At 40.0% G+C, this 288358-nt stretch overlaps 14 protein-coding genes, 1 long non-coding RNA gene and 1 pseudogene across 36 annotated transcripts in view; 9 read left to right on the forward strand and 7 right to left on the reverse strand.

Annotated features, from left to right (window-relative positions):
* The window catches only part of znf574 (zinc finger protein 574), a 24350-nt gene extending 3327 nt beyond the window's left edge, over positions 1-21023 (forward strand). For 3 of the 4 annotated variants that reach the window (XM_082551959.1, XM_082551962.1, XM_082551960.1), the window contains exons 2-10: positions 4015-4172; positions 8483-9665; positions 9752-9966; positions 10465-10644; positions 10899-10993; positions 12975-13069; positions 17988-18136; positions 18392-18679; positions 20065-21023. In XM_082551959.1, coding sequence (XP_082408085.1) covers positions 4015-4172; positions 8483-9665; positions 9752-9966; positions 10465-10644; positions 10899-10993; positions 12975-13069; positions 17988-18136; positions 18392-18679; positions 20065-20664 — 2963 coding nt within the window. In that variant the 3' untranslated portion in view covers positions 20665-21023. Of the gene's footprint in view, positions 1-3566; positions 3739-4014; positions 4173-8482; positions 9666-9751; positions 9967-10464; positions 10645-10898; positions 10994-12974; positions 13070-17987; positions 18137-18391; positions 18680-20064 lie in introns of those variants that run through there. The other variant, XM_082551961.1, reaches the window with a different exon arrangement.
* A 2535-nt stretch (positions 21024-23558) lies between these two features.
* Positions 23559-39881, forward strand: LOC309716538. 2 transcript variants are annotated; one of them, XR_014279459.1, is made up of 3 exons: positions 23559-23868; positions 36007-36178; positions 38960-39881. It is a non-coding gene; the product is annotated as an uncharacterized lncRNA (long non-coding RNA). The 2 variants fall into 2 exon arrangements; XR_014279460.1 differs by lacking the exon at positions 23559-23868 and adding an exon at positions 35365-35724.
* Positions 39882-40281: 400 nt separating this feature from the next.
* grik5 (glutamate receptor, ionotropic, kainate 5) lies at positions 40282-149361 on the forward strand. Of its 7 annotated transcripts, none has more exons than XR_014279457.1 (22): positions 40282-41020; positions 91020-91181; positions 92577-92741; positions 96333-96430; positions 96744-96909; positions 103588-103766; positions 104510-104563; positions 105349-105507; positions 105886-106038; positions 108958-109062; positions 111657-111764; positions 115693-115896; positions 116855-116968; positions 117530-117639; positions 117891-118064; positions 122328-122493; positions 123566-123791; positions 125662-125790; positions 130645-130811; positions 148231-148406; positions 149061-149107; positions 149258-149361. XR_014279457.1 is itself a non-coding variant. In XM_082550387.1 (20 exons), the coding sequence occupies exons 2-20, from the start codon at positions 91070-91072 to the stop codon at positions 148369-148371; spliced, it is 2730 nt and encodes a 909-aa protein (XP_082406513.1). In that variant the 5' UTR covers positions 40282-41020; positions 91020-91069; the 3' UTR covers positions 148372-148508. The 7 variants fall into 7 exon arrangements, 5 of the variants coding, with proteins under 5 accessions (XP_082406513.1, XP_082406511.1, XP_082406512.1 ...); XR_014279458.1 differs by having other exon boundaries at positions 130645-130766; positions 148234-148406; XM_082550387.1 differs by lacking the exons at positions 149061-149107; positions 149258-149361 and having other exon boundaries at positions 148231-148508.
* A 9974-nt stretch (positions 149362-159335) lies between these two features.
* LOC309716465 (nectin-4-like) lies at positions 159336-164138 on the reverse strand. 2 transcript variants are annotated; one of them, XM_082550261.1, is made up of 8 exons: positions 163692-164138; positions 163386-163466; positions 163216-163297; positions 162709-163053; positions 162282-162384; positions 161939-161973; positions 161795-161847; positions 159336-161645 (listed from the first exon to the last, which is right to left on the reverse strand). In XM_082550261.1, the coding sequence occupies exons 3-8, from the start codon at positions 163277-163279 to the stop codon at positions 161487-161489; spliced, it is 759 nt and encodes a 252-aa protein (XP_082406387.1). In that variant the 5' UTR covers positions 163280-163297; positions 163386-163466; positions 163692-164138; the 3' UTR covers positions 159336-161486. The 2 variants fall into 2 exon arrangements, with proteins under 2 accessions (XP_082406387.1, XP_082406388.1); XM_082550262.1 differs by lacking the exon at positions 163386-163466.
* Positions 164139-166049: 1911 nt separating this feature from the next.
* On the reverse strand, positions 166050-174719 carry LOC309716537 (cell adhesion molecule CEACAM1-like; annotated as a pseudogene). Its single transcript, XR_014280710.1, has 8 exons — positions 174475-174719; positions 174021-174255; positions 168254-168331; positions 167847-168167; positions 167013-167289; positions 166620-166868; positions 166410-166509; positions 166050-166291 (listed from the first exon to the last, which is right to left on the reverse strand). The product of XR_014280710.1 is annotated as a cell adhesion molecule CEACAM1-like (transcript).
* Positions 174720-185155: 10436 nt separating this feature from the next.
* LOC309716536 (cell adhesion molecule CEACAM5-like) lies at positions 185156-190273 on the reverse strand. The gene is made up of 9 exons (XM_082550397.1): positions 190191-190273; positions 189536-189859; positions 188760-189038; positions 188265-188531; positions 187041-187313; positions 186631-186888; positions 185751-185856; positions 185361-185392; positions 185156-185225 (listed from the first exon to the last, which is right to left on the reverse strand). Exons 1-9 carry the CDS (start codon positions 190234-190236, stop codon positions 185179-185181), a joined length of 1632 nt encoding a protein of 543 aa, XP_082406523.1. The 5' UTR covers positions 190237-190273; the 3' UTR covers positions 185156-185178.
* Positions 190274-200290: 10017 nt separating this feature from the next.
* Positions 200291-208346, reverse strand: LOC309716534 (cell adhesion molecule CEACAM1-like). 4 transcript variants are annotated; one of them, XM_082550391.1, is made up of 8 exons: positions 208113-208346; positions 206340-206663; positions 205544-205822; positions 205007-205273; positions 204067-204345; positions 201562-201667; positions 201217-201248; positions 200291-200800 (listed from the first exon to the last, which is right to left on the reverse strand). In XM_082550391.1, exons 1-8 carry the CDS (start codon positions 208162-208164, stop codon positions 200754-200756), a joined length of 1386 nt encoding a protein of 461 aa, XP_082406517.1. In that variant the 5' UTR covers positions 208165-208346; the 3' UTR covers positions 200291-200753. The 4 variants fall into 4 exon arrangements, with proteins under 4 accessions (XP_082406517.1, XP_082406519.1, XP_082406518.1 ...); XM_082550393.1 differs by having other exon boundaries at positions 204067-204249; positions 208113-208345; XM_082550392.1 differs by lacking the exon at positions 208113-208346 and adding an exon at positions 206994-207152.
* A 4098-nt stretch (positions 208347-212444) lies between these two features.
* On the forward strand, positions 212445-222459 carry LOC309716533 (cell adhesion molecule CEACAM2-like). The gene is made up of 10 exons (XM_082550390.1): positions 212445-212610; positions 212941-213264; positions 213756-214034; positions 214774-215037; positions 216549-216821; positions 216974-217231; positions 218161-218266; positions 218714-218739; positions 219166-219197; positions 219744-222459. The coding sequence occupies exons 1-10, from the start codon at positions 212565-212567 to the stop codon at positions 219969-219971; spliced, it is 1836 nt and encodes a 611-aa protein (XP_082406516.1). The 5' UTR covers positions 212445-212564; the 3' UTR covers positions 219972-222459.
* A 4813-nt stretch (positions 222460-227272) lies between these two features.
* Positions 227273-228243, forward strand: LOC309718045 (uncharacterized protein). Its single transcript, XM_082552991.1, has 4 exons — positions 227273-227420; positions 227520-227618; positions 227723-227861; positions 227993-228243. Exons 1-4 carry the CDS (start codon positions 227336-227338, stop codon positions 228207-228209), a joined length of 540 nt encoding a protein of 179 aa, XP_082409117.1. The 5' UTR covers positions 227273-227335; the 3' UTR covers positions 228210-228243.
* Positions 228244-235551: 7308 nt separating this feature from the next.
* Positions 235552-239100, forward strand: LOC309716821 (uncharacterized protein). Its single transcript, XM_082550881.1, has 5 exons — positions 235552-235658; positions 236473-236730; positions 237253-237540; positions 237628-237903; positions 237985-239100. The coding sequence occupies exons 1-5, from the start codon at positions 235601-235603 to the stop codon at positions 238104-238106; spliced, it is 1002 nt and encodes a 333-aa protein (XP_082407007.1). The 5' UTR covers positions 235552-235600; the 3' UTR covers positions 238107-239100.
* An 8200-nt stretch (positions 239101-247300) lies between these two features.
* LOC309716864 (hemicentin-1-like) lies at positions 247301-256095 on the forward strand. Of its 2 annotated transcripts, XM_082550939.1 has the most exons (15): positions 247301-247510; positions 247727-248023; positions 248697-248978; positions 249083-249346; positions 249566-249838; positions 249966-250217; positions 250336-250611; positions 250726-250977; positions 251111-251395; positions 251726-252001; positions 252578-252853; positions 254169-254420; positions 254588-254872; positions 254995-255234; positions 255668-256095. In XM_082550939.1, the coding sequence occupies exons 1-15, from the start codon at positions 247459-247461 to the stop codon at positions 255754-255756; spliced, it is 3651 nt and encodes a 1216-aa protein (XP_082407065.1). In that variant the 5' UTR covers positions 247301-247458; the 3' UTR covers positions 255757-256095. The 2 variants fall into 2 exon arrangements, with proteins under 2 accessions (XP_082407065.1, XP_082407066.1); XM_082550940.1 differs by lacking the exon at positions 251726-252001.
* Positions 256096-256178: 83 nt separating this feature from the next.
* Positions 256179-257750, reverse strand: LOC309716868 (uncharacterized protein). Its single transcript, XM_082550947.1, has 5 exons — positions 257236-257750; positions 257092-257142; positions 256873-256950; positions 256690-256743; positions 256179-256472 (listed from the first exon to the last, which is right to left on the reverse strand). Exons 1-5 carry the CDS (start codon positions 257438-257440, stop codon positions 256384-256386), a joined length of 477 nt encoding a protein of 158 aa, XP_082407073.1. The 5' UTR covers positions 257441-257750; the 3' UTR covers positions 256179-256383.
* Positions 257751-258128: 378 nt separating this feature from the next.
* pafah1b3 (platelet-activating factor acetylhydrolase, isoform Ib, gamma subunit) lies at positions 258129-263790 on the reverse strand. 2 transcript variants are annotated; one of them, XM_082550946.1, is made up of 6 exons: positions 263713-263790; positions 262679-262769; positions 261866-261955; positions 261614-261730; positions 261327-261449; positions 258129-259995 (listed from the first exon to the last, which is right to left on the reverse strand). In XM_082550946.1, the coding sequence occupies exons 2-6, from the start codon at positions 262757-262759 to the stop codon at positions 259735-259737; spliced, it is 672 nt and encodes a 223-aa protein (XP_082407072.1). In that variant the 5' UTR covers positions 262760-262769; positions 263713-263790; the 3' UTR covers positions 258129-259734. The 2 variants fall into 2 exon arrangements, with proteins under 2 accessions (XP_082407072.1, XP_082407071.1); XM_082550945.1 differs by lacking the exon at positions 263713-263790 and adding an exon at positions 263047-263135.
* On the forward strand, positions 263259-269244 carry prr19 (proline rich 19). 3 transcript variants are annotated; one of them, XM_082550942.1, is made up of 4 exons: positions 263259-263417; positions 265113-266435; positions 268135-268211; positions 268314-269244. In XM_082550942.1, exons 2-4 carry the CDS (start codon positions 265283-265285, stop codon positions 268935-268937), a joined length of 1854 nt encoding a protein of 617 aa, XP_082407068.1. In that variant the 5' UTR covers positions 263259-263417; positions 265113-265282; the 3' UTR covers positions 268938-269244. The 3 variants fall into 3 exon arrangements, with proteins under 3 accessions (XP_082407068.1, XP_082407069.1, XP_082407070.1); XM_082550943.1 differs by lacking the exon at positions 263259-263417 and adding an exon at positions 263907-263995; XM_082550944.1 differs by lacking the exon at positions 263259-263417 and adding an exon at positions 264007-264108.
* A 193-nt stretch (positions 269245-269437) lies between these two features.
* On the reverse strand, positions 269438-276823 carry LOC309716966 (cornifelin homolog). Of its 3 annotated transcripts, XM_082551117.1 has the most exons (5): positions 275723-276823; positions 275341-275466; positions 275113-275249; positions 273989-274898; positions 272445-272585 (listed from the first exon to the last, which is right to left on the reverse strand). In XM_082551117.1, the coding sequence occupies exons 2-4, from the start codon at positions 275462-275464 to the stop codon at positions 274806-274808; spliced, it is 354 nt and encodes a 117-aa protein (XP_082407243.1). In that variant the 5' UTR covers positions 275465-275466; positions 275723-276823; the 3' UTR covers positions 272445-272585; positions 273989-274805. The 3 variants fall into 3 exon arrangements, with proteins under 3 accessions (XP_082407242.1, XP_082407241.1, XP_082407243.1); XM_082551116.1 differs by lacking the exons at positions 275113-275249; positions 275341-275466; positions 275723-276823 and having other exon boundaries at positions 269438-272585; positions 273989-274805; XM_082551115.1 differs by lacking the exons at positions 273989-274898; positions 275113-275249; positions 275341-275466; positions 275723-276823 and adding an exon at positions 273189-273639 and having other exon boundaries at positions 269438-272585.
* A 7602-nt stretch (positions 276824-284425) lies between these two features.
* The window catches only part of cxcr3.2 (chemokine (C-X-C motif) receptor 3, tandem duplicate 2), a 4195-nt gene continuing 262 nt past the window's right edge, over positions 284426-288358 (forward strand). The window contains exons 1-3 of the mRNA XM_082552819.1: positions 284426-284450; positions 286712-286780; positions 286963-288358. The exon at positions 286963-288358 is cut by the window's right edge and continues 262 nt beyond it. Of these exons, the coding sequence (XP_082408945.1) occupies positions 286757-286780; positions 286963-288045 (1107 nt within the window). The 5' untranslated portion in view covers positions 284426-284450; positions 286712-286756 and the 3' untranslated portion in view covers positions 288046-288358. The remainder of the gene's footprint in view (positions 284451-286711; positions 286781-286962) is intronic.

Below are 288358 nucleotides of genomic sequence, written 5' to 3' on the forward strand. Positions count from 1 at the left end.
ACTGGTAAATAGGCTGTAATCAACAGGATTTAGGAAAGAAGTTGCATGTAATATAAAGAAATGGCTTGTTTTGCAAGTATTTTTTTGACTTTGCATTATTGTACGTACTTGTGTTCTACACTGTAATCAATCTGGTCCTTTATGACCACTTAAAATATCTTTATAAAAATGTTATATTGGAATTTCTGCTGCCCTCTTGGCCAGATCTCTTGTGAAAAAGACATTTTAATGTCACTGAGAGTATTTATCTGGATAAACAAAGCCACTATTGTTAAAGGCACTTAGAGAAAAAGTGATTGCAGCTTACATCGCAGGACAGGAATTTTCTTTCTGGCTCATACTTGACTTGGTATCTTTCATGAGATATATGTGGATTTGTTTGACAGGTTAAGTTATTTACGACCATATATAAATACCAACAGTGGGTTTTTGGCACAACACTGGGTGTACCATTTACTTGTGTGTGTGTGTGTGTGTGTGTGTGTGTGTGTGTGTGTGTGTGTGTGTGTGTGTGTGTGTGTGTGTGTGTGTCCACTCCTTGGGAACATTTACAGGGAGTGCAGAATTATTAGGCAAGTTGTATTTTTGAGGAATAATTTTATTATTGAACAACAACCATGTTCTCAATGAACCCAAAAAACTCATTAATATCAAAGCTGAATGTTTTTGGAAGTAGTTTTTAGTTTGTTTTTAGTTTTAGCTATTTTAGGGGGATATCTGTGTGTGAAGGTGACTATTACTGTGCATAACTATTAGGCAACTTAACAAAAAACAAATATATACCCATTTCAATTATTTATTTTTACCAGTGAAACCAATATAACATCTCCACATTCACAAATATACATTTCTGACATTCAAAAACAAAACAAAAACAAATCAGCGACCAATATAGCCACCTTTCTTTGCAAGGACACTCAAAAGCCTGCCATCCATGGATTCTGTCAGTGTTTTGATCTGTTCACCATCAACATTGCGTGCAGCAGCAACCACAGCCTCCCAGACACTGTTCAGAGAGGTGCACTGTTTTCCCTCCTTGTAAATCTTACATTTGATGATGGACCACAGGTTCTCAATGGGGTTCAGATCAGGTGAACAAGGTGGCCATGTCATTAGTTTTTCTTCTTTTATACTCTTTCTTGCCAGCCACGCTGTGGAGTACTTGGACGCGTGTGATGGAGCATTGTCCTGCATGAAAATCATGTTTTTCTTGAAGGATGCAGACTTCTTCCTGTACCACTGCTTGAAGAAGGTGTCTTCCAGACAGTAGGCAGTAGGACTGGGAGTTGAGCTTGACTCCATCCTCAACCCGAAAAGGCCCCACAAGCTCATCTTTGATGATACCAGCCCAAACCAGTACTCCACCTCCACCTTGCTGGCGTCTGAGTCGGACTGGAGCTCTCTGCCCTTTACCAATCCAGCCACGGGCCCATCCATCTGGCCCATCAAGACTCACTCTCATTTCATCAGTCCATAAAACCTTAGAAAAACCAGTCTTGAGATATTTCTTGGCCCAGTCTTGACGTTTCAGCTTGTGTGTCTTGTTCAGTGGTGGTCGTCTTTCAGCCTTTCTTACCTTGGCCATGTCTCTGAGTATTGCACACCTTGTGCTTTTGGGCACTCCAGTGATGTTGCAGCTCTGAAATATGGCCAAACTGGTGGCAAGTGGCATCTTGGCAGCTGCACGCTTGACTTTTCTCAGTTCATGGGCAGTTATTTTGCACCTTGGTTTTTCCACACACTTCTTGCGACCCTGTTGACTATTTTGAATGAAACGCTTGATTGTTCGATGATCACGCTTCAGAAGCTTTGCAATTTTGAGACTGCTGCATCCCTCTGCAAGATATCTCACTATTTTTGACTTTTCTGAGCCTGTCAAGTCCTTCTTTTGACCCATTTTGCCAAAGGAAAGGACGTTGCCTAATAGGGTGTTGATGTCATTAGACCACACCCCTTCTCATTACAGAGATGCACATGACCTAATATGCTTAATTGGTAGTAGGCTTTCGAGCCTATACAGCTTGGAGTAAGACAACATGCATGAAGAGGGTGATGTGGACAAAATACTCATTTGCCTAATAATTCTGCACTCCCTGTAATAAAAACTAGGGGTCCACTCGGTGTATGATAGAAGAAAAAATATAGTAAAGGATTTTTTTTAGTGTTCATTTTGAGAATAAAGTGGAAATGTCAAGAGTAAAGTCAACACCCTTAGTCCCTGGGCATTTTGCAATGTGCCTTCATGTGGACTTGTGAAATACCATCAGTCGCAGCCTTGTCTTATAATGCAACGCCCCCCCCCCCCCCCCCCCCCCCTTCTGACTAGACACAATTTTCTGCATCACATTTTTAATACTTAACCCCACACTGTATTTATGTTCTAAGAGAAATAATTTAGTTGTTCTCTAAGGTATGATTTTAATAACTCATCTGCACAAGGCATTTTGTTGGGATTTCACCTGCCATGAACATAAATTTGACATCAGTGTGACTTGAAATTGGCCGCTTGATTAGTGCGCTTACAGTAAGAGATGTCATAGATGGTCGTATTCCTTGTGATGCTTCCTCCTTGAGGTCTACTGCAGAAAAGCAGCTATGGTTTAACACACAGTTCCCTCATGTGCTGATGCAGAATTATAGTCTTTTCACAGTAAATTTGGAAACAGTCCTCATGCACAGCTTTTGTCCACATCACATTTTCCCTTATCCAGCGATTGAAAAGAAACTTCTTTTCAGTGTCTGACCACAATCCTCTGACAAGGTCTACAGGCTGTTTGTCATAAATTAGAAAAAATTAGTGCCAGAGTTATCTGTGTTAATAACCACAGGTTTATCTTTAAAATGAAAGAATCAATTTTAGTTGAGTACGTCCTATTAGGATAGTTGCGGAGAGGCCGCACTGAAGATGTCTACAGCAGGTTGTTTGCTGAAGCAGTCACAGTTTCTTTAAAGAGTACTCTGGTTTGTTAGTGTTTTCTAAGGTTATTTCTCACTCAGAACGAACTTTCACATCCAGTGTATTGTATGTAGCTGCATTTTCATTAAATGTAGTAAAGAGTGCCAACGCTTTTGAACAGTTGGCCCTGCAGGCCGTGATCAGAGATCACTTACTGTAAATGGATAGTAACTTCATGTATTTGCTTGACACGCGTGGTTTCATTATGATTACCTTTAGGATGAATTAACATTGCATAATTATCAGCACCCTGACCTATATCAATACTTTGGCACTGGTGAGTCTGGTACCAGTACCAATTTATTACTGCTCTTAAGTCCCTATGCTTATTCATGAGATGTCTCATCAAAACAAAATCTAATTATATCGCCTGTATTAACCTTTATATTTCCTCGTTGTCTGCCAATTAAAAAGATAAACCAGAAAGTGCGTTGTTGAATTGATGTGTTTCAGAGATAAACACGTGTGCCTCTCACTGGGTTTCTTTCATTTTGAAAGGTTTCTTTTTTTCCAAAGAGGAGCATTGCTTGTGGAGGTCTAAATGCTATCTTGTGAGTAGGAAGGCTTACAGACATAGTGTTTTGGTTATTACATTCGACAGGAGTGTGAGCTAGTCTGCACCACCAGTGGGTCCAATTACAGAACATATCTAATTGATGTTGGAGCTGAACACAAGCTCAGGCCGTGAAATGGCACAGAGACAGAGAGAAAGAGTTGGCAAGGTCTCCACCTGAGCAGCAACCTGCATGGTCAAAATAACAATTAGCTCGGCTCAGTGCATGGTGAGTCATCTTGGCAATCCCACAGTTTGCATACTGGCAATTGTGTCCAAGCTGCTGTGTTGATTAAATATGCAGACACTTCTTTTCATCAGAAGAGGGCAATGTTCACAACCAAACTCCAAATGTAAAGCACTTACAGATCTGTATAAGATTCACGTAGTGATGTTACTTATTCAAAGCATGCATTCGTTTTGAGAACTGTTGCACTTTTATCTACATCAGCTTGCATTGCTGCACTTCTCATGAAATGTTTTTTAATTTCTAATCCCCCTACAGCCATGGAGAATTCGTCCGTCTACATGTGCTTCCCCTGCTACCAGGAGTTTAACACCCTGGAAGAGGTCCTCAAGCACCAGTTGACATGCACTGCTGGCGATGAACCGCCAGACACATCTGGAACCAACGCCGTCACCATCCCGGTGCTGCAGACACAGGTGAGTGCTGACACAGTTGCCACTCCGCCGTTTTTGTCATGTGACTGTGATTTTTAGCTGGACAAAAAGGCGATTAAAAACCTTAAATTATGACAGCGTGGCCTGAAATAACCATCTGTGTGATCACATAAAAGCCTCTGAATCATATCTGGAGAGTGACTTTGAAGTGACACGTTTAACTTTAGTCATAAATTCACAATGCACTGCTACTTATCAAAGTAATAGTGACCTTGGTGCGAGCACTTAAGATGGTGTTGTTTGTGATTATTTACTGACATATTTCAAGGTGCTGCTGCATATTAGTCTCTGATTTATGTGCACCCTGACATCATACCTTTAATCACAGAGTAACCAGTAAGTCTTTTTGGGTTAGTGGCAGAAAATTAGCTGTAATATAAGTTAACAATGCATTTGCGTTGTCATTTTTTTCTTGTTTGCCCATAATGGACATTAAAATGAAGAGAATCTCAGTTCATGATGGTTTTCTATTACATATTTACTTTGGAGAAGAGAAAATTCTTCCCATTTTGGCTCTGGTTGTATTTTGACTGAATTAGGACTAGACCCCTAACCTTTACTGTTATGTACTCACAATAGTTGTGTGTTAAGGTAAGAAGATTATTAAACAGTTCAACTGCTTCCTGTCCAGTAATGAGAAAAGAACACATTTGCATGCTGTTCGTCTGAGTAATGAGTCACTACTCAGGGAGACGTGTGGTTGTGCGTTAAAAGTAGATTAAGAATAGACTGTTAAACTATTAATTCAAGCTTTTTATGTCAGAATGAACAACAAAACATGCTTTATAGTTTGAATAAGCTCTCACAGTCTGTACTTATCAGACTTGTAGGCTAAGCCCTGTTCTCAGTGTTGGTTTGTACAAGATTTTCTTTCTTTTTTTAAAGACATATATTAGGTTATGTCAGTGGTTCCCAAACTTTTTTTGCTAGGCCCCCCTTTGTTTTACAAGAAAAATGTTCGCGCCCCCCGCACGCACACGCACAAACACATCCTCCAACCACACACACCTAAATTTTGCTCCATTGCAGTTTCTTTCACACCTCAAACATTTAGTAAAAAATTAAGCAAATACAAGTAATCTGCAATAGATGACAGGTAGTAATAAAATAAACTGCTAACTCTTTTACGCTACGTCCGCACCTACACGGGTATTTTTAAAAAACGCAGCTGTTTCATCCACACATAAACAGCGTTTCGAATCACCGAAAACAGAGATTTTTTAAAACTCCTTTTTTGCGTTTACGTGTGGACGAGGAATACAGAGTTCGTCACTATCACTATGAATACATTTTTCAAAAAATGCCTCTCTGTACAAAATGGGTTTAAAAACATAAACAACTGTGGGATGCTGTTTGTCCATGATTTGAACCGGGGGAACAAATCGTGGCAGGATCAACATGATATTATTTGTATCCCACTGTAACTTTACTGTATAAAGAGCTAACATCTCCAGAATGCCAGGAGTAGTTAGTCATTACAAGTGTTTGTGACCTAAAAATCAAGAATGTGGGATACTGTTTGTCCCTGATTTGAAAAGCCCAGCGCTGCTCACAGGGAAAACCAATTCTGCAGGGAAGACCTACCTTGGCACTTGTGCAGGTGAAACCAAAGGGAAGATATGCTTCACCATATTTTCTAGTCTTTGGCTTAGAATGAAGTTGGTTTGGAAACATATTCGGCAATGCTTCATCTCCTGCTTTGCGTTTATGTGGGCGCCCCGTGCTAGCAGTGTCCAAGCGTTTTGGTTTTTTTCCCCCCCTTTCATACTGCCCCCCCCCCCCCCCCGCCATGGCTCTGCGGCCCCCACACTTTGGGAAGGTCTGGGTTATGTGATGCAGTAGCTGCAGGATTAAAAGAAAAATGTGCCAGAATTGGTTTATTTTTGAGATTTAATTGGATAAACCAGAGCAGAGGAAAGTGGAAGAAGAGGAGGACGTGCTGAAAGTGGCAGACCAGATTGAGATCCATGATGCTACATTTACATGTTATCCAATGAGGCTGGCTGAATCACCAGAGTGGTCCCCATGCTGCAGTAATAACGAACAGACTGTTTTCTTTTTGACCACCGTACCCTTTTGCTTCTGTGGGTGAGCTTTGCCATCTATGCCATTTTTTCACCTTAGTGTTTTCCTTCTGTATTGTTTCCTCTTGTATGTTAATACTACTGTTGTTTTTATTCTTTGACTTGGCTTTTAGAGGGGTGCAGATATTTACATAATGCACTGTATTCACTATTTCTTACGGTTTGCTTTCAGGTTGGTAAATACTCTTTGGGAAAGCATTAGTCTTCTGAAAATGTGGTCTGAATTGCAGGGTTTGAAAGTTGCATAATGAAAAGAGTTATTCCATTTAACTTTGACATGTTGAGCTGAGTCTTGTGAAGTAGCTGCCACTTTTCTTTTTTATTATTTTCTTTTATTTGCCATTCCTGTGACAGCTTCAGAAAGCCCGCAGGGTTAAAAGCAGTCACTGCCCCTCGTTTAGCAGTAGGGCACGGCTGTCAAAGCTTGTGCCTGGACTTCCATCCTTACAGTCTTCACCATACGTCCATAAAGCGGCGGCGCTCATGACAGACAGATTGCATCCTGAGTCGCCAGCAGGAAGAAGAGCAGGAGAAATGCATCAGTCAGAGCAAAAAAACCCCAATAAATTAAAATAAATCCCCATAACTCAAATAAACATATTGCTCACATTTAACATCAGATGATATTTAGCGTTTTACTGCTTTTGTTTATGACACATTCAATTAATATTTTTTCTGTAGTAGGAAAAAAATACAAATTGTGCAAACTGCTTGAGCTTTACAGCACTGTGGATTTGTAGAGTAAATACAAGCAGGCATTATTGTAAAGATGTTTGTTTAAAGAGCACAAACACAAAACGATGCTATCATTTAAAATAAAAAGTCAGTGAAATTAGTTTTAAAACGTGAGTCAAAAGACAGTTAATGGCAGCATGTGTACTTTGCTTTTTATTTATTACAACAAATGTATTATATGTTATATAATGTTTATGCACACTATCAAAACTACATTCCTAACTTGGGTATGGATGCAGGGCTTCCTGGTCGCGGTTTGCAGGATTGAGATTTGGGGAGTTTGGAGGCTGGGTCAGTGCCTTGAACTCTTTGCTGGAGAGATGTTTCTGCTATCTGGGAGGTACATAAACATTTCCTGGACTAAAACAACCCTCTTAAGGGACTTACCCCCCCCCCCCCGCGCCCACTAGGGTTTAAATAGCTGGCACGCTCCATGATTGGAACTAAAGAAGCCATTGGATGAGAGGCTAAACATCTTCAGGAAATTTTGAAAAGTCCAGTTGCTTTCTTTTCTAGCTCCTTAGACCTGGACTGTGTTTAGGTACCTCACATGTGTCACAGTACCATCCATGTGAGGGCTATGAACAGTTACTCTTAATTTGATTAAAACCAGATATTTGGTTGTAAAAATTCATAATTTTAAAACAAATTAGCACTGTCAGTGCCGCCTTTGTTTTCTGAGCCACCCAGCATTTGAAGCTTGATTTCTCCAACAAAAGTTGTTAAACCCAGCGTTGCTGTGTGGTTAGCGGAGCGCTATCCATCCATAGTACTGCATCCTGTGTGAGTCAAAGTCACAACAGTGGGAATTTTGAATGAAAAATTAAGTGTTATTTTTGGCCACATTTGAAAGCACTGATCCACACGAATGCCAGAAGCCAAGGTTTCCCAGCAGGTCATTGATTTTAACGAGATGATCGATGTTACTCACTTTGCCTACCAGTGGGTTCAATGTTGTGGGTGATGGCTGCGTAGGTGTGTGTGTTGTGAAGCAGCTAGACCACATCTGAGGGTGGTCTTCAGTTCTCACACTCCAGAATACCACAACAAAGAAAATACAAATCATTACATGTGAGACATGTTGAACAGCTGTGATTGACAGCTCCAGATGCCTTTAACCCCGACCTTGATGCTCTGTTTTTATCATCCAAATGGGTGGAGGGCACGAAGGTAAGACCCTGTGGAGTGACCCCTGCAACCCTGATGGGCCTTTTGATTGTTATCAGCCAGGCTGAGGCCTTATCTTGGTTGTCTGGAGCTCTCAGGGGAACCTTGGCTCTAAGCACACACTGCTTTAATTGACCTGAGTACCCCAACACTGAATTTTCATCTTTCATCCTTTAGAAAGAATAAAACTGGAAAAAAGGAAAAAACCCAAAGCGTATTGACTTGTTATTGCAACAAGTCGTTTTATTTGTATAAACAAAGATTTTAAAAACTGTCTTTATTCTTTTTCCTTTCTTGTCTTTGCAGCAACATATAATAAATATATCAAAGACAGATGCACTCCCACAGATTGAAGTTCAAGCAGAAGAGCCGTCTGTGCAGGCTGTTGAAAGTGCTCCCCCTGAGGATGAAGTCAGCACATCGTCAGATCAGCCCAGGATCCTCTACCAGTGTGGGGATTGTGATGAACTTTTCAAAAGCCTTGTACTTTGGCAGCAGCACCGTAAAGAAGGGGCATGTCAGCAGTCTGACATGTCTGAGAACAAGTCAAAACCAGATTCAGAAACTATGCCAGAGACTTCCTCAGTCCAGAGTGCAACCATACCTTTATATTCAGTCGCTGAATCCTCTTTCTCACAGCATGAAACTAACAAAAATATCAATTCAGATGCAGTTGAAAAAGCTTTGCATGAGCTGGAGCAGCAGGAAGGTACAGAGACCAATTCATCTCAGAGCTCTGATCCTCCTATTTCCGAGGTAGTTTCAGTCTCTAATCCAGATGAGTCGTCACCTAAGAGAAGAGGGGCAAACAAAAAGCCAAAGCCTGAACCTGTGCTCTTGTGCGTGGACTGCGGCTCGTGCTTCGGCCTGGTGTCAGAACTAGTGGCTCACCGCAAGACCCAGCACGGCTTTGAGGAAGCTCTGCACCGCTGCTCCGTGTGTGGGGAAAGCTTTCTAAATACCACTCTCTTCCTCTACCACCGAAAACAGCACCGACAGAAGGGCGAGGAAAAGGCGGTAGAGGTTACCGAATTGACTTCAGAGGTTTTTACTCAGAGCAATGGCGCAGATCAGCAGGACCACGGTGCACCTTCTGCCTCCGCCAGTGTTGACGCCACTTTCACACAGCCCGAGCTGTTCGTGTGCACCCTTTGCCTTCAGAGCTTTAGCGACGAGGGAGGGCTGGTTACACATCGTAAGCAGAAGCACAACCTTAATGAGCCGCTACACACGTGTGCCCACTGTGATATGAGCTTCATGAACACCACCCAGTACCTGTATCATTGGCGGCAGCATCGCTTCATGCCAGTGACAGAGGTGGCTGATGGGGCAGAAGCTGTTGGTGAAACAGCCACCACCAAACCTCAGGATAGTCCACAGAGCACAAAGCGACTGCTTTCCTCACCTGGTTCGGCTGGTGAATCAGGTTCCCCCCTTCCTAAGAGAAGCAGGCCTTCCTTCAGGATCCTGAGTGCTAATGCACTCAAAGGTAAGTGAAATTCATTACTTTAAAACACAACTACAAGGCAGTAGTTGTTTTGTTTTTTTTAACAAGAATTTTTGTTCTTTACTCAGGAAACAAGAGTTCAGATATTAAAGAAGAATTAGAGGCCAACACTGGTGCAGACTCGGACAACACCAATCACCCTCCGCCTGCCAAGCTGCTACAGGACTGGGCTCGAACACCACTCCCGCACGTGTGCCCGTACTGTGGCAAAACCTTCACGAGACGCGTCTTCCTCCGCACGCACGTCTACAGCCACACCGGAGAAAAACTTTTCACCTGCAAGGTGCCAATCAAACATTCAATCAGGGTGTCTCTGTCTCGAGTCTCAGGAATGACTTACATTTTTTGTGCAGAAGACTTTGATGAGATGATGTAATGCTGTGAAGTGAAGTGAAGGCTGACATCTCCAGCCTCATTATGTTTGACAGATTCCTTGGTGTCTTTGCATAATGACGTCTGTTTAAAGTACAAAAGTAGAATCTGAGCAAATGTAGATATGAAAATGTCCACAAAAGTTTGGGCATCGCTGAGCAAGTTACAGGTTCAAGTAAAAAGAAGACGGCTTCTACAATATAGAACTGATGAGACGACAGGGAAATAAGTGTGTGTGTTTGGTAAATTGCTGAAACATTTCAAGAATTGTAATTCTCTTACCTCTTTTCATTTAAAAAATTGGGATATGTGACTCGCTCAGAGGTTTCCGTACTTCAACACGGCTTCATTTGCTTGCAAAAAGTGTTTAAAACTGTTGACACTAATTCTGGTTATTGTTTTTGTGAAGGTCTGCACAAAGTCCTTCACCAACTCGCAGAGCCTGCTGCGCCACAGCATGAGCCACACGGGCAACAAGCCCTTCAGCTGTGATGTCTGTGGCAAGAACTTCTCCCAGGCAGCCACCCTGAAGAGACACCAACGCATTCACACATCGACACTACCTCGCCGCAAGCGTGGCCGCAAACCGGTACCAGCTCCGCCATTTAATATTAATCACAATAGCTCTCTGATTGAGCATTTTATTTCAAAATCTTGTAAAATATCTTAATATTCGTAGATATTGTTGAATATTATTGATATTGGAAGTGATTTTGATAGTAGGTGAAATGGTAGATAATGTGTTCTGTAATAAAAAGCTACATTTAAGTTTAAGTCACTATGTGAGTATCTTGCTGGTGAAACCCTTTTTATCGATATTGATTGTTGTGTCTGTCAATGCAGGTGTGCAGTTTGGACAACGAAGGAGCTGCTCATCTCTTCCCTTGTCCTAACTGTCCTTCACGCTTCAACACCGAGGATCAACTCAACCATCACAAGTAATAACACTTTTTTTCTGACGTTATTTTTTTTACTTTCGGCACCTTGTATTTTGCTGGTGTTGGTGGAAATAACTAGAACGTGTCAATATTCAATCAAATTCAAAATCTGTTTACCGCATAACTACATTAGAATTACATTTGCAAACAGAAGGCAGGACAGGATTTAGATAAACCTCCCTCCCTCTTGCCGGGAGCTGTAGCAGCTGAGCCGTGTCCGACCACTGAGCAAGACCTTTAAGCTGTGTAGCAAACACACTGAGATGTCTGTGTGCCCTTGAGCCACATATGATTGACAGACGCAGGCCCAGTAAATTAAGATGAGAACGATAACTGCACAGAACAGGAGAAAGAGCCTGGTCATGTCCTACCTGGCTGAACAAGGGGGATAGGATGTACACTACAGTGTGTGTGTGTGTGTGTGTGTGTGTGTGTGTGTGTGTATATATATGTATATAATATTGACTTAACATGATCTAGTCATGATGGTGGCTGTGGCTGTGGCGTACTCTCCTCCTCCCCAGCATTCCCCGATGTTCGGACACCTGGCCTCCTCACACACCTGAGATAACAGACAGATTATTCATAAATCACAACAACAGTCATCTAAAGATGCTTTATATCATAAGGTAAAGACCCAACAATATTAGAAAGAACTCCAAAACCAGATACATGTGGAAAATGTGGAGGGGCAGAAAAGGCTCATCTCATTGTCTTGATGACATCCTCGAGTTCACTGGTTTCTGTGAAAAACTCTTTAAAACCTGAACGATCTCATTTTGAAACGGTGTTAACTCAAGGTTCTTTACTACCTTTATCCTGAGCTTTAAACTGCAACGCACACTCTTTATGAGGACACACAATACTAAGACCTTGAGTTAAGATTGTGGGTTAGTTTTTTTTTTTTTTTTTTTTTTAAATGAATTACATTTTTTTATATTCCCAAGCTCAGAAATAAACCTTTACACATAAAAAGATGAAGGTATCAAACTTCTCCTGAAGCTTCCAGCAAGAAAGCAAATAAGAGTATTTCCAAAGTGGTAGAGAGGAGAGTACGGACGTCTTAGATGTTTACGGAATCTGCAGCATACAAATGTGTCTCATTTGCATGTAAAATGATTCAACATTGAGCTCATTTTCTGCTGATTGAAATATTGATGAATCAACAGGGTTTAAATTAGGTGTCAGTGTACATCTAATTTAAACCCTGATACTTTACGTGTGACGTGACCCCTGCTCATCAAAGAACATCTGTCTTGAAGGGGGCGACCCTGACGGGGATTTTAATCCTTCTATCTGGCTCGAGGTCAACTGTCCCTGAAATATTGAATTCTCTTGTCATTTAACAGGGAACAGAAAGACTCTGGCCTTGGATGGTCTTTGCACATAACCTCTAGCTTCCAATTTTACTTTGAATTAGTCATGTGGTGGATTAATACAGATATTTGTTTGTATGTAATATTTAGCAAAGTTGTGGAAACTGAAACATCATCCCTGCTTGTTCTGATTACGCGAAGCTGCACGCACAGCAAAGAAGTGTTTTTTTTGTTTTCTCCTTGTAAAAACAGGCCTGATGCAGGAGTAGGTGAATACATCCTAGCAGTTCTCTCCTCCCCTAAGGCTATACTCAGTGTAACGTTATGCAGAGGATAAATATAGTCTTTCATGTCTAACCCTGACGCCTCCCAGTTTACTGCTGTTCTTTTATCTCCGGTTGTTTGTACACTACGCCGGTACCCCTCATTTGACCTGACGTACAGCTAAGTACATACGAGGTGGCAGATTAAGACCAAAACATGACTTTAATCACACACTTTTATGTGTCTCTGAATTAGGACTGCTTAAGTATTTATATTGGGAGCTATAATTGTTATATATGTATGTTGTATATGTTTATGTCCTTGGCCTATGATTTCAATGTTTTTGGCTCTATTTGAATGTAGCATTAAAAAAATCTGTTAATACTTCTGTGTTTGAACAGATTGTTGCACACCAGCCACCCCTTCCCTTGCGGCGAATGTGGAGAGGCCTTCAAACGTAGGAAAGACCTGGACCTGCACTCCCTCATACATCAGGGTAAGAGTTCAAGACTTGGACTTGTATTTTATATTTTTATAGTTAGCAAGCAGTAGCCCGATTTTCTTTGATATTGATTTTGGTGTCCATTATTCTGACCTTATTCTTTGCCCGAGTTCTTGCACTGCGTCATGTGTTAATCTTACTTCCATCAAAGAGGAAGAGAAAAAGTTTTTTGTTTGTTTTTTTTAAATCAGCAAGCATTGATTCAATGAGAACTGAAGAAGCTAATGAAAAACAAAACTGCCATTCGTTTATTCATTACGACACGTTTTACCTGAAAACTTTCTGGACTACAAGATAGCTGTAATAAATCATGGATTTTTCTGGAGAGGAGAACAAGTGAGTCTGTTTTATTATTGTTTAGTTATTTACTAATAGCTAGCAAGCTAATGCCAGAAGGGCTTCTCCTGGGTCTTAAGATAAATGCCTCCTTGAACAGAATAAATTGTAGTGATAGTCAAAGCTTTTGCGTTATATAATTACTATCAGCATCTTTTAGACACACCAGATATCGATATTGGTAGTAATGCTAATACACAGCTTTTATGCCAATTTGGCAAATGATATGCTTCTGTACACATTTTGAGCATTGTGTAAGAACGATAATCAAATGTCTATTTTGGAGATTTGGAACCCAAATTTAAAGATGCACAAGATGATGATAGTGGTCACACTTTACTGCTTAATGCCCCTAAGGTCCACCACACAGGACACTTTGTGTCATCTTATTACTGTGTGACCTCTATCCAGCTTTCACTTGTTGGCTCAGTCTTTAGCCTTCGTATAGTTTTATCATGTTCAGCAGCTTTTTATGACCCTATAGCTCAGGAATTTAATATGTATATATTGTATTTTTTTGAATAGGTGAAAACAGAATAGTAGCATAGCAGATGTTAGGGAGAAGGTGCTATGTCCCATTGTTTACTAAGGACACAATAGTTGAAACTGACCCAGTGTTTCAAAGATTACTGTCCTGTCAAAAAAAGGATAATTGACTTGTCGGAAATCAGTCTGCAGAAGCCCTGAAAGGCTCTACTCCAGAGGAGAATATCATAGTCATTACTACGGTCAGAACACAGTTAACTGTGTAGTTGTCATTGCACCTTGTAGCTTGATAGCATTCATCTCGGAAACACCTGAAAATACTTTCCGAGGCGCTGCCAGTCAATCATACTCCCGACAGGGAGAAAATACTGAGAACCTGTGCTGTTCTGTGTAACCTAAGAGAAGATGTCATTCACAAAGAAGCAGAATGAGACGCTGAAATGTCCTCTACCAATGCATAGCTTTAAAACTAACATTATATTAAAATAAAATCAATGAAATCCCTTTATATGAGATTCTGACAAAATATTTCCAATAAGTGGGTAGAGCCAAACCCGCTTGGCATCTTTAGTTAAAAGAAAGGGACACAGCACTGCCACCTTCTGGTATGATTTAACTAATTGTATATCTTTATTCTTACTCTGACCATGAGTTAATGTTTGCCAATGTGTGTAAATAAATAGAATTAATCATTTTCATGTGATTATTTTATAACAATTTGAGAAATGGGTCATTTTAAATAAGTAATTTCTTTTACAATCCCCTAATATTAGGAAAACAAAAGCCATCTCACACCATTTATTGTACTATTACAAATGTTTTATGTCTGGTTGGCATGTTTACAGTTTACAAATTTTTCTGGGTTTAGTTGTGACATAAGTTAAACCCCTCTCGTTTCTGCCCACGGGCGGCTCATCAATAACACGTCAAAAGATATTGCATCAAAAGTACTCGTCATAGGGCATATTGATAAGAAACTGTTGAGCATGACTTTGAAGCAAAAATTTGTCAGTTTGGAACATGCCAAGCTGAACATGTTAGTTGCTCATAATGACGCAATGATATTCTGGACAGTTTGCTCTGTTCATCCTCTGACACATCATGCGTGTGTCGTCAGCGTCTTGAGCAGCTGGTACCAGCAGACCACTACCATGGCAACATTATGGGCTGCATTTGAGATGATATATGTGGGTGATATTTGTGCTTCAGGTCAACATTACACACTTTTGTTCGGTTCACTGCTCATTTGGACGAGACTGTTCCTTTGTTCTTTTTGGCGAGACTCACCTGCACTTGAGTGCTTGTGGTCAGACTTCAGTTCACTATCATACTGACTAAAGGGGAAAGAAATGCTATGTCTATGAGAAGAAGACGAACAAAGTACAACACTTGGTTTTCCCAACTTGCAGTTGGGCATGGTGAAGATCGAGAGGATGACTATGGGTATGCTACTGCAAACGGGTCTTTGCATATTTCATCAGAGGTCATCTGTCTTAAAAGTGTGATAGGTTGCTTTGGTCAGGATACTCAGGGACATGATGTCCCTCTTGGTGTCACGGAGCCTCCTACACTACAGGTATTACAAAGTGATTGAGGATATGTGTGTGATTTTTGCATGTCACTGGTTGCTGTTGGATGTGAATGTTTATTGTTGACATCTACGTTAGCTAGCAACAAAATGGATAAATGCATACACTTCTGTCTGAACTGGAGATAAAAAAAAAAAGTGGCAGGGCACCATAAGGTGAACACAGTGTCCCATATCCTTACTTTATTTCCAAAGTTTTACTATTTATCATTGAAGGGGTTTTAAATTGTGGTGGAGATGCCGAGAACCCAGCTGTTTACATATCTTGTTGTAATAGAAAAACTAGAGATGATTTTCTGAATGATTGTAGAATGATGCAGATTCAGCCAAAAATGGCTCTAACCATTTGCTTGTTGTTAATTTACAAAAATATGCCTATGGTATATGCGTTCTTCAGTGCATTAGGTCAATGACTTTCTATTGATTAGCGTGCCATGTGGAGTGGAGGAGCAAGGTGGAGGCAAATGAATTGGGTCAACATGTTGACACTTCATCTTAATCAGGGGGTGTTGGCACACCAACCTCATTAGTTACGCTTGATAAGTCAGCGTGCGGCAGAGGTCAGAGGTACAGGGCTCCTCTGAGAAAAATGTTTGGAGAGATTGATCTATTGATCCATCCAGTGCCATAGGCTGAGATTGCCCTTGTTAAAGGTTTAATTAGACGTTTTTGATAGGGAGCAGAGTGGATCTCCCCCACTGGGACAGACTGTACAGATGGTTAGCAAATTGCAAGTTATTGGCATGACGTCCTATGGACTTAATGATGAACCATCAGTGTCAGCAGTTTCCCAACCAGATTTTTGAAAGCTATCCAGGGAGCGAGGAAGTTTGGTTTACTTTGGTTGTGATGAATCAGTTAGATGATGAATGATCTAATTGACACAATTTTGCAGTTTTATAATGTTGTATAGCTCAAATAGGTAACAAGTTAATCACGGAAATTAATAACTGATTAACCAATAAATAATAACAGCTTTTATATATTAAACAAGAAATGAAATGCTCATTAAAAGTATGTTTGACTGTGCGACCAGTTGACTTGATCTGTAAATGTTGTTCCAGTCACTAGTCGGCAACAGCAATACTAATTGGTTAAACATATGATTTTTTTTTTTATCATTTTCATCTTAGATGTTATGCAGCTAGCTGGAGCTGCAGCTCTGGGAGATGGCAACACCCCATTGTGTGATGGGAAGTTGTAAATAAGCGACGAGTACAGTTCTGCTGTACCTTTTGCAGTTTTATGTTGGCTGTTTCAAAATGAAAAGCAATCTGGCATATGACAACTCAACCACATTCTGCACACCTGAATAAAAAAGGCTGGTGGCGGTGCTAATGTCAGCCACACTTGGGAAATTAATGTGACGTGACTCTGTGTGCAGCAAGTGTGAATATGTGCCACAAATTGGCACACATTTGGGCATCATTTAAAATACTATTTGGTTATCAAATAATGGGATTAAAGGTTTCAAATAGCTCTTGAATACATGCAGTATTTGTGCAGGCAGCATTTGACCTCATCCATTAGATTGCTCCCTTTTGACTGTTATCTGAGTGTGTTTTAATAGACTTGACTAGACAATTAATTTCATTTACATTTCTTCTCTCACTCAATCAGCTAGTGCATTAGTCGCTGGAAACATCCCTAATGAAAAGTTCTCAGAGCCCAAGATAAACTAATCAAATTGCTTATGTAACACTCCAAAAGCAAATAATTTTTAATATAGGGTGATGTAAATGTAAAAAATGTTGAAATGCACTCTGATAATTTTTTGAATTTCTATTCACAGGCATGATTGTGATACCTTACGTAGCTTTTCTACAAGTCTGATTACTATACTGATATCAACCATTCCCCTGAAGCGTAACGTTTCTATACTTGGCTTTAAAGTCTTCAGGATCATTTTTATCTTGTAGTAGCATAACATTAAACAGTCAGTGACCCACTGACTTGATGAATGCACTAAAAGTTAATAAACTGTTCTTCAAAATGATATTGATAAAGTAACTCTGTTTGATGGGGATCGGTTACATCTGGCCAGTACTCAATATGTTTAATGAGATCCACCTTGATGTCATCCTGGTGATGCAAAGAGCAGCAGCTTGTCACAGCTGAGCTCAATAAATGTTAGTCGCTTTTGTTGTCTTTGTGAATCATTATAAAAAGGGCCGCTGGTCATTTTTTAATAGGTGAGCTAAATGACGGGTTGTTTTTGGACTCTTTGCAACAACTCATGTTTTGCATCTTTTGGCACCGATTTGCCAATTTGAATCATAAACGGTAAACAGAGGCCACATTATTTGTTGACTCTGGCTGCGGCGGATTGTTTGGCCACTGTTGCCGATTCTGTATGCACCACCTGTCACTGCGCGATTGCTGGCCCAACATCAGGCAGTCGGCAAGCTCAAACCAGCCATCAGATTTCAACACGGCCATTAGCGTGTAGTATGACGAGAAATTATGACCATCTGTCTAAAATCCGACACTGTTCCATTACAGACAAGCAGCCAGCGACATGCCCTCACTGCTCATCCCAGTTTATCAACCAATCAGTGCTGGAAATCCATCTCCAGCGTTGTCCTACTACCGAAGAGGAGAAGAATACCGGTCGTGGGAGGGGCCAGGGCCGAGGACGCTGCACTGGACAGGTTGGAGACATAAAGAAATTTTTTAAAGAGAGGATGTGAGCCAGAGTGTGATTTGTTTTTTCCAATCGAATAGCTGACGGGGTTAGTGAGGGAGTGGCGATGTGTCTCACGGTCCACATTTGGAGTTGGATTGTGACATTGTACTTTAAATAAGTAGACAAAAATTTAGATAATGACGACACCGTTTCTGTCATTTCATTCTGGGTTGTCTCCCTCTCGTCTCCTTTCCCTTCCTTTTCTTTATTCCTCCCTCAGATTGAGTGTGACCTTTGTGGACACCGTTGCATGACCCAAGAGGGCCTCGACCTTCATCGTTTATCCCACACAGGCCAGACACCTCTCAAATGCCCAGTGAGGCCATGCCGCCGCCGATTTATCTCTAACAGTGCCCTGGAGGAGCATGTGCTGGCGCATTTTCAAGGAACGCTCAGCAAGTCCAAAAACCGACCCCGCTTCCGTTGTCAGATTTGCCACAAGGAATTTGCCTATAATTCCACCTTCAACGTTCATATGAGGACACACACTGATGAGAGGCCCTTTGAGGTAAGAAGCACTGTGGCGTGTACTTGTGTAAAGGTAGTTTCTTTCAGTCTTAAGAATCCTATTTCTCTCTCTTTATACAAGGTCTTGAAATCTTTTAAACACCTGTATTTCAAAATGAAACTGAGAACTGCCTCATCCCCATCCACGGTCACACCCGCTCATAGCTGCGGCCATCTCTCTGGTTCCGGACCATGGCCATTTGTGCAGAGTGTGTCCTGCGGGTGTTTTCTCCCTCTCTGTGTACCTGTGATTAATGGCAGGGCTGAGTTAGGGCCTGTCAGCTCCCCTCTGTGCCTGTTACTATTCTGGGATTCTCTCCCTCTCTCTCTGCTGCTCTGGTGACGAGGCAGGACATCAACTATAGACCCACCCAAGCCCATCTCAGCTTTAGAAATTGATTTAATATTTGTGGCTTCGCTTTGAGCCATGATCTATCAGGCAGGGTGAGGACTGCGGTTCAAGGAGCACCGGTTCTCAAACACAGAGGCAGTTACGGGGATACATTTTAATTTATATCAAATATACCTTGTGTTCCTGGAGGAACATATGTGTTTGCTCAGTTTATAAAGAGCAAACTTCACAGGAAAAGTAATTATATTAGAGTGTATTTCACAGAGATACTGAAACTGCAGATCTGTCAATAGGGATTGCAATTTCAATCTGAGTGTCCCCAGTGGGAATCAAAGCAAAGCTCAATACTGTTACTCCCCTGTAGTGCTTCAGGTTTAATCATCTATCTACTTTTATTTCATTGTCTGCGCTCATTTGGGAGTGAACAGAACAAATGTTGGTGTTGCAGGAATGATGCCGTTGAACTGTTGATTACTAAAATGATTATTTAGAAAAGTCAAGCTCTTAGATCACTGCTAATATTTTTTCTGTTGTGTAACTCTGTGTAATTTATTACACTCCCCTTACACGCAGAGCTGCAGGGTTTAGTCAAATCGATTATTTCAGCGACAGAATGTTCATCATTAGCCTGTGACGAAGCTGAAAGTGACAAATGTTCTCTGGCTTCTGCTTCTTATTTGCTGGTTTTTCAGCTTTTGTCAGGTAAAACACGATATTTGAAGACGTATTTCCTTCATTTCTTTTTTCATCTGGTGTGTGGATGTCTTATTGACCAAACAATTAATTGCTTGTGTGTGGGACTGATGATGATGATATCTTTTTATTGCTCTGTATTTGTCCTTCCCCCTCTGTCTTCCCTATCCCATTTTCTTTCTGCTCTTTCTGTGTCTCAGCCAGGAGTGCTGCATCTGCAGAAAAATGTAAAGAGAGGTTTTAGGAATTAATTGCAGTTGAGTTTGTGTGCTGCCAGAGTTGTGAACTTAACTTTCTCGCCTCTCTCTCACCTTTTCCCCTCTTCTCTGTTCTTCCACCAGTGCGCCACATGTGGTAAGCGCTTCCGCCAGCTGCCCCATCTGCAGGATCATGAGCGCATCCACAGCGGCGTGCGGCCTTTCTGCTGCTGGATTTGCGGCAAGAGTTTCAGCGTCGCCGCTCGTCTCACCGAGCACGCCCGCACCCACAGCGGCGAGAAGCCTTACCCTTGCCCTCACTGTCCCGCTGCCTTTCGGTCTCGTTCCAACCTGGATAAACACATCCGACTTCACGGGGACCTGCCTCCGGAAACAGCGGAGCAGGTGGTTAATGCAGCTGAAGCTGCTCAGGTCCAGAAGGTGCTGGAGGGAGCCAAAGCATTGTCATCTTTGGCCACCATGGAAGAGGTCGAATCTGGCTCTGTGCAGACCATTTACGTGCTGCAGGGAGCTGAAGGGGCTACCGAGACCGTAATGATCCCATCCGATCAACTCAGCAGTTTAGAGGGAGCGTCGCAGGTTGTCATTCTGCCCTCCTCTGTACTGGGAACTCAGGCCATCACTGTTCCCACCATCACAATGGACGGCAGTGAAATCACCATGGTGGAGACGAGCCAGTCACCACAGCATACCATTGAGTTCATTATGGAGGAGACTGTTTGAAGGTAGCTTAGTAAATCGTGGACAACAAGGACATGAAAAACACTGAATGATTAATCGCTAATATAGACTGCTGGTGATCTAAATATTTTGACAGATGAAGCCAATACCCTGTACGTTTATTGTCTGGCAGATTTCCAAGAGAGTTTAAGCAAAACTCCCCACCTGTTTAATAAGTTTTCTTGAGCAGACAAGTGAATTTATGACATAGAGGAGACATTGAGCGGAACACTCACACGCTAAATTAGCTTTTCAGACTAATAGAACTGATTGTGTGCATTTACTGCCCCTGTTTATTAGGGGACGACGTGGTTGCCTATGAAGTGTTCTCTGCTTTCTTTATAATAAAACGTTTGAGCATTCACTCTTGTGAGCGTCGATCATTTCATTAGGTGGATGACAAGAGGGCATTGCCCCCGTCTCATCAGATGGGACAGACTTTATAGGTCCTGCTGTAAATTGGCACCTCAGCCAACATTAGGAAGTAGCCTGAGCTGAGAAACATAAAGACCCGCTCAGCAGCAGTCGCTGTCGAGATTTTGAAACCGCTGTTTCTTTCTGTCTCACACACACACAGACACACACTGATGTTAGCGAATGGCACAGCGAAGCAGAGTAATGTGTGTAGATCAAGTCTAATGCTCCAATAATTTGTAGGACATTACGTTATTGATTTGTTTTGTGCTGTAATTAAATACAATAATAATAGGGATACGGCGAGATTCATGATGATTTAACTGAAGTACAGCATTATGCAGTGGAAAGTTGTGTAATGAAATTATCCAGCACTTGCTGTATAGTTATCAAAAATAATGATCCTATTTGTGTCTGAATTGGAAGAGGCATAATGTGATATAAGTTTTGCCAGCGCTGCAGTAGCCCATTATAGGCTTCTAAAGTGCAGTTTATGGCTGTCTCCCACCCAGTGATTGCTGACAGGGGGGTTTGAGACCACATACACGCAGAGGCACTCAGTCTTAGTTTGTTTTCATGTCATAGAGGCAGAAATGCTGATGATTGTGCGGGTAACTGAAATGGGGAAATGGCAGCATTTCTGCAGAGTGAGACGCACATCAGGAAATAGAGGGCTCCTGAGGAGCAAAAAGAAGCCGGTGCCAAAACTTGAGGAGCTTTTCGCTGCTTTTTTTGAGACACTCAAAAGCCTGTGAGTCAATAAATACATGTTTTTTTTTCCCTCTTCCTGGCAAATCATGAGAGCTGATATTCTGGTGGAGTGCCATTTATTATACCTGCTGCTTGACATTGAAACAAAAACACACAAACACGCAGACATAATGAAATTGTTGATGCTGGCGGGGAAATCATGAGACCGGTGGGGCACACTAACTGCAGCGCGAATGTCTTTTTGATCTGTGGAAGACGGTATGTCATCAGTAGATCAGACTTAATCTTTTCATGGTTTTTAATTTAATCCTAGTCATTTAGAAAAAAGTAAAAGTAATTTAATCCCTACTTGTCTGTAGTTTAATGAGGTTTCTCATGCAGTGCAGTTTCTTGCAGTTATGCTAACTACTAAAAAACCTACAGTACTGTCTGTAGACACCCCTCTTTATATTTTGTCTTGGAAATGGAAAACGGGTGCAGTAGTTTACTGAAGAACTGAGTTTGTGCATTTCAGTGAATTGCCCAGGAGTTTTTTGCCACCTCTGTACATACTGATGATGATTTAAACAAAAAAATGTGATAAATTGCTTCACAAAATAACTCCTACGTCTGTTATGTGTAGTTGGAACACTGTTTCATTCCTTAAGTTAGGAGGCTTCAGTGAAGGATCAACTGAAGGTCCGCATCAATTTATTTCTGTTTTTTAAGGACACAACTTTCATATTCTCTTCTCCACTTACCCAGTTCTCAAGTCTTAAGGTTCCACTGCTCAATCGTTGGGTTTTTTTGTTGTTTTTTTAGCAGCTCTTTGAGAATCAACTTCTTGGTCCAGAAATAGACTTTTATGTCAAACTTTGCTATGTTTGGCTTTTTTCTGTAGATTTAACTGAATAAATGAGAACAAATGTGTTTTTTTGCAGCAGGCTGCTAGTAACAAAGAGCCTAAAGACACAATTTAAAACTGGTTGTTTGCCAAGTTGTCTGTTATGTGTAGACACGATTCTGGTTCATCCCTTGAGTTATGTGCCTTTTTATGTTTGAATGATTCATAGGTCAGTGTTAAGTGGCTTAAAAAGTAAACATTCCTCTGAAAATGGGACAAAGGCTGGACTGAAAATGAGTCGGAAATGTCCAAGGCAATATTCAAAGTCAAGATCGCCTTAAAAAGTAAAAGTATAAGAAAGCCTGGCTCATGAAATCGGGTGAATATGAAGAGGTAAAGAGTGGCTCAAGTCTTTTGCAAAGTGCTAAACAGAGTGAATGTGCAAATGCGGCTGAAACGAGCTGCACTCATTAAAATTATTTACTATAATAGGAGAGTGATCAGATCTTCCATTGTCAAGTAGATTAGTGTTTATGAAAATGGAGCGTTTAAAATAATCGGCATACAGAAATAGATCTAGCGTTTAAAAAAAATAACCGCTCATTAAAATGGTGAGATGTTCAGTCATTATAGCATCGATCGGAGGAGATATAACATTTATAAAACCGAGTTGAGTTTATCCATCCATCTATCTAGCTGTCTGTCTGTCTCAGGCAGCACAGTAACTGATTTTTGTGTACACTAGAGTAGTAATATTATGTTAATATTCTTGCAAGTGCTGTGGTGATTTTTGCAATTATGTTTTAAAATTAATCATGGCTTGTATAAGCTATTAAAGCAGGGAGAGATAAGGGCCTTTTCTTAATTTTAATACAAGCAAATGAAATGCTGCAACTATGCAGCCACATAACCTCACGAGTGTCCTCATTGCAAACAAAACAGCCCGAAACGAGCACACGCAGTAGCTTCTCTCACCGTGGGCATCCCTTTGATTCCCACTTCTGCTTGTATCATAAACACTAAAAATACCTAAGTGACCCTCTGGAGAGGATGTGCATGTTCAGCTTTTAGCTCGGAGCAGCAAACTCGCTGACATCACAGTGTCCCGAGCAGGTGGAGGACGCCACGAGCGCTGTTTCTGGCTTTTATCTCCAGGTATGCGCAGCACTGCAGCTACCGAGTCAATATGGAGTTTTTAAGTGTGGCCTAAAAAGTAAAAGCAGTCAGCAATATTTGGAGTACTTTTTCATTAGAGGCAAGTGAGTGAGCTTTATATGTGTTACCTTTAAACATTTTAGCATGACGTGTGCAGGTAACTCCTGCCAGGTGTTTTAACCGTGTCTCACTTTTCCAGCTAACCTTTTAGCTAGCTGCTGTTCCAGCCACTTATTTTAATCAACTTCGCAGTGGCGTGTCCAGCGGGGTGGCCTGGGGGGGCACAGGCCACTCCCCCAACCAGACTGGCCACCCCAGGTGCCACCCCAAAGGCAAAACAATAAAATTCAATCAAATATCAAATGTACGATTATGTTTTCACGGTGAAGCTCAGATATAAGAGTGTAAGTGAATGCAGCATTGGCTTCTGCGCTATGTGCATCAAGTTAGCAAAGGTAGGAGAGCCAAGCACGAAAGATGGCACTGCACGAAACAATTTTTCGGTGAAAGAAAATGAGGACAGAATAAATGTCCCGGTAAGTAATATTAAGTTTGTTGAGTTTAGTAAACTTCGGTGAAATTAGAATACCAAGGAAAAAATTACACTTAAAGAATTATTGCAGCCGTCGAATATTTCAGACAGTATGCTACTGAGGGCAGCTAACATAAGAGTTATGAGTTATAAAATATAATCTAAGTCGTAACATTGCTGTATGGAGCTGCAGATTTGGTTGCAGGTTAACATAGCTGGACTGGCCATCGGGCATACCGGGCATATGCCCGGTGACTTATTTTTTATTTTTTTTGTAATGGCATGAACAATGAGAGGTGGTGGATTGGCCAGATGCAGGTCGATGTGTAAAAATAACTCAGTTGTTTGGTGGTGGCTATGGCGGGGCTTCCACAGAGGCCAGCAGGTGGATGAGGGAAGGGGAGGCAGGAGGAGAGCCCCGAGGCGGCCACCAGTCCGAGTGTCAGGTGAACTGAACTTCAGGTAAGAAGTTATGACCTGCAGTCTATCTGGGTCAGATATAAACCAAGTTTAGGTGGAGTTTATTTTTGTTGTGCTGACTTTTTACTGTCAGTTACAATAACTCGTACTGCGTTCTAGCCAGCTTGACGGAGTTTTTATACAGCTGGGTGGGTGCTATGATGTTACTGATAGTGAACTTCTCTCATTCTCCCCCCTCCCTCTCCTGTTGCTACTTCAATCATGAAACTGATCAATGATCAGCTGATCGGCTTTTTTCTCTTGTTTATTTATCGCCCACTTTGCGTCAGAAAGGAAACCAGCAGATGTCGCGCTAAACAACAGCAGCACGTTTAAGCTTGATCAGCTTTTGTTAGAATTTATTTAATATTAATTTCTAGTATCAGCTGATGTTTGCTGGAGCCACAGCTGTAAACCTGCTGGTCATGATGTCGGTTTGGTTATGTGGTGAGAGGGAAACATGAAGATGAAACCAGGAGATGTCCTTACTGAATCATCAGAGCTGAACAGATGATGGAGAAACAGGTTTACCTTTTAGGTGACATGGATGAGTTGAAGGGAAGTTATGAACTGTTTCTGAGAGACAAATAACACCAGGATCCTTTTTTATGTAGCTGACAGCTGGTAACTGTGCAGGGGCGGGTCTAGGAAAGTTTTGCCAGGGGGGCAGGTAGGGCATTAACAGGCAAAAGGGGGACACAAAGAAATACCTTTCTTTCTTATTCTCATTTAAAATGTCTAGCTTTTATTAAATAATTATCTAAATCTTACAACCAAAGTTTTTATCTGATGTAAAATGTATAGAAATCATACATATACCAACAAGACGGTGTACATATGGAAAAGATATATATAAATTTTATAAAGTTTGTATCTGTCTTGTGTGAAACTTGTATGAAAAGCATACAAGAGTAAAAACAGATATAAGATCCCTTGAAAGATTATATAATGAATCTTGTATGTTTTGGATACTAAAACAACATATGAAAGTAATAAGAAAGTGGCCACTTTCATGAGTAAATCATGTAAGTTTTTACTATTTCTTTTCCATATGGGACTGTCACAACAGCATTTGTTTTCATTCAAAGGCTTTATGGCTTTAATACCTGGTGGGCCGGTCTGTAGTCAAAATGCCCGATTTTCTGTCCCAGTCCAGCCCTGCAGGTTAATACTGGCAGTGTCACCATGCCAGCTGACTGTATTTCATCATCAGCCAGTGTTGTTCTTGATCAATATTACCAAAGTTTACCATAAGGCAGCATAGAAAGTATTTACTTGCTTTCAGGTTTCATTCAAATGTTAGTCTTTTCAGTTGTTTCCCCACTTTTTTCCTGTTTCAAAATCACCAGTTTGTGAGAAGATTATCTTCTTTTTTTTAACAGGCAGATAAAATTTTACATTGGAACTGGCTAATTTGTCAATTGTTTGTTACAAATGTTCGTATTTTAATATTCAAAAATGTTTTTGCCCAAAACATATGTGCACTATATGTCAGTAAAAATACTATGCAAATATTGCTGTCCTTGAATACTGAGTAAACACTGACAAAGCACTGATTGTATCTCTTGTACTTTATCAACACAGTATCTAAAAACTTTGCACCATAGTGGTTAAAATCTCATTCGAATAAGAGTTAAAAGCGCATTCGGTTATTAGGTTTATAGGGTTATTGAATTATGGTTAACGGTTGGTAGGTCTGTGAAGGTTCTCAGTCATCCAGGTCATCGTAGTCAAAGGAGCTTGCAAGCTCCTTTGATTAACGGTTGGTAGAATTTTTTAAACTTTATCTGCCAATTACATCTGCCACCCTTCTCCAAATCTGTGCCCCTACCTGGCCCCCCCCCAACAAAAAATTTTCTAGACACGCCACTGCAACTTCGATCATTTGTTTATACTTTAACAGAGTCATTTAATGTTTAATTTTTTGTTTGGAAATGACTCGAGCAATTTAAATATGTATTTATTAGTTTAGCCTAAGATTTAAGTTTTCCATCAACATTTACACAAATGTAACTATTACTTTTAGCCATCTTATTGTGTTGCTCGTTCAGCCACTTTTTTTTCTGTTTAAATAGAATTTTACTGGAGTTTATAAATAATTATAATATTAAGGAGAGCTCTCCAGCAATCAGATGATCACCTATGAGCAGGATGACCAGCTGTCATCCTTAACTCAGCATTTTTTTCTTTGTCCCCTTCTCACATTTTGAGATAGTCTCCCACATTTTGATTGCTTTCTCAAAAAGTCTGGCTTTTACCCAAAGTATATGAAGGGAAGGCTTTTTACTATATTCAGAACTTCAGCCTGTCTAATGCCACACTCATCAGGGAAAGACACCAAAAAGTCACAGGCTTTGCAGATTTGGGTGACTATGATGGAAGCTGCCATGAAGAAAATAAAGCAGCAGTATATTCTGAGAGACAGGAGGGGGTATGGCGTAAAGTGACAGAATACATGTATGTCATAATTTTATAATAATAGTGACACTTGTCAGATATGGCTAAAAAATAGAATAAAAAAAAAAACTATGGATAGATCCAAAACCTGAAGAGCAACTGAAATAACAGCATGGAAACATTCAGACTACCTTTCAGCATTATTGATGTGTCCCACTTTGTCTCACAAAAACACAGCGGTTGCCTCACATTTAGTTTGATCTGGCCACCCTACCTGTGAGCACCACATGGCGATGGTGGGGAGGAAAAAAAGCTCCCTCTTACTAGGAAGAAGCCTCAAATCAGGCTCAGGGAGGTGCAGCTGTCTGGCACTGCTGTCTCGGTTTGTGGGGACAGTAAAGGCATAAAAGAAAAACAGAGAGGGTAGAAACAATAAGCAGGATGTGATGACAGCCCTAAAAATCCAAAGGCATTTGGCCATGATTTGCCAACTTGTGGCAACATTGCTCTGTGTGTACACAGCCCTTCAAAAGAAGAAAAAAGATTTTTCTCAAACGCTACACTAACGTGATAAAACAACATGAATAAAATGTATTTTACAAACGTTACTATGACATTACATCTGATCAGAGACCAGGAAGATGCACAAATTCCTTTGGGGGTTTCCCATCCAGTGAAAAAATCTACACAAATCAAATATCCAGAGCCATCTGCTGCAACGACCCTCTGTGGGTAAGAGAGCAGCAGAAAGAAGCGTTGTTACTATGGTTGTAGATCCAAGTCAGGGAAGTGTTTTTACATCAAGTTATCAAATGAAACATCGTGCTATCATTTGTATCATTGTTGTGAGAAGCTTTTGTTATAATAAGAGTGAGGGGCAGACGCCCTGGACAGGTCTTTTGCAGGGCTAATGCCAGATTTAGACTTTGTAGAGCCTATGACGTAACCTACATAAGTGGCCGACATCGTCGGAGTTTATGTTAATACACACTCACATTACACAGTACATAATAATTACCGTGAGGTCGTGTCCCGGTGTTTTATATGTGGTGCCAGCCAACAAATAAAATGCTGGTACTTTTACCTCCTCGTCCTTTGTTGTGATCATTTTTTTAGGGGCAAATATATTTGTCTCTCAAATTTCTCTTTTTCTGACATTTGTGAGTCCTTATGTTGATGCTGAGACGATGATTGATACATTCTCACTGATAAATTTAGAAACTGTGGCAAAAAATAGCTGGAAATGACAAGGAAGAATCGAGGGTGCCGAACAGGCCAGTCACAGTCGTTGTGGGCTATGTCGACTCGACATGTAGTTACACCGCGGCGCACGTCAGGTTACTCTGTAGATTTTCCAATTAAGTATGAATCCCAAACATTTAGACCTATGGCTAATTTAAAAACACCAGATGATCTGACATGTTTGTCTTTGTACTGTGAGAGGAAGGGAACCCACACAGGCACTGGTAAACTCCGTGTGTGTGTGTGAGTGGGTTCAAACCAGGACTTTCTGACTGTGGGATGACAGTGCTAACCACCGCACCACTGTGCTGCCCAGCATTGCGTAATATGAACTTTAAGTAAGCACAAGAGACCAATTGAGGAAGTTAACACTTAGCTGCCCTAACCACGGGTAGTTGAACCGACTATCCTGAAATATAATCATGGCATTTTTCTTTTTTAAACTACTTTAAATAGAATTACTCTGTATTTTTAGTTTGGATTTAGTGGTGAAACACCAGTAAATGCAGTGTAAATAAAACCCACAAATTACTCAGGCAGTGTGCTCTTACAGCACATGGCCTGGAGTTATGCTCTAAAAGCAGAGTGAAACTGAGGTTCTTGTAGGTATATCTTACAATGATCTGGGTAAAATTAGCATGTGCTTTCCTGAAGCGAATTATAGTAAATATAGCATATGTTACACACCAAGGGTATTAAAAAATAACAACACAGACCTACAGTGAGTTCCACTAAACCCACTTAATACTGAGTCTCTAGAGAAGCGTTAATGTCGTGTTTTTTTTTTTTTTTTTAAATGGCATTTTTATTGACATCTTGGCAAGTTGTGGATGCCGGGAAAAGCTTTGTTTCCAAGGTAACATGACAGAAAAATCTCGTAGCTGACATAGATTAGCCCTTGTGTTTTAATAAAAAAGGAACATTTAATTTAGCATGGGAGCCGTCTAATTTATATATGGCAATTGGTGTTTTCATCTGTCATCTTTCCAGTGACACGCATGACACGTGTCTTCAAGTACGTTATGAGCATTCAAAGGGGATTAATTTCTATATTTGTGTACTACACTCATAATTTTGCCTTTAAGCATTTCATGCAAATAATATCTTGGCTAAATGTGAAGACGGCTAATTTCACCCAGCCCTAAACGGATACCTAAAAGTACTACTGCAGTGTATTTGTGATGGATGCAATATCAACATCAGAGCAACACTGGTATGTGGCTATTAAAGGTCAAACAATTTACCAGGCAAAATCATATATACTAGTAATTCTACAGGCGAAGGAAAATATCATAAATCACATTAAGGTCAGCGTACAGTATGTGCTGCACTACACAATGCAAGAAAAATGATACCGTTACGTAGGGAGACAGACATGTTTTATTAAGTTGCATGCATGCAGTACGCACCTTTACATCTCTGCTGTGTTTTAAGATTATTCATCCCAGCTGAAAAACGTTTCACTTCTTCCACAGCGATCTGTCTTAACAAATAAAGTCTGAGTTACGGGGCATGCAGAAACATGATGTACTTCTTTGTGTTTGACTAAATGAGCACACTTATGCAAACTTATTCAGCCGGCTACAGCTGACTTCCCAACTTTATTATCACATCGATGTTATTAATGTATGACTGACCTATTTAAGTAATGGTATACATTTATCATTCTCTATGTCTTGTGATTATATATTTATTGATGGCACATGCTTCCTCTCCGCCCTCTGTCCTTTTCTTTTTCTCCTTTTTCGCTCCTTTTTTTCTTTTTTGCATCCTCACCCTCCTCTCTGTCTCTCTCGTCCCTCACCAACCCCCCACCTCTCTCTTTGCTGAGGTGGCTGTAACTGCTGTGACTTTGACAAAGTATTCTCCACGTGTATTTCAGCGTACGTGTGGATGCAGGGTGTGTGTGTGTTTCTTTTTTTTTAGTTTGCAAATGTGTCCGACTGTTGCGCACGCAGCGTCCATCTGTGTGTGTCAGCTTACTGCAGCGTGCTCGCACTTACGTCTGCCGCTGCTGCTGCTTATCTCCGTTACCCTCTCACTTTTTTCATCACTTGCTCTCTTGTTCACCTTGTTTCTGCCTATGTGATACCCCCCCCCCCCCCCCCCCACCTCCCTCTGCTAGTCCCCTCCCTCATGTTTGCTCCTTCCTCTCTCTCTCTCATTGATAGTGAAGCATATGTGACTGGAATACTGAGGAGCTAATCATTATGCCATGAGCACAGCGCAGTGCTCAGGCAGAATGTCAATTCTCCCTCCTCTCTCTGTCTTCCTCTGCCTTTCCCTTCCCTCTCGTCCACGCTTTCCAAGCAGTAGTTAACATGGAAGCCACATTTGCGCTCTACACAGTGAAAATTAAGGAAACACTCTCACACGTAACGCCCGGCGCTTGCAAACACTGGGCTTTTAACACCTGCACTTAAGTGCAATGTGTAATGGTTCGGCGAGGTTTACATTTGTGCTGCGGATGGTATTTGGAGTGTGCGCGCGTGTTACATAGTTGTTATGTAAAAGCACTCCACATCAATTTGTCAAGAGCAAAGTGGTGTGGGATGGAGATGAGAGACAGCTGTTGAATGCATATTTAGAGAGAGGAGGGAGACTGAAACAGAGAGTGACAGCAGACTTTCTGTGGAGGCCTAAATCACCACTAATATTAAGGTAAATAACCACGTAGGATTATTCGCATTATATTGTAAACACTTAAAAAGATGGAGGTATGATACGGAGATAGTCGTGCGCATGCAGCAGTCTCGGTGTCACTCAGCAGCGAAGGAAAACACAAATGAGAGCGGGGTAAATTAAACTAGAGGTAAATTAGACTGCGTGCACGCGCTTGGACTGCGGGGTGCACGTCAGCGTGTCTGATGAAATGGGAGAGACAGCACACGGAGACTCCTCCTGACTTCTTGAAAACTGCAGCTGTGGGTCACAGCTAGGGGTAACGCTGTGTGTACGCAGCCCTCCAAATCTTCCACTGAAAAACACACACACACAAACACACCACATGCACACAGACTACAAAGGAACTTTAAATTTGCAAGTTGGACAGACGCACAAACAGTCATATCCAAATGTCCACATAAACACACACACACATGCATAGAAAAAACCCCAGCCGTGGCCTAAGGGAACCTCTAGCGTGACATGGTTGCAGTCTAATAGGCTCAAGCATGAGTGAGTAATAGGTGTTCCAGCACTGTCCGCCCACTGGACAAAGACATCTTGAGATGCACATTATTTTATGAGATGCAAAGTGAATAGGTGAAAACATGATGATGCATTGGGTGGGCGGTGAGTGGAGGGGGCTGTTTGAAACCAAAGCGGAGGAGACAGCTCAGCATTGTCACATGCTATATTTGCTTCCTGGTTTAATTAGGGGACAGGTTAGCGGACAAGCCAGAGTTGATATACCCAGAGGCTATCATTTAATATATGAGACGCAAATAGGTTTTAACATAACGTACAGCACTTAGCATTCAGGTTATGAATGAAATAAGTCATAGGTTGGACTGGAGCAGTGCGGATTAATTAGTGATCGACACACAAGCATATTTATTTATTTTTGCTGCCACTTTATTAAATTAAATTCAATACATTACATCTGGACAAATCTTTTAAAGCATAGTGTACAAACATCACTGTTAGGCAACACAGTGTTGTCACTAGCAATTAAAGCGCCACCTCATGCACAGAGTGACAAAATCAATGATTCAACACACCGTGGTGAGTTTAAAAGCCTTGGAGGACACAAAATGCTAAGAGAGCGCTGGGGCTGTAAGGTTAAGAAAAAGATCTATATTGCAAAGGCTACTTGGACCCACCAGAGAGGAGCAGTGGTATCATAAGGCCAGTGTCCCAGTCTCGTTAGGGGGGGATGAGACAGCATAGCCTGATCGAAAGTGGGGATATGGGAGTTAGACAGTGACATCATAGGCTGTGAGCTGCTCCTCTGGAGACTGCTGTCTGCTTGCAATGGGCTCGTGCTGTTGCTGAGTTGTGCCTTGTATGACTGAACATTATAAATAGTGAGAAGGGTGTCAGCTCCATTCAAGGGAGTTGTGCATGAAGAGTCGGGGTGCTCCAGTGAGAGGAGGAATGTTTTTCAGCAATGGCTTGGGTGTGTGGGAGAGGAAGTAGTCCCCACCTTTCTGTGAGTTACATATACCTGATTACAAGTAAAAGTGTTCTACTGAAAGTTTGATTCATTAGTAAAAAGTATAGGCAGCCCATTCTTCTTAATAAGACAAAGGACTCACTATGCTGAAATGCCATTTACCACTTGAAATCAATTCAACTCAATTTTATTTTATTAAGTATTGCATTAGTTCATTTCTGTCAGGACCACTTTAGTCAAAACTGGATTTTTCTTTTCCATCTGTGGTAATTTCTGTCTGCTGCTGGACCACCTGGGGAGCTGGGGGTGGGGCTTGGGATCAATGACAACCGACATCACATTGATTCGGTTAAAAATGGTATGAAATGAAGGAGCTGGGGTGGAGGTGGGTTTCCAAAGTGGCTTACAGAAGCATGATTATAATTAAAATGCTTATCTAATTAACTTGCTATTGAAGACTATTATATATTTATTAAACATTTACTCAAACACTCACACTGGATGGATGCATCCTTGGTGGGGGGAGACTCGGGGGTTCAGTATCAAGATCCTTGATCCTTCGACATGCAGACTGAAGTAGGCAGGGAATCGATCCGCAACCTTGTATCGCTCATGTTTAAAGGGCTCATATCATGCTTTTCCATATTTTCTGTCACTGTGTTGTTATAGTTCAGAGCTTCAGACGCTCTAAACACCCAGCTGATTTCTCAGACTCGGCTCTGTCTTCAAGCACAGAAGCCCCTCCCACAAGTGGGATATCTAGCTGGCTAGACAAAACCTAAAACCCCAGATAGCAGGTATCACAATGGTGGTTTCTCTGGCGACTCAGAGTTTCTGCTTAAAGATCTTTGCACGCTCACATAATGGCACCGCCTACTCCAGACAGAGAGCAAAAAAATGGGTAATAAAGATTAAACATAAAATGTAAAATGAGATGCTGTTACTGCAAATAAACTACAAATGTAACAGATGAATTTTCTGATCTGTGCATTATTAGCTGCAATTGGAGCAGTGCAAAAGAGACTTAACAGCATTTGAAGCAAGCATAAAAACATTTACACACTTTATGAATCACCAGATTAATGCATGCAAATTTCAGTACCAGTGCAGCTCACATAATATGAACTGCTGCAAGTTTACAGCTGGGCTTCACTCGGTTGTTTTAGTAAGGCGCTGCTTCAGAAGTTCCACAAAAAAAGTACGAAAAGCATAAATGGTATTTCTTCAAGAGAGAATCTTTATCACGCTCATGAGACGCTGTAAACAGAAAGAATCAGTGAAATGATGATGCTTCTGGAGTTTAAACCAAACCATGAGTTACTGCAGAACACTTTACACTCAACATAACTCGATAACCCATTAATCTCACTTTGTAGTTCACCCTTCCTGCGTTCAGACCTTCTGTTTGCCGGTGGTAGCCTGTCAGAAGAAATGTGGATCCATCAAAATGACTTATTTTAGACCATGACTTCACCAAGGCTCGGTAAAAGATAAATAAGGGTCATATGTAAATCTGAATTCTGCAAAACTGCTCTAGTAGAGTCCAAGAATAAAAATATAGAGATGGAAATGAGCTAACAGCATGCTGTGATAGTGTTATGCACTGGTTTATCGACTGAAGATTGCATCTGCCAATATTTGTCTTGTTGACCGCGCACTCATGCATCCGCACCTCCAGCCAATTTAGAATCACCAGTTAACCTCGCAAGCACGTCTTTGGGCCGCTTGCGAGGGTAATTGGTGCTAATGCCTCAAAAAAGATCCAAGCCGACCAGGAGCGTTATTGCTAACCGCTACACCACTGTGTTGGCCTTATCAGCAATACATTTTCATACATTTGCACGACTTAATTTGTCCTTATATAAAGAACATGTGATAGAGGCGGTGGCGTCCAGTAAAGTGGATTTCATTTAAATATGAAAAGAATTCATGAAAAATTGACACTGTCAATAAGAAATAAAAAAGCGTGTTCAATAATTTATTAATTCACGACGTGAGGAGAACGATTCATGGTGGCGTGAATGATGCAGCGCTGCTCAGGTTTCTGACCAAACTAGCTCTCAGGGCTCTCTCCTTTTATTACAACCTTCATCGCAAAGTTAAAAAACTTTATTGCAGATTTGTCTGACGACACCGAGGGAATCCATAACGACAACAACAAAACAAAGAAAAAAATACACCGGCATCGGTTGTTGTTTCATATATTCTTAGTTAAACGCGGCGCCAGCATCACAATTTCACAATTAGTGGTTCCCCTCTCTGATTGGATCTACGCCTTCATGTGTCTGTGTGTGCACATTAGCGACATTATGTCAATATGCGCCTTTGCGTGTGAGCCGACGGGCGTGTTTACATTGTGGCGCGCTGGTGTCTGCACGTTTGTGTGTGTGTGAGTGTGTGTCACGGGGTACGAGACGAGGCGAGTGGTGCGGTCGTGTGATAGTGTTTGTCACCCCGAGCGAGCAGCCACGTCAAACTCTGTCAGGGTAGTTTTCCCCGGCCGTGGGTGTAACACATCCCTCTGATTACTCTCTCTGTCTTTCTGTTGCCGTGTGTGTGAGTGTGCGTCTCATTCAGATAGTGTGCGTTTTCTTCATGACCAGCTTTTTCTTTTGCCCCCCCACATTTCAAATGCTTATCGGACAAACTGACAGTGAGAGCAAAGAGAGAGAATGGAGGGGTGATGGGTTTTTTATTTTTGATATTCATCTTTGAGAAAAATACCTAGGAGGGAGAGAGAGCGTGTAGAGGAGTGGGTGTTGGGAAGGAGGAGGGAGGGTGAGGAGAGAGTAGGAGGGTGCAGAGAGGGACGGAGAGAGAGCTAGCTGATTAGATTGGAGAAAGCCAAGGAGGTACGGGTATACTATTGAGCAAGGGGAGAGGCAGAGGGGAGGGTGACTAAGTGAATGCAGTTTGCCGTCGCGTGTCGCCGTATCACAGCGAAGTCCACTGGCAGGCAGACGGATCGGACCCGAATCAACAAATGGAGACAGAAAAACTGGATGTATACTGCATGTGAGGAGAAACCAAGGGAGGATATAGAGTCTGCCTTCATATCATTTTATCTTTGCATCTAATACTACTGTGAGGAACCCACAGGGAGGGAAAGAAAAACAGCGGACAACTCATTTTTCCTCTAACACGTCTGTGAAGCAGAGGAGCTGTGAATAGAGTGAGCTGTGGGACTCGCTGGGATTTCTGAATATAAGCTCAGTAAGTATTTGTATAGGCTGTGTAAAGGCACTGTATGAGTGTGTGTATATGTGTGTGTGTGGACTGATGCCTCAGCTTTGTGCGCTGCCTCTGATGTTTTTTCCTCATAAGAAAAAGGCGAATATAAGGAGCGCTGGGAGGGAATTTAAATCCAGTTGTGCCGCTGCAGTGTTTCCCTTTATTGTCACATGTTGTTGGCGTCACTGAGCTGCTTTTCTTTTCTAATTTAAACAACTACCCCAGACTTGACTCTGTGTGCTGTTTGTGCCTTTTCCTCCTCAGTTGCCGGTGTGTGAGTGTGTGTGTGTGTGTGTGTGTGTGTGTGAGAGAGAGCTGATAATAGCAGCTCCATTGGTATTCAGCGGAGGGAGCTCCAGGATCTCGCTGCGCCTTTCCCCAGGATGGGATCACAGAGCAGGGATTGTGCTTGCCTGTGGAGAGCCCGCTGAAATGGGTGAGTGTCCATCCCGCTCCTTTTTTCCCCCTCCTCTTTTCATTCTCTTTCACCTCTTAGTTGATTGTTTCCTAAATATATATAAATATGTATATATGTGTATGGCTTTAGTCTGCAGTTATATACAGAGCATTTTCATTCCTGATGGGCCCCCCTCGTTTCCTTGTGTCTCACCCACTCACCCTGTCCAGCCCCACCTGTTTCCCTCCATCACTCCTTCCATCCTCCTTTTCTTTTACCTCCCCCCAAACGCCTCAGGGCATAAGCCGTCCTATCCAGTTTTAATGGATATAGACAAACTCTGAATGGCTCAATCCATTTTGCTGCCTGTCTCCCCCCTCTCTTTGCCTCCTTTTCCATCTTCCCCTCTTTGGCTGTGTCACCCATCCCCCCCCCCTTACTTCCATCCCTCTCTCGGTCTCTTCGGGCTCCTCACTACATTCTGTTTGATTTTAGACACACTGAGGACACTGAGACTCTTTCCTGACAAAGGAAATGAATAAAGATGCTGTGGATGTGTTTATGTGTGTGTGGAAGGGCTGCTATTTCTGTGTCCGTGTCAATCTTTTTTTTTTTCCCACTCAGAGGGAGCAGAGGTTTGTGCTCAGCCTCAGTGTGAAGGACTGGAGGAACAGAAGGCTATGAAGTAGATCGGTGTATATAATAGCTTCTGGCATGACAGCTGTGACACATATGTACATGCACAGACACACAATGTCACTCTTTTTACACGCACCTCCGTCTTTGCACTCCTCGCTGACATACCTTCTGCACACCAATTCGCACCCACCTACGTCTTTTCACACCTGCGACACCTTAGCATGCTTAAGGTGCCAACAAAGGCTGGACCTACACACACATACACACACAATAGAAGACACTGAGCACTAACCTCACCGTGCTTAGTCTCATCTTAAATGGTCCTTGGAGAATATCGGTGTCACGGGAGGGTCGTATATATCCAACAGAAGTATTGATTGGAGCTGATAAGCTGAATGGCCTCGAATGTTTCACTGTAAATCGGCCATCACCCACCTCACTGGAGTCACTAAACTTATTTAACGATTTTACTCTGTTAAAAGAGATGATATTACTGCAGGGCTCTGAAATGACCTTTTTTCCTTTTTCCTCTGTACTTTTCTGACTTAAGAAGAGATCCATCACTCGACTCAGAGCGGCAAGCTTTTTTTGATTAGGATTCAGAAAGGACTTTATCATATTCAACAGGTGCAAACTGTTGCATAGTAACAGAGTCGAGACTACCTGTTGGGTAAGATTTGACATTGCGCCTCTATTTTTAGAATTGGGTCATCTGTTTGACAAAAGGTAGTGTGATTTATTAGGAAATGAAAAATAGAAACTCAGCAGGCATCCAAGTCTGTCTAAGCTCGGGCCATCTGTCATCTGCATGCATACCTGTCTACCTGGAGCGGGGTTAATTTAGAGGGATTTATGAATGCGTTTTGCCACAACATGAACTGATACATAGATAATATGTGTCGCTATTTGGAAACTGTACCAAAGTATGACTCACAAAAGGTTCATTGTTTTGTTTGCATTACATTAAATGCAAGAGAGCACAATGAAATGCAAATAGCGTGACCTGTCAGGAGGTCTAAAGAGACGGTACCGAATACGACGCAGCTCTCTGCATGACATTTCAATCCAAATCTCAGTATGTTATAGACGAGAACAAAATATTTTTACATTTATCTTTAACTGAAGAGGTTCTCCTCATTTCTTTTGCACCAAAACACAACTGAAAAGTATTAATGTTGTTTCAGCTGCAGAGGAATAAACAGTTTTATGCGTCTTTAACACTGTAACGTCAAGAGTATCACACTCGATACGTGAGTTTTTGTGATGTGTCAAGACTTCTTTTCCCCCCTGGGAAAATTGCATGATACATTTTTAAGCTCAAACTGCAAAAAATGACAGATTTAGCAAATATGATACATATTAAAACTCATATGCAAATTAATATATATTTATTTCGTCAGAAGGTTCAATAACTACTCTATTTTCAAAAAAATTGAATTTTCTGGCAATTTATTTAATGGTTCAGGTTTTAAAAAGTTAAATAAAAATGAGCATAAAGTTATTTTTAAAATATCCAAGATATTTGTCTCTACTCTGTCTTGTTCATTTGAATGCGTCTTATTTTAATATTTGAATCGGTTTTGTGTAAATATCACCTCAAGGTATTGTTTTCATCCATTGTGTCAAACAGATAATCCATCTTATCATTACATCTCACATGACTTTGTGTTATAATTTAGTGCAATAATAGAAGAAAAGTTAAAAAACAACACTTTTTATTAAAATGTGACATCTAGTCTGGACCAACTAGTTATGTCTTGTGGCTTTGTTGCACCTGATGCAGCCTGTGGAGCCTGTGGTGAACAGACACCTTGGATTCTGAAGAGAAAGAGTAAAAATGATTGCATGAAAGAAGTTAGAGGTGAAGATCTGAAATTGGATAGAGGGAATAAAAGTGAGATGGGGATGACGAGAGCGTTTGAAGATGAGCTTGTTGGAGAGAGTGAAAGCCTCAAATCATAGAGTGAGTGGAGAGGAGGTCGGCACAAACAAGCAGCAAAGCCGTGGAAGAGTGACAAGGACGGAATAGACAGCAGGACGACAGGCAGGGTGGAGAGTGGCGAGGAGGAGAATGACATACGCGATAAGGAAGAGTGACACAAATGTCACCATGCTAACCTTTCATGCACTCTCCCTCTCTCCTCTCTTCTGCTTTTTCCTCCTTTCTTTCTCTCCTTCTAGATCTGAAGCCTTGCAGAGATGGCCACCAAATGGACAGCATGGAAGCCAACATCCACCCTCCAGCGACCAGCTTTCCACAGCTAACTGCCTCCACCATCTCCTGCCATCAGCTCGAACCATCCGAGCGAGGGCTGAGTCTGCAGAGTTGAGCCTGGACCAGCCGTCTACCGAAAGCAGAGATAAGCAGAGGGCGACAGGCCTCGGAGGAGTCAACGCGCAACAAGCCAGTCGGCGTGTTGAGCGCACAATTGAGCTTCTTGGACTTCATCTAAAATGAAATAGGCTGCAGTGATGCTTGAGCAATGGTACAGAGCTTTTGGATATGTCCGGATTTATCAACCGGATATATTTTTGAGATTACGACACTTTGGTGCACACCTCAGAGCTCAGCCACTTTTTCCAGATTGGCTTGTGGGCAAAAGCGAGTAATTGAAAATCCCCCCTCGAGAGGCGCTCTGTTTTGATTTGTTGCGGGGGAGGAGGGCCTATCATTATTGTTTTTTTTTCTTCTTCTTTTTTTTTTTTTTTTGAGGAACAATTTCCAAAACACCCGGCTTTTATCCCACAAATTTCCCCCAGTTTCTCTCACATTGTGGAGAAGCACATTATGAAGCAGTACCATTCTTCTTCATCCTCCCTCAGTGACGGAGAGAGAGGAGGGACAGACTGTCCAGAATAGATAACGAGCAAGGAGACTGGCACCGAGGAGAGGAGAAGGAGAAGGAGAACAAAAAAAAGGAAGAAGGAGAAGAAGCAGAAAACGGGGAAACAGGTGGAAAAAGAAAGAGAAGGAAGCCGACAGAGGGGGGAGAAAAAAGGCAGGGACAGCGAGAAAATAAAGGACAGAATTAACTAGGATTGCACAGAATCTTTTTTGGACTCTTTGTAATTCGTGTTGAGGCTAGTTAGCGCAATGGCTAGGGGAGGGGTTTAGGATTTACACTGGGGAGGGGGGGGGGGACTTGAGCAGGAGACTAGAATGATGTCCCGCCTGCACCTGCCTGGTCTGTATCTCAGTGTTTGGGAGGAAGACAGGCTGAAAGATGGCCTGGTAAACAGACAGCTGTATTGAATGACAGACAAGCTCTGAGTCTGGTGAGATAGACAGACAGACAGGAAGACGGGTACACAGCCCAAGTGTCAGGCAGAGAGCCAGGCAGACATCCAGTGCCGGCACAGTAGACGGCGCGCAAATCATTGTCATTCTGTGCAGAGCGTGAGAGGAAGGCAGAGAGCAGGAAAGAAAGCAGAAGAGCATCCTGGTGGTTGTAGCTTCTGGAGAATCTCAGTCAGTGCTGTGGCAAGCTCATGCACTAAAAAAACCCAAACAAGCAGTGAGGGAGGGAGGGGGGGCTGTTACTAGAAGGGAAATACAGGTTGGGGAGAGGGAGAGCGAGAAGGACGGAGGTAAAGAAACAGAGGGAGAGAGCAGGTGTCGGAAATCCTCCCCTTCATCTGCTTGTCATTTACTCCTTTATGCTCTCTCGTCGTCTGCCGAGGTGATTGGTTTTCTGTTACCGCCGTTCCTCTGCTTACGGGCCCACTGCAATCCCGAGGAAAACGAGAGGTGGGCAGACAGAGGAAACCAGAATAAGACAGCAAAAAAAAAGGAAAAGGTGGAGCCTTTTCTGATTGACTCATTTTCACCCGTTCCTTTTGTTATTTGTCGAGGTGGGCTCTTGTTATTTTTGTGTTTGCTTTTTTTAAAAGTCAGAGATAGAAAGAAGAAAAACACACCTGCCCAATCGATCCCCCGTACATCCTCTTTGTACACAAGAAACAAACTTCTTTTTCCACCAATTGTTGATTTCTTGCCTTGCCTATCGGGATTATTTTCTCTTCTCAGTATAAACACGGGATTGCTCCAGATTCCTCCTGAATGTCCTCACACCCACTGACACAGTGTGAACTCCTCTGACTCCCCCCACGCCCCCCCCCCCCACCCTTCACCCCCTTGGCTGAAGCGCTAAAACTCTGTGGTCTCAGATCTCAGTGCCTGTGTTGACTCACTACTACAGTGATAATATGGCACGGCGCTTCTGATACCGTCTGATTCATTCTGTAAGTAGGACCCTCTCTTTCTACGCGTGTACGTCTCCACATGTGTGGCGCATGTCATTAGCATGTTTTTTAGCTTATGCATGCAGAAGCGCAGAAGTGGCGTGTCTCTCTGCAGTGTTGGTTTTATGGTGTCTTCACAGCGGATTTGCTTTCCTGTGCTTCCTCTGCCCCAGGCGGTTTGTGTGTGTGTGTATGTGTGTGTTTGTGTGTGTCTGCCAAAGAAAGAGATTTTGATCTTACAGCCAAGCTTACAACAGCATCAGAGTGGTGTCAGAATGAGGCGAACAGGGTGTCTTTCCCTGTGCGTGTGTGTATACTCCTACATTTTAGTCCTGAGGTTAATTTGAACTAATTAATGGTGAGTTTTTTGGGGTTTTTTTGCTTCTTGGAGCACGTTTTGGTTCTATGTCAGTGTACTTATATTCATTAGGGTGAGATGGGAAAGGGATGGGGGGCTAAAACTGAAGAGGGTGAACCAGCTAATGAGAATGACTCTGATTCCCTGACTAGTTCTTTGTTGCCTTCATTTCACGTCTAATGCCCTGAGCGTTGCACTCCGGCTGCATATCATTTCAGCCTCCTTTTATCTCCCTATGTGTTGCTTGGATGAAACCCCATACCGAAACCCAGACTCTGCAATGTCCTGCATATTACTAAGCCCATCTATCTCCACGGACACATCCACATCTTTATACACTCCCACAGTCACCAGGCCTCGCACCGGGAGACGCTCAATCAAGATAGTCCCTTCAAACAGACCAATGAACTGTGAATAACGCCATTACACAAACTCCCAGCTCAGAGCGTTACAGAGACAGAAAGATTGGGAGGGTGAAAAAAACAGAGAGAGACAGAGAGGGAGACAGAGAATAAAAAAGCTTTCTGGAAATAGAAGAGCAAGAGCAGAAGGAAAATGAGGAGGGAGACAGAGAGTGTGAGACAGAAAGCAACAGAGAGGAGGACACGGGGAAGGGAGGGTGAGAAACGGGGAGGGATGAGGGAGTGTGTGGGTCTGGAGGGGCCGCAGAGCAGGAAAAGACCTCTGCTCCATGGGAGCGCTCTGATGGGCTTAGCAAGGCCCTCGCTTTGTTCACAGTGTTGGTCAGCCTCTCAGAATTAAGATTACTAAATAATACGATTACTGCAGCTGCACAGTGATAACACGCCGCTGCCGATCCCCTTTGTCACTGTCAGAAAACCCAGAGAAGAGGGGAGGAGTGGCATGTGATGGCATCAAAGGCATGAAAGTACTGACTACATTAGAGAGTCACAAGAGCTCTGGCTTCTCAATATGGCTCGCCGCTGAGGCAAATTGGGAAGAGTTGGTGTGACTTTTATGCGGCATGTGGTCATACAGAGGGGAAAAAAACTAACCTCAGTCCGGGTGTTTTCTCTTTAAATATATGGATGCTGCCATTACATCTTTTCCTTATCTCTCCTCTGTTTGTTAATGATGCTCTTTTAGATTCAAATGTATTAAAAAAACAAAACATGAACGGGGAAACCTCTGTGTTTACAACCTCCTGGCAAATGTGTACGTAGAAGCCAAGAATCTCACGGTGAGACATGTGCCCCTTATCTTGGTGTTTTACGCCGCATCCTCTGCGTGGGCTATTTGTTTTATGTTTCTGTGCTTGACAGCTTTGACACAGATCCCTGCCAAGTTGACCTTGCACTTTGAAGTGTAATAAACGCTGAATTCCGGGGCATCGATACATGTTCTTCTAGTAGCTGATAAATGGCCTGCTACCCCATGGGAAAGGGGGGAGGGAGGGAAACAAGCAGGCAGCAGAAACCTCTGTCCACTCCTGCTCAGCGGAAGTAAAGTACAACTGTCTGAAACCCACAGCTCCCAGAGTGGTGAGCTAATATCAGGGCTGGGCTGGACGCGACCCCCCTCCTATGAGATATGAAGTATTTCCACTGTCCTCTCAGCGGGGGCAACCATTTGCCTGCAGAGCTGAAGATTAGCTCGGAGCAGGAAAAAGAAAAGACACATTTAGCATGTGATAGTGTATCACAGGAGTAACAAATAACAAACCAGAGCTGAAGGCACAAAACGAGATCAATGAAATATGACACACAGCACAAACACGCGGCTCAAAAACGTCCCTAAACCAACTTGGCAAGCGTTCAGTTCAGTTTCTGTTCCCGCGTGGCACGTTTGTCATCTAGCTGAGGTTTCATGTGCGTGTCTTGTGTTTTTGCTTCACTGACATTAAATGAACTCTGACCCCCAGGCCCTCCGCAGCTCTGCTCCATGGTCACAAAGTAACTGGGTGACTCACTCTGTAGAACCAGTCAAAGAGCATCCGTGCTGGATTATGTGCACTCTGCTCGTCGAGTCCAGACTTGCAGAAACAGAAAAGCAATATGGAGATGATGTGCCAAATTATTAGCTACGTGTTTGTGACATTTAATCTTTTTAAGTGCTTCTCACAGCAGCAGCGTTCGGTGTTGCTGCGACGCTCCCCAATCATTTCACTCGGCTTGGTCTAAATTGTGGCAGAAGTGTGCATGGTTCACGAGACAGCCTTTTACAGCGAATTTCCCGTTGCCCTGCTTTGTACCAGTCGGGCCCTTTCAGATCACTGATCCATTCATCTCTCTGGGTTACATTTTTCTAATTGCTGGCGCACATTTTTATTTTGTGATTCCACTTTCGATAGCGTTTGAGAATATCTTTCACTTGTGTTGTGCTGTTCAGGCCAAAACATATTTTCACATTGTTCGCATCATCATTCATTTTTCTGTTCTTCAGTGGGAACAGCTGTTCTCTCTTTAGCTTAGCTGGATTGTAGCAGGGAATGAGATTCATTTCTGGTGGTGGAGCAAGAACAGATCATTATCAGACTGTTATCATTGCTGAATCAATATTTTGGGAGTGTGGCTGTCTCTTGGATGGCCGTTCACTCCTAAAGGGCCTCACGCAGCTGCCGCTCTAAGGTGAACTGGGTTAATTTGGGATATGAGATCTCTTCAAATACTGAGGAGCCCTCCAGTTTCTTCTGCAGTGCAGTGTTTACCTAGCAGTTTGTCCAGGCCTGCTTGCTTCAGGCTAGCTGGCCTCGAGGGATGAATTGAGGAAGTGAATGAATGTGTATGTGCGAAGAGGGTGACAAGAAATGGACATCGGGACACGCATGCCTTTTCCATAATGTGCTCCCGGCTGGGCTGTTTGGCTGGCCATAAAGTGAATGCTGCTAATGGCCTTTCAGTTAATGGAGTCATTAAGACGGGATTGCGAGAAGATAAAAGCAATGTGTGTAATATGCTTGAACTGGGATAGAAGTGTGATCATTTGTATATGTGTGCTGCTACTGTAAGCGTTTTGTGCATTTCTGGTTATTTGGTGCTTTAGTACCTGCGTGCACAATGACAGTAAGATGGCACTTACTCTCTGCTGCATTAGCATTAGTAGAAAAGGTCAGTATTCTATCAGCGTAATTGTAATACGGTCTGAGGGGCTCAGGTGATCAGTCTTGACCCGACCTGTCCTAATCAGCAGGCTGGTGGAGGCTCAGTGAGTCACAACTGTGATGTTTTACTGACGATTGCTGCTGCCTTGCGTGAGCGTCTGAGTGACAAAAGGGGGATAAATCTAATTTAAAGTCGTTCAAGGAGAATGTGCAACGATGGAGAAAGGCATTTTGGGTAGAGTTGCGTGCAGTTTTCATGGTGGCGCGGCTGCTCATTATGTCAGTTTCTTGATTTTAACCAGAGGGAAAGCTTGTGTCACCGTGCCGTCAAGGCTAAAAAGGCTTCAGCTGTAGATGTTCCAGCTTGCCTCGTGCGCTGTTTGCATTCAATTAAATGAAGGCTGGGAATGTTTCACCATAAGGTCACCATAAGTGTCAGTATAAATGAATTAAAGTGAAGCAGAGAACTTTATCTAATAAGGTAGGCATGAGTAGCTTCACTCGATAAATTTCAGAATGACATCCTGTTTTTTTTGGTTGTTTTTTTTTTTTTAACCTAAAATTCAGGTGTATGTTTCACCGCACAGCTTATAAATATCCAACACTAACAAGTTGTTGCCAGCCTCGGGGGAATTACCCATATTTATCTGTCTGATGGTGTCAGTCTATCTATCAGGAGATCAGAAAATAAATTCCAGGGTGAAGGAGCTCACCTTTTAATCTAATCAGCTGGTAAGCAGGCAAAGCCCGCAGCTGGAAAATGGAGTCTCGGCAGAGAATATCATCCTGCAATCACCGATCAAACCTGTCTGAATACCCCTAAGGAGGCCTGAGGGGGTCATGCTTCAGAATGCATAAAGCTGATTTAATTTTATTTAGGGATCGGCTTATAAGAGCATACTTTAGCAATTATCATTCGGATGACAGACAAAAGTACAAACAGGTGGACTGATACGTGTATCTGTTTTTGTTTGTCAGTGTGACTACAGAAGAGCAGTGTCTTTTAATCCAGTATGAGCTGAACCCTCTAAAAGCATTCTTGAATTCTTCCGTTCATCTGCTCTGACACATTTCCACATAACTGCTTTTGAGTGTAAGATTGTTGAAAAGTCATTCAGGTAATAGCGGTGTCATCCTCGGTCTGGTAAGTCTGTTTTACAGTTTAATGTTTCACTGCTGCTGCTGTTGAGAAGACGCTCGCCTGACGCTGCATTAATGGCACTGATCATCAACGTCATATCTACACGTGTAGTATAGCTCGCTTAGATCTTATAATATTCAAACTTGCTTGAACAGAAAAGATAACACTGGTGTTTTTGAAGAGAGAATATGTAGTATTTTCAAGTTTGATAGATTTACTACACTCCATGGGTACACCTCAGCTATGCTGGGTAGGACCGCCCTTTAGTGGCATCAATTTAACGAGATGCTCCAAACTTTCCTCAGAGATTTTGGCCTGTATGAACTTGATAGCATCACACAGTTGCTGCTGATTTGCTGGCTGCACATCCATGATGTGAGTCTCTCGTTCCAGCGTTTCCTAAAAGTGCTCTGTAGGATTGAGATGTGGTGACTGTGGAGGCCATTTGAGCACAGTGAACTCATTGTCATGTTCAAGAAACCAGTTTGAGATGATTTGAGCTTTGTGACATGGTGTGTTATCCTGCTGGAAGCAGCAGGAGGTGGGTACACTGCGGTCATAAATGATCAGCAGCAGTATTCAGATAGGCTGTGGCGTGTAAACGATGCTCAGCTGGTACTCGGAGCTCAAAATTTGCCAAGAAAAATAATCCCCCATGTCATTACACCACCATCCCCAGCCTGAGCTGTTGATATAAGACAGGATAAATCCACGCTTTCATGTTGTTTACACCCAATTCTGACCCCACCAGCTAAATGTTGCAGCAGAAATTGAGACTCATTAGAGCATGCAGTGTTTTTCTTATCTTCTGTTGCCCAAAGTTGGTGAACTCGTGTGAATTCTAGCCTCAGCTTCCTGCTCATAGCTGACAGAAAAAGCAGCACCTGGAGTGCTCTTCTGCTGCTGCAGCCCTTCTTCTGCAAGACTCAATGTGTTGTCCATTCAGAGATGCTCTTCTGCATACCTTGGTTTTAACGAGTGGTTATTTGACTCCTCAGCCAGAGAACTGGATATTTTCTCTATTTTCTCTCTTGTTCTCTCTCTGTCATCAACTACCACGTCACATTCTTAGTTATTAAAATCACCCCCCCCCCCCCCCCCCCCATTCTAATGCTCTGTTTGAACTTCAGCAGGTCATCTTGATCATGTCTACATGCCTAAATGCATTGAGCTGCTTTCCTGTGATTGGCTGATTTGTATTATTTTTGTATTAACAAGCAGCCAAACAGATGTACCTGTGGCCCATGAGTGTATATCTGTCCTTTTATAAACATTATCACAACTGTCAGTCATATCTTGGGCGTTTCCGCATTCAGATAAACTCATACTATAATCATATGGGACATTTGCAGATACTCTACTTTTATCTCCTCTGCTAGACCACCTTTACTTTCCCAAGCCCCCTGATTTCCCCACCATTTACATGTTGTGAAACACACATTAGAAAGACAAGAAGTCGACTCTTCTTCTCATTCCTGAAATGTAGGGAAAGGCCAAATTTCATCACTACTTCTATATTTGCTTTGTGTCGTTTTTTCCCTCAACACTGGTATTTTGGGATTGTGAGTCAAGAGCCTGTAATCAGCTCCACCAATCAGGAGTATTAACATGCCAGTCAGTTCCAGCTGCCTCTGTCCAAATGGTGATGCAGCAGTTGATTGTGGGCTATTGCCTGAATTTAAACTGCTGCAGATTTAATTGTCCCGGCGAAACTTAAATACTCCAAATGGGCTCATATCATGTAATCATAATGGAATTTAAAAACATACAGCATATGTGGTCATTTAAGTCCTGTTTTTTTTTATGGACTTTAGTTTTCTGCAAACGTGCGGTGGGTCTGGAAAATTTTGGCACTCACTTTTCTGCTGAGTCAAATAATTGGCTGTGATGACGACCCGGAGCTGTTGGCCCCTGCTGCAACCAAATACAGCAAAGTGTCATTAAACAGTACAATATTATCTGCATCATCGCCTTTTTGAGGCATAACTTTCAGATGAGCTTGGATGTAAAGTGGTAGCCTGTGAATAGTGTAATTTCATACACCCAGGGAAGGAAGTGTTGACTATAATTAAGCTCATATGGAGGTGTGCGTGACGAGCAGTGAAGATGCTTTGCTATAGAAAAGAAACTCTTTAAACAATTTGACACCTTCCTCGAAGCAGCAGTTTTCTACTTCGCTTAAGCTAAACAATCGCGGCACATTATCCGAGAGGCTCGGTAAAAAAGCGAAAAACAAATTGTGTCTCTCTGGTTCAGTGGTACTTGATGTAATCTGCTGTGGTGTTTCACCAGTTCTCTTCCAAATCATCACTCGTGCAGAAATCAGAGATTGAAGCTCCAGTAATTTGTCATTTTCTCACTGCTGGAGTGACTTTTAACCCAAGCCAGGAAAAGTTATAGTAAGCGTATAGTATTTCTCATTATACATGAACATTTGCCCGCTCGAGTGCGAGTGCAGCTTGTGTATACATACCGTGTTTGTACTGTACGTGCGGCGTGAATGTTGTGTAGGTGTTTTCTCCGTCTGTGTCGAGATGAGAGCCGCGTTGTGCTACCCGTGCGTGTTTACGATGTTCTTGATGTTGGATTGAAAACACGATGAAAGCCGGGGGACGGGAGGGGCGCGTGTGTTTTATGCATTCTGCCAGTGTCATGGTTCGCGTTGGTGTGTGGTGGATGCCAGAATCAATGTATTTCACGCAAGCAGAGATGTGGTCATGCTGAGAAGCACAAAGAGCTTCAGACTGCTCATGAGACAGTCTTTGATCCAAAGTAAAACAGGCTGAGAGAGCACATACTGTACCCTGCTGATCCGCACAGGCGATACCAGCATATTAGCACCTGCAGTCAGCCTCAGTTCTGCTGCTGGCGGGTCCGTCGTGGAAAGTCAGTAAGAAAGCTTAGAATACAAAATGTTGTGTGTTTTACTTTAAACATTTCCAGGTTCAAACTGCTGAACAGTAGGTATTAATGAGAAAATTAGGGATTAGGAATAGACTGTAGGAATTAAATGCCAGATGCTCACTGACGTTTTTTTATTTAGTGATATCTTATTTTCCAGTTACTGATTGTTGAGACTTAGGAGCAACAGAAACAAGCTTGAAACCCTGGCGTACATCATGAAAGTCACAATCGCAGATGATCACTCAGATTACATTGAAGGAGTTTAAAGTTCTGGTTCAATCATTACACTTTACCTTAGTCTATGCACAAGTGTTTTATGCGAGTAAGTTTTAATATTGTTTATTTAATCTGTTGTTTGTTTCTGTGTGTCTGTGTTGCTGCCCTCTTGGCTACGTATCCCTTGTAAAAGAGAGATTTGATCTCAGTGGTACTAACCTGATTAGATAAAGGTTAAATAGAAAATAAAAAAATGAAAACGATCATATTAAGCAGTGATATATTTTTCAGTTGGACTGTAAATCCGGTATTCTCTCTTTTTTCACTCATGTTTTTGGCCTTCACAAACTCCTGAGGGAGCTGTGTGGCTCTTTAGCTGCCAAATGATCCGTTATGCTCACTAGCTAGTCACTAACAATGTGCCATCAGTTTCTTGGTGCTGAGCAGGTAGCATCCAGGTTTGTGCTGTAAACAGCTGCCCGCTGTGTCTGGAAGTAATGCTGATGAAAACGGTGATGGTAAACGAAAGTGATGAAGCTGAAGCAATGAACTGAAAGATGCTTAAATGCTCCTTAGGGCTGAAGTGACCAGCAGAGTCACGGGATAATTGTCTGAATCTGCATGTGGAGCTGTCTTTCTAAAACTCACTGCTTATTAAGTACACTTTGCTCGTACCGAGTGGACCTAAATCCTAATTATCACGTTCATAAAAAACATGAATTCTGTTTGCTATTTGACTAATCGACAATGATAGATTCGTAAAATATTTCTGTTTTCCTGTTTTCCCACATTTCGCCGTGGCGACAGTGGGTTAATGCTCACATTGTTAGCAGGAATGTGCAGAGTAATGTTCTGTAAAGAAGAAGAGCTTCGAGGTAAATTTAAATGAGTCTTTCTGTTCTGAAATGGCTAATCACCCCCCCCCCCCCCCCCCCCCCCCTTAAAAGCTCCAACATAATGATCAATGGTGTCATTTAATTATCAGTAATTGCAGCATGTTTAAGTTATAGTTACAGTACTCATGCTTGCCTAAAGTCATAAAATGTTTAAAACATTATTACACTGCCATAACAACCTGGTAATTCATGAAAACATTTAATAAGCACTGTAATCAATTAACTTTAGTCAAGTAGTGCATATGAACTGACAACTAAAGCTAAGTAGTTTATATATTCAATTCAGTTCAGTTTTATTTACATAGTTGGTGACAGTGGGAAGGAAAAACTCTTTTTAACAGGAAGAAACATCTTTTAAAAGCAGCTCAGGGAGGGGCATCCATCTGCTGTGACCGGTTGAGGATGAGGGGAGGAGGTCAAAAGACACACATACAGAATAAAATAACTCATGTGTATATACTGTATATATTTGTTTATAGCGCTACATCTGTGTACTAGGTAGCTAACGCAATAATTTTATGCCTGCTGAGGGATCCTGATACTGTTGGATCTTTGCCCTCTGAAAAATATGGAGAAGACACGCATCCTTCATTTGTACTGCCTGTAGAACTGTGTAAGCTCACCTCCTGATATCACCATTTTCCAATTTTGCCACCTAGACTCGATGGGACATAATCAGTTTGCTAGCAGTTGGCCAGTGGCACTTGCCAGTGATATTCTGTCTCTGATAATAATAGCGGTGTCTCATAAGGGGGATAACCTGCCTTATTGCTCATTGGATTTACATACAGCAGGTAATCGTTGTGACTGCAGGCTATGTGTGACTGATGGTGTGTGTCAGGACTGTACATGCAGCCTTTGTTTTCATTTGGCAATCAGGCCTGTCGGGCAATGCTGCTGCAGAGATCAATGTAGCATTTGGATGATTGTAATGTGTGTGTGTGTGTGTGTGTGTGTGTGTGTGTGTGTGTGTGTGTGTGTGTGTATAAAATTCATCTAAATGCATACCTGTGGGCCATCATCTTTGCTGCCTCTGTGTATCTGTCTCACTTAGTGTATTGCCTTGAAAACAGAGGAAACAGGGGCTCTTTTTAAGGAGGACCACGCCATTACAATAGCAACCTGATTTACTCTTCCTCAGTGGCTTTGATATCAAAACACTGGTGTACAATAATCTATGCTAAAAGGAAACCCCAAATTCAAAAATATGTTAATATAGGGAAGTGTGTGTGTATAACCATGCGCTCCGAGGCTCATTCAGTGATGGGATTGTTGGAGAGGAGGGAAGGAGTTGTGGGGGAGAGGCGATAGGAAGTGCTAGCTCAGCAAAAAGGTGTAAAGCCCTCTGGTGGCTAACTAATCTGCCAGGCTTAGGTCTGCTGCTTTTCTCCATGCCCTCATGGAGTTAAAGCAGAAGCTCTATTGGGGTTCACCTTTCAAGCCATTTGGGACAAAGCCAAGAAGGAAACCCAAACACATCGATTAGCCGTCACAAAGGGGGTTCGAGTGGGGCGTGGGTGGGAGGGTTGGGGGTCTCTTCACTCTCTGCCTGTCCTCTCCTCTGCCTCCTTTGACCTCCTCCTCCAGCTCGGGCCACTGCTTTCTCACGGGTACGGCGGAGAGAAGATTGAGGATGGACAGGGGAGGCGGTTACAGTAAGAATGAAGTGGAATGAAAAGGAGGGAGGTGTGTCGAGCGAGAACAATCGACAAAAAGAAAGATGGGAATCAAACAAACAGGCGAGCCAAGAACAGCCATGTTTTGTTTTGCTCTGATCGCGAGCCAAAATCTGGGAGTATGCTCGTGGTGCAAGTGCTTGCGCGCGTGGGCGCTTTCGGTGTGAGCGTGCGCGCACGGCTCGGAGACAGGTGCGGCGGGCCGGGCCAACGGAGAGCTACTGTAAGTCAGGAAGAGAGAGCGAAGAGGAAGAGAGCAGCTCTTTTGAAAGTGCCAACCGGACAGTCTTTTGAAGTGGCCCATATTGGCATAGCATGAATAATCATGAGCGATGTTTGCTGTCGAGCAAAAGCGAGGCTGAAGGTGTGAAGCTCATTAGAGACCAAGAGGCCTTGTTGATAAAAAGAACTGTTGCCATGATCACTTACTGCATCGAGCCCCGCAAGTTCATGCGGTAGTATTTATCACTTTAACCCTCGTGTTCTTCTAACCGTGCATGCACTGCCGAGAAAAACTGCAGACACTAATTAAAAAGAAGATGTAGATAATCTGCTGTATTATCTGTTCTTTGCTCAGGATTTCAAGATTACCCACCAATTATATTGTCAACTACCCGATGATACTGTTTTGCCTGCGCATTTATAACAAAATTATAATTTTGAGGTTTTTTTGCTGTAACGCCTTTTTGCAGGGATAACTTTTTTCAGTAGCTGGAAACAAACTGATGATAGCGTCTATTACTCCTGATAACGTTAGCGCAAATTACATAACTCTCCCAGCACTTCCATTCCAAATCATTACTCATCTATAGGCACTTGGAATATTAACCCGGTGCTTCCCCAAGGCTCAAAATATGAACCAGCACCTTATAAGCCCGTGCAGCTCAGTGCAGCGGTGGTGTGATTAGAAACCCTGCCTGGTGAACTGCTAATACACTCACCAGAGTTTGATAGCCTGCAGTATGGCAGGCTGCTGGTTATGAATAACCCTGTGCATAACCGGCCCTCCCCCATATCACTGAGGGTGAAATGCACTGCCTTTTCCATCACTGTTTCAGGCTGTGCTCTTTAAGCTGCTTTTTTTCTTCTTCTTCTAGCCTGCTGAATACATGTCAAAGCATAGAGTTCATCTGAAAGCATTAGAGGAATCAGTAACAGCCCTTAAGTCTTTCTGAGGCGGATCGGGGTGGAGATTAAGCAACATTGGTTAAAGGGAGACGGGAGGGGAAATGTGTTTTGGTCTTATAAGCATCTGACAGCTCCTCTATAATAGTGAGCTAATCCGTTTTATGCAGCGTGTGTTTGTCTGTCTTCCTTTGCACAAACTGGCAACATCCTAACACACATAAAGATTTACAGCAAGCCTGCATGCGCATATAAACAATACAGAAACACAGATCCATTGGCATTCAGGCCTAAACCGATGAATGACATTTGAACTGTGATCATTTCCTGATTTGGCGTCTGTCAGAACTGCTCGAGCCTCTGCAGCTAACGACCGGGGAGCCTTATTCCAAGGCTGAGGTGCTATGGTAAGGCATATGGCTGTTCTTGGCACAACACTGTGAGCTAGTTAGACCCCAAATTAACTCACTGTAACTGCTAATGACAGGTGTCCCTTCACGTTTGGTTTATAGTATGAAAATACTTTTGAGATGCCTGCTATCGCAAGCGTCAGACAAAATATTCCGTTGGACGAGGCGCTTCGTCTATTGCTTGGGCGCTCGTTCAAGTCATTAAAAATTAATTCATATCTGACATTTGATATCCATTGTGGAATCATTTCAATGACATTGATGTGACAGACTCGATTTAGCCAGTTAGGTGACGCGAGTGGAAGAAGTCATTTTTCTCCTTTCCCGTCATTATCTTCCTCGTTGCATCCTGTGATTGCACAGACCAATTAAAACGAATTAACCTCCCATCCAGTTCAGCCTTCTGCCGCCAAATTGTTGTGTCATTTATAAAGCATTACAGCTGCCCCGGCTCACTCTTTGTTTTTTTTGTTCCACTCTCTCAGGGGCTGTCGAAGGTAATAATTGTGTTTCTTGCTGTGTGATAATGCGGCGCTCTGTGTTCCTTTCGGGTGTGTATTGAAATCTCGATCCTGTCCCTCTGTAGTGGCTATCTCTCTCTGTATCTGAAGAACTGATGCTATCTCCCTCCCCCTGTGAATTTCCTCCTCTCCAGCTGAATTATCTAGCCTCTCCCCCATTGCTCTCCTCCTCAGCTTTCAATATTTCCTCTCTCGCTTTCCTGCCCCCCCCCTCCAACTCCTTTATCTCTCCTTCACCACTACATTTCCACCATGTTGCTCCTTCTGTTTTTACTCTCCTCCCTTTCTCTTTTTTGGTCACTACTCTCCTTTGCCCCTTATCTGTCTTCCTCAATCACTCTCCTCTGTCTCTCTTCATGCTAACTTGGTATCCTAAAGACACTTTGCATGTCTCTGGCCAGGAAGCATCGGTGTGTAACCTGCTAAATTGGAATGTTATGGTGAAGCAACACACACGCATGAGAAACTCTTGAGTTAATGGACAATTTACCTCACCTCATTGTTATAGCCTTTACATTCATTAAGCCCCCTCTGCTCTCTCTTTATCTTCCTCCCACTCACTCTTGTATTCCTTCATTCGCTCCTGTCTTTCTCTGCTCCCCTTGTCTTCATCCTGAGAGCCTGGTTACATCCTTCTGCGCGTTTCTCATGGGTCTAGTGTTCACCTTTTACTCGCTGCAGCCGTCCTCCATCCTCCAGCTTTGATTGTCCAGTCTGGTTCCTTCAGCCTGTTGGGAGTAAATGGCAATAAATAAATAAATAGATAAATGGTAACAGCCAGCCATAAATCAAGCCAATTGAAAAACATCACCATTAGAGCCTCTTTCCCTCCCTCGTCTGCTGTTTTCTGTGCCCTTCACCTTTGTTCCAGGAGGCAACCAGGGAGGGAAAGTCGGTTATTACCAAGCACTGAGGGTGGGGGGTGGGTGCTTCCAGAGAAACTGAGGTGTAATGACAAACAGAAACGGCACGTGTTACAGCATATGTGTGCATATTTATCGATTACACGTATTGAGATCTATTCTTCAAGTTGCTATTGGTGCGTGCATCGCGTGTTCTCTGTCCTGACCTGAAGCTTAGAGGAGAAGGCTCATGCAGAAGAAAGAATATCCTTGTGTCAGCACATCCTCAATCCTTTGTGTGTGTATGGCCACACATGAATTACAGGCTTGGGGAGCAGAGAGAAAAACACGTCACAGTGACACAGTACAAAATGCCCCCAAATAGAAACCGAGATAGATAGAAGTAGGGTGCATGATGGTAAAAACACATTCACAACCAGTGAGTGGAGCAGTGCATTAAATGTGCCGTGATGCACAGATGTAGGTGTCGCAGACAGACGAACTATATCCTAGTTGACAGAAAATGGGCACATCCATGCAGACACACATTTAGTTATAGCGGCTAACTGCAGGCAGTGCTGCATTGTTCAGGTTTTATTGCGCCCATAAAAGCCGGCATCAGACAGAGGCCTGTCTGGTTTTGGTTACTGTGGCGGTGCTTGTCAGAGTGCACGGCTGAAACCGTTAATGAAGGTCTCAGCGAATAAGAAATACAGTCAGTAAAATAAAATGTGCAGCAACTTACATGAGGATGAAATACATTTTTTCCCTGCTTTTTGATGGTGGTGTCTAGCATATAGATCCACTCACTGGCCACTTTACTGGGTACATGTTGATAGTACTGGGTTGAACCACCTTGTGCCTTCATCATACAGCTGCTGCAGATGTGATGGATGCACACCCATGACGCACATCTCCCAATCCCAACAAATCCCAAAGTTGCTCTGTTGGACTGAGAAAAGGTGACTGTGGAAGCTATTTGAGTACTATGAATCAGAGGAGTACATTATGGTCATAAAGAGATGGACATGGTCAATAGCAGTACTCTGGTAGGGTGAAGCTTTTAGATGATGCTCATTTGGCCCCAAAATGTGCAACAGAAATATCCTCCACATCATAAAACCAGCAGCAGCAGCAGCAGACTGAACTGTTGATATAAGGCAGGATGAATCCATGTTTTCCATGTGTTGTTTACTCCAAATTATGACCCTACCATCTGAATGTTACAGCAGACACCGAGGCTCATCAAACCACCCTTTCCCCCCCAATATTCTGTTGTCCAGTGAGTTGTAGCTTCAATTTCCTATTTGTGGCTGACAGGAGTGGCACCTCTCTTTATTCTCTGTACACCTTACAGATGGATGTGTGGGAAAACACCAGTAGACCAGCCTGTCTGGTGTCAACAACAATGCCACATTCAGTGTCTTAAATCACCTTTCTTCCCCATTCGGCAGCTCATATTGACCATGTGTTAATGCCTAAATACACTGAGTTACTGCCATGTGATTGCTTGGTTAAAGATAGGTGCAGTAATGAGCAGTTGAACAGGTGTACATAATAAAGTGGCCGTCAAATGCGTGTTTTAAAATGTCCATGTCTAAAATTGTATCTGCACAGGACTACACCAGGGAACCACATTTGCAGGGATAAACAGAGTCTGTGTTTACTGACATTATCCTCAGATATGATGATAAAAATAGATTAGAACGTGTGTAATCACTAGTTCTGAGCCTTTTTTCCACCTACTGTTAATAGACTGTCACATAAAAACTGCAGAGCCTGTTGAAAGACAGCAAACTGTTCCTTAAAGCATGTACCTCATTATCCTTTGACACATTTGATCTAGCTCTTTGTGTAAATGGGTCTCCATGCTGTGTAGCAACATGAGCCGCTGCTGTCCAAAGTTTCATTTGTAATTGCAAATATAGTCTTCATATTTCCTGAGCAGGAGTGGGACAGAAGAAGAAAAAACAACAAGACAACAACAACAGGCCAAATCACTAAGAGGCTGATTTGCTTGAGATTAAAATTAAAGAGCGCTTTGAGGTATTGAGAAGTATTAAAGGCTAATTCCTACTTTACAAATAATGGTGTTACGATTGGACTGGATTTTTTTGTGGAGACTCGTAGTAGTTTTTTTTGTTTTGTTTTTTTCCCTTATTTTTTATTTTTTCTGTGTTGCACGCCGGTTGCCTAGGCCGTGGTGTAACAATGGACACTGCAGATTTACATGGGATTAAACTCACAGATGATCTTTGCTGTTAGAAATTACCTTAGCTGCTTAGGTAATACTAGCCCCGTGTGAATAGCACTGAAGCTAGTGAAGGAGCTGGATTTTGATTTTTGTGAAATATTACATTTAAATATGAAGTTGTAAACTGTCAGAAATAATGTTCCAATTATTTTTGACTGCTCCCATCCAAAAAACAGAGAAATGTACTTATTACACTCGCTTATTTCTAGCTGTATCTATGAGACTGAACATTGCATGGTGGTAGATAGCTGTAGCTTAAGATTGAGTTGAGCTGTCACTGAAATCTGAAATCTGAACTTCTGCAAGTAAAAAAAACAAATTAACAATCGGCACAAGCGCATATGAAAAGTATCGATGCATATACTGTATGCTTGCACTCGCATCTTCCGCACACTTGGCTGAACCACACATGCCGTGACACATCTTGACAGATACACACCCGTCTACTCATCCTTACAGACTCACAGTGCAAAGGCCATGCTGCACAGAGGTGCTGACGGCTGTCATGTTAATATGCCAGAGAGGCTGGAGGATTGGGTTGTTACCAGCAGGATGAGTTAGAGGAGTAGAGCAGAGGGAGGAGGAAGACTTTCATTCCTAAATCATTTATCCACGTTTTTCTTCTTCTTTCTTTCTTGACAAAAGTGACATCTTCTCCTGAGCAATGATCTGGTGCCTTAGAAGTATGTCAGTCGAGCACAAGCATTGTACACTCACTGAAAACAGGGTTGTTTTGCACAATGCACTACCTTCCCACAGCACTGATGCTAAAACAGTATTATTTCCAAGGCCAAGGACTGTGTTACATTACATCTATTGTGTAGCACGCCACAGTACTCTACTATGCGACAGTATTGAGGTTTAAAGTAACATTAGCAGGAGTGCGGTCCTGCTTTTCTTTGTCTTTTTTCTTTCTTTCTTTTTAAATTTGATTTTGGAAAGTGTGCACTCCAGCAACCTCAGCCAACCATAATACCCAAGATAGCATTACGCTTGCCAAACTCACGGGTTAGTCTTCATCCTCAAAGTCTGTTTTCTTGTTAAAGTGGAGATTTAAACAGTACATGATAAAACCAAGCATGTGTTTCTTTTGTTTCTGTTTCCAAACAGCGATTAGGCTAGAATAAAGAAATGGGCTCGTCTTACTAACTGGACTCAGTGTTCGTTTGTCCCTTGTTGTGGTCAGTTAACATCTTTTATCTGTGAATGAGGCTCTAACTTAAAATAAATACTAAATGTAACCCAATCTTCCCTGAGAAGGGTTTTGTTTGTGTGCAGAGGATTTTATTATTCACTATAACAAACAAAATCACAATTCGTATCGTAACCTTTATCGATATCTTGGAAATATTCTTACTGGAATCGTGACATTGATTTCAGCGGTATTTCCCAGCACTTCTCCTCCACAGTGAGCTTTGGGTCATGATTTATTCCCACAGAATGAATGAACAGAGTAGTTGATGAGAAGAAGAGGGGGAGCTACGGCGTAAGGGGGAGGCAGAAGGATGAGGAGTACGCAAGGCTGAGGGGATAGCTGATGCTCGGATGAAGAGGGCAGCGGGAAGGATGAGGAAGAGGACAAAGAGGTTGTTTGAAGGAAGAATTGGAGGTGGGATTTGTCCTCTGCCGAGTAGGAGTGTGGGCCTCAGTGGCCCCTGCGGCACTATCATCCCAATCTCCATCTCTTAATCACGGAGAACAAAGATCTGCCTGTTATTAAAAATCAGGCCTGTCAAAGGGAGCAAGAGAGCAGGGGGAGAGAAATAAATAAATAATGGCATAGAAGAGTATAAATATAGTGATGACCTCTAGGCATGTGCTATCTATCGCTCGTTTCTCTGTGGCCGTGAAGGAATGCCTCTCCGTCTTGCGCCCCTCTCTTTTAAATAAAATTGAAGCACTGTTGATTTCCATTGTCTGCCTCCGCCACGTCTCTGCGTCCCATCTCTATTTTAGCACATACTGCCCATCTCTTTTCTCTCGCTCATTTCTATGCTTCTGTTTTGCGACTGTCTGTATCTCACCATCTTATTAGCTTTGTTCTCATTCCCTGCCTCTTACCTGTTCTTCATTTTCTCTTATGCTCTCCCGCCCCCTCTTCCATCACGCTCTTATTTATTTATTTCTTTTTTGCGACGTCAAGCTAATCACTCTTCCACTGTCTCCCTCTCTCTCTGTAGCTGTTTGGTGCGAAAGTGATTATGGTGGATGGGGCATTAGGTGGTTTGTGGCGCTTTATGTGTGTGGGTGGGGTGATGATGGCATGTTGAGAGACAGGTGAAAGGTGAGGAAAGGGGCCTGGCTGCAGACGGAGGCGTCAGTGTGTCAGCGCCTATCAGCAGTATTTAGTAGCGGATGCGTTAACTCACTGTGATCTGTGGCTCAATATGAAAGTGTACAATATTTACAGCCTGGGATAATTACAGGGCTGCAGTCAGCTATCACGGTGTCACCGAGGACATGGGAAATATTAATTACATGTCACGTATTTGGATGCTGACGGACTTTAAGAAGGATTTATGTGCATAAAGCTGTGTCGAATTTCCATATAACGCGTCGTTTCAAAGACTTGGAGAATGAAGAATACTCAAAGTAATCCAAATGCAGACTGTACACTCGGTGTTTGTGCTCTTGATGAATCACTATTCCCACAATGCAGTTCACAAAGAAAAGGCGGAGTTGCTCACATATTGCATCATATCATATATCAGTACAAATAGATTTTTTTTATATTTCAGCTGCACAAACTATTTTAATGAGAATACATTTGTATGTGTGGAGCTGCCATGTAATTTGCTTGAACCCATGCATTGTGTGACTGGTTCACTTGAGTGACGTGCTAATGCTACTGTAACGGCTTTTTTTTTTTTAGGAACGATTTCTGCTGAAGTACAAAGTGAACCCCCGTCGCACTCGTTCACTAAATTTCCAAATTGAAACAATTGAAATCACTGCGGTTTTTATTCTTCCCACATTTGAATGCTTATTAGAATTTCTAATATAAAAGTTTTTGTTATTTAATGTGGAATTATAATGCTCCGAAAGAGGTGTTAGATTTGTATACAAATTACTTTCTGTTCAGTGGCTTCCTCTTTGGGGTGGGGGTGTTTAGTATAAGCCCGGTGGTTTAAAGCCACCGACTGGCTGGTTGACTTTCTGTGGTGAGTTTGCATGTTCTTCCTGCTTGTGCATGTGACAGTGACACAGATGCGAGGTTAATTGACTGTAGGTGTGGATGGTTGTCTTTCTCGCTCTGTCTGATGTACCGGGAACTTGTCTGATTTCCTTCTGGCCCAGTGAGGATGGGCTTCAGTCCCTCCTTGACCCTTTTTAGATAAGCAGCTTGGAAAATTACTGGATGGATGATTATTGCGACACATCAAATCTGCACATCTCTGCATAGCTAAATTATCTGCCTAAGCCTCAACTACTGTTATCAACTATATATGACTCAGCTGACACTTGTCTATGAGTTTGCAAATAAGAACCATGCTGCTGCTTTTGTAAGCTGCTTTGCAACCTACTTTCAGTCAGACTCCTACTTTTTCATGCTTTGTGTGCATGTGAACCCAGTCACACTAGAGACCAGTCGGCGACATCCTGGCAACCACCTGTTGCTAGGGAAAAATATTCCCTGACCAGTTGACAAGAGGCTCCTAGGAGTTGCTGGCAGTCTCTAAATGGCCTGGTAAATGGCCTGTATTTATATAGCGCTTTACTAGTCCCTAAGGACCCCAAAGCGCTTTACATATCCAGTCATCCACCCATTCACACACACATTCACACACTGGTGATGGCAAGCTACATTGTAGCCACAGCCACCCTGGGGCGCACTGACAGAGGCGAGGTCTCTAGGTGATATTTGTCATAAATATCTATACACTGTTACTCTAAAAACCTCCCTGTGTTTGCTTTTGTCACTCACAGGTTTCAATAGTTGCCATTTAGTTTCCATGGAAGGCACCGACTTATCTGCAACCACTCGCCAGCTGCTCGCTGAGCAGTACTGGCTCTGTAGAAAATGTGATGTAAACCAGAAAAAAGAAGACCTTTCGCTTTCAAAGTAAGAACTGAACTTTTTGAATCAAATTGGTTGCAGATAAAGCTCAACGTTTCCTTTCAAGGTGATAGGTTTGTAGCTTGAACCCATCCGCTGGAACGTTGAAGACAATATAATTACACTGCTAAGCAAGACACAAATAGGCAAAGTTCTTCATGTTACTCGTGCACGGGAGAGACCGGACAGAGCGCCGTCCCTTCGCTTGACCCCAGTTGCTCTCGTCCGTCCTCCCGTAACACTGTCCTTTTATTGAGGTTACATGAATATGCATAGGTTCATTAACATACGACGTCTACATACAAACAAAGAGTACCTTGCCTCTGTGTGTGTGTGTGTGTGTGTGTGTGTGTGTGTGTTGCTGATCAAAGGGTCAAACATCCTTGGTCAGGAAGAGGGTAGACTAGACCCCCCCCGGTGAGGAAGTCCAGCAGTTCATCTAAACAGAAAAGCACTTAGACTAGAACAGACGTAGCTACGTTAATCCTACCATAAAACAATTAAAACAAGATGCGACCTCTTCCCGTGCTCCCAGGATGTAGGTGTGCATTCTAGTGTGGAATGCACACCAAGCCTCTGTAGCCTGTTAAAGATCACACAACTTATCACTACACAATTGATTATACACCTCTAAGCATCTATGGTTAAATATTTCTAAGCATAAATAACAATCAACAATACAAACTCTAACACAAGGCCAACAAGCTGTCGTTTTTTTTAGGTTTCACTGCTACTCGGCAAGAAGTGTATGCAGACATCTTCTGTGCAAAAGGCCTACGATGATAAAATGATCTGTCTCTAGGCCTGTGTGACGGAGGTCTTAGTAAGTGTTATTTGTAGTTGTTGTGTGTTTGCACACAGAAGGGGATGGGGGTCCTGAGACAGAGCCATAGCCCCTTAAAATAATCTTCTTTAAACAAAGTGTGTGTTTGTTTGTCTGCAGCTGGTGTAGCACTATGTTAGACTGTATTACCCCATATATTATTGCATTGACCCCTTTGTTTGTCATAATATAAGTTTAAGTCAGTCATATACCGACACTTCACCTCGCCTCTCTTTTGCTATAAAAATGTATTAACAGAGAGCACTCTGACCACTTTGACCTTCTCCTTTCTGCTGTTATCGGTTATGACTTTAAAGTCATCCTGAATCAGTATTTATATTTATCAGTATTTATACTCTGTAAGCACATAAACGGTGCATTCCCTATTTCCCTGTTAGGTCTTATTCTCTCCTCACACACACACACACACACACACACACACACACACACACACACACACACACACACACACACACACACACACACACAACAGACAAAATTGCACCTGCATGACACAAACCATTTATTCCAATATTTAAACAATCAGCCAAATGCAGTGCAATTTCTCAGCTGCATTCATGATCCTTCTGCGCGATATGGAACACCAGTAGGACATGAAATAAGCATATTGTAGGAAAACAAGTCCGATTTTCAGCATTACTCCAATTTTTTATCAGTGAGAGGCCCAGGTGCACAACATGATTGGTTTTCTAATAGGTAAGTTGGCTTGAGACACATCCAGGTTATGGGACCACCTGGGTGTCTGTGCGCACACGTGTTTCATGGCTTGTTTGACAGCAGTGTGTGTACGTGAGAGAGTGTGTTGTTGCACTCACCCTTGGCTGTGCTCATTAGGCCATTATGAGGATGGTATGTGCTCATTACGTACTGACGCTTCACAAAAGATACCATACTTTCCAACATAGAGTCACAGTAGAAAGCAAGAAAAAAGAAAGAATCAAAATACATGTCGAGATCAAACGGCCTTACATCAAGCTGCAACTGCCTGTGAGGCCAGTGCAGAAATGGCCGCTGCATACTGGTTCCTGGGCAACATAATGTGGGTACAGAGCCAAACATCACACTGTTCCTTTAAAGGTTAGCAGCTTGACAGATTGCGGCTGGTTGAGCAGTGTGCTAATGGGCTTGTCAATGTACGATTGTAACAATGGCATCGTAGAGGCATAAAAAGAGGCAAAGATGAAGATATGGAAACATGATGAAGGAACATGCTAGGATGATGGATTTATAAAGCAGAAAAAGTGTTGTGTGGCTTTCTGTTTGTGTCAAGTAAATCATAAGACTTTATCATGGAAAGTTCAAATCCTAATAGCGCTGTAACAGATTCTCATTTATCGGAGCGTATGCACAGAAAACACAAAGACCGTGGTTCACTTATTCAGAAAGATGGATTAATGAAAATGTCACTGGGAAGTTGTACTTATTTACTGAAGCTAAAACCCAAACATCAGGACCTCTCATGGCTCTTATTAACATGCTTCTTGTGTGATCTGATTATAAGTGGACACCTCTAAATTTAGCTGTTTTCGCACATTAACTCTGGGAAATCTTTGGAGAATTAGACTCAGGCTTTACAAGAAGCCAGCAGGCTTTTTTTTTTTTTTAAAGAGTAATGGCTGCATGTAGCTGACCTGGTGCTGAACACCAAATGCGCTATTGTTTTTCACCACCTGGATCCACATCAGTTGAGTAGGCACCCCAGATCACCTTCAGATGTGATTAGTAATTGGATCACAGTGCATCTTAGCTGTGTTCACACCCGTGCCACCGCCGCGCATGCTGATGCCAGACTCGGCGCACTTTTTTCTTCTATTTAGGAGCCGCCTCTTCCCAAGTTCGGTCACTTAAATTTGTAAGTATAATTACGCATTAATTGTGCTTACAAATTATTAAATTAATGAAATATTACAGCAGGACTCTCAAGCTACTAAACTCTATTCAAATGTGCGATTTTTGCCTTTGGTGTCTGTTGACAGGCAGCATTAATCCGACTACAGGGTTTAAACTGCCATCTTACACCTTTTTATGATGTTAAAGATGCTAATCCCCCCCCTAGTTTTCTACAGTGAATTAATGCGTTCAGCCAATCAATACCTTTTTTCTCTCGCTTTAGCAGTAGCTGCTTGGCTTGCAGTGAATGTGTCGTCCTTGCAGACATGACTACTGTATGGCGCACACAATGCATCTGTCAGTCAAAGCGAGCTAGACGTGCGTGGGTGAGCGTGTTCTCTCATTTACCCTTTTGTGCACGCTTAATTATTGCATCTGCTAAATATATGCTAGCTTGGATTATGACATATGATAAAGGATTGAATGCATAAACCTTAGAATGCACACATAAACATGACATGCACATCCGATTTCTCTCTTTGCTCTACACCTGATGAGCGTGTTTATGTAGCAGTGCTGAGATTCCTGTGGTTTGCTGATGTTCCATCATACCGTTCCCTCGCAGTGAGCTGGCACTGCGCCACAGGGACGGTCACGCTAGTATAGACCCTTTGAACTGAACCGAATTTACTTGAAACATGCAAGAAAAGGGGGTGGAGAAGAAGAAAAACAGAAAAAAGAAAAGGAATTAGGAACAAAGACTCAAAGAAAGAAAAAGCTAATGAAAGGTTTTGCCCTCCAGATGAAGACCAGCCAAGTTAGAAGTTTCTGAAATTTGCCATTTTTTTTTCTGTCATCTGTGCTAGCATTAATGATTAAAGGCTCGGATTGGGTCCCGAGATAAGGGCGCGTGACGTCCGCAGATAATGCTCGTTTCAACCTTCTTTTTGATTTTGAAGGTTGTACTTGAGGGGCGCTTGACATCTTGACACGCTGACATTTAAAAAGAGTGGGTGTTAGACTTCTCTTTGGCATTTTATATTATTTTTTAGGAGAGGGTAGTATTACATTAAAGCTAGAATGTGACGAGGGAAAAATATGACTCTGGGCCTGATTTGAACCCAGTCCTGCCTCTCGTGTCAGCGCTGGAGTAGTGCCAGACTTCATAATGCAATGCCGTCCTCTCCAGTCACACTGCACCTCTATCTTTTCCTCCAGTGACAACAGAAGTCAGTCCTGGTGTTGTGTTCCTCTCGCTGTTATCTGTTTGAAACCCAACCCGAGACTTCCCGCAAGATCCAGCTCATCAGCAAGTGCTGATAAACTGATTCTCAGCGATTAGATGTTGATTAGTTATTTGCAGCAAGTTCCAGACTAGCAAAAGGGACATCAAAAGAACTAGATGAATGCCAATGAAACAGTCAATTATGGCGCAACAAGACGTCCAAGAGCATGATGGAACCTGCAGGCTGTGTGCATTAGTTACTGTACCACTGATGAAGCAATGTGACATCTTGTGTGTGGGCCCGTGGCAGCTTCAGGCCTGCAGAGGCTGTCTAGTTCAACTAATGAGGATGGAGAGAGAGGTCAGAGATGATAGCCAATCTAAATAAGGACCTTGATATGACTTTAACACTGTGTCATAGTTTGTTACTGTGTATGTGTGTGTGTGCTTGGAGGTGATGTCCTCCCACCTTCTTGCTGTTATGTTATGACTAGCATCCTCGCCCCAAGCCCACTGTCAACAGGAGGTGTCATCCACGCAGCTCAGCCATCAACACACTGCTGGCTGGATTTGGAACACTGACAAAGATGGACACACCTTCACAAATACACATATATACAATATGTATGCAACTGCATATCAAATGTTCTCTTTATTAGGCATATTCTGCAAGCACAAACAAATAGAGGACATGTGCATGCTCCCACGTGCATACATGCTTCCTGCTCTGTCGCTTCTCCCACTGGCTGTTAGTGAGTGTCCATGTTATGCAAACTCATAACAAAACACTGTCAAAAACTGTGAGTGTATGTCAGCTCACCTGACAGGAACAGCGGGCCATCTTCCATCCCATTTTCACTCTGTCCAGCTGCATCCATCCTGAGACACGCTCTTTACCATGGCTCTTGAAATTCAACTCAAGGTGACATACACCCACTTAAGAGGGCTGCCGACTAAAATTTTATTTGGGTTGTGCTAGAGCACCTAAAAAATGTTTCTTTATCTGCACCCAGAAATTTCAACCCTGCTTTCTGGCACTGCATTGTTATTCCGCGTTGTGTTGTCATGAAGAGGATGCTGTGGTAACACTGTGATCTCTGAGCTGATCTCTGTTTGACGATAACAAATGATAAAGGAAAAACACTCTCTAATAAGCTGCCCACTCCGGCTTCTCTACCACAGGAGGATAGTACAAAAGAGCTGCGAATGTGCATGGACAATGGGTGCGGAGCTAGCAGCAGGCACTAGTTGTTGGTTTATTACCTGTCAATGGTGTGTTCATATTTACTTGGGGGTTGTTGTCATATCGCTTACAAATGAAACAACCTTATGACCCTGCTCAGAACTGATTTCACACCCCTCAGACTTTAGAGTCTATATATATATTTATTTATTTATTTTTGTCATCGTTAGCAAAACCAGACCAAACAAGACTTCTCTTTTGATCTACGACCTCAGTAGATGCTTCCAAGATTAGTTTATGGTCTCAGTTTTACCATCATTTTGTAAACTTGTAAAATAAGATAAATGCTAAACCAGGATATACTTAAGGTAATGCCGACCTTGTGATTGACAAGTCACTAACATGTGAGCATGCACTGCTCTTGGTTTCTTGGTTAATTCAATCAGTCTTCTAAACCCACTCCATATTGTAAACACCCTTAAATATTAGTAGGTAGGGAGGAAGAAACCCCTTTTAATAGGAAGAGACCTCTGGCACGTGTCAGAACCAGGTCCATAAATTTAAAAAGAAAAGACAGCAAAAAGGAGCCTATAAAGAAACAATGAAGAACAAAAACGTGTCTAGTTTCAAAACATCAAGATGACAACTGCTAAAACGCTTCAAAATGCTTCAGGCTTCAAAACCTGACTTGACAAACCAATGTCACTATGGCTCCGTCCAGTCTTTGCGAACATGGTATCGGAACAACACATGACATGTTAAAGGTGCTGGGGTTGTACTGTATGTACAGTAGGGAAAAGTACAGAAAGTACAGCTAAACCGACATGAACAAATGTCACTGATGCATGCAGTACTGCACTTGTACATGAAGTATGAAGCTAAAATAGAAACCAAAGGAAAGTGAGTCAATCTTAGAGGCCAATCACAAACTATAGAAACACCTGTGAGTCAAAGCCCAGAGGTTGGTGAAGCAGAGCAGAGAGGAACGAAGGACTCAACCACACCAACTCTCAGAGCAGGCAATCTGTGAGAAAACATAACTATCCATACATTTAGGCCGACCTGTTTAATATTCTGTTTAATAAGCGAGCCTGTCCGACCGATGAAAACATTTAGTTGCTGTTGACACATCTTATTTCATAGCAGTCTCGAGCCTTGATTAATATGGACACTTTTTCTTGTTTCTGCTTTGTTTCCTTGTTTTCTCCTGACCTGTCGTGATTTTTATTTGGCCTCATGTTTTTTAATTTTAATTCTTAAACAATTACACGGACACACCGCCTATCCCGGCAGATATGGAGCGAGAGGCGGAGTACACTCTGGACAGGCTGTCAGAGGGTTAACGCAGAGAAACAAACAACCACACGCTCTCACGTCCACACACGGCCAGTTTCAAATCGCAGAATAACCAAACACGCGTGTCTTTAAACTGTGGGAGGAAGTTGGAGTACAATGGGAGAAATGTTGGCTTCCTGTCTATACTTTAATAAGTTTTCTCTGGGGTTTCTTTACTGCGCAGCTCTCATTGATTGGGAGAGCCAGCCTCAATTCCTATCTATACTTTAACGCTGGGCTTAGCAGCCACAGTGGAGTTGTTAAGCACTATTTTGCCTGATTGTTAACCAATACCGCCGAGCCAACAGTCCTCACTGTGAGTGCGCTGTCAGGAACAGGACCTCAGCCCCTGTTTCAAATGCACACCAGACGATGGGCTGATAGAAAAGAACGCAAGTGGCATTCAAACAATTCCCAAAGCTGTTTTTCTAGTTGAAAATATTTTCTGGGCAGAAGGAAAGGATTTGAAAATGTTCTGTTGCTACATCTTTAGTTTGATGATAATGGGTACATTTATGTGTAGGCAGTCACAAATGTACTGTATTCAGCATCTCTTTGGTGAGCCAGTGTTTACAGTACGTTTGCAAACACACTGTGGGGGTACGTGTCAGTTTCCACATGAAATGTATGTTCGCTCCTCTGAATCGTAATAACAAAGTCCCGATTCGGTACATCCATATGCTGCCTTCCTGGCTTCCCCTGTGCCTATAGTCTGTCAGCTGTTGTTATTTAAGCCTGCAGGCTCCTGTGATAGGATCATTTAAGACTTACTCGCATCAGTGATAGCGAGAGTGACACCTCCCATTATGTGTCCATGTATGAAGCTGTGTAAAGCTTTGTCACATTTATAGCCATCTCACCTTGCAGCCCCCGTCTTGAAGGCATGCACCGCCACATAAAAAGGCTTTACAGTACAGTGTAGGAGTTAAGATTGTTTCCAAAAGTACAAGAATGTGATTTTTTTTTTCTTCTTCTGATACTGAAAGAGAGCACTGACTTTTTCTTTTAGACGCTGCTCCTGGTATAATAGCCTAATTGAGGCAGGAATGGAATTTTCTGTGCGTACGGTTGTGAGACCTGCTGGTCAATCATAGCAACTCACATAGCAACAAGACCTGCGTAGGGCAACTGAAATAGATGAGATGAATCAGTAGCAGTGCTTTACTGTTGGCATGCTGTATCCTGGCCATAGCAGCGCCTTTGTGATCAGTGCTTGTCAGTTTTTCCCCTCATTCTGGGATGGACCACATTGCCAAGAAAAATAACAGTATGAACAAAAGAACCCAATTACATGTTGGTATAATCCAAAAGCGAAAACAGTGTTTACAACATAGATATGGTGCTGCATTTAACTGAGAGCACTGCCTTCACGTCTAAAGCTGGATACGAGCTAGAACGGACACAAACAACAACAGAAGGAGGGCCACTAGCAGCTTTGCCCCTGGTCAGTCTGTATTTGTACATTCCTGATTGCCCGCCATGTGTACAGATGTTCCAGCTGAAGGTTGTTGACCTGGCCACATGGCGTGCTCATGGTCCGCACCTCGGGTCTTTTACACCGCAGCCTGAAATTAAAACCTGAGGGCATTCTTCGCAGATTGATGAGAGTTCACAGAGTGTGGTTGAGCCTGGGGGTGAGGGTGGCACAGATGCGTACAGCTAACGGGCACGCTTATGCGGTCGGGGAAGGGGACGCATTCATACACAAACACAGATGGACAGGTACAATGTGATCGCAACCTGTTCAGTCACCCTCACGCAGCCCAGAAGCATCCCTCATCGCTCTTTTCTAGATGGGGTCAGCGTGTCAACTAGCTCACCCTGGAAAAAAAGGGGGAATTAGGGACATTGTGAGTGTGTGTAGTTACATTTTTTGTTAGCATGCTCTAGGCCTTGTTTGTATATTAGGCCCGAGTCCTGCATCACTCATTTCAGCACAACACATCAAAGAGACGGGAGCCAATGCCGCTGTACACTGACCATATATGGTTCTTCCTTCATCATCCAGGCACTGGTTTAGCCCATTAGAGAAAGTAGGACAGAGCAGGGTCCTGATGACCATATTTGGCCGGGTGCTCTGTCCCCTGCAGCCATCTTGCCTGCCTCCACCGCATTGTGCCAGGGCACTGCTGCTCAGTTCCTTCCTTATCGTTGCAGATCCCATTTTCTTCTCTTTTCCTCTCCGTCTTATTTTCCACCGCCAGAACACAACCCTCTTCGTCCCCCTTTCTCTTTCTTCTCCCTCTTATCACTCCTTTCCCCCTCCTCTCTCCGACTCATCCTGTTACTGCTCTGGTTTGTCTTTTCTCCCCAAACCAGCTTCTTCCGCTCATCCACCTTCTCCCCGCTTCACCCCTCTTTACTGCTTCCTTTGTTCTTTCCCTTTTCATTGCTTCCTGTGTTCCCCCTTTTCTCTCTTATCCTTTCCCAGCAGGAAGCAGTGGCATCCAGGTTTACTCCGCCGGCTGTGCACAGAGAGCTGGGTCTGCTGGCCCCTGGCCTGTTCTGGCTCTATCCCTGTGTTCCTAATCAGCCCCGCTGCGTGAGGCACACGTGTTTGCAGATTCATTAACGTGCACACATTCTCACACGTAAGCACGGACACTTTGGTGATGGATGAGTTTTTGAGGGTGTTAAGCCTACATCTGCACACACCCACATCCATGTGTTTGTTAATGCATGCGCACTTTCACACACTCCCGATTTGTGTGGGCACGTTAGCGCACACACACACACACACACACACACACACACACACACACACACACACACACACACACACTCTCCACCTCCTGGCAGTGGGTTTGATCGCCTGGAAAATGAATACTAAATGCAGGGCAAAATGGCTGGCAGGGATCACCTTGGCTGTGTGCAGCTCACCTCCTGCTCTATACAGGCATGAAACTGGAGCACCTCCATACCCGTCTCTCCACTCAGGATATTCTTGGACCTCACAGCTTGGTAAGGAGACACAAAGAGATTTTTGCTTTTGTTAGTAATTTTCCAGTAAGTAGAGAGGATAAAGGCTCATCATATGCCCTGGCTGTGGTATTCCCTTTGAGCTGTCAGCTTTTCCTTTTAGTGCCTCAGACGGGAAGGAAACACATCAGGCTTTGCTGTGCAGAATCTTTAAAAACACACTGTACACACGCACAAACACCCGCATATAATTTAGTGTCCCGTGCGTGTAAGCAAGCACACGACCACACACACATACATATGCAGAACTGTTTAATTTCCCCAGTCACAGGAGTCAAAGGCAGTAGCTAGCAGAGGAGTGGGCCAACTGGGAGCAGGTTTTCCTGAAGCTGATGGAGATCCAGACACATATTCACTCATGTGCATATTGCTTGGCTCTGGAGTGTAGTATTTCCCTCAATTTGTTTTCAGGAGTATGCCAGTCACATTTTAGAATGATTGAGTTTTACCTTTCTTCTGTTCTTATAATTGTAAAACCCAATTTCAACTTTGCAATATCACTTTATTCATGATTTTCAGTACAGCGTATTTACCAGTTTGAATACGTGTGCTCGTCTCTTCTCTTTTGTACCATTTTCACTTCCTCTTCACTAAATGCTCCACCTGATCAATGGGTGAAATCTGGATGTACGGAGGTCCAACACACAGCCTTTGATCAGCTTCGCAGACCTCGCCTACGTGTTGTAGCAGTTTAATGTCATCAGGGGCCAGTGACACAAACAAGCGGTCTGTGGGCTAATCTTGATGTTCGGTATCTTTTCGTGGTTCTGCTGCTCGTGTGGAACTCCACTGTTGCTCCTTTTCCCGCTCCAACCCACTTTTCGACCAGTCAGTATTCGACCTACGCATAGCGTCATCTACATCGAGTTACGTGCTGCTGGATCCTTGGAGGACTGCACTCTGGCATGTTTGCATTCCTTGTATACCCCTTAGAGGAGGCAAACACCTACTCAAACATACACAAACACAGCACCTTAACACAATCATAACTCTGCTTTGAACTGATTTGATCATAGAGTCCTGCATGTTTGAGAAACACATTTTGTTCTGTTTCCTCCACACTTACACTAAAAATACCTTTCCACACAACTTGAAAATCACAAAAAAATGAGGCAGTTGTAGCTTATCAACTTTTTCTTAGGTCTGGACTACATTAGCAGACTAACTTTAAGTCTTAATATCCACCAAGCAACCAGCATCCCGTGTAGGGTAAGGATTGTTTTTTATTTTAGCCATGTGCCGAATATACAGATTACTAAATTCGCAGATGTTACATTTCAGTACAAAGCCGTTAAATTTCAGTTTTTTATGCAAATAAATTTTAAAAACAGATGAATGTTAGTCAAACCTGTTAAAGCCTGGCTCATGAGGCAGAGTAAACAGAAAACTTTTACATTTCTTAACATAAGGGAGGAAACAGCATCACTGACTTCATGATGTGTGTTATTTACAGTGTTATTGGTGTGTCAGTAGATGGTGTTTGAATGTTAGGTGTGTGGTGTTAATCAGGCTAAAGCTACCCAGAAAAATAACAAGGCGCTGGGCGAATGGATAGAGCGAGGTGAAACATCCACCTCTTAAGTGCTCCAAGGAGACTGGGTTAGGGGTAGACTACCTCTACCTTGAGCCCTGGATGGTCTGCCAGTGTGTTGGTGGATTTTAGGAGGTTAATTATCTTTGGAGAGAGCATCTGTCCTTTGGGTCCTTTGGTTCAGGCTTGTTCTGGTGTATCCAGCAGATGCTCAGTTGAATTCTGATCTTGAAAGTTTGGAAGCGAAGCCGACGTACTGGGCTCTTTGAGACTGCTGCCATTGGGGACATGTAGGTGGTCTTCAACAAGTTGTAGTGGTACGAGTCAAAATAGTCCCTGCGAAATGAAAGACCCAAGGTATCCCCAGAGGAAAATGTTTTCATTTCTGTGTTTTATCCAAATTAATTCTTTAAAAACAGGTGAATGTTAATGAAACATGTTATGACTCATGGGGCATGGTAAATAATGGAAGAGACACAGCTTTAACTAAATCTTTCTAATTTACCAAATGAAGGAAAAAAACATAATTGACTTCATGAGGTGTGTAAGTCACAGAGTGTCAGTCAGAGTGTTTGGATGTTTGGTGTGTGGCGGTCTGTAAAATCAAAAATAACCAGGCCGAAGCGAACGAATCAAATAACAAGTGGCTGGGGGAGTGGAGAGAGCAAGTGGCTGGAACACTCTTACATGTGAGTACTCCAAGGACATTGGTTTGAGGGTAGGCTACCTCTGCCCTTAACCCTAGGTGGGATGCCACTGTTGGTGGATTTTGATGCTCAGTTGAATTATGATCTTGAAATTTTGGAAATGGGACTGATATCTTTGACTTTTTGAGGCTGCTGCCATTGGGGAGCGCCATAGTCACTGACATGCGCAATAAGGTGTAGTCCTATGAGTCTGAGTAACGTCTGCATACATTCAAAGACCCGAAGCTTCCTAAGGGAACAGTAGATTGTCTCAAGAAGAGCGACACTGTTATCTCCACCTGTCAGTGGGTTTAATATTGCAGCTGATTGCTGTCAACTAAACAAAACTAGCACACTTTGTGAAAATATCCCACAAGTATTCCTCCAAGCCTTTTTTCTTCGTTCTTATTTCTGAATGTGTGGCAGGAGAGTAGCATGGCCACTTGGATGGGGTGTTTACAATGCAGCCATGTCTGTGTGTTTATATGCGATTATGAATCTTTTTATGTATATGAGATGTGCTCGTAGTACGGTGGGAATGTGTTTGTGCCCGAGTGTTTGTGTTTGTGAGCGCGTAGTGTTATCAATCCAGACCAGACGACAGAAGCCCTTTAGTGGAGAGTTAGTTCAGTTTAGCATGAAGATGAGGTTTGGAGGCTTGTGTGTGCCAGTGTTACTTTTCCCGTGTGTATGTGTGTCACTGACTGTGTGTGTGCATATTTAGGTTATTTGTGTGTGTGTGTGTGTGTGTGGTCTTTGATGTCAGCTGGTGGCTGCTGCTGTTTGCAGTGTTAGGTAATCACAAAACACAATCATTCTGATCTATTCCTGAACCTCTGCCATTATATATAGCATTCTCCTTATCCACCCACAAACCCTCTACATTTTTCTCTCTCTCTCTCTCATACACACACTAATTTTGTCTTTTTTTCCCTCTATTTTCCATCTCTCCTCTGCTCTGCCACTCCTCATCTCTGTCCTCCATCTCCTACTCCCACACTCTCTCTATCTCTGTGTTTTGTTATGTTTTGCTGCTCTGTGTTGTGTGTCTCCGGGCTCAGGACATTTTTCTTGTCATCTCTCTTTTCCTCCCGTTCCCTCAACCGCTGCCCCTGAGCCCCACGCACACCCCACTGCTAACGCCCCTCCCACTACCCACCCTTTCTGCCCCGTTTCTCCCTAGTCACCTTCCAACATCTCCTCTCTACCCTTCCCGTCCTCCTCTTCCCCTCCTTTTTTGCCTTCCATCACATATGTGCACGCTGTCAGAGGGGGAGTATATTGATTGCACGCTTGGCTGACAGTCACACTAATGGACAACTTAGTGTGTGTGTGTGTGTGTGTGTGTGTGTGTGTGTGTGTGTGTGTGTAGTTTAGAGGGGGTGTTTAAACAGCAGTCTTGGCAATAACTCACCTGACCAAGCGAATGGCCATCGGGCAGGCAGGTGGACTGAGCAGTGCCGCAGCACACGGTGTGGCTTGACAGGCTGCATTTGAAAGCAAGTGAACCAAATGTAGGGCAACTTTCAAATCACACCCTAGTTCTTCTTCTTCGGGGGGAATTTGTTTTTGACCAGACGCGCCAACGTGAACACACTGGCAATAAAACAGACGAGTAAATTCAGGAACTGCAGCAACCCGTCTTCCCTGGTGTCATTTTATATTGTTTTACATTTATCTCAGACATGCAGGATATCAAAAGTGCCGTTTTCAAAAGCACAGTGCAGTTTGTTTTTGCCAGATTCTGAGCCATGCTCCGCTATAATCACCACTGCAGCATGGACAGCAACAAAGTGTAAGACGTACAATGCAGTTAAAATGCTAATATGGGCAATTCAATTAGAAGTATCTCTTTTCCATCGCCTATAACAGTGTTCGGTGGTGTTTTGTGTCCACTCTTTTATGGATTATTATGGAAACAGAGAGTGGGTTTATTTTCTCTCTGGCAGTTTTTGGACATGGCCATGATGATTGCAGAGCCTAATGCAGCAGCAGCTGCTTTGACAGTAGAAAAGCTTTTGATATATGGTGCTGATCTAATAGAGAGAGAGACTGTGACATTTGTGTTCTGCACAGACACGAATACTGCACATGCATAACTCTAACTGTGCTATGAGCCCTGCATGCAAGCAGCGTAATTATATGATTTCTTTACATACTAGCAAAATGCATGCATCATTACTAACAAACCGCATGTACGTGTTATCATAATTGCCGCTGGCATAGCGTGGAGCACGTACGATGCATAAATACTGTCAATTAAATTATATTGTGGGACTGTGCGTTAGAGCACATATTACATCACTTTCATCCTCATACCTCATGCTTTTAATTCATGTCATTTAATTTGTATTCAAACGTGGGAAGATACAGCTGTTAGGCGTGACAGCGGTGATAGTACACCACGAGTAGTAATTCAGATAAATAAGCAATTGAGTAAACACATTTCTCATGCATAATTAAGTTTAACCTGACCTAGATCAAGTAACATGAATGAGTGATTCTAATTTGAGTTGCCAGTTGTAAACCTTATAAACAATGAATGTGGACATTCATAATTCTGTAGTAAGCTGTGGAACTTCTAAGGCTAATGTACCATGGGCTAACTTAATGTATTATGCATCCACTCACCAGTGCCTGGTACTGATTTACTGAACAATGGAGCAAACAAATGCTAATCCCGCATTAAATATGGTGCTCTTGCATAAATATCCTAACCGACATTTCTTTTAGCATATGCTATGATCTATTAGCATAGAGGGATAACCAACAATTTAGCATGAGAAAGCTGAGCAGAATGTAGTGCAGCGCTGTTTGACCACTGAATGACAAAATGAATCACTTAATTAACCTTGTGAAGGTTACACTCTGGTCATGGAGACACTTGCACAAACACACAGTCTGAATGTGACCTGCATTTCTGCTGCAGATAAGCACAGAGGCGCTTTCTTTTCTTTGTGTATTCTCTGGCTGGATTCAGAGGCAGCCACTCTGCTGTGGAGATGGTTTGAAGAGCAAATTCGTCCCGCTGGTGAGGCACATTAAATATTAACTTAAAGACAGAACCCATGTCCAAATATTGAGAAATTATTCATCATTTGTAAGATATAATGTTTTTGATCATGTGAGCTGTTGTTCTGCGTCAGACCTCTGGCCTCTTGTGCTTTCCATTTGACCTTGATTAGAATCCCATTATACCCATGTTTAGATGAAATATGCATTGAAGTTAGCAGTTTGCTTCTCCAAAACACATTCTCAGCAGCCAAAAACATCGATAACAGATTCATCTGGCATTCTATCTGACCACGAGGCACATAAATAAAAAAAGCCTTTTTACAGCAGTGTTATGTTTTTGATTTCTAAATAGAATTTTTTTTTTTCTGCTGTTGATCATAGACTTCACTTTTTCCGGTGAAGAGGTTATGTGATTGGTGCTGTTTGTCTGTTTGTTGACAGGATTACTTAAAGGTACAGTCGTTTGTTTTGTGATGTTATTTGAGAGAATAAAAGAATAATGTACAGACATGGACTAGCGTGCCATGACATCTACCAACAAATTGATGCATTCTATCAACTTAGAATGAATCCATTAATCCATAAAAAAATCTCCATAATTGGGGATTGTGAAATTGTGAAAGCTGCCACGTTGCCATATTGCGGCGCCACCTTGAATACAGTGGCTGAGATGGATATCGACATCTCGCCTAATCGTGTTTTACGTGTGTTGCTAGAGACCAGCCATATACATAGTACACCAAAGCTGCAGCAGACGTCCAGAGATAAGAGAACTCAAAGGTGTTAGTGTGCTGTGGAGGGACATTAAAATTCATGCCTGCATCTTCAGACCTAAGATATGAATGATCATACCTACAGGGAGTGCAGAATTATTAGGCAAGTTGTATTTTTGAGGAATAATTTTATTATTGAACAACAACCATGTTCTCAATGAACCCAAAAAACTCATTAATATCAAAGCTGAATGTTTTTGGAAGTAGTTTTTAGTTTGTTTTTAGTTTTAGCTATTTTAGGGGGATATCTGTGTGTGCAGGACTATTACTGTGCATAATTATTAGGCAACTTAACAAAAAACCAATATATACCCATTTCAATTATTTATTTTTACCAGTGAAACCAATATAACATCTCCACATTCACAAATATACATTTCTGACATTCAAAAACAAAACAAAAACAAATCAGCGACCAATATAGCCACCTTTCTTTGCAAGGACACTCAAAAGCCTGCCATCCATGGATTCTGTCAGTGTTTTGATCTGTTCACCATCAACATTGCGTGCAGCAGCAACCACAGCCTCCCAGACACTGTTCAGAGAGGTGTACTGTTTTCCCTCCTTGTAAATCTCACATTTGATGATGGACCACAGGTTCTCAATGGGGTTCAGATCAGGTGAACAAGGTGGCCATGTCATTAGTTTTTCTTCTTTTATACCCTTTCTTGCCAGCCACGCTGTGGAGTACTTGGACGCGTGTGATGGAGCATTGTCCTGCATGAAAATCATGTTTTTCTTGAAGGATGCAGACTTCTTCCTGTACCACTGCTTGAAGAAGGTGTCTTCCAGAAACTGGCAGTAGGACTGGGAGTTGAGCTTGACTCCATCCTCAACCCGAAAAGGCCCCACAAGCTCATCTTTGATGATACCAGCCCAAACCAGTACTCCACCTCCACCTTGCTGGCGTCTGAGTCGGACTGGAGCTCTCTGCCCTTTACCAATCCAGCCACGGGCCCATCCATCTGGCCCATCAAGACTCACTCTCATTTCATCAGTCCATAAAACCTTAGAAAAACCAGTCTTGAGATATTTCTTGGCCCAGTCTTGACGTTTCAGCTTGTGTGTCTTGTTCAGTGGTGGTCGTCTTTCAGCCTTTCTTACCTTGGTCATGTCTCTGAGTATTGCACACCTTGTGCTTTTGGGCACTCCAGTGATGTTGCAGCTCTGAAATATGGCCAAACTGGTGGCAAGTGGCATCTTGGCAGCTGCACGCTTGACTTTTCTCAGTTCATGGGCAGTTATTTTGCGCCTTGGTTTTTCCACACGCTTCTTGTGACCCTGTTGACTATTTTGAATGAAACGCTTGATTGTTCGATGATCACGCTTCAGAAGCTTTGCAATTTTGAGACTGCTGCATCCCTCTGCAAGATATCTCACTATTTTTGACTTTTCTGAGCCTGTCAAGTCCTTCTTTTGACCCATTTTGCCAAAGGAAAGGACGTTGCCTAATAATTATGCACACCTGATATAGGGTGTTGATGTCATTAGACCACACCCCTTCTCATTACAGAGATGCACATGACCTAATATGCTTAATTGGTAGTAGGCTTTCGAGCCTATACAGCTTGGAGTAAGACAACATGCATGAAGAGGATGATGTGGACAAAATACTCATTTGCCTAATAATTCTGCACTCCCTGTTTATTTTATTTTCAGAAAAGGGGCCGCCATTACCAATGAGGTGAAAACACGAAGGAAAGAGACAACGCTACTGACATCGTATTAAAATGTCATCCTCTTCCACCTCACCTCAAGCCTCTCCTGACTTGGCATCAGGGCTCTAACACATGAAAATGAGCATACCCATATGGAAAAGATATATATATAAATATATAAGTTTGTATCTGTCTTGTATGAAAAGCATACGAGAGTGAAAACACATATAAGATCCCTTGAAAAATTATATAATGAAACTTGTATGTTTTGGATACTTACTAAAAAAATATATGAAAGTAATGAGAAAGTGGCCACTTTCATGAGTAAATCATATATGGTTTTACTATTTCTTTTCCATATGGGTAAACACTATTTATGCACACTAATTTCCAATGTTGTTACTTATTGACAACAGATTAGACATGACCCTCCCCTCAGTTGTTGCTGAACAACAGCAACGCCTGGTTATAAGCTAACATTATGCCAGCGGATGTTAGTCTTAAGTGTCCTAAAATGACACTTAAGACAATAAAACAAATGGCAGCCAGAGTTGTTTGTCCTATAGCAGTCACCAGTATATAGGATTGAACTCTTGAATTAAGGATAAGAAAACAGAACAGTTGAATGCAATCTGCAATCTAGTGAAAATTTAGACGTGAAGTCCTGGTTGTCTATTAGCAACCAGGACTTTTAGAACGATTATTCACTTACTTCTTTATTACTGTTGGTTGCAATGTTGCCTCATAGCAAGAAGGTCTATGGTCCGTATCCACCAGCTGGCTGGGGCCTTTCTATGAGTCTTTCTGGAGTTTGCATGTCTATGTGGGTTCTTTTTGAGTGCTCTGGCTTACCCCGATAGTCCAAAGAAATCCCTGTTAGTTTAAATGGTGACTGTAAATTAGTTGTAGTTGTGAATACAAGTGTGATTGGTCTGTCTTAGCTCTGGTGTACCTCCCTGTGGACAGGGTCAGGTGGGAGTTGCTGGTTCAGAGAATATTACAAGATAAAATAGGAAACAGAATGAGACATTTTGCATCCTATCTTTGCAAATTACATTAAGAAGAAGAAAAACTGGGAACCATGGCCCTGATGCTCTCAAGAAAACATCACAAGCTAATTCAGCTCTACGTACTGTTTCCTTGCAGATCTAGAGACTCAATTTGTGCATGCTGTGGAGGCATTTTTAGCCTTGGTGGAAATTACTTTTTCCTACTGCTAATATTTATTTCATCATATAATTAATATATAGAACATATTATATTTGTTTAACTAAAAACCTTGCATTGCCTCAAATACTTTGCACATTTATTATGTAACACTGCTGAAACCTGATGCCTAAAAAGCTGTTTCCAACGCACCGTAGCACACAACATAAGTGGATGAATCCTCAAAATATCTTCACTTTTGCTCTGAGTGTGGCGTCCTTTTTTGTTTCCCAGCTGGGTCTGAGAGGTACTGAAAATGCCTCCTGCTTGGGGCATCTGAAAACAAAGTGCAGAATGCTGCAGTCGGTAATGCATTTAGCACAGATGGATACACAAATAAAGAGCTGTTTATGCAAAACGGATGCACACCAATGTTTTGAAAGTGTCCAGTCACTCCATATTTCAGTATTTTGCTGAATCTCGCCGCCTCCCCCCTCTCCCCCCCTCTCCCCCTCCCCAGTCAGTTCCTGTCAGACCTAATAGTGTGATGTCTCGTCTTGAATGGAGATGACCAATTTTAGACTCAGTCATGGGTGTTAGAATCGTACAACATGTTCAGGACACTCACAATACATTCAGGCAAAAAGATTATTATTAGGAGAATCAAATTTTTATAAATATCGACCATTAGCCCCCGGTTAGACCACAAATTTGAAAACGTAATTACATGCCTAATTCAATGCGATTATTATGTATTGCAGATGATTAACCAGCTCAGCAATATCAATCCGAGCAATTCACATAATACCAAGTTTCAATTCATATTGAACAATTAGAATCTGGAGCAAGTAGTCATAGTACATACACAGCCTCAGGATTAGCATAATAAAATATGGTCAGATGAAAGCAGTTTTTATGGTCAGTAAGTACACATATTAATGTATTTATGGGCTGTTAGGCTTGTAGAATAAAATAACAAAAAAAAGGGTAAAATCACTTGATTAAAAGGATAATTTATGGCGCAAACTGAATACTGAAAAGTCATTATTTTTTGTGTTGCCTCCTCCAGCTACGTAGCATTTTCTATGCCACAATCTGACAAAGGACATTATTATTAAAAAGTATTTTCCTGGCATTTCCACTGTTCTGGCTGCAGAAAGAAAGACAACATGGGAGAGAAGGAATAACATCACTCAAGGTCAGGAGCTCTATCCATACCCATGTGTTTTCCAGCAGGAGACACGATGAAAAAAAGTCCCTCAGGGCTTCATTGTGTTATCCAATCGCTTCTGTGACCTTTTTAAAATGGATGGTGCAGTTTTTTTTCTTTTAAATGAAATGGCTCATAAAGAACTTGATCAATTATGTAATCCAATACAGCCACCAGCTTGTTTTCAGTTATCTAAGCACATTTGGGGATAAAAAGTTGAGTCATTTCATTTTTGCCTTTATTTCAGAGGTGGTATTTTTAGACTCAGGTTTTGGCGACAGCGAGATTTTTCCCACTTTGGTAACACTAAGGCCACAGTCAGTATTATCTTTTAAGGCGCAGACTTCAGATTGTCGCTGAGTCAACACAGATTGGCGATGTCTCGAGTCGCATGGCATTATTCACGGCTTATATTCACCATCTGGCGCTAATGCAAAGTTCTCAGCTATTTTAGCAGCAGCTTCAAAAGTAAAAAATGTATTTTTCATTCACTTATCCTCAGGCACAAACTCTCAACGCAACTCGAAAACAATGTCGGACAGAAAAGAAAATCATGAAGATAAGACGACAGATAATTACTGCATTTGTCTTTGTTAAATCTGATTATTTTTTATTCATAGCGCAGTGCCTGCTTCTAAATATATTAAAATAATGAGCTAAACAAGTAAATATGTGGCGAAACAAAAAAAGCTTTGATTCTACAAGGATGTGGAGCTGGTTGGGAAGTACTAGGACAAATGGAAGTTTCTGATTAATTGCCGTTCTTGCGCTCTTGCTAAATTGAAAGTCTCCCCCTTCTGTGATCGTTTAAACGATCAAGTCAAAGGCTGTAAAATGTTAAATGTCACAGGAAGACATTTCATGGAAACCGAAGATGTTTTTACATTGCCTTACAGGCTGTTTGAAAGTCTTTCATAATACCAGCAGTGATTAAAAAAAATGCCCTTCATCTAACTTTGAGATGATTCAAGTCTTGTTCATTTATTACAAGTCCAGGCACATGCTTCTTTTTTCCTGGGCAAAGAAATAAAATTCTCACAGATTTCTTTGTAAAATGCTTTAAATGAAAGAGGTGGCTGAAAAAGCATGATGTAAGAGTTTGCTTTCTTATAGGATTTTAACCCTGGCGTTCCACATCGATACTTGGACCTTGTAAGAGAGCACGATCATTCCTGTCCTGAATGGGAACACTGGCTTGCCCTACATATGTGGGTATTTGCATAGTTACTTTGCATAGATGCAAGTGAATCCTTTTCAGATCCTGAACCGAGTCTGCGAAGTGCAGTCAGAGAGAATTTGTCTCTTGCCCGGGGCAGCTGAAAAACAAACCAAATTTGAGCATGCTGCTTTCTGCAGAGCAAATTAGTACAGACGAAAACACAAACCAGAAGCCCCACATGTAAACTTGAATCACAAGAGCACTTTTGCAGCACTTGGTTTCCCCTTTGACTTTTCCCTCTTCTTTTTCTGTTTTAGCTTTCTCCTCTCCTCCTGGTTGCTTTCTGTCGGCGATGAGAGTACGACGGCTTGTCCTGATCTCACACGACCAATTTTAGATTTAGCTGTGTGAGACAAAATTACACAAGCATCTGAGTGGACATGCAGCAAGTCCCGGTCATATATATACTACACACACCTGAGTCGAACACAATGTGCACTCTTGTTCCTGGTCACGTACTAGAAACACATTCTTTCTGTTTCTGCCTCTCACTACTAGAGCGTAATTACTCTCTTTCTCTCTCTCACACTCTCTCTCTCTCACACACATGCGCACACACACAACCACACACACACACTGCAGCAGCAAAGCAAAGCCCCGCTTCACACGACCAGTGGTCTCTGACTCCCCGATCTCTCATTTACTTGTTCCATCACTTTTCCTCGCTTCTCTCTTTTCCTCTCCTTCGCACTCCCCCCCTCCTCCTCCTCTCATCCTCGACTCTGTTGCCACGGTAGCAAAACCTGACAATGAGAGAGCGAGAAACGGAGAGAGAGAGAGACAGAGACTGAATGCCATCTGAGTCATTTTATCCTCAACCTGTGTTGGATGTGTGTGTGTGTGCGTGAAGGTGAATGTGTTGGATGTGTTTTTGTAAATCTTGTGTGTTGTGTGTGTTTGTGCATGAGTTAGCGAGAGAGTGAGCGCGGTGCGTGGGTGTCTAAGTGGGAGAGCTGCGTGGAGTCGGTTCAGCGGTTCATCGCAGAGCTGTGGCAGTGCGATGGGCAAACGCACCACCTTTGTCTGTCTCACCGCACGTAGCCGGGCCATTTCCGATTTCTATTTCATGTTCGCCGCACGTTGTAATTTTAAAGTAATATCCTCTCAGTCAGACACACAACATTTATAACTCTGATATGCTTTTGTGATGCAACACACTTTCGCTGGCTGTACATAATGTTACATGCATCAACATCTCCGTGTTAATACGACGTCTTCGCGACACTGCATCAGCTCAACTTATGCTAAATCAGCTTTATTTGTATTAAACTGTCATGACGTACAAATATCTCAATGGGTTTACATGCTGACTGTGGTGCTCGCACAGCTCTCTAAGAAAAAAATACTACTGACACACACACACACGCATATAGAGGGAAAAAAAAATCCTTTAGCACATGAGTAAAAAGAACAATGAAAAGAATCCTCAGGAGAAGCAATCCAAAAAAGACATCCCTCCTCCGTGGATGGCCGGCTGTGCAGTAAGGAGCAGCAGTTGTGGAAAAGGCAACTACTACTAAAAATAGCACAAAATTATAACAGTTAATAAAAATTCAACGCTCAAGACATTTCTACCTCAATGATGGGGACACACTTACATAAATTCCTATAACTAAACACGTAAAATCAGTTTATGATGAAAGCGAAAAGATTTTATATCCACTCTGACGTCCACCCAATAGCCTCCACTGATTTAAACTGACAGCGCTCTATTCTTACTCAGACATTGTTCTCTTCGCAGTGCCCTGCGCAATAATATCACTCTTATACATTCCAAGGCTTTGCTCTGAACGCAAATTTTAGCTCTCCAAACAAGCCAGGGGGCGAGTGAGTTCAAGGAGAGATCCCTAATTGTGATTAAAGTGCTGTGCTTACATAAGCCACAGTTGCAACAAGTGGGAACTGCACCGACAGCTGGATACAGTGAGCCGCGCATCTTTTTGCATCGTTTGTGGTGAAAGCAGTGAACTGAATGTCACACACACACAAACTCACGCGTGCACACATGCCTTGGCTCTGATCTGAACAGCAGGTGGTACATATGCATGCAGGAGGGCTGAAATGTAAACTTGCTGCTGGCGCATGCAAACAAATAAAACGAAGACACGCATCGGAACTCGGACAAAGAAAAAACAAATCAAATGACGCACTTACGCGTGAGCAAGCAAACACACACACACACACACACACACACACACACACACACACACACACACACACACAGAGTTTTGTTTGAGAGTTTGGGCATGTGCGTGCAGCTTTCGGGTGCCTGTGTGTACGTTTGTGCGTGACATACTCAGATGTGACAGTGTCACAGGAGCACGGTGGTTCCCCAAGCAGGCGGTGTCACCGACTGAGGGCCTCTTTGTCAAGGAGAACACTGAGAAGAATTTATCCATGTTCAATGAACAGAGAGGGAGAGAGGGGGGGGAGATGGGTGAGGGGGAAAGGAGAGGCTGTAACAGAGAAAGTGCACTGTCGAGATTGAAGAGACCGCTGAGAGCTAAGATGGGGAACGAGAAGAGAGGGGTCAGTAAAGAGACAGGGATATAGAGTGTTCCTGAAGATGAGACAAAACAGATCGAGGCTGAGGGAGAGGAGATACAGGGATGTGGGAGAAAGCAGAGAGAGAGGAGAAGGTGAAAATGAGAGCTCAAAGTGTCTGCAGCACTGCTGAAAGAGGACAAGGTGGAGACATACGAAATATATGGAAGTATCTGAGTGACTTGCGTTGGCCACAATAGTGGAAATACCTGATGCAGTCAAGAAAGCCATGCAGTAAATCCTGCTAGTGGAATAGTGATGATGATGATGATGATGATGATGAGGGCTTGTTTTGCTTTCTTTTTGCCAATCTGCTTGATTATTTGTTGCCTTCACATTTAACAGAAGCTGGGGTAACATCTTCAACTTTTTCGTTTTTTCTGATCGACAGCCCAAAATCCATTTACAGTCAAAGGAAATTGCGAAAAATCAACACTCGATTTGCTGGATCCTGCAGTGGTTTGGCATTTATTCTCAGAAGGGATTATCAAGATTGATTAAAGATCTGCAGAAAATGAAGTTGCCTTTCTCAGAGACTGTCAGCACAGAATTGCCTGTCACAAATTTGGACAGTCATGTGTTAACGGTGCAGGATGAACCGTGCCCTTTCAATTGCAGCATCATGAATGGCTTTCTTACAGGAAGCTGCAGGAGTTCAGAGATTTCATCAATGCAATGACGAAATAAGTGTTTGCTTTTTAAAACCTGTAAGCCCGGTCGATCCTTCGCCTCAGACTGTGGGGTTTCAGTTGCCTTGTAAAAAAAGGGTTTTAAAGATGTTAGCAGAAGTTGATGTTTTTGCAGAAGCTCTAATGATAGGGTTGATTTAACACATTTTTTTCAGATTGCAGTTTGCAATGTTGATCTCAAATGAGAGAAACTCTTAGCATAAAACAAATATTTAGCACCGTCACTTTTATTTCTGCACTATTTCAAATTTGAATGATTTACTATAGCTGTTCATGTTATTGTGCCCACTGCCTTTGTAAGGTTTACTTTGCATTTGGAGTAGTTTTAAAATATGAGTGGAAGGCTCACTCTTTGTTATTCTGTGGCCAAACTAATATAACCTTTTACCCACCATTCTCCAATCAAGTAAACATTTTCAAAAATCAAACTTCAGATAGACGGCTCACTGGTAGGCAGCGTCACATGAATAAATCATGGTTTCTCAAAATGTTCAACTTCACCTTGAAATCTTCAGCCTAAGTTTGAAAGGAATGGCAACGATGATGTTAAAATCCTTAGAAAGAAAAGTGCATTTCTGAAAAGAGGAAGAGAGAGAAGGACAAAGCTAAGCTAGAAGAGAAAGTCAGAAATGGGGAGATTAGAGAGGTGCATCCAAGGTAAAGTGAAGGGGTCCAAAGCCAAAATGCTGAGTCAATGCGACCAAGAACATGTGCTTCTGCTTTGATATTAGATGCGACACAAAGAGCTCAAGACATAATTCTGCCAAGAGGGCCAAAGTGAAGGGTCCCTAGTACTTTTCCACCCCCACTGTACACAAACTACTCACACACACACATGCACAAAAACACACACACATTAACTAGACCGACCACTCGGCTCATTTTTGCTGTCCTGGGGTTAACGAATGCTCTGAAATGGCCTGACCGCGCTCATTCAGGCACGCTAGCCCAGCTGTCTGCAAACCGGCCGGCTCTAGTCAGCAGTGACTGTTAATTGTGAGAAAAATGAGCAAAATAGCACTTGTGTCCCATAATGGCTGGCGGTACAGTCTCCTTAAATCCACAGTCACTGAAGCCGTTCCACTTGCAAATTCAATTATAGGAATGATTCATCCTTCCATTATGATAACTGTCAGATTTTCTTGTGTCATACAAAGAGGCAGAAGGGGAAAAACAAATCATTCGCCAGCCCACCCCCTGCTGAAACCCTTCTCCTCTCCCCCCCCTCAAGCTGTATTTCTCCGTCTGATTTCTTTTTCTCTTTCTTTGCATTCCTCTATTTTCCCCCCCAACTCCTCCCCTGCTATCGCTCATCCCGCTTTCTTTGCCTTAGTCTCTGTTCATCTTCTCTTCATCTGCCTGGGGGTGCGAGGCGAGATAGCATTCCCTCGTTTTCTGATTCTCTCCATACACCCCCCCACCCGTCCCTCCCCTCTCTCCTACTCTGCCATACAACCCACCCACCCCTTCTCCCTCGTGCTCTCTCTAGATAATTAAGATCTCTGATTTTACGGTTTTCTCTTTCATAATAGGCTCTGCAGACACTATAAGCGAGCCGCCAAGTCTGCAGCATTTACACACAAACAAAAAGAAGCACACACAAATATGCATATGTTTTCAGACAGACACACACACACAGTAAGATGAATGCATGCACCAAACAACTAAATCTCCAACTGGAATGAACGTGCTCCACTCAAACTCTCCATTTTCCCCCTCCCTCTCTCTCTTTTATACACTGTCCTGCACACATGCACAAACACACACATGCACACAGAAAGTCAGGATATTTATATATTTTAGCTTTTGTGTATTTGTCAGCGGTGCCAGCATGTGGGGTGACTTACAGCAGGGTGCAGAATGAAAGCGAGCTAGGGGAGCTTGAAGCAGTGTTTTCTCTACAGCTCAGACTAGTCTGGCTCTGCTCGGCCCTCTTGCTGCTTCAGCTCCCTGCAGACTGACACCCGACTACTACAGGGACTCATCCATGTACTACTGTAGCAGTGGAGCTGGTACGGCCGCCAGAAACACAGCCCTCGCAAATTAAACACGGCAATAGTCTCTCAACATTTGCTCTCTATTTCTTTCTGACTGTGTGTCTCACCAAATTCCCCTCATCCTATTCTGCTGCGTTGCAGCTGCTTATTTTCTTTCGTTCACCTGCAGTGATGGAAGAGGTGCTCAGACCCAGAATTTCATGCCACAGTTATTGCGGCAAAAACCATCATAGGTAAAATGTATTGTTGCAATGATAATCAGAATTTCCTAGAAAACCATGAGTGCTAAAATACAGGTTCATACTGTTTTCTCTGGATTTCTATCGCCCGGCAGTGAATTGTATGTTGCACCTAACATTACTAACATAAAATGCACTTGAAACAATAGAAACAAAAAGAGGGATTTAAAACATGAATTTATGTGTTTGAATTAGGTGTTTATAAGTTTAAATGTATTGAATTGTTTGTATAAATGTTACTGCTGCACACCTATAAAATAGCGCTGTATAAGCTACATCCACAGTAACTAGAACTGGTGACCTTAGTTTTGATCACTGTTTTTCTCCTCTGGATTATTAAACATAAAGCTGTTTATAATGTCAGACAGTAATCAGACTTGTTGGTAATGTGACAGTGTTTCACTGCTGATTATTGACTATTGTAATATCACTCATATATTGTCAGTAAAAAACCAAAATTCTAATATGGAAAAGAAATGTAAGAAAACCTTTGGCATTTTTAACATTTAATATACAATCATGTAAGTTTTCACTGGACTCTGTGCAGGTCTTTGAAAATCTAAGTACATCCTTCTGTAGCTCTTAGAATCACTTATAGCAGCAATAGCTTGAATTCATTGTAACTATTTTTACATTAATTCAGGTCTGTGTGATTTGACGGTATCTGTTTGTGTGAGCCAAGACTTAAATTCGGCTGAGTTTTAGCTGTTACGGTCGCTCATATGACTTTAGAACATTTTGGCATTCAGAGGAGTTCGTGGTTGAATCAATGACGGTAAGGCACAGAGGTCCCGTGGCTGCAAAACAAGCCAAAATCATCAGCCCTACACAACTGTGCCTGCTAATTGGTATGAAGTGTTTTTGTTAAGGTGCTGTGTTTTGTTTCTGCCGACGGTGGTGGTGCTGTGGATTACGGTTAAACATCTTCCACTTTGGTCTTGGCTGTCCAATTGTTCCAGAAATTTTGTGGTTTGTTCAGATCCAACTTTGCAAATCTGTGCCGTGCTGCCATGTCCTTTTCAGAAAGAAGAAGCTTTATCAGGTAACCCTTCCAAACAACCACACTTGTTCAGTCTTGGTCTTATTGTACTGTCAGCTCTAACTGTTAACATGCTCACTGAGGCCTGTAGAGTCTGAGCTGTAGCTTTTGGGCTTTTTTGCTGTTTCTCTGAAGATTGCACATTATGACCTTGGAGTGAATTTTCTGTGATGTCCACTCTCTTTAAGATTGTGGCTCTGTGTTAACACTCACCTGAATGCTTTGATCGGTGACAAAGGGCTGCTGCTTACTATCCTAATTCCTGTAGACTCAATAAGAGTGTACTTAGTTTGCTACAGAACTGCAGCTATGAAATTTTTTATTTTTCACGACTGGCCTCTTCGTCTTTTTTATCTTTCAGTCACTCCCTTTAGAGGTCCCCACAGTAGGGTGCCTTCATCTCACCCTATCACTAGCATGCTCTTCTGTCACATCAACCCTCTGAATGTCCTTCTTCATTACATCCATGAATCTTCTTGGTGGTTTAGCATTACCATCCAGTAAATCTTTTCTTGTTATCTTTCTGTCTTTTTTACACAACTGTAATTCTAAAAATAAACATTTTGCTGTATAAAAAACTAGCAAAAAAGAGGCTGCATTAGTGGTACATGAGACATATGACTCTTTGTCGTTTTTTTCTACTTCTTTTGTCTTTGGGAAATAGTAACCATATGCAAAAATGACCTTTTATGTATGATAGAATATATTTTATTATATGCACCACATTAGAGACTAGTTTTTGACATACAGTGTGAGTAGAATTTTAATGGTGCGGTTAGGTGAGATAATTAAAAATACCCACTTTAATGTTGGGAGCTTATTCTACAGCAATGAGTCATATTTGTTTTACAGTGTGTTACACATTTTGTTTGATAATTATATTCCTTAAAAACAAACTATTTGATGTCAAACACATGTAGTGAAAGGAAAAACACACATTTCCCTTTAAATATAGTGCAAGTATGAAGTAACTTAGATTAAAAAATACTTGAGAAAATTGGAAGTACTTCAGATTGATACCTGAGTACAGTCCTTGAGGAAATATACTTTTTCACCGCTGCCTTTCTGTCTCTATACTCCTCTGCGTCTCCTCCTGCAGAGACACTTTCCAATCTCTTCTCTCTGTATTCAATTTTGCTCTTTTATTCCCTCATCGTCACAAGCCTATTCCCTCGGTTTGATTTTTTTCTCTTATTCTCCTCTTATTCTACTTCTATCGCAGATTTCCATCTTCTTCCTCACTCCCACTATTCCTCTCCTTGGAGTACAGAAACTATAATCTTCTCTGTCCAATGCTGTCAATAGCTCTCAATAACAATGAAATAGCACCAGTTCCTCCCCATCACTGATGAAGGCATAGCCTCAGTTCGGATCTTATTCGTCATCAGGGCAATCTGCTTCTTGGTAATAGCCAATCAAATGGCTCCTGTGAAATGCAGCGCTCCCATGATAGGTTCCCCATTGTTTTGATTGACTGCACCTGAGGGCCCGCCACTTCGGCTGGCCTCGATCAATACCCCATCACGCACACGAGGAAAGCGCACGCTCATACTTGCACTGGAATAAACACAGGGACACGCACACGTGCACACACACAATTTGGTGAAGAGTAAATTGAGAAGGAAACCACTGGTACGGCAAGCAAACAGAATACAATAGTAAAAGCCAGCAAAATGGAGTACTTGCAGCACCACACACAGTTGCGTTACAGCAGTGTGCCACGCTGAGCTCGTTGTGCGCTCAACTTTGAATTCGTGCACACAAACATGATGACAAGGAGGAACTTTAAACTGTTGGTGAACTACTTACTAGTTTCCATCTTTGCCGTGACACACTGTGTTGAACAGGAATGATTTATGGAAAACAATGAGATGGAAAATTGCTCCCATATTGTGCCTCTTATTCTATGTTGTGTCACACATACAGATGGCCTCGCATAAGCTCTGCCTCTGTTCACTTTGAACTACAGCGACCATAATGAGAGCGGCACAGCCATCTGCACGGTATGGTGTATGTTATTAGTATTACAAACATGTTGACGCGCACATTTGCCCACCCTTCGATTGCGAGACATGTAAAGTCAGGCAGGATGAATGGGAGGTCGGTTATTGCATAAAGAGCAAAGAAAAAGCAGAGGAAAGGGGAAGTGTGGCTGGTTCAGAAGACTGTGAAGATAGATTCAAAGCAGAGGGTTGCAGATTTTTTTGATGTTCTTTAAACATCAAAGTCAAACGAGTGTTGGAAAGGTGAGTGAGGTAAAAAAACAAAGATAACATGGACATCTCAAAGTGAATATGGCTATTAAAAAAAAGGACAGAGGGTGGAGGCGCTTTTATTCAACAAAGACAATCCTCGTGATCTGTGTCTTTGATGCAGACACAGTGTATGCTCCAATAATACCAGCTCACCCCTGCATGCATTCGTCAGGGTCTCAGGTCAGCCCCTATGAATCCATCAGCCCCCGTTCTCAGCTGCAAGGGTCAATTCAAGGTCCTGAACCTGAGTGTCCCTGCTGTCTGTCAAGACCTCAGACCAGTGAACGAGATGCTTGAAACAATCCCAAGTCAACACCCTCTACCACCATAACCTCCTCACCAACACCCCCCTCCCCCTCCCCCTAGCCTGGCTGTCACACAGCACTCCTTCCCCTCTCCTCTGTCTTATCCCTCCCTTCATCTCTCCATTCTTTCACACCGCCTTGTCATGTTGTCAGTCAGAGCAAGGATGTGTCACTCCTGGAGAGAGCTGCTTAGCACCACTGGAGCTCAGCTGAGCTCCGTTTCTTTCTTTGTGTTTGTGTGTCTGTTTGAAGGTTGTGATGGAGGTTAGGTTACAAAAAAAAACACGTAAATGCGTATCTTGTGTAGTGGGGGTGTAAGGAATATACATACACTGTTCAAGGCAGTTGTCTTTGTCATGAACTCTGTGTTTCTAGCGTATTGACATATCTGTGTGTTTGCATTTGTTTGCGCTTGTGTATATATGTGTGTATGTACAATAAGGATGTGCATGACTGACTGCGTGACATCTTGCGTGTCAGCTGTGATGTTTTCTTTGAACTGCCTCTGGAGATCCCTTCAAGGATGCATCCTGTCACTTCTAAACGGCAGCCTTTCCACAGGAGACGTGAATAGAGCTGTGTGTACTGTATTTTATGATTAGACAGGCTGTATGCATAGGACTGGGCTGCCTTGTGAAGTGACAGTGAACATCTTCATAGCTGATTTTTTATTGTATGTGCTGTCGAATTACAGGTGCTTCCACTCCGTGGGAATCTGACAGTGCAAATTGAAGATGAGCTAAATCATGACAATTTGAAGAGAGACCTCTTTAAAGCCAGGACAGTGATTTTTTTTTTTGTGAAGTAACATGTCGTGTATTCCTCCGCTCCTGCAGGTGGCGGTACAGGCAGCCAGCAGACCATTCTCCATGAGGAGCAGTAGAAGATGCCGGCTCTGCCAGCACTGCTGCTGTCAATACACTTCCTCTCCTTCCTGCTAGTGACCATGCCGCCACGCTCCCTCAGTCAGGCCCCTCTGCTCTCCTCTGTCCGCATGGGTGAGTGGCCACCTGTCCTGCCATATCCACATAAAGGGGTCAAACAACTCTCATCAAAGACACACTACTTCTTCTTCTTCTTCTTCTTTTTTGTTGTTCTATATTGTTGTTCTCTATATGTGGAAATTACACAAATTCTATTGTTTTCTCAGTATTTCTGAGCTATTCGAAGGATGCTGTCAATCGGCACCACACCACAACTCAGCCGTGCCCAAAATTAATATCATGGCAAAAGGAAACTTCTTGAAGAGTGTTCCATCTATCTATGCATCCATGTATTCATCCATCCGGTTCAGTTCAGTTGACTTCCATTCAGTTCAATTCATGAAGTGCCAAATCGCAACAGTAGTCACTTCAAGCCATTTTTTTTATATTGTAATGTAAAGACGCCACAATAATACAGGGGAAAAAAAGACAATCAAAAAACACCCCTTTAAGCAAACACTTGGCAACAGTGGAAAGGAAAACCTAACAGGAAGAGACATCCGCTAGAACCAGGCACAGGCAGGGCAGCCATCTGTGTAGAGTTGAGGGATGAGAGAAGGGACAAAAAAACCACACCATGGAAGGGAGCCAATGATTAATAATACTAATGATTAAATGCAGAATGGTGTGTAAACACATAACGAGAGATCCATCCAATCATCCATCCATCCATCCATCTTCTTTAGTACCTACTTCCATAATGCAAGAGGAGGTATACAGCCTAGAGAAGTTCCCAGTCTATTACTGGGGCTAAAGGTGTGCCAGCATATGGTAAATGTGTAAAGTAATGTTATCATCCATGTACAAATGTGTGCTGAGGCCTTGATCCAGGTTCATAGTTAGTAAAGGTACACTTGGTTGCTTCCTTATTTCCCACAGCAGATGGATCCACATGGGCTTGGGACCAGCATTAGGAGTCCACTAACCTGTGACCCTCTGAGGCTGGCTTTGTGTCTCCCTCCAGTCTCAAACCAGGCACCACCTTGAGCCACTTAGATTTATCGTTAATAAAACAGCATCATATTCAGTGAAAAAACCCAAATGATGATAATATGTGTCCTCTCATGTAGCGCTCAGAAGCAAATCAAATAAGCACATTTCCCAAAATGTTTGATTTATGATGTTGTTTGCATCTGGCACACATACTAATCTGAACGAGGACGAGTACCTCATTCCTTTGGCAGTCGGTGGCTGTGATCCCTTTATCAGCCCCACTTGTCCACCCACTACACATTCCCACATTTACATGAGGATGGATAATATTGTTAACTCGTCTTCCAGCTTTACGCCTTGTTATGTTTTTAGCTTTCTCCTCACCTCCTCACTACTCACTCTCCCACTCTCCACTGCCCTCCATCTTCATCCATCCATCCATCCTCTCCTCTACTTCACCTATCTCTCCCTCTCTAGCTGCAATCCTGGATGACCAGTCTGTGTGTGGGCGTGGGGAGCGGCTGGCGCTGGCCCTGGCCAGGGAGAACATCAACAGCGTGATGGAGGGTCCAGCTCGAGCCCGCGTGGAGGTGGACATATATGAGCTGCAAAAAGACTCCCAGTACGACACTACAGACACCAGTGAGTGGTGTGAGAATGACCACTGTGGCAGAATCACATTCCAGCAAACACTATTGTCCACTGGGACATAATGCCCCACAGAGAGTGAAAACTGGGGATACAAGAAGGTTTTATTGGTAGTCTTTAATATTAACAGTAATAGTGACAAATAGAGAGAAGAACCAGGAGCAGCAATATTGCAGTACTTTAATTCTAAAACACTTCAGAAATGTGCTGTTATAGAGTTATAAATACATAAGATTGCATTTTCTCAAAAGCTGCCTCTTTAAAAACAAAAACCTCAAATGATACATAGGGTGATAAAACACCAGCACTTTCATGCGATTAGGAGCCAGTAAGGGATTTTGCTGATTAGTTTACATGTCATTGGAGACCAGTAATGGGCCACTAAGACTGTCTCATTAAAAACAGTGGACCTGTGCCCTCCAGTAACAGCTGGCGCTGTGTGCTGTGCAGACCATGATGAAAACAAATCATCAAATACTAATACAGATCAGCAGTACAGGCAAACAGAACGCAGCAGAGAGGCTGCTTCATGAAAATTGTATTGATATAGAGAGTGTGCAAAGACAGAAGGAAGCACTGCTGAATCCAACCACTGAAGAGATAGAAACCCTGCTCCTATTCTAATCGGTCAGCGACCCTGCCACAAGCTACTGGCAAAATGTCTGTGTGTGCTTGAGAAGGGTTGTGTACATATGTGCATGCTTGAGTTGCAGGGGTGTGTGTATGTGTGTGTCCTTGACCAATGGGCAGGAGACTCTGACAGGCTTGTTTGCTCAAAGCATTTTTTGGTCTCTGGATCAGAGAGCTCGTCATCTTACGGCTACAACTGAGGCGCGCATGCACACACTCAACCCACACAGGCCTTTACACATGCATGCACACACAAACCCTCTCTGCAGACGCTTATGCACATTCACACACAGGCACAATATGAGCATATACTGTAAGCTCGCACATTGGAATCAATTAATACAACAAGCTAATACACAGTAAAGGAAAATAATCACAGTTTAGTCAGGCATTTTTGATGTGTCTGTGAATAATTTTTAGATGGATTCACAAAAACATTGTCATTAAAAAAGAGCTTAGCAGGGATTAAGAGAGAGAGTACAAAAATCTGTCAGTAGGTATTTTTTAGCCTCTCAGTGGATAGCATTCCCAGTGTTGCTTACACAATATGGACACAAGCATTGGGCTAAACCTGTTAATCTTTGAATTTAGGTGGGGGTTTTTTTGCCACAGGTGTATAAAATCAAGCCCTAACCATGTATTCTGCCTTTACAAACATTTGTGAAAGAATGCATTGTTCTAAATGTGGTATTGTAAAGATGCTACCTTTGCAAATAGTCAATTTAGGAAATTTCTTCCCACTAAATATTCCAGGATCAGCTGTTGCAAAGTGGAAATGTTTAGGAACCACAGCAACTGAGCCACAAAGCAGCACACCACGTAAAGTTACAGGGCGGGATCGTTGAGTGCATAAAAGTCAAAAAGCTTTGCTGACTTAATAACTGCAGAGCTCCAAATGTCCTGTGGCGTTAACCATTGTCTGTCACGGTCACTGCTCAGCACAAAGTTTTGATTATAAAGGGAATGTTTAGGAAATAAGTCTAAATCTCGGCTTTGTTTCCCATATATTGAGCTATATGTTCAAAATGACATTTAAACCTCGAACAGATTAGCGAACCCTGCATTTATGTGCTCCCAGGAAATTATATATATTACACAACCATTCTCAAGCTGTTCTTTGACTTCATGTGCTTTTAACTCAGCATGTGAAAACCAAATAGAAGCTAAAATAAGATGCAGTCATTTTTATAAAAACAATATTTTAAATACATGATTCCAAGAAAATAACTACCTTGGCTGAGGTGTTGTCAAGGTTACGGCTAATAAATAACTCTTCCAACTAACCATGGTAACTTTGTATGGATGCAAAGTAAATGTTACAAGTGTATACCACACTAGAAATTAAATGTTAGCGAGAAAGTTGATATTTATTAAATTCGTTTCTTTTTTTTAGTGTCCGCAACACATTTACTCTCTTCTGCCATGTTTTTATTTATGGCTGTGCCAACTGTTCTTGTGGGTCACTCGCCACTTTAATGTTTTATGGGGTTTATGTGCAGGCATAAAATAGCAACTTTTTTTTACACTTTTGCTTTGATATCTGGGCTCATTCTGGGAACTCATCAGCTAGTCTGCCTATGTAGTCTCAGGGAATGATTGCCATTCCCGCTGTGAGGATAGCGGATAGTTTGAGACTTCCTTTTTATATGTGGTGGTCATTTTTTTCCTAATGCTGTATCCCATAGTGTAGTGGTTTACGGTGAAAGGTCCATGGTTTCATCTTGGGAGGAGAGAAAAATCCCTTGGGAGTTGTATCAGGAGAGTCATCTGGTGTAAAAATCTGCCAAATCAAGGATGCGCAGCTACCTGCTGTGATGACCCCATGTGTGAATAAGGAAGCAGCAGAAAGTGGCTTTTAATGGAACGTTAAAGAACGTTAAAGAATCCCCAAATGATAGTTGATGGCTTTAAGATTGCTTTGCGGCAATCTTTTGTCCTCTACGCTTACTCAGACATGATTGGTAAACAATAAAAGCCAGAACGCTTCAGATTGTGTATGTTCATATTCTTTATCGAAACGATTGTGTGAGCTGTAGAGAAGCTAGAGTGGAAATTTTCCTTACATTTCAACAGATTTTAAACCAGTTCAGTTATTTTTGTCTTTATTAGGTGGGAATTCAGATGATAATTATGATCAGTAATACTTCCAGGTCTGTCCATAAGTGAAACTGTTTTTTTCCCTTTACGTTTTATGTATATGAACCTAGTTAGTGTATTGTAGATAGAAAACTGTAACAGGAAACACACACACGATAGACAATATAAATGTAAACATGGATACTGAAATTCAATATGTCAAAGGAATGTGAATTATACACTAAATACACAGTTATAGTGAAGACATCTGTTGGGGTTTGAAGTAGTGAAACCAGCAGTATGCTTGATTGTACTGCAGAAATAGTGTTTGCTTGAGCCATTCCTGAGCATAGAACTCTTTGAGTTAATCGTCAGATAATTTCATGAATACTTAATGTAATAGACAAATGTGTAAAGCTGTTTCTCCCACACTAATGTCCTCCTCCAAACAGGATTAAAATGCAGACTGGCGTTTGTTCATCGAAGCCGACCACCAGTCTGTTAGTATTGTTCTGATTCCAGGGGTACACTAGAGTTGTCTTGAAAATCATTAAAGCCGTTAAAAATGACTATCTAAACAAGTGAATAATAGCAGCAGGCATCCTGTGGGCTGCCCTGTTGTAGTCCTTGGAGGATTTCCCTCAAAAATAAATCAGATTATAATGAGGCAGATTGTGCTGCAACAATACAACGAGTGGTTAAACTGAAACGGTAATGCGTCCTCTGAGTTCTTGGTTGCATTTAAATTTCCACGCTTTTCCCCCTGACTGCAGCCCCTTCAGTATGCTAACGCAGCACTGCCTTCAAAACAAACCAGAAGAAAAGGTGTATGTCTGCTTATTCACTGTTTATCTCCTTTTTTGTTTTGTTCCCTTTCAGTGTGTCAGATTCTACCCAAAGGCGTTGTCTCTGTGATAGGTCCCGCCTCCAGCCCCGCCTCTGGCTCTACTGTCAGTCACATATGTGGGGAGAAGGAGGTGAGCGTGGAAGATAAACATGTCTCATAGCTTTTCCCGTCCTGTTTGCTACCATTGCTGCTCATGTAGGTCTGATGAATGTTGACTTGCTTGTTCTGTTCCTTCTGATATAATTAAGCTTCACCCACTACTTCGTGCTGCTTTCTTACTTCTTTTTATTAAATGCATTTTTTGGCGTAGGTCCCTCCGTTTTCTGCCCTTCCCACCTTTCTCATCTCCGTTCTCAGCCTCTAGCTACTCAAATGAATCATCCTTAATCACCACAGATCTGTGTTTTCTTGCCTTTCTTATTAGTTTCCTCTCCTCTCATCAGATTCCTCATGTAAAAATTGGACCCGAGGAAACTCCTCGCCTGCCGTACCTGCGCTTTGCGTCTGTTACTCTGTACCCTAGCAACGAGGACCTGAGCCTGGCCATTGGAGCCATCTTGCGCTCATTCAGCTACCCCTCAGCCAGCCTGGTCTGCGCCAAGGCTGAGTGTAAGTACATGCTGCGTGTTGTATAGTTAAACAGTTTATTATGTGTGACTGCGTGGCTGTGTTTGTATTTAGGTGGGTGTAAATGCATCGGCTGTGTCGCTGCGTGCCCGATTACCTCACGTACTGTATGTGTATGTTTGTGTGTATGTGCAAATTGCTCTGTGGGAGTGTTGGCAGATTCACTGTTACACTGTTTGGGCGGATATGACTGTTTGGCGCTGCTGGACATTCATTTTTGACAGTCTGGTCATGAAGTTCTGTCTGTTGTCAGAGTTCAGAACATGGCTCATGCTGCAGCCCTCCCAATTATTACTCATGCTCTTGCACACTGTCTCTTATCCACCTCAGAGGGTTGTTAGGCCAAACCAGTATAATAAATATTCTTGTTTAAAATGCTTTCCAGTATTGGAGGAACTTAGGGGACATTTGATTTAACTTTGCCTGGCACTCAGAGAGCTTTAACATCACAGGGGATTCAGGGCTTAGCCACTCGCCCTATTTATTTTCATTTTGAAAGAGTGTGTTATTGATTTATAATGCACTCCCCAAACCAGAGCCTAAGGAATTAAAGCGCTTGGCAGGATGATGACTAGTATTAATAATAGTATTGTGGTATTCAAACACTTTGTGATACAAACACTTTTTTTTTAAATAGTAGAGGTGTAATGGTTAAAAAAAATAACAAAAGAAACCCCCGTGGTCTCTTGCTTTTCTGTTTTCCCTTTTTCTGATAACCTTCCCGTTGCTGTAGACATAAAAAGTTAAGTGCAGCAGCTCAGTGCAAGAATGTAAACGCAGACAAAACAGAAGGATTATGTGACAGAGACACCTCGGGAGGAATAAGTGACAGTTGTGGCAGAGAAGAGGAGGAATCGCTTCATCATTATAGTAAACTGAAGGTTTAGGAAGCTGTTGTTTTCTTGTTGGTATAAACAGCATGTTTGTAAATATATGATGGGTAATAGTGGTTGAGAAAAGGCTCACGTGTCCTGTTCTTATGTTGTTTGTGCTAGTTAGCCGTGTGGAGGTTCTGTGGCAGTCTGGTAGAAGCCTAAATGTTTAAAGATCATAAGAACATAAACTCAGTCTGTTAGTTTTGTTAATATATAACTCATACAAACATGATAAAATGTCCTCCTCCTGGATATGAGCTGTATACTATAAACTTAGCAGGCACTTTATTAACTACACCTGTTAAACGATTGTTAGTGTAATTATCTATTCAGCCAATCACATGGGAGCACCTCAGTGCATTTAGACATGTAAAGATGGTCAAGATGTCCTGCTGGAGATCAAACTGAGCATCAGAATCTACTTGAGTCTTCTTACACAGTCATCTCCAGCGTTTACAGAGAATGATCTGAAAAAAGAGAAAATATCCAGTGAACAGCAGTACTGGGCGAAGATGCCTGTTGATGTCAGAGGTCACGGAGAGGAAGGTATGCAGAAGAGCATCTCTGAAAGACATGAAACATTGAAGCTCCAGCAGCAGAAGACCACATTGGATGTCACTCCTATCAGGTAAGAACAGGAAACTTTGCATGGGCTCACCAAAACTGGAAACAACTGGTTTCTTCAGCATGACTGCAGTCAAATGGCCTCCACAGTCATGAGACTTCAGTCCGATAGAGCACCTACTGGCATGTAGTGGAACGGGAGATTCACATCATGGATGTGCAGCTGACAAATCAGCAGCAACTGTGTGATGTCATGATGTTAATATGGATAAAAATCTCTGAGAAATGTTTCCAGCACCTTGTTGAATCTGTGCCATGAAGAATGAAGGCAGCTCTGAAGGCAAACGGGAGCCCAACTTGATACAATTCAATGAGATCTTTCTCCAGTTTCTAATCTCATTTATTACAGCACAATGATCAGGTTATAAATTATGGTCTTCATTAGAGTCACAAAGGAGGGTGATTCAGAAAATGCTTTGGGGCGGGCTTACATTGTGAGTGACAAGTCACTACTGCACGAGAGATCCACACCCTGCTTGTCGTGTCTGCTTCCAAAACAGGTGACAGCAGAAATACTCGAGACTTCACTAACGGGATGGTTGTCATCACTGTGTCTTTGTCCTTCTTTTATATGCAGTCTATGGATATGATGCAAAAATGTGGCTCAGAGATCAGTGTATAAATTGAATCATTCCACCCCTATTAAATACATGACAGAATATGCCTACGTTCTCTGCAAATCCTAATTTTTCCACCAAACTTTTTGTCCACTTCTCTGCAAAAACGAGTTGGTATAATTTGTTTTGCAGCTTTTGACTCCTCACACCAGCCACGCGAAACCGTCCAAGAACAGAAGGGCACTTACATAAAGAATTAGTGGGACCACTGAAGTCTGAACACATCCCTCGGCAGTGTTAAAAGGGTAGTTTTGACAAACAAAAAGCTCTGACATTATGAAAAATTGATTCAATCACTGAGATGCTTTCATTATCTTTCCAGCAGTTAGCCAGCGGTCCCCTGGTTTCCTGAAAGTAAGCTGAATTCCTTGTGGACTTGTCATTTCATTGAACCAAGAGAGCTTTGAAATGGCATCAGACACCTTTTTCAGTTTTGATCATCTGTTGAATGGGTAGATAAGAGCCTTGTCTTTTACCGGGCTTTTTCTCTCATAATAATTAGAGGCGGCAGATCGCCTGATAGTTACCGTGTGGGTCAAAATGCACAGCTTTTATTGGTGGAGGAACTGAAGAGTGCATTTTTGTGTAACATATATGGCTTGAAGGTGATCTTTACAAGGTTATCGCACTCACAGACTCTGACCCACTTGGCTGCGCTATCTATCGCCGTGGAGCTGGTTGCCATGGCTGCCGAATAGGTGCTAACTGCCACTCAACAGGCTTGTTCCACACTCTGAACAACTGTGTGGGTGTGTATGTGACACTGTTTGTGTGTGTTTGATGTCATTTTTCTGAGTGTTTGGTTCACTTTGTCTGTACATGTGTGGCAGCGCAGGACTGTGTGTGTGTGTGTGTGTGTGTCTGCACACACACACACTTTTGGGTTACTTGTATGAATGTCAGCGTGTGCTTTTGTGTGCGGCGGCTCTGCTGTGGCGCTGCAGAGGTTAAACATCAGACAATGTTTACTGCTCAGCCCACTTGTTTTATTCATCATGTTTACACCAGTGTAAAGTGAATTCTGTCTTTTATTTTTTATTTATTTTTTTGGCAGCAAAGTAAGTAATGCGCAAAGTCACACATTTTGCTTACACCCACCATAGATGCAGATCCTAATTAAGGCGTGTATTTAGAATCGGGTCAGTTTTGCAACAGCGTCCTAATGGCTTTAATCTAATTTATCCGTCTTTTAGCCAGATATTCTGTTAAATGAGTCAGAGATTTTTGGGTCATTTCCGATGAATCCTTCTCTCGCTGTGCCTGGGTCAGTACTTGCTATCTGAGCCTAATTCCATTATGCAGTTTTCATGAGATGGATGAGGTTAAGGACAGCGAGAGGGAGAGACTGAGCACAAGGAGCAGAAGACGGTGGCAGTGTTGGAGCAAGATGGATAAAGACAGAGAGAAGTAACTAGAGCACAGGGCTAAGACAGGAGAGATAGAGAGGTTAGAGCTTCTCTGCGCGAGAGAATATGTGAACGAGGGAAAGTGAGAGAGGGGAGTAGAGGAAGCTGTAAAGTGCATTGATTTTTTTTTCTTCTTCCCCCTCCTTCCTCAAACTAATTAAAGTTTTGGCCTGGTTCAGTGATTACCCCACTGCTTACAGAGGCTTTCTCCTGCTGAAGGGCTCTGTGTGCTACCTCTTCCCTCCTCTGCTCCTTTCTCTTCCCTTCCCTTTGTCCCACAGATGCCTGCCCCACCATTTATTTACATAGCTAGGGGTTCTTTACTATGGAATTACAATTAGGAGGCATCAGAGCTGAGTTTCTAGTAAAGGCTTATTCCACCCATGTTGTCAAGTGAGTCTTGACATTGGTTGGACTCATATTCAAGAGGAATTTGCTTGAAGTGTTTTAAGTACTTTATTCCAGTCTTTCAGCTTCTCTTTCTGCCCATCTTCTTTAATTTTTTTTGCCATAGGTTTTCATGATTATTGCATGTCCAGTTTTGCTATTGGAGTGTAAGATTTTCCATTTTTCGAGCACATGCTGTTGTACTCAAAGTGCATAGTGTACATTACGCAGAGATCCGAAAAGCATTAACTGAAGGATGAGACAACGCAGGCAAAGTGCATTACAAAGCACTCAAAGAGCACATAACTCTGCTGAGGCTGCACGACCTTCTGAATTTATTATTCTATTAATAAAATGTTCGGAAATTTGTCATGTTGATTGGTTGATGGCGTCCATCAATTTTGGAGGATACCTAAAACCTGTCTGGGAATATTAGGGCTTTGAACAGAAATAAATTTCTATTGAGGCAGACTCACAAGAACCAAGTTGTGTGTGTGTGTGTGTGTGTGTGTGTGTGTGTGTGTGTGTGTGTGTATATGAGTTATGTTATGTCCTCCTGCTGCAGAAACATAGACTGCACAAATGGCTTTCGGTTTTGCATCCTTTCGATATAGATTTATATACAGATAACTGCATTTCTTTTCTGGTTGCAGTAGTATGATGCATTTAAATGCATCAATCCATTTATGGTCTTTATCAATATTTATCAGTTTTGTTAAAATATTATCGAGGAAAACATACAGTACTGTGCAGAAGTCTTGAGTCACCCCTCATTACTTAATGTTGCTAGGAAAATGGGAAATAGGTGCAGAGATTTGCTCAAACATATGTATTCATATGTTGCTCATATACATCCCGAGAACCAGCCTATTCATTTATGTCCTCTTTGGGTTGTATCTTTTGACCTTATTGAGCTACCCTACCCCTAAGTCACCTAAAAGTTCAATGGGAAGGTTTGTTTTCCCTCTGTTCTCAGGAGTATATGCATATGTATGTTGCACATATATCTTTGCAAGTACATGATAACGTAAAGTCTATGAGGCAAAATTGAGTTTGTGCAATTCTAGAGAGCTTAAAGTTAATATTTAGTGTGACCACTTTCAAGCTTATGATTTCTTTCAGTAGTCTTCAGGAATAATTCTCCAGGCTTCTTGGAGGACATGCAAAGTTCTTCTTTGGATGTTGGCTACCTTTTATTCTTCTCTCTTCCAAGCTGATCTCACACTGCTTCAGTAATGTTGAGGTGTGGGCTCTGGGGAGGCCAGTCGATGACTGATAGCGTGCCATTGTGTGTTTTTCTGTCTGGGTATGGGTAAAAATTCAAATTTGGATTAATCACTCCACAAGACCTGTTATCACTGATATTCAGTCCATTCCTGAGTAATTTGTTGTACCTCAGCCTTGTTTAACCTTTTTAAGTATGGCTTCTTGACAGCCACCCGTCCACTGACGGCATTTCTGACGAGGCTTCAGTGAACAGTGGATGGATCAGCTTCATCTCTCAGGTCTTGGTTCAGATCTTTGATGGATTTTTTTTTTAAAATTTCTTAACAATATGACTCTCTGGTACTGTTCATCAGCTTGAGATGTTTTTTTAGTCCTCCACTTCCTTTATCTTTCTTGAGGACACACTGCACACCATGCTGACATTAAGAATCAACCTGTTGGTACAAAAATACAATTTTATGCCTGTCAAACTATGTTATCTTTGCCGTGTTTCATAGGTTTACCTGACAAATGGGAACGATTTTCTGTGCTGTTGTGTCAGGCTGCCATTAGTTTTTGCTAATCCCAAAAAGTTGAGTCTGTTAATCTGGACATGAGTTAGAAGTCTTTTGAATGGTTTGAATGGTTCATAGGTGTGTGTTAAGTAACAAAAAACATTCATGTGAAAGCTCCCAGATACAAGGACTAGACTGAAAACGAGTGACAAAGCAGCCAATGTCCAAAGAAAAACTTCAAAGGACTTTCAGGAGAATTATTGAAGAAAACCATGTTAGCAGATTACAAGATAGTCTATCTCCTTGGAAGCAAAGCATAAAGAAACGAGGGCTGATTCAAGATTTTTTTTCACAACACCGTAAATATAAAATCTAACTACATGTAGTGAAGATAGAGGTGAAAAATAACACAAATCCCCATAACTTGTTAAAATGCATATCTGCATCTTTTATGCACGTCCGGATTGATGGAATAACCTCTGCATAACAATTGTCCCGAACATCCCTGGGTGTAAACAGACGTACCCTGAGCTGACAGATTCATCTGGAGTCATAGATTTATTGGAAAATAAATGCAACCTTTGAGTCACAGTTGAGGTGTCGCGAGAGCACGGTGGCACTTATCAGCATCGAAAACAAATCACTTGTTTTCCGCATAATTCTTCTCCATATTTCTGTAAAATGCCGTATGTCAAGTAGGTTGTTAACTAAGAGGGAAACAAACAAACAAGGCAGAGCTGATAAGAAAAATCTTTTTTGTCGGAATTACAATAGATTAAAAAAAAAAAGTCCTAGTGAGAGATATGGTTAATGGGAACACGCGGCAGACTTCATATTAAATGATATTTCATTTCCTGGGGATTTAGACAACCCATCAATCATGCTTTGCAACGAGACACTAATATATGACCATTCCAGGATAAATCAGATTTTCAAATGTCCTGCATTGGTTACGTTTTGAAAAACACGAGTCGTATCTACTGATACAGACACTGATGCGCGCCTTGTCCCTGTTTTCGTTCTCCCTCAGGCCTGCTGAGATTGGAGGAACTGGTTCGCCGCTTTCTCATCTCCCGGGAGACCCTGTCAGTCAGGATGCTAGATGACAACCTGGACCCTACGCCTCTGCTGAAGGAGATCCGTGACGACAAAGTGGCCACGATCATCATTGACGCCAACGCTTCCGTCTCCTATCTCATCCTCAAGAAGGTGAGTTCGCAAACGTCAATACGTTCCCCAGAGCCACCTACACATTTTCAGGAGTCGAAGCTACTCTTGCATACAGTGCAAGCAGTATGTCTCAAGGGGGTTCGCGTATATCTCTCTTTTATGTACCCACATGAAGGGCATGCGGAGCTCACCATCTGTAAAATAATAAAACAACTCGCTCGGAGCTCCACAGGCTACACATTTGTTGTTGTTACTGAATTAACATCTATTTTTACCTTCTCTGCCCTCCAGAGCTGCATAGGGAACAATATTTATGCGTGTCTGCCAGCAACGATCACTTACATTCTTATGAAAGTATTTGACAAAAGAACATCTTTTGTTGGTATGTGGTGCAGATGTTACCCAAGCTTGTTCTGATTCATGGTACGGCTTGTAACGCCGATAGCCAGCACAGTGAGTCATGGCTTGAATGTGTATGGGATGTTTTTACTGGGTATATTTGAGCCGCTGCCCGCCCTCAGCGAAATGTCCTAGTGTTAGCCTGATGATGTAAAACTGTGATTAACGTATGCTCTCTCCACCCCCTCCCCACTTTTCTCCCTCACACCCTCTCCCCTTTTGTACCCCGACTGCTTCCTTTCCTCTCTGCCTGTCCAGTAGCTCTCCTCCTTTGCCCCCTCTTTGCCTTTATCAATCCGTCCATATCCTCCATTATTCTACCGTTTCCGCATTCTCCACTTGTTTGATCTTATTTCCTCTCCCTCTCTCTTTTTGTCTCGCAGGCGTCAGAGCTTGGGATGACATCAGCATTTTATAAGTACATCCTCACCACAATGGTAAGAGTACGCAAATTGTTCCCCTTCCCTTCTTCTGTCCTCTCTTCCTTCATTTTTCCTCCTTCCTCTCTCCTGCTTTTCCTCCTCTTTCTGTCCCTTTATGAGCCAGCAAAGGTGTTAACAGGAAGAAAGTACTCAATAGGTGGAAGTACAGAGAGGTGAGGGAAAAAAAGAGAGAGGCGAAGAAGAAAGAAGAGGGAGACATTTGAAAAACGAATTACTGTATGAAGATGTGGATGTGCAGAGGAGGATGGTGGGAGGAAAAGAGAAAATAAAGTGGGGGTCTGGGGTGGAGGTGATGACAGATGTGATGTGCCCTTTTTCTTCTGCCACCCGCCACCTTCCCGAAGCTTGTGGTGTTTTCATCCTTCTCCTTGATATGCTCCCCTCCTTTTCAAGCGTTTGAATAAATGTACCATTTTATGTTGCGCGTCTGATTTTTATTTTTTCACTTTCCTCTCTCTGCCCTCTGTGCGGGATGTGGTCCTGTGCTTTTAGATGTACTTGTATGCATATTACTTTGAAAAAAGAAAAGAAAACTCTGTTCCATTAACCTCTATTTTCCTTGTATCTCAGTCTCCGCTTTTCTTCTAGCTCTCCATCAGAGATTAGATGCTGTCACTCCCCGTAGCCTCTTTTTTTCTTTACCACCCTCTTCTATTGCACAGTATTTTTCTTCTGTGCTAAGATTTGATAGCCTGTCAACATCACCCTGTCACACACCTCAATTTTCTCTTTTTCCTGCAAACACCCTCCCCACTCCTCCTCCTCCTCTTCCTCTGTAGGACTTCCCCCTGCTGAGACTGGATGACATAGTCGATGAGCAGTCCAACATTGTCGGCTTCTCCATGTTTAACACCACCCATCCCTTCTATTTGGAGTTCATCAGGAGCCTCAATCTGTCTTGGAGGGAGGGCTGTGACCTAACGTACCCCGGCCCTGCGGTCAGTATCTCGAGCCCATGAGTACTCATGCGTGCACGCTATTAGAGCTAATTTTTAATGCTTTGTTTATATGCCACACAACATTAAGCTACTTTATTCCTCACACTGATTCATGGAGCACTTAAACGACTCCAGCTAGTCTTTTGCTTGTATTTAATGGGTATTGATGTATCCATCTTTGTTTCCTCCCCATTGGTTTACTCGAACCTCTACATCTTTTCCCTCCTCTTCTTATTTTCCTGCCTTCTCCCCCCATTCCTTGTTAATCTTTCAATCCTCTCTGCACCTCTAATTCCCGTTAACTCTTTTTTTCTCTTTCTCTCTTCTTGTTTCTATCCATCTCACTTTTCCCCCGCCTCCCCTCTCCACCTTCCACAGCTTTCTTCAGCGTTGATGTTTGACGCTGTGCACGTGGTAGTGGGGGCAGTGAGGGAACTGAACCGCAGTCAGGAAATTGGAGTGAAGCCACTCAGCTGCACCTCACCTCAGATCTGGCAACACGGGACCAGTCTTATGAACTATCTGCGCATGGTAAAGCTCCATATTTACTATATGTCCAAAGCAGGAAACAAGATGTAACATCAGTTTAATCTTCTTTTTACATTCACGCTTTTCTTAACATCCTTGAGTAAACTGCGACTCCTATTTATTAACGCTAGTAAGATTAGTGTTGCTGCAATTAGCATTTATTTTTAGAGTAGGTTAAACTTGAGAAAACACAGAAAATACTGTTTTAAAATTGCTATTCTACAAAGCCTCAGGTGACATCTTCAATTAGAGCTTGAAACAGTTACCGCACTTGGAGTACTGAGTCGATGGAAATAAACCTACCATAATTTTTATAGCCAGTTAATTATTGGAAAGACTAAATATGAGCTGTTTCCAGCCATAAAAAATTGAGGATTTTCCTTATGTGAAATTAAACTGACTCTTAATGTTTGGGAATGTTGGTTAGCAAAAACGAAATATCATTTTGTGACCATCTGCCGCTCCCATCAGCGCGTTAATGATCCACCCCACTCGCTGCTCACGATGTGGATTTTGATCTCAGACACACACCTGTCACATTTTGTGCCTGTAACTAGGTTACAGTGTTGGACAAATTATTCAAAACCTCCTTTATGATGTTTTCTGCTAGAGCTGAGTTCTCCAAGACTACATTTGGAGAACACACACAGAGAAAAACAGACTCCCAGGGAAAAAACAACAACAAACAGTTAGTTTGATAAGTATTTGGACAATAACACAATTCTTGTGATTGTGTCTTTGTACACCGCCACAGTGGATTTTAATTCAAACAATTAAAATGTGATTGAAGTATAGACTTTAAGCTTTAATTCACAGGGCTTAACACAAATGTCACATTAATTGTTTAGGAATTACAGACACTGTCAAACACAGTTCCCCTTGTTCAGAGGCTTAAAAATAATTGGATCAAATAACACAATTTCAAATTTGAGAATTGCTTTTAATACATGGCTGAAAATCCTTTGACTCCCAGATATCTGGAACCCATGGACATCACCAAATGCTGTGTTTCCCCTCCCGGGATGCTCTGCCATGGTTTATCTGGAGCCACCTACACTTGCTGCTTGTTTGTGGGGCTCCCTGCACTTGGTTTTACCTTCAGTGACTGAAACACTGCTCTGATGACCTGTGATCACGAGATTTGGAGACTTGGCTACTCACAAATATCCTATTTCTTTGCCTTGGAAACTCTTGGGATGCTTTTGCAGTTTGCTTCGGGTCATTATCCATTTGCGCAGTGAAGGACCGTTCAATCAGTTTTGCAGCATTAGGCTGAATCTGAGCAGAGAGCGTAGCCCTGTACACTTCAGAATTCATCCTGCTACTTCTATCTGCAGTAATATTATCGATAAACACCAATAATGTGGTTCCCATGGCAGCCATGCATGCTCATGTCGTATGCTTCAGATGATGAGCTGTTTCTCTCTTCAATACTGATGAAACAAGTTCTTCATGTTTCATCAGTCTGTAGAATGGTTTTCAAACCAAACTCTTTCAGATGTTTTCTCTCCAATCTTGCCTTGTTGTTCTTGAGTGTAACCAGTAGTTTGCAGCTTGTTGTAAACCCTCACAAAGGTCTCTCTTGATTCTGTCTTTGATAATGACACGGCTATTTCCTCAAGAGTTGTCTTGATTGGTTTGATGTTGTGAAGTTGCTTTTCTTAACCAAGGAAAAAATATGCTCATCTACTTTATCTGTCTTTCAGGCCTATTATTAATAATGATGATAGTAATAAAAACAATAATGACAATAATAGCTATTTTATAGCACTTTTTACCATTGCAAAGTGTTTCACAGTTCGAATAAAAACCATGAATTAAAGATAAATATGAATGTTGTAGCATACAGACACGTAGTCAAACACTCGGTCTTGCATTCATTAATACAAACACACTTCCATACACACATTAGATGTAAATTCTCCAAAAACTCGCTACAAAAACTTGGTACTTTGTAGCATATAAAAAAACTGAATGAAAAATCCAATAAATAGACTTATTCAATCTCCAAACATAGGTGTAGTATAAAGACACGCCACAGCAGTTTCTACACCGTCAAGATCACATTTTACCATAAAGACACACAAAAGAAACAGACAGATAAAAATGATGGCTTCTCCTCTTCATAGTGATTAAAAGCAGAGAAAAGCAAAGATGCTACCACTTGAGAAGGGATTGCATTAGCAGCATGTGTTCAGAAAAGACTCATAATTATTCATGACTCGTCATTTTGTTTAGTTTTCTTTTAACTGAAATATTGATAAATGAGAAGAGTACAGCTGAAATGTGTATCATCCTCATCTCATGTTGCATGTAACCTCTGTGTTTTGTTGTTCTTTGTCATCTCCCATCTCTGGTCGTCTGTTTCTCTCATCGACGACCTGTTGTCAAGGCAGCTCGAGTCTCATCTCTCACTGCCCCCGCCCCACCGGCCCGACATCTGTCTTTGTTAGTCAACATCATGGTGTGCTCCATCTTCAGCGCTGCGCCATTCATCATAGTTCTCGCTTACTGTGCCAGCACCTGGCTTTTGAAGAGAGGGAGCTGAGCTGTGAGCTGCAGGTCTGAGTCTTATTAGAGAGCTCTTGACCCTCTCTGCTGCTCTGCCTGAGCCTCTCGTCAGTCAGTTTCTCCTAGTTGATCCAAAACTGATCATCCTTGTCTAGTCCAGCCTCAGATGCTTTCTCTGCCTGTCTTAGTCTTTTTCCCTCTCTTTCCTCCTGATCACTGGTGATACTTTCTGTCTAACCATGACCGCTAGTGAGAAGAAGTATGTTTGCTTTATGCAGAATGCTGGCTTAGTTTATTTCTCCACATCTTTTCATGTTTTCTGTGTTCTCCACTCTCTGTTTTTCTTACCTTTCCTTCTCTCCTTCATGCTTCTGTCATACTTCCTCACCTCACTCTCTGTCTACCTGCCAGGTGGAGTACGATGGTTTGACAGGGCGAGTGGAGTTTAACAGCAAAGGTCAGAGGACCAACTACACCCTGCGGATCCTGGAGAAACACAGAGGAGGCCACAAAGAGGTCAGAAGTCACCTGCTATCATGCAGCAGCCAGGTCACATTGCCCTCAGGTTCTGGGTTAGTTACAGGTCACTTGTCTCATTTCAGAAAGCCTGCAGCGGCGTTTAACACGAGGTCAGCTTCATCACAAACTCCACTGATAGCAACCATATCTTTACTCTGTGATATACGTTTTATCTGAGATGCGGCTCATGTTTGAACAGTGGTTTCAGTTTGAATTAAATCTACATTTCACTGATTACAAATGTGGAGTGTTAAAGCACGGGAGCTATTTTCCTAAAGATTTGCTCGATTATTTGTTTTCTGATCTAAAAATATAAAACCTCTGTGTCATAAACGACACATTTATTTTCTTTTTATGTTTACAAACAATAGCTTGACATTGGTTTGCAAAAATCTGTGTTTGATATTTGCCTTAAGCTCAGTGCACAGCAGACAGGTGTGCAGCTCTGCTCTGGTGTTTGTTTTTGTCTCGTATAGAACTGGATTTGCTTTAGGCTTAGTTTTAATCCGTATTTGATTTGGACTCTGTCCTTAATTGAACTCTGAGCTGGATTGTAGCTTGCAATAAGCTACACTAATGTGATCAATGATGGTTCCTTGAAAATCTTGTGCTCATCTTTTTTCACAGAAATGGATCAGAGGTGTAGGTGTAGTCTAACAATCAGATAGGTTTGAGTACATTAAAGGCTGGGCCATGAATCAATATCATCTCCCATTCCCTTTCAACAGAAATGTACCTTCACAGTACGGCCATGTTGGACAGGAGTAGAACCGAAGTTAGCAATTTTAATGAGCTAAGTTTTCACAGTGAAATGCAAATAAAGCACAGCTCATGTGGAGAACTTGGGGGACACTCAATTAAAACAATTAAAACAAAAAGCACACTCTTAACAGAAGTGTCAAAACCTACCTAACTTGTCTTGTTAAAATGAAGAAAAAATGAATTCTGTGCTCCCTTTCCTACTCTAAACAAACCAAGAGTACAGAATAGTTTTTCTAAACAAAGTGCAGCCTTAACTGTGGTAGAAGGAATATCAATGAGCAGAGAAAACAGGTTCACCATTGGCACGGTCTCCAGGGTGCAGCAACAGATTACAAAACTTCAAAGAGACTAGAATTCACTGACAAGCAGTGTGCACCAAACTACAACCGTCCTCTCGAACAGAGACACGCTCAAAGGGGCGGCACGGTGGCTCTAAATCACAGGAACAAGTGAAGGCACCATTTAGCAGCACACTCTAATCAGCATTTAAAGCCAGAATATGGGAACAAACTAATTAATGCTAAAAGTGAAAACATATATTTAATGTGCCCCTGCTTTAACTTTATTTGACTGGCAGTATGTAGATATAGTTATTGGAAAGCAAACACTGAGTATTGTGGATGATACACAGCAATGTGTAGCAGGAAAAACACTGTGTTTACTTGACAATGAATATAATTGAGCAATAGTGTTTTTTTTAATTGCTGAATTTGTAATAATAATAAAAATAACTTTTTAAAGTCTCATGCTTCGAGTTTGATCTCTTGAACTAGTCAAGCACAGGCCACAGCAGATTAGTTTAGGCTAGTTGGACAATGCTACCAAACTGTTGGCAGGCCCAGCAGCAAATGAGGTGTTCAGGAGCATTTTGGTACATTATTGTGACAATGCAGTCCACATGAGTAAGCTAGAAGGAAAGGTGAGGGCAGGTGGAAATCTAAGTGCATTCCACCTGCATTCACTAAATGAAGTATACACACCACTGCAGCCTCCGACTGAGGGGGAATTACGCTGCAGTTCATTGGCTGGAGGAAACACTTCTTTTTCACCTCCTCTTAATGTCTTCCTGGGCTCTGCACTTGGCCAGCTGTTTTCCATGTTAACACAAAATGCCACCTGCTACATATGCTTAGAGGTAGACTTTTACTTAGTTGAGTGTTAACTCGAGGTAATGAACATTTTAACTCTGCTCCTCCCCTCTCTCTGCACAGCGGCACCCACACTCCAGGCAGGCAGCGGTGGATCACAGATAAAAAAACTCCTCTTAAATGTCAGGGCAGGATAAAGAGTGTCACAGGAAAGCTGTGATTCTGTCTGTGGAGTCATTACCTCTTCTTTGACCTATTGAAAGATGTACAGTAATATCTCCTGAAGAAATGCCTCTGCGAGCTGCTTTTCCACCCAGCGGATTGGTTAGGTCATAATCACACACTTATGTACCTAAGTGACTTTACAGTCTCCATAAAATGGAAATATGGGAACAGTATTTATGCAATTTAAAAAAGGTGTGCGTAAGGGAAAAAAAAAATTACAGTGGAACTTCTGATCATGAATGCCTTTCATTACCGCCTTTGCCATCTTGTCCCAGCTCATTGCTCTGCTTATAAACAGGAGCTTTTTTTCCCAAAGTGGTGCATAGTACTGCGAGTACATATACGGCTCCGTGGGGAACAATTAACTCGTTATGCATATGCAGAATCTAACAGTGCGGAGCCCAAGTCCCAAAACATGAAACGTGCAAAAGGTGTTTTTAACAATAAAACAGCTGCTGTATATTATTTATCTAACAATAACAGCTTATTTTTTGTCACGCTTCTTCTTCATGTTAGATCGGTATCTGGTACTCAAACAACACCCTGGCAATGAACTCCACCAGTCTGGATATTAATGTCTCAGAGACGCTGGCAAACAAGACCCTCATTGTCACCACCATACTGGTAAGGTCACGGCTGCTCTCTGACGCTCCACATTAGTGAGATCAGAGTTGTTTTTTTGTTGCTTCCCAGGCTGTGCCGGAGCTCGTGCTGTGTTGTGGTCTGTTTCTGATAATTTTGCTGTCGCCGCTGTAACTGTCATAGAAACTGACAGATCACCGAGGGAGATGTGTAACTAAAAACCAGACTGCTACAGTCCTGGTCTACTGATTATGTCCAAACCCAATAAGCTGTCTCCTTGTAGGGTTTGGACATATGATTGATATCTACAGGTTGGTGTAGAGATGTGAAAGAAACACCCAGAAAGATAGATTCAAATTCACTGAATCCTAAAATACTGTTAACATCCTGTGATAGCACACTGTGTTAGCTAATTAGCCTTTTCTAAATCAGTCTGTTGATTGTTGATGATGCGTAACTGTTGAAGCCAAATTTCATAACAGCGAACATTACGCCGTTTATGGGGGAAATTAAAAATAAACATGGAAAACATCTGAAGCAGCTCGAGCTTTAGGACAAAACAAGAAAGAACAAAAAAAGGAAAGGAAAGGGAAAGAAAACATCTTGTTTCTGTTTCTTGGGTTGTGTCAGATATGAAGATGTTTAGCAGTAAAGAAAAAGCCATTTTGCTGTATTCTCCCAAGATGTAGACAAATTCACTGTTGTTTGTGTGTTAGAGGGTTTGGGCTGGTTTAGACACATGATGCAAGCTTTATGAAACAATTGTTGTTGTTTTTTTTTTTTATGTCAATACATTTGGCGCACTGCTCAGATCTGCAAGAACACCGCCTGCCTTCCCTTGATACCCTGGTTTTTCTGCGTCGATCCATTTCGTGGCTAGACAGTGGTTACTGAATGGTTTTTTCTACCCTTACCTATGTCTGTAGCTATCTTCCACAATCCAATTTATGTCTTTTAAACCAATTTAGTATTGGACTTCCATAACTGTAGGGGACTCACAAGAGGGAGATAAAAATGGTCTAAATTGATTCTGCTCAAGCTGAGATATCTTGACTTTTAGCACTGGGCAAGCTCCAAGAACAACAACTCTAAAATTCCCAAGATGCATCTGTGTATTGTTCTTTAAAAAAAGCTTTCTAGCCTTTTCAGTTAGGAAAAACTAATTAATGCACCTTTTGATAAGTAAAATGATTACAATGTTAAATGTCTTCTCTTTTAAGTGCCTTTAATTTGAAATGACTGCCAGAGTTATCTTTGAAGACACAAATTCAGGCTTTTACAAAATTGTCTGTGATTCCCTAATAGAAAAGTGCTGGCATTCCCATGTCGCTGGAAAAATGGTTATTTGGCTTGTTGCGAAGAACACAATACCATACGTGACTGTGGAGTAAATATAAAGCCAGTTAGCGCAGAATAGCATAGCATAAGTATTGAGGTTTCTCACATGACATCATGGACACATTACGCCACCATACTGGATGTGAGAAAACTACTGGTTGCTAGGGAAACCTGTATTACCAGACTGGTTGCCTGTACTGTAGTTCCTGTAGGTTTCTGGCTTTTGCTGGATGAAATTGGTTGCAAAGAAGATGGTGCACCAAAAACTTTCTAGTGATTACTTTGTTTCTTAACAGGTTGCCATGGATGCCTGTAGCTTTTCACATACTTGCTAGTACTGTACTCACCAAGCGGTAGTACAGCTTGATAAAGCCTGACACAAACCAGAAATAGAGATGGCTTGCCTTCAAAGTAATAAGTTTTGCCTCAGCACTGCAGTTAGCGTGTTTCAAAGGGCACAACTTTTACTCCATTTCCAGCTTGCATCCACTTTTCAGTTTCACTACAGCTTGGAGAGTAGCTGTACTGTGTTTGTAGGACGTCCGTCACTTCCATGCGAACTACAACTGCAGCAGAATGCAAGTTGTTTTTCCCCCCAGAGCTGGGTTTGGTGATTTGGCAACTTCTAGCAACCACTTGAAAATGACATGAGATGAGATGATGAGATAGCCTTTATTTGTCAGTTGCAGTTGCCCACAACCGAGATGACAGACCTTGCCGACCGTACATACAATACACAAACATCACATTGGGGAGACAGGTCAGGCTAGGTAGCAAGGGAAAAAAAACCTCGAAATGTGTAACACAAAAGGATAATACAGGAATCCACAGGTATCAACACACCATAACACAATAAAACACAGACAAGCAACATGGAAGAGTATTCCAGTGTGTACAGCTGATCTGGGTCCGCTGCAATCTTCTATTGCGCCTCCAGCTGATCCGGTGTCCACATCGGATGGGGGGTAAGCATGGGAGGAGGCGTTGGATTCGGGGGAGGGAGGGTGATAGTGAGGGTGTATCAGTATCAGTGTACATGTTTTGTCCGTGTTCAGCTGAGAGGAAGTGTCACCACGTCCGGCTAAGCAAGGTCAACAGTGTCCAGTGGACCCAGGTGGCCTTGAAGGAGGTACAAAGAGTTCTGACAACAATCCTTTTATCATGGGAAGAATTTGTTGTTCCAGTCAGCTTCAACCTTGGCAGGCCTTCAGCTGGCGCCAGGGGGGCTGCATGAGTGGAGATGGTGAATGTTTGAGTTTAGTGCGAACAACTGCATCCAATTTTTACAGTTGGTCTAATGTCTGTTACTGGTCACCAATTATCTCAATTCCCGTTGTTCTTCTCCAAGATCTTATCCATATTGCGTTCAAAACTCAGTCTGAGTACTCACACCCCTGCCAATCGTCTATCATGTCGGCCAGCCTTATGGGATTTTGAACAGCTGTAGCCGCTTCCTGTTCTTTGATAAGCAAGACCAAGCAGGTCCAAGCCAGCTTCAATCAGCCCGAACTCTGTTATTGTGGTTCCAAATTGGTAGATGTCGTTCATTGTCCTCCATCGAGAGTGTCGCCAGACACACGACGCAACCGACCATCGAGTATCCGGCAGCAAATGTCTCCGCAGGACAATCGGGCTCTTCCAAGCCCAGCAGGGTGTCAATTCCGTTACGGGACCAGTTGATCAAATCCATAATTCTTTAGGTTTTAGAGAACAAGACTGGGAAACTCTTTGAGGGTTAGAGTTAGACGAGATTAGACAAACACATAGAAGCAGCAGCTGGGAAGATAAGAGAGGGAGAGGGGGAAAGATGCGTCCGCCTCCTCCGAGAGCCAAAGAGAATCAGGGAATACTCATTTTCCCTCATCTGGTGGTTGCCATATGGTCTAGGCCCAAGTGACTGTGGGCTTACTCACTTGATCCTTCATTGTCACCATTATTGTCACACCAAAATAGCAGATAAGTTAACATTATGTTGTCAGTGGTCATCTTTCTGCATAAACCTCAATATAAGTGAACTTTGAATGAGTTGTAGGTGAAACTCATTGCGAGTTTCATCGTGTTTCCGGCCTTTTGCTTAGCTGTCTTTTATTTTAGTGAACTCAGCTCTGATCCAGGCAGATCAGCTGATCTCAGTGCTGGCCCTCTTTGGCTCTACTGTTCACCTGACACCCTCCTACACATCCAATTGGCTATTTCATTCAGGGCACGCCATTGAAGCTACTATAGCCTGCAGACCAATCCTCAGCAAATCCTCTCTTTCTTTCATGCTATATCTGACATAATCAGCGCTGTATCTTTCTTCTTTGATGCCTGCTTTGTTTTGTGCTGAGGTTCTTGCTGCTGTTCTGCGGGCCTCTGACGTTCCACATATGTGTATGAAGGATGGCCCACAACAGAGCTATGTCATCAAACATAAAATCCTGCAGATAGAAATATAAATCTCCCTTTGGCTGTAGTGATCCTGACTTAACACTCTAACTTTTTTCCTTTCTTGTGTGTCTTCATGCCAGAGAGCAAATAAGCATATTCCCCCAAACTTTCAAGCCATTGCTTTAATCTAGCAAATAATCTCTGATCAAGCAGATATTTATAGTTTTGGACTGAGACCTCGTCATGTGTCCCTCATGTTCAGGAGAACCCATATGTGATGCGTAAAGACAACTACCAAGACTTCCAGGGAAATGACCAGTATGAGGGCTTCTGTGTTGACATGCTGAGGGAACTGGCAGACATCTTGAAATTCTCCTTCAAGATCAAGCTGGTGGATGATGGCCTGTATGGGGCCCCAGAGCCCAACGGCTCTTGGACTGGCATGGTTGGAGAGCTAATCAACAGGGTGAGTACTCTCACTCCCTCTCCAAGTGTTACACACACACAAACACAGACACATGCACATGCACACTCCAGAAACACAGAAACATGCACTAATATTCTAAGCAGTTTCCCTACAAAAGGAGGCGTATAATGAACAGACAACTATGTATGCACACACTGCCACACCAGACACACACACTCACACTTGCTCTGTAGCCCCAAACCACAACTCTGCTGTAACTACCCATGTTTCAAATTGCCCTCAGAGGGGAGTAAGACTCTTATCTAGGACAAAAGCTGACTTGATAATTCCCCAAAAGAGAGTGGTAACATAGCCTAAAAATCGTCTGCACCATCTTTCCTCTCTGTAACACCCCCCCCCCCCCCCCTCCCCATTTCTTTCTGTCCAGGCCTAGTGTGCCTCTGATAGACACTCTGGTTGAGGCAGGCTAATGAGAGCCCCTCTCTGCTTAATTACCATACGGTATACTTCAATTACCAGGCTGTGGTCCCCATGTGGGGCATGCCACACTGGTGCTCCCCCAGCTCTCCACGCTTCCTCTCTCCCTGCCCTCCCCACTGCCTGATCACTCAGCTCTAATTAGCGGTCCATGTTCATCAATTAGCTTTTAATGGAAGAGATGGAGAGGAGGCAGTGCAACCAGAGACCTGCAAGGTTTTATACAGGTGGAAAGACCAGTCACCCAGTGCTTACTCGCAATTAGCCTCATTTTTATGGTGGGTAATGGGTGTGAGGCAGAGTGCACTTCTGTATGTTTCTGCAAATGTATTTTCAAGTGCATAGTCAAACTTTTAATTTTTCATCATTCAAATAAACATTTTGAACAAGAAGAGTGCTACATTAGTCCGTCTATTTTGCACTCCTACCTGACCATTTGTTGTTGTTTTTTTCTTGCCTCTCATTCACTTTCTCTCTCTCTCGCTCTCTTTCCACAAATCTATCTTCACAAATCTTCCAGAAAGCAGACCTGGCCGTGGCAGGTTTCACCATCACATCAGAAAGAGAGAAAGTTATCGACTTTTCTAAGCCGTTCATGACCCTGGGGATCAGCATCTTGTACAGAGTTCAACTGGTGAGGGTGTTATCTAGGCCTGTGCACACACTGGCTGATACTCGCTACAGATCTTGTGCTGGATTTTATTTCTTTTACCTTCACTGCTTTATTGCCAACTGGGTCATACAGAGAACGACAACTTGCACTTGTTAAAATGAAGCTTAAGGAATCTTATCTTCGAAGCTGATGATTGTATGTCTGCAGTATCCTGCAGGCTGCATCCACTAAGTCCACACTGAAATTTATAGGTATAATTCATATTGCTCAATAAGTCAGTGTGCTGTAACTGGGCAACAGCTTTACATTGCTAATGAGGCTTTGGATCTAAGCCAAGTATGCTTCAGCACCAGGCATTGTGAAACAGAGTGTTTATGGATTGTAGCATTAGCACTGCAGACTTTAGTATCAAAGTGCAGTGAAGGACACTGCCCTCCTGTGGTGCAAAGGGGACTCTCCCTGACAACTGAGACATTGAGACCTTGTTTTCTAACAGATTGTAGCTTCCTGTATGTCCATTAGTCACCATCTGTCTCTGCTTCTACAGCTTTCTACTTTTCTTTCTTCTCTTCTATGCACCAGGGTCGGAAGCCCGGTTATTTCTCCTTTCTCGATCCCTTCTCTCCAGCCGTCTGGCTCTTCATGTTGCTCGCCTACCTGGCTGTCAGCTGTGTGCTGTTCCTGGCTGCAAGGTCAGTGCATTACATCACACACTGTACTGATTGTCTGCAGTTCACATCAGAGCTCCATCATTTTTTATCTTGTTGAACACAAGTCACCTGTCACATATTGAAATTTCTTACCTTATGCAACCTACTGCAGACAGTTTTGACAAAGGTCGAGTGACTGATTGGAGATGACTTGAGTGATGTGACGGAGGTACATTACTGTGTTGCAGCTTGTCCTCGAGGTCACCTTACTTTACCTTTATTTTTCGCATCAGGTTAAGCCCCTACGAGTGGTACAATCCTCACCCATGTCTTCGTGAGCGCAGAGACATGCTGGAAAACCAGTACACTCTGGGAAACAGCTTGTGGTTCCCTGTTGGAGGCTTCATGCAGCAGGGATCAGAAATAATGCCCAGAGCTTTATCCACCAGATGTGTTAGTGGAGTGTGGTAAGTTATAATATGATTACAATGCATTTGTTTGTGTTTGTCAACCAGTATAAAGTCCACGCCTACTCAGAAATATGTCTTGCATTCATTGTCTCTTCACTCGTAAGTTTGTCCTTCACTGTTTAGAAAGCTGTTTATACTGAGTTGACATTAGTAGGCTGATTACAGATTCCTCCGCTGAAGGGAAAAGTTTCTACAATATAAATTTAAGACGCGGCTGGATGTGGAAGTGAGTGAGGAAGAAGGAGTCAGCTACTTTATTGATTTTCTCTTTTTATAACACAGGCACAGATTATTATTCAAAGCAGCATTCAAAGAGTATTTTTCTTGAGGGGATTTTGGCCTTTTTTATCAGACTTTTGAGAAATTGTGTAAAAGGTACTGTATGATGTTCTAATACATTTTACATGTTGCCAAATGCAAGCTATCAATTATATTTGAATAGGATTTGGTTGCGCATAGGTCAGTAGTTTGTGTGGAGAACAAAACAGGATTTACCTTTCCCATCATTCGATCTAGAAACCATTAGCAATCATAGCTATGATGATGATTTAGCTTTTTAAAACGTATCTGATTTATAAAACACTGACAAGCACCAAAACCTAGAACACTGGCTGCACCAGAAGGCTGCATAAAAATGGGTTGTTACCCACAGAGACTAAGCGAGCAGAATAGCTGATGCTTGCATGGGTTTTTGCTAAACACAAACCCCCACCACAAAACAGTAACTACTGAACAGTAGAAGCAGTGAAGATAATAGGAAAATAATACAATATTAGTAAAGTTCAATATTTAAATCATTTAAAGTTAATTTGTATATCACCAAATCGCTACATCAGACATCTCAAGGGGTTTTATACTGTAAGTTAAAATCCATACAGTACTTTGGAGAAGATCATAGTAATCAAATGACTCCCTGTGAGCATGAACTTTGTGATATTGGGAAGGGAACCTTTAGCAGAGTTGGGCCCAGGAAGGCTGCCGCGATGGCTCGGGGTTGAGGGGAAAGAGAACACAGGGAGACAGGAAAAAACACAGACTAGGAGAGATTGCAAACCAAATTTGAATTGCTGAATACACACGGGAAGTGAAAAGAAATGGAAAATGGAGAAGAAATACTCAGTGCATCACAGAAAGTCCTGCAGCAGTCTGACCCTATTGCACCATAACCAAGGGATGGATCAGGGCGCCCTGATCCAGCCTTAACTATAACCTTTAGCCAAAAGGCAAATTTTAAGTCTAATCTTCAAATTAGAGAGGGTGTCTGTCTCCTGAATCCAAACTGGGAACTGGTCCCAAAGAGGAGAGGCCTGAAAGCTGAAGGGTTTGCCTCCCATTCTACTTTTAAAAACCAGGAACCACAAGAAAGCCAGCTGTCTGAGAGCGAAGTGCTCTGTTACAATATGAAATTATGTGGTCTTTAAGATATAATGGGGCCTTTTATGATGGGAGATTTTAAATTAAATTCTGAATTAAATAGGGAGCCAGTGAACAGAAGGTGATATTGGAGAATTATAAACTTTTTTCGGATCTCTCTTAGTGCTCATACTGAAGGGGTTTGCATTAACTGGGGATTTTTAGAGAACTTCTTGAGAAACATGACAATGATGAATAATTCTTCAGCATCACTTAGCCAGGATATTTTAATTTTAGAGATGAACAGATAAGACCTACATGTTTGTTTAATATGTGCCCTGAAGGAAAGAAATGGTCAAAAATGAGTGTTACTGGAAGCCAAGATAATGCCATCCTGAGTATCTGGTTAGACATGTTTCTAATATTTTTTGGGCTAAGTGCAATTTAGATGCAGGAATTAGGAGATCATTCACGCCTTTGTGTCTTTAAGACATGCCTATAGTTTAACTACTTGATTTGTATTATCTGACTTAATCTAAATAGCAATGCAAATATATGCTATATCTTCTAATAGCAATGTCTAAGAGTATATAATAGCAAAGGTGGGCTCAGATCTCTGTAATAAAAGTTTGTGGTCAACAGTATAAAATGCTGCACTGACGAGCACAGAGATGAGTCCACTGTTATAAGAATATCATTTGTAACTTTCACTAATGCTGTTTCTGTGCTGTGATGAATTCTGAATCTTGACTGAAACTCTTCAAATAAACCATTCCTCTGCAGATGATCAGTTAACTGTTTTACAACTATTCTTTCAAGGATTTTGAAAAGAGGAACGTTGAAGATTGTTCTATAATTATCTAAGACAGGTGGATCAAGTGGTGGCTTTTAAGTAGAGGTTTAATTACTATTACTGTAGTACGTAGCCTATTGATAGAGCTAAATTAATCATATTTAGAATTGTAGCTTTAATTAATGGTAAGACCTCTTTGAAAGTCTTGTAAGAATGAAGACTGACAGAGATGTTGATGGTTTAAAGGACGAAATGACTGAAGTTCGTTTAGAAGGATTGTTACAAGAGAAAAAGTCTAAATAAATATCCATAGTATTGGCTACAGTGCTTAAAAGAAGGGTTGGAATTTTCCTGTTTTACTCAATCTGTGACAAATAGCTTTACAGAGGGCTTTTTATAGAGCAACAAACTGTGTTTCCATGCAAAGTGAAGAATTTCTAGATTAGTGAGCTCTTTAGCTGAGTTATCTGTTTTAAAGCGTATGTTTGTGGGTTATAGCAGGGAGTCAAGCATCTCTGATTTGTTGGTTTCTTTACAGAGGAGCCACAGTAATCAGGGCCATACACAGTGAGGATATTAACAAGATAATTAAGCTCTGGGAGTAAATTTTGGGTAGCTGTTCTGCATTGTGTTGTTACAAAGCATTAAAGAAGATAACAAAGAAGAAAGCACTTCTTTATATTTTGTTACAGCACTTTCCAAAAGACATGCAGTGCACTGAATTTGTTTTCCAGTGCTCTGTAGTCCATTATTATTTAACGCACTAAGTGTTATTAAGTGTTATTAAAACAAAAGGAGGGTTTTCAGGGGATACTGCTCAATGTTCAGTTTCTATGCTATAAGTCAGGACAAAAGCCAGAGTGTGATTAAAACAGTGAGTGAGCTCATTTACATTTTGAGAGAAGAAAATTGAATCTAATAATAAATTAAATTCAATGTTGAGGCTGTCATTTTCAGCATCTACATGAATGATCACCCATTATAATTATTTTAACAGAAATGAGAACTGAATGCTATAAAGAGGGCCAAGTGGACGATGGATGACTACAAATAAAACAGTTTTCTTGTATTTTCCAATTAAGGTGTGCAAGGTTAGGAGTAAAGCTTTTGAATTAATTTTTAGTTGATTGATAACCTAGAGTGACAGATTGCTGCCACTCCTCCTCCTCAGCCTGTGCTTCAAGGAGTCTGATGCTTGATGTGACTTTGGGGTGTTGAGTTGTTTAAACTAATAAATTATGCCTTAGTAAGGTTCCTGTGAGGCAAAATAAATCAGTATTTTATCCATTACTAACCATTTTTATAAAGTAAAAACACATGTTAATACTTTATAATCACCAGATAATCAGGTTCCAAACAATACATGATTTTCCTTGTTAACTATTTTGAGTATACGGTATATATTTTAAAAAAAAATATGGTAAATACAATTTTAAGGCCCATGTCTGCAAGAGAATAGTTCATTTTTTAATGTCATTTAAAACATTTTACTGGATGTGTCATTAAAAAACTGTTTGAGTCCCGTAGTTTTATGGAAACGGTTGACAAAAGCTCACTAAGCTCACAGAAATACTAGCCTGACGGCACTCCAATAGTGAGAGTGAATGTGAGAAGAGGCACAAGAGAACGAAATAATAACCACTAAGAGCTGAGGAGATAAAGGAAGACAGGAACAGCTAGATTACAGGGAGGTGAGCAAGATGTTAAGCATAGTCAGTACATGATGTTCTCTTTGAATAAAGTTTGTAGACATGCAAGAAGTCCCATTTTCAATGTTATTAGTGCGGAGTATCTAAAGTGATGGGAAAATAGATGTGAAGCTACAATCATTGCACTGAAGTGTATTATCATTTGAAAATGATTAAGTGGGGCTATTTTACTGTGACACTTTTTAAGATGTTCAATTTGATAAACGTCCTGATGTGTCAGGTGTTTCTTTTGCTGGGTTAACTCAAACCCAGCAAAGTGTCTCTACTGATATTCGCCAAAATAACTGGTGTATTATGTATGAATTTTGCAGCTTATCAATACCATGATGGATCACTGTTGCCACTCCAGTGGTGCTTTATCTCTCCCTTCATCTCTCTTTTTCCTCGCCTTTTTCCACCTTGCAGGTGGGCTTTCACCCTGATCATCATTTCCTCCTACACGGCCAACTTGGCGGCCTTCCTGACTGTCCAGCGGATGGAGGTTCCCATTGAGTCTCCAGACGATTTGGCCGACCAGACGAACATCGAGTATGGCACGATCCACGGCGGGAGCACCATGACCTTCTTTATGGTGCGGCTCCGGTTGTGCTTGGGTTCGGAATTTGGGAATAATTATATGTGTGCTTTTATCCGTGTTAAATATTTGTTTGTGTAGCTGTTTGGATTGACTAACTCCCTAAATCGCTCTGATAGCAATTCAGGAAATAGTTGTTCATAAAGTTTTCTATGTGTTACATGTAATGGACCGCAGTGCTTCTCTCTTCATTGCTGAGAACAGAGTGAACGATTATCCTCATATTTGCCACTCTGTCTCTGAGTTTCTCTCTTGTTTTCTTTATGGCTGTTTGTGTTTGTGTTAAGTGGCTGACTGCCTGTGTTTGCTTATGAGAATGCTACCGGCATCTGTGTTGACATCTGTGTTTGTCATAGTGTGGGTGTGCGCATGTGTGTGTGTGTGTAGGTCTTGTATTTGTGTGTGGGTGTGTTAGTATAGAGGAGTGTGTGTAGGTGAGTGTTTAAAAAATGTATGTTTATATGTTGGTAAATGGCAAAATGCCAGTTAGAGTTTATTTTTCAGTCACTAGTGTTCGTCCAAATGGCGGATATAAGAAAGAATGGTGTGTGTTTGCCTACATAAGCCAGTTTCATTGCCACAGTACATTACCCCACTCAATACCTAATCCACACACGCATACACAATCTCATTGTTGTACACAGATGCTACCATCTATACCCTTTTCCTTTCTTCTCCCATACAAAGAGATACTACATGTAATTGTACATTTAATCCTGTTTTGGATCTTGCCATTTTTTGTTAAGTGCTGAACCACCTCCTGTGTGCTGATTTACTTCCATCTGTATGAAAGATGATGCATCAGCTACGCTGTGAGCAAATAATCTGTTGCTTTGCTTCACTTTCCTTTTTTCTCCCTCCACTCTCCGCGCTGCTTTTTCCCTCTGTTTGCTATTGATATTTTTACTCTGCTTGCCATTGTTCACACCTGATTTTCTCTCCTGTGTGTACTTCCCTTCCCGTTTATCTTTAATGCATCTCTTTCATATTCCTTCTTGTCGGGGAAACTTGTATATTCACCTGTAATTACTGCTGAATTGCCGTTGTTGTGTTCCTGTTTCCTCTGCAGAACTCAAGGTACCAGACCTACCAGCGGATGTGGAACTACATGAACTCCAAGCAGCCTAGCGTATTTGTGAAAAGCACGGAGGAAGGCATCGCCCGTGTGGTCAACTCCAAGTATGCTTTCCTGATGGAGAGCACTATGAACGAATATCACCGTGGCCTGAACTGTAATCTCACACAGATCGGAGGCCTGCTGGACACCAAGGGTTACGGCATTGGCATGCCACTAGGTAAAAATACTGCATCACAAAAAGGTCATGCAGCACCTGATAATGTATTACCTACTTTAAATATTTCTGTACGCAGAGAAATGTCTTAAAAATGTATCTCATAACTTTTTTAATTGCTCCAAGACTCCAAATATATCTATAAAGTTATGAAAAAGCAACTGGGAAGCTAGTAGAGATGTAACACTGTTCCCTTTTTGATAATTACAGACATTGCTGACGCATTTTAAAAGTGCTGTTTCACAGCTTGTGAACTAAAAGAATAACATGATGTAGTATTTAAAAAAATTATGCATGCAGATTTTTAGTTTTAATTATTCTGAGTGGTTCAAGTTAAAATATAACTGATAAAAAGCAACAGGTTAACATTTCAAATCCCCTTTAATGTACCTGACATGTGACTTGAGTTGCATCCATGTCATCAGCTAATTTGATGTTTGCATTAATGAGCAGTTGAACAGGTGTACCACATAAAGCGAAATACTGTGACTGAGCATCTACAGCAGAGACCAGGCTGCTTAATCATAAGTGACAAGGAGCTATCTCGTTTCTAAAATTATACAATTATTTGACAAAAAGAAAAAAAAAACCTCATTAAATGACAGCGTGAGAAGCATGAGATCAATTATGCTAAATAGACACATGTAGTTGTCTGTGATTTGTGAGATTAGACCTGAAAATTGTCTTGTACGTGGTCGGTTTATTTTTTATCTGTGGGATTAGCAGCTATTTCAAATGGAAGTAACGTGCACACAGTTAATTGCTTTTCCACTCACGCCCAGCGCTCGTGATGCCACTTTTTAGCACTTAGATGAGATTGTCACTGAATCACAGTAATCTGTTCCTATGAAGAGGTCAGCCATATCTCACTGTCTATTATTGACCAAGGCTGTGGAGGAATGGAGAGAAAAAGCAGACACAGAATAAAGAAGGAAAGACCACAGACGTGAAATAAGGGACATAAGAGGAAAAAAACCAAACATATTATCCCACTCACCTCCAGGTAAGAGGCTGTTTAAATTTAAAGAAATAGGCAGATATTTTTACACTTGAATAATTTCTTGCTGGGAATTAGATGACAGATCTCCTTAAGGATATGCTATTAAAATCTCATTAGGGTGTCTACAGTTGCTGTTCATCAGCAAGCTGCTTGGCAACCCACCATAACCTCTGTTCTACCTTTTCGTGTCCTGTGCGTTATAACTTGTACCTGCTTTACTGGGTTGTCTTGCTGCATCTCTCCCAGCCTCCAGCTTTCTGTGTATCCACATAGAAGCATGGGAAAGTGGTGGGAGGTGATGCCAAATTTATATTGCTGCAGTCATTAGTTGTCCTGATTGAAATCGTTTTTTTTCTGGCGGGAGGTTGGTGTTCTCCAGCAGTGACTTAGCGAAGGAGGCATGATAATCACTGAACAACTGTCAACACTTTCTATAGAGACTGTTTATGTGCAGAAGGCCTGTCTAATAAAAGCTGCCTGTTGATTATCTTCACAGCTAAATACCAGTATGCTAAAGAAAACATATTTGTCATTTGCACAGACGGAACCTTTAAACCCTCTAAATCTGGTCCAGCATATCTGGTTTGCTACATACTTTGTATGCTATTCAACCAGCTGCTGAACCACTGTGTCCGTCTAGTTGTTATCTTGCTGTCTATCTCTCACTAATCCTCTCTTTATTCTCACCATAAGATCACTTCTAGCCATCTCCAAGCTGCAGCGGCAATTCTCTTTTTCTGCTTAGTCTCTTTAACACTTAATCATTTCATGTTTTTCCCCTTTTTCTGAAAAAAAAATCTCTCCCCTGTCTGGTCTCTTATGCTGCACCTTACCCACCACTTGCTCTTATCCTGCCTTCTTGTTTTTTTCCAGGATCTCCATTCAGAGATGAGATCACACTGGCCATCCTCCAGCTGCAGGAGAATAACAGGCTGGAGATACTAAAGAGGAGGTGGTGGGAGGGAGGCCAATGTCCCAAAGAGGAGGACCACCGTGCCAAGGGTGAGTCGACCGCAGCTGTCTGCCTCCGTTGCCTCCTTCTCTCTAATGTCCCCAGTAATAGTCTCCTCACTCTCTGCTACCGTCCAGCTAATGGCTAATGCCTAACCTAATGTCCTTGCGAAGGGTACTTAGCACAATCTACTTTCCCAGATGTCTTCTGTTTGTCTCAGGTGGTGCATAATGTGAATTTTATTGGAGACAGTGTATCTGTTTACATGTGTGTATTAAGAGTGTGTATATGTGTGGGCAAAGCTTCTGCATGAATGACAGAGATGATGAAAACATCTCTGCGTTTATGCCACTGATGTCAGATGAAAATCTCTTTTAAAAATTATTTTGCTAACAAAATGCTTCAGTTCAGGCATTTCAGTATTGTTACACTTTATCAGTGCAGTTTATCTCAAACCCTTCAGGGCCCTATAATTCTGTTTGTCACTCAAGCACTTCATTCCAGGCAATTTAAATTTGAAACTCAGATGAAAGAGTACTGAGTAGTGATTTAGGATTACACTCACATTAAGTTTTTGGTTATTACTGTGGGTCAAGCTGTAGAAGATGGAAAGTCTAGTACTTTCCACAACGCAGCATGGTAGCATCTTTGTTAGACCACTTACTTCCAGCAGATTATCAATTAGAAAATATGAATTGTGCAAAACTTACATTATGAATATTATGACAATTAAGGTGTTTTCTGATACTTAATCAACAGCTGAAATAGAAATCTGTACAAGAACAGTAGCATCAAGCTAGAGTCTGGTTAGCTTAGCTTAGTTTAGCATAGCGCAAAAAAATAGAAGATAAAAATAAGCAGCCTGCGACTATCAGCAGGTTTAAAGTGCACACCATTAGTTCTCCCATCACATAGTTAGGTCGATTTGTGTTATTTAACCTCTGTACACCACCACAGTGGATTTTAAATAAAACTGTCAAGATGTGATTGAAGTGCGTACTTTAAACTTCAATTCATGTGGTTTAACAAGACATTTAATGAGTTTAGAGATTACAGCAACATTTTATATAAAGTCACTCATTTTCAGAGCCTCAAAATTAATTGGACTAACATAATTTGAAATACAGGGACTGTTTTTAATACTTGGATGAAAATCCTTCAAGCCATTGACTGTCAGAAATCCATGGATGTCATCAAATTCTGCATTTCCTCCTTTAAAGGACTCTCCCAGGCCTCTGCGGCAGTCACTTTCACTTGCTGCTTATCTTTGGGTGTTTTATATTTAATAAAAGAATGCTCTGTTTGGTTTAGATTAGGTGACCAACTTGACCAGTGAAGAATAAACCCATTTCTTTGCCTTGAGAATTTCTTGGGTTGTATTTTCAGCATTAACTTGTGAAGCACTGCCCGATCAATTTTGCAGCATTTGTCAGAATCTTTCTTTCTTTCTTTTTGCTCTACATTTTTCTTCCTTTCACTCTGGCACAAGTGAATCTAAGTTTTCCCGTTTAAACATTTTTTTTCCAGATATCTACAGACTCTTTATTTGTTCTGTGGAAAATACTAATCTGGCCTTCTTGTTCTTGAGTGTAACTACTGGTTTGTAGCTTATTGTAAATGCTCTGTATTTGCATTCATGAAGGCGCCTCGTAATTGCAGACTTTGACAAAGATACACTTACGTCCTCGCGAGTGTTCTTGGCTTTGTTAGATGTTGTGAAGATGTTTTTCTTAACCATGGAAAAAAATCTGTCATTATCCATCTTATTTGTCTTCTGTGGGTTTTCAGGCCCTCTGGTGTTGCAGAGCTGACCACTCCAACACCAAAAGACAGACTTAATTCTTCTTAAGAATGTATCAGATTTTTGATTCGGCCACGCCTAAACTTTTTGCTCTTTATCTAGGTTTATTTTTCTTTGTTCAGCCCAGTGATGGCCTCCATTACTTGCACTGACAGCTCTTCAAGCTCTATTTAAAATGACATTGAAAAGCTATCTAATGCGAATTCAACACTTTGAGCCAAAGTCAGATATTATGTTGGCTTCTTTTAACATGAAATAATGAGGGAAATAATAATGCGGTGGTGTACAAATGCAAAGGTAGAAAAATTGTGTCTTTGCCCATTATTGCCCTCAGTGTTTGTACTTGAACCTTGCCGTACACTGTTCTCTTCTCTACATTCAACTTAAATTGCACGTCTTTTTGTTATTTTGTTCCTGTTTTCTTTAGTTATTTTTCATCATTATCTAAAGTGAGCCTAATGATAGTTGTAATAGTTGGTGCTGTATGTGGTACAGATGGCAAAGCCTCTTGAGGCAAATGAACAATTAGTGCACTGATAGCAAAACAAGGCAATTTTGGCCTCATTTTTTTAGGTTAATGATTTTAAAAGTCAAGCTTTTTCACCGTGTTTTATTATAAATTAACTTAATTGTTTTCAGTTAATGAGTTATGTTTTACTAACCTCATGTTATTAAGTTAACCTAAAAAACAATTATAGAATAGAATAGCCCTTTATTGGCGATGTACATGTACAATACCATTATGGATAAGTAACCTAACTTTGATATGTTTTAGTCCCTTTTGCGCAAAGGCCCATGGCATCATGATCTGCATTTTTGCTCAAAATTGTAATTTTTTTAATTGTACTTTTAAACTGAGCCAAACTTCATTCTCACCAACACGGCAGGTCATCAGAATCAGAATCAGAATCAGAATCAGAATGGGTTTATTGCCAGATGTTGAGGTTTACAACATTAGGAAATTGCTGCGGTGCTTCAGTGCAAACAATAAGAATTAAAGTGCTATGTAGAAAGAAAGATATGTGCATGAGATATACATGAGATATATACATGAGAATAAGAATTATGAGTGCTACGTAGAAAGATATATACATGAGTGCAGGTGGTGATCAGTGCCAGACATGAAATGATGCAGTGACACAGCGTAGGGTCATGAGTTAGTGGCGGGGACAGTCATATGGTTATTGTTCATGTGTCCAACAGCAGAGAGGAAGAAACTGTTCTTGTGGCGAGAGGTTCTGGTGCGAATGGACCGGAGCCTCCTGCCTGAGGGGAGCAGGTCAAACAGACTGTGTCCAGGGTGAGAAGGGTCAGCTGAGATCCGGGCTGCACGCCGCAGTGTCCTGGAGGTGTACAGGTCCTGCAGAGATGGGAGTCTGCAGCCAATCACCTTCTCAGCAGAGCGCACAACACGCTGCAGTCTCTGTTTGTCCCTGATAGTGGCTCCAGCGTACCACACGGTGATGGAGGAGGTGAGGATGGACTCGATGATTGCGGTGTAGAATTGCATCATCGTCCGTGTTGGCAGGTTGAATTTCTTCAGCTGCCTCAGGAAGTACATCCTCTGCTGGGCTTTCTTGATGACGGAGGTGATGGTGGGCTCCCACTTCAGGTCCTGGGTGATGGTGGTACCCAGGAAGCGGAATGAGTCCACAGAGGTGATGGGGGTGTCAGTCAGGATGATGGGGGGGAGTGGGGCTGTGTGCTTCCTGAAGTCCACAATAATCTCCACTGTCTTCTGGGCATTCAGCACCAGGTTGTTGTGGCTGCACCAGGACACCAGACGTTCAACCTCCCTCCTGTAGGCAGACTCATCCCCGTCAGAGATGAGCCCAATGACGGTGGTGTCATCTGCGAACTTGATTAGCTTGACAGACTGGTGGGTGGAGGTGCAGCAGTTGGTGTACAGGGAGAAGAGCAGAGGAGAAAGAACACAGCCCTGAGGGGAGCCGGTGCTGATGGTCCGGGAGTCTGAGACATTCTTCCCCAGCCTCACGTGCTGCTTCCTGTCCGTCAGGAAGTCAGTGATCCACCGGCAGATGGGATCAGGCACATTCATCTGGGAAAGCTTGCCTCGGAGATGGTCTGGAAGGATGGTGTTGAAGGCAGAGCTGAAGTCCACAAACAGGATCCTGGCGTAGGTTCCTGGGGAGTCCAGATGCTGCAGGATGAAGTGTAGGGCCATGTTGATGGCGTCGTCTACAGACCTGTTGGCTCTATATGCAAACTGCAGGGGGTCCAGGAGGGGGGCCGTGAGGGTCTTGAGATGGGAGAGAACTAGGCGCTCAAATGACTTCATGACCACAGATGTCAGAGCCACGGGTCTGTAGTCATTTAGTCCAGTGATCCTAGGTTTCTTGGGGACAGGGATTATGGTAGAGGACTTGAAGCAGGCAGGCACATGACATGCCTGCAGTGAGGAGTTGAAGATGCCAGAAAACACTGGGGCCAGCTCGTTTGCACAGTGTCTGAGGGTGGCAGGAGACACACCGTCTGGGCCGGGAGCTTTCCGAGCATTCAGACTCCAACCCTGCAGCTCACTTCCCTTAGAGTATCACAGCTGTAACAATCTAACATGAAAGTAAATGAAACACAACCTTGATGCTTTAACAATAACAGTAACAAACATCAAAAACAATGTCGTATTACATAACATGCTTAATATTTCAGCTCTCTTTGCTGACACACTCACTCATGTCTGGGCTTATTAAAGCACAGACTACAGCTGACAAACAGGTGTCGGTTTATCTTCCTTCCTAGTCTCGTTTTTTGATCGTATGTACAATCGTTTCTATTTAGCATGCACAATTTTGAGCAGCTGCACATTAATACTTTCCTATTATCCTTCATCACGTGCACTAACTGAATATCAGTATGCACACATTCAGAATAGTCGAATATAATCATAAATCTATTCAATCATTTATAAATAAAATTATATAAGTTAAGTAAGAGACAATGAATCATAATTGCCAGAAGTGCTCCTTCAACTATGTCTTTTTTCACTGTGCTTGTAAACCTCCTTTGACAATAAACAGTTGCCCATTATGATGCATTTGCGCACGTATGTGCTAATCTTTGTCTCCTGTGGCCTGTTGTCAAGGTCTGGGCATGGAGAACATTGGGGGCATCTTCGTTGTGCTGATCTGTGGCCTCATTATCGCTGTGTTTGTGGCCATTATGGAGTTTGTGTGGTCGACACGCCGCTCGGCAGAGACTGATGAGGTATGCCCCCATACCTGCCCTCGCCGACCCCACAGACACACCCCAGTAGGTTCCCATGGCATCCCGCCATCCCTTTTGATTATGTTATTTGGTGTGTGTCCCTGTGTTGTGTTCGTGTGTGTGTGAGAAAGAGAATGGATGGGTTACTTTTTCAGCTTTTGCCTCCATTTGTATGTGTTTGTTTGTGCCGTAACATTCAAGGTTCACTGTGTTTTGTGCATGTGAGATGAGAGGAATGTTTAAGTACGTGGCTCTGACCTGCTGTAGCGTTCGAATTTTACGACAGCTAGAGAATCTAATCGCATGTTCTGCCTGTTTTGATTTCACTGTGCCCTTTTAGTGTTCTGTGTTTAACAGTATGGCAGCAAGTGTTTGTGAGCTAAACATGATAGTTGGATAAGCAATATTGAGAAATGCCAATATTTGCTTGCATAAAGAAGTAGTGTGAACTTTTTCCCCTGGCATTAAATGTCATGATGTATCTTCTTTTACATGCCTCACATGTACGCTGGTATTCTTCGTTTCCATTGTTGTGTGTATTGCTTCTCACTCATGTCATTGTGCGTCTCCCTCTGTCTCTCTCTCTCTCAAACGCACACACCCACACACACACACACACACCCATGCACACACACACACTCTCCTCCTGTCATTCGACCATCAGTGTGTGTTATCCAATAACGAGTACTGTTTCTGTTTATGTGAGCACATGACTTTTTATAAATCATGCTTTCATTGAGAATGTGGTTGGCCTGTAGTGGACACGTTGATGCATTTTGTTAGTCATGTGTGCGTATCGCAGTAGTCATGCAGCTGGAATGATGATGAGTATTGGTGGATGTGAAAGTTTGGTTTAGAATGTGTTTATGTGTGTGTTTGTGTGTGTGTGTGTGTTTGAGGCTGTGCACAGTTGCTGTACGAGTGAATGCTTCTGTATTTGTGCGCCTGAGTGTGCCGGCCTGCCTGTCCGTTCATGGTGCCATAATGAAGTGCCCATAAACTAAACATTTTGCTGTTCCGTGTGTTTGGATTGTAATAACTCTCTCTGCTTCTTGGATATTCTCCCATCTCTATCCATCCACACATCCTTCCTATGACCTCTCCATTTATTTTCAAACCATCTTTCCATTTGTTGGTCTCTGCGCCCTCGCTTCTCCTGCTCCTTTTTGTTTACCATGCCCACTGTGTCTGTTCTGCCTTGTTGCCGGCTTGTTCTTTTTGTTTTGCTTTTCCTTTCAATTTTCTTGTTCTCCCTCCGCTCTCCTATTTATGTACTGCCTTACCACTTGTCTTGTTCTGCTGCCTGCCTACTTTGTGTCTATGGCACCTCCTCCCCTGCCTTTGCCTCCTTTCCTCTTCCTTCCCTTCCGTCTTTCTTCTTTCCTCCCTCCTTCCGTACGTCCTTTAGGTGTCTGTCTGTCAGGAGATGATCACAGAGTTCCGAAACGCCGTCTCCTGTAAAAAGAGCTCTCGAATGCGCCGCAGACGGCCCCTGAGCAGCTCAGCAGCCTTGCGTCACCCTACCCGCATTGCTCTGGGGGCCCCTCGGCCCCTGCGCCTGGTCCGGGAGATGCGGCTCAGCAACGGCAAGCTGTACAGCGGAGCTGGCCCCCTGACAGGTGGAGCTGGAGGGGGAGCCGGAGGAACGGGGCAACCAGATCTGGGCCCTGGGCCCCAAAGGATCCTAGATGATCCGCTTGGAGCCAACACCACCCCACCTCCACCTGCCCCCACCCCTGTGATGCTGCCTGCGCGCAGCTGCACCCACGTGAGGATCTGCCAGGAGTGCCGAAGGATCCAGAGCCTGAGATCAGGTAGCAGTATAGGATCAGCGTCAACAAGAATACCCCCTTCATCCGCCCCCCTGCCCCGGATACCTCCACCCCCACCCCCATCCTCGTCCAATACAGACAGTGAGGGTGGAGGCGTGCCCAGCCCAAGGCGACTACATCACAGCCCCCCAGCTCATACCCCTCGACCCATTCCACCTCCGCAGAGCAGCAACACCTCAGACCTTCTTGGGGACCAGGACTGAGGAATGAAACGAGTGAGGTAGAGGGGTGAGATATATGGGTGAGGGACATTTGCGCTGCTTAGAAAAAACACTGTTTCCACTGATCAGATTCATCCGAGAACTGAAATGTTTGAGATGAGGGAACAAAGGAGTAAAAAAAAAAGAAAAAAAAAGAAAAAGGAGTTGAACTCATGATAATGCCAGCCAACACGGAGCAAGAACGAGAAGAAACATGGGGGACCAAGACTTCATCCACTTCAGAACTGAAGACACAGAGAGGTGGTCATCGGTTAAGTGTTTGCATTTGGCTAAGAAGAACAGTTCAGTTTGGATAAAAGAGAGAGGAGATGCACATGACCACGCGTCAGTGCCCGCTGGCCTCCTTTTGTCTCCTTACTCCCCTCTCGTGTCACTTCTCATTTGAGGGTCCTGGTTTTCTTTCACGGACACTTCACTGGAAGCTAACCAGCCCTTTACTGAAATGAAGCCTTGCTGGTGGACATACTGTATCTGTATGTGGTTTTAAAACAGCAACTGACTTCCAGAGAATTTATTCCTGATGTTTTTTTTCTGTTGTCTTTTTGTTACCATTGTTCTAAGTGGGAATTTCAGAGTTAAATAACAGACTACGTGTGACAATATGGTGGATTATAACATACCAAGACACTTGACAACAGCTAATTGTGTTCGAGAGTTTTGTGCCCCTCCCTGTGCCCCATAGCTGCTTTTTGGATGGGATCGGGGAAGCTGGATGAAACAACTTCAAGGCAACGTAATGCAAACGGTAGCAGAGAAAACTGTTGGTCTGCCTTTCTTTACACTGTGTGTGCGTGTGTGTGTAAAATTTGTGCTTCCTGTAAGTCTGTCCGTAACTGCTCAAAACGAGGAGAACCGTGTACCCAGCAACAGCTTCTTTCTACCAATGTTAGATATTCAGACAGACACAAAAAGGGAGAGAGAGGGAGCGAATGAGCGAGCGAGCAAGAGGCTTTGAAATGTGAAATTAATGTCCCTCGTTATCCTGGGTAACGCTTGCCAAGCCCTTACTTCTTTTTCACCTCTGTTCACACCATGTAGACAAGATAGAGAGACTGGGCGAGTCAGAGACAGAGAGGCAAGATAGAGACGAGCCGGAAAAGAGGAGGTGGAAAGAGCCAGAGAGTTAAAAAAGGACACTACTGAATTTGAATAAGAATTCCCTCACTGAACTACTTCCATTAATAGATCTGTCCTGATCTGTTAATTCTGGGCATCTTTTAAGGGGCTTGTTAATGCGCCAGCAGACTATAAATGCGGCTTCCTCCCATCTCTCTGTTCGACAGGCTATCTTGGTCGTCCACAGCAGCGGCTCCTGCCAGTATGATAGACTCAACCCAGCCTTGTCAATACCGTCTCAAGCTTTTGATCACCTAATTACTCCCCTCAGTGGCTGGGGACCCATTCAGGAGGGGGTCGAATGCAGGGAAACGCGCTGATAAATAGATGTAGAAGAAATGTTTTTTCTCTCTGGCTGGGAAGCGAATCTGTTTTAATTATGTTGTTAATGTTATAGCCTTACAGTTTTGTGAAACTCCAATGAAAACAGACTCTAGTGTACAAGCAAAGTGTGCCTAAAGGGAGAAATACTGGTGGGTTTGCATGTTTTTGCCCTTTTGCTTTAAAACTTGTTCAGTTTTTGCTCAACATACAAGACCTTTTTAGACCAGCTTCAACAACTGTGGCACAAAATACATTACATACAACAGTTATCAGTCTGGATTTTTTAATTGTCAACAAATTGCAGTTCAACTAGGGGACATGTTCCTTTGTATCGACCCTGTTAAATACTGACTGCAACAACCAGTGCCTGAAAATAGTCCCCCAGTAAATATAGCCTTTACTATTCTTTCTCCAACATCTGCTAAAAACTGCAGTTCCCAGCTGTGTTGCCTTTTTAAAATGGGACTGCACTCCGTGTTTCAGCGGGAATATAGACATTGTTTACTAATCCTCCATCTTCCTCTGTTTGTGGGCACTGCCGCCGTCGTATTCACTCAGATGCAGTGTAGTGCTCGGCCTGTTGTGGTCTAATGGAAAAAAAAAAAATCAGACCAGCTTTATGTCAGCAGTAAATCCAATTATTTACATGAATGCGAGAGAGGCAGCAGGCGTGTTGTTCTCCTTAGATCAAATATAAGCGTAATTAATTTTACACGCTGCCACGGTATAGCGTATGTATACCTCTGCCGAACAGTTCATGTTATGTTTGCATGATTAATGCAGACATATTACTCAGAATGTTAATGTTCCATTATTATCATGTGCAGCATTTGCATTTTCTACAGGTCACTGACTCGATGTGCATTGAACCTGTTGCCCAGTCAGTTTCCAAATTAATCCCTGCTGAATGATTCTCTACTTAGTGCACTAGGGGCGTTCGATACACCCACTTAGTTGTGGTTAGTGTACTTACAGTGACAGTTGTAATAAAGTCTTTCTGGAACACCAACATTCAAGATGTAAGAGTTAGCAAATGCAACGGTTACAGTATAAGACAGCGTCTGTGTTTTGTTATTGGGTTTCTTCACAGATTGATTTCCTGACAGAGTTTATGAATGTAATGCTTTAGAAGCTGATTCCTAATTATTGGAAAACACAGTGTCCCCGCTCCCTGCCCGCATCAGTATCTTTCTTTTTTGTCTCCCTCTTGCCCGTAGTTTGGAATTGCCGTTCTCCAACGTAAAGATGTGTCCCCTATTATCTTCCAAATCCCAACTGCAGCATCCCATAACCAGCAGTAATGCTAAGTGTGTAAGATAATGTGCAAAGCCACCAGTTCACCCTTTACAAATCCCTCAGAAAAATGAAGGCATTGTTGTCTAGACTAACACTGCATTGCTATATAATGTTATGCATTTTGTGGGGAAGCAGGTTTGTTGACACTGTTGTGCTCCAGATAACGAATGATAACATTGTTTGCACACATTATGCTGTTTCTTGTTGAATGATTGCTGTCAGCAGAAGCAGGCTTGATTTGATGCCTCTCTCTCTCTCTCTGTTTACTTCTGCCTTTGTGTCCAGAATGCTGACAGGAGCGAACCTTTTTCACAAATCTTTACATCACACACAAACAAAAACACACTCATCCGCTACGCCTTCGTCTCCGATTCCTTTGTTGTCTAAAGGCTGTAAACCCACCGGTTGTTTGTTGTTTTCAAAGTTGTCTTCTGAGTTTCTTTAATGACTTCCATGGTTCATACAAGCTCCGGAAACCTGATGTGTGACAGTACCACACAGCCATCAAGTGGCCACAAACAGCTTTAAACCATCAGCTGAAAGCATTTACAAGCTGCGGTGCATTATTGTGGAGAAGCGAGAGGAAGGTACAAGCTCTAAAAGAATACATAAAAAAAAAAAAGCCAAAATATTGCTAGTATTAATCTAAATGGGAAGGGAGGGTCACAAAACAGATCCAATGGGATGTCTGAACATTCACTCCACAAAACAAACATTTGTTTACTTTTATGTTGTTTTCTTTGGTATTTTTTCATATTTCTATACTAGTGCTAAATGGATTATTAAAACTAATGACTATTATGATGAAATTGTTATTATTACTATTGAAGACGAGAGGCTCTGTGGTGTGTGTGTGTGTGTGTGGGTGAAGGGTGGAGGATGGGAGGTGTTGGGATGAAGGTGAAATGATGTTCTTCAGAGCCCGCCCTGTTGTTCAAACCTATAGACACACAGACTTCTTTTGGAATAAAAATATTCAAACAGTCCCACAGTGGTACGTGTCTTTGCTTTTTTTAATAGAAAGCTCACTGATGTCATGTTTTTATTCTAATAGAGGGATGAAGTGATTTAGTTAAGGGCCAGATTTTAGAAACAAACAACTCTTTCAGTCATTTAGGCCCTCAACGTCAATAAATACACAGTAACGTGAAAAAAGAGAGTTTTGATAGGATGATATCCTGTTAAAAGTACAAAAAGTACAACCAGTGATTCAGTAGTTTGCAGAACTACTTTCAGCAGCAAGAACCTCAAGTAATTGTTTTCTCTTTGAAGTTATTCTTTACAGCATTACTTCTGTTCATTGAGGTTTGCAGACATTGGTCCCTGCACAGCTTAAGATCAGTCATGTTGAGGTCTGGACTCTGACCGGGCCATTGCAACACCTCTATTATTTTCTTTATTTAGCACTTCTGTTGTAGATTTGCTGCTGTGCTTGGGATTATGTCCTGTTCTTTCTCCTGGCAACCCTTCAAAACAAGCCATATTTCTTCAGCTTTTTTCTAATTGTACTGTCATCAACTTTAACATTTAAAATGCCCACTAAGGCCTGTAGAGTCTGAGAGGTAGCTCTTGGGTTTTTGGTTTTATGTAATATCTCTGAGCATTGCAGAGTGTGATCTTGGGGTGAATTTGCTGTGACGTCCACTCCCAGAGAGATTGTAGCACTGTGTTAACACACACCTGAATGCTCCAGACCAGCAAACTGCTAAAACTTCTGCTTTTGTAGAGGTGCTCACACTTGCTGATGATCACTTAATCAAGCTGATTTGATTAGCACCTCCTGGCTGCTCCCTACCCTGTTAATTCTCATGTAAACACTAAGGGTGTAGTTAGTTTTTCATAGCGCTGCATAGAGGCCAGTGAAAACTTTCTTTTTCACATGCCTGTGTGACACAACACCTTCTGATGCTGGTTTTACTAAATATTTTGACCAAACTGAAGACCTTATATGTACTTTATATTTTCATTTTTTTTTTTTACAAAATGTAATTTAATTACTACATAATAGATTTTTATTTCAGGTTTTCCACACTTAAACTTTACATATTTTTTTTTAGGTGGTAACCTTAACCTCGCTCAGTGATAAGCTGATATCAAAGTGCTTTGATACTTTACAAATACAAATAATAGTACTGGTACAACAATGTTATTGAGAAAAACTACCCAAAGGATCATAGTAAAGGTAGCTGTTCTGCAGAGATACGCATATCAGACATGCATCACTTAATACATACACACATAGGATATATTCATACTGGCTCACTTGGACACATATGGACTTTATATACTTTTATTTGATAGTTAAGTAGTTTAAAATGTATGGAATGTGTGTATTTCACAAGGCTTCTGGTTTAAATCGTATTGATGCATCCTTAGGCTTTTTAGCATAAGATTTGAATCTTCTGTAGACCGACCTTATTTAAAATTTTTACCGCCAACAGTAACTGTCAGACAGATATAGTGCAGTAGAGATACGAACTTACATTTCAAGTACTAGCACAAGTGCAAAATGTAAATAGCGCATACACTTAAATGAATGTACTCTTTGCAGTTTCTGTCCAGCACTGAATAATGCACTCCCTCCACTCTTTCTCACGGACAAGACAAAACTCTAGAGTTCAAGAAGAGAATAAATCACCACCTGTCAGATCTGTCAAAACTTTTTTTTCTTTTTTAGCAACAAAGTTCAGTTATACAGCCAATCTAGAGACCGTTACACAGAGAAAAAAACAACAAGAAAAGAAACAACAGCTTTGTGTTCACAGCACAGATTGTTAAGATAATCAGATTTCTCAAGAACTGACTTTCAGTATTAAAAACACACACAACAGATTCAAATGAGCTGTCAAACTAGTTTACAACAAGAAAAAATGATTTTGTTCATACAAGCTCTGACAACACCGAGTGAGCAGACACTTTCACATCACACCCACAGACTCACACTGTGGGGAAATGCTGTTTGAAAACCAGAAGGTGACAGTTCGTAAGGTATAGACCAGTATGGTATGTTTGCAAACCACATTTTCACCCTTTTTTTTCTCCCCTGTTAAAATAAAAAAAAATAAAAAACCCAAAATACTGCAACACCTGCAGACAGGACTGTGACATGATCATTACACAAATGTTCAACAGAAATGACTGGGAGAGATATAGGAGGACTGTTGTTATTACTACAGCCTGCCTACACACTTACAGAAAACAGTCCTGGGTTTTTGAACATGTTGTATGATATGGAGATAAGCAGGCACCTAATTCATAAGAACAAAACCTCGAGTAACAGTCCAGTCAAGTTTACGGTTTCACAATCAGGCTGCTGTCATGCAGGAACACTCCAGCCTTCCTCTCTACTCACAAAACCTCTAACACTGTACAAGTCTCAAAACCCGGCAGCAGAACAGGAAACAGGAGTACATGCTTTAGTTGTGGCACATCGTGACTTCCAGTTCAGTTGAAAAACAAACAAACTAAAAACAGCTTAACAAGGTTTTTCAATTCAAGCTTGTTCTCTGTGAACGAGCAGTTCTGTTCTCAGTCTCTGCTGCTGTCAAATAAAGTTACCAAAATAAATAATACATCCTGGTTGTGTTGTTTTTTTAAATTACTTTTTATTTTTGGTCTGATTGGTTTGGAGGAAGAGAAGCGAGCAAACACTTTTTCTTTTTGTGTGTCCCGTCTCATGCTGCCAAACTTCATGTTTTCATCTTTTATTTAAACAGAATTGTACTAAAAACACCTTCTTTGCAAATTTTGAACAAAACCAAGAACAAGGTGTGAGTTGTAAGGAATCTTCTTTTCTTTTTTTGTGTCCATTTCCCGTTGTGCAGGGCGAAAATTTACAACAGATCATCCTACCTACCACTGATTTACATTGCATTACTTCCACGTAAGACTTGTGGTTATAAAGTTTTAAAAACTGGATTAGAGCAGATTTATGCAGTTTAAATTGGCTTGAAATAATGGAAATCAAACAACCACAGCTCAGCTCAGGATACAACATTCAATGCAGAAAAAAAACAAACATTCAATGTGTGTGATTTGTCTAGAGTAAATGTTAAATAAATAATAAAATTAACAAAAATGCAGTGTATGCCATCTTGTCATTTATTTTTTTTGGCAGTTCTGGACACACAGCAACTCTAAGTCCTGCCTGAAGTTAATGCATCCACCGAGAACAATGTCACCCTGCTCTGCCAATTTATCCAAGAACCAAACAATACAAAAATTACTCAGGTTCAGTGGTCTCTCCTGCAACCAGAGCGGACAGAAGGAAATATGGTCCTCGTCATTATTTTTAACAGCCAGTTTGTGGTAAATATTCCCAATTCTCCACTGAGCGAGAGGGTGAAGTTGGCAGGACAATCGATAATTTGCAGACTGTGGAAATTGCAGATGCTGGGTCGTCCACCTGCAGCATTGTCATCTTTCCCGTGGTGAATTTGAAGGAACCACTAAACTGGTTGTTAAAGCTAAGTGAAGTATCATATGCAACCTGCCTGAGTAGTGCCTTGTCAAAATTAATTGTACTCAATGGCAGACAATCTATACAAGCGTGGCCAGACCGAAACAATTACTGACACCAGAGTGGAACACACTTTTATTTATGCTCTGTTACATTTTTCCTTCCTGGCTAAATTCTTTTTGCCGAATAGTTACTTTATAGTTACGTTAAAAATATTTAATATGTAGGTTTTTTTCTCCTAGTAGGAGTAGGACTACACCATGATGGCCCATATATAATATGTCTGTTATTATGTAATACTGAGTTGATACTTACACTTAAAGCAATTCATCTGCCTCACATCCACGGCCAATTTAGAATCACCAAGTTACCTAACATGAATGTTTTTGGACAATAGAAGGAAGTTCAGTTTGGGGTTCTGAATCTTGCCCAAGAGCACTTCCGCATGTACACTGGGAAAGCTGGGGATTGGACGACTGTCTGCTTGGTGCCTGGTGGACAACTTGCTCTATCTCCTGTCCCAGAAAAGAATGTCTTTATAAGGACAAAGGCTCCATAGAAATGGTTTTGCAAAAAGATTTGCTTGAATAACAGTAGTTACTGGGCTTCAACCACTGGTTGGAGCAGCCAGAGTTGGATTTGTGACCAGTGGATCCACCACTGGTTTTAATTCCAGAGGCAAGACTCACATAAGTTTAATTTGTCATTAAATAGCAATAAAACACTGTGAGTTAGTATTTAAATTGATCATGAAATGACTGAAGTTTAAGTCTTACTGTCACGTGTCCTCCCCCAGAACAGCCAAAAGATGATCGATGCTGGACTGTTTGAGCTGATAATAGTGATCACAGTAACCACAATACATGTCACTGTTATCAGAATAAGGTGAATACAAGTGTGTGTGCAAGTCTGAAAGCATATAATTTGTCTGGCACCAGGATTTTATGATGATATATTAGTAACATGACAGGATTTTTATACATTAAACACATTTAGCTGAACTCAGATAGTCAAGCTGTAACTAACTCCATTTTTTTTTATCACTCAGACATCAGACATCTTTAGTCAGACCATACTGGTGAGTTCCTCTTTTCCCAGTATAGCAAGTTCAGTTCCTTTTATTTTTTATTTTTTAATTTTTAATTTTTTTGGCCTGTCCCGTTTGGCTCTTTTGCCATCAGAATTGTTGTCTAAAGGCAAAGAAAGATGCCCAACGGATTTACTTTACCAAACTGACCATCCCAGCCTTGCCGTAATGGTCCATTTGATTCACCTTTTATTGTTTATTTTATTTTCACTTACTGAATACGGGACAGACTTGACTGGGGGAAAGAAGGGGAGAAAGAAAGAGGGAAAGAGAAACAGCTGAGAAGAGGGACGGGGGAGAAGGGCAAAAGACAAAAACCAACAGAACGGGCAGAGAAAAAAAAAATGCATATATCGATCACCTGGATCACCTGCTGAGAAAGAAAAAAGAAAGCAAGCAGAAGAGAACAAGAGTAATAGAATAAACAATATCACAATGATATATGGGAATATGACAGTAAATACTAAATGTTAAACATTATTGTGCAGCACATAAGATCAACAGAACACAGTGTGCTTTGAGGTAGGAGCCAAAAAGGGTGTAGTTTGTGGGTGTGATCACCCGTGTGTACACCTGTGAGCATGGACGCGTTTGTTTTTTGTTTTTTAAAAGGTTCCTTCATGTAATAATCTGCTAGAGGGTGTGGGGGGGCCACAGCCCCGTCCTCCAGGGCGTGAAGCAGGTGTGGAGGAGATCAAAACTCCAGACATCCATCAGTTCCTTTTATTAAATCCATTCTGTCTCTCAGATACAGTGGATGCAGTGATGTGTGACTGAAAGAGGTGAGCTCAGTTGATTTGGCAGGTTTAAGTTTTCTTGTTCAAATTTTGATTGTTCAGATGATTCATCTGTTTGAACAATAAAATAAATTTCAAGCCAACTTTGATGAGAACAAAGAAAACAAAACTAAGCTCTGAATTATTACACATACAGGTGCAAGATCTTTTCTACAGTGATGCAGATTGAGACTGAGGGTGTCGCACTTCAAAGAGAGATACAATCCAGCAATTATATATATGTTCTTTTTCTTGGTGATGGGAAAAGGCCCTACAGCTTCATTATCTTTTTATTTACTATCATATCATCATAGCCATTAATAATTAAGTAAACCTTAGGCTTAAGTCAGCCTCAAAAAAACATAAAAACTCTTTCTGAACGCAAGTCTGTCAGAACAGTAACAGATGTGTGCTTTGTTCTGTGGTTTAAAGCAAGCATTAATAAAACATTAGGTTTAACATTACCGTAAAACTCCTCGTTTTGCAATTTTACAATGAGCCAAAAAAGAAGAGTTATAGGAACTGTTGTGATATCACTCAGAGCTGAAGGGACAGCACTTAAGGGGTTTTTGTGGGCAGTGGTGGTGCACTGTATGTGGAAGTGGGGGTGTGAGTTGTCATCTCAATAAATGAGGCTTCTTTTTTTGGGTGAACACATTTGGTGCATTGTGAAATGAAAAATACAACAAAGAAAGCCGAGGAGCTAGAAAATAAATATATGTGACAAAAATGGGACAACATTCCTCTCCCATGAGCCCAGCAGCTGGTTTCCTCAGTTCCCAAATGTTTATGGACTGTTGTTAAGAGGGGATGCTACACAGTGTAAAATCCAGCATTTTCAGGCGCTTGCATTCTGTTTGTGATATTTACATTTTACACACTGTCTTAACTTTTGTCAGAATTCAAATCATGAGCGAATGCGACTTTTTAAAAAAAGTGCTGTTGGTAAACGAAGCGATTAAACAATAAGAGTCCAGTTCTGAAAGTGGGTGCTTTCAAGACCAGCTGTCAACATAAATGATGGCTGTGAGTTTCCTCTTCTTTAGGCCAGTAATGCAGCAACACCCCAATACAACAGGGACCCCGTGTGGTGAAATGATGAACAACACTTCATCTTGGTCTTGGTCACTGAATGCCTTTAAATTGCTGTTAATATGCTGCATTAATCCCTACAAATAGGAAGATTCAGTATTGTGATCATTAAAAAGAGTTGTGCATTACTAAATCAATAACAATAGAGTAATATATCAAATCATATTGGGAGCAAAATATCAATTAACATCTGTCTTTTTTGTATATCATTGCAGATCTGCAATGCTTAGTGTTCAAATACTCAGTTTGATGTATTCTAATTTATTATGCTTTCCAAATACAGACCACACAGCTACTAGTCATGATGGAACTTTCTGAGAGCAAAATTAATTAATGAAATAAAATTTTAAAAAGTCTGCCAAAATGTTGTGAGAATTTTTGTAACTTTTAAGCAGAAATGCCCAAAGTCTCTTCCTGTGTGACTTTCTTAGAGCTATTGTAAATCTATTTCAAAATCATTCCCTTCAAACCACCAGTCTTATCTTTGCCATCTATTTCCTGCCAAAACTGAACTCATCATACCAGAAAAGAGAAACCGCAGAATTGGTAAGGTCTGTGAAAATGGAAAAATTTACGCATCAGTAGCATCAGCAACAACAACAAATAAGTATGTACAAAAGTATAGCGGTAGCAGATCTATGCACTCTCTATGGGACTAAATGACAGATAAAGCGCTGCATTGAAGTTTCTTGAATTTGTCAAAAAACAAAACAAAACAACAACCATAAAAACCAAAACATTAAGTAGGAATTCTGGAGGGAGGGGAGTGGGGGTGAGTGATTGAGGGGGTGGGGGAGTGGAGTGTTTCAGTTTGCCATCTTAGGGAGAAATCAACACATGTCCTTTGTTGCTGACATTTATTGATGAAAACAGTACAAAAAACCAACCATTTGTACACATATTTACAAATAATGATAAAAAGTGAGTGAGTACATTTCAACATTTTCAGCAATCACTCACAATCCTGGCACTGCCACGGTATCTGTCGTCTGCATTTACCACATGTGTACCTGTAGCAGTGAACACATCGCACAGTGGCCTGATTTTTTTTGCATCTGTGTTTGACCTGACACGTGGCCCTTTTTCCAGGGCTCGGTGTGGAGGGTTCTGCCCGAAGCAACTGATCTTTTCTTGCCTTCTTCGCAGCTACATGAGAGTGAGCCAACTCTGTTGCAAGCTCCACCAGGAAGTCCACCCGTCTTTCCTTCGTCCCGGTGCATGCTTGATACAGCACATGTGCATTCAGTGCTGCCATGTCAATCATGTTATAAAACACGGCGACTGGCCAGCGCCGTGTTCCTTTGCGGACAGTGTACGCTTCTATTGGGGTGAAAGGGAGACAGGTCCCCACATGTTCTTCACGCCACACTGTGCCATCTTTCGCTGTCTCAGTCCCCAAACAAGGTCTCTTTTTCGGTGGAGAAGCAGTCTCCTCATCTGCAGTGTGAACAAATTCAAATTGTGAGCAAAATGGGAAGGTCAAACAAAATCACAAATGCATGCATAGATACTAATTATAATTCCAGTATCTCCTCCTCTGTATCAGAATAATGTCTGAAATATCTTACTTACTAACTACATCCACTTACTTGTTTGAAATGAAAAAGGAAATAACATGAAATGAAACTAACCGGAAGACTGATCAGACAGCTCTGAGTCCGAATCCGGCTGAACTGCTAGGTCTTCTCCATCCGAGTCACAAGGGTCGACTTCCGTCAGGATCATTTCCAAGGCCTGCTGAGTGGTGAGTCTTCTCTGCATTTTCTTTCCTTGGAGAGGAGGTCCGTACACCAGAGGATTCTTCAGGGCGATGAATTTTCTTTCCTTGGAGAGGATTCTTCAATGAAGATTCTTCAATGAAGGAGTAGGCTAAGTGCAGTGTATATATACCCTTTGGACACAACCCTGCATCACGTGCTACAACCCTGGTCTACATATCACCATTGATGAACAGCTTTTCCCATCAAAGACTCGGTGCTGTTTCCTGCAGTATATTGCAAGTAAACCGGACAAGTTTGGGATCAAGTTTTGGGTGGCTTGCGACCTAAAATCCAAGTACATTTGCAATGTCTTCCCATATCTTGGCAAGGACCCCAGTCGTCCCACTGGGGAGAGACTTTCTGAAAATGTAGTAATGAGGCTGATGGAACCATTCCTAGACAAGGGCAGAAATGTTACCACGGACAATTTTTTCACATCGCTTTCACTGGCACAAAAACTTCTTAGACGGAAAACCACCATCCTCGGCACAGTCAACAGGATTCGCAGGGAAATTCATTTTTGTGCCAGTGAAAGCGATGTGCCCTAGTAAATAAAGAAACTTTGATTTAAGAGCTTAATATTGTAAACAGCAAATAAATATATAAAGAAATAAAAGTTTACTGCAGACAATATTTCATACCCTCAGTGAAATAACACAGCAAATGCTAGAAAACTGCCAGTGATAATGATGGTGTTCTGTACACGGCTGCACCATTACAGAAACTTTGCAAACTATATTTTAACAAAAATTACACTCACAACGCAACACCTGAGGACAGGATTGTGACTTTTATACTGAGCAATGTTCTTCACAACAGACTGCAGCTTTACAAAACTTACAAACCATACACTCCATCTTTTCATTTCATTTCTTGTATTTGATTTAAAGCTGCAGAAGTAAAGTTTCATATCATAAATAATCAAGTTAACTTTCCATTGTATTTGCCACGTAAACATTGGCATGACATACTGGTTTCTTCATTGCCCAGTGCCTTCTCTATTGATTGTGTAATTTTCTACTTTAATCTTCAACTTCTTCTTTGATGGTTTTCAAAGGAAAAATAACTTTCTGTATTCTGTGGCATTAGTGGCAGCACTCCTCTGCAGGATAAAAGGAGTTGGCTGTGTTACTTAAATCTCCTGCAGAAATACATACAATATAAACACTGCAGAATTAAAATCAGGTGCAGTTTGTTTTTGCAGTAGTGGAGATTACCATAGAAGCTTTTCACTGCATCATGGTAAAAGAAGAAGTTATTTGCATTGATAAAATGTTGGAGGCTTGCAGAAAGTAGCTCACTGTGGCTGTTTGTTCTTTTTTGTCCCTGCAATACAAAAAACAAAACAAAACACTAATTCCAAATAAATTGGGACAATATGTAAATGTAAATTTATCCAAAAATATATAATATAGAAAATGTATGAAATGCTTATATTGAGAAAATGTGTACTTTTATTTCATTTTAACAACGTGCCTAAAAAAGGTTGGGACAGGGCCATTTTTACCGCTCAGTAGCGCCCCCTCTTCTTTGAACAGCAGTCAGTAAACAACTGGCAACTGAGGAGACCAGCTGCTGGACTTCTGTGAGAGGGATGTTGTCCCATTCATGTCTGAAAAAGAATTCTTGGGTCTTTTTTTGTGGTAGTTTTCTTTCCATGATGTACAAAACGTTTTCAGCTGCCTAAAGGATGCAGGCAGACGAGATAAACTCTCAGACTCTTCTACTACAGTTTTTGTTTTAATAGTTGCAGTATGCAGTTTAGCATTGTCTTGCTGAAATCTGCAAGGCCTTCTCGGCGTTACACAGAACAGTTCCACTTCCCCTTAGTCCATTATAAATGAGCACTGGCCCAGAGAAGATGATGATGTTTTTGGGTCATGCTCACATATGACTTTCTTCTTTGCAATGATAACCTACATTTCTACAGACAACAACTTCTAGAAATGTTGTGTGAGAATCATCCTTGTTTTTAATGCAGTGCTGCCTGAGAGTCTGAAGATCATAGGTCAATCCTGATCATCAGCTTTGTTGTTTTGTACAGAGTTTTCTTCAGATTGTCTGAATCTTTTGATATTATATAGACCACATAATGCAAAGTCTTCATAATTCAACACCCACAGACTGACACTGTGAGGAAATGCTGTCTGAAAACCAGCAGGTGACAGTTTGTCAGGTACAGACCAGCGTGGTATGTTTGCAAACCACATTTTCACCCTTTTTTTCATACAGTAAAAAACACTACAACACCTGCAGGCGGGATTTTCACATAATCTTTAAGTAATGTTTTGAATTAAAATACTGTGGGAGATAAAAGACTACAGCCTGCGCCATGTCATGGAAAACTACCTGCAACCAAAAACACTCCTTGATCCAACATATCTAACAGTATAGAAGCAAGCAACAATCAAGTCAAAGAGAAAACCTTTAAACAGGATAAACGTCCAGCAAATTTCACTTTCACAACCACAATCTAGTCCTGTATTACATGTTTTGTGTGTGTTTAAGGCTGTTGTTACGTTTGAGGATTTAGAAAAGAAGAAAGAAAAAAATGAGCACCAACCAAACAGTCTACTTGCAATTACTATTCAAGTCTCAAAACTTTGCAACCAAATTGAAACTGGCTGTCATGACTGGAGAAGAAAATAAAGGACCCACCGACATAGACAGGAATAAGACTCAAGTGTAACAGAGCTAACAGATTAAATAACAGAGTCTGTCTTAAAACATGATCACTTTCCCAGGTGATGGAGTCGGGGGGCGGGGTGCTGTCTCAAAATCTCAAAAGATTAGAAGAGCTCATTTTGAATTTAAGTGAATTTCTGCGCAAACAGTATAAATACAACATGTGTCTTGGTTTAGTTCAGAACACAGTAATGGGAAAATTGTCCAGAAGACGGTCATCAAGACCCTCCACAAAGGTGGTAAGGTCATAGCTAAAGAGGCTGTTTGCAGAGCGCTGTACCAAAATATACTGACTGTCTTTTAGGTACATTGGAAGTATTTTAATTAGTTCTTGGAAAGGTGACAGTGATGTCTGTTGTTTGAAACAATTGTCAAGAAAAGTTGAGTGAAGAACTTGCGAGAGGTTCATAAAGATTGAATTGAGGCTGGTGTTAGTGCATCGAGAGTCACCACACACAGACATCTTCAGGAAAGTCATGTTAACCAGTAATGCTGAGCAAGGGACAATGTGACAAGCCTCACCTGGCTGAGGAGAAGAACTGAACTGGTCCTCAGTGATCCAGTCTTCTTTTCAGATGAAAAGAAATTTTGCATTTAATTTGGAAATCAAATTTTAGAGTCTGAATGAAGAGCAGAGAGTCACAGAATCCAAGTGTTTGAAGTCCAGTGTGAAGTTTCCACAGTCTGTGATGATTTTGGGTGCCATGTGATCTGCTGATGTGTCTAAAGTGAATACACAGTCAACACAGCCAACTACCAGGACACTTACTTCATGGCTTTACCTGCTTTATGAAGATGCTGATTTCCTTTCTCCAGCAGGACGCAGCATCCAACATACATGAACTGAACCCCACAGAGAAGCTGCGACATGTTATCAAGAGGAAGATGAGAAACACCCGACTCCGAATTACAGTTGAGCGTAAGGCCTCTGTCAGAACACCCAGTGCCTCATGCTGATCATCTTCATGCTATGGCACACTGATGAAGTAGTGGTGAGCATATAAATAAATAAACTTTTCACAAGTTGGACACTTCTGTATTGTAAACAAGTTTTTGTGGAACTTGTTCTAAAGATTTGAGACACTGTTTCCTGATTTTAATGAAGCCATAATCATCAAAAAGGGGTTTAATTATTCCACTTTGGATCTAATGCCTATAGATTATATGCATCTAAAGTTTGGCTTTTTAAATTAAATTGTGGAAAAATTAAGTTTTATATATAAAACTTGATAATTACAAACAGAACTATTACACATCACAATCTGTTGAACACTTATTTTCTTATTTCCTTCCATCCCATCAAATAAAAAACACAAATAAAAAACAAAATCTCCAATTAAAGATTTATTTATTCTTTTACTTCTAAATTCTCTTTTGGTTGTGTTGTTTTAATTTAATTTTAATTTTGCTTTGTTCTTTGTTTGGTTTGGACAAAGAGGAACTCTGTGTGCTTACTCACACTTTGTCATTGTGGTTCTCTTTGCCAACACTTTTTCTCGGTGTTTGCCACATGTTGTATCAATTTGAGTCTCCTGCTGCCAGACTTTGTGTTAACATCAAAGTGGACCAAATCAGGAACACTGTGATTCCTAAGACGTCTTCTTTTTTGTCCGCTGCCTGTTGTGCACAATGAAAATTTGCAACAGAATATCCCACCTGCTGTTCACGCTTATTTACATTTCATTACACACAGGTAAGACTCTTATGTTTGTACTTATTTTCTGCACAGTATATTCTAGAATAAATGTTATTAGAATTAACGTTATTACTAAAATAATAGTGGAAAAAAGCAGCTTTTTTAGCCCTAACTTTTTGCCACCATGTCACAATTTAATTTTGGCAGTTCTGGGTGCAAAACAACTCAAAGCCTCGGCTGAAGTGTCTGCATTTATTGGAAATGATGTCACCATGCCCTGCCAATTAAACCATCAGCCAGAGAATACAAATATTACTCAGGTTCAGTGGACTCTCCTGCAACCAGAGCAAGAGGGAGTCCCCCTTATTGTTTATAACAGTCAGCTTGGGTTGAATATTCCCAATTCTCCACTGAGCCAGAGGGTGAAGTTGGCAGGACAATCGCTGATTATTAAGGCTGTGGAAATGGAAGACGCGGGGTTGTACACCTGCAGCATTTCCGCCTTTCCCAGTGGTAAATTTGAAAGAATCACCAAACTTGTTGTTGAAGGTAAGTAAAGTTATCTGATCTGCTTGATTCAGAAACACTAAATTAATATTTTTAAAGAACCCTCAACATTTGCTAAAGTTATACTTTTGACTTTTGCTAATTCCCATGCATTTGGAAAGGATGCATTTGGACTATGGGATTGTAATCTTACTGTGAGGCGACTGTGCTAACCTCGTCACATCCGTGCAAATATTTAGGAACAAAGGCTGCATGGAAATAGTTCAACAACATGATTTGTTTGAAAAACAGTTACTCTCATAGGTTTGAATTATTAAATAGGAACATCAGAACTATTACCTTACATCATGTGTCTGAGGTTATAATCTTATTGTTGTGTTTCTCCCATAACGATACCAAGGTGAGATGGCGAGATTACCAAAACTGATCGCTTTTGGAGTATTCTTGCTGATAAATGGTGCCATGATAGCCACGACTTATTTCATAATAAGAAGAATAAGGTTTGTACAAGTGTGTGTGTGTGTCTGTCTGTGTCTGTGAGCTGTTAGAAAGCATATTTCTACCAGGACCAAAAATGTGTCATTATTAAATATTACTGAGCAACGTTTGTCAGCAAGTCAATATTTATAGCTGAGAAAATTCACTGCTGAAATCAGGTATTTATACTGTAACCAATCATAAAACTCCAGGATGAGGATTTTATCATGACATATTAGTATCACAACAGCATTTTTTAAATGTATTTACTAAACATTTACAGTTGAAATCAGATACTGAAACCATAGCCAATCACAAATCTCTATTTTTATCACTCAGACGTAACGTTGTCTTTGAGCATCGGGTCTACACAGGTGAGTTCTACTTCTCTGAATTTCTAATACAGAGCAGCAATTTATTTTATGGCTTTAGTCTCGTTTCATTTCGTTTTAATAAAACGATTCTGTCTTTCAGATACAGTTGAAACAGTGATGTTAGACTGAAAGAGGTGAGCTCACAGCTGGTTTAATTTAAGATTTCTAGCTCATTTTTTTTTTTCAAATTTAGTTACTTTGACAAAAACAAATTTGAAATCAACCTGATGAAAACAAAGAGAATAAAAGCAAGTACTGAACTGTTACACGTGCAGGTACAAGATCTTTTCTGCAGTGATGTCGAGTTCAAACCATCCTGAAATGTACCTCATCCTCCGCTGACAAGCATAAAGAGACTCAGGATGTTACGCTTCAAATGAAGATACTCTTTTACATTACTCATTACAACAGTTACATCTTCATAGCAATGGATACATAAAGTAAAGCCTACAAGATGCTACTGGTCTATATTTCCCTTAAAGCTTTTTTTTTTCTTGTCTCAATGCATGCCTGCCGAAAGGGTAGTAAATGCATGCTTGGTTCTGTGGTTTAGAGCAAACATTGGCCAATCTTTGCATTACAGCAAAGTTTTTCAATTTACAATTTCACAATTTGCCTAAAGAGAGGAAGTCACAGGAAGTACTCCTGCATTGCACATTCCCAGAAGGGACACCACTTAAAGGTGTTTTGGGGCAGCAGTGGCCCAAAATGTGGAAGGTTTAATGGGTGTTAGAGTTGTCACTGCAATATATGATTGGCCACCACGGCGCTCCATATATTTGCCTGGTTTGTTTCTCCTGATGGTGTACCTCTGTGAAAGGTATTGAGGGCTATTTGCAATCAAAAGTTTTAGTTGAGTCTTTTGGCTGTTGGTTCCAAAATCAATTGTTGGCTGTGAATATTTCTTCCATGAGCCAGTAGAAGCTTGTTCTGCTACTGGCTCATGCAGATTGCAGAACAAGCTTCAGCGCAATGGGGACCTCATGTGCTCAATTGATGTAATGCAATTAGCCTTTAAATTTGGAAGTGTTCAAATCAAACTTGAAGACCTCCCTATCTTCATATATGTATGTGTATATACACACACACACACACACACACACACACACACACACACACACACACACACACACACACACACACACACACACACACATGGTTGTTAGACATTTGCATATAATGAGTATGCTTGTGTATAAATGAATGTCTTGTAATCTTTTTTACCTCATTTATTATAATTTCTCTTTTTATTTTGACTACTTTGGCCGACATTTGATGTCTTTTAAACGTGCTATACAAATAAAAACTTAACTTGACTTGACTGTTAAATTGCTGCACAACATCATTTGTATCATTTGTGTCATTTTCAAAACAGTTGAGGCTTTTTCATAACAGAATCATCTCTGCAAAAGACACACAAAAAAAATTGAAACCTTTTTCATACATGTCAAAGCAAAGTCAGTCAATCCCTTCAACTCTGCAACCAATCAGTACAAACCGTGTCACCACTAGTTTAAAGACAGACACAAAATCAAACTTTATGGCGTCTGGAAAATTGCCTGCAAAATATGTGTGCCTAGTGTAAAGTAAATAGCATTCAGACATGACAATAAAGTGTGTTTACACAATATCACTGATGAAACTGTACATGGGAAACTATCTTCTTTTTCTTTCAGCTGCTTCATTTCAGGGATATACACAGCTGATCCTCTTACTCCATCTGACTCTATTCCCAGCATCCTCCTCTGTCTCACCAACCCTCTGCATGTCCTTCTTCACATCTTCTATGTGGTCTTCTTCTTTTCTTCCTGCCTGGCAGCTCCATCTTTGGCATACTCTGTCCAGTACATCCACTATCCCTCCTCTGCACACACCCAAACCATCTCAGTCTTGCCTCTCTAACTTTACCTCTAAAACTGTCAACCTGAACTGTCCCTCTGATATATTCATTTGTAATCTTGTTCATCCTGCTCACTCCCAATGAAAATGTCAGCATCTCCAGCTCTGCCTCCTGTCTTTTTGTCAATGCAGTCTTCAAACCATAAATCATAAATCACACTTCACTCTTGTTGCTGTCCTCCTGTCACAAATCCCCCGGACTCTCATCTCCAACCACTCAACCCTTCCTCCAATCTCTTCTTCACGTATCTTGTGCACTATTCTTACATTTTTATCATTTCAGTTCCCTCACTTTCATTCACATACATGTATTCTCTTCATGTCTCCTGCTCTCTTTCATCTGCTCCTGCTCTAGCTCTAGCTGGCAACACTTCCATACCACTCAGAGCCTGTTTATACTCCTCCCCAAACTCTGTGCAACGTTTAACCAACAATTTTATCCTATAATTACTCTCGTCCTCTTCTTGGTTTCCAAAGTGATCCTACACACACTCCCATTCGACGCTGTCTAGCTTCATTCTCCCCTGACACCACTTTGCTATCGCTTTTAGATTGCACCTTGTTCCACTTTTATGTTCCTCCCTTTTCTTCACCACATCCATTTCCTTTCTTTATGCAAAATACACCACCATCTGTCCATCCCAATTCCTCCTCCTTAAAATAATGCCTGTCCAACACTTTCTCATCACCTCTGTTCAGTTCACTGACATGTCCACTGAAGTCTGTCCCAGTCACCACTCTCTCCCCTCTGGGAATACTCTGCACCACTTCATTCATCTTACTCCAGACTTCCCCTCTCTCATCTAACTTGCATCCAGCTTTTGGGGCATATATACAGACAAGATTCCACATCTCATGTTTGATTTCCAGCTTCAAAATTTTAATGACTCAGCAAGGTGACACCCAGCGAGCATGTTGGTCATGAAGGATGTCACAGATGATGCTTTGTTCTCTCTTGTTCCCCAAGAGTTTTCAGATATCTTGTGTTTATCAGGGTGGTGCTTCCTGAACTCATAATTATGGGAGTGCATTTCCTTGAACAATTACAGAAACAATCTGGTTGAAGTGGAAATGTTTCAAGGCAAAACGTACATCAGGAGCATTTAGACAGATGTCATATAAGCTTGCAGTTAATGCAAACAGAAGAACAGAAAAATCATTGGTGAAGTTTTCTGTATAAATCAAATCCTGAAGTTACTGATGCTACTGCAATTTAATCCTATAACAGCACCAGCCAGAACCAATTATAAGAGGTGCAATAGATCCATGCTTTCTTCTTATGACAACTTCTGACCCACCATCTCAATGCCACAGCAGAACTCAAGACTCATAATTTCCTCACTTGTTCAACTTTGGTGAATATATAAACTGTAGCTTTAGTTTCTGTTCTCAGCTGACGGGAGTGGCACCCGGTGTGGTCTTGTGTTGTGTGTTTCAGTGTACCTTGGTTGTAATGAGTGTTTATTAGTGTTACTTTTGCCTTCAGCTGAAGCAGTGTTCCTAATCTCATCTGAGTTTACTTGTAGTTTCCTGCATTGCAATGCACTGACTAAATCATGCAAAACACATCTATAATTTTCTTTAAAGCTACACTAGAAGTTGACTTATCTGTCCATCCTTTTGGTGAAATCTCATTAATCTCATCTAATTTGCAATTATATTTAGCATAGACAATTGTGGCATTTAAATGTATGAAACTTTGTCAGAAATAGTGAAATATCTCGGCAACTACTGGAAGATTTAAGGTCACTGTTAACACATTTTTGTTAATTCTCAGTTTCCCCCTGTTTCTAATCTAGCTTTGCTCATTTCATCTTTATTAGTTTCAGTGCTCATTTTTATTTTTATTGTAGTCTGTGGGGGGGATGGTATGTTACATAAACTTTACAAACTTACACTTGCTGGATATATTAGTCAAACTAACCCATGTGCTGCTTTCTGAAATATCTTATAAAAATTAAACTAGTGTGGTGGAAAAACACACTGCTTTTTTAAAATAAATTGTGTGAAATCTGTTTGATATATAATCATATATACTTTTAATGATCTAACAGTATACAATCAAATAACTAACAAGAATAATTGTCAGAGAAATATAATGGAAAATCTTATGTATCAGCATACTTCAATAAAAGTACTACTTTGAGTTTCTGTCCAGCACTGAAGAGCTTACGGCACCAATACTTTCACAAAGACATGACAAAACTCTACAGTTCAAGGAAATTCAGTTATTATTAATAGAAATAGTAATAAAAACCAAACAGAAACATCTCGCACACTTTCACAGCACAGATTGCAAATGTAATAAAGTACTGACTTTCATTATGACATATGAAGAAAAGAAAATGCTCTGACAGCAGCGAGTGAGCAGACACTTTCACAACCACAGACTGACACTGTGAAAAAATGTTTGAAAACTGACAGGTGAGTGAGACAGTTCATCAGGCTTAGAGCAGTATGGTAAGTTTGTAACCACGTTTGGTTTTTGTACAGTAAAAAATGCTGCAACACGCACAAACAGGACTGTGATAGTGTCGCTACCCAATGTTCTACACAAGAGAGTCAAAGGTGACAAAATACTGAGAGAGATAAAAGACTACAATTGTTTTTTTTACTACAGCCTGTGCAAAGTCACAGAAAACTACCTACAACTCTAAGAAAACAATCAGGTAATCAGATGATCCCAGGTAAGTGAATAAATGCCAGGAGAGTTGTTGGCTGGGAGAGATTTTCCTTACAGATGGAGTGATGGAGAGCAGGCAGGATGAATCTGTTCAGAGGAAACCTGAGCACTGAATGGCCCCCGGGTCACATCTGGCCCATTGCTGTGTCTGAACAGCTTTTTGAAGGTCAATGGCATGTTAGAATTCAAAACAAACAACATATATCATGCAATTTGTCCCATTTTAACCACCAAATACTTTTTGATGGCTTATGTTTCTATGGAAAGACCAGCTTCCTTATTTCCCGTAAAATGGCAACAAACAGTAAAATATTTCTGCTTTCTCAGGTTTATAATTGCTCATTACATAAATTTGGATTACATACTCCATTACTGGATATGAGCTGTGTGTTAAGAAATTCAGTAAAATATTTAGATGGAATGATTTTTTTTTAAATAATATAACATTAGGAATATTGCTATTTTGTCACATGAAAACAGCTGGTAATAATCCCTGATTAGTGTGTGAAGCTTCTTTCCAGACATCTAAACTAAGACTTTAAGAAGGACACACAGTCGAGACTATAGCCGACACAGGAACATAAGCTGTCAAAGTAAAGCAGGAAATAGAAATTGCTGACTTGACACTGACAGAAAAGTAAACAAATACAGTGACGGAGACCAGACAGAGAAACAAACATGGAGACAAAAGATCAAGACAGACTTGATACAAAAGGGAACTAACCAGACGAAGGAACAAAGAACTAGAAACATAAATAACTAAAGTAGGAAGCAGAGGGGAAAAATACCAAAAACCAAAGGACTAAGCAATAAAGAACTAAAATATAATCATATAATAGAACGAATAAAAGGAATGAATAAAAAACCTACATAAAGTCAAGACACTGGGTCCAAACCCAAGGAGCCTAACACAGCAAAGTAAAAATTACTACATCAGTAATGGAAAGAGAATTTTAAAGATACGTGTGGATTTTCCACACCGTCGTTCCTTACACACAATCCAGGGCTTCTACATTAGGGACTGTAAGACTGTAAACCATCTTTACCCTGAGATATGAACACAAAGAAACTTGCAAAATAAGTATTTGAGAAACAGTCACAATGTAGCCTGACCCAAAACCTGATTATGAACTTTTCATCATAGTCACAAAGATGTGCTTTTGGCTTTTAATTTTTAGGGTATTTAAAACTTCGGACAGCAAATGTTTACTGTAAACTGGTTTGTCATTGCTCACTTCAGATAGTCTGGCAATTTTTGCATAATGTAAATGTTTCCAATTTACTTTCACTGTGACTGACTTCCTGTATGAGAAACATGTGACAACTGTGACAGTAACTTTAAGCTAGCAGCACAAAGATGGGTTCATACCTTTGCGAATGAATTTGTTACGCAGTGTTAACGTTATATTTGAAGTGCTTATTCCAGATCTGGAGTATTACTGTGTGTGATCATCCATTTGAATGAATGATAACAAATCTCATGACAATCTAATAGGCATTGAGGGCCCATTCTAACCCCCATCTTTGAGGCTAATTACTGAATGATTCTACCATCTATGATCTGATAAAGCTCAAACTGGGTGATGAGGAAGTAGAACTTCTCTTTTACTCTTTCTCTTTGCAAATACTTCTTCCTTTTCTTGGTTTGCCACATATTCCCATAATGTGAGATCTGTTTCTTTCTGACAGACTCTATGTTTACTTGAAAGTGGACAAAATCAGCAACACTATGCAATTTGCAAGTCATCTTCTTTTTGTCATAATTTGTTTGATCTTTATTATTTATTTATGTATTTATTTCTTTTTTACTTTTAAGTTATTACAATCAGAACAGACTGGACTGGATAGGAAAGGGAAAGACAAAGACGAGAAGTTGAGAAGAGGCTCATTTAGAAAAGAAAATAGTGCACAGTGTGTGTCTAGACTGAATATTTAATATGTAAATATTTCATGTGTGTCTTTTCCATCTGGCGCATATATATATATATATATATATATATGTGTGTGTGTGTGTGTGTGTGTGTGTGTGTGTGTGTGTATATATATATACAGTATATATATATAAAATATAATGTGTATATATATATATATATACACATTATATTTTATATATATATACTGTATATATATATAAAATATAATGTGTATATATATATATATACACATTATATTTTATATATATATACTGTATATATATATAAAATATAATGTATGGTGTGTGTGTGTGTATACATATCTATCGATCTATCGATCTATAGATATATATTATGTATAGTGTGTGTGTGTGCATTGAATGTCTTGTTGTTTATTTCTTGTAACTTTTATTTTATAAACCTGCTTTTGCAGTGCTGATGGTTATATAGAAATACACCATAATGAACCATGTAAACCATAATAAACTTGTGATACTAAGTAAAAATCTGATTGTTGCTTTTTTTTTAACTACTGTGGTGTTGCAGACATAACCACACGATGTTAACTTGTCACTTCAACATTTTGGACAGGTGACGATCATGGTGACATTGTAGGATCAAGGGATCAGAAATGAGCTTGAATCATAGTAATTACTACGTGCAACTCCACTTGTGTTAGTATATAAAGGCTTCAAAGAAATATTTCCACAAACAGATTTGCTAGAAAAATAGTGGTTACAGATCATAAATCCAGTTCTCTGAGGATGCATGTAACCCCCAGTGGGCTTCAACAACTGGTTTGAGTGCGCAGAGTGAGGGACATCCCATCCACCCTTTAGCTCCGCACCTGATTGTACATCCAGTAAGAGAGTGTTTTAAATTTTTTATTAAGTGATCAACACTGTGAGCTTATATTACAATTTATATTCAAATTTGTCTTATTGTTGTTCTTCTTCCCCCCTAACAAGGTGAACATTCAATATAAGACTTACCAAGGCAAGCTAGTGAGCTCAGCATGGGTGATTACCAGACATGGGCAGTAACGCATTACTTGTAACGCGTTACTGTAATCTAATTACTTTTTTCAAGTAACGAGTAAAGTAAGGGATTACTATTGCAAAAACGGTAATTAGATTACCGTTACTTTCCCGTAGGAACGCTGCGTTACTGCGTTACTAAAACCGTGATTTTTTTTGCGAGAATGTCTCATGACAGTGACGTAAGTGAGTGCGAAGTTCGTCACAACAGATCAACAATGGATAATATATCAAGTGTGGGAGAGAGTATGAGCGTGCAGCATTTAAAGCGTGGAAGTACTGACCTTACTTTGAGTTTGATTCCTTAAAAAGTGACAAAAACATTAGCGTCCGTTGTGCGTGGGAAGAAAACTTCTTTTTACAGCGAAAAAAACCCCCCTAAACTTCCAAGCAAGCACCGAGTGTGCTATGACGTAATGGGAAACTCACAGAGAAACTCGCGGATTCTTCAACTGACCGCGGCACACCTGCACCAGGGTAAACCTCCGCCTACCCCACTCCTGCTTTACAGGTGAAAATAGAGCAACAGGACCGCTAGTCTTTCATGTTATTTATTTTCTGCTGTGTTTTACTTGCATCTATTTGAAAGAGTGAGTGTAAACACAAAAAATATTTTATTTTATGTGCTGGAATGTGTAGAAAATAGGTTTAAATGTTAAACTAATTTATTCAACTCAGAGAATGTTGCATATAATTAAATTTTTGCTTGATGCAAAAAGTTAAAAGATTAAAACTAATAAAACAAGTTAAAAAAAAGAGACTTTTCCATTTGATTACATTTTGTATGATGGATTATGTAGAAAAAGTAGAATTGGGCTGAAAGCTCTATCGCTTTATCACCTCTTCAGGTTGTAAATCGTGTTTTTAAAAAGTAACTAAGTAACTAAGTAATTAATTACTTTTGAAAATAAGTAATCAGTAAAGTAACTGGATTACTTTTTTGGGGAAGTAATCAGTAATTAGTTACTGATTACTTTTTTCAAATTACTTGACCAACACCGGTGATTACTGCTGAACTACTTGGGCTGATAGTTGGTACCAGCCACAATGCTTGTCATTATCATCAGAAAAAGGCACGACAAGGATCTTATCATGATACCTTATTAATAACTATGCCACATTTAAGTTACTTAAAGTCAGCTCATCTTCACCTTGTCTACATGCCTAAATACACTGATTTGGTGTCACATGATGGGCTGATTAGATAGTTGTATTAACAGATATAAACAGTTCCACCTAACAAAATGCACTTTCCCCACCACACAACCAGACTCAAACGTTTTTTGTGATAAGTTGGATTACAGTAAAGGGCCAGACTGTAAGCTGTATATAAAAAATTTAATTAACATTTCTTTTAAATTTAAGAAACATGAAACATTTAAAATGAGAGAGGAAGACAAGTACAGAAGAGACGAAAATGACTAAGAAAACCCTAATTCCTTCTGTAACACCCATGTTTGCTTGTTGTTCGTCCTCCTTGTTTCTTATTACACATCACAACATAGCTCATGAATGGGTGTCCCTGTGACGCATTCTCAGTAGTACATTCATCATGTGTCTTCACTTCTAGTGGGAAAATATTGCTGGGTTTACTTATTCACGTCTTGGTAATCTGATATGGAATGACTTTCATAACGCACTCCTTAAACTGCCTTGTCTTATCTTTGACATCAGTTTCCTGTCAAGACAGAGCTCATCATAGCAGAAAAGGAAAACCACAGAATTAGTTTGGTGAAAATGGAAAGGTTTAAACTGCAACTGTATCAAGATCAACAACCACAAATAACCATGTGCAGAATTAACAGAAGTCTACTGGAGAACATGATCTCTAAAGCATTACATCGATGCAATCGAATTTCACAACTTTCAAATATCACACAATGAAAATAAATATAAACATTTGATATAAGATTTTATGGAAAAAAAAGTTTACATTTGTTTTGACAGCACAGAGTGAATCTGGAGACGTCACATGTGTACACATCTTGTGTTCAACATTTTCACACCCACAACCAAATAACGCTGACAGGAAATGCTAGAAAGTAGCATTCGATAGTCAAGGTGTTGAGCTCAGTTTTCCACCACGACAGACACTTTTGCAAACCAGTTTTTGTCACAAACTATGCTCACGACGCAACACCTGCGTACGGGGTTGTGACAGTAATATTGAGCAATATTTTTCACAGACCCAAGCAGACAGGACACTGGGCAGAGTACAGCACCTCAACTTTAACTATAAGTTATGAAGCTGGATAACATACAGTGCTGATCTTTACAATTATTGATTTTGGTTTATGCCTGCTGTAATAAACTCTGATAATATGAATAAATTCAATAAAGGCAACAGGTAATGAAGTTGATTTTACTGGAGAACTTTGTTGAACCTTTCTGTTTCTGGTTTCTGCATTGCCCAGTTACTTCTGCATTGATTGTGTAACTTTTTTTTTATGTTTATCTTCCATTTCTTTTAATCTTCCTCCTTTCATGTTTTGCTGAAGTGTAATAGGAACTCTCACTGAATGTTGTCAGTGCCGCTGTCAGGAACAGAACTTCTCTGCAGGGTAATTTTACTTTTATGGCCACGTAACACTGGAAATGTCAGGTTAGCAAGCACGAATGGACTGCTTCATGTAACTGAACCGTCCTGCAGAAATGCAGCGATAGACTGCAGAGTTAACATCAGGTGCAGTTTTTTTGCTGTAGTGGTGGAGATCACCATGCAGGTGTTTCGTTTCATTCCAGTAAAGTTGTTTACATTCAAAACACTTTAGAGGTTTGCAAAAAGCAGCTCATTGCGAATGCTTGCATCTATTCCCTGCAAAAACAGCTGAATAAAGTTGTGGGTGGCAAACATAAGGCCCAGGGGCCTGAATCGAACCAGCGAACACTTAAATTTGGCCCACAGGACAGTTTCGGAAAATATCAAAAAGTGCATAGATTTTGAATTTCAACTTTGATACGATTTACAGCTTTTCCTATTGATAAAGACTGGCCACACCCATACTATACCAATGTAATTGCCAAAGAGGTAAACGATTAAACTATTATTAATGAGCCCACATTAAATGAACATATTTAGAATTTATAACATATTTTATAATTACAGGACAGCCTCAGTGAACTATCATAACTTTTTCTGTAATTTTAAACATTTATCATGTTGTTTTACTGGTTCAGCCATTTAAAGTGGATTCAGACCTGCGTGAAAGATACCAGCAATGACTGGCTGGATATTAAAGATCTCTGGTCGACACAACTTTGCATTTCTTTGTTGCAATTAGATGATTTTTTTTCTTATGCAGTGATAGAGCAGATGCTGCTCTATCACTGCATAAGTGATAGACTAGATCAAACACTGATAAGTCCTCTGACTTGCAGCCTGTGGGTGCTTTTCTAGCACATGCACACATGAAACCATGAGGCCAAAATATTCCTTTGGTTACGACTAAACACCTAAACAAGTGTTCATATTATCATCAGGCAATTTTTTTTATCACAATAACAAACTAAAGCAACACAAAAACACAACAGAAAATGATAAAAATGCTAAACGTAAACACACTCTGTGTCTGATTTGGGTTGACGAGAAACTATGACCTCGGAGTACGTGACGTCGTCAACATACACGCTCTCTCTGAGTTTGTAATTGGTTAAAGGAGAGGCATCTCTGGACGGTTTCACTTTGATGTCAGAGTACACCACATCCTGTGAACACATGTAAGAAAACATGATAATTGCTCTCTTGTAATTAAAAAAAACTATGGCAGGACAACAGCATAAATATAAATTAAATGTATCTGACCAAAACGTATTCATTCAAGTTCAAAAATGGACCCTCAAACCATGGAGCTCACCTGGTCTCTCTCAGTTGCAGATGATTGCGACTCTCTCTCTGGACCAGTCGTATCTGAAAGACATACATGTTTCGTTACAGAAAAATTAAAATAATTTAAGTATTTACAAAACCAATTAGTGGAAATTGTTGTGCATGTTCTTACCAATGACGAAACGAAACCCAGCGGAAGAATGGCGTCTGAGCAAACGAGACAAAAGTGATTTTGGTGATTTAGAAGAGAAGTTTGGTTTTTAGCTACAATTATAAGTTTTGATCAATCTGATGATTATAGTTTAATTGCTGTTTGGTCCGTGAAACAGCAATTAAACAGAAACAGCAAACAGCTTCCCAGAGTCTAAAGTTTCTTAAGTCTTAAAGTCTTGACCATAAAATGGATTTCCTTCCTTTATGGTGAATTTTGGCCACAAAGACGATGGATCCCTCAAATATGATTCAGTCAACAGTAGTCTCTATAATATAAATAACACACGAGAACATACACTCACCTTCTAATGCGGATGAAATAAAGCATGGCCACCATGATCGCTAACAGCAACAAGACAGCAGTCACTATAGCAAGAACTATTCCTGCTGACAATGGTTTCGTTTCTGGCGGAATAAAGTATGATTATAGTCCACAACTCATTAACATCAAACTAACATTAAACCAGCCTACTAACAAAAACTAGCTTTCATGTTTTACAGCATAAACATTTTAACTAAACATGGAAACTTTAATCATGAGTAATATTAGATGTTGGTAAAAATGTCTGATGTTAAAATGAATACGACACAAAAGCAGAAAAAAGTTATTCAAACTGAATGTTTGGTTTGTGTCAGCCAAATTTTGAAGATTGAATTGAATAAATATGACCTCATATATAACATTAAATGTTGTTTTATATCAGTGTATAAAAGCAGTTACAGTCTTACCTCGAACAACAAGTTTGGTGGTTCCTTCAAATGTACCACTGGGAAAAGTGGAAATGCTGCAGATATAGGATCCTGCATCTTTCATTTCTAGAGCCTTAATTATCAACGAATGTTTATCAAACGCCACTCTCTCCTTCAGTGGACTCTCAGAAATATTCACTCCAAACATAGTGTTGAAAACAATGAGAGTGACTTTTCCTGTTCCTTCTTCATCCTGGAGAGCCCACTGAACCTGAGTAACATTGGTATGTGTTGGTCCTTGGATTAACTGACAGCTCAGGGTGACATCATTTCCAATGTATCCAGTCACTTCAGGTGAGACTTCGACTCTTTGTGCCACAAAAACTGCCAAAAGGTAAATGACGACAGAAAGATGAGGGGGAAGAGAGACGAAAATAGAAAAGAGATCAGGTTTCAAACTGGTATTTATTCATGATGTTTTCAAGCATTTCTAGCATAGCATGAGTGTTTTAGAAAATCTGGTAAAAACATAAAACTGGGTCTTACCTGGGAAAAATGTAATGTAAATTAGCTGAATCAGCAGGTGAGATCGTCCGTTGCACATTTTCATTGTACACAACAACAGGAACTAACAACACAGAAAAAGAAAACTTACAAATCATACAGGATCTCTGATTAGGTACGTCAGCTTTCAAGATAAACTCAAAGAAACTTACAGAGTTACAAACAGAGGGATCCGTAACCTTTTAGTTCAGTCCAAGGCTAAAACCTGGAGACTAGACTGAAATATTCGACCACTGAAAAAAAGAGTTTGCAAAGAGGAACATAGGCTGATTTAAGTTCTTAAATGCAGCAGTAAACAAAACGAGACATTTCCCATAAAACCACAGGCTCAAAATAACTCTGTTGACTAAGACACAATGAAACTTGGGGTGGGTTGAAACTTTCCTTTTTTTAAAAATAAATGTATCTGCCTACAGCTATCCACCAGAAAAATATACATTCAAATAAAAAAAACTTACCCGTTAAGGGGAGAAAGAACGGCACAGCCACGTCAGAAACCAATTTGTCATCCATCAGAACTCTAACTGGAAATGTATTGTGTACCCGAACCATTACATAGTGATCTTTAACTTTGTGATTTTCAGCTCCTGTGTAGTGAGCATGATGTCAGGTTACTCCTCTCTGCCTCCTTTCATGTTCTGCTCAACGGGGACCTCGTGTGGTCAAATCAGGGTGATCTCAGTTAGATACTGAGCTATGCTGACTTTGTTTTATTGCCACATGAGAAAAATGCTGATAAAATGCTTAAACACATGTGCATTTAGCCAAATCCCAGTTTGAGCCTGTGGGAGCATTTTGAGGATGTAGGGCTCGAACTATTCCATTTTCTATTACATAAATGAAACATTTGCAGGTGTAGAAATGTCCGCGCTTTCGTTCCACTTTATTTGAAGGAAGTTAACATCACTTTAACAATAAATATTAACTGCCGGACGTGGTAACATTGGTTGTTTTTTAGGGCACATACATATATGGATTTACATGTGACAAAAATGGGGGGTATTATACACTTCTGTTTTTTCAGCACACAGAATAGATCTCTGTATTTAACCTTCATGTGGATTGTCCTAACTTTAAAGTTTAAAGGTTGACTTTGCATTGAAAAATGTGTCCATGGGCATATGAACATATTGCATAAAACTACCTTGAGGACTGTATTTTACTACAGAGACTGAAAACAGCAAAAGCCTGACTGTTACTGCTGGTGACAAGGTTTTCAAAACTGTGGATGAAGTGGTTGACATGTCTGCTGTTTGCTTGTGGTTTGATGGGTAGTACATGTCTGTGACTTCAACATCCTCACTTCTGACTGTCAACCTGCTTGCTTGACAAGGTTTAATTAATGATAAGAGAAAGAAAGATTAAAGAAAACACACATGCAACATCAATTCCTGTGGTGACTCATGGACTCAGTGAGTCTATAAATGAGTTTCATGTGTGAGTTCAGACTTACTTTATTTATCTAACTCAGTTATTTACACGGCATTACCATCCGCATGTTGTTCTTCATTCTGCCTGACTATCTGCTCAACTCTAGTGTGGGCAGTGACATATTAAACTGAGCTCTAGGCTCAGACTGGTTTCTTTTTACTGCCACTTGTGATTACGGAAGTTATAAAGATCAGCTGAAATACTACCTCATTTTTGTGTGGCTGCAGCATACTGACTGGCTCAACAACGCAAGCCTAGTTCCCACCGTGGCTTTTAGCTTCTTTAAAACTTTAAATAAGATCCCGAATGATAACAGTAAAAAATAAAAAATGTTGCGCCTCATATCAGTGAGCTCTCATTGGGCCTCCTGAAGAAAGCATCAGCTCAGAGAGGCACATATCGTTATCTCCACCAGAGTCGAAGGCTACATAGTCTCAGATGAACAACTGGGTAATCAGGTCATGTGAGTTTCAAGTTGTTTGAACTCAGCTTGCTTTGCACATGTGAATTAGAAATGTGCACAGCAAGGTGGAAATAACTGATGCAGGCACAGCTCTGCATCCTCAGCTGTACTCAAGTCAAAGCACACACAATTGTTTCTTATCACAGACAGTGGTCACTGAAAACTCAGTGCTTTGATTTAGTTCAAATATGGACCCAAATGCAAAAAGCTGTATTATAAAAGCTGATATTAAACAAAGGAGAATAATTCAAAAATGCTAGTTACAGGAATACAATTAAATTAAAGTAAATTACATAAAAAAAAATCTTTAGAGGGCTGACTAGGGAAGTGGAGACTGTTGGAAGAATGCACAGGTGCACTCAAGATAATCTCAGGGGGAAGCAAAACTTAAAATGAACCACAAGAGTCAACCAGCTGCTGAAGTAAAATGGGAAATAACTTATTAGACACCTACTAAACACAGAAAGAAGAAACTCACAGTAAAACGTGGCACAGAGATGATGGATTTGGCAGATGCAAAGCCAAAGGGGAATTCTGCCACAGACAGGAACTGAACCTGCAACTTTCTACTTGTTGAGCAATTTTTTAACCACTAAAGCTCTCCACTAGACTGAGAATAAATGGAGAAACCAGAGACTCAATGATTTTAATAACGGATCCAACTTATAACGTATAAGATGCAAGAATAAAAAAAATGGGGAATAAACCTAAAGCGAACCTATACTCAACTAAAAACCAGTGGGTCCCTAATTACTGTAAACATAGTGGTGATGCATTAAAAAAAAAAAGAAATCCAAATCAGCACTGGTAATATTTGTGCTGCTGATCAGTTTCTCCCAAAATATTCTCGCAGGTCTTGAGTGAAGCCATGAAACACTGCGACCTGTGGTTTTCCACAGTGGACAGTCAGTGTTGGTTACAATAGAAAAGCATTTATGACCTTATAATTCATTAAATCAGTCAAAACTTTTATTGCATCCAATAGATCACACAACAAGTGTGAGATACAAATCAACACAAGTTAATGATTACTGATCTGATTAAGTAATCCTATCGAGGAGTGATGAGTGGTAGCATCAAAGTATGCTTCTGCGAAATAATGATTTATACAAAGTGGTTGATTTTTTAATTAAGCATCCAGAGTCACTTATCGGGGAAAAGAACCTGAAAGGAAAAACAAAACAGGCTAAATTAATTAAATTATAAAAACAGATAAAGCAATGATACAAAAATACATTGTGCCTTAACAATAAGGCAAACAAATAGAAATAATTTATCTCACTGGTCATATCTCACATGCTCTTTGTCTTATATTAGCCCTTTCAGAGTGAGTGCATAGATGACCAACCCTGAGGATGACCCACAGGGAGCAATGCAGGATGCTTTAGTGAGAAAAGAGAACAACTGCCATCACTACATTGTAAAATATATGAAATGATGACAAAATAAAGGCTGTACTATTATTGAATTAGTGCATTCTTTGGTTTCTTACCTCTCAGATCCAGAACTGTGGAGCTTTCCATCATGGTCACTGCGTTTTTGGCAGTGCAGGTGTAATTTACAGTGTTTTCTGCCCCTAACCTCTCTATGATATACAATGAGTTATAAACATGTGTCTCATTGCCATTAAACATCCAGCTGAAGTGTGCTGGTGAGACCGAGTCTGCAGTGCACTGCAACATTATACTGTGACCTTGAGGAGCAGCTGAGGGTCCGCTGATCAACAGGTTGTATGGTCCAACTGCACAATTAAAATACAGTGTTAGGGACATTCAGACTATTACTGCTAATATAGCTGTCTTTAAAAAAAGTTAAAGTAAATTAATTTTAACTTGATTTATTCATGTTTTCTTTAATAGAAACACTGTGAATGCACGGTGAATACAGCTGACAGTGAGATTATGGGTCGCAGTCATGGTGCTGACCGGGTTGCTGACTCTACACTGATAGGTGCCGCGGTCAGAAATGTGAACAGGCTGTATGGACGCTGTCTTGTTGTCCAAGGAAAAGCTGACACCGCCACTGGGATTAAGAGGCTGGCCACCTTTTATCCACTCTCTGGAGCTGATGGAGCCAGAGGCCTCACGGGTGAGGTTGGTGGAGCTTTCATCTTCTTATCAGGATGGCTGTGGGGCTGCGGATGGTGGCTCCAGACGATAAAAAGTGTCAACTTTGGGTGAAATGATGGAAAAAGAAGCAACACAGTTTGTGTGAAACATATATGTGTCACTTTAAGTAACATTTTGTGTGACAGTAACTTTAAAATGACATAAATCTATCAAACAGCTTCACCTTCATGATTTCATTGGGTCATAATTCATTAATTATGTTCCAATTTCAGATAGATTTTTAACTGTCTAACATTTAAAATGGTAGATATTTATTTTTCTGTTTGAATTTCTATTATTTTTTATTATTAAAGTGTACAAGTATGAATATCGTGGTGGTAGAGTGTAATTGAACTGCATCCTGTAAATCCAGTGCAATCTAACAACAACCCAAACTTTAATTTATATGTTAGTCCTCTGGGACCCTGTTTCACACACTTTCCCTCTCAGTATAAGCATACACTCTGTTTTCCTTGTCATGTTTGTTTTATGAATGTGTTATCAAAAGGAAATTCAAAAGGAGTTTTGCATATTTGACTATCATTAGGCATGTACTCGTATAGGGCACACAAGGTTTGGTGCCCTATATAAATGTATAAAGACTAACCCACCATACACAGTCAGATTGGTCCTCCCCTGTTTTGGCAGCCCTGCATCTGGTGTGATGGTGATAGTGTACTCCCCGCTGTCCTCCAGTGCCAGGTTTCTGAGCTCCAGGGACCCCGTGGCTCGGTCTAATGAAATCCTGCCGGCATATCCAGGATCAGTGATGTTGATGCTGGTGGAACTGATGATGTTCACCCCATTGAACCTCCAGCTTACTGAGAGGAATGGTTTCTCTGGAGGTCTGAGAGTGGTGGTGAACTTCACTGTGCCTGCTACAGCTCCACTCAGGGGTCCAGTGGGTAATATACCCTCACCTACACACATACCTGATTAACACAAAAAAATACAGAAGACTGAAAAAAAAATCCCCATTTCTTTATTTCTGTCTGCACATCATGTGAATTTAGCCTACCTGATAAAAGAAGCATAACTGCAGTCCATGGGATGGTCTTGTCCAATACTGACTTTTCTGACATGGTCTCTCTGCCTTCTGAAATCAAAAACAGAAAGAGTCTCAGGAGCTCTTGCTCTTTTATTGACCCACATCACAGGACCCTCTACAGCCCCCCACTCAGTAAGGAAAACCACTAAGATCCTTTGTGAAGCTGTTGTGTTGTGTGTACATACATACAGAAATGGAATTTGGAAAAAAAACAGGATTTAATCTGAACAGGAAAAAAAACAAAAACACGATCAAGCTTTTGACAGACCATATAAAATGCACCTTATTCAAGTATAGATGGATAAACTAATTTTGCACTAGTTTTCTCCAAATGTTTTAGCCTTAGACAAAAAAAAAATAAAAAAAAAATGGTAGGGGGCATATCCTGCCGGCATATTCAGGATCAGCTTCTGTACTAAAATAAAACAACTTTAAAATGTAATGACTGCATTCCCTTCCTAGTTCTTTTATTTCTTCTAAAGCAAAGTATTTGTGAATTATTTTTTAAACATATATAAACATCTGAAGAAGGTTTATGAGTCATGATGCTGGTGGTGCCTTTTATGTTAACGGAGAGTTTTATGTGCTCCCCGCTAAGTGGGTTTGGGTCTCTTTTTGATGCAACTGCAGTGATCCATAGCTTTCCTTGCAGAGGAGGATCAAAGAGGAGACACTCAGACTCCTTCAGACAGCCTTACAAACAAATCATTTCCTTCAGTGCTTCCAGAATGAATGATTTATTAAAAGAAATAAAGATCTTATGTAATGTGTAAATATGTTCCTTTGTAATCATTCATGCACAATGAAGTATTGTTCGACTTGTATGACTGCCCTAATGCTGTGAGGCACCCATCAGATCAGCTGAAGAGATAAATGATTGACAGTGTGTCACAGTATAGTTCCTGAAAACAGAATTATAATGTGTTTTTGTGAGTGGGCATTGCATTGTAAATATGATATTATACGGTAAACTGGGTGTGTTAGGGATTTAAATAACTGTAGCAACATTTCTATTGTGACCTGCAGTAAAAACTATATTTTGTTACACAGGTAAATTCATTTTCTTATAGATGCACTGGTGTCATAATGTATTAGAGCACAATTCTTTTTACATTTTGTCAAAAAAACATTTAAAATTACAAAAATTTGTCAATCAAAATAACAGAAGAGAAATGATTTGTCCCACATTTTGTTAGTTTAAATCACTGTAAATCTGTTATTTTGTTCACATAATTTTATAATAATATATTTGCTCACATAATTTCAAATGTAAGAATAATTGTATTCCATTTTAAGCGTTTTTCATATATCGAGTAATTTTCTTATGTTTTTTATGATTCCTGCATATTTTGTGTGGCTTGATATGCCACAATAATATATATCAGACAAAACCTACAGCTTAACAAATTAAGCAAACCTTATGATATAGTAACAGTGAATGAATCTTAAGTCTGTTCCATAAAACAAATGCGAATTTGAGACTTTTACCTAAAATGACGCTCTGTGATGTATTTATCCAATTATTTTACTCTGGCTTCAGAGAAATGCTTCTGTATACTGTATGATAAATTAAATTCAGGTGACTCGATGTATTTGAATATAACATATTTAGTTGTTTGGATCACTTTGAGTTTTAAATTAGTCCTCGCCTCTACAACACACGTGCAATTTTTAAGAAGAGGGAAAATAAATAACTCTAATAATAGATATATAAATACCTTCAAAATATGGTGAAAACGTTAAACTATAGAAATGTTTTCATTATGAAATTTGTTAAAGAACAATTATAATATAAGAAAACTGAGATTAGTGACTGTATCAACAATGACAACAATAAAAACATTTGTTAAATAATAAGTATTTAGAAGAAAATCTGGATTGAGAGCTTGAAATATTTGCCATCAAAGCACTTCTATCACAAGCTGATGCTGATTCAATGAGAATAACATTAATGTAATATATATTAATATGCCACAACTCTCAGATAAATCAGATTAATCCATTTTCATAATGTTGGTTTGCCATGTTTAAACTGTGAAGGTTCCCTTCAGTGAGTTACCCTCTTATTATCAAAGATCATTTTCTGTTGTTTCATGTGCATTATCAATATATTTGAAAAGTCTAGTAAACGGGATGGTGATTTTCCATCTGGATCTACAAAAAGTACTGGGAACCAGCAATCCTTTCAGCAGCAGGAGGGAGAGAGCTACAGACTGCAAAAAATAACTGTCACTACATTTGCATTGTTTTTCTCCAACACAGTTAGCATTAATTTAGTCAGTATATGCAAGAAACAATGGCAATTTATTTTAAGAATCAACAGGGCAAACAGTTTGGGGACTTCCTGCATAATCTGGAATTTCTTTGACACTTATAATAATATAAAGATATAAGCTAGAATCACTTAATACTTTCAAATTACATCAACTGACTAAAGCTCATTAAATAAAAAGTGAATTTAAGATATGGCACATGAAAAGAGTAAAAGAGATAAGCAGTTTAAGAATATTGTTATTGCTGTATGAGCTTTAAAGATAAGATTAGCTGAGTAACATTCAAAGAAATGCAGAACAACTTGACCTTATGTATGTGGTCATCACCATCTGATGAAGAAGTGACCAATATTGTGAGTATTAATTTGGCTGGAAAGCATTACAATCAGCTTATCACCTTTATCGTTACAGTATCTAACATCAACACTCACAGCTTGTAAAATTAGATAAGGTGATGCTTAAAGAGCTTTGAGGGGAAACAAAAACTCCACAAAGGAGGTCACAAATTGTCTTCTTTGTGTACAATCAACCCCCTCGGTGACTGCATTCACAGAGTCACTCAATTTCCTTTCAAACCAACAGTCAGCCATAAAATGCCGGCTCACTGGGAGGAAATTTCGTCAACAGTGCCTCATCAGTCCTGCAATCAGCCCACTCCACCTCCAGTGTGATCACTGTCAGTGTGACCAGTATCAGTGTGAGTGTGAATGCAAAGCGAAGCCAACACTTCCTCAAGTCGTTTGATCATTGTAGTGTTTCTGAGTCTATAAGATTAATCCATTTAGATTAAACATTTTGACAGCTATGGGATGAATTTCATCTGTGTGGAGTTTGTGCACTGATGTTTGGTCCCCCCCTATGCCTGTGTGGATTCTTTCTGGCTTCCTCCCACAATCCAGACACATGCATGTTAAGATTAAATGGTGGTTTTTAATGGCGATTCACAGCCATAGCTGTAAATGTGAATGGTTGTCTGTCTCTGTATCTTGTAAGCTGTGACAAATTAGTGACATTTCCAGGGTGTACCTCCCCTCTTGCCTCATGATAGCTGGGATATTCTACAGGCAACTGACCCTCAACTGGATACGCAGAAGAAAACTGATAGATGAATGGATCAAACTGCAGGGAAATGTGGTACACAAATTGCTGGTTTGCATCTGCAGATTACAAATATTCTCCCAATAAGCTAAGGCTGCATTAACACGGTCTTTTGTTTTGTTGGCTTTTTGCCTGTTGGATAGTGATGTTAAAGATGGATAGAAAAGTAGGGAGAGAGAAAGATGGGAAAGACACACAGCAAAGGGATGTGGATTGAGCTTGAACCCAGGACACTGCTCTTCAGCCTCCAGCAGCATGCGGCCTCACGTGGCACCACTGACCTGAAATGGTGCTCAATTTGGTGGCTGGAAAAAACTTCATACTTGTATTGCTTTTTTTTTGTTTTTTGTTTTTGCCTATCTTCACAAGTAAAGTTAGGTGTATTTATCCCTCTGTAGTAAGCTGTGACAGAAGCAATCATACAAAAGGCACTCTTTTTAAAAGCTTTATTGGGAATGCATTTACATACAGATACATGCTGTGTCTTATAATAAAGACAAGGTGTAAAAATAAAACTCACATTCTTTAAACACCTTATAATTATTTTAATTACTTGGACCTTTTTGCACACTTAACACATGTATTAATTAATTTATTTATTCTTTTCTAAAATGTAGTTACTAAGAACCCGAGTCCTCTTTTCTGTTCTTCATTGTTTTCATTCTGAGGAGGAGAAGTTAAGAAGTCATTAAAAGGATGATTCAGTATTTATGTTGAAAACTACGTCTGCAGAAACATTCAGACTCACCTTTGTGGGAAATGAATACAAATCGTTCTGTACTGATTTCTTGTACAGCTCTGAATGGATCTGCTTCACACTCATTTTTGCCAAGGAGTCAGAACAGAGCTATGTTAGAGCTAATGATTCACTTATGATTGGCTATTAAGTGTTTCTATTGCAATGGAATAAGACAAGAATTTGAATGAGCTGAAGAGAAACCTTTTCAAATGTTGTATTTTTGTTGTTTACTCTAAAAACAAAAATCCCATTGTTAAAATATGGTGAGCCTGCTTTGACTAAAAAGTCAATCAACTATTTAGATAAACCTTTGAAGTTACAATGTAAAACAAAATTATATTAACTTTTTTACTTTCATTATTAATTTTCCCATCCTGTCAAACTCACTACTGACATCATTACTCTGATCAAGTCATTTTGTTGGTTGTCTTCTACGAGACAATCAACCTCCGTGAGAGTCTAAGTGCTCTTCTTTCTTTCTGACTTTCATCCATGCGACCCGCCTCCTCCCCATCTCAGTCTCATCCTGGTCCCTCAGAGCCACATCAAAGCCTCCATCTTCATCTTCACCAAAACCAGCATCTATACCCTTTTAAATGTTTCTGCTATGATAAATCATTGGAGTCTAATCTACAAATAACTTAATTACCTTCTGTGTTCAGTTTTTCCAAACCATGTCTGATTATTGAAATAGAGATGGTTAAAAAAAGAAAAAAGCCCCAAAGCTCAGACTCACAAACACACAGATGTGAGTGGGCTCAGGGTGCGACACTCGCTCTGTTTCATTCTTTAATCTAACAGGATGTGATTACAGTAAGTTGTTTGTTTCCCATTGCAGTGCAATGAATACTTTGCTTTACTTTGCATACTTTGTATCTTCTGTTTTGTTGAATAAGATAAAAATAACAGGCTGTCTTTAATCTGTTTCAATACTGTTCTCAGTTTCACACAATAGAATAATTTTCCTCTTTATGTAAGACCAGGCTGATATACTCAGAAAGTGAATAATGACCATTCAGTGCTTTAAAACCGCTAGGATGTCTGATGACTGATCATTTATTAAACCCTGAGCCATTTAATACTGCAGAGTTTGGATCTCTTGCACCACTGGAGCCTACAGGTCATGTTATTTACAGTCTATGAGGCTTATGGGCTCAGATTTTAGGATTAGCTTCAATATAACCTTTAGAGCCATAGTTTCTGCTGAAACAGGTGGAATTTGTACAGAGTCTGATAATAACTGGCAGGTGTGCTGTACTGTTGCCATAAACTCACACTGGATGAAAAGATTCACTGGTCGGCTGATTTCATAACTAATACTGTTGGACACATTGCACCTGAATGGCCCCTGATCATAACAGGTCACATTGATGATAGTGAGAGTGGAGCCTCCATCAGTGAGCTGAACTCTGGCACCTTCTGTAACCTCAGAGCTGTCATTCAGTCAGAGGGAAGAGAGGGAGGATCCAGAGGAGGAGCAGGACAGAGTGACAGAACTGCTGAACTCCAGCAAAACTTTGTGGTTTGAAATCACCGACACATCTGCGACTGCAGCCGAGGGTGGAAAAAGGAATAAAAATGGGATGTAGGACGAATATTGTAACAATTTATCTTACTAAAAACTTACTCTGAACTGAAGCTTGAGATGGTTGATTTCACTGAGTTTCATCATTCAAGGCCTGACTGATGTAACATGCATGAGTCTGAGCTGTGGTCCAGTATGGGTGAGCTTAACACCATTCAAAAACCAGTAAAACAGGGCAGAAGGTCTGGAGATGGCCCAGCATGTCAGCCTGATGTTCAATCCTTCCTCGTAGTATTCTCCTGATGGAGCTGTCCTCAGAATTATATTTTCTGGCGACCTGGTAAAAAGCGGTAAGCAGTACAGAATGATTAACTTTTACGTGAAGAACTGCATAAATGAACTAAATACAGTTATTTATTTATTCACTATGAACCACATGATGTAAAAAATTAAACAGTAGTTCACACAAAAAAAGCAAGAAAGATAATTTTTTTGTAGTAATTATAATTCAAGCTGAAGAATTTTAAAAAGCTATGTAATAGACACGATAACTCACAGCTGATGGAGAGCTTCACCAGATTGCTGATGTCATTACTGAAATTATTAAACACATAACACATGAATGGCCCCAGGTCATAGCGGGTGATGTTGATTATAGTGAGAGTGGCGTCTTCATCAGTGAACTGAACTCTTGCATTGGCTGTGACCTCAGAGCTGCTGTTCAGCCAGAAGAAGGAGGGGGAGGAGCAGGAGCGGGACAGCCTGATGCAGCTGTTGAACTCTGACAGATCTGTGGTGTTAGCAGTCAGCACCACACTGGAGATTTCAGCTATAAGAAAAGAAAATGAAACGATGTTAGGTGTTACTGATTATTTATCAAACAAAACCATTTGTGTTAATAACATTTGATTAAATATGTCAGTACAGTTATAGTTTCAGCTTGAGATGTGTGATTCCTCTGACTTCTGCTGTTTAAGGCCTGACAGATGTAGTTTCCTCTGTGACTCTTCTGAACGTTCACCAGCCTGAGCTTTGATCCAGCATCAGAGAGCAGGCCTCTATTCAGAAACCACTTAATTTCAGGAACAGGACCTGAGTCAACTGAACAGATGAGGTTCATGTCAGATCCTTCGTCGTAATATTCTTGGTATGGACACTGGGTCAGATGAATGTTTTCTGGTCCATCTGCAGCGAGAAACATAAAAAAGATATTGTCATTAATAAAATATGAGGCAAAAACTGAAAATAATAACAAGATTAAAAAAATTACAGGCTTGAGGGGAATACATATTAAAGGCACATGTACATGCATGTCACGTACTGTACAGTAGTGCTGTTAGTATAAAACAAGTCCAAGATGAAAAATTACTCATTTTTAAGTGTCTGGAATTTAACTTACAGATTAAGAGGTTAATGGGATCGCTGGTGCCATTACTGACTGGATTGGACACATGACATCTGTACGGCCCCTTATCATAACGGGTCACGTTAATTATAGTGACAGTAGAACCTCCATCAGTGAGATAAACTCTGTTACTTGCTACAACCTCAGTGATGCCGTTCAGCCAGAGCAGCTGGACAGACTGGCGGAGCTGCTGCTGTGGTGTTAGTTATTTGCCTTCACATTGGATACTTGTGCTGTGGGATAAAAATACAGAATCATCACTGATGCGTATGCCACAGTGGCCAAAATAACACAACAAACTGTACTTTATACATTTGCAAAGTTAACATTGCTCCAATTTACAGTAATTATCATTTGCTGCTGATACTGGTGATGGTAGCTATTTTAAATAAAAGGGCGCTTCACCAGTTGAATCTTATTGGAGCTGCATCAGCGCAGTGTTGTGGAAAACAATGCAAGGGATATAGTGGTGTTCTTACATACTACAAACCAGATGGAGAGTTTTAATAAAAGTTTATTCTAGTAAGAATTTGATAAGACATTATCTGATTTAGTAAAGATAATTACCTTTGAAGCCTGAAAAACACAAGGACAAAGAATGCCACATCTGTTACACAACACCTGGAGGGTCAAGTAGTGTTAAGACTGGTTTAACAGACCTTCAAAATAAAACAGGAAACTCACACATTGCGAAGACACAGACCAAGAAACACGGACTTTACACAGAGGGAACACATGGGCAGAAAAGACTAAACACAGAGCAGAGGGGGCACAGAGAAACATGAGGGGCAAGGGAACAAAATCTAGGAACCATAGAATAAATCACAAATGAACATGACATTATACAAAAATCACAAAGAATTGAAAACACTGGGTCAGGAGACCCAGGACCCTGACATCCAGTGTCTGCCCTGTGCACTGGGCTGATAGACAACACTCGACTGCCTTCATGCAAACTAATTTTATCCCCAGAAGTATGTTTGATCGTATTTGAGATGCAATTATTGGCAACAATAAAGCACTAAACTGATATCATAACACAATTTATAGGGCACTCATTTAAATTCATGAAAATTCTAAATTCAAAGACTAGTGTTGTTGTTGTTTCCTTAAATTGATTACAATCAAATGGTGGTGCTAAATTAAATTAAGGGGATTACTCAGATTCCGATAGTTTATCATGAGGGTTAGGTGAATGGTTTACCAAAATTGAGAAAATCCACAGAATTTATGATAAAAACAGACAGGTTGCTCAAATTCACAAGCATCAGTTTTATTTTGTAGAAAAACATCACTGGAAGAAAAAAAAGTGGCCACTTGCTCATAGTTTTTGAGAATGAGAGAAAGATTTAAACTTTTTAAAATAAGATGTGGCGCCCTCTGCTAGGGAAATAGTGCTGCTGCCAAATATACCACAGGAGTTCACCTGATGTTTCTGACTTGAAAGCAAAGCATATTGCTCTTATTTTACTTTTTTCATAAAAGTAAATACAAATAAAAGAAAACTACACCTTTAAAAAAAATCCTGAATATGGGATAAATAACATATTTTGTCTTTTATATTACTAAATCCAACAGCAACTACTTGACTTTTTTTTAGATAAATAAAGAGGTCAGTGTATGGGAAAAAAGTTATTAGATTAAATATTAAAGATGTTTTAAGACAAGAGATAAAACACTTATGATTTCTTCAACAGCTGCTGTTTTCTTATTGTGTCGTAGTCAAGTGTAAAAATCTTTCAAAAGTGGAGACAAGCACCAAATTTTATGACATACAACTTCTGAACACATTTCTAAGGTTTCCTCAAAATTTCAAATTTAAACAAGAAACATTATCGTGCTCCTTTGACTAATTTAGAACAAGAAACACCATAAAGCACTTGAAACATTTATTATGTCAGTTTAAGGATTCTGCAGTTATTTCCATATTTTGCAGGCACACAGTTAATAAGTACGACCTTTTTTCTGGAATCATTTAGTCACATGCTGAAATAGAAAATTGGTCCAATCTAATTATATACTTTGAGTTTAAATTACAGTCCCCATTGTCAGGGGTTGCAGTGCGGATAAGGGAAGGACCCAAACGCTGGACTCCCAGGTGGGTGAAGGTTGGTGTTTATTATAACATAAGTATGAAATGTGAAAAGTCAGCGACTTGACGACTGACTGACTGACTGACTGACTGACTGACCTGACGGAACTGAACATAGGACAACCTAACAGCGACAATGACACGACAGAGAACTGGTAAAACTGAGGAACTTAAATACACAGACTGGATGATGACGATAACTGGACACAGGGGAATACACAGCTGAACATAATGAAACAGGAAATGGTAGGAGTGGAAAAAACAGAACATGAACTGAAAACGCTGGGTCAATGACCCAGGAATCCTGACACCCATCTGACTTTACAGGTAAATGCAGCTTGATAGAATAACTTATACCTTGTAAATTCTTTATTAGATAGATGTACCTATCCATTTTTTTTATTTGATTTTAGATTTTTTAGCCACTTATCCAAATCTGGGTAATGGGAACCATATGGTTGTTCAGACTATGGCGTATGCTCTGGTTAACACAATGTGTAACCATTTGTAATCACACACCTACAGCTTGGCTATGGCTATTTGAAATTCAATCTGTTCTTTCTAAAATTAAAACTCCAGGTTCAAACAGTTTGGCTGTTGTGTAAAATAAATATAAGAATTTGCATGTATAATAAATAAAAATAGAATCAAATGATTCCAAATCTCATAAAGCCATATTTTATTTACAACATTAAACGTTTAAACTAAGACATTTTACATTTTTTTGATGGCAGCAGTGCATGAAAAAAGATGGGACAAGGCCACGTTGAGCTCTGTGTAGCATCTTCTTTTAAATGTAACCTGTAAACATCTGGCAACTGAGGAGACGAGGGTTTTATAAAAGCAGTAATCATTAAACAGTCTTTGTTCTACACAGCTTTTCTCTTCAGTCATAATCTTGCCTGCATAACAACAGATATCCCATGAAGGCAGCATGTTTAATGTCAAGCTTTCTATAACATTTGTAAATTATGTGGTAAAACCTCTGTTACCTTTAGTTTTCCTCCTCGTATGATGCACTTGACCTCAGGGACCTGCTGGGGATGTATGGATGTAAAAGTTCACTGATCTAAGCAAAGTGTTCCTGGATGAGCACATCTCCAAGGAACTCTCATGGTCGAATAACACCACATCACTGGCCAAGAAGGTCCAATATCTCCTCCACTCCACTCCACTGTTGAACAGCTCTGTCACACAAAGCTACATTTAAATCTTGTAATGCTGCTGAAAATCTTTTTACTGCATCTATCGGCACCACTGTCATACCTACTGCAAGAGTTGTGTAGATGTGCTGATTTTGCTACAGTACTTGTTAGAGAGAGAAGACTAAGGTGTGATGGAGAGATGAAGAGCTCCAATACTGCTTTCCCCAATGTCTTTACACACTATAGTGCCTGCAGAACCACAGACATGCCACATGAGGGCAGTATATTGTAGTTTATAAATTGAAAGGGTCACCTTTGAAGTCTTTATATAAATCCAAACTTTTTATAAGGTGGACAGGCTTCAGCATTAAAACGCTGTGTAATTACTGAACCACATTTATAAGTGATAAGCTGATGTGAAAGCCAGGGGTACAACTTTTCTGTATTGGGTGTATTTATTTTACATTTAAAGTAATCATTAGGATGCTAGATGCAGACCTTTTGTGAAAATAGAAGCAACTAAAAAAATTACAAATTTAGAGATAATGTTCCAATTTTTTATTGTTGCAGACAAATAATTTATGAAAGATCTCCATAAGATCCCTCTTTAACAACAGTCTGTAAACATCTGGAAAGTGAGCAGACCGGATGTTGGACTTTTTGAAAGGGGAATTTTGTCTCATGTTTTCTGATATAGGATTCTAGCTGTTCAAGAGACCTGGCTCTTCTTTGCTGTATTTTATACTAAACGACACTCAAAAAATTTTCAGTTGGTGATACACGAAGCTATGTTATTAGACAGTAATATCTGCAGTACCAGCAATGTTGGAAATTCAACAACCTGTAAATGTCCCAGGGAGTTTTTGCTTAGACCATTGAATGATGGTCTAAGCAATGAATAACGATCTCCAGTTCAGAGTGTGACACAATCTGACTTAACTTGACAATATTTCTTAAGTGAAAAAAATAAGACTGAACCAGATTTTTGAATAAAACATACAAACTGAGAGCAGAGTCAAAAGTTACCCCAGAGACTGAGAGACTATTTAGCAAATGTCGCAATGAGAACCAGAGCTTTCATTATCTTAGGCATAAATCTGTCAGGGGAACAAACAAGGACTTCAGTTTTTTGTTCATTAAAACTGGAGGAAGTTTTCAGCCATTCAGCTTTTAATGGAGTCTAAGTTCCTAAATGACTGTAACTGTTGAATCAGAGGAAAGACTTGGGAGATCCAGAGGAGAGAAGACTGACTTTGTAAAAGAAAGAGTTAAATGGTTCCGATATCAACTAACAACAGGGCTGAAAATAAAAATAAAGTTATTTCATTGAAGTCTATCTAAATTATGTCATGTTGAGGAGTTGAGGCTGATGTCAAAGGTTTGAATTATATTACATTTAGCTTAAAAACACAAGTAGGAATAAAAGGAACCCTTAAAGGTTGTAGTAAAAGACTGCTAAAAATATTTCAATCATTTCTATGACACCGTGGTTAATATCTACACATGTAAAATGGCTCAATAATTTCAAATAATTAATTTATAATTTAATTTAAGCTGTTGTTTATAGAGTATCCAAACTCTGTGGTGCCGCCAGTCTTTTCTTTATACTGATCATCATTAAGACCTAAATGTATTAAAGTTCATTACATTTATAAGTTTTTTTTATATTCAGTTTACAAACTCTTTTGTACAAAATTTGTTATGCATTAGTAGAGATGTACAAAAAAAAGAAGAAAACTCTTCTGGCAGTATTTTTTTAATAGAATTTGAGATAAATGTAATAGATCGGTGTAGGTTCTCAGTCATCCAGGTCGTTGTAGTCTAAAGATTTTAGGAAGTTCTGTGCAGATGTTTCATCTCTTATTTAAGAAAGTGAGTTATAAAAGTAAAAGAGAGGATCCCAGGTATTTAATCTCTAGTGGGGGTTGTTCCCAAAGACAGTTGTTGACCCTCTGTAGAAGATTATTTGTTATATACTAAGATACAGTTTTCTTTGACCCATGCCTGTTATGTTTAACCCTTTGATCCCTGCATGTAGGAAAAGTGCAGGCTTGCAGTATCTTCGTAATTAAGGCAGTGCCTGACTCCTGTCTCTGGACAAGATAATAGTTTTTTAACTTATTTGTTTCATATATCCTTTTGAACTGTGGGTGACCTGTGTGAAGTGACTGATCTACCTGACAAGAGGGTAGTAAAGATGGGTGGCAGACTCTTCTGTAAGTAGGGTTGTTTCCTTTGCTTAACGAATTCCTCACTAAAACACTGTGAGTGCTGTATAGGAATTTCTTTTATTTATGTATTAATCACATTATTTTATCGTATAATGCCTTGGTGCCACTGGATTTTAACATGTCTCACACTCATACAGTTAGACAAATGGTGGGGTCTAGTAGGAAAGTTGGGGGAAGCACACAACTCCACAGGAAGAGTCTTTTGTCTCTTCGAGGACTCTGGGAGGTAGCAAAGGAGTGTGAACCTTAATAATAGAAGAATAGAATAGAATACTTTTATTTGTCAATTTCTTCAAATGTACTTGCCATACAAAGGAATTGAAATTACGTTTCACACTGTCCCATGCGTAGACAATAATAATAATAATAATCATGTGGAACTGCACATGATTTGCAGCTAGCAAGTTGTTAATGCTATCCATCAAATCTTAAACCAGTATGTTAATACGTGGAGGTAATCTGATCAAAAATGATCAGATTACCATATATATAATTATATCAAATAATCAAATAGCAAATATAATCGGATCAAATATAATCTGATAAAAATGATCAGATTATATTTTAAATATTATAAAATATAAACATATTATATTTTAAATATTTGTTCAATTCAAATCAGTTCAAATTATGTTTTTTTTTCTTAAACAAAATCTTCAACATCATGTATAATTTTTATCATGTGCAATTTCCATTGGAAATATCAATCACAGTTAAATTAAGAACGGATGGCAGTAAAAGCTAACAATGTTAGCTTGGCTATCCTTCATTAATAGTAATAAAAATCACAAAGCAATAGTACATCAAAGATACTGAAGTTTTATATTCCTGTTCATGCAACTGCTGGCTCTGGGTCCATTGGGTAACTCACGGTACCAACATTAAGAGGAGGCTTACATTAGAGCCTCTTATTACGTATTTTGTTTGGGGAAACTTCATTAATCCCACATAGAAATTGAGTTTAAAAAAAAAGGGCCTCAAGTCGTACACAAACCAGGCCCGTCACTCTCAGTTATGTGATATATGATTACATGCTCATCCAGTCCAACTGAAGTGAACCTGTTGTCAAGGGTTGTGTGTGGAGGCGAGGAAGAAAGAACCTAAACGCAGGATTTGTATGTAGGTGAGGACTGGTGATTTATTACAGACGGGATGAACGGAGCAATGAACAGAAGATGAGATGGCTGACTGACAGAATGGCTGACTGAGTATACGGCACACACTGGAACGACAACATCACATCAATGACACAACACCGAACTGAGGGAAACTGAGGACTTAAATACACAGACTGATGAGGATGATAATGAGAGACCGGTGAGTACACAGCTGAGCATATTCTGGCTAACGACACAAGAGACGAACTAACACAGGAAAAACAGGTAGTGAGAACAATATTGAAGTGGCATAATAAACGTGACAAAACTGAAAACACTGGGTCAACGACCCAGGAACCCTGACACCTGTGCTCGAGTGTGTCAAATCACCAAAATTGGAGAAGGAATAGAGAGGGGATAGCATAACACATGAAATGGGAAATGTTTCTTTGTGTTCTATTTATTTCAACAAAGTAACTATTCTAATTACAACCTATTTAAACGGTAACTGCAACAGAATACAGTTACTCATATTTTGTATTAAAAATACGTAACGCTGGTACATGTACTCCATTATAGTGCAATGAGTGAAAAATACATTTTATCTGGTGTATGATGAGGCGACTGCTCACCTGAAAACATCCCAAGAATGATGAAGTACATCAGAGCCATTTCCATTTCAAAATGTGGTGTCTTTCACTCTTTGACTTTTCCTTTTATGATTTCATGATACACGAATGGCAGGATGTTACAGAATATGAAGGTAGCACAAGGAAGTAACCCTGTTGTTCTCAACGGTTAATTTATTATTATTATTATTATTATTATTAATTATTAACGGGTTTACATGTTAAACTTTCATTTCCTCATTCTATTCTTGCTGTTGACAAATCAAAAGCAATTTGATGAATCAGAATATTACATTTTTTAAAAATGAATGAAAATGTTTAAGATTTTTCCCATTTTCATGAATAAAGTTTAAATTCCGTGTTTTCTGCGTTTAATCCACGTGAAAAGAATGAAGTAAGCTCTATTAAAATGCTAAATCTAGGAACACAAGTGAGTTTTAAGACAATGAGTTCCTGAGCACATTCATATAAACGGGACACAAATTAAAACAACATTTGCAGATATTCACTGACAATTTGCAGGGTAACCAGAACTCTGAGGTGCTGCTGCTTGTTAAATAAATAAACCTACAAACATGCTGGGTTATGGATGAAATCCATTTAATACTCCCATGGTAATACACACTCCAGGCATGTATTCGAGCCCTAACCATAACCTTTTCCCTAACCTTAACCAGCACTTTAATGATGTTAGATAGTGTTTTCCGAAGTGATTTAAGTTAAATGAATTTACATGTGTAGATTCATTCCAAATGATTTCCTCAATTTTCCAAAATATATGGATGTGTTGGGTGCCCAGAAGCATAATATATCGATGATTTGTCACTTAGCATAAAATGTTACGCTTTGGGAGTGAGGATGTGTTGTATACTTACAGGACAGCAGTATTTCTTGAGTATTTCTTCTTCAGTGACCTTTCTCACTCACTGTGTGTTAATAGACCTCTCTGGATTGAATCATACTTGTTATTAATCTCTGTCTCTCTTCCACATCATGTCTTTATCCTGTCTTCCTTCTCTCACCCCAACTGGTCACAGCAGATGGCCCCGCCCCTCCCTGAGCCTGGTTCTGCCGGAGGTTTCTTCCTGTTAAAAAGGAGATTTTCTTTCCCACTTTCACCAAAGTGCCTGCTCACACGGAGTCATATGATTGTCGGGTTTTTCTTTGTATGTGTAACTGTATGGTTTACCTTATAATATAAAGCGCTTTGAGGCAATTGTTGTTGTGATTTGGCACTATATAAATAAAATTGAACAGAATTGAACAATGATGTGAGGACTCAGCCAAACAGTTGCCTGAATCTATAAGTTTTATATAAGATTTTGATAAAAGTTTCTACCCTTTCTCATCTTTGTGTGATTTAAAAGAAGTATAACATTTGGTTTTATAGCAATATGTTATGAACAGTTTTATTCCTGCATAATAGAGAGGACAGTCAGAGGTTGGAGCACTGTGAAACACTGTTAAAGTGACCACTCAAAAACCACGAAAAAACATGTAGCCCAACATCACCAGCTAATCTGCTATAGCATTTCATTGAACTATTTAGCCATTTAACAATTATATATATTACACAAGGTGGATTGTGTTCAATCAGCTTTGTCTCCTGAGGTTGAGACAAAGAACACTAAAAACGTGACGCACTGCCTTCTGAGAAACTCCCAATAATACCCATTATTCTCCAGTACTGATGAATCTCCTAGGCCCTAAAACTACTGAATCATACTGAACCCACTGACTCATTAGGCTGACTCTGAGTTTGGACTTTCATCCTTTGCACACTGTAAGGTCTTATCAGTGGCTATAAAACCTTCAGCCAACTGTTTTTTGACTTAAAAACCAGAAAATCCTGTGGGGTCCATCCAATGTTGAATCTTCACTCTAATTAAAATACAAGAGAAAGAGCGAAGTATTTCATTGAATGTTTTATTTGATACATGCAAACAACACAGGCGGTTGGCTAAAAATTGCTAATGCTACCCATTCACGTGCAAAGCAACTGAGATACAAAGATGAGTGACTCAATGTCAGAGTAATTTATGAAATACCAAACTAACAAACTCCTGTTACCAGTTTTACTTGAAGCTTTTTATAACTTTCCCTTTTTAAATAAATTTACATAAATATATACCTGTAAATACTATAATTTCAAACTGAATTTCTGTTATCACTGCAGCACACCTGCAGTCCCAACAAGAGGCCACGGTCCACAGTTTGGACATCACTCTGAAGGTAGATTTTAATATTAACGTGCAAAGACATGTAATTATTATACTACAGTTGGTAACTGATAAGTAATAAGTTTATATAAACATATAGACACAGAGACACAACTGTGATGTGTTGATTGTTTTTTATGTATTTAAAATAAAGTAGTGACTTGAATATTAGAAGATTTATTACAGAGAACGTATTAATAGTTATTTGAGATGAAGAGGTAAAAAAATCTTAACATATCTTGTTTAACTTTATATGATATCAAGCCAATGAAAATTATAATGTTACTCCTCCTGCAGCAGGTGAAGACTTCTAAAAATGCATCATCTACAGAAATAGAAAAATATTCTTGTTAATTAACAAAATAGTTCCTTCTTAAATAACATTGAGAACAAATGTCAAACTTACCTTTAAATGTCAAGGTCATCACTTGGTTTATATTTTTTATTTTCTTGTAATGGAAATGTTCTCATACATATTTTCTTCTTGTTCTAAGAAAACAAAGATTTGTAACAGTGCATGTAGGTATCCATTCAGATAATAATTTTGATTCTCTAATTTTTTTTATTTTGCTATAGCAGACATGTAAGATGACTTTAGATTTCAAAAAGAAAAAAATACCATACCTGTGTTTTGCTTCTGAGGATTTTTGTTGAATCTAAATATTTGAAATAAAGCATTATTAAAATGTGGTCATGTAATTAAATGCAACACAAAACGGCAACACTAAGGTTTATTTGAATTGAACAAGGAATCCACAAATTTATTATTATAAAGTATAAGTGTTTATTCTGCATGATTAACATTAACAAGAACTGAAAAGAATTAATTCTTCTTTGTGATTACTCTGAGACCAGCAGAAGATGAACGTTAGCAAGTGACTGTTTGCAGAATACGAACCATTTGTAGAATCGTACCACTGAATACTAGACATATTTCAAAGATTACAATAATTATGTATATTCAAAAAGGAAAAATGTTTTCCTGGTGATTTTTCAAATACATTCTTAACTTACTTTTTCTCATAAATGTAGTACCCTCCACCAACAGCTGCAGTGACGATGACACAACATGCGATTACTATTCCAGCGATGCAACCAGCAGCACATCCTGATGATTTCTCTGGAAAAATATTGGTAAAGATAATGAATACTTTTTTATACAAAATTGTCTTATCATCCCAAAACCATCCAATAGATTCTTTCTTTATTTGATTTTTATAATTTTAGAACTATCAGAGGGCTTTTGATTGGTGCTCTTGTTGCATCGAAAGTACTTGTGTTTGGAAAAGTGGTGGATGCACCATGTGGTTTCAGTTAACAATTTGCTGACAATTGATTAATGTCTTGCTAAAGGGTAGTGTGGTGTTAGAAACAACTGTTATGTTATCTGAAGATGAACCTCCAAAATTTATTGATAGATACGATGGCCCCTAGAGACAAAGCATGTATAAACTTCAAAAAACACGTACAAACTGAAAAGCGCAAACTCCAAAGCACGTTAAAACAGTGAAACACATGCAAACTCCAAAACAGAACAGATGTGCACCAGGACGCTAGGGGGAGTGTTGAGGTCGATTTGCAAAATAAACGGCAAGTTTGTTGCAAACACATGGAGTTGGATACAACCACACTCATGTATTCCAATAATTTTTACATTTTAAATGGACCTGTAACTACAACACACCTAATCCGGTCATTGGTACTTCCTGGCTTTTTGTAACAAAAGCTCAACAGCGCCCGTAGCATCCTGGAGCACTTCCGTTGTGTTTGTAAGTGTTTTGGAGTTTGTATGTGCTTTGTCTCTAGGGGCCACCGTAGATAGAAAACTAGAGCAAATGTACCACCTGTTAAACTTTCAATAGTACCATCAAAGAGTATGTACACACACAGATACCTGTTACAGTCAGTCCATGCACCACTGATGATGATGTTCTCTCAGTTATATTATTCCATGCTTGACAGGTGTAGTTTCCACTGTCAGAAAGTTCAACCTCTTCTTTAATGTACTCAGCTGAAATGGTAAGTATCTCTGTCCCATTTAAGAACCAGGTGAATCTAGCAGTTGGTGTGGATTCAGCAGAGCAGGTCAATTTTAAGATGCCTTTGATATTTATCTTATTTGGACCTTTGATTTGAACATTTTCTGGTCCATCTGAAAAACAGGTAAAAATAATAAATGTGTTCATTACTTTTAAATTTCTGCATCACTAGACTACATATCATATTAGTTGTACCATTCAAAGTTTGAAATTATTTTACTGTATGCATGAACAAGAAGTGTAGACTGACCAGGATATTACTTACAATTAACAGTCATGATGTATTTATCTCCATCACTGCTGATGGGGTTGCTGATATTACATAAATATTCTCCTTCATCTTTCCTATTCACAGTGTTAAAGGTCAACACTCTGTTATTGTCAGAAAGGGTCATGTTGTCAGTCAGGGTCAGATCTGAGCCATCCTTCATCCAGTTTCTGGTAAAGACTGAGCCAAAAGCCTCACAGGTTAAACTGACGGATGTTCCCTCAACTGGCAGGTTTGTTGATGGTTTGGCCGAAGCACCTGATATTTTCTCTGTTTGCCAAAAAATAATTGATTTAGAAAATAATTTATATCATAATAAGAAAAGCAAAAATCAGTGATGGTGAAATAAAAGAGAACAACTGGAAAATCTATAAAATGTGATTTAAAAACACCAAACAAAACCACAGAGATGAGGAGAACTCTTGAGATATGGTATGGTAATTCTCTGTAGAATAATTTACAGGATAATGATTAACACTAAATTACAGTTATATTATCTACAACTAAAAATATTTATTATTGTTTGACATTTTCAAACAACTTCACCTAAAAAAAAGGTCAAGACGTATAATATTAAAATTAAATGTGCCGGACACTTTTAAATTGCCTATTTATCTCCAATACCAAATTAATACTAACTGATATTAATTTGTGGAAACACAAGACTCTAATATCAGGCAGACACTTTTTATTACCCTATTTACATATAACTGATGTTTTGTGAGCAAATGAAGAGGACATTGACAAAGACAGACAACTTTTTTATGACTTTTTGAAGTAGCCAAGGATGCTACTTCTATAAGAAGGTTTATGCAGGTATGGAATTGGAGGCAGGGGTGGTAAGATTATAACATGATTACAGAAAAGCTCATGTCCTCTAACATTGACCCGGTAGCTTGAGGGTCCTGCACGGTATCAATGCTGTTTCTAGGTCTACGATCGTCTGGACAGAGAAGATTTTCCTGTTTTTCCTAAAGAGCATTTTGTTGTAAATTCTTTGCTCTGACTGAGTTTCTTTTTTCTATCAGCCCTATTTGTTTTCTGTGTGAGAAAATATGTCAAAAGCCTGCAGTATATCAGGAAACCATTTTATTTGAAAATTGTTTTTCTGTATTGTTTATCTCCACAAATATTTTTATATGTGTGAAATTATTATCTGAATATAGCTCTAGTCACAAATATATGCATGAATCACACACTTAAACAATAAATCAAACCTACCCAGTACAGTGATGGCTGAAGGCTCAGATGTTTGAGATCTCAGAGTTTTGCTGTTAAAGGCCTGACAGCTGCAGTTTCCACTGTTACTCATGTTAACATCCATCAGTCTGAGCGCTGATCCAGTATCAAGCAGCTGATCTCCATTCAGAAACCACTTAAACTGGGCAGGAGGTCTGGATCCAACTGAGCAGGTGAGGCTGATGTCTGACCCCACAGCAAAGTATCCTTGTGGAGGAGATGAGATCAAATTGATATTTTCTGGGCCATCTAAATGTAGAAGGGACATAGAAAAGTTACGTTGGGTGGATGAAAAATGTATTTCACACAACTACATTGCTTCACATCATGTCAACAGAAAAAACGATCTCATCCATCTTTTATTCAGCTTATCAGACATATCTAATATTCTGAAATCTAAAATGATGTCTAAACACTCTGATGCTTGTGTGCAGATGTTTTCAGATAAACTACTGAACATTTAGTTTAGTAACTCACAGCTGATGGAGAGGTTTATTGGATCACTGGTACCAGTACTGACAGGGTTGGACACATTACACCTGAATGGTCCCTGGTCAAAGCGGGTCACAGTGATTATAGTCAGATTGGAGCCTCCATCAGTGAGCTGAACTCTGTCACTTGCTGTAACCTCAGAGCTGCCGTTCAACCAGAGGAAAGAGAGAGAGGATCCAGAGGCAGAGCAGGACAGAGAGACAGAAGCACTGAACTCAACCAAGTCTGTGCTGCTGGAAGTTACCAACACATTGGAGACTTTCTCTGTGAAAGAAAAATACAACAATAGAAAATAAGCATTAAAATAATTACAAATCAATTCCAGCTGAACTATGTCATGTTAAGGAGGATATATTACATACACAACCTAAAATGACAGAATAGCAATAATTGTAAGAAATACTGTACCAATCAAAATCTTGAAATATTTTTATTTGTAAAAATAAATGAATCAACTCCCTTTAAGTGACTATTCTGAACAGAATAAATGAGATTAATTGAGTTCTCAGCTTGTTCTTTGCTTTATGGGGATCAATATTACCTCCAAATAAACCATTCAGTTTCTTACAGCCACTTTTTAAAAGTCTTTATTATCACAGTCTTAAGAAAAAGATGAATTATTGCAAGAATGTATTATTACAGAGTAGAGATGTAACAAACATGTCCAAATCATTACAGGTATTTTTACATGTTCAATATATTGTAAACTTGTTTAAATATTGCAAAAACAATTAAGCTGTTGAATTTCTACATCTGCTCACCGTATATCACCAGAGTAGTAAGGCCATTCTGGATTTTTCCATCTTGTATAATGTTAACAGTGTATTCTCCAGTGTCATCCAGAGTGAGACTCCTGAGCCCCAAAGACGCAGTAGATGGGAAGAAGGTGATCCTGCCTTCATACTCAGGTCCAGTAGTTTCTTCTGAGTTAATCATGATTATTATAGTCGTAGAGAAATTAACATTCCAGCTCACAGATTGAAACGGTTTCTCTGATGGAGACAGTGTTGTAGTGAACATCACAGTTCCTCCTACAGCTGCATTCAGATGATCATCGGGCAACACACCAACTCCTTCAGTGAAACCTGCGGGAGAAGAATAGCAAAGTGCTGTTGTTACTCAAACATATAAAACAGTTGATGAATATATAAAGATTATCATGAAATATAGCAGGTCTGAAGAGTTTGAGTTATTTTCATTAAAGTCTAATGTCCGCTTTTCCAGATAATACTACACACAATTCTGGTTGAGTTTCAGGAACTCGCTCAATAATCGCGTGGTTATTAAAACTGTTAACCAGCTGTTGTTTTTGGTGACTTGTTGCTATTCTAAGCCCTTGGCGAACAACCGAAGGAAAATCTGACTTTTTGTAAAGAGACCACAAGTTATACTGAACATCTTAATTTTGAGACTTACTTGCAAATGTCACAAAAACAACAAGAAGCTGTAGTAACGAAGCCATTAATTAAATATCTGTGAAGTGTGCAGTTAGTAATGTTCAACTATCAAAGTGACCAAAAATCTACTGACTCAGTATGGTGAATGAAACTCGACTTAACAAGCTGCAGTGTCAGTTTCATGCAACAGAAAACTTCTGCCTTCCTCAAGTGGTGCAACTGTGTTAGTACAAGATGTAAAACTTAAAATGTTGCTATAAAGACGTCCAGATGTCCAGTCACATATATAAAAAATCTCAAAAAGTTTAATTAATCTGTAGAAAATAAAGCAAGTCTGAAAAGGTCACGTTATTTTCATTAGAGGTTTTATTGGGAAAAAAAAGAAAAGAAAAAAGAAGCACACACAGCAGGTTAATTCAAGAAACAAAACTGACACTGACAGATTCACGTACAACATAATTTAGAAACGGGTAGCCAACAGGGGAGCCAACTGAAGCAACCTGATCAAAGGCTTCCCATATTTCTCCTGTCTCCTCTGTCCTCCATCTGAAATCAGTCTTGAGAAATGTGTCCCAAGTCCTGCATCCGGAGGAGAAAGGAGACACGAACTATAGGGTTTAATTGGAATAGATTTAAACTGAGATTCAGAAGGAAGCACTCAACTGTCTTTTAAATGTCTTTTGTTTCCACTCTTCTCTCTCTATACTCATGAAGAACAAATCAGAGAAGTAAAAAGAGTTAAAGTCGCATGATGAACAATTAACGATCAATGAAGAATGACACAAAGGACGAGGAAAACTACGGATTACTAGAGAATTATAAGGATCATGGCACTGCTCTCCTACTCTCATTTAAAATACTTTTGTACAAACCTGCTTCTTCTCTGATCCATGTTATCTGAGCGTATGTATTCAGGTTACATATGATTAAACATGAACTAGAAATGTATTCAACAGATGTCTCATAAAGTAAAAAACAAACAAACAATAAAAAAAGTAAAACTTTAAAGTCAGTGTGAGCAGACAGTTTTTTCTGCCACATCAAGCTCACCTGAGATGGACCCAAAAATGAAGAAGTATATCACAAGTGTATTAGAAAATGTTCCCATTTTTTAAAACAGTCCTTCACTCTTTGTCTTTTCCTTTGCTGATACCGGTACATGAATGTTCATTCAATATATGGTGTCATAAGGAAGTAATGTTGTTATTCTGAAAGGTTAAACTTCATGAACTTGTTAATCATTAACAAACCTTTCTACTAAATGTTTGTGTCAGATTCTGTTTAGTCACATTAAGCTTTCCTTCTGTACTGTAACAGCTAGTTACAGGATGTGTCACTTGGAAGAATTCAACATGATTTATTGTCAGAGAGAAATTAATTGATCTATTTTGTCAATTAGGTTCCAATGACTCATCACAGCAGTGACAGAACACAAGACAGGAACCCAGCCCGTCCCAGAGTCTAGATGTTGGTCCTGAAGATCAACCACTATCACACCAAAACGGGTAACAGACACGCTGGTCCACCTTGTCCATTTCATGCTTTGCCTCTCCAAAGGCAATACTGGGTTGTGAAGTTGGAGAAGTTTTGTGTGGGTGTGTGTGGAATTGTTGTCATAGTGATCCAACAAAACCATCAGGCAACACACCAACTTTAATTAAGCATATAGGAGACATTTTTGTTTGACTAAATGAAATTAAAACATTGCATTTGAAAATGGAAAAAAAAAATAGCTGTAATGTTTTTATTTAAGTGTTTAATTGGAAGTTCACCTGCAAAAAATATATAGAAATTGCTACAAGAAGCAATGATGTGACACTGACAGATGCAGGGACAAATCCAGACAATAGAGCCAAAAGAAGATACAAAAGAAACTTAACAGGTAAAAAAAACCTGACCAAAGGTTTTTCTTGTTTTTCTAAATTGTATCACCCTGTTTCCTCTGTCCATCTGAAATTTAGAAAAATATATCTCATGTACTCAGAAGCTTTTGGAGGAGCTATGATGAAAGATCAAAGGAGTGTCCTTTGCAGAAATGCTTTCATTCAGTGTCTAAAAGAGGAATGATATTGTTACGCCCCACTTAAAAACAAAGTGTTGTCTGGATGGGGAGTAACAAAGTGAAAAAGAAATGATAAACAGCCGCAAAGTACATTTATTACACAAAACAACTAAAATACAACTGAACACAGGGAAGCTCTTTTCTTCAGGGTCTCCAAGGCCAAAACAACAAACAAAGCACCCCCTTTCTAACTAAAAAACAAACCAAGAACTCTCTACCCAAAAACAACAATACAATGGCTGAGCTCCCTGTTCAGCCAAAAAACAGGAGAAAACAATTGCAACAAAAGAGCTTGAGCTGCAACACACCTCAGCTGCAGCTCATGAGGCAGACCTGGATCACAGGAGAGGGAGAAAAGGCTCTCTCACATAGGGATAGCCACTAGAGGTCAGCGAATGTAACAGATACACATCTGTAATATATAAACCATGGTGTGAGGAAGACTTAAAACTTCTGTTTCCGTCTGTTTTAGTCTTTTAGGATGATCAAAAAATTAAAGCGTTTTTGTACAACTTCATAAAGATAGCTATAACTTTTGATAGAAGACTCACATACACATATTTATGGCTTTATCTTATAGAATTCAATATCCCCGTGCTGGGCAAACAGGTTTTAAAAAATTCCTGTCCTCCATTATTTGTCTGTGTGTAAAGGGAGCTCTAAACATAAAGAAATGTTGTGATAAGAAAACAATTTATGATGAAGCTGTTCCAATGATCACATTTAATTGAGCTTTAAATCGGGCTTCAGAAGCACAGATGTATCATTTAAAGGATTTTTGCCCAGACTTCTGTTTCCTCACTGATGAAGATTAAAGCAGAGAAGTAAAATCAATTAAAGTGACACAAGAAAATTTGTGTATTTAAAATTCATTGCGACAACAAGGAGATGTAGATAAAGGGTTACAAAAGAAGAAAAGAAACAAAAACAAAAAGGAAAACTCAAAAAACAAAATAAACCCAAAACAAACAACTTGTGTGATTTCAACATTCAAGAATCAGTGTTCAAAGACTGAAAGAAATAGGAGCATTAAGGATTACCAGAGAAACGAATCAAAACACGGCTCTGTTTATCTCATTTAATGTATACCATCAGTACATAAACCTACTACGTGATCCATGTTATCTGATCTTATCTGAGTATTCTAACTATTAATTAACTAAACTATTAATAAATTAGCGCCAAGTTATCTTAGTGAACTTCTCAAATCACATACTCCTGCTAGAACACTTAGATCTGCCACTCAACTACTTCTGACCCAACCCGGGGTCGCGGAGTATGGGGGTGCCTACTGGGGTCAGCGGGGGAGCTGGCCCCAGGGAGGGGTCACTTGCCCCTCCCTTCCTTCCCTCCCCATCTCCAGCTGCCTCCCTCTTCCCGCTCCACCACAACCACCCACACATGCAGGGCCTTGGAGTAGGGGTATGTCACCAGGGTGCAGAGGAGGCTACCCCCCCCCCTCTGTCTCCTTCTGGCTGCCTCTGCCTCAATTTTATCCCACAACTTAGACGTTCACATTACTCACACTCTCATTACACATAGATATAGGATCTTGGGGGTGGGCACGATACACGGAGTCCAAATTACCATCAGGGTGTACACCTCACCCCTGGCGTCGTTGCCCACCTCTCAATTTTAAATACACGTAGACATTGAGGGCTAGCAGGAGGGACTATGCGCTTACCTGCTGCTCTCTGGCAGGTAGCGCCATGCCCTCCTGGGTTTTAAATGCACCTTAGAACACACATGCATCAACATTACAATGAGCGGGTGGAGGGAGGTTTGGAGTCTTCTCTCACCCCCGTTCTCTGCGGCCCGCTGGAGCTAGGGGGAGGAGTTGGCCGTCCGACTGCGGTCTGGAGTGTGGGGCCTCCCTGCTGCTGCGGAGTCGGGGCGGTCTGCCTCCCCCCACCGCAGGGAAAAGGGTAACACCACCTGGGTCTGGGTGCAGTTCCCCCCTCCAGGGGCAAGGGTACCTAGACCCGGTTCGTAGAGTACGCTTGGGGAGTGTGATCGTGTGTACAGCGTCTCTTTATGTCTGTCTCCACGTTGGTTGAGTGTGGAGTAAGTGCATATGAGAGCATGAGGGGGGGAATGGATGTTTGTGTCTGTGTGTGCCTGTATGTCTGTGTCTATATGTCAGGTTGGGCATCAGACGCCACCTCTCTGGGGACATCTCAGGCCCTCCAAGGTTTGGAGGCCTATCTCCCCCCACCACCACTTCCCCTGCCAGTGGCGGACTCCCTCAGACATCGGTGCGTTGGTGGTTCTTTGTGTCTGGGGATGGGCGTCCGGGTACACACCAGCTCACTCCTTGGCGGCCGCTTGTCGGGGCCTGGAGCCTGGGGCTCGCTCGGGCCACTTCGGAGGTGGGGTGCCCCCGGCCTCTCGGCCTGGGGCTCGGTCACTCAGGCACAGCTGGCTGCCGGCGGAGCTCACGGGCGCGTCACTGCAACTCCCCCTGGCTTCTGCTCCGCGGCTGCTGAGTGAGCCCTCATCCGGGACTCTCCTCAGCTCTTTCTGGGACAGTGGCGCGGCTGCCCCTCTGTTGGTCTTCCTTGGTCTCTTGTGTTCTGGGGGCCTCTGGATGTCTGGAGTTTTGATCTCCTCCATACCTACTTCATGCCCTGGGGGACGGGGCTGTGGCCCCCCCACACCCTCTAGCAGATCATTACATGAAGGAACCTTTTAAAAAAACAAGCGCGTCCATGCTCACAGGTGTACACACGGGTGATCACACACACAAACTACACCCTTTTTGGCTCCTACCTCAAAGCACACTGTGTTCTGTTGATCTTATGTGCTGCACAATAATGTTTAATATTTAGTATTTACTGTCATATTCCCATATATCATTGTGATGTTGTTTATTCTATTACTCTTGTTCTCTTCTGCTTGTTTTCCTTTTTCTTTCTCAACAGGTGATCCAGGTGATCGATATATGCATTTTCTTTTTCTTTTTTTTTTCTCTGCCCATTCTGTTGGTTTTTGTTTTTTGCCCTTCTCCCCCGTCCCTCTTCTCAGCTGTTTCTCTTTCCCTCTTTCTTTCTCCCCTTCTTTCCCCCAGTCAAGTCTGTCCCGTATTCAGCAAGTGAAAATAAAATAAACAATAAAAGGTGAATCAAATAGACCATTATGGCAAGGCTGGGATGGTCAATTTGGTAAAGTAAATCCGTTGGGCATCTTTTTTTGCCTTTAGACAATAATTCTGATGGCAAAAGAGCCAAACGGGACAGGCAAAAAAAAAAAAAAAAAAAAGGATTACTAGAGAAACGAATCAAAACACGGCTCTGTTCATCTCATTTAATGTATACCATCAGTACATAAACCTACTACGTGATCCATGTTATCTGATCTTATCTGAGTATTCTAACTATTAATTAACTAAACTATTAATAAATTAGCGCCAAGTTATCTTAGTGAACTTCTCAAATCACATACTCCTGCTAGAACACTTAGATCTGCCACTCAACTACTTCTGACCCAACCCAGATCTCGGCTGAAGTCCCGGGGTGACCGTGCATTTGCTCTGGCTGTCCCGGTACTGTGGAATACCCTCCTCTCGACCTCCGCACATCTGATTCCATTGCACTGTTCAAATCACGACTAAAAACCCACTTATTCAATCTTGCCTTTCCCTCTAGTTAATATTTCTTTTATGATTTTATATTATGCACTTTTATGCTCATTTAATTTCTTGTTTGCTCTGTACCTGTTGCTTTCCTATGTATCAGTGACAGCTACCTGCTTGCATACTTAGTACTTGCTTTGGTCCTATTTCTATTATCGTCCTTCTATTCTCTATGTTACTTGTTAAGCACCTTGGCATACCCTTGGTTTTTAAGTGTGCTTTATAAATAAAGTTTATTATTATTATTATTATTATTATTATTATTATTATTATTATTATTATTATTATTATTATTATTATTATTATTCCTGTGTAGAATATTCAGGTTTCAAATGATTATACATGAACTAGAAGTATTCAGCAGATATCTCATGAAAACAGTGATATAAATATTAGCCAAACAAATGAGTTTAAGGACATATTGAAAGGAAAATGAGGACGTAAAACTTTAAAGTCAGTGTGAACAGGTTTTTTTTCTGCCACATCAAGCAGTGAGAGCTCACCTGAGACGGCACCGAGAATGAAGAAGTATATCAGAAATGTTTCCATTTCTAAAGTGGTGTCTTTCACTCTGACTTTTCCTTTACTGATACCAGTACACGAAAGCTAATTTCAATATATGGTGGCATAAGGAAGTAAATGTGTTATTTTGAAAGGTTTAACTTCCTGAACTTGTTAATCTTCAACACAGTTTTCTACTAAATGTTCACCCCCTCATTTTCTTTTTGCACAGTTAACAAGCAATCAAAAATCAAACAAATAAATAAATAACCTGTTTCAGTAAATGTTGTCCTCTATATTTATATGAGTGTTCGGTTTCCCCCCCAAACAACATTTAATAGTAGTAGTAGGAATAGAATAGAATAGTAGAATAGGAAAATATCTCCTATTCCATAAAAGTAGGCTATGGTTTAAAATATGAATAAAAAACAAAATATAATGATGTACAAATCTTCATTTGCACCATTTAAAGTATGATTAAAAAATAAGGTCATTTTGAATTTGATGGCAGCAACACATCTTTAAAAAGTTTTGGCTGTGTAGCATCCCGTCTTCAACAACAGTCTATAAACATCTGGGAAGAGAAGAGACCAGATTCTGAACTTTTTGGAGGGGAATGTGTTCTCATGTTTTCTGACATATGATTCTGCTCAAGAGACCTGGCTCTTATTGCTGTATTTTATACTTCATGACACTCAAAATTTTTTCAGTTGGTGATATATGAAGCTATGTTATTATGGAGTAACATGATGGAGAACATGTGTCAGGTTTTGTATTGTTGATTATCATTTATGCTTAGAAATATCTACTTATATATGCTTAGAGTTTTATAATTAGTTTTAGATTGGTAGAGGTTTGATCCTTGATAGTCTGCAAACTTTGTGTGCATTAGAGAGCACTCTGGGAGCATGGGAGAGGTCGTACCTTCTCTTATTGTTTTATGGTAGGATAAACGTATCTATATCTGTTTTAGTCTAAGTGCCTTTTGTTTAGATGAACTGCTGGACTTCCAGACCAGCAGGTTTAGGGAAGTCATTTATGGGGTCACACTCTGACCCCCCCCCCCCCCCCCCCCCCACGCACACACACACACACAAACTTACACAACGCACAGGCAAGGTACTCTTTGTTTGTATGTAGACGTCATATGTTAATGAAGCTATGTATATTCATGTAACCTCAATAAAAGAGCAGTGTTACGGGGGAGCGGACGAGAGCAACTGGGGTCAAGCGAAGGAACGGCGTTTGTCCGGTTCTCTCCCGTGCACGAGAAACATGAAGAACTTTGCCTACTCGTGTCTTGTTTGGCTGTGTAGCAAATTGTCCTTAACGTTCCAGCGAATAGGTTCAAGCTACAAACCTATCAACATGTTTCTGTAAAACATGCATACACCTTTCAGCATTTATGAAGCCAGTTTTAAAGTACTTTGGCCCAGAGAAGAAGGCAGTTTTCCTGGATGATGTTCAGCAATTTTCAGTCACAGTTTTTTCAAATTGATTAATGTCTGCCCATCGTTACTTTAAATAAGTCTGCCTCTCTAAGATGATGTTTTTATACTCAGTTATGTTACTGATGTTCTACAAGCATTTTCTTTTAGTACCGCTCAGATCTTCAACATTTTGATGCCCCTGTCCCAAATTTTGAGGTATCCAATGTAGCTGGATAGGCAAATGTATGACATGAGAGTACTTAGAAAATTTAGTCAGAAGCCTCTCAGCAGTGTTGGAAAATCAACAACCTGTAGATGTCCCAGGGAGTTTTTGCTTAGACCAATGAACAATGAATTAAATACATGAATAACAATCTCCAGTTCAAAGTGTGTCACAATGGGACTTAACTTAGCAATATTTCTTATGTGATAAAAGAGACTGATGTTACTGAGAGATGATTTAGTGAAATGTTACAATAAAACCCAGAGCTTTCATTATCTTAGGCATAAATCTGTCAGGGGAACAAACAAGGACTTCAGTTTTTTGATCATTAAAACTGGAGGAAGTTGTCAGCCATCCAACTTTTAATAGAGTCTAAGTTCCTAAATGACTGTAACTGTTGAATCAGAGGAAAGTCAAAGGGGCAGAGTGACTCTGTAAAAGAAGTGGTAAAATGGTTTCATCGTTGATATCAGCTAACAACGAGGCTGAAGATAAACATTAAAATATTTCATTGAAGTCCATCTAAATTATGTTATGTTGAGGCTTTTTCAAAGGTTTGTATTATATTATATTTAGCTTAAAAACACAAAGTAGAACTATAATTTTTGAAAAAAGCTTAGACGTTGCAGTAAAAGACCACTAAAAATGTTTCAATCATTTCTCTGATATCATGTTGAATATCTACTCGGGTAAAATGACTCAATAATGTCATATATTAAATTTAGAACTTAGTTTAAGCTTTGTTTACAGAGTATCCAAACTCTGTGGTGCCTCCAGCGTCGTCTTTATATTGGTTGATAGGTTTGTAGTTTGAACCTATTCGCTGGAACTTTCAAGACAATTTAATTACACAGCAAAAGCAAGACACAAGTAGGCAAAGTTCTTCGTGTTACTCATGCATGAGGGAGAGAACCACGACAAACGCCGTTCCTTCACTTGACCCCAGTCGCTCTCGTCCACTCCCCCATAACATTGTTCTTTTATTGAGCTCACATGAATATACATAGGTTTATTAACACAAGACATCTACATACACACAAAGATTACCTTGCCTGTGTGTTGTGTAAGTATGTGTGCGTGTGTGTGTGGGGTCAAGATGTGACCCTGTGAAGACTCCCCAAAGCTGGTGCCAGGAGTCTAGCGGTCCATCTAAACAAAAGGCTCTTACACTCAAACAGATATACGTGTGTTTGCTATACCATATATCAGCAAGAGAAGATACGACCTCTCCTAGGAGGTGTGTGATCTATGCCAGAACACTCTGTAGAGGAGTGAACGCACCCCCCTCTTCATGCTACACAGAGTTGCTACAGACCTCCTAAGATGAGACATTCTTTCAATCTACAAATGATTATATACTTCTAAGCATATATGAGTAAATATTTCTAAGCATAAATGACAATGAACAATACAAATCTAACATTGGTAATCAGTAAGACCTAAATGTATAAAAGTTCATTACATTTATTATAGTTTTTTTTTAAATCCAGTTTTCAAACTCTTTTGTACAGAATGTGTTATGCATTATTAGAGATGTACAAAAACAAGAAAGAAAACTCTCCTGGAGGCCAAGGCAATGCCATCCAAAGTAAGTATCTCGCTAGGCACCATGTTTTTTATGAGTTTTTAGGGTATTTAGAGTAAAACAACCTCAGTTTCAGGTGAATTTAAAAGTAGAAAATTAGAGGTCATCCAGACCTTTATATCTTTGGGTCTTCAGGTCACTTGCTTAGTTTGTGAGAGGTTGTGAGAAACCTTCTTTTGGTTGGTGCAGTAGTGCTGCTGCCAACACAACGTTAAGAGTGATAATACAATTAATTTGGAAAAAAAAAGTTTTTCTACCTGTATTGTTGTATATATATGTGTGTATATGAATGTGGAAAAGACCAAAGACACCAAAGAGATTATGGCAGATTTCAGGAGAAGTCATTCCCAGCATACCCAATTGAACATCTACTGCGCTGCTGTGGCCAAGAAGGCCTAATCTCTCCTCCACTCCACTAAACTCTTGAATAGCTCCATTCATGAGGCTGTCAGAAGACTGAATTCTTTACTACCTCCCACCTACCCCCCAACACACTCTCACACAGTAAAACTTTACAGTACTGCTTTTCTCAGCAGCATAAGGTCTGCAAAACATTTGAAGGCTTTCTGTAATCATCCAGATTTTTACAACATATAGATTGAGTTCACCATTAAAACATACAGGACCACATTTATGAGTGATAAACTGATGCAAGAGCAAGGGCTACAACCTCTGTGTATTTGTTGTATTTATTTTACATTTAATGATCAATAAGAGGCTACAGACAGAAACCTATATCAAAATAATAGCAACTTAAAAAAAACCTTCATATTTATTGTTGTAGGCTAATAATTTATAAACAATCTTCATATGTCCTGTTAAAATATTTTCATAATGACCCCAAAAAATGTTATAACCAACAAACTAACAAAAACAATAACTTTTGTCTTCCTGGAGCAGATAGAGACTTCACAAATGTTTCATCTGCAGGACAAGAAAAGATAGACATTTTTTTTCTAGCAGACAAACACTATAAACTGCATGCGAGTGGGCATTAGCTTTCAGCACTATTGGAAAAATGATAGATTTTTATACAGAGAAAAAAATCTTTCAATCTTTTCCTTATTGTATAAGTATAATGTATAATGATATTCTTTCTTAATAAAGCACAACAGTGAATTTAATACTTACCTTAAAATGGAAATACAGTTCAATTTTTCTTATCATTTGGGGAAGTGTTCTCATACACATGTTCTCCTGGTCAAAAAAAAAGATTTTGATACAGTAATTTTATTTATACTTTCTTTATTTTGTTATTAAAAATGTGAAAGTTAAATGGTCTGTATTTGTATAGCGCTTTACTTAGTCCCTATGGACCCCAAAGCGCTTTACACTACATTCAGACCAATGAATGTAGTGTGATGGCAAGCTACATTGTAGCCACAGCCACCCTGGGGCGCACTGACAGAGGCGAGGCTGCCGGACACTGGCGCCACCGGGCCCTCTGACCACCACCAGTAGGCAACGGGTGAAGTGTCTTGCCCAAGGACACAACGACCGAGACTGTCCGAGCCGGGGCTCGAACCGGCAACCTTCCGATTACAAGACGAACTGCGAACTCTTGAGCCACGATCGCCCCCAATATTTTAAATGTATATTAAAATATTACTCACCTGTATTATGTGTCTGTGGATTTTTGTTGGTTCTAAATATAATAAATGAAGCATTATCAAAGTCTTTCCACAAAGTTACACAAAACTGTAACACTAAACATTTACATTTATTTAAATCCAATTTTAATGACAAATGATAAAGACTTGTTTGTTCAAACAAACAGTGCACTGAAATACTTGCACCTCTGTGGTTATTTCATGAAATGATATGATGTTAAATGAATTACACATAACATTGCTAAGTTAAGAACAAGCATATGCTTATGCTTTTGCTTATGTGTTTAGAAGTGGACTGAGTACACAAATTCCTAGACTAATAAGATCATTAAGAAATGATGCACCTACCTTCGCCTATAAAAGTAGTATCCTACACCACAAGCAACAGCAACGATGGCAAAACATGCGATTACAATTCCAGCGATACAACCTGCGGCACATTCTGATGATTGGTCTGGGGAAGTTCAAATAGAGATAAAATAAAGATGACACAAAGTTGTCTCACCATCTCAAAACTCTCCAATAATTTCTCTCTTTGTTTGATTTCATAATTGAACAGGTTTCAGAGGACTTTTGGTCAGTGCATTACTGTCTTTGTCTGGAGAGCACTTGTATTTGTCAAAATGATGAATGCACTGTGTAGTTTCAGCAAATATTTTGCTGAAGATTAATGTTTTGATAAAGGGTAGTTAAGTGTTAGGATACATTTCCAAAATTTAGTTCATGGAAAATATTAAAACTACAGGAAACGTACATCATTTAAACTATTAGTGGTACCATACTATAGCAGGGCTCTAGAGTGTGGAATGCTCTCCCTCCATGATTGCATTTATTCTTTTAAAAAGCAGCTCAAGACTCATTTATTTAGATTGGCTTTTAATTAGATTTGTGCTGAATGTTTGATTGGGCTGTTTTATACACTCAACAAAAATATAAACGCAACACCTTTGTTACTGTTCCCATTCCCCATGGGATGGACGTAGAGACCTAAAATTCATCCCAGATACACAATATAACCATCCCTCCCAAACAGTGGTCACAAATCAGTCCAAATGTGTGGTAGTGGGCACATCTGCTATATTGAGATAATCCATCCCACCTCACAGGTGTGCCACATCAGGATGCTGATCTGACATCATGAGTAGTGCACAGGTGTACCTCAGACTGCCCACAACAAAAGGCCACCCTGGAATGTGCAGTTTTGTCTCACAGCAAAATGCCACAGATGCCACAAGCAATGAGGGAGCGTGCAATTGGCATGCTGACAGCAGGAATGTCAACCAGATCTGTCGCCCGTGCATTGAATGTTCATTTCTCAACCATAAGCCGTCTCCACAGGCGTTTCAGAGAACATGGCAGCACATCCAACCGGCCTCACAACCGCAGACCTCGTGTAACCACACCAGCCCAGGACCTCCACATCCAGCAGGTTCACCTCCAAGATCGTCTGAGACCAGCCACCCAGACAGCTGCTGGAACAATTGGTTTGCACAACCAAACAATTTCTGCACAAACTGTCAGAAACCGTCTCAGGGAAGCTCAACTGCATGCCCGTCGTCCTCATCGGGGTCTTGACCTGACTCCAGCTCGTCGCCGTAACAGACTTGTGTGGGCAAATGCTCACATTCGATGGCGTCTGGCACGTTGGAGAGGTGTGCGCTTCACGGATGAATCATGGTTCACATTGTTCAGGGCAGATGGCAGCTGAGAATGTCCCAGTTCTTGCATGGCCAGCATACTCACCGGACATGTCACCCATTGAGCATGTTCGGGATGTGCTTGACCGGCGTATACGACAGCGTGTACCAGTTCCCACGAATATCCAACAACCTCGCACAGCCATTGAAGTGGAGTGGACCAACATTCCACAGGCCACAATTGACAATCTGATAGACTCCATGCGACGATGTGTTGCACTGCATGAGGCAAATGGTGGTCACACCAGATACTGACCGGTTCTGGGTCCCCAGACCCCCAATAGCGCAAAAAACTGCACATTCCAGGGTGGCCTTTTGTTGTGGGCAGTCTGAGGTACACCTGTGCACTACTCATGATGTCAGATCAGCATCCTGATGTGGCACACCTGTGAGGTGGGATGGATTATCTCAATATAGCAGATGTGCCCACTACCACACATTTGGACTGATTTGTGACCACTGTTTGGGAGGGATGGTTATATTGTGTATCTGGAATGAATTTTGGGTCTCTACGTCCATCCCATGGGGAATGGGAGCAGTAACAAAGGTGTTGCGTTTATATTTTTGTTGAGTGTATGTATATCTGTTCTTATATTATTGTGAAGCACTTTGTGGTTTTTATCCTGTGACGAGTGCTATATAAATAAATTGAGGTAGATCTGGCAGATTGTGTGGATTTAGAAGAGCAGGTCAAATTGAACCTCTCTGTAAATTTACACCTTACTGCAGTTTGTATGTTCCAGTGATCCTGCGTAAGGGATTCTGACAACATCTATGATAGCAGAATAAGCATTGAACGAAATAAGCATTTGAATAGGATGACTCCAGGACTCACTGGAGAGATTGCCCCTAAGGACCGAACACTATTAAAAATACAGTAGATGAACATGAACAGTTGGATAGAAGTCAAATTTTAAGTGTCTTTAATATTGATATGGATATTTTTTGGGAACTTCAATTTGAAAATGTTCTGGTCCATCTTGAAGGACACCTAATAAAGTAATACACACAATAAATGTGTTCATTGCATTAAAATAAAAAATAAATTGCAATGATTGATTAAATATATTGTTAGTAGTAGTACCAATATTGTACCTCAATATTATATAACCATACGTGTGAACAGTTAGTGTGAACTGAACAGCATGTTACTTACAGTTAACAATCAGAACATATTTAACTCCATCACTGTTGACAGGGTTGCTGATATTACAAAAATATTCTCCTTCGTCTTTCTTCTTCAAAGTGTTAAAAGTCAAAACTCTGTTATTGTCAGAAAGGGTCATGTTGTCAGTCAGGGTCAGTTTGGAGCCATCCTTCATCCAGTTTCTGGTAAAGACTGAGCCAGAAGCCTCACAGGTTAAGCTGACAGAAGTCCCCACAGCTGGCAGGTTTGTTGAAGATTTAAGCAAAATTGAAGCACCTGATATTTTCTCTGTTTGCCAAGAGACAGATTTTTAAGAAAGAAAATGCACATACAATTCTTTACATACAGGTTAGAAACTAAGAGATAAGAGAGTTTTATCTGCTTGCTGGTGATGCATACCTGTATGATCCTGTCTCAAAAAATGTAACGCTAAGTAGTGCTAAATACTAGCATTTTTAATATTATGAACATCCTGATGATATGGTTCTTTAGCTTAACTATGTCGTAGCAATGATGACTCCCAAAGCTATTAAAATTACCTAGTGTTCCTATTAATTCATTATTAATCCCCAATGTACAATTATCCCACGCTGATTGAATATATATTTAAAACAAGTGGATAACAATTTATTTATGCTTTACTTAATTGCAAATAAAAAAATACCCTCAAAAATGTCTTTCTTTCACCCTGAAACCATAAATTAACCAAATAATATTTACTACCTGTCAGCACGTCAGAAATGAACTGAAGACTTTTTTGCCGGCTTATACAAATTGTGATAATGTTAGGCTAATCGCATAAAGCTCACAATATGTAATGAAATCATAACAAACGTTGTTATCATAACAGCCACATGTTAAACAAAGAAGAATTTATTTAACATGTGGCTGAGAATCCAGAGAGCAAAGAATGCTTGAATCACACACTTTAACAATAAATTAAACTTACCCAGTACAGTGATGGCTGAAGGCTGAGATGTTTGAGATCTCAAAGTTTTGCTGTTAAAGGCCTGACAGCTGCAGTTTCCACTCTGACTCATCTGAACATCCATCAGTCTGAGCTCTGATCCAGTATCAAGCAGCTGATCTCCATTCAGAAACCACTTAAACTGAGCAGGAGGTCTGGATCCAACCGAGCAGGTGAGGCTGATGTCTGACCCCACAGCAAAGTATCCTTGTGGAGGAGATGAGATCAAATTTATATTTTCTGGACCATCTAAATGTAGAGGGGACATAGAAAAGTTACGTTGGGTGGATGAAAAATGTAAAAGAATATTACATTCAGTTTCTCTTGTGAAATCGTAAAAGTATTTCACACAACTACATTGCTTCATATCATGTCAACAGAAAAAAGATCTCATCCATCTTCTATTCAGCTTATCAGACATATCTAATATTCTGAAATCTAAACAGATGTCTAAACACTCTGATGCTTGTGTGCAGATGTTTTCAGATAAACTACTGAACATTTAGTTTAGTAACTCACAGCTGATGGAGAGGTTTACTGGATCACTGGTAACAGTACTGACAGGGTTGGACACACAACACCTGAATGGTCCCTGGTCAAAGCGGGTCACAGTGATTATAGTCAGATTGGAGCCTCCATCAGTGAGCTGAACTCTGTCACTTGCTGTAACCTCAGAGCTGCCGTTCAACCAGAGGAAAGAGAGAGAGGATCCAGAGGCAGAGCAGGACAGAGAGACAGAACCACTGAACTCAACCAAGTCTGTGCTGCTGGAAGTTACCAACACATTGGAGACTTTCTCTGTGAAAGAAAAACAAAATAGTTTCATTGTTGGCATCAAAAATAGAAAATAAGCATTGAAACAATTACAAATCAATTCCAGCTGAACTATGTCATGTTAAGGAGGATATATTACATACACAACCTAAAAGACAGAATATCAATAATTGAAAGAAATACTGTACCAGTCAAAATCTTGAAATATTTTTATTTGTATAAATAAATGAATCAACTCCCTTTAAGTGACTATTCTGAACAGAAAAAATGAGACAGTTGAGTTCTCAGCTTGTTCTTTGTTGCATGGGGATCAATATTACCTTCAAATAAACCATTCAGTTTCTTACAGCTACTTTTTAAAGGCTTTGATATCACAGTCTTAAGAATAAGATGAAGTATTTCAAGAATGCATTACTGCAGTGAGTAGAGATGTAACAAACATGTGCTAATCATTGCAGGTGTTTTTACATGTTCAATATATTGTAAACATGCTTAAATATTGCAAAAACAATTAAGCTGTTGAATTTCTACATCTGCTCACCGTATATCACCAGAATAGTACGGCCATTCTGGGTTTTTCCAGGTTGTATAATACTAACACCGTATTCTCCAGTGTCATCCAGAGTGAGACTCCTGAGCCCCAAAGACGCAGTAGATGGGAAGAAGGTGATCCTGCCTTCATACTCAGGTTCAGTAATAGTCTCTGAGTTAATCATGGTTATTATAGTCATACTGAAATTAAAACTCCAGTTCACAGATGTAAACGGTTTCTCTGATGGAGTCAGTGTTGTAGTGAACATCACAGTTCCTCCGACAGCTGCATTCAGACGATCATCAGGCAACACACCAGCTCCTTCAGTGAAACCTGCGGGAGAAGAATAGAAAAGTGCTGTTGTTACTCAAACATATAAAACAGTTGATGAATATATAAAGATTAGCATGAAATATAGCAGGTTTGAAGAGTTTGAGTTATTTTCATTAAAGTTTAATGTCAGCTTTTCCAGATAATACTGCACATAATTCTGATCGAGTTTCAGGAATCGCTCAATAATCGCGTGGTTATCAAAACTGTTAACCAGCTGTTGCTTTTGGTGACTTGTTGCTATTCTAAGCCCTTGGCGAACAACCGAAGGAAAATCTGACTTTTTGTAAAGAGACCATAAGTTATACTGAACATCTTAATTTTGAGACTTACTTGCAAATGTCACAAAAACAACAAGAAGCTGTAGTAACGAAGCCATTAATTAAATATCCGTGAAGTGTGCAGTTAGGAATGTTTTACTATCAAACTGACCAAAAATCTACTGACTCAGAATGGTGAATGAAACTCTACTTAACAAGATGCAGTGTCAGTTTCCTGCACAAAGAGAATTGTAGATTGTTTTGTTTTGTTTGTTTGTTTCTGTAATCTGATGCACCAGAAAACTTGCAGGATGCCTCCCTCATGTGGTGCAACTGTGTTAGAGCAAGATATAAAACTTGAATTGTTGCTATAAAGATGTTGATGTCCAGTCACATTAAAAAAATAAATCTCAAACATTTTAATTGATTAGTAGAAAATAAAGCAAGTCTGAAAAGTTCAAGTTATTTTAATCAGAGATTTATTCAAAAAGAAAAAAGAAAAAGAAGAACACTCAGCAGGTTAGTTCAAGAAACAAAACTGACACTGACAGATTCACGTACAACATAATCTAGAAACAGGTAGCCAACAGGGGAGCCAACTGAAGCAACCTGATCAAAGGCTTCCCATATTTCTCCTGTCTCCTCTGTCCTACATCTGAAATCAGTCTTGAGAAAGGTGTCCCAAGTCCTGCATCCGGAGGAGAAAGGAGACACGAACTATAGGGTTTAATTGGAATAGATTTAAACTGAGATTCAGAAGGAAGCACTCAACTTTCTTTTAAATGTCTTTTGTTTCCACTCTTCTCTCTCTATACTCATGAAGAACAAATCAGAGAAGTAAAAAGAGTTAAAGTCGCATGATGAACAATTAACGATCAATGAAGAATGACACAAAGGACGAGGAAAACTACGGATTACTAGAGAAGCCCTGAGAGAATTATAAGGACCATGGCATTGCTCTCCTACTCTCATTTAAAACACTTTTGTACAAACCTGCTTCTTCTCTGATTCATGTTATCTGAGCAGGAAGATTTTTTTCTGTTTATAATATTAAGGTCACATATGATTAAACATAAACTAGAAATGTATTCAACAGATGTCTCAAAAAGTAAAAAACAAACAAACAATAAAAAAAGTAAAACTTTAAAGTCAGTGTGAGTTTTTTCTGCCACATCAAACAGTGAGAGCTCACCTGAGATGGACCCAAAAATGAAGAAGTATATCACAAGTATATGTGTTTCCATTTCTAAAACAGTCCTTAACTCTTTGTCTTTTCCTTTGCTAATACCGGTACATGAATGTTCATTCAATATATGGTGTCATAAGGAAGTAATGTTGTTATTCTGAAAGGTTAAACTTCATGAACTTGTTAATTATTAACAAACCTTTCTACTAAATGTTTGTGTCAGATTCTGTTCAGTCACATTAAGCTTTCCTTCTGTACTGTAACAGCTAGTAACAGGATGTGTCACTTGGAAGAATTCAACATGATTTATTGTCAGAGAGAAATTAATTGATTTATTTTGGCAATTAGGCTCCAATGACCCATCACAGCAGTGATAGAATACAAGACGCTGGTCCACCTTGTCCTTTTCATGCATTGCCTCTCCAAAGGCAATACTGGGTTGTGAAGTTGGAGGTGTTTGTTTGTATGTGTGTGTGTGTTGTGTGTTTGTTTGTTTTGTCTCGCGGTGTATGGGCAGACTGCAAATCAATAAGATTTGAATAAAGTCACCATTGACCATTGACCATGGCGGCTTGGAGGGGTTTTGTGACCAGTTTGAGATGGCCAGCATGTGAGTTACATGAATGAAAATTTGAAAAGCATAAAGACAGAAAAGCACTGAGATTTAAGCACACAAACTGAAGACTGATCGATTCACTCAAAGCAAGCAAAAAGAATGACTGGACTAAAGTAAGGATGTCAGTGTCGACTTTGACAATGTAGGTAAGTAGAAGTAATGTATTAATAGTAATAATAACTTAATAAGTAACAGTAATGTTGATGAAAATAATATCAGTGCCTTCTCACAGAAAAATACAACTTTTGTGCATTTAATCCATCTATCCATCCAGTTGCTTCCGTTTATCTGGGTCCGGGTCGTGGGGGCAGCAGCCTAAGCAGAGGAGCCCAGACCTCCCTCTCCCCAGCCACCTCCTCCAGCTTATCTGGGGGAACACCAAGGCGTTCCCAGGCCAGGCGAGAGATACAATCTCTCCAGCGTGTCCTGGGTCTGCCTCGGGGCCTCCTCCCGGTGGGACAGGCCCGGAAAACCTCGCCAGCATCCTTGTCAGATGCCCGAACCACCTCAACTGCCTCCTTTCGATGTGGAGGAGCAGCGGCTCTACTCTGAGCCCTCAAGTCGAATGGCCGAACTTCTCACCCTATCTCTAAGGGAGAGGCCAGCCGCCCTTCGGAGGAAACCCATTTCCGATGCTTGTATTCGCAATCTTGTTCTTTTGGTCACTACCCACAGCTCGTGGCCATAGGTGAGGGTAGGGCTGTAAATCGACCAGTAAATTGAGAGCTTCGCTTTTACACTCAGCTCTCTCTTCACCACAACAGACCAGTACAACATCCACATCACTGCAGCCGCTGCACCAATCCATCTGTTGATCTCCCGCTCTCTTCTCCCATCACTCGTGAACAAGACCCCGAGATACTTAAACTCCTCCACTTGGGGCAGGAACTTGTTCCTGACCCAGAGTGGGCACTCCACCCTTTTCCGGCTGAGGACCATGGCCTCAGATTTGGAGGTGCTGATCCTCATTCCCACTGCTTCACACTTGGCTGCGAACCGTTCCAAGGCGAGCTGGAGGCCCTCACCTGATGAAGCCAACTGGACCATTTTCTGCATTTAAATGGTTATAAATGACTTTTTGCCCTATAATCTGTGAAACAAATGTCAAGCATATCTCTTGTGAATGATAGTAAGCCGTTTTAAGCCAGAAAGAACATTTCTGTTGATGCTGCAATCAGTTTTTGTAAAAAATAAAATAAAAAAAAGAAAGAAAGAAAAGAAGAAAAAAAACAGATTTTGGCAAAGCAAATTTTATATATCCTTCATTTATGAATGCATGACTCTCACTGTAAAAATTACTTTTTCAAGTGAGTTCAGGCCAAGCGGGCAGGAGAAATTGCACCAAAACACAACAACAACCCAAAGATACTTTAAGTGGCTAAAAAAGACTGGACTGATTATAATGTAGAACATGGAGTATGTACTATACCGCAGTCATAAAGATACTTGCAAACTGTTCAATTCTTTATATTTATTAAGGCGGCATATCAGCTTCTTAGACCCTTCTGTTAAATCGAGCCTCAGAAACCTCGGCGTCATATTTGACAGCTCAATGTTGCTGTCACGGCTGGGGCAGCAGTCGTGTTGTGGAATGAAAGGAGGACCCAAAATGCAGGCAGCCGACTGATGATATGAGTGAGAGTTTATTTACAGGTGACAGTGGCAGGAACAGACAACGAATCATGAGACATACTAACGGAAACCTAAACTGGGAAAACTAAAGAGCAACTAGAAATTCTCAGGACACGGGGTGAAAGGCAGAGAGATGCAGACTGACGGAGGATACCAAAAACGCAGAGATACACAGACGAACGCAGACCGACACCCACTAAATATACACATACAGGTAATGGGGTAATCACACACAGGAGGGAAGAACAGCTGATCCTAATACACATGATGACTGGAGGACACAAGCTGAACACAATGACAACAGACAGAGACCTTCAGAATAAAACAAGAAATCTAGAACACGAACCGGACACAAGGGAGGAGGACACAGAATACCAAAATCAGAATAACTAGAACAGAGGAAAATAATTATAAAACACAAAACGCTGGGTCAACGACCCAGCACCATGACAGCAGCATTCTAAGCAGCTGGTCTGAAACTATATTTCTAAACTCAAACTAATGGTGTCAAAACCTGAACTTGAGATGATTATTCATGCTTTCATTTCCTCTCGTTTAGACTACTGTAACGGCCTTTTTACTTGTTTTAACAAATCAGCCTTAAATTGTCTTCAGACTGTGCAGAATGCTACAGCATGACTCTTAACAGGCACCAAGAGAAGATCTCATATTACTCCAGTTTTAGCCTCCCTTCACTGGTTGCCTGTAAGTTTTAGTTTTCATTTTAAAATTTTAGTTCTAACCTTTAGGGCCCTACATGGTCAGGCTCCCCAATATTTATCTGACCTTCTGAAACCACATTCATCTTCTCGAGCTTTATGGTCATTAGATCAGAGACTGCTGGTGGTATCGCGCACTCATTTTAAACTCATGGTGATCAGGCCTTTCAGGTAGTGGCACCACGGTTTTGGAATTCTCTTCCACTGTCTCTATGCTGCATGGACTCCAGTGATTCTTTTAAAAAAACAGCTGAAGACATTTTTATTTAGAAAAGCATTTTATTAATTTCCTCTTACATTGTTTTTATTGTTTTATTGTTTTACATTGCTATTTAATGTTACATTGTTTTATATCTCCATTTCTTGTGTTGTAAAGCATTTTGTGATTTTTTTTTTTTATCTGTGAAAAGCGCTATATAAATAAATTTGTGACTCTGTTGGATAGTTGTTATGATCCAGATCATAATTTTCTGTATTGTGGGGGTGGTTTTATTAATTTTCTTCACTGTTTTTTTTGCTTAAGTAAGTTCCAGGTGGAAGCTGACCATTGGTTTGGGAGACTGAATGAGGCTGGCTATTAATTGGGACCCATCCAGACCAGCTGTGCCCTGCCTATATGTACTTCCAGCTTCCAACAAGGCTTTATATGTTTAGCTGTGTGTCGTTGTGTGACCGATTTTCTGCACTTAAACAAAATAAATAAAAACAAGATTAATGATTTTGTACATATTGTAAATATTGCAAATGATCATTTTGAAGAGAACAGACCTGGTAGCTGTATTGTTTTAAAATGTTTTCTCCTGTTTAGTCTAGGGAGGCAGTTAAAAGGCCTGTATTTTGTTTGTTGTTTTGGTTATGCCTGCCGTGAAACTCTCTACCTCAAAAGGAAAATAAATGATTCAGTTTTTTGAGATATACATTTATTCTTCTTGGACTCAGGGCATGCTAGACACCATTTTCCCTTGCTTCACTGTCTTACTCAGAATTTTAAATACCGAAAACAAACTTAGCAATAAATGAATTGTTTCAACATTGGTTGCATTCTGTTGATATTTTTAGGTCATTTTGGAAGGTTATAAAACATTTTCGGTATCTTTCTGAGTATTTTTAACTAAACAAATGACTAGGGCTGTGGAATGCAGTGAGGAATATATATATGCATAGTGGTTTATTTTCTGTTGATCAATTAAACTGTGACATAATCGGAAAAACATCCGTACTAGTGACTGGACATCACCGTTTTATATCAACATTCCAAGTTTTCCATCTTGCACTAACACAGTTGCACCACATGAGGGAGGCATCCTGCAAGTTTTCTGGTGCATCAGATTACAAAAAAAAAACAACAAAAAAAACTATGACTCTCTTTGCGCAGGAAACTGACACTGCATCTTGTTAAGTAGAGTTTCATTCACCATTCTGAGTCAGTAGATTTTTGGTCAGTTTGATAGTAAAACATTCCTAACTGCACACTTCACGGATATTTAATTAATGGCTTCGTTACTACAGCTTCTTGTTGTTTTTGTGACATTTGCAAGTAAGTCTCAAAATTAAGATGTTCAGTATAACTTATGGTCTCTTTACAAAAAGTCAGATTTTCCTTCGGTTGTTCGCCAAGGGCTTAGAATAGCAACAAGTCACCAAAAGTAACAGCTGGTTAACAGTTTTGATAACCACGCGATTATTGAGCGATTCCTGAAACTCGATCAGAATTATGTGCAGTATTATCTGGAAAAGCTGACATTAAACTTTAATGAAAATAACTCAAACTCTTCAAACCTGCTATATTTCATGCTAATCTTTATATATTCATCAACTGTTTTATATGTTTGAGTAACAACAGCACTTTTCTATTCTTCTCCCGCAGGTTTCACTGAAGGAGCTGGTGTGTTGCCTGATGATCGTCTGAATGCAGCTGTAGGAGGACCTGTGATGTTCACTACAACACTGACTCCATCAGAGAAACCGTTTACATCTGTGAACTGGAGTTTTAATTTCAGTATGACTATAATAACCATGATTAACTCAGAGACTATTACTGAACCTGAGTATGAAGGCAGGATCACCTTCTTCCCATCTACTGCGTCTTTGGGGCTCAGGAGTCTCACTCTGGATGACACTGGAGAATACAGTGTTAGTATTATACAACCTGGAAAAACCCAGAATGGCCGTACTATTCTGGTGATATACGGTGAGCAGATGTAGAAATTCAACAGCTTAATTGTTTTTGCAATATTTAAGCATGTTTACAATATATTGAACATGTAAAAACACCTGCAATGATTAGCACATGTTTGTTACATCTCTACTCACTGCAGTAATGCATTCTTGAAATAATTCGTCTTATTCTTAAGACTGTGATATTAAAGAGTGGCTGTAAGAAACTGAATGGCTTATTTATTTTATAAGGTAGTATTGACCCCCATACTATAAAGAACGAACTGAGAACTCAATTAATCTAATTTATTCTGTTCAGAATAGAGTTGATATTGTCAGTTATGTGAATTTAAGTATTTGAAGGTTTTGGTTGGTACAGTACTTTTACTTTTTATGGTTTAATTATAAATATATTGTTTCTATTTTAGGTTTAGCTGCAATTGGAGGTTTTTGTAATTTTAATGCTTATTTTCTATTGTTGATGCCAAAAAATACAACTATTTTATTCTTGTTTTTCTTTCACAGAGAAAGTCTCCAGTGTGTTGGTAGCTTCCAGCAGCACAGACTTGGTTGAGTTCAGTGGTTCTGTCTCTCTGTCCTGCTCTGCCTCTGGATCCTCTCTCTCTTTCCTCTGGTTGAACGGCAGCTCTGAGGTTACAGCAAGTGACAGAGTTCAGCTCACTGATGGAGGCTCCAATCTGACTATAATCAATGTGACCCGCTTTGACCAGGGACCATTCAGGTGTCGTGTGTCCAACCCTGTCAGTACTGTTACCAGTGATCCAGTAAACCTCTCCATCAGCTGTGAGTTACTGGGATTTGTTTATTTTTTTTAATTATTAGGTGATTTAAATAATTTAAATCACAGTGCAGTTAGTTTCATTTAGATGGTTTTGTTTTCATACATTACAGAGTAAGTAGATTTTTTTTATTGTGATATAATGTGGAATGATCTGGCTAATAATGTCACAGTTTCACAATAAGCCAAACTGAATGGTATATACCAGGGTTGTCATACAAAGGCCTGTGGGCCAGAATCAGCCTGACAAAGATTCCCATCTGGCCCATTGGATGGTTTTAGAAAAGGTGAAGGAGGACAGAAATTTTGGACTATTAACTGTTATTCTTTTTAGGTTTTACACCTTTTTGTTCTGATAAAGAACTCCTTCAAGGGCATTCACAATACACCAAAGTACTTAAATGACAGATTTCTGTAATTTTACACATTACTTCTTACATTTTAAACCCAGAGTCAAGCCGAGAGATGTCTTTAATGTAATACACTTCATTTCTTTATCATGTGAAAAATCTTAGACATGCTGTTGAAAAAGCTCCTCTTTGTCTTATACTATGACAGCTGATAAATTGTGTAAGTAAATTTCTCGACACTGGCTGAAATTGGAGTTTCACTGGTTTGACCCACCTAAGAGCAAAGTAGACTGTATGTGGCCCACAATTTAAAATAACTTTGAAATCCCTGCTATATACCTTTAAATGTTTCATACAATTAACATTAACTTTTCTATGTCCCCCCTACATTTAGATGGCCCAGAAAATATCAATTTGATAGTATCTCCACCACAAGGATACTTTGCTGTGGGGTCAGACATAAGCCTCACCTGCTCAGTTGAATCCAGACCTCCTGCCCAATTTACATGGTTTCTGAATGGAGATGAGCATGATACTGGATCAGAGCTCAGACTGATGAATGTTAACATGAGTAACAGTGGAAACTACAGCTGTCAGGCCTCTAACAACAAAACTCTGAGACCTCAAACATCTGAGCCTTCAGCCATCACTGTGCTGGGTAGGTTTGATTTATTGTTAAATTGTGTGATTCATGCATATATTTTTGACTATAGCTATATTCAGATAATAATTTCACACATATAAAATATTTGTGGAGATAAACAATACAGAAAAACAATTTTCAAATAAAATGGTTTACTCATACTGCAGTCTTTTGACATATTTGCTCATGCAGAAAAAAACTGGAGCTGATAGAAAAAAGAAACTCAGTCAGAGTAAGAGATTTACAACAAATCACCCTTTAACACAAGGAAAATGTAATGAAAAGTTATTATACACTTTTTCGCTGTAGAGCAAGTGCACTTTGACTGTGATGATTTTTATTTTAATTCAATTTCTTGTGAAGTTGAGAAAAAAAAGGTAGATGCTAGCAGGCAGGGCAGACATGGAAAGTTATAACCAAGTGTCCGGCATAGTATACAGGAACATCTGTGCCGACTATAATTTCAAAACCCTGAGGTCAAATTGGGATACCTTCATTAGGATATTTGAGAATAACCAAGCAAAGATCCTGTGTAACCTTCAGATTCAGATGAACAGGTGATGCCTAACCAACTGGACAGACAAGTGGTGGACAAGTAGAGGAAGACAGCCGTAGTGATAGATGTAGCAATACCAAGTGATAGCAAAATCAGGATGAAGGAACATGTGAAGCTTGAGAAATACTAAGGGCTAATAGAGGAGCTAGAGAAGATGTGGAGGGGGAAGGCAACAGTTGTCTCAGTGGTAATCGGAGGACTCAGGGCAGTGACCCTTAAACTGTCAAGGCAATCCCAGGGAAAACATCCAAGATCTCTATCCAGAAGATCACAGACCTAGGAACAGCATCGATACTACGCAGGAGCCTCAAGCTACCGGGCCTCTGATAGAGAACCCAAGCTTGAAGAATATAAAACCACCCACAGGGGCGAGAGTGGACTTTACTGTATTCATGTTATAATCTTATCACCCCTGTCTCCAACTCCACATCTTCATAAACCTTCTTATAGAGGTAGCATCCTTGGCACCACAAAAAGACATAAATAAAAAGTTGTCTCTCTCTGTCGTTGTCCTCGTCATCTACTCACAAAACATCACTAATATTTAAATAGGGTAAAAAAGTGTCTGGTATCACTTAGTATTAAATTGGTATTGGAGAAAATAGCCAAATTAAAAGTATCCGGCAAGTTTAAATTGAATATTAGATGCCTTGACCTTGAAGGTGAAGTTGTATGAAAATGTCAAACAATAATAAATATTTTTAGTATTAGATAATATAACTCTAATTTAGTGTTGATCACTATCCTGCACATTATTCTACAGAGAATTACCATACCATACCTCAAGAGTTCTCCTCATCTCTGTGGTTTTCTTTGGTTTTTTTAAACTCATTATTTTGAATTTTCAGTTGTTCTTCTATTTCACCATCACTGAATTTATTGTATAAATTTGGTATTCAACTGATCATCTACTTTTGTTCTTGTTATCGTATTATTTTTGTTCTTAATTATTATTATTTTTGGCAAACAGAGGAAATATCAGGTTCTTCTGTCAAACCATCAACAAACCTGCCAGTTGAGGGAACCTCTGTCAATTTAACCTGTGAGGCTTCTGGCTCAGTCTTTAAAAGGAACTGGATGAAGGATGGCTCCAAACTGACCCTGACTGACAACATGACCCTTTCTGACAATAACAGAGTGTTGACCTTTGACACTGTGAATAGGAAAGACAATGGAGAATATTTTTGTAATATCAGCAACCCCATCAGCAGTGATGGAGATAAATACATCATGACTGTTAATTGTAAGTAACATCCTGGTCAGTCTACACTTCTTGTTCATGCATACAGTAAAATAATTTCAAACTTTGAATGGTACAACTAATATGATATGTAGTCTAGTGATGCAGAAATTTAAAAGTAATGAATGCATTTATTATTTTTACCTGTTTTTCAGATGGACCAGAAAATGTTCAAATCAAAGGTCCAAATGAGATAAAAATCAAAGGCATCTTAAAACTGACCTGCTCTGCTGAATCCACACCAACTGCTAGATTCACCTGGTTCTTAAATGGGACAGAGAAACTCACAAATTCAGCTGAGTACATTAAAGAAGAGGTTGAACTTTCTGACAGTGGAAACTACACCTGTCAAGCCTGGAATAATATAACTGAGAGAAACTCATCATCAGTGGTGCATGGACTGACTGTAACAGGTACCTGCATGTATTGATTCTCCTGGATTTTTTAGATAGCTTTAACTGTCATGCCACTAATAGGCTTCCTAATATTTTCTTGGAGATCTTTGATACTAACAAGATTAAGATGAATTAATAATTAATCTTTCATCTAATAAGGTTAAGATTCATTTCAAGCTCATGAGACAACAGTGTTTTTAATTACAGAACTCCATTTAAAGGTAGTTGTTTGCCAAGGCCTCACGGTGCCTCAACAGTCTATTTATCTAGATAGATAGATAGATAGATAGATAGATAGATAGATAGATAGATAGATAGATAGATAGATAGATAGATAGATAGATAGATAGATAGATAGATAGATAGATAGATAGATAGATAGATAGATAGATAGATAGATAGATAGATAGAACTTTATTATAGGTAGCTTCCAGCTTCCAATTTCCAGTAGCAGAACACCGACAGAAATTTGTAAATAATTACAGAATTAGATAAATAAAGGAGAATAAGAGAATATGACAGCTTAGTTGTCCACACCCTCCTTTGTCCTCCTGTTTCCCCTCCCTCTCCTTTCTAGTGAGGAGTTAAACAGTTTGATGGCATGTTGGACAGAGAAGTTTTTAAGTCTGTTTGTCCTAGACTTTAGGAGAAGCAACCTGTTGCTGAGAAGACTCCTCTGGTTGTTTATGACCATATATAGAGGATGCCCTGTATTGTCCATAATGTCCTGCAGTGTCTTTAATGTCCTTTAATGTTATAACAGAACATTAAAAAATTACAAAATGTTCTCCACGCAAGGAGTTCAGCAGCTCTTCTGTGTAATAAATTGACACTGAAACTTGACCAGTTACAAATTCGAAAGAAACTATTAAGTGACTGTGAGATGATGGAGTAATTCCTATTTTTTTAAAAAGCAACAATATTTATTGCTTTTTGTTCATTCCCAGAAAAATCATCAGGATTATCTGCTGGTGCCATCGCTGGAATAGTAATTGCATGTTTAGTCCTTGTTGCTGCAGCTCTTGGTGGCGGATACTTCTTTTATAAGAAAAAGTAAGTTGGAAACAGGTGGACATTTTTCTAAAAGTGCATCATTTTCTGAATGTGCATTGTCTGTGTGGTTTTAATGATTACTACAGCTTTAATTTGACGAGTCTCTATTGCTACTTCTCATGGGGACACCGGAAAATTGTATTTGAAAACATTTTAAAATTGATTATATGTTTTGTCAGTATTTGTCATAAAAATGTCAGTTAAGAAAAACACTTGAAAAACTTGAAATAAAAAATAGTTTGGACTTACTGATTATTATTTCTTTTGAACAGGGACTAAAAGTATAAAAAGAGTCAAACAGCATCTCAATTTCTAGTAATGTTGATAATATATTGATTATTGATATATTGATTATTATTAATACTTAATATGTATTGACTATATCATTGCTATTTGGCAAATTTTTATATGTGTAATGTAGTCATAAGTCTTTATCTTTCTCAACAGAGGACCTCTGAAGAAATCTACAACAGGTTAGTGTGTGTGTGTGTGTGTGTGTGTGTGTGTGTGTGTGTGTGTGTGTGTGTGTGTTGGCAGCTAGTGGCTCAGCAGATAAAGTGGGTCATCTGCTAATCAGAAGGTTGGTCATTTAATCCCCAGCTCTTTCTGTGTGTGTTTGAGTGGTGGCATTAAAGCATTAAAAGGCAAAAATAATGACAACAATAATAAAATGGTATATGAATCAGTAAATGCAGCCTGTACTAAAACTGAACTAAATACATTGGGATTAGTTTATGGTGAAACTTAATTAATTTACATGTCTTAATTTACATGTAATTGAGTGTGTTATTCTCAGTTTTTTTTTTTAGTTAATATTACCCCTGCTGAGTACATGTAAAGGAATTATTGCTTCTCCCTACATTTAACTCCTATTATTATTATTTGTTGTTGTGTTAAAGGAGGCCAGGGAACTGCAGCTTCCTCAAATCAGGTAAAAGTTGCTAATTCCTTTAAATTCACATGAGTATTTATATACCTGAGTATATGTTTAAGGAAACAATGTTTCATCCCTAAATCCATTACTTAAATCATTCACAGAAACATCAGACGAATTAAAACCAATATTCCTCAAATCAACTATTTTCTTATGTTTATAAATTTTGCTAGAAAAATTATCACAGATTCATAATCTTGGAGTTTTGAGACACACTTATGGACTATAGCTTAGTCCATATAGTTTATATGGACCGATTAAAAGAGTATGCCTCCTAACATACAGCTAACACTTGTGTACCTTAGGCTCAGCATCAGACTTTGAACCATGTCAGACTTTGAGTTAAACCCAACTTAACAGCTGGATACAACTGTCGGACTCATGGTTGTGGTTTTCGTAAAATTAGCCATATATGTGTTTAATATTTAATTTATTGCAATGTAACTGAATGAAAGTTGGATCTTAAAGAGTCTAAAACAAATACGATAAGACTCCCTGTATTTCACAGTTATAATCTTATTCTACTCTCTGTTTCCTCTGTAGGAGTTGAACTATGCAGATGTCAGGTTTTTCCCAAAGAGAAATGATGGGAGAGTTCAGATGGGGGTACAGAATGAATCCTCAAATTATGCTCAGGTTCAAGCGAACAGCAGGGCTTCTGCAGCATCCTCCCTCCCTACATATGATGCTCACATGCACCACGTGAGGAGGCCCGCCCCTCAGCCTGATCCTAATGCTGCAGAAACCTATGCTCAGGTTCGCGTACGCTGAGTGTACTGGATCTGATAGATTCATATCCAGGCAGGCCAGAAGTAGTCAATCTCACTCCATTTATTGCGGGCTAGCTTGGACTTGAACTCCTGAGTCAAAGCACTTTAAAAGTAGTCAATAATCAACCAGCTCTGAAGTTTATTGCCATGGTAACAATGTTTCCTTATTACTTTGAGTAAACGGCATATCATAGTGTTCCTGTTCTTATGTTCAGCATTTTCTTTGTACAGTCCAAAGTGCAGTTATCTGAGCAGTGATATTCTTTTTATTTGATTCAGATATTTATCTGTCAATTTTGTCATAATATATTATCATGTGATTTCATACAAGATTCTTATTTGTGGCCAATAGTGAAGTAGTAATTTTTTAAAAGCAACACTCCTGGATGCTACTTGATGATCAGTGTGACAATTCATTACTTCATTATTTTAGTGGCCTGCATTTGTATAGCGCTTTTCTAGTCCCCAAGGACCCCAAAGCGCTTCACAGTACATTCAGTCATTCACACACACATTCACACACTGGCGATGGCAAGCTACATTGTAGCCACAGCTGCCCTGGGGCGCACTGACAGAGGCGAGGCTGCTGGACACTGGCGCCACCGGGCCCTCTGACCACCACCAGTAGGCATACATGGGGTTAGTATCTTGCCCAAGGATATTTGTCATGCAGCCAGGAGGCAGCCTGGGATCGAACCACCGACCTTCTGATTAGTGGCTGACCTGCTCTGCCACCTGAGCTACAGCCACCCCAAAACAGTGAACTGTAAAGGTGCAGCAATTTAAAGATTTAAATAAAATCTGCTTTATCGTCCCTGCAAACGAAAGGTCAGCAGTGACAATAACTAATAATGCTTCTGTTTAAAATCATTTGAATGACTCCAGACTTTCAAACATTTTCTGGTGCTATTGGGCAGGTTTGGGGAAATCATCCATTGCACACTAGACAATAATGTGGATCATATTTCAGAATAATACTACATCTTTTTTCTTTTTTTACTTACCCTGATAAATAACAATAAATGCTTTATATAGGCACGCTTTATCTTTGTCAGGGTTTACATAAACATGAGGGAACTGTAGATGTTTTCCTGGGACAAGTGAACCTGTGTGATGAGTATAGTTATTGATATGTATGATAACAGTGAGCTACTTTATCATTTAAATACCTTCAACATGCCTAGATGACTTCATCTTCATAATTGTCTCCATGTTTTTTATTAAGATGTTTGCTAAGTAATGTATAATGTGCTATGTGGGAATTGCAGGGCTTATTTTTTTATTTTATAATTTTTTTACTTGTTCCTGTTTTCTATTCTTTTCTGTCTGTGCATTTCTATTTGTGTCTGAAATGTTTCTGCCATGTTAATTCTGAAAAACCCAGAAAAAATTTCTACACAAAATTGTCCCATTCATGCATGTTTGCAGGCTAAGATAGCAAGGCATTTGCCTCCTCTGTCAATATCTATATCTCAATAGTGCAAACATAAACAGCGCTTAATGATACTGTAGTGTGCGATGTTTCAGTAAAGGCATTAGATGCATTAGAATTGCACACATTTTAAGGTGTCTTTTTAATAAATCAGAATATCCCACTTGAGAGTAAAATATGATCAGAGAATTTTACTACAGATTTAAAGTTCTTTCTTTTTTTAATGTTGAGTGAACTGAAAACTGTTGACAGTCAATAACTGTATGACTTCAGTTTAAGGGTATTGTAAATAAAATGAAGACATCATATAACAAAACATCTTTTTCTTTGTTCTGTGGCTGCTGTGGAAATATATAATATTTTTTAGTAGTCTTAGTAGTGTGCTTCATGTATCAAACTAATTCATTTGCAAGTAGGCACTGGATCCTGGCAGGTGTTGCTAAGGATTGTGTTTGAAATCATTCAAGCAATAAATGCGTGACAGAGATGGCACTTGTCCTTTTCTTAGTGTGCATTTGGTAACAAGGAGTTATGTCTATTTAAAGAACAAGGCTTCAATCAACAAATAAGAGTAGTTTGTCTTAACTCTGGCTTTAAACTCATTGAATCAATGCCATTCATTGTTTAACTGCGGACCAACAACACTTGTCATTCACCCTTTCTATTCAATTCACTTTAGTTCAAATCAAATGTATCAATTCTGACTGTGTGTGCAATCTGTACTTGGGTCATTGTTGGTCTTCTGTGTAAAACAATAACGTTAGTTTAGAGCACATGAAACCATGAGAGAAGACTCCCTCGTATCTTCAGTGTTTGTCTAGTGGTTATCTCAGTCAGCCCTCCCCCCATTAGTTACCCATTACTGAAGATCAAGCTACATGTGCATTGTCCCTGTGGGTGTTTTATGTCCATTGAAAGGTGATGTCTTTTTTTCTGCCACATGCCGAAATGAAAGTTAAATAAATGTGTAACCAGTTGGCACCTGTTCACTCAGGAGTGCAATGATGATAGCTGCATGTTATTTTTTAATGTATTTCTAATAATATACTTCTTCAAATGAATAAAATACGTTTTCAACTACTGAGTTTACAGAGCATGTTCTGCTTTAGTGACACTTTTGCTTCTGTGTTAAAATTCATGCATGTGTCTCTTTGTTTGTTTTTGTTTTTCCAGAGATGAAATGACACAGTATCTATTGTTTAAAATTTCACAAGAAAGGAACTGTAACTGAAAAAATAAAGAAGTTCAGAACAGGAACATAAATATCTTCTTATTCGCAAGACCCAAAGAGGGCTGCAAATGAAGGCCCATTTATTATTGCAACTATACTGTTGAAAGTTTCTTTGGTGTTTGTTTACTTAGTTTAAAGTTATAAAACAAAAGACGGAGAAACTATTAGAAGTGTAACTGCAGGAGGAAGTAGTTGTAGCCTAATTATACAAAAATAAATTTAGTTCCAGGAATGAAACTCTTAACTGCATTTTAACTGCAGCAATAAATTCAAAGGTCATTGTACATAAAATACGTTGCCGTGCCAACCTAATGTCATCACAGCAATAAAATCAAATAACAGTGCAGTAAAAGTACCTGTTAATGAACACATGACGTCTGTTACATATTACACATCGACACATATGCTTTTACTTAAATTTGAAAATAGAATTATACCACAAACTGACAGATTACTGAGTCTTTTACTGTTTGCTCTTTGTTTCTTCTGAAAAGTGCTACCTGTTTGAACACAATATTTAATAACTTCTCTTAGTGTCTGACAGCTGGGAAGACTTCTCTACTAGTAACAGAGAACTAAAATAATAAAACACCCAAAATAATAATGACAATAATAAAACATAGAAATAAATGCTAAGGTTAATATTTTAATTAGATGTGTTTGCTAGTTTGTAGTTTATCGTTTATGTAATTAGGCTTAAAAATCACAGTCATTTAGGGAAATAATGCCTCACACATACAGACACACACAGTGAGGATTAGAGAAGTAAAAAGGAATACTCATTGAGCAAGATTTGTGAAAAGAGGAAATATAATGTGAGCTTCATTACCGTATCAACACCAGTGTCAGGTTTACTGATAACTCTTTATAGTCAGCAATTCAGGTCATATTCTGGTCATACATTTTATGAAGACCTTATTTAGAACTAGAGGGAACCACAAGTAATAAAAAAGACCCATGTGTGACAGTGCCATCTGGTGTTTTGAGGAATGTGAATAGCAGTTGTGCACTTTCAAAAATGCTGTTTCAACCTGTATTTTTAATGATGTTTACAAATCCATACATTCATGGAATAACAATGAGCACAGCATCACCTCAAAAGTAACTGTAACTAACTCAATGAAATATGCACATTTGTTCTATCTCATCATCAAGGACATTAGGTTAAAAAAAAAAAAAGTTGGGAATTGTGGGTGTGACTGTAATGTGCACTGTTTTACTATTAGATTTAGATGTGAAAAACATTATATGAGAACATTAATGACTGATAAACACATGAATCGCGTGCTGATACCAGGAGGATCATTGAGAAAATATTTAGCACATTCAGCTCATATTAAACAAATACATGATAAATAAAAATTAATAACAACTAAGCTGACAGGAGGATTAAAATGCAACACAAATAATAACACTGCATGCAAGAATGATTAACCTGGCCAAAACAAAGAATATAGATACTTCCCTGTTTCTATTAATTTTTATAATAACCACGGATATTTATTTGCTTAATATTTTTCCTGTAATTTCATACTTCATATATTTTTGCATGATCAAGTAAAGTAACAAGTTTGTGCACGGTTAAAAATCATATTAGAGTTAACTGCTTAGTTTTAGAATTTAAGTAAAATCATTGTCATTAGGTGCTGATAATGTGTCAGTACAGCCAAAATGGTAAAGCTAACACAAGTTTTAATAAAATAGCCTATTATTTTCATTTTGTATGTTAAATGCACTTCTCAGTTTATATCACAGAGGTCACGGTATCGGAATCCAAGTCGGGACCCCTCAAACTTTCCTATATGACGACATTCAGTGCTGCATTTGTGGTGCTTATTGTGCTCAACTTGACTTTGTCCAAGCAAATTAGATTATATGCCACAAATGTTTGTTTAAATAAATATGGCTTCTACTGTAAATAATTTACTAACTGAAGGGGCCAATGAGCATGGACAATCCAGAACCAGCACATGAGGAAGTATCAGTGGAACATGGAAGGTAACATTAACTGAATGACTTTGGCCACATACTTTTAACCAATTTAATAATGAGTGAATGTGTTTTGTCAGTGAAGTCTTCTGGTGCTTCCTCCACATGTGGTGAAAATAAACAGAGAGAGTTATAATGCTACAGATGAACACTCATGTCTCTTGTTTTTCCCACAGACACTTTATAACACAGAGAACCGTGGCAGCAAGTGTCACATTTGCTGTGGCTGCTGCACCCCTGTATCTGCAGAATTTGCTGCAAATTCTGAGGCTTCCTCCTCCAAAAACCAATGAATATTAACTTTCTTATTATCAACATACTGTGTTTATGGAGTCTCTAGTGATATAACTGGATTTGGTGACAAATTCATGGTACTGGTTAGCAGTGCAATGTTATAATAAGTAGTTATAATATTGAAGGAACAGAGGATACTCTGTTTATTTAAAAAATAAATACTGGTGGATTCTAAAGTCTGAAACTTTATTTCTTTGTCTGCATCGATGTTGTTGTCATTTCAATTCAGTTTTATTTATATTGCACCAATACACAATAACAGCTGCCTTTATATTATAAGGTAAAGGTCCTACAACAATACAGAGATAACCCCAACAATCACATGACTCCTTTGAGCAAGCACTTGGTGACAGTGGGAAGGAAAAACTCTAGTAGAACCAGCCCTACTATGTCATTGTAGGACTTAGCAGTGGTGGACAAGCCGAGGAACTGATAGATGTAGTGATACCGAATGACGATGATAACATCAGGAAGAAGGAACACGAGAAGCTGAAGAAGTACCAAGAGCTTAGAGAAGACCTTGAGAAGATGTGGAGGGTGAAGGTAACAGTGGTCCCAGTGGTAATCGGACCACTCGGTGCAGTGATCCCCAAATTAGGCGAGTGGCCCCAGCAGATCCCAGGAAAAACGTCAGAGATCTCTGTCTAGAAGAGCGCAATCCTAGGAACAGCAAAGATACTGAGCAGGACCCTCAAGCTCCCAGGCCTCTGGACCTGAGCTTGAAGGCTAAAAGGCCGCCCACAGAGGCGAGAGGGGAATTTATATATTTAATAGTTCACTTGAAATAATTGAACATCATAATTTGAAATAGAGAAATTAATGTATCATGTGAGTTTAGGTGATTTGTAAAATTTCAATTCACATTTTCTTCGAGAGTGTTTGTACAAACACATTTTCACCACAGGAGGGAGACGTGTTCCAGGTTTTTAGGGAAAAACTGAGGCCTGCAGTAGGCTTGTAGATATTCATTTATGATAGGGAGTGTCAGGTCAGGGGTCAGGCTGACCTTTGAACATTCATCTTCTGTACACCTCATGAAGCTTTAATTAATGGCTAAATGACTTCTGACTTTCATCATCTGTTAAAGTTTTCATAATTTTCATCATCATTTAAAGTTTTTCAGTAAAACTGCATCAAATTTTTTAAGCATGTCACATTATCCTGTTGTTGGCCAACAGACCTTCACTCTGGAGCACAGACTGTGTGACTTCAGATTATTTTACAACCACTAACATCTGTTTTTTAGCCTGCTTCTAGGGACAACTAGAAACAACTTATCAGCTGACGTGAGAGTTCTATTTGGAGTATTTTTAGTTAACAGATCAGACGTATGATGGAGCTAATCCATTTAGAGATTTAAAAACAAGCAATGAAATCTTAAAATCAATTCTACAACGCACTGAAAGCCAGTTTAAATGAGCCAAGACTGGAGAAATATGGTCATGTTTACGAGTGCCTGTCAAGAGTCAGGCTGCAGCATTTTGAACTAGCTGAAGATGAGAGAGCAGAGGATGGCTGATACCAAAATAAAGACCATTACAGTAGTCAAGCCTGGATGAAATAAATGCATGTATCACTTTCTCGAAGTGAGCAACTGACTAATTGTTCTTAGTTTTTGCAAGGGCCCTGAGCTGGAAGAAGCTGGCTTTTACTACAGAATTTATTTGTTTCTCAAATGAAAAACTGCTATCAAAGAACAATCCCAGATTCTTTGCAAAGGGAGTTCTGGGCCCATATCCCTAAAGATTCTGAGAATCCTCTCAGAGAGCTCCTAACTTAACCTAAAAATTCCTTGCCAGGAGTTTTAGCTTAGAAGTGATTCCAGAACATTTTCAGTGAACTCTGAGCAAGGAATGGATGGAAAAATCCTATCTTAGTGAGGAGGTGTGGTTGACCCCATTGCTAGGTATGAGTTATCATTTCAAAAGCCGTGATTGGTTGATCCTACAAGTTTGATGGAAATGAGCTTTTGGTGATAATGAGCAAAGGATGTACCCTCAAATCAATAAACATAATTATACACTCTAATCTTATGCTGACTGTAATTGTGAATAATATTTCACATTCAAGAAAATATCTGGAAAATGAATAGTAAGCTGTAGGGGTTATAGCCTAACATTAGAATCTAAAATATGTGAAAACTTAAACTCATTACACCCTGTTCAAATAATGATTCGTGTCTCATTTGCTCATATTAATATCCTAGCTGGCATATTTTGTACTTTCACTCCCAAATGGACCCCATTGAAAACAAGATGGCCTATCTCAAGGGGCTGTCCTTAATGAAGTAGAAATCACAATGTTACAAGTCCAGTGTGGTCTTAACGAGGGTAACACGGCTCAGCTTTTATCAATGTCTGTGATTGCTGGCTGGTCTATTTATAAAGGCTTGTTAACAAATATCCTACAAACACAAAAAATGGAGAAAAAAAAAAGGACTCGCAAGCCGAACTGGACTGAGGAGCAAGGGTTGTTGCTGGCCCCGTTGGTGAACGAACATCAAGGTATGTTACGAGGAAAATTTGGCCCAACTGTCACTAGCCAAGGCAAGAGGCGTGCCTGGGACACAATATCCCAAACAATCAATGCCTCTTTTCCACTAGTGGTGCGGACAGGCGACGATTGTGAGAAAAGGTGGTATGTGCTGCAGTCCAAGGCAAAAGATGAGATTGCAGCACACAAGTGGGAATCCTCACTCACAGGTGAGCAAAATATTATAGCCTACCACATAATCTGGCAACTTGCTCCTGCTGGCAATGTTAATTTACATACCTAAATACTGTGTTCATTGACTGTTTCTTTCTAGGGGGTGGACCACCTGCAAAGCGGCTGTCCCAGGTGGCCGACACTGTCTTTCAAGTCCTGGGACACTCTGAGGTCAGTGTCACCGGGCTGCCAACAGGCATTGACACATCAATGATGCAGGCCCTTGAAGTGCAGCAAAGGTAGGACACAGGGTTATTCATATCTACAGTGTTTATTCATTGCAGAAGCCATTTCATGTGTTACCCATGCTCATTGTATTAAATTAATTTAATCAAAACAATAATTAAACTAGGCCTATGTATTTCTGTAGCATGGAGCCATCACAAGAACCGGGCCCATCAAGTTTGCCGATGAGATTGCCATCTGCAGCTGCTACTCAGGATAGCCCGGCGGATCAAACACCATTCCCATCCGCAGCACCTGCTCCGTCAGCATCCCTGCAGGAGAGTAGATTGCAACTCACAATTGATGTGTTTGAACAACAAAAAAAAAGTCCTTTCCCTTCAGGAGGAGTACTACCGCCTTAAAATTGAACACCTAAAAAATAAACCATTTACAGATTGTGTTCTGTGTCTTGCATTTAACAATTGCAGGTGATGTGCAGTAAAACTGTGGTAGTTCTTAATACCATCACAAGTTCTCAAAAGACATGGGGCTACAGCTTGCCTGAAACGTAAATTTGTGAAGTTTGCCCTGTAAGGCAGTCCACTCTGGGCTAGGTTCCCCTGTGGAATGTAAATATCTTCTTCACCACCATCCTCATCGTTGTCTTCATCGCCATCCTCCAGAGGTTCTGCAATCTGTCTAACCTTGCAAATATTGTGTAATATTGCACAGGCTATGATGACTTTGCTGACTTTTTCAGACCTCAGCCGCACCTCTCCGTGGAGAACATGAAAGCACCTCTTAAGCTGGCCTATGCCACGCTCCACCACCGCTCTTGTTGTCTTGTGGGCCCTACAATAGAATACAGAGACCTTTAATTTTTTGATGGAAATATTGCACTACTTGGATGCTCTAACATATTGCTTGCATTTCATTTCCATGATTTTTGTATTGTTTGGCTTACCTGTTATAGTTTAGTTGGGGCCCTTGGCGTGGCTGGAGGTAAGGTGTAGGAGCCATGGTTTGCATGGGTAGCCACTGTCCCCTAACAAGTGGCAATTAGCTGGCACATAGCGTCTCTCAGAAAGATGTCTGATGCCACTCTCGGAGAGCATTCTCGCATCATGTGTGGAGCCTGGCCATTTAGCCACAATGTCCAAACTCTTACAGGCCCCATTGAACACTATTTGCACATTGATGCTGTGGAAATTCCTCCTGTTAACCAAGACAGCCTCGTCCCCTGATGGCGCAATTATTCTCACATGTGTTCCATCAATTACACCCACAACACCAGGGACTCCTGCAATGTCCATAAATGCCCTTTTATGTGTGTGTAAAGTGCGGGCATCCAGCGGGAATGAAACAAATTGTGTCACAATATTAGGTTGTGACAAAGCTGTCAGATTGTTTGGGTGATGACTCTGCTGACGGAGGATTGGGACAGACCCAAGTCATCACTGCTGTATTGTTGCATTTTCCCGGTTGCCAAATACCTCAGGGTTGTGATTACTTTCGTCTCCGGTGTAATAGCGTTGTGGCGTCGAGTTGGTGAAGTAATTGCATCTCTAAGGAGATCCACCACAAACATGATTCCTGCACGATCCAATCTGTAGCGTCTCAATAATTCCCTGTCATCCAGTGTTTGCAGGACATTTCTCCTGCCTCTTCTGTTGGCCATTTTGTGCAGCTGCTTAGGGGAACTCCTAAGCCACTAAAAGTCCTCTTCCCTGCTCTTAGCAGATCTCGCCTTAGGAGCCCTTTTAAGCGCTAGGGATCTTGAGGAATAGCTTTTATATTAACTGGGATTGTCGTGTCACTTTTAGGGGAAATTCTAAGAAAACGTAATGACTCTGAGAATTTTCTTAGAATTTGGCCGCTAGGAGCCACTTTTTGCACAAAGATTCTTTAGGGATACGGGCCCTGGACTTTTCCAGAGGACCAGGGTCAGTTTTTTGGTCGTTTACATTCAAAAAATGTAATGCAAACCACGATTTAATGTCATCAAGGCAGTCTAGCAAAACCTTCAGAGAGTCTGTAGAATTCTTTTTAAGAGGAAAATAAATTTGAGAAACATCAGCATAACAGTGAAATGTTATAAATACTGTGGTGGGTGGCTTGTTGCATGTAGAATTGTTATCCCTTTAAAAAATAAACCATAAAGTAACTGACTGACTGTGACTATTATTATTATTATGATTATTAATATTGTTATGAGTTATTCTTTTTTTTTTTTTCAATAATTTAGCTTTAAATCAAATCAAATCAAATCACTTTTATTGTCACATCACATGTGCAGGTACATTGGTACAGCACATGTGAGTGAAATTCTTGTGTGCGAGCTTCACAAGCAACAGAGTTGTGCAAAATACAATAATGTAAACAAGCAAAATACAAGAATGGCTACATCTGAAACTAATAAATATATGTACAATATATAATAGTATATGCATTTCTGGATGTGTATACTAAATATTTTCCTACGTGTGTGTGTGTGTGTACACATATTTTACAAATTAAATAGAGTAAACAATAATAAATATATAAATATACAGAGTTGAATATGTGCAAAACAGCGGCATTACTGTACAGTGTGTAGTGCATAATGTTGAAGTTCCAGTAGTGAAGCTGAGGTGTCTATGAAGTGTTCAGCAGTCTGATGGCCTGATGGAAAAAGCTGTCTCTCAGTCTGCTGGTACGGGACCGGATGCTGCAGAACCTCCTTCCTGATGGAAGTAGTCTGAACAGTTTATGGCTGGGGTGACTGGAGTCCTTGATGATCCTCCCCGCTTTCCTCAGGCACCGCTTCCTGTAGATGTCTTGGAGGGAGGGAAGCTCACCTCCAATTATCCGTTCAGAGCACCGCACTACTCGCTGGAGAGCTTTGCAGTTGTAGGCGGTGCTGTTGCCATACCAGGTGGTGATGCATCCAGTGAGGATGCTCTCAATGGCACAGTGATAGAAGGTCCTGAGGATGCGGGGGCTCATGCCGAATCTTTTCAGTCTCCTGACAAAGAAGAGGCGCTGCTGCGCCTTCTTCACTGTTTTGTTTGTGTGTACTGACCACGTAAGATCCTCAGCCAGATGTACACCAAGGAACCGGAAGCTGCTCACTCTCTCCACAGCAGCGCCGTTGATGGTGATGGGGGTGTGTATACTATACGGTGTGTATATTATACGCAATAAGGAATTTAAGCAAACATTTGGCTCTTTTGTTTAACTGGCAGTGTAACGTTGTATACATGTTGTCAAGGCTGCGATGGCAGGCGTGTGGAGGTGAAGTAAGGACCCAAGTGCAGGCAGAGGTTGATATGAGAGTGGAGATGGCAAGGACAGGAACTAAGAAATAAACTAAAACTGGGAAAGCCTAAACACATGGAAATGAAGTCAAAACCCTTAGGGTGATACAAAGGAAACAACACACACAGACCAGCAACTTGCAAAGGCAAACACAAGGCTTAAATACACAGAGGGATAACGAGGGAATGAGGCACAGAAGGAGAGCACAGCTGGGAGTAATCAGAAATGATGAGACCGTGGGGACACATTCACATAAGACATGCACCTTCAAAGTAAAACAGGAAATGCACAACACACACACGATCCAGACTAGACACTGAACTTAACAGACAGATTCACGAGGAGACACTGTGACATCATGGACAGACAGAGGGAACACAGAGAAGTGGGACCAGGGCAGGCCCAGAACAGAAACCTAACAAATGGCAAATCTTAATGAAAGACATAACCAGAATAAACAAGAACATAGAATATTATAAGGAAACACAAAACACTGAGTCGTCAGACTCGGGACCATGACACATGTACAATCATTTTATTAAAAGACATGATGTTCGCTTGTTTGTTTGGGTTTTTTTTTTTTTTTTTTGTCCTGTCCTGTGTTTGTCCGTTATATGTCACATGTAGCACCAGGGTCTCGGAGGAACGCTGTCTCATTTCACTCTGTACTGTACCACTGTATGGTTGAAATGACAATAAAAAGAAATGCAGCAATCATAAAGCATATCTGTGGTAACACCCAGAGAGGAGGAAATGAAAGAAAACATGTTACTCTCCCTCTTGCAAAAAGAACTTAGAAGGATGTAGTTCAGGTATATTGCTAAATTTTTATGCTTTTTTGTTTTTCTGATGTTAGTGTATTTGATATACACTCAACATAAGGTTGTAGCCAAACAATGCAAGATTTAGAGGAATGACACAGCATGAAACTGCAGCAATAAATTCAAAGTTCAGCCAATAAATTATATTCCGGTTATCCGACCTGTTATCACAACAATGCAATAAGATAACACTGTACCAAAAGTACCGGTAATGTGTTGTGACAAAGCCTGCTAAATTTACTAACCACATTGCCAAATATATACTGTCAAGGCAAAAGTGACAGTTCACCAAGCAAACAGACTCAGAGATGTTCTTTTGGAAAGTTTTCTAAAATGGATGACTCAGCTTTTCTTGTGCTCTTCTGAATAGAGACCTCTGACGTTGTGCCTGGAATCTGCTGGAGCTAGTCCCTCAAGTTTAATGGTCACAGCTCACAGTATTCCTTTTACCTCTGGTACCACTGTGGACCCACATCCCACTACAATGTGCTGGATAGTCTCCAGGACATCTTTGCACAGTCAGCCTATTCAGTTCTGTCAGTTGTGTTATACTCCTGCCTCCATGGGTCTGGTGCTTAGGGCCCATCATTGTGCTGCCGTGATTAGTGCCTCTGTGCTGTCCTTTAGGCCAATCTTTTTTAGCCACTGCTTGGATTTCCTGATGTCAGCTACATCCTATGTTATCATTGGTACATCATATCCAGGGACTTGATCATCCATGATTGTTTCTCCTCATGTTCCTCATCACCATTTGCCTTCAGCCACCTAAAGTACTTTTGGAGAAAAATTCTCAGGGAACCAGATGAACTTCTCTAAGAACTTCTCCATCATCCTGATCATAGAGCCTCAAGGTGCTGGACTTCAGCTGGACACCCCAGTTGTGTCCAGCTCCATTGTGAGGAGTTTTTGTGTGTTGACATCAGTGACATATATCCTCTTCTGTGCCCAGCTCTGACCATTAGGATGTATGTATTGAAGGCTTGGATCTTATCCCTACCATTCCACTGACTTCTCAACCATTGCCTTACATTTTGGAAGTATTTTGTTGTGGTTGTGGTACTTTTCCAGACTTGTGCTGTCAGGTCTTCATTGAATAATATTACTGTAGCTTCTTCATGCCTGAAAGTCAGTGTTAGATATCTGCCTTTGTGATGTTCTGATTGTAAAACTTGTTATTTTTGACATTTTTCCTAGATTCAACTAAAGAACTGGGAAGAAATTATGGGTTTGTGACTAAGTGTCTAAAAGTAGAATTTCTCTTTTTTTTTTTTTTTGCCTGTCCCATTTGGTTCTTTAGCCATCAGAATTGTTGTCTGAAGACCAACAAGGATACCCAAAGGATTTACTTTGCCAAATGGATCATCGTGGCATTGCCGTATTGGTCCATTTGATCGACCTTTGTTTTTATTATTTATTATATTTTATTTTCAGATGTTACAGACAGGACAGACATGAGTGAGGGATAGGAAAGGGAGAGAGAAAGAGGAAGGAAAAGAAAAACAGAAGGGGAGAGGGACAGTGAGAAAGGGGGGAGAAAAAAAATCTCCTGGATCACCTGTTGAGAGGAGAAGAATAGAAAACAAGCAAAAAAAACCCCAAAAAACAAAAAACAAAAAAACCAAAGCAACATACTAAACACAACACCATCGCATTAATCTAGCTAAGTGCAAACAGCAGTAAATACTAAAAATTCAATGTTGTTGTGCAGCACACAGGACAGACAGCGCACAATGTGCTTTGAAGTAGCAGCCAAGAAAGGTGTAATTTAAGTCTACGAGCAGTGAACACCTGTGTGCATACCTGTGTGGATCAGCGCGCTTGTATTCAAATGGTTTCCACATGTAATGGTCTGCAATAGGATGTAGCGAGCCATAGCCCCGTCCCCCAGGGCATGAAGCAGGCATGGAGGAGATCCAGGCCCCAGACATCCAGAGGCCCCAGAGTGCGAGAGCCCAAGGAGGACCACCGGAGGGGCATCCGTGCCACCCTCATGGGAAGGGCTGAGGATCCCCAGACGAGGCGTCACCCAGTAGCCACCGAGCAGAAGCTAGAGGGGGCTGCACCGGCGTGCCCGCCGGCTCTGCCGGCAGCCAGCTGTGCCAGAGTGAACCGAGCCGCAGGCCCAGAGGCCGGAGGCCCGAGGGCCCCCCGCACCCCGGAGGAGGCCTGACCGAGAAACAGGCGCCAGGCCCCGCCAGGTAGCCACCGGGAGTGAGCCGGTACATACCTGAGCGCCCAGCCCCGGACACCAAGAACCACCAATGCACCGACCCCTGAGGGCATCAGTCACCGGCAGGGAGTGTGGTGAGGGGAGATAGGCCTTGGAGGGCCTGGGAGTTCCCAGAGAGGTGGAGTCTAAGACCCGACCTGACATATAGACACAGACAAACAGGCACACACAGACACAAACATGCGTTCCCACCCTTATGCACACATATACAAACACTCAGCACTCACCCAACGTAAGGGCTGACATAAATGGACATGTACACACAATCACACTCCCCAAACATACTCCAGGTCCAGGTACCCTCGCCCCCAGAGGGGGTAAAAGTAGAATTTCTGATTGGTTCTTTGCTAAGTGTAGACAGCTTGAGTTAGGTGCCTCGTAATGCTGAATGGTTTTTAATTCGGTGGATTAAAAAGTAAACACTCCTTTAAAAAAAAGGTCAGGCACAAGAATTGAAGAGCTCTAAAAGACTTTCAGAAAGCCTGGACCAAGACCACTTTTTAAAAAAGGACAAGACAGTTTGACTTCTTTGGAAACAAAATATAAAGACGTGAGGGATGACTCAAGATGTTTGCACAGTACTGTCTACATGGCATAGATTACAATGGTTTTTTCTATTGTACTTATACCAGTAATAGACTGACAGCAACTTTTACTGCTTGTCTTTGCCCTTGTTTCAAAAGCCCCACCTCTCTGAGCAATGATAATTACTGAATTATCTTAGTGTGTGACAGCAGGGAAGACTCATCTACTAGTGTCAGAAAACATCTGACATAATAAAAAGCTTATCATTGTGCTGCCATCAGAAGTTAAATTAGGTATATTTCATAATTCATACTCTATCTTCTATGTAATCAGGTTCAAAGTGTCAGTCACAAGACCAATGTTTTAGATTCACGACGGTTACAAAAGATAAGATAAACATAATATTAGCTGAGAGCAGAAATATATAGTTGGATGTTGCATTATTGTGTCACTACCCATCTGCAGGCTTGTTGAGATAAACCAAAAGGTCCAGGTAATTCTTGGTGAATATTTTTAATGCAGAGGTTATTTAGAGAAGAAGGAACCAGAATTAAAAGACTCCTGTGAGACAGTGCCATCTAGTGCTTTGAGGAGTGCACTATAAACATCTTCAATTTCACGCAGCTTTTGACTAGTCCATGCATTAATACAAATAAAAACCAAACAAAAAAATAACACATGCAAACAACAACAACAGAATCTAACCTATTCTTTGAACTCTATTTGACCACTTCCTCACTTGTTTCAGGGAATTTCCACCTTCTGCTGATTTCATCATCACGTGAATTCCAGTATTAAACAACATCAGTTGTGAAATCAAAGTGTGACTGTAATCTGCACTGTTTTAACAGATTTAGTAAATGATTTAAAACTTCCTCCCAGTAACTCACAGCTGTTATAAAAACAAAGAAGGTAAAGCAACCCTACAGCAGAGTCAAACATGGCGAGTGTTACTGTGACATCCTGTTGGAAGAGTCTTCTGCTGGTGGCATTTATGGGTGAGAACATTTAATTTGTGTTCACTGTTATTACTCTATTATTATTCTTTTAAATGCTGACTATCAACATGAATGACAATAGTAACAAAGTAAGTGAAACAACAGTTAATAAGAGGCTCAAGAATACAGGTCTCTGTGCTTTGATTCAGGTTTTATTTTAGCAGATGTTTATCACATTTATCCCTACATCTTCTGAGTGTAAAGATTTTTCCTCGTGATATACATGGAATGAATTAACTGAGTAAGGATTGAAAAGTAGGTTTTTCTCTATATTATGTGATCCTATTTTTGTTGTTGTTGTGCCCAAACTGTGCAACAGCCTTCCTCAGTCACTCAGATCGGCTGACTACGTTAATTCATTTAAGTGACTGCTGAAAGACAGTTATTATTATTATTATTAACTATTATTATAGTTATTATTTGTATGTTAGCAAAGTTTATATTTGACCATACATCTGTGGAAGCAGCAGAACTTTTTTGTGCTCTTAGAAAAGATGTTTGAATACTGTCTTTCCTTCTACCACGTACATGTAGGTTAAGAACTACACTTGACAGCTTTGAGTACCTGCTGATTCTAATATATGTCTTACATCATCTTTTTCTCACACTTAAGTTTGTCTGGACACACGTCTGAACTCCTGTTTAGTTAACTGATACTTATGCAGATAGATATCCATTATGGAGTAATGGATTATATATTATTTAATTCTCAGATTGAGTTATTTTGTGCTTTTAACCAGTATTGTACCAGTATTGACACAGAGTGGCTTTTACTGGTATGTGTTACAGCCATCCTGACTGCTCTGTCCCTCAGGTTTACCAGGTTTGGGGACCAAGGTGCAGATTTCTTGGACTGGCAGGGTGACAGCTGGTTCCCCCACTACTTTCACATGCTCATCTAATTGTTTTCCAAACTGCATCTACACCTGGTCCTTTAAGGCCAGCACAGTCAACGGGAGCACATTAACTTGGACACCAGATGGACTGGATGATACAGTGAAACTGCACTGCACTGTCTTCAATCCACAAACAGGAGTCTACACAAGTACTGACACCATTGTAGAAATTACAAGTGAGTACATCAAGTTAAATGTCACATTAAATAGTGGAAAGTAACAAAGGTACCTTTTATTCTGTACTTCTAAAATGTTTGCCTTGATGACAGGAACAAGGTGAGTGTATGAGTTACACATAATTAGGACACACTACATGGACAAAACTACTTTGCTATCTACAGATTACACCTACCCTGTCATGAGGCCCTGGGCACGCAGTTTTTCAGCTGATGCTAATGCCAAAGGAGGTTTAAAACTGCAGTTATTGAGTCAGGAGGGAATATCTAAGAGGAAGGAAATTCCACATGCTGATTTTTATCAATGGTGACATGTTATTACATCTCATTCAAATTCAGTGATATTTATAGAACAACACATTCTTTCACAAATATTTGTAAAGGCAGACTGCATGGCTAGGTGCTTGACTTTACACACCTGGGACAACTGAATGCAAAGATTAAGAGGTGTGGCTTAACACTACTGCCCATATTATTATTCTCACTTTATGAATTAAAAATGTATTTTTTCTTTTTGTACAGATCAAATATCTGTACAAGTCAGTCCGCTGAACACTGTACCATCTCTCAACCAGTCATTAAATCTCATCTGCCATGATGCCAGATTTGGTGATCCACAAGGTCTATCAGACCTGGTCTGGTATAAAGATGGACAAGAGGTGACCCTGCGTGAAAATATGTGGCTTCAGCAAAACAACCTCACACTTCATTTTGACTCCCTGCTGCCCTCTGATGCTGGTTTCTACCAGTGTCAAACGTATCTGCCTACATCACAGACAACAGTTGTCAGCCTGGGCTATCTACTCAGCTGTAAGTACAAGGATACAGAGAGGTTAAACCAGAACAAGAAAGGCTGTGTTTTGTCATAACTGCAACAAGCTTTCTAATCTTTTGCAGATGATCAGTGGAACGTCAGCATTAGCGGACCTGACACTGTGTTTCCTGGTCAGTTAAGTGAGTTCACCTGCCTGACTAGCTGCACCTTAAATGTGGAATGCACCGTCAGGTGGGAGTTCAGGGGAGGTTTCCCTGTTGGAACCTACTTTTCAGTTCATAAAAATGAGGTCAGGTGGACTCCTTCACTACCTGGGACTTTTCAAAATTTCACCTGCATTGCAGAGAATAAAGCTGCTGGACGTTCTGCTGAGGCCACCAAGATGGTAAAAGTTAAAGGTACGCACAACTTTTTAGCACTTGCTTGTTTCTATTCTTATTGCTAAATCAATTTCAATTACTTTCTTTTTCTCTCAACAGATATCCCAATCTCTGGATCGGAGGCGATGCAGCTTAGTGGACTTTTTGCAGGAATCCTCAGTCTGGGAATGTGGGTCCTCTTGGGTTGGGCTCTAGAAACAGTATACTTATATTCACTTTAAAGAGACAGTTCACCCCAGTATCAGCTTTATGCCCAAATAAACACATGACTACACCATGGATTATCATAGAATAGTTACTACAACTAAATGCAGCTGATATCTACAAAACTTTTCAACTCAGACTTACACTCCAGAGAAAAACAACATAAATTTGATTTGGGGGTTTTAGTGTGAATATTTTCCACGCTATTTATTTCTGCAGCAGCTTATTCTGTTTATTATTATTTGTGCAAAAGAAACATATGTGATGTCAAATGTTAGAAAAGTAGAAGCAGTGTTTTTTCTTATGAATTTTTGTAAAACATCTGAACTCGCATATGAAAAATAAATTATGTGCATTAAGTCACAGTTGGAGTTGATTCCTATTTAACAATTAAAGTTGACACATGATTTTCTTTATGCTCCTTTATAGTGTACGTTTTAATTACAAGCCATTTGTAATTAAAACGTACACTGTAATTAATTTAATTTAACCACAAGGTGTCACTAACAACACAGAAGAACTGGATTTCAAGGACAGTGGAACATAAAATGTAAAATATTTCTGTGAATGATATTGCAATAAGTACTCTGACTGTTTTGTCTTTTTCAAAAACAAACCTCAAGATTTATTAAAAATTCTTTCACTGGGATGTAACTCCTTCAGTGAAAAATTACTTTTGTAAAGTCAGCTTGATAAACAAATTGTGTGACGTCAATTCTGCGCATGTGGTCAGTGATTCAACAATCTGTTTCATGTTCCTTTGAAAGTGAACAATTAATGCAGAGAAGACAACCACACTAAGCAAACTGAGAGCGACTGAGGTTTTTACCTTTGTTTTTCTCTTTTCTTCTTTTGTCATATCTCAGTTGCTTTGTCAGGCGTAAGAATAGGTGGGAAAAATGAAACTAAAACATCTGCTTTCATTTTGTTGTAAAAGAAACCAACATTTGCATGTTAACCTCATTGTAGTTTCAGTTGAAATGCTGCAATCTCTGTAGTATATGTATATATATCCTGTGTTTAATTATAAACTAGAAAATGTAGGTTGGTGTTTTATGTTATGTCTGTTATGTACTTTCTCTTTTAAATTATTGAAACAAAAAGATATTCAAAAAAAGATTAATTCCAAAATGGACCAAAATGGAACTTTGTGGCCAAAATGCAAAACGCTATGTGTGGCGGAAAACTAACGCTGCACATCACTCTGAACACACCATCCCCACTGTCAAATATGGTGGTGGCAGCATCATGCTCTGGGGGTGCTTCTCTTCAGCAGGGACAGGGAAGCTGGTCAGAGTTGATGGGAAGATGGATGGAGCCAAATACAGGGCAGTCTTGGAAGAAAACCTCTTGGAGTCTGCAAAAGACTTGAGGCTGGGGCGGAGGTTCACCTTCCAGCAGGACAACGACCCTAAACATAAAGCCAGGGCAACAATGGAGTGGTTTAAAACAAAACATATCCATGTGTTAGACTGGCCCAGATCTAAATCCAATCGAGAATCTGTGGCAAGATCTGAAAACTGCTGTTCACAAACGCTGTCCATCTAATCTGACTGAGCTGGAGCTGTTTTGCAAAGAAGAACGGGCAAGGATTTCAGTCTGTAGATATGCAAAGCTGGTAGAGACATACCCTAAAAGACTGCCAGCTGTAATTGCAGCCAAAGGTGGTTCTACAAAGTATTGACTCAGGGGGCTGAATAATTACGCACACCCCACTTTGCAGTTATTGATTTGTAAAAAAATGTTTGGAATCGTGTATGATTTTCGTTCCACTTCTCACGTGTACACCACTTTGTGTTGGTCTTTCACGTGGAATTCCAATAAAATTGATTCATGTTTGTGGTTGTAATGTGACAAAATGTGGAAAAGTTCAAGGGGGCTGAATACTTTTGCCCCACAGGGAACGGTTCTGGCTCTGTTTGTCTTCACCATCTACACTGCAGACTTCTCCCACAACTCCATCTTTTACGGTGTAGTCTGCTGAGGTGGCAAGATCTCTGCCGGGGACAGGAAGAGACTGAACAGGTTGAGCCGCAGGGCCAGCTCTGTTCTAGGATGCCCTCTGGACCCAGTGGAGGTGGTGAGTGACAGGAGAATGGTGGCTAAGTTGTCATCCCTGTTGGACAACATCTCCCACCCCATGCAGGAGACTGTGACAGCACTGAGCAGCTCCTTCAGTGGGAGACTGCGGCACCCACGGTGTGGGACGGAGAGATTTCGCAGGTCTTTCTTCCCCACTGCTGTCAGACTCCACAACAAAGACTTTTGCAGCTGATCAAACACACAAACCCACACATGTGCAATAACACCAAGTGTAATACTCTTTTCTGACAAAGTTGTATTTTTACTCAGTTGTAGGGGAGACCGGGGATAGTTGTAACATTTTTGACATTTCTGTCTGTAAATTGGAGCTCGTTTAAGGTAGTGGATTCAAAATGTAATGCAAAGTATTTACATGTCTCTGCTATTAAATAGTGCAGCTATTTTCTCTGCAGCACAATTACCCATTGCATGGTATGGTCTCAAACACAAAGAGTGAAATGTTACAATTAACCCCATAGTCTGGGTTAGTTGTAACATATCCTGGGGTGAAATGTAACACAATGAAATAAGGGTACTAACAAAATATTAACATGTAATCTTTGTTTATTCAACACATGAATGCACTTACATCCATTTATGTAGCTGTGTGTGTGTGTGACAGAATGCAGAAATCTAGCTTTTGAACATATTCCAACCCCCCAAAAAAGACAAATTATGGAATTTTCTGCAACTGAATATTTCATTAATTTTGGTTGGTCTTCCTTGAGTTTGGCCTCATTGGCTCAGTGGGCATTATAACCTACAACTCTTGCACCAATTTTGAACATAACAATGAAGCTGAAAAATTGTAGTTGTGCACCAGCATCGCAATTCCATTACTTTTTATCATGGCTTACCTTGGTGTGGTTTGCAAAGTGCTTCAGAAAGATGGGGAAATCTGTTTCTTGCACCCATCCTGATTTATTTCCACTACCAATACTTCCTACTGGTCCATCTCTGACACAGTGGTCTGCATAATGTATGTGTGGGGAACACAAACAGTGAAGTAATTGTGTTGCCAATGGCATTAACCACATATACAAATGTGACCAGTGAACCTCTCTCTGCTGATGTCGTTGCCCCAACTTGTTTAATATAAGTTAAAGTAATAGTGTGGTAAGTTGTAACATCTGCATTATTGTTACAACTGACCCAGACTCCTATAGCCATGAACTAGCTAACATTACAGCCAACGGCTAAAACATTAGCACTAAAGACCTACACAGAATATATCCCCATAGACATACAAATAACATAATTTAAGTTTGATGAGTTTAACTGCAAAGCAGATAATGCTATTAAACATTGAAATAAAGTAGAAAAACTTACTTTTTGGCATACAAATTACTTTTTTTCATGTTAAATTGTCTGTGTTTGACAAAATGTGCTGATTTTTCACATGTGATAGCAGAACTGAATTGGGCATGCACAGGATGAGTCACATCATTTGAAACGTAGCCCTGATTGGAGAAATTGGAAGTGTAATATAAACTCCTCATATGAGGGTATCAAGCAGAAGCTCTTCCTCTTCCTCATTAACATTTTATTACCATTTTCTACTTATTTATTGTTGTTTTTGTTGTTCTCATTCTATTTACATGGTCTGACATTTACTTTGTTTTTCAGATGTATCATACAATATACTTGTTTTAAAAAGTACAACAGAACTTTGTATATGATGAATTCAAAACATATTACACCAGATACATTAAAGTCACATGATGACAGCGATGTTAAAAATATTAATGCAGAAGTCTGACAGGTAGTTCATACTTTATTCAAACCAAATAGTGAAACATGATTAAGTACCTAGCTTAGCTTTTAATTCCATTACATTTGATTGATTAGCTAGCTAACTATTGGCTATTGGTTATGTCAAAAATTTGTAGATTAAACTACAAAGTATTGCATTCACTGATGTGTACAAAAACCATTATCAAATGCAGGATGCAGCTATACTACATCATATTTGTTTGTAAAAAAAACACAAGGTTTTTTATAAAACTCTGCCATGGCTCATCAAATGTTGTTTTTTCTTTTCTAGGACTGTGAATAGTGATCAGCAATAGGGAACTAAAGAGTTAAGACTATAATTTCATGTCAACAGGGCCCCTCACACTTACCTTTAAAATCTACAAATGACCTATACATCAATCACATCTTCTGTTTGGCCAGTATACACAGCACAGGTTTGCTCAGATGCTGAACTTCGTCCCGTCATAGCTCAAACAATACACCCGCTGTTTACTCAGTGCTATTGAGAGGGGCATAATGGTTTGCCTGTGCTTCACATCCAATGTGGGAAAGAGTATTTCTTAGTGTGTGAAAACAATTGGTTGTCTGAAATAATACAGTTTTCTAAAAATTGTATCACCTTTCTGAGAAGTTTGACAAGCATGAAACCCAGATGATCTATACCACCTGCAGATAAGAAGCAAGTGGAAGCAAGCAGGAAAGTTCCTCATCCTTACTTGGCTTGGCCAGGTTGCGGTTTTTACAAATCACAGTAGGAGGGCGTCTGTCAACATCCTCATTGGAGCGCTCACCCTTAGATCCGTCACATCTGTCCCACAACTTAGGGTCAACACTACCCTTACAGTTTTAGGTGAGAACAGATAAGTAAGAGCTGATGTTCAAGGTTGGGAGAACCATTTTTGTAGAATTTCAACTTGTTTATTAATAATGGTTTGAAGTTGGTAGTTTCTCACCAAACATTATAACTGAAACACAAGCATTTAAGGTAAATGTGAAAGCATAAAGTCTCAGGGAAAGGTTGGGAAAAAATATAAGAGCTTTTCCTAAAGTGTTTTTTTATTTGTACTTTTTAGTATTAGCATAATTAAAAAAAAAAGTTTATCATTTATTCTGAAACATTTCAGCAAGTCACTCTGACACTTGAATCCTTCACCCTGGCTTTCATGCATTATATTTATTACTCACTTTTTATTTTGGGAATGCTGAAGTATGCTTTGAATAAACTGTGATCAGTGTTGAGTAAATACTATGAGATTAAATGCATGTGGGTTTTACAAAAAATGAAATCATCTTTTGTGGAAGTCCAGTTTCTGATAATGTTACGTAAGGAAAAAAAAAAAGAAAAGTTATCTAACCTTAAATGACTTTAAATGACGCAGCAAATTGTGTAATGTGAGGCAGAACAAAGATAAATCCCATGAGCAAATAAAGGCACCATAATGAATGACATATTCAAAAAGCCAAAGCAAACTTAAAAGAAACTGTGAACACTGGCCATAAATTCTTACAGTTCTGTAAGGTGACCAAAAACATTTCGACACACTGAGGGTAAGCGGGATGGAAAAACTTTAAAAATATGCTGATGAATTGTTTGCACTAAACACTTTACTGGAACAGGTTTCTGTTGTAATGAAAAATGATCCCAAAATAATATTGGAAAAGGTTTAATGGAATTCAGGAGGCCCCTGTCTCGTGGTATTTGGACTAACAACCAGCAAAGAGAAAAACAGCCTGTTCCTTACCGTATGTCTACGTGCTTTTGCTGTTTGTTGTTTTTGGTGTGCTGTTCGTCACGTTGCAGTGTCATCTAGTTTCTGCCTGCCCCCGTGTCTGTCCAAAGTAAGTAAGTGTGTTAGTATGCTTCTTTTATCCCAATCGTCATTTCCAGTGTTGAGGAAGTTATATTGAAAAAATAATTAATTATAGTTACTAGTTATTTCTTCAAAAAAGTAACTGAGTTAGTAACTGAGTTACAAGATTCTAAAAGTAAGTAATTACTTGAAAAGTAACTATTGCTTTACTTTAAAAAATGTTTAACCCCCTGGGATCCAGGGTATAATTGGCCATTTTTAACCACATTTTACCTTTAAAAACTGTTTACTTTGCCTTGTTTGGTATCATCCTTTTCAGCACAACCTCACGTGTCTGAATTTACAGTTATGTTTTCATTTTGACATACTGTATTAACACAATTGATATGCAGTAAGCCGAACACAGCTTCAACCGTCTGTTTGTTGACAAATAGTAACGGACCGCATTTTCTTGTTAGCAACTGTAACGGCGTTGTAACGATACTCGTTACTGAAAAAAATAACGCCGTTGCTTGTAACGCATTCCCATCACTGGTCATTTCCATGCAACAAGGTTAATGATACGAATCTGCTCAGACCGCACCTTTTATTTGAATTTACATGTTGTTTGCATCTGGTTATTTGCAGGTGCTCTGGCTTCGTCCCTCAGTCCAAAGATGCCTATTTGGTTAATTGGTAATTTTAAGCATGGGAGGGTGTGGTTGTCTGCGTTGTTATGTTAGCTCTGTCATGACCGAGGGTGTAACCCACCTCTAAGTGAGCTGGGATAGGCACCAGCCAGAACATGGATGAATAAAGCAGAGAACTTCAGCTTGTCACATTGTTTCTGGCTTTTTGTCGTAGTTTAAATGTTCAGATAAAGCAATTTGAGAAACAATGTAGGGTATTTAGACCAAAATATTTTGATACTTATGGCAGGGATTATATATAATATTTTTTTATTAATTATTTTAAGGTAATTAAAGCACAAAAACAAATAATCAAATAATAAAAGAAATATGGCTAAATTCGTGCGTAAAGTTTTTGCTTTGTCTGTATTGTATACTGTCCTAAAACGTCATGGCTAATGATGGTATTAGTTTAGGAAACAATGATGGTGTAAAGCACAGTCATCGTTTAGTTATATTAGTTATATATTCAGATATATTCAGATATTTATAAGTACTGTTTGTAAGTACTGATGTATTTTATCATATTTAATAATTAAAATTAATATAATAAAGTGGTCTAAGAATAACTAGAATTAATATTCATTACAATTAATACACTTTAACTGTATGCTTACTGCAAAAACTCATTGTTATGAAGTACATTTGTAAACATTTATTTTCATCTGTTTGGCTACCACAGAATGAATTATGTGCTGATCAGTGTGAACCTAAGAGTCTGAATGAATTCCGCAGCTCATCAATCATCAAGTGCTCAATTTTATTCTCCTTCCAATCTCTTTCTTTTGGATGAACAGCAGCTTTGAGGTTACTTCCAGTTACAGAGCTCAGCTCACTGATGAAAACGCTCTCTGTGATCAGTGTGACCTGCTGTGACCATGTAGTAAACTTTACCATCAGCTGTGAGTTGGGCAATAGCATATTCACTACTACTGCAGTTTTATATACTAATATAATCATTGAGCTTCAATACACAGTTCTTATTTTTCTGTATGTCTCTCGTCTGCCTAATTGTCATTGCTTTTCTGAGATGGACGAGATAACATAGCGCTCAAAATGAACGGACCGAACATTTTTCCTTTTTAGCTGGATCCAATCTGTCTGCGGTCTGTTCTGCATTCTCCAATCATCCAGCTCAGTTTTAGTGGGTTCAAAGCTGTTACATGTCAGCAAGTGGTCCATATTGCTGTCTGGCCTTCAACAATCACGCCAACATAAGAAACGACATCACCGCAAATGTGCTCATAGCAAGTGCATTTGTTACTATTACAACAGCAACATCAGTACTTCTTGGTTTTGTTCCAAACTAACTTTGTTTTGTTTTTTCTCAACACAAACTGTGTTCACTGTGGAGCACTGCCTCCCTTTGCTTTTCACAGATGATAGCACGTTCACTGTGATGGACCGAGCAGCGAAGGAAACTTAGGCACAGGTTAAAGGGAAAAAAAAAAAAAAGGATTTTTTTATTGAACCCCAATAAATAATTGGTTAAATCATGTAAAAAGAATCAAAATCTTGGGCCCATAAAAGAGGTCAAAATAACAGAACTCTACTCAAAGTTGACAAACCATACTGATAACTGAAACAAACTGAACTAACTTAACGAGACAAAGGGGAAACTTAACAATGGCTGATCACCCACAAAAGCACAAAAAGGGGTAAAACACACAAAACCTAACTCCAATTACCCCACATGGTCCTAAATTATGAAATGAGCCAATTTGCAGCTTTCCATCAAGGCTTGTTCTGCCCCTTTTCCACCTGTTGGCTCCTCAATCAAGGGACGGGAGCAGCTCCAACTAAAGTAACTCAGAAAACAAAGATTAAATCATACATAACAGTGTAAACTAAAATGTGCACACTTATTTTAGAATACTGTGTTATGTGGATATGTGAACTAATTCTAAACCAAATCCAGTTATTCATTGTCCTGTAAATTAATTCCTATTTGAAGAAAGACAAATGTGAATGTGATGTTATGTATAAGCCTCTACACTAATATGGTGGCTATTACCACTGTGTGGCTGTAAGTGCAGCCATCACCATTATCTACTAGAAATACTGTCATACCTAAATTAGGATGTGACCTCAGCTAGTGAATGCAACACCCTTGTTTTTTATGTGTAGCGTGATCATGTCTTTGTTTGCCATTTCCTTGCTCTATCAACCCTATTATTGGTTTATTTTCACTTAAAATCGATTCAATGTTTATAGCCTTTAACACCACATGTTATTAGGTGCTCCAAAAAAAGAAAAGCAGATATCGTGTATATTGAAAATAAAAAATTGAGCTGATTGTGAGAGGTATTTGTGAAACTTATTTATTTATTTATTTTTATTCTAGTCTTATGGGGGAAAGAAAATTGTAATTTTGTTTACAGATGAATAGTGCATTTATCCCGTGTCTCTTTGGTTACTGTAAACAAAGTAGGAGAAGGAGACGATCCAGTATAGTGGGACAGAGAGTCCATTGTCCTCTACAAATTCTTTAAGTTTTGATATTCTGGGTGCAACTCATAACCAAATAATCCAATAAGAAGGCATTTACAGATTTGGATGGATCATCATAGCTGAATCTGCAAATGCCTAACCCCAAATTTGTTTTTATTTTGTCCAATTCAGTGGTTTCCATCTCTATTGTGGGAGGAAGTGACTCATCTTTTTTATGAGAATACTAAAATGACGTTCAGAGACCAAGATTCCACAGATTTGGTTTGCATTCTAGGTACAGAGTCACGTGTTAAAATTATAAACGCTCTCCACATGTTTCCTTGGTTGGAAAAAGCTGCAGAACAACAGTATACAGTAAATGGACACTCATAGGTGTGCACCTGTAAAGCATCAATATAAAAAGGTAAAACAAGGTGTGGTCATGACTTTGAGGTGGTATGATGATGGTGAAGGCAGGGGAAGGCATTTGCATCAAGAACACAGAGAGCTGCAGTGTTACAGAGTAAATATTAGCTGATTTGAAGGCAGGTAGCAGAGAATATCACAGGATTTTATTCATCAAAGCCAGATTCAAGTTTAGGGAAAGGATACCAAGGAGCTTAATGGAGTCTCCAGTGGTGTTCATCCTATTCTTGGCTGCAGTAACTTTCACAGGTAAAACTGAATGATAAGTGAAGTTCGATGAGTTTTATTGCCTATTACAATAACTACAGGGTCAGAGAATTAGACAATTTATAGATCCTAATATCAATTAAAATTCTTTAAATATACTACTTTGACATATATCAGTACTTTTGTAACTACTTCTGTCCCAGTGTGTGGATGACAACTACGTGGCGACTGAATATTTTACTTGCTTTCTCTTTCTAGATGTGACATGCAGTCAGACATTATATGCCTCTGAGAACCCCGTCGCAGTGGGAAACAATGTTACCCTTAGCAGCAATTACACTGTCAGCTCAGGCGGATGGCTATTCAACACCCGCCAAATTGTGATAATACTAAATGGGGGTTTTGCTATTTCCAAAACTTGGCGTGACAGAGTATCTTTTAACCAAAGTACTTCATCACTGACCATACACTCAGTAAAATTGGAAGACTCTGGAAACTACGCAGTACAGGATCTAATCAATGAAATTTCTTCTCAGTTAACACTTTCAGTTGAAGGTAAGCGCTCTCTCATTTTTCTTGTTTAGTCACCAGCACAGATTTCAAGAAGATTTCACTTCCTACATTATACTTCTTGCACGATTTCTGTATCATTGTCATTATTATTATTATTATTATTATTGTTGTTGTTGTTGTTGTTGTTATAATTAATTAACTTTGTTATGATTTATGAAAAGAGGCATTGTCAGAGTCTCTTGGTTCCATTATGTTAAGGAGAAAAACAACTCACACTATCACATTGTAGACATATCTATCTAGAAAAAAAGGGAAAACAATTACACTATAAATTTAAATAACACTATCAAAAATATGTTGATCTTGATTTTCAACAATTGTTACAACAAAGGTTTTACATCAAACTGATAAAAGTCAGGGTAAATACCAACTCAGAACACGACATCACACCAAGTCATTGTTTAACAAAAATTTTAAGAGGTAAATGCAAATTAAAGTATATCCTTGATGAACCAAAGAATTGGACTGACAAATCAACAGACCAATACTGTCACCCAAGGAGGCCATTTTGTATAAGACTGTTTTGTTTTTATTTGTTTTTATCTTGAACCTGACTTTATTTCAACATATGGGTCACATTTTCATATATATTTGGTGGAGGACACATTTGCTTAAATAAAACATGACAAATGCCTTGCTGTTTTATTCTCCGCAGAGTCTGTTTCAAATGTGACCGTTCAGACAAGCACAACCAACCTGGTGGAGTTCAATGACACAGCAGTACTTATGTGCAGTGTGTCCAAAGGTACATCCCTGTCTTATCAGTGGTTCAATGGGAGCTCAATGATCACGGCCAATGAAAAAGTTCAACTCAGCAGTGGAAACACCATTCTCACTATCATGAACGTGACCCGCTATGATCAAGGACTATACAAGTGTAATGTGTCTAATAATGTCAGTAATGACATCAGCGCCCCTGTGAATCTGACTATCAGCTGTGAGTTCTAACCAAAAGACACCAATACATGCATACAATCTATAAAACAATCTGCTGTCCCAACAATAACCTCTAAAACAATTTATGCCCTGTTCTGTCACCAGACGGCCCAAGTAACACGGAGATGACAGTCATGCCCCTTATGAGTATATACAAAGGCGGATCTAAAATCACACTGTCATGCTCAGCGGTGTCCAGTCCTCCAGCAATGTTCCAGTGGATGGTTAATGGAGTGTACCTAAACAAAATTGAACCAAAGCTTGAACTAGAGAAAGTTAACGAGAGCATGTCAGGAAATTACACATGCCTAATTCACAATAATGTCACGTTCAGATACAGCAGCCAAACAGCAACGATCCAGATTGTGGGTAAGTTTGGTTTGGTATCTGTTTAAAAATTTATTTTGTTTTATTTTTTACTTTGCTGCTCAGATCTGCTGAGCTGGTAGACCATCAAGACCAAAAAGAAAGAGTTGTGATTTGTGCCTTTTCCTTTGTACAGTGCAGAGGAATTATCTAGTTGAACATGCCATATTTTTTCAGGTCAAATATTTGAGTGAATTTAAATTACTTACTAAACTCCAACAGATCCTGTGACAGCAGTCGTGGTGAATCTTGCCAAACCAGCAATATTTGGTGAGACATTCTCTTTGAGCTGTCAAGTGACGGGACCTGTTGACATCATTCATTGGTGGAAAAATCATCAACTTATTTCTGCTGACAATAAAACAACGTTTGGCACGGGCAACAGGACACTGACTATTAGTTCAACCCAGCATTCAGATGGTGGAGATTATCAGTGTGAGGCTTTTAATTCTGTAAGCAACCAAACCAGCGACCCCTTCACAGTCACAGTTTACTGTAAGTATTTGTATCATTATTAACATAACGATTATCACTGTGATGTCAGTTCTGTATTATCTGAATGCCTGTAGTCACATAAGCATTTTTCAGTGAAAGTAATTTGTGGTGTTCTTTATGTGTTTAGATGGACCAGAGAAAGCAAATGTTATGGGACCAAATTTGGCAAAGGCAGGAGACTACGTCACATTCACCTGCAATGCAACATCTAATCCTCCCAGCATCTATGAATGGTACCACAAAAATGTTCTGGTCTCCAACAAGTTAGAGTATGTCACACCGTCTCTGACAACCAGCATGAGTGGAAAGTACCTCTGTGTGGCCTTCAACAGCATCAGTGGCAAAAACAGCACTGCCGACATAATGCTTACTGTTATCGGTAAGACTTACGTGACCATTTTTTTTGGTGTACACAAAATAACTTTTCATTCATAAAAAGGAGACAGGTGCCTCGGGGGAGAACTAAAGAGCTATTTTGTGATTTGCTTTGTTTGCAGAGCCGCTGCAAAACATAATAGTAGAAGCACCAATGATGCCTGCCAAAGAAGGTTACTCCTATAATTTAACATGCAACCCAAATGTACCTGCTGATTACATTTACTGGATGAAGAATGGGGAGCCACTGGATGAAAACAACAGAATAGTTTTCTACAATGATAACAAAACACTTCACATCAGAATGGTGGAGCGCTATGATAATGCCAATTATGAGTGTATGGCTGTTAATGCCGTTTCATATAACAAGAGCACTCCTTACATGCTCTTTGTCAACTGTGAGTATAATATTTAGAGATTTTATGCAGTTTAGTGTCATGTTTAAATGAACAATTTTTAAGTTTTACATTTATAGTTGTTTAGATATTCATCTATCTCCTCTTCTGTTACAGATGGACCAGAAACACCTTCTGTTTATGGGCCAGCTTTTGCTGAAACAGGACATCAAGCTGTCTTCAGCTGTTCTGCCAAGTCAGTGCCTCCCAGTACGTTCTGCTGGTGGTTCAATGGATCCATCGTGGCCAATACATCAGACTACACAACTGATGTGTTGTCTTTAGGCATGAGCGGAGAGTACAAATGCATGGCCATTAATAATGTGACAGGAAAGAACAGCACAAACTCCACGACACTCACCGTGATTGGTATGAAAACTTTAGGATTCAGAGGAATTAGATGAAACATTTTTAACATATGACTCTGGCTGCTATTGTGTTCCAAGAATAAAGAACACTAAAGACATCTTACCCTCTCAACTCTCATGTTCTGTGTCTACAGAGGCCATAGAGTCAGTGATGATCAAAAGCACGACAATTCCAATCAACACTAAGAACTTTACTCTCACCTGTGATGTTACTGGGCCCTATGACACAATCTACTGGATGAAAGATAACGTGATGCTCAACATGGACCCCTCTAATGACTCACATATCTCCTATAACATTGAAAACAACATGCTGAACTTCATCCCAGTGACAACGTACAATGAAGGGATATATCAGTGTGTTGCTACCAATAAGGCTGGCCAGCGAAAAAGCCCCCAGTACAGACTACTGGTGAATTGTGAGCATGACAGAAAGCAATGAAATGTGTTTTTTCTATTTTTTTGAAAACTAGTTTTATTTAATTTTGTACTCATTTTCAAATGCTAGACACAAATTGTTTTAATATCTACATCCCTGAGAAAATTTTGCTGTAAGGAAGATCCAAATGAAGAGTCATGATATGTTTTTTAGCAGTATTTAGACATTTTGGGGATTTAAATACTTAACAAAACAGCCAACATGTTTTTGGGTTGATGCAAAAAGTGTATTTAATTTATTTTCCTTCTTAGAAAGAGGAATGGCAGCTAAATAGAGAAATTAAGTGTTATGTGGTTTGCTTTGTTTGCAGATCCAATCCAAAATGTAAAACTAAATGCACCAGTGACCTTTGTCAAAGAAGGTTACGCCTATAATTTAACATGCAATGTAACTGGACCTGCTGACTACATTTACTGGATGAAGAATGGGCAGAGACTGCATGAAGACAACAGGACTTTTTTCCACAAGGATAACGAGACAGTTGAGATTAATCCAGTAAAGCGATATGACACTGGAAACTACTACTGTTTGGCTATTAATGCTGCTGGAAACATGCCCAGCGCTATTTACATGCTCGTTGTCATCTGTGAGTTTGATATTTTAAAGATTTACGCAACTGAGTGATATGATTTTAACATTTCAAGATAATTGTTGCAAGTCAATTATCTGGAGTTCAGATCATTTCAGTTATGTGAAATACCAAAAGTTCAGGCACAGAAAAATTAATTACAAATACATAAAACATATCAATATCGTATGAAACTTTACAGAAGGCAGTAAATAAAAGACAATGCACAGATGTTAAATTATACTTGCATATCTATGTGCATGTGTGTTGTGTGTTTGTCTCATTTCTTCATGCTTTGCGGGTTTTGGAAAAAAAAGAAAGTGTTCCATAGCGTGCCAGTGTGTGATTTATCAATGTTATGTCTATAACCAGAGGGCATCAGGGACAATAGGCTGTTGTGTGGCTGCCGTGGGCCATTTAAAACTCACCGAGATGCGCTAAAGTGCGGTTAACATACCAGTTTTGGAGTATTTGAAGGCTCATACTAAAGGTTAAATGTGGGCACTGCGGGACCTTTTTAACAACAGCTTTGATGTAAGTTACCTTTGTCATGTCTTTCTGACTAAATGACTGTTGTGTTTGTTTTGTTTGCAGATCAAATAGAAAATGTGGAAGTAAAAGCACCAATGATGCCGGCCATAGAAGGTTATTCATATAACTTAACATGCAATGTAACTGGACCTGCTGAATACATTTACTGGATGAAGAATGGGGAGATACTGCATGATGAAAACAGAACTGTTTTCTACATGGAAAATAAGACGCTCCACCTCAGTATGGTGGAGCGCTATGATAATGGAAACTACTGCTGTATGGCTATTAATGCTTTTGGAAACAAGGCCAGCCCTGCTTATAACCTCATTGTCAATTGTGAGTATATTAGAATGTATAGAATGTATGCTACTAAATGGTTCAATGTCAATGGTGCATCACCTTAAATTAGGTAAATCCATTGTATTTCGGTTCTTCAGTTGGGGTGGCTGTAGCTCAGGTGGCAGAGCCACTAATCAGCCACTAATCAGAAGGTCGGTGGTTCGATCCCAGGCTGCCTCCTGGCTGCATGCCAAATATCCTTGGGCAAGATACTAACCCCATGTTTGCCTACTGGCGGTGGTCAGAGGGCCCGGTGGCGCCAGTGTCCGGCAGCCTCGCCTCTGTCAGTGCGCCCCAGGGCAGCTGTGGCTACAATGTAGCTTGCCATTGCCAGTGTTTGAATGGGTGAATGACTGAATGTAGTGTAAAGCGCTATACAAATGCAGGCCATTTACCATTCTAAAACATGGATTCTACAAAAAGGGTCATAATGTTCATAATGTGCAGACTTGCTTCTCATATGCCTAACTACGATTGCCTGATTGATCACTTTTACAAAAAGTGCACCTCAATTTGTATTAGCTTCACATTAATTATAGATTAGTAATTTACTTAATGCAGCAATTTTACAAAGTCAGCTTTCATTGAGAAAGCACTGGTGTTACATGCTCTGGTGTGGATAGCAATCACACTACATGCTGAACCGTACCCACACAGCTGTGAAAAACATGATGACTTGACACACAGGTGACCAATTTCATGATAAAACTATCAAAGAGTATTTTAGTGTTGCAACTACAATGTCTCTTAAGACACAGGAGTCAACACAATAAATATACAATGAACTGCACAGCTGACCAGAACCTATCCAAATTTGGATAATACTTTACCCAGCTCAAAAGACAAATTTGCATGCTATATAGTCAGGTGGGCTACTCTTTTGCATTAAAGGTAGGACTATGAAATTGCTTCATAATGTTAAATTGCTCGGTGGTAGCTCATACTAACTCAAAGTGTTATCTTTGCCTTATAATACTTATTACTTACTAAATTACTTACTTATTACTTACTTACTAAGTATTATACTTACTTATAATACTCCAGTGTTGCTTGTTGCTCAAAAGTTTAGACAATAAATTTCCTCAGGAGCGGCACAGATATTCAAAACGTCTGTAAGAACATTCATCAGGGACAGGTGTGTCAGTCTCTTTTGCATCATGCTGATCCATCACCACATTTTTAACCGCAAGTTGAAGAAGGATACTTGCACGAGTCCAACATGGGCACAATTTAAAGAACTTTGTAGTTAACAAAAAAGTTAACACTCTAGATTCTTACTGTTAGAGTCACCTATCCTCTTTTGCTGTTACAGATGGTCCAGAAAAGCCCATTATTTATGGGCCAGCTTTTGCTGAAACAGGACGTCAAGCCGTCTTCAGCTGTTCTGCCATGTCAGAGCCACTCAGCCAATTCTGCTGGTGGTTCAATGGATCAATTGTGTCCAACACGTCAGTGTATGCAACTAGCCTCTTGTCTTTCAACATGAGTGGAGAATACACATGTATGGCCATTAATAATGTGACAGGAAAGAACAGCACAAACTCCACTACGCTCACAGTTGTTGGTATGAACACTTTAAGATTTTTGGGAAATTTGTTGCACATGTGGCTCTGAAACTGATCAAATACAAATTCTTATTGTGTTCTTAAAGTCTAAATATTTCATGGGGATGTACTCCAGTCAAGATGTCATGCTCTTTTGTGTTTAACACCTTGTAATTTGTGTCTACAGAGGCCATAGAGTCAGTGATGATCAAAAACAAGACAATTCCAATCGACACTAAAAACTTTACTCTCACCTGTGAGGTTATTGGGCCCTATGACACGATCTACTGGATGAAAGACAACATGAAGCTTAACACTAATCCCTCTAATAACTCATATGCGTCCTATAATACTGAAAACAACATGCTGCATTTCACCCCAGTGACACTGGACAGTGAAGGGACATATCAGTGTGTTGCTACCAATAAGGCTGGTGATCATGTGAGCCCCCAGTACAGACTGTTGGTGAACTGTGAGTGTTTATTGAGAACTAGTTCTGAGTAATCTGCCCAATATTCTTTTGAATTGTGTGCCAAGGAAACACTATTCATAATTTTGCAGTACATTATTCAAACGAAATCTTTCTTTTTCCAGATGGCCCAGTCAGACTGACCATTTCCCGTGCAAGTATGTTCATGCACGTGTCCCTGATATGCCAGGCTGATTCTCGACCAGCGTGTGACTTCTCCTGGTTCTTCAACAATCTGTCAACACCTCTACAGAACACATCTACTATTGTATTCCCTGCAACCAGCCAGAATTTTGGGAATTACATATGCAAGGCATGGAACCCCGTGACTGATATCACAATGTACCAAAATCTTACCGTCACAGGTGAATAAACCACACATCTTATCTCTACTCATTTTTCTTTAACAAGTTCTTTAGTGTTGTTGAGCAACGGGTATTTTACTATAACCTATGACCTCATAAGAAAATTACGGAAGCGTAGAGCTGCCACCCAGGCAAAAGAAAAATAGAAGTATGTCACGTTATAACGTGACATACTTCTATTTTTCTTTTGCCTGGGTGGCAGCTCTACGCTTCCATAGAAAAATAGAGGTGAAATGTACAAAAGATTTTGAGACGTTAATGCCAAACGACGTCTTTGTAGTGTGGAGCATTTAAAGAAACTATGATGATCGCACCCATCTTTTAAAATTGGCCACAGGCAGTGCTATAAATTTGCAAATATGCTTTAAGCGTTTTTCTTTTTCAGTCCTAACCTCAAACGTGTCTCTTTGCTTGTCATATTTTCCACCCCCAGCTCACGCCCCTGCCATCCACTTCCCATACCAAGGCAGCCTGATGATGATGGTTCTGTTTGCCTTTTCTGCGCCTGTGTTGTTCAACTGAGTTCTCCACACTCTTAAGTCTTCTGAGAATGAAAGGCTTCTTTCTCGCTCCCTGTTTTTTGACAACAATCTTCCTGCACAATGATTAAGAAAACATAGCGCAGTCCATAATCCTAATGTTAGACATACACATTATTTAATTAGTGCAATGCCTATTTTTTATGTTCAATATTATATCTATTAACAGTAAAATGTAGTTTCGCTAGTTTTAATACTGTCATTGTAATCACTCCCCTGGAGCTAGTTCAGTGAATAGTTTCATAAAAGGAAAGCAGGGAAAGTGTACTCCTTACAAATTATAATCACTGTGAGCATTTAACCATGTTAATAATATATATACGTAGATGTTTTATTATACCTTGATTCACCTTATTTGATTGATTGATTACTTTTTTAAAAAATGAATAAAAAAAGACAACATAATATATTTTTTGGAGATTTTATTAAGTGGGATATTTAAAATAATAATGGTCCCATTCAGAAAGTTATAGTGAGTTCAAATTCCAGTGATAAAGTTTCTTTTACACTGCATTTGTAAAAAGTATCATGTGTATGCATAGAAAATATGATTGGCAATGAGTCTTACAAAAGCATGCATGTGTAAGAATAGAGGGCTTCTTTATATTGCTCATATGGGCACGGAGGGGTTGAAGGATTTATTAATCCTTTGGCATATCTTCATGTTCTTGAACTTTTCCTTCTTGCAGTGTTTTTTCCCTTGTGGTTTGAATGAATCCAGAAAGATAAAGCAATTGGACACAAAAAAGAAAATTAATGAAAAAATGAAATGAAAAAAAATGTGTAACTTCTATCTGTAATCACTCTTCAAAGCCATGATAATAAAGAGAATACAATAATTGATTTTATCACTGATTTTTCTCATCATTTTATTCCTTCCCTATTCCAAAAATCTTAGAAGTTATAGGCAACTTACACTTTCCAGTATTCAAGCAGTGGCAGGCTTTGTTCATCACACCCATTTCCTTCCCTGAGTGACATATAATAAAAGAAGAAGAATGGGTTAGAAATACTGTATTTTTCTAAGAGAGAGGATGTACTTACATAAAAGCGATACATGTAAATATCTATACATTCTTTGGTAAAATTCTCATGTCACCTTTACAGGTGCAAGGTCTTTTGTCCTGTCTTTGGATGACTGGACGTGCAGTTGTAAGTAGTTCTTCAACAGCAGATCCTGTAGCACAGTTTATTGTAGAAATAACTTTAAAAGATTTATAATAACAATTTTAATAAAGTAAGTATTTAGATACAAACCTGTAACTATCATTAAGGAGCTGGTCTTGTCGAAATGTGTTTAGAAAATAATCTCACATACCGTCAGTGAATGCGCTGACAACCAGGCTCCGTTTCTTTGTCTCATGAACACCTTTAACAAATGAAAAGGAAAATAATAGAGAAGGAGACTTCAGAATAGGGTGCACAGGATACAAAAAGATTTTTACGAAGTATCATACTATACCTTGGATGCAATCAGTTAATATTACCAGCCCAAGAGCCAGCGGCAAAAGCACCCTGGGTCCCATGTTGGAGAAAAGGCAATTCAGTGAACTCGGGGAAAGAAATCCTGCTTGTGCACTGACTTCAGTCCCAGAGAAGAAATGATGGGGTTGGTGTTCCGGCTCTTTATAAAGGATGATGGTGATGAAATCATGGCTGCAGCACATTAATCAACTGGCTGAAAAAACAATTTTACGATATGTGGCAGTGACTGACAGAATGATGTACACTTGCCAACAGATAGTGGTTTTGAGTAATGGCTTTTTGCTTTTAGAGAGATTCACAGGGTTACTGAGATGCGGTAAAAGAGCACTTGAATGTCAGATGTGCCCATTTGATAGCCTCTAGTTAAACTTTCCTGATGGGAACCTAATACATCAATAATCTTTTATATGCATTTTATCTTTTTGCTGCCTTTCACTAATTTGATAAAAATTGGGATCAAATTCTGTCTTCAGGATATATCTGTTACTCTCGTTAAAAAACTGGCTGGCGGTTATCACTTCTGTCAGCATGACTGCAACTGATACATCACTGTCAATATTAAATCGTGTTTGCTAATGTCAAGAAGAGCTGTAAGTGCTCTGCTTTTGTTTCATGTGTGATGACAGTTGGAGAAAGGATCAGATTCGTGGTAAAACTCACAAATGGGTGGTATGGACAAAGTTAGACTTGTTCACCTTCCTCAAGTTTCTGAAACGTGCCTCTGCTCACAAAATATGCGTGAGACAGGAACAAAACCAGTCAAGCAAACGTAATAAATCTCTTTTACACATCTAACAATCTATATGTACTCTTGATGAACCCAAGGCCTAAACATGTAGCTCTGCATCAGTGGTACTCAACACACAGATCCAATCTTGTTTTGATATTTAATGCATATCTTTCATCACTTACACAGTTGGCCATCCAATTGTTCATGTAATGTAGCACAGTCGTCACACAAGAGGCCCAGAAGCAGGTTAGTGTGAAGTAAAGCCTTTAAATATTTGAAGGAGCCATTACAAAAGACTTATCTCAATTCACAGACATCTAGATATATCACCACAGCTTCTCGACCTACTCAAACACATCTATCCTTGCAACAAAACAGTCTCTCATATGAATACTCTGTTGCTGTTATGGATAAAGGAAAAGATACAAGGGCATTAATGAGATAACATGATATGCTGAAAAGCAAGTAAACTGTAACGGTCAATTGTTTGCAAGTGCAGACAAGCAAAAAAAAAAAACAAAAAACAAAAAACCCCAAAACACTTTGGTCCTTCAAATGAACAGGTACAAAAAAAAAAAAAAAGAAACCAAACACATCAGACATCGCAATAAAGCTATTGCCAAATAAAGGTAACCTGAAGAACAGTGAAATCGAGATGATTTACAAGGATCTTCTAAGAAGGGCAGTTGTTCTATCTTGTATACAGGCATATTTTGGCTTAAACCTGATATATCCTGCATCCTTTTCCAACAAGCTCCTGTTCCTAAAGTTCAAGAAAGTGCAACCTGTTTTTGTGTGTGAAGGATTCATGAGCTATAGCCAAAGGGATAAGATCTGCAGCACAGCAAGCCTTTAACAAGGTGCTGCATTCAGCGGTTTGACCTACAGAATGTCTTCCTTAGAATATAAAGCTGCTGCCTACTTTTGAAATTTATTCATGACCACTGAACATCTGGACTGATGTGTGCTCTAACAGCCATCTCTTCACGTATCGTTAAAGGGTGCTTTATGGTCAGCGCATTAGTCGTGTCATTTGCAAACAGTGATATCACCACAGCAGTCACCATTAATACTGGTGCTTAGGGCTCAGTTACCCGCTACAGCATTTTCTAAAACAAACTGTCATCACTGAGATAAAACCTCCACATCAGCCCTCTTTAAGAGTAGAAGAAGCTCAAACCAGAAGCTGAGTTTTTAAGAAGTCTTTTTGTCAAGCTGTTGCAGCATCTCCCTCTGTATAATTTGGGAATTACCGGCCATGGTGCCAATGCCACCCACACACAGGTAAAAAAAATTGAGAGGTGTGCGACCGGCTAAAATGACACAAAAACTTGCACCGGTGGATATGACATCACTTTTAGTGAGCGGTGCCAATCATGAGGGTGATAATGGACAGTATAATTAGCTCATTATTATTCTCTTAAACCAGAGGGCCCCTGGATGACAAACAAAATTGTCCAATTGTATTGATTCTTTGTGTCAGAGAAGCTAATGGAACAGGTGCAATATTGGGAATGGAAGTAGGGATTTGTCAATTCATATAAACAAAAACCGTATGGTCACATTGTCTTTAACAGTGGTCACCAACCAAGGCCTTGAAGAGGTCTTCCACAAATAGTTTATGCAGCTCTTAGCCCTCAATAACTGATTCTATCCATCATTACACATCTTAATAATATAAGTGCAATGGTTTCTTGAAACAGGGACAAGGACCACTGTGGTAGTGTACTTTTGTGACCTAGATGCTCAGTTGTCAGTAGGTTCACCTAGCAGGGCCTTGAGATGGGCATGCAAAGGTTCACATACAGCTTGATATCCTTTCGGGGTCAGGTGAAGGTAGTCGTACATGTCCTGGTGGGAGATGCTACCATTGGAGTGAACAAAGCCGGGGTCTACATTGAAGAAGGAGGCACGGGGAAGGGATGTTAAGGTGTCCTTTACTAGCTCGTTCACCTTGGCATTTCTCTCCCGTAGAGGGTTTGGCATTTTTCCTCTGGGCAGTAAACTCTGGAAAACAAACATTAGCATACTTATTTTTAAATGTTTCATATTCCTTATTTCATATGCGTGTTAGCTGAATTTCCAATTAAGTTTCTGCCCCTAGTACATATACAGTAAATTAATACAGTTAAACTTCAGACCTGTCTGAAACAATTACAGCTTTTTGGCCCCCTAACATTCACCTGACCAGGCAGAGACTCCTCTGGTTTACTTTTAACTACATATCATATAGCACAAAACCTTCTGATCCAAACAATCTAAGATATCCATTTACATACAATACAATATAGCATCAGTTGATTTTCAAGCAGATTTTCTAAGCCGTTGCCGTTTCAGTTTAGTTTTTATTGTCTGAAAATCTCAGTCTTTTTTTAATTACCAGAGTTAACCAGGTTTGCAGCACTTTTTCTAATTCTTCTTTCTGTATTTAGTGGTGACTTGAACAAAATTCTACTGCGGATCCAATTTTCTTAAACCATTAACTTACATATAGGTGACATACATTGAAGATAGCACATGAAACAAACGAAAACTATTAAGTCTTTTTAAAAAAAACCCATAGATGTTAGTGATCTGATGTTAGTTTTGTTCAGACTGGCCAACCCCGTTAAAGAGATCATTATAGCAAGATAAAAAATTCAAGAATTTTGGAATAGTTATTAGAATACATATAACATGTCCTAAATACACGTAACTCATCCCAGTCTCAATAAACATATTCACCACAGGCTCATCAGACAACTTGCATTGATAGATTCTACAAAATTGGCAAAGACTCAAGCTGAAGAGAGTTCCTCTGTATTTTCATTTGATATTAGTTTCCAAGGTTCACCAAAAAAGGTTGTTCCAGTTAGCATTAAATTTTCAAAAGTCTCGTTTTATTCTAAGTACCTAAAATATTTCAGTTTCAGTCTCTAACTTTAGTTGCAACAGCATCAGCAGCGATTGCAGCTTCTACACAGCTCCCATCAAGCTGCTATTCTCTGCAGACTCGTTGAAGAGCATGTCTGTAGAGTGTGTGCTGCACTGTTTTTCCAAATGGGCCTCAGAACAAAATACTTCCAAGCCCTTATTCTTATGAGCAATGTCTGCAGTGTATATTTAAAATCCTTGAATATACTACATGAAATGGCTCACAGATAATCAAAGTTCCAGCCTATGAAGAAGCATCCATAACTTTACACTTCACCTCATTTCAGATAGCTAAGATGCTGCTAAAAGGGGTGACATCGCACTGTACTTTGATGGTTGAATTAACTTCATTAGTCATTTTCAAAAAACATGCGGGTGAGCAGATTAACACCTGATACAAGGAATGCTTTAGGAAAAACACGTACAAGTACAAGCGTGTGGGCATTGGGAAGCTTGTTCTTGATAACTTGGATAATAGCCAAGATGCCTCCACAGATCTGTTCAGGAGTGTGACCGTGATTGTTAGTTCCTACCCACAGCACTACGACCTGCAACAACAAAAGACAAAGCAATACATGACTGAACACATGTCGCTGATATTTTGACCCAATGTACCTGGAAGTGGGATTTTAACACAGAGTTGAGCACAATCAGTCTTTTGTGTGAATAAACAAGCATGATCATGTTATCTATTTCTGGCACTGTTTTGAACCTTTGGGCTGATGTTATCCAGTTCACCGTTGCTCAGTCGCCACAGCACATGTTGTGTTGCATCACCACCCACCCCAAAATTAAGGCAATGGAGAGGTGAGAACAACTGACGCCATATCTGCAGACAAACCACAATAATATTGCATTCACATGTTCCACAACAAGTTTTCACACTTTGAAAACATTTATGAGAAAACGTAAATCAGTTACATAATGGGCAGAGGCACACATATCAATGCAATCTTTGTTTTACCCCAAACTCGTGCATGAGCTGAACAAGAGAGTCTCCAACAAACAGGACATCAGGTTCTTTGTCTTTGCTGTCGGACACAAACCGATTGTGCTACAAAAAGAAAATGTAAAAGATGTATATATATTTTTACTACAGTACCAACCATTGCACAACATCCGCACATATTGCAAGACAAACTTTTTAAAACCTTGTGTTTTTTTTAAGAATCAGCATGGTATGTTTCTTTTGATTTTCTGGTGACTACTGACATTTGTGTTCATTTAGAGACATCCTTTAAAATAACTACCCAAATGAATGCCCGATGGCAACGCCAAAAGGCTAACGAGTGGCGAGTCTACTTTCTAGAAGCACTTTGATATCATCACAGTGCAGTATTGAATGTAACACCAGCAATTTCATTTTTACATGGCAAGTCCAGGTACAAAAATGTATTTAGAATGCGCTGTTATGTGGATAGAGAAAACATTTTCTAATGGGTTTTTTTTAATCAATTAATGAAATATCTATGCATATCCCCATGTGTCTGAAAAAATACTAATTTGCCAAGACTTTTCTCCTTTCTTTCACAATCAATTGCAAAACTGCACACCCCTCACAAGCCATTGCATTTTCATTTATTAGACAGGTTTAAATAATTTATGAAGGCCATTATTGCAACAATATGTACTACAATATGTTAGTAGCTGGCTCTTTTCAACTATGAAGCTTCCCTTTATCTTCACTGATTGCAGAACTAAACATCAGCAACGATGCAAACGGAATAATATAACACCGTACTTTATAAAACCTATAAATAATATAAAAGTCACACACCATAGACATCCATCGTCCATCTCCCTGCGTGTCTTCACAGGGAGTGGGTGTGGCGGCTGGGTTTGGTTCTCCTGCACTCATTCTGCTTTACCTGTGTTGGGAAAACAGTCGCATTGAGTTCTTCACACTTTCAGCAATGTATACAAACCAATTCATAAATAGCCCATAGCTCTGTTCGCTTGAGAGATCTGTGGAAGCTAACAAAGTTAGCTACAATAGCTAGCTCAACATGCTGGAACACATAAGAGATGTAGTTGAACAAAGATAAGAGAAATTGTGAAATTAAATAGGCCTGTGCTCTGCAGAATGGAAAAGGGTAGAGATTAACATAATGACTGCATTAAGAGGTATAACTTATCATAGCATACCACTAAATCAAAAACACTGTTGTCCCCCCGAATCACTTTCCGGAAGTGAGGTTCAGCACAGCAGAGCGTACCATTATCATGAGTAGTCAGCAACATGTATGGTTTTAGATATTTTAATTTTCCGACGTTTGAACATATAAAATTGTAGTGTGCAAAATATGATATGAGAATGTAAATAATAAAGGATTACATAAGTAGAGAAATGGAGCAGAGTTGATACTGTGTAACCCCTCGTTTTGTGAGGGTAGTTTCGTCCAACTCGTGGGCTTTCTTGGGCGTTATCACTGCGTGTAAAAAACGCAACGGCTGCGTGTTGCCGTGCAACGACACATTCGGTGTGCGATAAAATTAAGCGGTTGTTAACGACTTTGGTAAGTAGACACTATGTTTATTAACTATTTTTCCTTTTCATTTATTTTTTTCTCATGTATTTACGGTTTTAACTGATTTACAGTTTGCTAAAGTTGGAAATACTTTTCGCTTCTAAGCAGCTACAGCTTGGACTTCATGCACCGCGTGTCACCTTAACTTAAATTACACCTGGGGATAGTAGGTGCTTGCTAATCTCCAAGTTAGTTTGCTGACATAATTCAGTTAGTTTGCTCGTTTTAGTTAAGTTTTCATTAAGTTTCAGTATTAGTTCGAGCTGATTTGTGTTCAAAATACCTGGGGGTCAACCATCCAAAGCAACGAACAGTCCACACAGGAAGTGGTGAAGAGGTTGTGGACGAGGTGGAGTGAGTGGGCACTAGTGTCAGGTGTGATTGGCGACATAAGCATAGAAGAATGCAAAAGGAAAGTTAAGATGTTAGTAAGACTTGCGATGATGTATGGTTTGGAGACGGTGGCACTGACAAAAAGACGGGAGGTGGCGCTGAAGATTCTAAATTTTTAGTTGCGAGTGACTAGGAGGGACATTGAAGCAAAGTTGAAATGGCTTGGACATATGGTGAGGATGGATAGTGGACACAACGGGCAAAGCATGTTAAAGATAAAGCTGCCAGGCAGAAGGAAAAAGAGGATGATTGCAGAGGAGGTTTATGGATGTAATGAAAGTAGCAGGTTGGTGTTACAGAAGTGGGATGGGGTGAGATGGAGACTGTAGGAATGCCCAACAGGGCAAACAGAAGTATAAGTTCTAACTTTTTTGTGTGCATACAGGATATTGTCCGGGGCTTTTCCCCCCCAGACATTCAGAGTAGAAATAAGTACATTCACATATATTATAAGCAGTACTTTTGACTTGCAGTCATCTCAATACTGCACATATTTTTATTATTATATTTTTTTAATGTTTTTATTTTTATTATTATTATTATTTTACACAGGGTTAACAGCAGACCATATGAACTTGACAGGCAACTTTGATGGGTGTAGTCAGCTCAACTCACCTTACTATTCAGTATCTATACAATTACAAACGTTATAAATAATTACAACCATGCATGCACAGAGAAATGTAACCACAGCTATAAAACTGCAAAAATATCTGAAGGGGTACTTAAAGTGCTCAAAGTCTGACTGCAGTTGGCCCATCTGCTCAGTGTCTCTTTTTCGCCCATTTATGTGAAATGTTTTTCTCGAAACCTAGTTTTTAGTGTGTACAGCTGCACATATATGGTGAAACTCTTGTGATTGTGGAACAGGTCAAATAATACATTATATATTGGAATGATTTTGTGTCTGTAGTTTAATATGATTTTAAATGTCATGCAAATTAATTTCCTTACAATTTGTACTGTACATGAAATGATCCTCACTTCAGGGTTTAATTGCACAAATAATGTTAAGGTAAAGGAGACATTTTTCATACTTTATCTATCTCTGCTAAACTATGGCAAGTATGTTACATGCTTTCTTATTATTTTTATGAAGTGCTTAGAAAGTTGTATTATGTGTGGTCTACATGTTCAAGTCAAAGCCCACATTCAAATTTATATTTAGTCAGTTTCACTGAATCATTGGTAAGTTGCTCTTAATTTTAATACTAGAGTCGACCTCAATGAGGTACAACCACATCCTGTATTATCAAGCCTGCTTTACTAACTGTGGTTATTTTTCTACAGAATAGAATGCAGCATGAGCCATGTGTGTGGCAGGACCTCTATAAGAAGGAAAAGTCAACAATTTTCAACAAGAAACAAAAACAACAGATAAAAAGTGTTGCTTTGCAAAAAGATTCAGTACTCTTCCCAGATATTCAACCCACTACAGTAAGGCAAATGAGGAGAAAAAAATGAAACGACTGAAGACCCGCAAGGAGAGGAGTCAAATAAGAGGTGGCTGGAAAGAGATTTCAAAGATCAAGTCAAATCACCATCATCATCACTACCGTCATTGCCAAAGCAACATAGACATGGCACATTTGCATAACTGCTGTTGTGCTAGTTGCCATTGTTCTTCGAGGAGAAATCCACCATTTCCAAGTGTTGTGCGCTCTGTGCAGGAGCCCAGTATCATCACAGACGGCCGCCTGACAGGACACCATGGCCTGTTTAACCATGAGGTGAAGTCTATTGATTTTGAACGCTTGCTAAGTGAACAGCCAAAACTGGAGGAACAAAGAAAAGAAAAGAACACTGTAATTTCACATTCATCTTCAGCATTGCACAATTCTGCTTCACTGTCCACTGATGCTTTGTTGGGAGCTGATACAGATGTTGGGAGCTGTGTGCCATTCAGAAAAAATACAGACCCTGCTTCAAAAGCCCACACTGACTGCCAAGAGAAGGAAAAGAACAACATCCAGTTTGAGTCAAAGCAGTCAGATGTCACAACAGAAGAGAAACCACAACAACAACTCCCTCTTTCATGTGAAAGTTTTCAAAGCAGCCACTGGTCTAAACACAGCTTCCTCGATGTGCTAACAACAGAAACCAAGTGGGCATGTGTCATGTCTGAAAACAGCAGAGAATCACTGCTGACTCCGGTTGTTGACAGAGACAATATTAAGTCTTTCAACACAAATGTAAAGAAACGTGTGATTTCTACTCTTGTGCAAACCCCAAAGAACCAGGAGCCCCCTGTTCAGCAGATACAAACTCATGGTCTCACCTCAAGCCCACTTAAACTCTCCAGTTCAGCCACTACTAACAGCTGTGAGATACAGGACAGAACACAAGATCCAGAGTATGTAACGAAGTTTGTCAGTGCAGTAGCAGCACGTTTGTGTCAACGTTTGAAGCTTCCGTCGATCAGTAGGAGAAACCTGCTGTCAGAGAGCAGGGAGGTCCTGTTAAACTCTCTGAGGGAAACACATGGACCGTGGCTTCAAGAGAACCTCCTTAGACTTCAGCAACATCGTAGCTTTGCTGTGCATCCCACAAAGAAAGACCAAGATCATGATCAAGAGCCAACCAGGAAAAATGAAGAGAATCTCTTTGCCGCAGGTGAGCATTAACCTCTTGAGACTTGAACTCTTCCATGGCATGCATTTTTATTTCTTTTTGATATTTGGGCTCATTGGGACCTGATGAGTGTAAAAACAAAGAATTGCCAGATTTTCTTTACCTGATTTTTGTTTCTGGCAAAAATGAGACGCACATATGAGGATATTCGTTTAAAATTTCAATTGAACTGTGGCACTATAATGTCATCGTAAGTGGATATCAGGCCCTTGTAGAGCAAAATTTAGTATTTTGGTCTAGAGCTTAAAATACATGTCCCCCATAATATAAAGGAAAGCGCAGATTTGTTCAAGCTCAACGTTTCGTTTTTTTAAAGTAACAACTACTTGTTATACTTTATCTATCACTATCATAGGGGAGATATTCTGGTGCAAGTTTTTAACTGATTATGTCTAATGATCTCTGTTTGACCACAGCCATGCTGGTTGACATGGTAATAATTTCAACTGTGTAACTTCCAGCTGATCAAACATCTGTTTGATAGATGTTATTACATTGTGATACAGATTATATGCTCAAAATTCGTTATTTTAAAAGTGTTTATGGACTATCTTTGCATTCATTGTTACTTATAAGTACTTAGTATAAAAGTGATTGTTAGTAATATATTGCCAAGCTGATTGGTAAGAAATATTTAAGTTCTTACATTTACTTTTGTTTGATAGCTTGAATATTTACACTGTCTTTTTATGTTGGTGTATTTTAACCATTTAGTCATTCAGATTAAATTGAACTAGTAATAGTGCATGCTGCATCCTGTAAGCTCACACACATTATTTTGTTCTTATGCACACAATACAAACACAACTTAAATACACTAATTGCGAATTCTGCACAAAGTGTTTCCCTTAGAGACTGACCATGACCTCCACCTACATCACGTTTACCTGTTGTCACTTTTTCTTCCCGTGTCTTTGTGCTGTCATGTACTATAGAATTTACCGTTGCAGTAATTGTTACTCCCCCTCTGCCTTGTAGACCTTGTGTATTTGGTTCAGATTTAACTTTGGCAGAGAGTTATTGGTACTCCAGCTAGGACCAGCTTCTCTACTATCAGACTTACAGATGTTTAGTGTAAATCTGCATCTGTCTATCTATGGTTTTAGAATAATTAACATTTCTTGCACTTCAATCAGTTGTCATTAACTCACCACTGTCCTCTCTTATACTTGTCTGTCTTTGCGCCACCTCTTCCTTCTGTCAAACACGTGCAAAAACAGTTACGGAAGAGAAGTGAAACACTGAAAAAAACCTTTTTCCCCTTAAAGAATGACTGAATAATGCCTTCTGTGCTAAAATAGTTTTAAAGGTTTATTTACTGTTAAATATCTTTAAACCAACATTTCTGCTGTTTTTTTGTTTTGTTTTGTTTTTTTTTAAAAAGAGAAAACATTGATCTTAACTCCATGTATTGCATGATGAGGAAGATTTTTTTTTTTTAAAAATACTTTTTTTTTTTTAATAGGCATCCATTGTGTGAAGATAGGTTTGGATTTTTTGACCTATCCTAAAAAGTGTTTTGTGTTTGTTTTATGTCAGGAGATTAATTTGTGTAAAGAATACAGAAAAGACACAAACCATCAATTTGGTTTTACATCATTTTATGTGGTTATTTAAAAAAAAAAAACAGAAGTAGGCATGACATACCTACATTTTTTCAGTTTTGTTTCCTTATTTTTAGATATCTCTTTTAATATGCCAGCAAATAGCCATTCCAGCTGGAAGACCAGTCTGCAGCAACACTGCAGTCAAAAACAGGTGAGGCCTTCAGTTTACATTGTCACTCTTAAGTTATTTTCAGATTTCTATAATATAAGATTCTCTGATAATAAATAATGATTCCTTATGTTAATTGTCAAGGTTACTGAGTGGCTGGCGAGCCCTGCGGATATGGCTGACAGTGTTTTGGATGATATCCTCAGACCAAGTCTCTCTCCTCCATTGTTCATGAACCTTCAGACCTGTGAAGCTCCAGAAAGCATTTTGTTTGCTCCTTCTACCACTTTATGCCAGAGAGAAGTGGCTTCTGTACCTGAGAACTGGCAAGATGGTTTAAACTGGTCAAAGAGCAAAAATTCAGCTACATTTGGTTCTTTTGAAAATGGCTTCATGGACCAATCCAGCTTACTTGGAAATCAGAGCCTACAGTACTCTGACAGCAACTCCCAGCCCTCTTTTCCTTACCAATCGCAGCTGCCAGATACATACGCAGGAGAGCCAATGCACTTTGCCCAGCAGGAAGACCCATTTGGAACTGATATGTACTCTTGTGTTCCCTCTTTTGCTGCCCCAGTTCACCATCAGAGCAGCCATTTCCAACCTTCAAACCAGTTCAGTCACGCTTCAGCTTGTTCTCTGAAGTCCCAGCACACTGATATTATGCACTACCCTCCGTCATTCATTCTTGAGAGAGACCCTTCACCTTCCCTTTCTGCTTTCCTTAGCCCTGAGCCGTGGTCCTTCCCTCCTATGAGACTGTACTAATGTGTGGTAAAGCTCTCCATACAAGCATGTGGATCAATATTTCTATGACTGATTAAAGTACAATTCTCCCTTAATTTATGCACTCCAAGGTTTTTGTTTAGTGAGTGATAAACATGTTATGTTCCCATATTAATGTAACCATAGCATTAAGCATAGATGCAATAGCTATCCTCTGAAGAGTAACCTGTCTTTTTCTATTGTCCTGTTTTTGCTGAGTTAAGTAGCCTTTGATTATGCATCATTTTCAACCTTTTTAAGCATTTATGTTTATTTTGGACTTCTGTACAATTAAAAACACATGTCATAATGGAATATTATTTGTTTGTGAAAGTTGCGCATCCCTTTAAATGCAAAACAGTAATTTAAAAGACATTTTTAGAAATTGCATATATACATAAACACTGCAAAACATAAAATTAACAAAAGCTGCTCTTACATTTATTACACATTATATTGCATATTTAATAATAATAATAATAATAATAATAATAATAATTTACAACATAACTTCATCACAGATAAACACATTTAGACTGAAAGGTTAATTGAGTAAAACCACAAATCACACATTCTTATTTTCTTTCTAAGGTTGCAAGTAAAAGTTTTCATCAGATCTCTCATCCGTAAAGTCTTCAGCTTCTTTGCTCTCACGAGTTGCAGAATATTCTTCTGTCTCTAGTCTGGTCCCTGTTTTTATTCCTCTACGCAGCTGATTCCAGAACAGTTCCTGCGCCTGTGTTGGGTTAGTACAGTCTGAACCAGGCCACTGCAGGTAAGTCTTTTTTAACATAACTTTCCTCATGCGATGATACGAAGACAGCTGCCTCTCAGAGATTGGCTCCAGAAAAACGAGCAGGAGAACATCTCTGTGCTCATCAAAGAGTCTGTAACTGGCAAGCTGGATTTCCAGAGAACACCACTCACTTTGCAGAAAATTCCTGCTCACCACACAAATGGTTTTCCGGCTGCTGTATACAGCAGAAACAATATTGTCCACAATATCACGGCCCAACTCAAAGTCCCTGTGGTGCAGGCAAAGCTTAAAAGATGATCCGCCTCCCTCCAAGTTGGGTAACAATTGGTCCATGACCCATTGTTCATCAGATGAGTTATAGGAAATAAATGCATCATATTTACAATTCTCCTCCTCCTCATGGAATCTGCTCCACTGCTCACTAAACCAGGCCCGAAACACATAGTAGCTGTACTTCATTTTCCAGTAGAGTTTAACATAGAATAAGGGAATGATTGTAAACAAGAAGATTGCAGCTGATGTGCTAAAAAACAGGTACATTCCTATATCTCCGCGACAAACTTTAGTGTCAAAATTGTAAAATTTGAGTTTTGGATTGTGTTGGCATGACAGGTTGTACAGGTACACCACCTGAACATCTGTGTTATTCTTTGTATAATTTTGCAAAGGCCCGTTGTTGCAGGTGCAGCTTACAGGATTATCTCGTATGTCAAGGTAACGAAGCATAGGTAGACTCATTAATGCGTCTACAGAAAGAGTCTGCATGGCATTGCGGTTGAGCTGCAGTAAACGTAACTGTGTAAGATTCCCAAAAACCTCTTTAGAGAAGTTCTGAATGCCCATATTTTCTGCAGCCAATCTGGTCAAATTTCTTAAATTTTTAAAGACCCCTGGTTCTAATTTTTTCACCCCAACACAGCAGTTATCCAGTGTGAGGAAACTTAAGTCTGTTAGGTCATCAAAGGTATCAGGAGCAAGATGGTATATGTTATTGTTGGTGAGATACAAAGATTTCAGTGAGTAGAGGCCACGTAGTAAAGTGCGTGGTAAAACGGTGAGTCCGTTAGGTCGCTGCCGATCTAATTTCAGATCAGTCAGTCTGCTGAGATTCATGAATGGTGACTCATGAGTTTCTGTTATGAAGCAAATCTGATTACTCTGTAAATCTAGCACAGTGAGGGTGTCTTGAAATGCACGATATAAGAAAGGGTCAATTTGTTTTAGCTGGTTTCCATCTAGATAGAGCTTGGACAGGCTTTTTAGTCCATCAAGACCCGATCGCTGAAAATGGGTAATCTTATTACCTCCAAGATCCAGTGTATTTAAAAATGTCAGGTTGAAAAAAGTCCTATTGAAAATGACAGAAATGCGGTTGTTGCGAATGTTAAGAATTTGCAAACTGACCAGATCTTCAAATGTGACACTGAACAAATCAGTTAAGAGGTTATTGTCTAAACGAAGTGTCTCGAGCTTTTTTAGTCCCTTGAGAGCGTGTATATGGAGAAATGCAATACTGTTTATGTTAAGTTGTAGCGTCCTGATATTTGGTGTATGATAAAAAGCATGAGAGTCAACTTTTAAGATGCGATTGTAACGATAACTCAGATTTTCCATTTTTTTAAATTGAAAATTTTTTTTACAGTATATTAGGGAGCTGAGATGGTTGTGCTCTGCTTTGAAGTCTTCTATGTATACATGTCTTCTAAGAAACTCAAGGCAATATGCACTCTTTAGGTTGTTGCGGGATAGATCCAAAGCCCCTGTGATATTAGGACAATAGGACAGTGTGTTATTTGTAAGTTGCCTAATTGCATTATTACCCAGGTTCATGTTTTTAAGATTTTTCTCTTTCAGCCTTTTTTTCAACAGTATGCATAATTCTTTGAGCATGCTGTCATTGTTCAGTCCTGTACCAGAGAAATCAACATGACTTGGATTGATGTTGCTAATGTTTAAAAACTCCACTATTGTTACATTTGTTGAACGCAAATGCAAATAATTTATAGTGCTCAAATCAATTTGATCAAAGGCTTTTGTAGGCAGCTGAGAATTGTATGACAAATCTAAAATGTTGATAAAGCTGAGAAATGAAGGCTTACATCCCAGCGTTAATAGATTATTATGGCAAACATACAAAACAGTGAGGGACTTGGGCAGTGACACATTTGAGTGTCTGAGGGAGGTCAAATTGTTAAAGCAAAGATCCAGTGTCGTCAGATTTGTCAGATGTGCCACAGACTTGGCAATGCCTGAGAAATCTGACAGAAAGTTTTGTCTCAGGATTAAAATGTGTAGCTTGAGAACAGATGAAAAAATATCCTCGGGCAGCCGCTCCAATGCATTGTTGGCCAAAAAGAGGGAGGTGAGATTCTGCAGGTCCTTAAACAGAGAAGGGTTGAGCGCTGATATTTTGTTTAATGACATGTTTAGATTCTTCAGTTGATACAAGCCTTGGAAAGCTAACTGACGGATGGTTGTCAAGGAATTATTATCAATTCTGAGGTGCTGAAGGTCTACTAGGTTACTAAAGCTGTTGTTAGGAAGGTCCGTCAGAGGAGTTCTTAAAATGGTGAGATTGATGGCAGATGGTGGCAGGTCACTGACAATATCAGAAATATGCATTGCATTCCGATGCATGCAGTTGAAAGTTTTCCCATCAGAATCTGCTTCTGCAATGCAGTTCCTGAAACTGTAACTACTGGTGAGTTGAACAGCTGCAAGAACAACTGTAACTGACAGCAGCTGATGGTTTCCCATTTTGTCTTCTTGCAGTGCAAAGAAATAGTCCTTTAAATAACTTCTGTCGGCTCCTTTTTTTTCGTTTCGTTTGTTTAAATATTAAGTTGAAAACGTCTAAAGGCCTCTGTGTTTTTTCATCAGGTGAACGCAGGGATCTGAAAAGAGAATACTTTCAAATCAGAAAAAAATTCTAATATCAGATTGCAAATTCTCGCTTTAGGTATATCATTGATGTTTTCAGCTGTCTCTTAAAATCTGACAATAATAATAATGTGCTTTTTAAGACCCTCAAAAGCGCTTTTCTATGGGAACATGCTATTCATTTACACACTGGTGGAGGTAAGCTACAGTTGTAGCCACAGCTGCCCTGGGGCACACTGACAGAAGCGAGGCTGCCATATCGCACCATCAACCCCTCTGGCCATCGCCAGTAGGCGGTAGATGAAGTTGCCCAAGGACACAACGACCGGTTTGAGCTGACTGTCCGAGCTCAAACCGGCAACCTTACAATTCGAAGACAAACTACCAACTCTTGAGCCACGATCGCCCCAAGTACAAGTACATTTAAACATTATAAAGACGTAAATTGACAAACTAGCATTGTATATCTGATAGATTTTTAATCATTTTTAAAATATTGTAGAAACAGTATACAGGACACTCATCATGGTTGTTGGAGCCTGCTGCCTTCAACTGACATTTTAATTTAGACTAAATATTTTTATAATTACTTTACTAACCCAAGCTCAGATTCTTACCTTTTCTTGTTGCTGTTACCGTTTCTTATTAGAAGCAGTTGCAAGTCTCTAGGAATAGTCTCAGCATAAAAGAATCTTCTAATCCTGAGGTGTGAGGAGCGTGTCCCCGAAGAAATTTATACGATGAGAAAAACTTTGTTCCTCTTTTCTTATGTTTTCACATCCACTTTCAATATAAATGAATGTTTGCCCTTCTCCTCCTCTTTAGGGTTTCTCACACGTCATTGCGGTCCACACAATGCACAATGTTGAAAAGCAATGAATTCCTAATTGAATACTACAGGAATACAATATATGGCAAAAATCACGATATCAATAATTTTAGAACGATAAAAGAAATGCATAGAAAGAGTTGAGAAATAATTTGGTTCTTTCCTATGTATAATGTTTAATTTTCACCCTTTACAAACATAAATTCTTATGATTTTGCAAATAAGATAACGTTTATTTCCTATCCTTAGACGATCCCAAGAAAACTGAAAATGTCATGATGTGTGAAGTTAATCTAATTTGTACTTACTTAAATTAATGCTGTTTATCCTGCCTTCTCAGACAGCTTTGTTTTTGGTGGCTGCAAAAACATTGAGTCAGAAAGAGGAAGCTGTCTATAAAAATAAAATGTATAGAAAGAGTTGCGAAATAGTTTTCAGAGAGTTTTTTATATAATACGTGCCACTTTTAAGATTCACCCTTTATGAGCATAACTTTATAATATTGATGTCATTCCTCAAACTTCCCCAGGAAAACTGAAAACATGTCCTGATAGTTTAAAGTTATAAGGTACCCTAATTTGTACTTACTCAGATTAATGCTTTTCGCCTCACCCTGTGCCTTTAGACAGCTCTGAAGTACATGGTCAGCCAAAAATAAAACAGTCAGTCAGAAAGGGGAAGATGTCTCCAACGTATTCTTCTTCTTTCATAATCCTTTACAGCTGTGTTCAACTATTTAATCACAACACATTAATTCCAATAGTTTTATTGAAATATTGTTTTTGAGTGGATATACAATTTGCATTCACACATCTATAACTCACGTATTTTTAACACAATTATGTTAAACATTAAAAAAAGAAAAATATAAAATTGTGAACATTATTGAATTGTATTGTAGGTAGTAAAAAAGTTCTCAGAAATGATGATGATAGTTATTTGAGTTTACCACCATAAACTGGTTGATTCTTTTTGTTTTGTTTTGTTTTGGGGGGTTTTAAGGGTGGTTAAGAGTTACTCGTGCTGCAAATTCCCACGTATCCGTCAGATTTTTTCGCTGATTTGTTGCACAAACTTGGTGTCAGCACAATGAGTCGCTGTTGAACTTCGAGTGAAAGATACGGGGGTTTTAAGCCTTATTCTAAGACTCAGAGCTCACATTTAAAATATAACAGATATACTATGTAATCCTATTAAACTATAGAATAAACAAGGAAAAACAAGAAGAAATTGTCAGTTTAGTCCAGTTATCTGACTTTATTTCTTATCAAATCCTTTAGCTTTACTACAATATGTCTATGCCATTTTTTTAACATTTTAATTTAAGATACAGAAACTGAAGAAATACACTTTCACATATTATATTACTTTGATACTTTGAGGATATCATATATTGTATACATTTTCAGTTTCCTCTTATCTTCTGCTCACGTGCCATCTGACATAATCCACATGCTGGAATGCAGGCCATGACTAACCAGTCGTCACACACAGAGCCCTGAGGAAAAGCACAGTCACAGTAAACTGGTGACAAACATCATAGTTTGTTTTTTTTACAGAACCATATTTAGAGTGCTGGGATTTCAAAAATGTAATATAAAACACCATCTAGATTAGAATTCTAGAGAATTTTCTGACTTCATGATTGAATTCATGATTAGAATTCTAGTCTTCTTGTTTAATAAATGATTAGAAATCTGCACCACACTTACACCAATATTGTATCTGTTGCGTATGCTTGTCCGTAAAGCAATCAGGGCGCCGGGAAGGCAGGCCAGACAGCAGCTTTCATCGCTGTCCTGAGCCACCTGACAAGCCAGGATGCAGGGAACGAATGTTCCACAAAGACCTGGAGGTGAGAGATGTTTTATCATATTTCTGTTATGTTACACTGTTGGTAAACTTCAGCATGTTCCCATAGAACTTATATAGACACGTACAGATGCCGCAGTCTTCACAGCAGTCGCATGCATTTGTACTCCACTCTGACGACCCACGGGAGACCGTGTACTGTGTCACAGTCACCTGAGGTTGTGCATTTATCACATTTGTCTGGTATTCCATGGCTGCAAGAAGAAGAAAAATAACTTGGAGCAAATTAAACATGAAGGTCACTTACTTTACCAATTTACTTTCTTGTTTATAGAACCTTTGAGACACTTTTACACAGTTTCTTTATAGCAAATGTTATATATCCAAATCTGTGTTGTGAAAGCTTCTTAAGATTTTATTCCAACCAAAAATTATTAGATCTTTCTTGATTAAGAGTTTACCCCAAATCAGATATGAAGAAAATCAGTTAGTAGGATGAGTTTAAACTACCTTGATTTGTAGGAAAATTTGCAGTCCCCTTCAACTCTTGAAGTTAGTATCTGGCTCCTGAAAGCAAGGTCTGAAATTGAAGACTAGGATAGGGTTTACAACCACAGCTCTTATACCCAATGACACAGTATGCATAGGTTGTAGTTCAGTTTCTATGCTGATATGAGATGGCAAACAATGACCAAGTAAACAGGGCTGAATGCCTTGTAAAGGAAAAAAGGAAAAAATGTTTGGTTTTGGGGCGTATCACACATCTAAAATGGTGCACCTAGAATTATGTGTGTGTACATAACAGGGGACAAGCTGAAAAAATTAAATGAACTGTGACGCTCAAGCGCATACTCTGTTGACTTTATAAAGTGGCACTCCGTATGTAAATACCAGTGACTCAAGAAAGTACTCAGCGCAGAAACATTATACTTGTTTAATACAATTTAGCAAAGTATTTCTGACTTCTAGGCCGTTCAAATACCACTTTTGTTGTTATTTATGGCTTTTTCAGTTAAAAAAAGGTAACAAATCATCAGTTCAAATGTATAGTGCATTACATTCAGTTTTAAATATGACTAACTTATCTCTATTAATCAACTCTATACCACAGGCCTTCAATCTGGCAGTAATTAAACCACTACTTAAAAAGCCATCACTTGACCAGCTTTCTTGGCTACTTATCTCCAACCTTCCTTTTATCTCAATAATTCTTGAAAGAGTGGTTTAATGGTAATGCTAAATGGCTGATTTGAAGAGTTTCTGTCAGGTTTCATAACTTGGCAAAGTACAAAAATAGTGTTAGGGAAGGTTACAGAGGCGGAGGTGTAAGTGCCTGCCTCAAAACAGGACAATTTAGCTGCATTTAACCTTCAGTTAATCTTTATATAGTTAGGTAGGAGTCAGAACATGTTTCTTTTTAGCTGAAAAACATTACACCAGGTAACCTGCAGTTTTGAAAACGTGTTTTCCGACGATGTTTGCTACCCTACAATCCGTCCTACTCTGTAGTAAAATCAGTGACATTTGACAGTCCTGTTGCTCCCATTGAAATTTCTATAGCCTATTTAAAATCTAAAACTTAAAATTGTCCGTAGATCAATGTTTCAATATTTATATCTTTTATTAGTGGTACATGTGGTTTGGTTATTTTCCTTTTAGTTGAAAGTACACTGAGAGAGGGCTTTTTTCATATTAATGTAATTTTTTCATCTAATTGAATACAATCTATTTGTGAATGATTGTCAGTCCAAAGAGGGAGAGAGGAAAGAGGGGAACGTGAGGAGAATGGTCAGGAAGAACCAGGTAAGAAAATGGACAGCTGACTGCAGGTTTCCCCAATCTTATAAATTTGCAATTCATTATGCAAATGTACTATAAGATTGGGGAAACTTGCAGTCAGCTAAGACTAAAGAAGTCACTTGGGTGAGTGACAAAACCTTTCTTCCACAAAACGTTATGTCCAGATGAACAGAATCGACTTTTGGAGATGCAGTAAAGATCGTTTCATACATAGTATACATTGTACCATAGGCAAAGTTGCCTCCATTTTTAAGATTTAAGTTTGTTTTTTTTTATTAATATTTTGTACATTTGTACATGTGAAATGCACTTCACACACGTACACACACACACAGTTGTTTGTCGCCAGATGGCACGTTTATTTCTAGTTTTCATTTGTTATGACCGTCCACAGTCTGACAGCTCCGGTCTCAGCTGATTTCCAGCTCTCCCTCTGCTCCTCTCCCGTCTCACTATAAAAGGGGAAGGAAACCATCATCAGTCCAAACGCCATCAGCTGTTCTCACCTGCGTCTCCAGCACCGCCCCTTTGAGCTCACTGCACCACTCCTCCCCTGCAGCCGCGCCCGGGACCACACCTCCGCCACAGTACATTTCAAGGACTCTTCTATTTTTGGAGTGTATTTTTGTGTATCTGTAATATATTATACATACACATTAAAAGTGAATCTCTGTCCACTCAGTTTACTTCTTGCTCACTATGAACATCATTCATTTTTCTTCCCCAGTAATTAAGGTTAGGCTATGTAATTTTTTTTTTTATTCCAATCCATTCTTCTTTTGCAGCATTTAAATAACCTTTATCAGATTTGATGGTTTTGTTACAGACTTTTCAAAAAAGTGTTTTCCTTTTTCACAAATGTGGGGATTAAATTGTGTTAAAATGTACAAAACAGTCATGTTTTGTGATGAGGACCCAGGCACAGAGAGACTTGATGAATTTAAGAATCTTATGATTTAATAAAGAAATTTGCAGACTTGCACAGAGATGGTAAAATTATGATGACTGATAACGGAGACGAAGACAACAGATGACGAGGACAGGGAGGAACAGAGGTATAAATGCACCAAGGAGACAGTCAGAGAGAACCTGGGATAACTGGAGACATTAAAGGATGCAGGGACTGACAGAGACAGGGAAGAAGTCTCATCGTGACGAGTAAAGTTTATCTTGTCTGGCTGGGCAGCTCTCTGGGTGCTCCACACCCCCAAAGCTCTGATCCTAGAATCCCCCCTGGTTAAAAATGATCTTCTTATGGCACCTGACAGTAACATCATCCTTTTGCTGTCAGAGGCTATACTTCAGTGCATCATTCATTGTTGACCACAATATTTTATTAGAGACATTGGGGCAAGCATTAGGTATTTAAGGCACTGCTATGCAGTGGTTTGAATTTTATCTAGACTCCAACAGATTTTATGCTAGGACCAGTTCTGTTTACTTTGTATATGCTATCATTAGAAGGCATAGCATACATTTTCACTGCTATGCAGATGATCCCCAGCTTTATCTAGCTCTGAAGCTAGATAACACACACCAGTTAGTTAAACTGAATGAATATCTTAAACACATAACTACCTGAATGACTTCTAACTTTCTGCTTCTAAATTCAGGTAAAACTGAGCATATTGTACTCAGCCCTAAAAATCCTAGAAATATGGTCTCTAACCAGACGCTTTCTCTGGATGACAGTGCCTTAGTCTCCTGTATTACTGTGAGGAATCTTGCAACTGTTCTTGGTGAGAATGTGTCCTTCAATGCGCATATTGAACAAATATGTAGGACTGCTTCCCTCTCCTTTTGTGCAATATCTTTCAAATTAGAAACGTCTGATCGTGATGCTAAAAAATGAGTTAGTTGAGAATTACTTTCTGGCTGGACTATTGGATATCATTATTATCAGGCTGTCCTAAAAACTTACTGAAAAGTCTTGAGTTTATCCAAAATTCAGCAAATAGAAAGAGAGAGTGTATTTTTCCTATATTATCTTCTCTTCATTGGCTCCCTGTTAAATCCAGAATCAAATTTAAACTCTGTCTCCTCACATACAAGGTCTTGAATAATCGGGGCCCATCTTACCTTAATGACCTCATTCATACACCACTCTGCATTTAATTATTAGCTGTTATTAATCTCAGGTTCTCTTCTACACTCTGTCTTTGGCCTGTTTTTCCCCTTCTCCCTCCCAGCCAGTCGAGGTAAGTGGTTGCCCCTCCATGAGCTTGGTTCTGCCAGTTGTTTCTTTCCATTAAAAGGACATTTTTCCTTCCCACCATCGCTAAGTGCTTACTCATATGGGGCCATCAAATTCTTGGGGGTTTCCCTGTATTATCATACGGTCTTTGCTATCTTACAATATAAAGTGCCTTAAGGCAACAGTTTTTGTAATTTTGCACTATATACATACATTAAATTGAACTGAATACATTAGTTGACTTGATGATTCAATGTGGAAATACTGAAACAATATTGTCTCTTCATCACTGACAAGTTTATTTTTAGCACTTTGTAAAGTCATTGATCTGCACTTGGACCAAGAGGTTTTTGTCAAACCCCTCTCATCACATCAAATTTTTCCCCATACATCCTCATCCATTACACTGAACACTGAATCTCTTTGAGGTTGCTTCTTTACATAGCGCACACCAGTGACTGTACAGCTGTCCACTCATCCAACATCATTGTTTAATCTGCTGATGATGCAATTGTTGTTGAGCTAATATCAGGTGAAGGTAAGTCAGCATACAGAGATGAGATGTGCCCATCAGCAGTAGCGGTTTTTGATAGGGGCGACATGGGCGGTTGCCCAGGGTGGCATCGTGGTGGGAGCAGCATCACGGGCATCTCCAATAAAAAAAAAGTTGCTCGTACTCATGCTGCCAGACATCAGCCAGTGCATTTTGGAGATGGCATAGGCACCGGTCGGTTTTCTGCCGCCCATTTGCTGGGAGTAAAGGCGCCCTCCGTTTGCGACGTGCGCCTGCTGCTTGCGGCACATGGAGGAGAGGGCGGGGCGGCGGAGGATTCACTGCCTGGAGCAGCATCTAATAACCAGGGGCCCGTTCTTCGTACGTCGCTTACTACATCCAAGATCAAATGACACATCCAAGATCAAATCATCGCGCTAACTCTGAGCTCGCTATTCCGGTTCCCCGAACACACCTGTTGTCGACGATTAGTATAGCTGGATGAAGTAATGTGAGATCACTGGGTGGCCCAACAGGGGCTACGCATCGATAGTAGAAACATTGATCGGCAACCCTTTGATTGGTCGGCGAAAATGTCGAAGGAGCGCGCTCGGTATTCTTCGGCAGCAGAGCAAGAACTCTTGAGTGAGGGATTTTAGGAGTTTAGGTTTAGGGATTTTAGGCTGGCAGAAAGTTGCTGACAAATTAAACTCGTAAGTAATTTAATAATAACAATAATAATGGAGTGGATCTATATAGCGCTCTTCAAGGCACCCAAAGCGTTTTACAATGCCACTATTCAGTCACTCTCACATTCACACACTGGTAGCTGTCACAGCTGCCCTGGGGCAGACTGACAGAAGCCAGGCTGCCATATCGCGCCATCGGCCCCTCTGGCCAACACCAGTAGGTGGTAGGGTAGATTTATCATATCACACTATATTATCCAATATTATATTACATTATATTACATTACATTATGTTATATTATATCCCCTTTCACATTAGAGCCACAACAGGACCCACTAGAACATGGGAACAAGTAAAAGTGAAATATAAGAATATTCTACAGAATGGTAATATTTATCACTTATATTGCTTTTCGTCTCTTGGACAGAGACCCTGAAATAATCTGTTTGTTTGTTTATAACAGCAACCAAGAAAAGGGGCAGCGCAAAAAAAGACAGGTGGTGGTCCTGCACCCCCTCGTCAACAAGTTGGTTAAGTAAATAATACCCTCACGGGAAAATCGATATCTCTCTATGAGCACACTGTCGCGCTGAGCTAAAGGATCCTGTCTGTCCCGCAATATACGCTGGATTCTGAGGACTCTCCTTATCAATCTTGCACCTTCCGCAATGGGTGGCTCGCGTATACGGACAGGACATGGCTGCGACAGGCTTCCCAAATCCACCATCGCTTTTATAGCCGTGGTCTCTCATCTTGATTACACGAAGTAAATTGCAATTACTACTCTGAAATATGAATTACATCTGTAATAATCACATACATGTAATAGAATGTTAATAGTACATTTCCCTTTTTTAGGAAATGACCTGTATGTATCTGTGTGACATCAATAAAAGGATCAAGTGCTGCATTATCTTTAGTTACATTGATGTTATTTATTTATGGTACAACAGTGGTAAAATATCGCTGTTGCTTTCGTATACATGAAGCGGAAATACCTGAGTGGCCGCGATCTAATCCTGTTTACATAAAGTAAGCCTGCTCCCGAGCAGGTTTACGCTTACGGCTCTGTTGCTATGACAGCAAGTCCCGGATGGGCTTCGAAGAACCGAACGATCCAGGATCACGCGAAATCGTCAACAATCAAATCCGGCTAACTTACTTAGCGAGGTACGAAGAACGGGCCCCAGCTCGCAGAATATAACAAAATAAAAACAAACCAACAAACACGAAACACCAGACATTATGATACAGTCTTATAATTTGTTTGAAAAAGGTTTTTTTGGGTTTTTTTTTTTCTCGAAATTCTATAAAGTGAACATGAGAGCCCTCGGTGCGCCCGTTTGCTGCTGTGCTGAAATCAAAGTAAACTTTATTGTCATCTCCGCTACATGCAGTACAGTATACAGAAAGACGAGACGACGAGGCTCCAGTTACAACAGTGCAAGTAAAAAAACAATAAATATAAAAAGAGTAAAATATATATATATACTTTAGGACTAGCAGTAAAGGGATCAATAACAATTTATAATTTACAGTTTGATGATTTAAAGTCTGGCACACAAAGTGTCGATAGGGGAGGGGGCGGCTGCTTCCAAATAGAGCACATTTCATTCATAATGTGGAAATCCAAGCCCATTTTGTATTCCTGGTCTGACTCCTGGGTTGTGCGAAATCCCAGAAATAAACCCTAGACAAAGCATATCTGTGAACTAAGGTGTAGGTCTATTAGGTTATGTTGTGGTGATCCTCGGGTTGGGGGGTGGATGTTCATACTGGAGTGCAAAATTAAAACCAATGGAAGGTGGACAAGAAAAGTTCAAAGCCATCAGGTGCTCAGTTTAGGAAAAAAGAGAAAAGAAGAGGAGGAGAAACGAGCAAAAGATACAGGTAAGCAGATGTGTCATTGGATAATGGCAGGTCATGTGTCCTGAAACAATCAGAATCAGAATACTTTATTAATCCCTATGGAAATTATGTGGGTTACAGTTGGTCCAAGAAGAAATTCTAAAAATAGTAACGGTAACAGACTAAACTCCAAACAATACATTGTGTTACAGATTTTACACATTTGGGAAATAACACTAATATATACAGATCACTCAGTTATAAATATCAAGAATTAACAGAGGTGATTATAAATAAATATCAACAAAATTGACAAGAATATTCCAGAGTAAAAAAGAGCGTGTGTAAAAAGGGTGTAACTATTGCAGCATTTACAGTGTATTAGATGGAGGAGTTGTACAGGGAGATGGCCACGGGCAGGAATGATTTCCTGTGTCATTCAGTGGTGCATTTGGTAATCTCAGTCTCTCACTGAACGTGCTCCTGTAACTAGCCAGTACTTCATGGAGTGGGTGGGAGGTATTATTCATGATTGTCCTTATCTTGGACAACATCTGCCTCTCAGACACCACCCTGACAGAGTCCAGCTCCATCCCCACAACATTACTGGCCTTGTGGATCAGTTTATTTAGTCTGTGGGCATCTGTGACCCTCAACCTGCTGTCCCAGCATGCAACAGCATAGAAGATAGCACTGACCACAACAGAGATACGACAAGATAACATTAATTAGTAGGGATAGTGAAAATGTCTGTTTACGTTTGTTAGCCACTTGGCTATAGTAAACAGTAGACACTGATGTAGCTTACTGAATCTTTTGTATTGTGTTCAGCACAATATTAAGGTGCATTAGTCATCGTCAGTTATTGATTTGTTCCAATAACAGTAAAATATGTTATTGTACAATCTTTAATATATTGAATGTGTGATTGAGGGGTGTGGGGTGGGGCGGGGTGGAGGGTGCGAGGGGCGGGGTGGGTGGGTGCCAGAGGGGGTGTTCCAGGGCACCAAACAGGCTAAGACCGCCACTGCCCATCAGTGTGGTGTTCAGTGAACATAGTAGCTTAGAATACCTTTAGGACTAAAGAGTTGATACTGAAATACAGGAAAAGCTTGACTCAAACCAAGCGTCATTTTGTATTGACTGTGGAGAGCTTGTGAGTTCCTCAGTGAGACTCCACTTTCTGCTGTTATAACATAATTCACATCAGTGTGGTAGGCATGCTGCTCTGTGGCAGAAAAAAATGGTGCTGCAAGCACTGGTGGAGAAAAAACCAGCGGTTGCTATCTGTCAACCCTAGAGAACATTGCCACCTCAGACCACAAAACGTCATCAGGGACTGCTCTCTTTCCAGTTAGGGACTTATTCTTCGTCTAAAACATGCACCTCTAGATTGTGACACCCTTTCTTTCCAAAAGCTATCTGTGTTCTGAACACTTGCATCCACCAATAAATAAATGTGCCGATAACTGACTCATGCTGCAACTTTTTTATTTCAATAAAGCTACAAAATGCAAGTGTAAAATGTCACATTAATAAAACACTAGGGTTGAGTTTTTGTTCACATTGGGTAACATAAGAAAAAGTCTGAATTTAAACATGGGAGCATAGTGTTTGAGGGGCTGTCAGAAGACACAAAAACATGTATGATGTTACACAATAGCTTAATTTTCCAGGAGACCTTCGGTTGAGACAGATGTAACCACAACAGTATTCAGTTCCTCTCAAACGAACTGCTTTTCAAAAATAACACTTGTACCGTGAGGGGATATGGCTCACTCAGACTATCCAGCCTCTGTCTAGTTTATGACTCATTTTTTAACTGAATTTTTCAATTTGCATTTGAATGTTCTTGAACCTCACTATGCAATTATCTACTGCTTAAACATACCTTTTTTTTATGTGTTCACCTTAGTTTCAAACTTGTGGACTGACTGTCTTTTGGTGTCATTGGTGCCCAAACCTCATAAACTTTTAAAGTTTTTTAAAGTCTGCATAGAGACATCGTCTGCAGGAAATCCTATCTACCACATTTCAAGCAAACGATATATTCTGATGTCATCCTCTTAAACCTATGTTTAATTTAACCACAAAGATAAACACAAATAATGTCATATCCTGTCTTCTTTAAAGCCTGCACAATCATAAAGCCTTCAGTATCTCTTTCACCAGCCTTCATCAGCTTGTATCCTGTTTTTATAAAAGTTCAGAAGGTAAGTCTTGTTTGCTCTATTTATACATATATATATATAATATTTTAGTGAGTTGACATGGCTCACTCAGTTAATCCAGCTTTAGTAGTTTTAACTGAGTGACTTTAATTAAGTCGCCCACTGCTTGCTAACACACTTTTTAAAAATTTTTCATCTTACCTCAATTTAAAATTTAAAATCTTTTAGTATTTAGTACACTAATTTAGTAAAACAGTTTTAGCATTTACTTTTAATTCACTTCCGAGAGCCTTTGAAGTACCTCTAACATTGCTTATGCACACAGCTTATATCCTGTTGTCATCCTTTAAACCAGGGGTGGGGGAACTCGAGGCCTTAATGGCCAGTGTCCTGCAGGTTTCAGATGTGTCCTTGATCCAACACAGCTGATTGTAATGGCTAAATTACTTCAACATGTCTTGAAGTTCTCCAGACTTCTGGTAATGAACTAATCATTTGATTCAGGTGTGTTGATCCAGGGTGATATCTAAAACCTGCAGTACGCCGCCCTTGAGTAATATGTAATGCATGTTTATAGAGAGATCTTTTGTTTTCAGTGAGGGATGTTTTTTTTTTTTCCCCCAGAAATCTTTTATGTATTTTTTCATTGCCTCCCTACAGGTTTACATTTTGCCAGGAATGTCATTGCTAAAATAAAAGAAAAAAAAAAGAGCACAATTATTAATCTCACTGAGGAAAACACTAAATGGATTTAACCTCTATAATCTAGCATGAAAATACTGAAAATACCACAAAGCTAATAAACTTTGTTTTATGCAAGAACGCACTCTTGGCTGAAAACCTGAAGGTTGACATAGCTCACTTCCAGGTGCAAAGTTCCAGGAAGACAGCTCTCTGTTTTTCTTGCTTATTTTTTTATTATAGAAAACTGCATGTGGCACCATGGTGAAGTGGTTCACACATACTGGTGGTGGTCAGAGGGCCCGGTGGCGCCAGTGTCCGGCAGCCTCGCCTCTGTCAATGCGCCCCAGGGCAGCTGTGGCTACAATGTAGCTTGCCATCACCAGTGTGTGAATGGGTGAATGACTGAATGTAGTGTAAAGCGCTTTGGGGTCCTTAAGGACTTGAAAAAGCGCTATACAAATGCAGGCCATTTACCATTTGCCTGACATGCAAAACCTGCTCAGTATGTGCCTAGATAAATGGTAGTGCATCAGGAAGGTTATTTGCCATAAAAAAAAAACCTCTGCCATATCAAATATCACATATGCAGACCCACTTTTTGTGATGAATCTTTCAGAAATAAGGGAGCAGCTGAAAGTCAGATCTGTTTTACAGGGAACTTCAGTGGCACACAGTTTGGAGCCAGGTGGTCCGAGTTTGACGACAGAAAGAATTTTCACAAATGAGTGACTCATTAGCTCTAAGCCATTGCAACACAGCTGCACTTGCAACATTTACTTGAGGCACACTGTCAAGTTTAACGCAAGATTATCTGTCAAGATAAGAACCTTAACCTTCTTAAACCTCACTGGTTGCTAAATGTAAAAATGCACTTAGAGGTAACCATGCATAAGTCAACAAATATAGAAACTGTAACTAAGACATCAACTTTGATATTTCATGAGCGAAATCCAAAGTCACCAATGTTTGAAATCACTTAATAAATCTTGTAATGCAGTCCTGCTGAGCTCTAAACTGTTTTATATTTTCACATTCTATAAATTGACAAAAACAGGAAAAAAAATACTCCTGAAGAAACAAACAAACAAGTTCCTACATTGTAGGTTGAGTGAAATGCTTGATATGTCAAAGCAAGTTGAACTTGCAGCAGTGGCGAGTGTAAAATTTGTGCCAACAAAGCACTTTCACTTCTCCTTAGTTGTGGAGGATTTCTTTGCAAAAACAACTTTCTGCTTTTTAAAACCTGACAACTTACAGTTTTTTACTTTATGATGTGTAATCAATTTGTGTTTTCAAAGAGGATGCATTTTCTTCTAAGTTTTCTTGCAATGGAATATTTTTCATTTTTCCGCACAGTAGTCATGCTCTGTCTGTCTGGCTGACGCTTACAGCTAGGTGGAGACACAGATTAAAAATATGTGTAAAAAATTTCCTGAAACAGTCATCAATTCCCACTTTAGCTATGTTTTCATCTGTCTAAAACTGAAAAAAAAAAACAATCAGTTCCTGAAATTCTTACTTCTTCTTTCTGATCCTCTGTCATCTGGCTAAGGCAAGATGTGAAAAGGGATGTTTGGCAAACGTGTTTATGAGAACAGTACTCTCATCTCCCTTGGAAGGTTTTAGGTCTTCTGCTGGCTCGCCGTCCAATCCCAGATTCAGCCATGTCAACCACAGACAATATCGAGGTGAGTGGATATTTTTAAATTTTAGTTATTAATTTAAATTAGTTATTTAGTTGTTATGCATAATTGTTCATTAGGAAACACAAAGTGTTACCTGAACCTTATCCAAAAGCAAGTCTTTTTTTTTTTTAATTACCCAGACATTAAAAGACATTGATGAGTTCTGTATCTCTGTCTTCTCACAGGACTATGATTATTATGGAAATACGACAGAAGCTGTTGCAGCCCCGTGCTTAGAGGAAGACATCTATGGTTTTGCAGAAAAGTACTCCCCTGTAGTATACAGCCTGGTGTTCGTCTTGGCAGTTGTTGGCAACGTGCTGGTGCTGTGTGTGATCAGACGCTACAGAATCTCTCAGAGTAGTGGAGCTTGTGCCTTTTCCTTAACAGACACCTTCCTCCTTCACCTGGCCATTTCAGACCTTCTTCTGGCCTTCACTCTGCCCCTGTTTGCAGTGCAATGGGCTCACCACTGGATGTTCGGCTTGGCTGTTTGTAAGATCTCTGGTGCTCTCTTCTCCCTAAACCGGTACAGTGGCATCCTCTTCCTGGCCTGCATCAGCTTTGACAGATACCTGGCAATCGTTCATGCCATCAGCTCAAGTTGGAAACGAAGCACATGCCATGCTCAGTTTGCATGTGCCATCATCTGGGCAGTCTGTCTGGGCTTGAGTGGAATTGACATTTACTTTAAACAAGTGGTGATGATAGACCTTGTCGGTCAGCAGAGGGGGCCCGTGTGCCAGGTGTGGTTCACTGAAAACACTTTACAGTGGCAGGTGGGGCTGAAGTTTGTCAGTGTAGTGCTGGGCTTTGGGGTTCCCCTCCTAGTTATGCTCTACTGCTACATCCGGATCTTCAGGTCTCTGTGCAATGCCTCTCGCCGCCAAAAGCGCAAGTCTCTCCGCCTCATCATCTCCTTAGTGTCTGTATTTGTAATCTGTTGGGCTCCATACACCTGCTTCCAGCTGGCAGATAGTCTGCTAAGGCTGGGTGTGTTAAGTGCATCCTGTGAGCTTGGCTATGTGCTTGACGTTGGAACTCTGATCACTGAAAGTCTGGGGCTGTCACACTGTGCCCTCAATCCTCTGCTGTACGGCTTTGTAGGAGTGAAATTCAGGCGGGAGCTAGTCAGAATGTGTAAGGGGCTACTGGGACAGAGGAGCTGGCTGGCAATGGAAGGGTGGCGAGAGCGAAGGCTTAGAAAAGCCACGGGATCGTTCAGTTCTGCAGAGAGTGAAAACACCTCGTATTCTGTCATGGTGTGATTTTAGTCAGAGATACATAAAGAGAAAGGAAGATGAAAATATATTTTTGTGGTTTTGGGTGTGAAGCTTGTATAGTAAAGTGAGGTGAAAACTGAAATAAAATGTTCTCAAAAATATTTGCTACATGTTATTGGTGCTTTTTTGGAAGTGTGCAGTTTGTATTCTTTTGATTTCTTTTGTGTGTGACACGAGCCATGGAGTAAAACGATTGCAAAATGCTGATGTTGTCACAAAATATTTCTTGCTAACTTACTGTGAAAATTTTTGATTTCCACATTTCTAAAAAGCTTGATCAGCAGTATTGGGTAACGTT

Source organism: Aulonocara stuartgranti (genome assembly GCF_965226115.1).
Source record: "Aulonocara stuartgranti genome assembly, chromosome: 11".
In the NCBI taxonomy this organism is placed as follows: Eukaryota; Metazoa; Chordata; class Actinopteri; order Cichliformes; family Cichlidae; genus Aulonocara; species Aulonocara stuartgranti.

Coding starts and splice junctions, on each gene's coding strand:
- grik5 (XM_082550385.1), top strand. CDS start 91,070: ATGCCGGCTCTGCCAGCACTGCTGCTGTCAATACACTTCCTCTCCTTC. Junction 91,182..92,576: donor GCTCTCCTCTGTCCGCATGG/GTGAGTGGCCAC, acceptor CTCCCTCTCTAG/CTGCAATCCTGGATGACCAG. Junction 105,508..105,885: donor TAACGTACCCCGGCCCTGCG/GTCAGTATCTCG, acceptor CACCTTCCACAG/CTTTCTTCAGCGTTGATGTT.
- LOC309716465 (XM_082550262.1), bottom strand. CDS start 163,279: ATGAAAATGTGCAACGGACGATCTCACCTGCTGATTCAGCTAATTTAC. Junction 162,385..162,708: donor CACCAAACTTGTTGTTCGAG/GTAAGACTGTAA, acceptor TTATTCCGCCAG/AAACGAAACCATTGTCAGCA. Junction 161,974..162,281: donor TATTTCATCCGCATTAGAAG/GTGAGTGTATGT, acceptor TCGTTTGCTCAG/ACGCCATTCTTCCGCTGGGT.
- LOC309716536 (XM_082550397.1), bottom strand. CDS start 190,236: ATGGCTTCGTTACTACAGCTTCTTGTTGTTTTTGTGACATTTGCAA. Junction 188,532..188,759: donor AATAAACCTCTCCATCAGCT/GTGAGTTACTAA, acceptor TTCTACATTTAG/ATGGCCCAGAAAATATCAAT. Junction 185,857..186,630: donor GCATGGACTGACTGTAACAG/GTATCTGTGTGT, acceptor ATATTTTTCCAG/AGAAATCATCAGGATGTGCT.
- LOC309716534 (XM_082550391.1), bottom strand. CDS start 208,164: ATGGAAACACATATACTTGTGATATACTTCTTCATTTTTGGGTCCATC. Junction 205,823..206,339: donor TACTATTCTGGTGATATACG/GTGAGCAGATGT, acceptor TTTCTTTCACAG/AGAAAGTCTCCAATGTGTTG. Junction 201,249..201,561: donor TACTACTTTTATAGGCGAAG/GTAGGTGCATCA, acceptor TATTATATTTAG/AACCAACAAAAATCCACAGA.
- LOC309716533 (XM_082550390.1), top strand. CDS start 212,565: ATGGCTTCGTTACTACAGCTTCTTGTTGTTTTTGTGACATTTGCAA. Junction 212,611..212,940: donor TGTTTTTGTGACATTTGCAA/GTAAGTCTCAAA, acceptor CTTCTCCCGCAG/GTTTCACTGAAGGAGCTGGT. Junction 219,198..219,743: donor CTGCAGCTTCCTCAAATCAG/GTAAAAGTTGCT, acceptor TTTCCTCTGTAG/GAGTTGAACTATGCAGATGT.
- LOC309718045 (XM_082552991.1), top strand. CDS start 227,336: ATGGAGAAAAAAAAAAGGACTCGCAAGCCGAACTGGACTGAGGAGCAA. Junction 227,619..227,722: donor GTGGGAATCCTCACTCACAG/GTGAGCAAAATA, acceptor GTTTCTTTCTAG/GGGGTGGACCACCTGCAAAG. Junction 227,862..227,992: donor GCCCTTGAAGTGCAGCAAAG/GTAGGACACAGG, acceptor GTATTTCTGTAG/CATGGAGCCATCACAAGAAC.
- LOC309716821 (XM_082550881.1), top strand. CDS start 235,601: ATGGCGAGTGTTACTGTGACATCCTGTTGGAAGAGTCTTCTGCTGGTG. Junction 236,731..237,252: donor CACCATTGTAGAAATTACAA/GTGAGTACATCA, acceptor CTTTTTGTACAG/ATCAAATATCTGTACAAGTC. Junction 237,904..237,984: donor CAAGATGGTAAAAGTTAAAG/GTACGCACAACT, acceptor TTCTCTCAACAG/ATATCCCAATCTCTGGATCG.
- LOC309716864 (XM_082550939.1), top strand. CDS start 247,459: ATGGAGTCTCCAGTGGTGTTCATCCTATTCTTGGCTGCAGTAACTTTC. Junction 252,002..252,577: donor TTACATGCTCGTTGTCATCT/GTGAGTTTGATA, acceptor TTTTGTTTGCAG/ATCAAATAGAAAATGTGGAA. Junction 252,854..254,168: donor TTATAACCTCATTGTCAATT/GTGAGTATATTA, acceptor TTGCTGTTACAG/ATGGTCCAGAAAAGCCCATT.
- LOC309716868 (XM_082550947.1), bottom strand. CDS start 257,440: ATGTGCTGCAGCCATGATTTCATCACCATCATCCTTTATAAAGAGCCG. Junction 257,143..257,235: donor ATTAACTGATTGCATCCAAG/GTATAGTATGAT, acceptor CATTTGTTAAAG/GTGTTCATGAGACAAAGAAA. Junction 256,951..257,091: donor TGTCAGCGCATTCACTGACG/GTATGTGAGATT, acceptor ACTGTGCTACAG/GATCTGCTGTTGAAGAACTA.
- pafah1b3 (XM_082550946.1), bottom strand. CDS start 262,759: ATGAGTGCAGGAGAACCAAACCCAGCCGCCACACCCACTCCCTGTGAA. Junction 261,731..261,865: donor AGCTCATGCACGAGTTTGGG/GTAAAACAAAGA, acceptor GTTTGTCTGCAG/ATATGGCGTCAGTTGTTCTC. Junction 261,450..261,613: donor TGGATAACATCAGCCCAAAG/GTTCAAAACAGT, acceptor TTGTTGTTGCAG/GTCGTAGTGCTGTGGGTAGG.
- prr19 (XM_082550942.1), top strand. CDS start 265,283: ATGAAACGACTGAAGACCCGCAAGGAGAGGAGTCAAATAAGAGGTGGC. Junction 266,436..268,134: donor AGAGAATCTCTTTGCCGCAG/GTGAGCATTAAC, acceptor CCTTATTTTTAG/ATATCTCTTTTAATATGCCA. Junction 268,212..268,313: donor AACACTGCAGTCAAAAACAG/GTGAGGCCTTCA, acceptor TTAATTGTCAAG/GTTACTGAGTGGCTGGCGAG.
- LOC309716966 (XM_082551116.1), bottom strand. CDS start 272,448: ATGGGAAACCATCAGCTGCTGTCAGTTACAGTTGTTCTTGCAGCTGTT.